Below are 277,136 nucleotides of genomic sequence, written 5' to 3'. Positions count from 1 at the left end.
TGTGACAGGGGAGGGCTGTCACTTCTCTGTATGCCTCCTGGGCCACAGTTGCTGCTCAGGGGCTAACACCCAGTGCCCACTGGTGGGAAGACCCTGGGCAAGATGGGCTGAGGCAAAATGGGGGGCACCCAGATGGAGCACCCGGTGTGCCATCACACCGCTGCCTTCCTGGGAAAGTCTGGGAGAAGGACCAGCTTTCTGCAGGCTTTTAGCAGCAAAAATATTTTCATTCATATGCAATTGTCTTCTACACTGTCTATGCAAAGGAACTTGCAAGGTTCCTTCCATCAGTTTTTGCTGGCTGCATTGCTGAGGACTGGCATACGGGATGCAACACCCTTCTGGCACAAGCAGCACCTGCAGGGAAAGCAGGGCAGCATTTTAACCAGAGCACCAAGGGCTAGGAGAAAACGTGCTGAAAGCTGTGCAGATGCTGTGGAGTGGGGCTACACCACATGCAGCTTGTTAGGGGAAAGGACAAGTGGCAGAACACCTAACTACAGGCAGTGGAAACCACCTCTACAACTGCTTTGCCATGTGCCAAGTCGATAGACCTCCTTCTACTTCTGTAATATAATTCTTTAAGCCCTCCCTCAACAATCAGCAAAATGCAGTTTGTGAATGTTCTCCTTTTGTTACTTCTTTTATTTTAGAACCCGGTATAGAGGCACACACTTTGATTACTTCATTCACTTTCTCTTCTCAGCTGTATGTTTTATTCCTTTTTTTTTTTTTTTTCCTTCCCAGTTAATGAAGCTTACTTGTATGACTGCAGATTGTGAGATTAGAGCTAGAAAAGTTTTATCTCAAATAGCTCCCAATTGTCATTTAGACTTTTGTTATTTTTTGTCCTCCCTGATCAATACTGCTCTTAACTATTGCAGATTGGAGATAAGCCATCAAAATATTCTATTTCCACAAAAGATGTATGATTAGGTCGCTCGTTCCAAGTCACCAATCATTTTATGATAATCATTTCTCTAAAGGAATTTCCTTTTTCATTTCTGAAACCTTTTACAAGTGCAAATACCAGGAAAAGCCAGCTAAAGTCAAACTTGACTTCTCATAAGGTAACAGGTTGGTTAAATTTTAGGGTGTGGGGAAAAGCATTTTGGAAAAAAAAAAAAAAAGAGTTTGAAAACTTATATAAAAATAAGTTAATTTCTTCTTCCAAAATGAAACTTTTATTTATTTGTTTATTTTTTTGTACAAATCCATTTCTGCTGTCAGCCACAGGCTGGCTGGGAGATCTCTGTGTGGGAGAGTGAAATTGCTCAGGCTGCACCCAGTTAATGATGTAGAGTGAGATATTCTCTTTTATTTATTTTCCTCTTTTCATCAGAAAACATTTGTCCATGTGCTTTTTTCCCCAGTTCTCAAATGCTAAGGGGAAGAGGTCCCCACATGCAGCAAGGTGCCTCCTCAGCCCCACGCTGCCTTAGAGAGGGGCTGTCAAAAAAACCCTTGGGAGTCCCTCAAAGTCTTGAAGGGGGAGCAGCCTCCAGCACATTTTCAGTGCGTTTCATCTCCCCTTTAGCTATTCCATGGCTAAATATTCTCCCAGCAGTGCAGCCACCTCCCCGTGGGTGGTGGGTGATGCTTCTCCAGGCCAGGGATGGATGGCAATGCCATTTATTGCAGTCTGCCAGCAGGCCACAGCGGGGTGGGCAGTGCCTCCAACAAGGGCTGCATCACCTTGTCCTCCCCAATGCACTGTGCTGAGCTCATTCTCACATCTGCCCACCATTGAGGCATCTATTTCATGCATTCCCAAAAAAAATTTTGCACAGGAGGGAGCAAGGAGGTGGCAGGCTGCGGGCTGGTGACAGCAGCCTCTTTTATATATACATATAAAATGCCTCTCACCGTATTGATAAACGCTCTTTTGAACTCCTCTGATGGCAGGGGTAAGAACAGGAGTTATCCCCTTACCTCAGCTCTCCTCTTTCCAACCACTGCCCCTGTTAATGCCCCCCCAAGTCAGACAGCGAAACCACAGAGGAGCTGAACAGAGAAGGGTGCTCGAGTGGCAGCGTTACAAAATGCCTCTTTCTTTGGAATTAATTGCCTGGATTCTGACAGAACCTGTTATTAAAAGAACACCCTTGCCTGCTTAATTGAGTTGTTTGTAAAGCTCTCCCAGAAACTGGAAATCATTCCCCCTCCCTTCCTGTCCCCCCCCAGCTCTTTTGTTCATTTCCATCTCGGGGGAAATTCATGAGAATTCATTAAAAAAAAAAATATATTGGCAACACAGAGCCAAAGGCAATGGGCCTCAAAATGTCCAAATAAAAATGGCTCTAATGAATATCTGCTGTCAAATGGCCAGGCCAAAAAGGAGAGATAGGACAGCAAGCATAACCAAACAAACTCCAGCCTTTGCCTGTTCAGGGACTGCAGTTACACGTTCTGTGATTCACACCCCAGCTGTCTCCAAAATTATGCAAGGCAGAGAGCATCACCCTCATGCCCTGGGTCCTTCATTTTTTGAGCAAAAACCCAGGGCTGAAGGCAGCTGGGGTGCTGTGAACCTACAGATGTGACATAAATTAAGGAAACAAGGAGATATCAGCTCAAGGCAAGCTTTGACCTGCCATCTCCTGACCACCACAAGGTGGGAGCAGGTTCAGAGGAGGTAACAGCTTGATCCTGGGCACTGAGCCTGGGGACCCTGCCCTTGGCCCTTGCCCTCAGGCACCGTGCCATGGCACAAGGGGCTTAGCAGCATTTGGGCCGCACTCACAGTGGCTGCATCAATATTCAGCCCGCTGTAAACATGACCTGCCCCTGCTGCTCGGAGTCACTTCAGACCAACAGCGCCGAATCAATGTGAATAATGATTAAATGCAATGTTCTTCAAAGCCTGCCTTTAACAAGAGAGCCTGATTGGATTTGCTGTTTTGAGGTTGGGTGGTTTGTTTTCAGTTACGCTGCCTTTTTTTTTTTTTTCCTCCCCCTTGTGGAACATTGTGTCATTTTCCAAATGAAGAATTACCCTCTTGCCTTTCAATAAAAACTTCCCTCTGAAGGATTCGCATCTTCCTGCATAACCAGACAGCTGCTATATCACACCCCAGGCAGGCAGCACCCAGCGCTGTGCCACAGGGACAGGGACACCGGGGGCAGGTGGGTGCCAGCTCCAGATGAGACCACCCAGGACAGGATCGCACACAGCCCAGCTGGGTGCCTGTCGCCCCCCCGGCTCAGACAAATCCCACTGGCTCTGGCAGTGCCCAAGCTATTCTGTGTTTTTCTGAATAGATAAAAATGGTATTGACATTTGTGTCTCGGCTTCCATCAGCCGGAACAAACAGCAATTACAAAACCCGGTGCTTGCCCTGGAGAAAGCTTTATATCTTCACAGAGAAAGTCAGAAGACAAAATGCAGAAAGAAGTTATTTACTTGATGATCCCTATGGGCAGTGCTGGAAAGGCATCCCTGAAACTCCACCACAGCACAGTTTTACCTTTTAAGTGTTCATCAAGAGCCCATCCACCCATCCAAACACCACCCATCGAGGGGTCCCAGCCTCCACGGAAAAAGTCCAGAGTTAAATCCGAAGGAGGAACACGCTCCATGTAGACACACCAAGATGCAATTGCTGCACACACCTGGGGCAATGCAATGGGGGAACAAGGGCATAGTTTTACTGCAAACAGAGCTGCCATTGTATTTCTCATCTTGTCTGAAAGCAAAACAACATACAAGGGCTCAAAAACACTTTGTAAGAATGGAAAAACAGGGAGAGGACAGAGCAGTGAAATTGCCGAGTTGCTACTAGGTAACGACAACAGTGTAAAGGGAAGAAGTGAAATCAAAGACAGTAAAAAAAAAAAAAAAAAAAGGCACTGACCCTCCAAAGCACAGAAGTGCTAAGAAAAGCAGCAGCCAGCAGCCCCTGGGGCTGTGTGACACCGACGTGGGGACACGGACACGCTCACCCCATGCTACGTGCACCAGCAGCGCCGCCACTGCTGCGTACGCGTGGGCACGAGAGTGCTGCTGCTCAGGTCCCTGCGCCTGGGAGGAGATGGACAGATTGACGTGACCCAGAGGTCCAGGGTTACATCTGGTTAGCCTCAACGAGATGAAATCCGTTTCAGGATCTCTAATGGCCCTCCTTCAGAGCGGAACGCTGGAGCCGGGATATTAAGGGCACCTGTCAGGGTTATTTTAGGAACCAGAAGCCTCCTGCCTCCCTCCCGTCTGCACTGAGCTTACGTGGTGTCAAATGAGGTCTGCTGGAGCAGGGTGCTCAGTTTTGTTTTCAGTGGAAAGAGTGGATGAGAAACTGACTTTCTGAGCCCCCTCCAGTCACCCAGAGCCCTGAACCTGACCCATTACACCAGGATAAAGGCGAGGATGAACTGGGCTCACTCTTCCATGAAAGCTTTTTCTGGAAATACCTCACCTCTTCTCAGGAACTGCCACAGGCTATGTTTCCCTCTCAGCATGAGCTGAGCTGACCTCGGGCACCTCTGCACGGGGGCTGCAGCACAGCCTGTCCCTGCAGAGCCAGCACTGACAGGAGCGCTGAGAGCCCGGCACGCTTGGCTTGGGCCAGGATAGCCCGGGGAAAAACACGTAAGGGAGGGACAGAGAGCGTTTTAAAGCAAGAGGCTACAAAGCAAACATGTTAAGTGCACCGTATGGAGGAGGAACCCTTCCAGCTCGAGAAGGCTCCTGCTGTGATTTGCATGGGAAATAAACCCTCGGTGGAGGAAAGTCGGTGTACGATTTCTCATCAAATGAGCAGCTCAGGCAGACAAGAACAGGGTTCTCAAGATTATGTTGCAATTAATTTAGTTTTGCATCAAAGCCTTTTTTTCCACTTGTCCCATTATCTCTTCCAAGGCTTCAGACCCACATTTCTCTTTAGCAACCGTACTTGCCACCATGGGGAGGCCACCACCATGCAGCCAGCTCCTGCGGCAACAAGCTTGGAGGCAAGTGCTCTTCCTGACCCTCAGGGAACCAGAGGTGAGATGCATTTCACCTACTACTGCTCATAAGGTGAGGAAAGAAACAGGGGGAAAGTAAGAAATAAGTGAAGGAAGAACTGAGTGCTTTATGTGTGAGATGCCCCACCAGCTCAGTATGCCCGGAGCAGTGCTGCAGCCCTGCCATGAGCTGTGGTTGGATTTATCACCCACCTTTTGCTTTCAGCCTCCGTCATCCAATTGCAGACTCAGGCTGTTCCTTCCTCTCCCAGAAGGGACACGGTGGTAACCAAACTGCTCCCAGAGATAACTTGATTTATGGGCAGCCCGAGAGCCCTGCTTTCCAGCAACAGCAGCTCCAGTGCTTGGTTTCCAGCTCTCCTTAAAGGCATCTTTAAGGGCATGAACAGGCAACGAGAGCACTGAGAAACCACTCCTGGTTCTGGATGAGAGGCCTTCCTGTAGTGAGAACATGCCTTTTTTTTTTTTTTTTTTTTTTTTTTTTTTTTAACACTGCTTGCCAACACAGCCCTAATGCAAAAAAGCTCATTTTCTTCTTCTGTGGAGAATTTGAAGACCCACCTGTGCTGTGAGTGGCTGCTGGCAGGATGGGAGGGAAGGGGGCACTGGCTGCCCAGGTACAAAGGGCTCTGCCAGAGCCTGCCCTTGGCTTCCTTCTGGTGTTGCCAGGCTGGGGAGCTGCAGCATGGCCTGGGCTGTAAGGTATAGCTAAGGAAATTTATTGTTTTGTGTCTTCTCATTGAGTTGCTCGTGTCTGCCTCTCAGCCAAGTGTTCCTGATGGCCCATGTGTTCCTAGTGCTGCTCACTGGAGTGCTTGCTGTGCTCTGCACTGCAAAGCAGGGTGCTGGCTCTGTGACCCTTCCTCTGGCTTTCCCACCCCAATCCTGACCATTGTGGTGTCTTTGTGGGTAGCACTGCCTCAGAACTGAATTTATCCTGGTATTTCCTCTTGGGAGAGGTCTGTCCAATCTGCTGCAGATGAGGCCTTGGTGAGCTCCTGTTGTAGGGAATCACCTGCATTGATTTAACCTAGTTACTGGTGAGCTGAAAGGCCTGTGGCTCAGTTCCTGATGTAGTGATTCTCTTGCTTACAAATCCTGTTACATCAGCAGATGCAGTTTAGGTTGCTGAAGGCTGCACTAATCACGAATAAATGCAGTAATATATCTGTCACTGAAACTTATCCCTATGCCTGACTGTGGAAAACAAGTGCATCCCAAAGCTGCTTCTAGAGCTGAAATGAAACTTCCCACTCAACACTCCTGTTGTTTTTTCTCCAGAAATCATTGAAAGGGGGAGGAAAGGGAGACATATTGTAGATAAAGCTTGAGCTTTGTCCACCTGCTTCTGGCAGAAGGCAGCAGGGCTCTGTTTGTGCCCCATCCAGCTGTGCAGCAGCCCCAGCCCTGTGCTGGAGGGGGGGGTCTGAGCACCTCTGCCTGGGCCGTGTGCCCCTAGTGCAGGAGGGACCAGGTGGCTGCAGGGTGATGGCTGCAGGCAGGCATGAAGGGCACTTCTGTCATCAGACAGACATCTGCCCGCAGGGGGACAGAGTCACGGACTCCTCCAGCAGGCGCTGCCCTGGAGAGATTAACCCCAAAAAGGGGATGGAAAAACAGCCTGACATGAACCCGCATTCCCTGCAAGCGAGTCTGGAAGGAAATTTGGGCACAGGACACAGTGAGTCAGGCTCCTTTTTCTCCCCTCTAATAATACCACCCTGAGAAGGGTCCCCTGGAGCTGGGGACTGGGTTATGTGAGGTTGCAGGGGAGGTTTCCAGGAAAAAGCAGAGCTGTAATGACTGCTGGAAAGCCTGGTCATGTCTCAGCCCTTTCGGGGTTGCAGTGGTGCTGGATTTACACCTGTGTAAGTGAGAGGTGAGAGCCTGTTCGGATGTGGCTTGCCAAGATACACCCACACCAACACCCAGGCACATACACGTGGCTCCAGCATCCCCAAAAGGGCACTCTCCCAGCCCAGCTGCATCCCTCAAAGTTCCTGCAGAAGTCCCCACACCAGAGCTTCGCTGTTGCAGAAGAAAAGCCAGGCAGTAAATACTGGGAAAAGCTGTGACTGATGAATTGCTGCTGCAAAAAGAAATCCCTTCAGCCTGGCAGGAACTTTCTCTTAAAGTCTTTAGTCTCGGTTTCTCCCTGGGGAACAGTAATGGAGCTCATTAGAAGCCCCATGACAAACAAACCCTGGTGGCGTGCCTGAGGCCAGGCAAGTCTGCCAGCTCCCTGGTCCCCTCCCGGAGATGTGAGGGGATGCCTCGTGCTGCAAGTGCCACACCAGGGGACAACGTGACAGTGCCACAGGCTTGGGCTGCTGGTGAAGATAACTCCTGTCCCTTGAGGAGCTGTGTGCTCAGCACCCACCTCTGCATCCGGGAGAGAGCTGGAGAGGGCAGCCAGGCTTGGTCTGTGCTCTGCATCCACAGGAGGCATTGATGCTGGTGCATTTGCCTTGTCCTCACCTTGCTGCTATGGTCCCCAGCTTTGAGCTGAGCTAATCCCAATGCCCACTTTATCAGCTGTATCTGATGAAGACCTGGAACAAGAGGTGCCACTTGTCCCATCTGTCCCGGTCCTGCTCTCTTGGCTGCCTGGTGCTGCTGCTGGTGGAAGACACCTGGCTGTGGTGGGGTCACGCTCTGCCCGGGTTAAATTACTCAGCTATTGACTATGTTCGTTAGTCACATATTGACTCACCGTGCTGAAGAAAATGAGGACTGCTACAGTAACTGCTTCAGTGCTCGGTCTGTTGAAAGAAAAGCTTCTCCCCAAAAAGTTGAATATTCAAAAGGTCAGGAGGATGTCTCAGCATGAATCAGCCAGGAGATGTAGATCTCAGATCAAAGGGATTGTCAATCCAATTAACAGCCTGGGTTCCTGCAGTGGCAGGCTGTTTGCTTACAAAATACACTCATTCAGTGTTTCATCTCCAAGTCCCGGTCCCTCTGGAAGTCTCAAGTTTTTCTTCCCATCTCCCTGCTGACCCAGACATCCCTCAGCTGGCAGGAGCAGTTCTATTACCAAGAGCGTAAATACTTTTTTCTCTTTTTCCCCAGAGATGCAGCTTTATTATTTTTTTTTTTAGGTTAATTAAAACCACCCTGTTTTCTTGTTGCGGCTGCCTGCCCAGACTAGAGGGAGGAAGCTCAGCGTGTCGGCCTGCAGAAGGGAATTCTGGATTTTGGATCATAAGCAGGCCATGAGCTGAGCTCTGTGGGGAGCAGGAGATGAAGCTCAGTACCTCTGCCTGGGGATGGGGCTCTGCTGTTGGTGGTGCCTAGCGCTGCTCTGCACCCATCTGTGGCTTATCACACAGAAAGGCAGCATGGGCTGGCTTAAAGCAGGAGGATTAACCCTGAGAAAGCAAGAGATTGAGAAATGTTGGAGGTGTACAAAGGACCTCCTGAAGGTCTTGCTCCAGGCAGGTTAAAATCCACGTGCCCTACATGGAACAGCTTCCCCGAGGAAGCGAAGCCAGGCTATTAATACCCTGCATCAGTGCCAGTTCCTCGGGGACGCCCAGGGTACCCATTTTAATACCCTATCAGCACATTAGGATTCATGTGGGCGCAAGAGAGACTGCACCAAAGGGATGAATAGTGATGAGGCCATTATCTTATTGGGCTTCCTGGAAATGCTGATGTCCCCCGTGCAGAATTAGCATAGCAAGCAGTGGTGTTGCAGGCAGCCAGGAGGACTCGCCAAGCCTCCGGGACCTCCAAACACCCAAAGCACTGTGGATACAGGTTCCTACCCTCTGAATCCCTCCCTGATGGGAGATAAGGAGTCACTGTGTCCTCCCTGGGCAAGGAGGTGACAGCTTGTAGGAAAGAAGGGCTTGACGCCTCCTCTGCCTTATTGCCAACACCCGGTCTCTGGTAATGGCTGTCCCAGGAGAAGATGAACACACAAACAAAGCAAGCCCTGGCTGAGTGCTCAAGGTTTTCCTGTTCCCCAGCCAAGTTAATAATAGAGCAGCATCCAAACCCAGACAGCCATGTCGTATTTTAAGCTGGTCCCAGTTCCTTCAGGGGAGCCAGTGGACTATGTGCAACTGGCTGGTTACCTGGCCATGGGAAGGTGGGAAGGCCATGGAAAGGCAGCGCTGGTGGAGAAAAACCCGCCTTGCATTGCTCTCTGATACCCTCATCTGGTTAAATCTGGAAACTCAACCTCCCAATGGACAGGACATTAACCCAGTAGCTCCTCATCAGCATTTAGGATAAATATGCGGAGTTGGGACCAGGCAGCTGTTCCACCAGGCACCTAGAGTGCTGAGCTAAGGGAATTCATGACAAAGAAACCTCACTTTTGAAACATGTTTTCTTCCTCCAAAGTTCTCCAGTCAGGTGATTTTCTATTAAAAGTCACCCCGAGATGCAGCTGCCGGGTTTGCACGGCATCACCCCGGTTGGCTCTGCAGTCCCCAGCTGTGCCGTGGCGATGCTCTGGTACATTCTGTAATTGCTAATCAGCTCCATGCAGCCCCAGGAATCAATACTTAAATAAGTACAGGGAAGTCTGAGCTAATGAAATGGGTGTTCGTTTCTATTCTGGGGGCAGGCTTGTTCTCTTCTTCCTGAGAAGTATGCTGGGTTTGTGTGCCTACGTTGAAGCGAGTGTGGCAGTTGTGAGTCCCAGATCTGCATCTGCTTAAACATTCGCATGACACATCAACAGGGGCATCTTGCAGAGAAACCAGTCTGCTGCTATCGTACCACCACCATTCACCCCTTCAGAGCTATGAGGCTCTGAGGTTGCGTTGCTCACTGTTTTTTATAGGTGAGCATCCAGGACATGAGGGCATGTCTTATGAATCAAATACAGAGGAAGGAAATGAGGACAAAGCCACAACCACGATCTTTCCCTGTGGTTTCAAGGCATTTGCTTGGGGAGAGCTGCTTTGCTCTCCCTCATTCCCTGGACCAGCTTTATTTCTACAGCCCAACCCTGATGCCTTTGCTCATGTTGCTGTTGCCATATTTTGTCCATCCAGTTTTGAGCCTTTGGCTGGAAGAAACATGCCTCGGCTGCTGGTGGGCCAAGAGGTAGAGACCACCAGGGAAGAGAGCAGTGATGAGGCTTCCCTCTATTCAGAGGTGATATGAGCACCGTGTGAGCCAATGGTCCCCTCTCCCTGAAGCACCCAAAAGGAGGGGAGGCCTGAGGCAGAAGGAAGGCTCCAGGCAGTAGAAAATGTGGAGTACTTGTTCGCAGCAGGATGAAAGCAACACTCATTGAAAGCTTTCCAAGGACTTGCCCTGCCGGTGTATCCTTGTCAACTTTGGAGCTTTTCTGGCATCTGTGGGTGCCACCACATGATCTGGCTCCTATCAACAAGAAAATCCTCTCCTGTGAAGTTCCTCTGTTGGGTTGTGTGGTCTGTGCAGACTGTCCCTTATCAGTCAAGCTCCCTGATCCTAGAAAAAACACCTCTCATCCCTGCTTCCCTCCTTCAGACCTCATCTGGGGTTTATGTCTATCCCAGCCTGGTGCAGATGCAGGATGCTTCTCTTAGCACTGCATGGGGAGACCAGCCCCGTGCCTTTCTGCCATCCCAGCATTGCTGCAAAATAGCAAATATCATCCCTGCTGGTGCTGAGCCCCGAGCATCTTGCCCTGCTGGGGAGGTCTGAGGCAGCCCTTCCTGACCTGCCTGGGGCAGTGCTTGCTGCTGAGCCCTCTCTCCTTAGCCAGCCTGGCCCTCCTGTATGTGGGGCACATTAATCCTTCCTGCCCTCAGGCATGCTCCAGAAATAGCGCTGAGCCCCCGCCGAGCGTGGCCACGACAGCAACAGGTGCCGGGCTGTGCAGAGCACGCCAGCCCCAGCCTGCTCCTCATCCCAGGGGCTTTGAGGCCATTTCTGGGCAATTAGCACGAAGCTGAAGTGTGACCCACGTGTACCCCGCTCCCCCTGGGCTCAGAGAGAAGAAGTGTGCTTGAGGAGCCTCCACTTGCTCCATCTCACCCAGCACCACGGCCAGCCTGCTGCAAGCCCTCCTGCAGGGCCTGCTTCCATCCCACGTGGTGATCTCAAAAAAAGGGGCAATTTCTCTTTCTTGGCAGCGTGCTGGTACCCCATGGCCAGACATGTCACTGCACCAGCTGCAGGTGCAGCACAGGAATTAAAAGCCATGTCTGCCCTTCTCCACACTGCAAACCCTCAGCTGGACCTCCAGCACAGCCCATGGCATCGAAAGGCATCAGGAAAGAAAAATCCCCAAGTGGGTTAAAATGCCAGGAGGCACACCATGGAAATCAACCCAGGAACGGTATAATTTCTGCCTGCAGCAGGTCAACAGGTGAGGGAAGGGAGGGAAACCAAGACAGCTGCTGCACACCGATGTCCCCAGCCCTGCTGGCCTCATCTGTGGTGCTGTGGGGGTGCTGGGGATGTTGTGTCCTCAGGGATGAACATGGCCTGAAGGCTCGGTCACCCAGAGCTTATTTGCCAAGTGGGACTTGGCAAAAGTCCCACTCATCAAAACCTTCCTGAATCGATGCAGGGACCAGCATGAAGAAGTACTCCACCACCGCCACAGGATGGAGAGCTGGAAGTACCATTTAATGGAAACGGCCACAGTCTGGGGATGAAAGGGTCTGATTCCATCAAACCCATCTCCTTTTCTCAAAAACATAATTTATGATTTCATTTCCATAAGGGCACCTCTGAAACATGGCGAGCTTCATTTTGGGTTGATGCATTCATTTTGCTTTGGTTTTGATGATAAAAGAAAACTGAAAAATTTAATTTCCTCTTTGTTTGCTTTGTCCCTGAATGCACTTGTCTAGGCGATGCTGAGGGCACTCTGGTTCTCCCCCTCCCCCTTCTCTGTTATTTTTAAGCAAAACAAATAAATAAAAAAAACTTTCCCAACTGAGGAAGGGTAGGGGAAAGCAGAACAACCTGGGGGTCGGTGCACTTTGCGTAGAGTTGGGAAGGGGAGGAATGGGGTGATGGAGATACGGTTTATTTATTTAAAGGGAAAAAAAAAAGTCTGATTTTTCAAACACAAATATTCACTTAAGGAAAAAAAAAAAACTTTTTCCAAATAGCTGCCTCGACAAGCTTGGTGTTTGTTGTGCAATTGCCCTCTGGTTCTACCCTTGGTGCACGTGCTCCCTGCAGGCAGCAGCAGCCTGCTGGGCTTGTGCAGGGGCAGTGCCCCTGGGGGGGCCACAGGGAAGGCTGGCACGGGGGGGGCTACAAGTGCCTTTGCCCCACGGCTGGGCCACGGACATGGAAAAGAGCAGACCGAGTGGCCAGCATCGGTCTGAGCGTTTGCAAATATCTCCAGCCAAGCTACTACAAATTGCTCATGTAACCTTGGTAGAAAAATCGCCCTTCGAGAGGCAGTTTGTTACCTCTTAAACAAGTGTGCTGCCGTACAGCCTGCAGCCGGGATTAACAGCAAAATGGTTAATGATTGCATTAAATATTTTTCTACTCCTTCAGTTTCAAGCTGCAACAGTCTTTAGAGAAGCAGCACTGGTAAATCAGTCTCTGCCCGGAAATGTTTTGCTGTTGTTTTTTGTTTTAATTACCATAATTTCCATCTCTGTAACACCCTGTCTTCCTGTTTTTTGTTTCTTGCTGTCAGATGACAGCCTGGTCTGTGCAGATTCACATTTTTGTTACAAATTCCACTGACAGACACGTTTGAAAAGAAAAGCAGGCAAATAACCCAGCCCCCATCACTTCCCCAGCCGATGAGCCAAAGCCATTCTCCCCAGCATCGGGACTGTGCGATTGAAAGGTGATTTATTTTTTTAAATCAGTTTCCATAGAGACCAGAATGGAGTGCCTGGGATTTAAAAGTTCTCCCGTGTTAATCAAAATTATGGTAAATTACCGGGACGAAGTTATTTAATCCAACAATTGCTGGGATTTGTGTCTCTGGAACTGGAAGCAAGCATGTCTGGGAGCTCCGGAATTGGGCTGCCTCCTCAGGAATTGGGTTGGGATGTCAGGCAGGCTCAGGGCTGATGTGGGTGCCATGGCAGCAGCGCCCTTCGGGGTGGTGTCAGGCCAGGGAAGCATGACAGGGAAAAGGGGCACGTCCTCCAGAAGCTATGCCAGGCATACGGGGCAGGGCAAGCACCTCGCTGCTGTCTATGCCCAGCCGTGTGGTTTTTAAAAGGATGCTGTGGATGGAGGACCCTGAGCGCGGGGCTGTAGTTACGCCGGGGGAACCATGGCTCTGGGGTCAGTGTGGGGGCTGCTGCTGGGGGCAGGGTCCCCTCAATGCCCCTCTGTCCTCCAGGGAAATCTGCATCAGGATCGGCAAGGCTCTGCAGGAAGGCACCCACGGGGCTTGCTGGGCTGTTAGCTTGCGTGGCTGCTAGCAGAGCAGCCCTCAAAGTTGCAGCTGGAGCACTGAACATTTCTTTTCTCTGGTTTTGCTGCTGGCTGCCCCCGAAGAACCCCTGACTCCTCCATAGCCTCTGCTATCTGCCAAGTAGCAGGTAAGCTAGCCAGACGTGGGGCTCTTTTTTTATCAAAGTTATATTTTCAAGCTGCAAGACATCTCGTCTGCTGCAAGGGATGACAGTGCCAGAGCCTCGAGCGAACAAACAGGCAGGGAAGCAGGGAGCGAGGGGTGAATGTGATGCTCAGAGCGGGCAGAAAGGGGTCGTTCAATTCCTGGAAGGATTAAACTGGCTCGTAAAAGAGCCCCATTCAGACAGCAGCGTTTGTGAGCGCTGACATCTTAGCTTAACAAGGCTCTTTACCCGCAGTTTGAGAAAACAATTTTACATGCTGCTCTCAAGAGGCTTAAGCTGCCATAATTCATGTTCATACCTCTAACCATGAAAGGATGAAGAAAAGGTTTATTGCAGTTTTGTGCTGCAATAATCTCACAGCTCTTTTCTCAGGATTGCTTTAAAGCTTCAGGAACTTCAGAAAGATATTTGGACACATCATGGGACGTCTGGTTGTGTTCTTGGAAAATGAGGCTCACAATCCAGTCCCAAAAAACCCAGACTGACCCCAGAGCTCAGTAAATCCAGATACGAAGTCTGGGAGATGGGGAAAATGCGTCCTGTTAGCTTGCTGGAGGCCTGCATGGGCTAGACAAGCCTTGTTACTGTGGATGTGCAGGCGCTTGGGTCTGCACCTGGCTGGTGTAAAAGCCTCTGAGCCCTAAATGACTTTGGAAATGTCCTCAGAAAGCAGGACGGGAAGGATGCTGAGTTTTTGCAGTACTCAGCCCCACAAAAAAGTGGAGCTATAGCACTGTGGGGACATGTATACAGCTAAACACCAGTTGGAGGCTGTTGCTACTCCTTGATAAAAGACACCCAGGCTCTCGGGGTATCTCTGCCTGCTGCTCTCCCCAGCTGACCGCTCCCAGGCTGCGTGCACCCGCAGTGCAGACGCTGCCTAAAGCCCCGTGCTCCCTGCCAGCCGTGGAGCACAACCACAGCCTCGAACATCTTTATGTATCGAGGCCCTCCAGGCCCTCCGATGTTTTAAATTGGAATGATTAATTGTCTAATCATGAATTCTGCTGGAAATGTGTTGTTTTGATTCTTTCGGCGTGTGGGGACCAAATGCTTCTCCTGACGATTGCTTCTGGAAAGCTGTAATGCTGTCACCGCCACCCTGCCCCAATTCACAGGAGAGAGCAGCTGGAGATGGAGAGGGGCAATTAAGGATTGTTCTGGTGCATCACCGACCTGATGTTTGGCCACAGAAGGAGCCCCTAGGAGCACACTCTGCCACATGCAAGGGACTCTCCAGATTCCTTTATCATCATCCTGAGAAACCCTTGGGAGTCTCAGCATCCTCCCTCATCTTTTTGTCTCCTCCTTGGTTTCCTTGACCTCCCATCCTCCTGCCCCACACCACAGCAGCTGCAGGCCCAGCACCACCCCAGACTGCCTTGTGTTGCTCAGCTCCCTCCAGCCCGGTCCCACAGCCCCATCCCCAGCAGATGCTGCACCCCGGCTGCCTCAGCAAAATCCCTGGAAGTTCCCTGCCCCTGTGACCTATGCATTTGCTTTCCTGGCTGTTCTGCCTGCATTCGACCCCTCCCCGGGTGACCCCTGGCACCTCCCCACGAGCTGTCCTGGTGTCCCCAGGAGCGCAGCAACTTCTGCTCCCCCCACCCTGGTGCTGTCCCTTCCTGCAGCACCGCTTGATGAATAGTGTAAAAAAGACGAGTGGGAAGAGGAGGGCTTTTCATTCTTTATTTGTAGGAACAATTTGTTCAGTGAGGAGAGAACAGAGCTCTTACGATCACAATAGTGCTCCAGCTGAGCACAGCACGCGAGGCTGCCCCAGCACGTGCTCCACGTGCCTTGGTGCTCAGCACCCCTCTGCTGAGCAGGATGTGGGGTGCCCTCGGTGCTGAGCTCATGGACCTGATTTCCAGGCAGCACAGCACAGACAGTGGTTATGGTGCCCAGGTGCTCCCTTCTCCATCGCTCTGCCTGCGTTTTGCAGAGATGGAGAGGTGGTTGTGCGCTCTCCCTAGCAGGCATTTGCTCTCTGTAGGACGTGAGCTGCTCACTGCTGACTCGGACACATCTCTGCATCTGCCCTGCTTCTGTACCATGCATGCTGTGCAAGGAGGTGGAGAGCAGCTCCAAGCAGCTGGGGAGACCGGGCTCTGCTATGGGTCCTGGCTGCTCTGCTCCTGGGTGCAGATCCCTGACAAAAACCCCCAACCTCTGATTTAACAGCAAACAGGCTCATTCTGTGCCAAACTATGGGAAGGACAGAGCAGCAGAAACCAGGGAGCCAGAGAGGTTCGTGGGGGAGGCAGGAGGAGTGCAGTTCAAGTGGCAGAGCTTGCCCAGGGCATAACGAGCAGCGGGTATTTGAAGGAATAACTGGGAATTAGATTATTCCCATCACTAGGAATAATGGAATGAAATTTTCAGGAGGAAATGCAGGTGCAAGGCTAATAGCAGCTCATGACTTGGACTACGGAGCAGCCTCCCAAAGGACAGCACATTAACCCTGGTGTCAGTGCATTTAAAAATAGACCGAGCATACCACCAGTAAATGGAATACATGGAACAAGCCTGAAGGTTCATAGGCAGATGGATTTGTAATACATCTCTTCCATATCCAACTCTTACGACTCTGCAAGGAAGCAATCAGCAATAAGCAGGTCACTGCTTTGGGGCCGCTCTGGTGAATTATTGGAGAAAGTGCGTCCATCTCATGTATTGCAAACTGCCCTCGAGCATGAGAGGCTTTGTGAGAAAAAGACCTACAAAGATCCCATGCGTGTCTCTAACCTGAACGCTAATCCCAAGGGCAGTGTTTCCAGTACATAATACGTGACTGGAGCCAGCCAGGAATCTTCTGAGGAAACAGGTTTTTGGTTGGGAAATATTTCCATTTAGCAGCGACACAGGTTTGGACAAAGCCCCTCGCCCAGAGACTCGGCTCCTCCAAGGCAGGGGACGTCTGCTTCGTTGCAGCTGGGAGGGCAGGATCTGGGCATGAAGCAGGAAAAAGTGATTCGTGCATAAGCACTGCACAAACTCAGCTGCACACAGAGCATGAGGCTGGAAGGGCTCTGCAGAGCTTATGCAGCACACATCTGTCCCACTGTCCTTCCCGTCCCTCTGTCCTTCCCAACAAGGGTTTGTCCAACCTGTTCTTAATTCTCCAAAGACCAAAATTTGTGCATGCCCAGGCAACACATTCCTGTTTTACTGGCAGCCTTTTCCTCCTGCCTCACACTCAGGTACTCCCACACTCCGTGTGCGTGCCCGGATCCGGCGTGATGGAGGCGTTTACACCTGCTGCACGTCGCCCCCAGAAGCCTGCTTGTCCCTGCATGTGCATGACCCACTGTGTGCCCTTGTCACCGGCCTGGTAACTCTGTGCTTCATGCAGACAGCACCGAGGGTAGGGCAGGCATCTGTCTGTCCATCTGTCCACTCTCATCTCACAGACAGATGTACAGCACACGCTTCCTCTCTGCGTCCTCGCCCAGCATGGGAGGTGCTTGGGGAGGGTGCCCTGTTAGCAGCGTTGCATCAAGCAGCAAGGTAATAAATAAATAAATACGATTGCACACAAGGGAAGGGTTTTGCAGCTGGAAGCCCAACAGAGAAGGTCCCAACACAGGTCAGTACCAGCTCGTTTTGCCCAGGCATCCGGGAGAGGCGCGCTGAGCAGAGACCTGCAGCCTCCCAGCTGGATGTGTCAGTCTGCTGCTGGGACGCCATCTACAATTAAGAAGTGCAAGATTCCCTGTGGTTTTGAACCATTTTTTTTTCCTAAAAATTCCTGCCTGAGCCTTTGTCACTCCCTATGTCTCTGTCTCTTTCTCTGCTGAATGAATTTTTAAAAATCCGCGATGCAGGAGCTGAGTGTGCAGCCTGCCAGCATGCTTGTTTCAACAGCTACAGCAGAGAGGTGGATCCTCTGTGTGGTTTTGGGGCTCTGGTATTAAACTTGGCTCCCAAGAGTGGCTCGTTGTGCTAGCATATGACTGCTTGCGAGTAGGATTGCCAGGCTTGAGCCTTTCTCCCAGCTGAAGTCCAGGCATTGCAGCTGCAGATCTGTCGGCATATGGAGCAAATGAAGGCCAGGCTGTGTTTGCACTGTGCAACGTCAGCCCCATCTGGCAACAGCAAACTGCACTGGGCAGGATTTGCCCTGTGCTAATCCCCCTGCTTGTTTGCGTGGGTCTGTGCCCCATATGCAGTACATTTAGGGCTAAAGAGAAAAAGAGGTAGACAGAGAAGATACCAGAAGGAGAAACAAGCACAGAATAAACCAAAGCAATCTTCCATGCTCCTTCTCTCTCAGTCTTGGTCAGATTCCTGTTTGTCTGGAGCCCCAGTCAACATGTGGACGGGGGCTCTGGGCACATCCTGCCACTCTTCTGACCTGGCCGTAAGGCAGGGACCTTGCTGTGGCTCTTCTGAACCAGCCACTGGAGACAGCCACGTGGTCCTGCTCCCCCCTGCCCTTTCGAAAGTGCTTTCCAAGGATGCTGTGCCAGGAAAACCCCGAAGCACCTTTTGTGCTGACTCGGACCTTCACCTCCATCAGTTCACAGGGCTCTTGTAGCTTCTTTCCAGAGCTGGTTTCTCTGCAGTGACTCCTGCAAAGTGCCTCTCTTAGTGCTGGTTCCCCATCTGCGTCCTCTGATGCTTGAAGTGCTGCTGGTAGAGCCTTTCCTGGTCCTCTGGTAACATCCTTCATCAGCTTCTCCTTCAGGCAATGCGTGATGGGCTAGGGGTTGAGATGAAGACATTTGCCAAGGCGATCACTTCCCGCAGCATCCCCAGGCTCAGAGAAGCAAGGCTGTGCTCCCACTCGATCCCTTCAGAGCCCTCAGGAGCTCAGGGTGGTGAGGAAAAGAGGTCAGCCCATTCAGCTCTCAACCATTCCTGGACACCCAGGGATCTCTGTGTGAGAAAGAAAAGGAAAAAAATGCATCAGATTTGCATAGCAGGGGTTGTAATGGAGGGATTCAGATGCTGAAGCCAGGGGAGAGGTTACACTTCCCTGGGACTCTGCTGCCTGCTGTACCCTGTGCCCACTGGCTCTACCTTAGCCTTCGGACACCCATCTGATACATCCCCCGAGGGAGCCAGCAGGCATATGGGCACCAGGAGCAGCCTCTCTCCGTGTCCCCTACCCACACACAGCACCACATGCCCATGCTGCTCCTCCTCGAGGCAGGTGAGCCTCAGCCCCATGGGCTGCAGCGATGTTTCTACAGTGCCCTTGTAATCCTGGGCTGTGCGAGCCATTCTGCAAGGACAGCTGGGTGTGTTAGCACCCGGGCAATAGTTTTCCTGCAGTGCCTACCAAAAAGCACTTCTTTTCATGAAATAATTGGAATAAACAGATGCGGCTCTACGCATGCGCTCAGGTCTGCTGACCAGAAGCTGAGAACATATTTCCTTCTGGTTTTAATATCTGTGAATCTACAAAAGGGAAGGAACAGGGCTTTCTCTTGATTGTGGAGATACCTGAATGACTGACATGTTAGATGGAAAAATGGGAAATTAATCTTGAGAGAGAGAAAGGAACAAGTACTAGATATGCCTGTGCTTTTGTTTATTTGAAAGAGACATTTTAATAAGTACGTGGCAAAGATTACAGTCGGGGGGGGGGGGGGCAGCATTTGTGAATAGAATAAATCTGAAGAAATGAAGAAAAAAAAAATCCTGTTCTTTGGGAACACAGCACCTCTCTTTGAAGAATTCTGGGTACAAAAGATGAAGCTGCATTTCTTGCGCAAATGGAAGCTGAAGTTCCAGTATGAGAGGGCTGATATGAAACAGTATCAGTTGCCAGCACCTCTTTTAAAAAACATTTCACTCTCCATCTGCCCTGCAATTTGTCCATCCCTCCACCCTTCCTTCCTTCCTACCTTCCATTTCAGAGTAACCCTGGCTCCTGTGATGTCAAACCACTGATCTCTCCTGCAAAACCTGGGTTTTATTCTGTACACTGATTTAAGCAAATATGAGGAAGGACTGCGAGTTCTCCAGGGTGAGCAGAGGACTTTGCAGAGTGCTGTTGGAGCAGGTGGCAGAGCAGGAATGCAGAGAAAGGGGTTCCCAGTGGGAACAACAGCCCCATGGAAAAAGCCCAGCCATGGCCAAGCTCTGCACCTCAGAGCAGCTCCAGCCATGGCTGGGATGTGCAGGTGGCACTAGGGGGGAGATGTGTGTGTGGGGCTGGTTGGGGATGCACAACCAGAAACGTTGGGGTGGAGTACTTAAGAAAGTACAGTTACACCCTGAGCATAAAATCAAGCATGCTGTGGAGAATTTTAGATTGCCAAGAAGGCTTCTACTTTGCACAAAAGAAGGAAAAAAAGTTTTTCACCTCTTATGTTTCTTACTCTAAAAAACCTCTGTGAGCTGCAATTACTTCTGCTGGTGCAGCTGGTGCAGTGAAGTGTGGGCTGGGGCTGGCAATCATTAAACACCAAGGTGAGGAAAACTGATTCGCTAAATCAGCTGGATTTAGATGATTTGTATATGTTAATTGTTACCATTTAGTTTTATATATGGGGCACTGCAGTCTATCAGAACCATTGCACGGAAATCTTACAAATCAGGAGCTCTTTAGAAAATCCCTGAGATTTCCCATGTGGAGTGATAACATCTCCACAACTCCAAGTGATTTCCGCAGGCAACAGCCCCACGGTCATGCAGTCTGAGAGCAAGGGCTGACAGTTTAACTAGGGAAGAAAACTATACCCAAATATGAAGTAACAACGAGGAAATCGGTGACATTCCGCAACACGGTATGCTGAGCATGCTGGAATTTTTCCAGAAGAAAACTGGAATTTCTGAACGATGCTTCTCTGCCCTTTTTCATCAGCTTGAAGCCAAAGGGCTCTTCTTCTATTATCCTATAGATGGAGCCTGTAAGCTTACAAGGACACTTGAACCATGCTGCAGCTCCAAGGGCAAAGCCACTGCTTTAGAGTTCATCCGGAAAGGAGGAGGGAATTTCAGGAAAGACACCCATGAGGCAGAGCAAGGTTAAGTTTCCTGCATTCCTCCACCGCTGTGATTTAATTGCCCCTGCTCCTCATGGGAAGAGCTCTGGGACTGGTGATGGTGCTACTGACTGCCCTCACAGGCCAGCCCCAAGGTCCTGACTTCACTCTTGCCAAGAATGCCAAAGAAGTCTGTGTTTCTTGATATCCGGATATTTTATGACATTATTATTATAATAGTGACTGTCTGGTATTCCGAATCCCAGCCGTGCAGATTAGCTTTGATAGGACACAGAAGTCCAATGTCCTCTCTTGCTCCCGCATTGGATGAGCTTCACTTTCAAGCCCAGATCCCTATGGCAACAATCAGTTTTGTTTCATGACTGGCAAAGTCCACAGCTTGCTGCCGGTGAACACATCGGCTAAGTTATTCACTGCTGGTGAGGGCAGAAAGGGTGGGAAGACCTGTGCCGTGCTCCCCTGGCTCTGGTTTCATCTCCACCTTGCAGCAGGGGGGGACACGGTGGGGGCAGTGGGCTCCAGGTGCCTCTGAGCAGCACCAGGCCATGGCTGGGCCTCCTTGGGGCCAGGAGCATGGAGAACGGTGTTTGTTCTCCTGCCTGCAGCCAGCCTTGTGGATAGCAAGTGGAGAGGGAAGGACTGCAGTTCCTGGCAGGTTTCTGGGGTTCTCCTGGGCCTCTCACCTCTGGTAGCACAGGGGAGGCTGCTCTGGGAAGAGAGCTGAGGAAAGTGCAACCTCAGTTGATGTAAAACAGGAAGAAAATGGAGGGCTTTCCACTTTCCAGCAATAGTAGGAGCTACCTGGCACACTCACAGCCCCGTCCTACTCTGTGACACCTCCAGGCTACCCGGTGGGTCAAGCAGGCCTCACATCGATGTGTTGCCATTGCAGCAGTCACACCATGCAGGGCTGCATTTCACCCCGTGCCACTCACAGCACAGCCGTGCCATTACAGGTCACTTAAGAACAATTAAGGGACTGGCCACATGCCAACAGAAGATCGCAGGCCAGCGGGTGTAAATCTGTTTGTCTCCACTGGCTTTAATGGAGCAAGGCTGACTGACACCGAGGTAACCACTGAGCTCTCTGACTTCCCAGAGGAAAACCAGCAGAAATCCAGAGCCAAAGTCTCTTTCATACAGCAAGACGGTGTGGAAAACCCTGCAGTTTCAAGAGGAAATTTCCATTTCTCGTCTCCTGCTTAAATCTGCAATCCGCCAGCTGAAGCCACCAGAGATCAGAGGAGGGGCCAGCACCCCTTTTACAGCCAGGCTTTCACCTCTAGCCCTTTACAGACAAGGTGGGAAAATCCAGAGAAACAAGTGTGTAAGGATTAACACCCTGACCGCTGCCAGCACAGAATGCCTGCAACAACTGCGGGTGCCCTCTCAGAGGAGAAAAGTGCAGCCAGCTCTCCCACCCTCCCTCCTGGCCCTCAGCAGTTTGAGCTACTGCTAATGCAGCATGCCTGCAGTTTGCAGCCCCTGATCCTTCCTGACACCCACCTGGGAGCAGTCTGTCAAGACAAATGGACAGATTTTACCCTAGGTAACTCTCCTGGGGTCGTGACCAGTGATAGGAGAAATCATTGTGCATGGGAGAGTTGGCTTATTCTTTTTTTTCACTAACCTTCTGCTAGATGAAGCTCGCCTAGCCCCAATCTGCAGTGAAGCTACCAGTAATTTTCATCAGCATAATGCCTGTGAAATCAGCAGAGTTGTTCTCCATCGTCACCACTGTATCCCACATGTCCCGCTGTTCAGTTACGTAGTGCTAGGACATGCTGAGCCCCGCTACTTTTGCTCTTGTTCTGGTGTAAATCAGCAGCAACGCTGTGAAGCCAAGACGGCCCAGTGTTCCTTCACACTGCTATTACAGTGCTGACGTCAGTGGAGTGACTTCAGATTTATGCTAGTGTCACTGAGGAAGGAATTAGACCTAGTTGATTTACACCACTGTAACACTGATGCAGAAGGGGAACTGGGTTTGCAGCACACAGACCTGCCTGAGCACTGACAGAAGACAGGGCTGTCTACCCAAATAACGGCATAACCTGAACAATCCTTATTTATGGTCTCCAAATGTGTGCGCGAACACAGAAAAGAGGTTTAGAAGATGGCAATTAAAATAAACAGCAGATCACTTCTCCTAAACATATGCCTCGTAAAAGCAGAAAATCAGATGTTGCCCTGGAACGCTCGCTATTTGCTGCTCAGGGTAACGCAGAGGGAGCGCAGCTCGCCTGACCTCTTCCAACATTTCCTCTGCCCTGAATTCCTCCGGGTTCACAAATCAAAACATGATTTTCAAAACAGAAGTCGTCTGAAGAAGCCTTGTGGTCTCTGTTATTGACTGGTGCCTGTTGGGAAGCCTGGTTTCGTGCACAGGCCAGCCAAGATGAGAGGATGGACCACATGCATCCCACAAAGCAACGGATGTGTGTAGAATAGGCCTGGTGAGTGCATCTTGCTAACTACGTAGCCAGCTCGATATCAGTAATGTGCATGCCCTTATGTAGTACCAGTACAGTCCTAGAAGAGATGGGAGACTAATGATGAAACCACTTCCGTCCATTACTTGTAATACATGTCAGGCTTCAGAGCAACCATTCTGTAGAGTAAAAATCTGATGAGAAAATAAATATTACCTTTTAAATCAAAGGGAATTGACTATTACCTACACTGTTACAGTGGGACTTCAAAGTGCCCCTGAGGGACATTTTCCAAGGGTTCAGGGGAAGGATGAAGAGAGGAAAAATCCTTCACTGGCCCTAGGTTGTAGATTGGCAGTAGAGTTATCTCAAGTGGTCTCTCCTGTTTCCTGGAGATCATGGAAAGCCCCAACACACTCACCTTTCTGGGGTCCAATGTGATGGATTACTCCCACAGGGGATGCTTTCAGCCTTTCTTGCTCAGCTTGCCCCAACTCCCAGTCCACACTGAGAACTCCTACAGAGTCAAAATCCAGATACCCCCAGGGCAGATACTGCACAGGTAGGCTCTCAGACAGCCTGGAGAACTCAAAAAGCCCGTGTTTTTTCTCACTGTGGAGCTCCCCACCTGAGCTAGTCATCCAGGCTGTCTTCACGGCCAGAGGAGAGAAATGGGCTCCTCTAGGACTCAGCCCTCAGCTCAGTGTAGCTATCTGAAAGGCAGCCAAACAACTTTTCCAAGCATCAGCTGGATTTAGGGTGAAGTGAGGGTATAGCAAAAGCCTTCGGGCATTCCAGGCAAACAAGACAGTCTGTCAACCTTGCACTGCACAGCCTGTGCATCTGAACAGAGGTCTTCCAACTGAAAAAAGTCTGCTGCAGACTGTCTACAGATTGTCCCCTCCTTCCCTTCATGCTTTTTCAATGTCTCACTGGAAAATTCTTCTATTTTATGTTTCAGCAGACTGTCACCTACCATTTGCCAACAATTCTTCCTATAATCTTTAAATAGCATACATTAAAAGTGCAGGGTGTAAGAAGGATCCTAGGGTGCAACAACATGAAACAAACCATCAGCTGCTTCTTCACAGATCAAAGTAAAAGAGGAACCAGTTAATACGTGATAAGAAGCTGAGGTGTAACACAGGTCAGAAGGAACCACAGAGCGCATCAGTCCCAGAGTTAGGCTACTTTATGACCAGACTTATTTGAACGGAAAAAAACAAAACAAAACAAAACAAAACAAAACTTTCCATTTGCTGTAACCCAAACCTGTGCTTCAGGGCCTGTCTGTACTTGCCTGTACGGGGTGACACATGGTGATGCTACTTGTTCTCATTTTGTTGCAGAGCTCTGATAGAGAATCAGAGAATCATCCCTCCACAGAGCCCATCCATGACTCCAGATACAACTTGCAGCTTTGGGAATGTCTGGCAGTGCCTCTGAGCATTTTATAATGAATCTGTCAGCTCAGGATTCATTATTACTCAGTAGGATTTTCCCTCTGTCACTCTCACCAGTTTGTGCTCATTTTGTACTCCTTCCCTGTGAGCTCTCCGAGGGAAGAGGCATCCAGCAGCCAGTGCAACCAAGACAAACCTTGACACAACTTCCCAGTTAGTGTCAGTCCTTAGCACATCCCCAGCGTGCATGCTACTAGCCAAGCACTGACTCAACTTCATATCTCCACTTTTTGGTTGTTATCAAACTTCTCTGAGTCCTCTTTGTCCTTTATTACCAGTGGGAGAACACAGATCTCTCACCACAAGTATACACTCAGATCTGCTAGGGGCTCTGTGAAAATTACTGGCTCTTCAATTGATGCAGGTGACACCACTAAAACCCCCTACGTGGATCCTCATTTACTTTAGTGAGAAACTTTAGAAAATGTCCTCATCAAATTCTACATTTGAAGGACTTCTTTTTCCTGGCAGTCAATCATCAGAGTAACTCTGGAAAGTAGCCAGAATGTGGAACAGCTGCAAAGCAACAAGATTTTAAAAGCTATGTTATCTTATTTCTCCCTCTTGTTTACTTGCCCTGGATTTTCTGAGGGGGTTGTTTGCTTCCTTTTTGATTTTTGGGGAAGTCGGAAGGAGATTGTTTACTTTGCCTTTTTTTTAAATCATATAATAGATTGAAGGTGGTTCCCAACAGAATAGCAATTTTCTTTGAAACTATTAAGTCAAACTGCAAAATCTTGTTGTCCCCCAGCAGAAACTCTTGACTGTCAGAGAGCTGGGAGCCCTGTGCAAAGTTTTTTCTGGGGTTTTATGTGTGTGGGTTTTTTTTGGCAAATAATGATTTTCCTCCCTGTGTTTTCCTGACAATACTGCAAAGTGCTGCTCTTGTGCATTCAGTCTGTGCAGCTGATAGACTTCACTTAAATGTTGCAATCGTGATGTTAACTATATCATCAGGGCAAGAAGAAGGACTACAGAAAGAGAAGACACTTTCTGAAGCCTTAATGGGAGAGGTTGACTGTGAAACATGAGCTACTGCATACACACATGATGTAAGGCAAATGACTTTCGTCACTGTTGGAAACACTGGGACAGGGCTCCGTGGAAAAGCTGCAACGCAGCCAGTGGCAGCAGGCACTCAGCCCACACTGATCTGATAACGCTCACACCAGGCACCTCGCTGCTGGCTAGAGCCACGTGCATTCCCCCAGGGCTGCATGCATTCCCATGGAGCTGCATGCATTCCTGCAGAGCTGGATGCATTCCCATAGAGCTGCACATTCCCATACAGCTGCATACATTCCCACAGAGCTGCACGCATCCCCGTTCTGGCCACGTGTGAATACCATGTATATGGGATCTCCCTATGCTCTCAAGGTGCAGAAACATGATTTCACAACCATGTAAAAAACACATCCTTTTGATGCTCCGCAAGCCTGCAATCATGACAGAGATAAGTGTGCTGTTATAACCAAAGCCCTGAATGCCAGATAATGCAAGCAGTGCTTTTGTCTTGGGTTATGGCAAGACACAAGCTTCCTCTCCTTGGTGTGATGCCAACATACACTTCTCCTTAAGCCAGGCTTACACCCAGTTTCCTCTGATCTTGTTTCAACTAATACAGACTTAAAAACAAATCAAACAAGTTACAATGAACAGAAAGTCCTTCTTCCCGTAGGAACAACAGACGACTCAAACATCATGCACACTCCTCCGTCTGCTCTGCGTTCAGTGCCCTAGTGAAGGAAGGTGCTGGGATGGGACCTCAGCTCCTCTCCTGCCCCAGTCGAAGGGGCTGGGGCAGGAGAAGCACAGCTGTGAGCAGCCTGCTCTCACTGACCCTGCTTTGGGCAGAGAGCTTGGACCGGGCGATCTCCAGAGGTCCCTGCCAGCCCCAGCCATTCTGTGAAGCTGTGAAACACAGCAGGTAGCACTGCTGAGGGCCAGGCTCAGGTCATGTAGCATGAAAAAGGGTATACATGGAGACACTGACATCTCTTCTTTCCTGCCAGCCAGCTGTGAAGTCACAAAGACCTAATGTTCTGAAATGCCTAGATGCTGCCCTCTGGGCAGCACACTGAGCTTGCAGGGCTGTCGAACACATTAGGTGCTATGCTGGCACCAAGGGGCACTCCAGTGGCAGTTTCCCTAAGGACTCTTGAAGCTCCCAGTGAATTGCAGCAGCAAGAACCCTTCACTTAAGTGCCATTCTGTTATTTAAGTAACAAGGTGGACACAACCAGCTGAAATACAACCTCCCGATGACTTTACAGCAGTGTTTTTTCCCACTAACTCAGAAGTTCTCCATTTTCCTGCTACGCTGGGATTTGTTGCTAGGTAGGCTACATCCAGCCCCAGGACACAGAGGTGGACCACCATCAAGACAACCAAACCTAAGGGCTGTTAAGGCAGAGATTAAGCCCAGGTGCCTTCCCTGCCATGCTTTTAGATGCAAATTTATAAGTATGAATAGCAAATAAGGGCCCTCTGGGTGAGAAAGGGCCAGGAATGGGAACAGAGGTGACAGCGGCACATCAGCAGGTACCTGCCTGTGAGTGCCTGGCGGGGCTTTCACACTAGAACAAATTTGAAGTATTAAGAAAGAAGCATTTGTGAGCAGCTGTCCCGTGGTCACTCAGAGCACAGAATCTCTCCTTCTGGAGGAATCTGACTGTCACAGCTAGATTGTTGTAACCTACATTCTGCCTCATTGAACCAAACATTTCCAGGATGGTTTCCAGCCCTGGACAAGGGACCAGGACACTGGTGGAACTCAGGGCAGGTGACATTGGGCATTGCCATGTCCCCCTTCAGAAACACAGAGACTGAACATCCCCGCTAGTGCTTCACAGTGAGCTTTTGTGATGCTGTTGCGTTTCCCTGGGCTCCTCCTCGGTGAAGAGGCAGGAGGAGAGTGCGAGACAGGAGGACGTCCTCCCCTTCCTCTCACACACAGCTTTGCGGCCGTCCCTTTCGCGGGCGCCGTTCCCATGCGAGGCTCGGGTGGAATGGCCTCAGATGTGGGAAATGGTTTGCAACCTCAAAGCCAAGTCCTTTATCCTCAGGCAGCCTGTGAACCCTGCGCTCACCCCAGGGCTAGGCAGAGGCACGGGGAGGCTGGACGCAACACTTCCATCACTTGTTGCTGGGCCCTGCTGAGCCGCAGAGGTTTGTTTGGTGTGCTGGGAGCTTGTGGCCACTGGGATTTCCTCTCCTGCTGGGAGAAGCTGAGAAGGAGACAGGTGGCTTGTCTGCACCCAGCTCTGACACTCCTGCCCGCCCCCATGCTGTTCTCCTCCTTCCTCAGCAAAGCCCAGCCTGAGACGTGCACGGAGCGCTGACCCCGTGCGATGCCAGAAATGAACCGGAGCAGGGCCGGATGGAGGAAATGGCCCCCGGGGCCATCCCCCAGAAGGAAGGAGCTGCTGCTGCCTGTGGCTGCCGGCGCCGTGCTGCGTGGCCGGCGGTGCTGCCGCGGCGTGGTCCCACCGCTGGGAGCGAGGAGGAAGGCGTCTGCCTGCTTGCATCATCTCACAAGTATTTCCCTCGCTTTCCGAATGCTGCGTGTCACCTGCCTGTAGTCAGAAAGACGTGCTCTCTCCCACCCAGCAAGGAGGGGCTGGGACCTGACCAAGGGCACTCAGCGAGCCAGGGCTACTCGAGACAGAAGCCTGGTTGCCAAATCCCCGATCTTCAGCCAGCTCTCTGCACAGCTCTGGCATCTCCTGGTGCTCCCTGATCTAACGCTAGCGCTAGTTTATGACTAACATGACTAATGAGGTAATACGAACGCTAGTTTAGACTCAGAGATGTAGCAAATGCCGTTTCACTTACAAATAAAATTCTTTATTCAAAAAAATCCCCTCCTTCTCCTTAGAAGATCACATTCTCCAAAGCTGGGCATTATCAACCTGTTTAATTTCTTGGCGTTGGGATACGGCAGAGAGGACAAGGGACCAGGCAGGGGCTACCCATGAGAGGTGACTATGGGGGAAATCCAGTTCCTGGGGTTTAAATTAGTCAATCGCTTACACAAATGTGAATTTGGTGAGAGCATCCAGGCTCAGATCAAAAGCAGCAGTTCCTAGATATGATTTTAGTGATCTAATTTCAATCAGCCCCGCTCAGGAAGGAAGGAGGGAGTCACCAGCTTCTGTTCTGTTCATGTTCTGCAGCCACGTGGCTGCACCGACCGCAGAGGGACGTGGCTGCCTTGCAAAGACAACTGGGGCATTTCAGGGGTTGCCCAGGGTTTGTTCAAGGGCTCAAGTTTTTTGGTCAGGCTAAAGGTGTGGAAGGCAACTTACCCTAATGAATGGAAATCAAGATGGAAAGAGAAAGTGGTGAAACCTTAATGGTACGGCGGGGCAGGAGGTGCCCTCCGTTCTCAGGCGTGACTACAGGGCTCAGAAATGTCAGGGCTTCTTTTTCAGAGCTGTAAGGGTTGATGTGGCAAGGTGTTGGTGCTGCCACTGTAAGTAAAGGACGTGCTGCTGCCCCTCGGGACAGCCCCAGCAGCTGGAAAGCTCGGCACTGCCACAGCTGGGGGGGTTCTGCAGGGAGCAGGCGGTGGCAACAGGGGAAAGCAAAGAAAGGGGAAGAAAGAAGAGTCGTAAGGTTTTGAGGTTTTCTTAAGGCAGATACTGGAGGACTTGCACAGTTTCCTAATGCTTGGGGAGAAGGCGTTTACGTAACTGTACATGATTCAGCACAAAGAAACCATCTGGAGACAGCAAGTCCTTCCCCTCTGTGTCAGTGGCGGCACTAAGGGAGCACGTAGATAACACAACGGGAATGCAAACAGCGTCGCCATCCCCGTCACAGCCTTCCTGCACGCCACGCTGCGCAGCAACCCTCCTGCAGGACACACGGGGCTCCAGGGAGCGTGGAGGTGGCATTAACCCCCTGGGAGCTGGCATCCTCCCCGCACACGTCCCCAGCCTGCACGGAGCAGCACAGAGCAGCTCTCCCCCGAGCTGGGGCTCGCAGGGTGCTTCCTCTGCAGCCGTAGTTTCTCACTTCTGTTTCTTAAGACCAAAGCAAGTCTGGAGGCTCCTGAATAGCAATGGAAGCAGCCTGCTCTCATCCAGCCAATGAGGCAGCAGGAGAGAAGGCTGGGCAGAGCAGAGCCTGCAGAGCCCAGGACTGACGCCATACCTGAGGCTGTTGGGTCTCCTCGTGCTGCTGTCTCCCACACAGAGCACATGGGAAGCTTTATTTTGAAGATCTAATGACATGTTAGGTCTCTGGGAGATCCTCTCAGTAAACTATTCCTGAGAGGCTTCAGTATGGCATTAGTGTACCACATCTAATGGCACTATTCCCCTTCCCATGATATGCGACCTAATAAAAAAGAACCAATTTTTCACCTCATACAAGAGTAACCTAAGAGCAAACTCGTGCATTTCATCCTGTGTGTGCTGAGGTCACAGGAACAACTTGCAATGGCAGTTTTCTGCAGTCATGGTTATACACTGGTGCTTGGAGGATATCACTCCCAGGAAGCCCAGTGGCTCCATCATCCCGTTAAATCGGGGAGGAACACATGAGAATTACCTAAGTGCGTGGGCAGGCAGAGAGATGGAGCGCTGCCTGTCCTTTATTCCTCTCTTGTGCAGTAACTTTTTCAAAAGTGGCTCTGGAGCTTAAGCCCCATTTTCAAAATTACCTTGGGAATCATTCACATTTACTCCCCACATGAGTAACTTCATGAGAAGAAGCCGAATTCCTTTTCCCTTATCCTGCTCATCCACATCAAAGGGTGGAGCACGGAGGCCTGTGCCAGGGCTGATAAACACTCCCAGGTTTTCCAGAGCTAAACCTGTGCAGAAAATGCCAGGCTTCACCACAGCAGAGCTCCCTCTGCACATTTCTTTCCTTCAAAGCAAAGCTGCAGCCGCCCAAGCAGGGGCTGGCGCTCCGAGGTGCTGGACACAGCTGATGGTATCGCAGGCAGACACAACACCGCCCTGCAGCAAGCTGCTGTTTGCAGCACAAACAGCACAAAGGCGACTGCCAGGAATCCATGGGTGGAGCGGGCATCACACCCGGGCAAATACAGCCCCAACAAGAAGGCCTTTTTTTCCCAGAGCCCGGCTTCGAGCTGGTGATTGCACCACATCAGCCCTCGGGGGCTTTTCTGCATTACTCTCTGGCAAGCAGCTTTGTGAGTGAGTGAGCAAATGGTTGGCACCTGCCACGGAACTATAAGAAGACTTCCCTGTGAGGTGGAGCTTGGCTTGCTGATGATCTCATGGTTTCAGTCACGGTGACCTGCTGCACTTGATGGATGCACCCCTTCCTCCAGTGCCCCCGCTCCCGCCCTCTTGTCATTCCTGTCTACAGATGGGTTTCCAGCAGTGAGGCTGTGGCTTTCCATTGCAAATCCCAGTCACACACAACACAACAGCAAGATCTGTCCTCCTGGTCCCCAGAAAGGGAGCTGAAAGCCAGACAACCCCTGAAGAACTTAACGAAAGGAGAGGAAGAGCCCAGCAACCCCCTTCCATAAACATGCAGAAATGGGAGGGGCAGAATGCGAAAGGGACACCAGGTTCTAATTTCAGCGGTTTATTTATTGCAATTTCCTTGCTCTTTAGGAAGGGCCAAATCTTACCTCACGGCATCATGACCCTGAAGCAAATGCAGGCTGCGAAGCCCAGCTGTAACCCAAAACCCCATTTAAAGCATGGACAGTCCCAAGGCTTCTGCAGGATGACTGTCCTGCTATTTATTTATGAGGTATTCAGGCAGCTCAGCTACAGCCCTCTGATGGTCTGGTTTGGAAGGGCTTTCAGGTTTATTGTATTTTCAATCAGTTGCACAGTTATGACTGCGCTGACATCTGAAGCCCTCTGGCTTGCCTACTGGAGACTCACCAGCAGGTGAATATCAATAATCAGCTGTCTGATCCCTCCACACCTGAGCCTGAGATACAAGAGCTCACTGTGATGGTGAGAGGAAAGAATGGGCTTCAGGATTACCGGAGCTTCCAGCTGTGTGCTAAAATGGCCAATAAAGAACCAGTGGCATGCAAAGGAGCAGTGGTTCCTGTGGCACGGGAATCCACCCAGAGGGAGTCCTCATGGAAATCATTCAACTTTTCATAAATTACTGGAAGTCGGACGTTAACAACCTCCTTGTAAGGAGATACAAGGTGGAGCAGGTGAGATGCGTACAGAGATTCAGCTTTATTCACCTCACCTCACAAACCAGTCCAGCCAGCCCTTTAATCGCTCAGCAGCTCATCCCCAACTTGTCTCTATTTTTAACAGTCCTGTGCTCGTGGGAGCTGCGGGTGGGGATGAGGACACCTGCGGTGACAGGCACCCCGCTGGCACAGGGCAGAGCCCCAGCATCCCTCTGCTGACCTCCTCGAACAGCCGGAGGGGCTGAAACACGGTGATGTGAGCAAGGGCGTGAAGTTCAAGGGACACAGGAATAGGAAAACGTGTGCTTCTGGGGAGTCCCAGACTTCTGTCTGAGGGAGAGGTGGGCACCCCGTTGTCCTGTGTAGGACAAACAGCACAAAGAGCTTATGGGTGACTTCTGAGCACAACATGCTCACACATGTCTACGTTACAGCAGAGGAATCCTCCAGAAATGCACCAGATGAGCTAATAGGTCTAGTTTCTGTTAGTCATCTGCTTGTAACAAGCAGTAATTGGAACTTCTGGCTAAAATCACCAGGGGTTTCCTCAGGCAAAGCCATAGCTTGGACCTGGCTTTGCTGATGCTATAATTAGCGGGAGTACAGAGAGGTACCCATTAGCATCCGCCGACTCCTTTGGCCCTATTTGCACTGATGGCTGTGATGCGCTGGCTTCTTGTATCACCCACGGAGGAACGTGGCATCCCTGGATGAATCATGCAAGAAGCAGCGGGGAAGGAAGAAAGCAAACTCTCTGCAAACACAGCTTTTTTTCTTAGGCAGCTGAAGAAAGGAAATGAGGGGAGAAAAATGTAGCCACCGTTTGGGGTTAATTAAATTGAAATGCTTTTGCAGGACGCTGATGTTGCTTTTAGATTAAGCGGAATCGCTCAAAACTCTCTGCAAAATCTAACAGTTAATGACTTTCTACTGCAACTCGGAAGTTTCCTTCTTGGTGCAAAGGGTTTATCTTATCCACTGGGGATCTCGCCCCCGTCTCTCAGCCTGCTTGTGGTGAGGCGTAATGCCGTAACGGCTCTCGTCTCGCAGACAACCTCGCAGCACTCTAGGTAAGCTCTGGCAAAGTCACAAACGGTTTAATCATTAAATGAAACCGGATCGGGCTGAGGTTGAGATTCCTGCCGCGGCAGCCAAGAGATGACAATACCTGGCAGCTGTGAAGCATCTCCCCTCTCCAAACTCCCTGACACCGCTTGCAGAGGCACTGCCCTCCGTGGCTCTGCGCGCCCAGCAGGCTCCATCTCGCATCACGCGCGGCACCGCGATGTGCAGTGAGTCACGGCACCGGAGCGCAGCCCGCGGCGCTCTCAGCTTCTAATCTGGTGCCTGTATCGCAGATGTTTGTCACCACGGAACATGCTGATATTTTTGTGCTGTATTTCTTCCTGTAACTCAACAAGAACCTCACATAAAAGCCTTTGTGCTTTAGAGAGGGTTGAGGTCTAGAGGAATTATGAATATTTTGGTGCTACTGACTCGCCTCTGTTTCCGTAACACCACAACAGAATATCATGTAACAAAATGCTTTTCAGGGATGGTGAGGGACACGGAAGGCTGAGAGCACCTCAATGTTACTCCAAGAGCACCTTGCACATCAGGACATCTCCAGTCCAGATGCAGATAGGTTTACACACCTCATATGGCCAGGGTCATGCCCAGGTCCCGGTCCTGTTGGACTCCCTGCATGAGGCCCAAAGTCCCTTCAGGCATGGGGCAGCTGCAGGGCCCTCTGTACATCCTCCTGAGCTGCTAACAGCAAAACCGTCTCAGCAAGCTGGGGCTGACGCTAGCCACGCAGTATGAACCCATGTTACCACAAATAGTGTGGCTGGAGCAGTGCAAGGGAGCAGTGTGGGCACACCAGGAGAGATGAGCTATGGTGACCTGTCCTTTCCTAGCTACAGCTGCCGGCTGGCACATCTTGTTTCACGGCAACACCCCCAGCCGACACATAAAATGCAACCAACGAGCAGCAAAACTTCGGGGAGCGATGCTGGTGCTAGAGCCCAAGCAGCATCCCTGCTCCCACCCTGCTGCCTGTCCCCTTCCTGCGGCTCTCCTGCAGGGAAATCCCGGCTGTCCCCACCTGCACCTCGCAGCTGTACCTCCCGCTTATCACCAGGGCCATCGCCGGGCCAGGCAGGAGATGACTGTCCCCATTTGTCTCCGTACCTGGCAGGCACGCTGGCTGCAGAGGCTGGCAGGCTTGCAGAACAGCAGGTCCGCCTGCTCCACGCCCTCCCTAATCGCGCCTTGGCAGGCGGCGGAGCAGCTCCGAGGAGGAAGCAAGCTCACGTTAGAGGAAATCACTGCTCCACACAAAGCTTCAGCAATGCGGGAAGGAACCTGGTTACTGAGAGGAAGTCAGAAATGCGTTGCTTTAAATACTCCTGCCTTGCGCCAAGGATTAGGAGGGGGCTTTCCAAAGGCACGGCCTTGTCCTTGTGTCTTCTAGAAGACACGAGAGGAGGAAAAAGATGCTTTAGGAAACAACCAGGTTGCAGGGCTCAAGGGCCCAAGCTCCAGAAGGAGAGGGGTGGAAAATAAAGGACACACAGATGGTGTATTAGGGCAGACAACTTATTTTTGGAAATGGATAACAGGTTGCCCTCATCTGCTGGCCATCACTGTTTTTTTTCTGGGCATCTCTATCAGCAGGTGGGGGCTGCTAATACAAAATACATTAAAAATGCTTTTTTAAAGGCACCTTCTAATTCTTTCAGCACTCACGAACATCAGAAGTTAAAAACCCCAGCTAATGCCAGCCAGTGCACAAGCAGGTACTACACAAGCATTTGTCTACCCCCATTTTAAACCAAAACAGTGCTGTCCCCAACTGAGGCTGTTCCCCCCCAAAAAAATGCTTTCAGCAGGGACTCCTTCCTTGGCCGTTTGACCTGTGGTTGTAGGATTCGACCCACCCCTTCCACAGGGTCACTTTCTTAAAAAAAAACTGCTGTGCAGGACACATTTTTCACATGACTCCAGCAGAAGTGTGCTGGGACACTCCTAGTTGCTGGGACACCCGTAGTTGTGAAACCCTTCTTCCCTCGGCCACCCTTCCTTTGGGCTGAGAGCTGCAGCAGGCTGCAGGAGATGGTTCTGTGCCCTGGCTGCGTGGCTGTACCTGGGTCTGTCTCCTTCACACTGTCTGAGCACTTGCTCGGATCCAAGAAAAGCCTCCCTGACACATCGGGAAAGTTAGGAGAGCATTTCACCAGCAGCAAAGAGCATTTCAACGTTCAGAGATTTTACTCTTGGTTTTACTCATTGCTAGCACAGCACAGGTAATGTATTCTGGCCCATCAGCCATGCAGGCTCCCACGTAAGCATCGTGTCGGCAAAACACGGCATCTATGCCAATATTTCCCCCTGCAGTGTGGACCAGCAGCTGCCGGCTCCTGGCTCCCACTGACAGCTCCGTGCGAGCTCCGGTGCTGGTCCCAGAAGACAGAGGCAGTGCAGGATGGAGGAGAGGAGGGGGTGAATGGTTTTCATCCCCTCTCAGCCACGGTTCCCCAGCATTTCTCTTCCACCCAGAAGCCATCCCCTCTCCCTGCCTCCTGCCTGCCTCCTCCTTCCTCCTCCTGCCAGCTCCGGCTAGCACCAGCAGAAAAAAGATGAGAATGAAACACTAACGCAGGAGGGAAGAGGCACCAGTCAGGCTGCCTACAGTGAAATGCAGATCCTGCTCTCATGGCATTTTCCAGCCCTGTCTCTTCTCCTTCTGCAATCCCTTTCCAGCTTCTCCCTCCTTTTCCACAGGGGACTCAGCCTCTTGCTTTCCACCCCAAGTTTCCTGCTGGTGTTTGAGTCATTTTCTCCCCTAGGGCCCATTTCTCATCTCTGTTTGTTTCTTTGTCACCATTTTATGCTCTCTTTGGGCAATATTTCATTTTGCCTTTGTTCTTTGGTTGCCTCCATCTGTCCCTTCAGCCATTTTCCTAAATGTCCTTCTGTTTCCCTCCAGTTTTCTTCAGTAGTCTATATTGTATTTATGAATCTGTTGGGAGACGAAAGCTTCCTTACAGACACAGGCCCTCAGTAAGCTGCAGTTGTCCAAATCTATGCTAAAAGCTTGGCTTTTCCAAACAGATTTATCATTATTTTTCATCTCCGGAGACTTGCAGTGTAAAGGGAACCTTTAGGCAGAAAATGTCTCCAAAAATCACTCTGATTTTGATACAAGCCTTTGTGTTTGCACATCAAATCACACAGGAAAATCCCCAAAGCTTTGCCACCTGGCTTTAGCCCTCTGGAATCCAACAGTAGCTTGTCTCCGGCACAGGAGCTTGAAAGGAGCCTGTCCTGAGACCAAACCCGAGTAGATGCAATGCCTGCACCCCTCTGGTCCCTGGGGTTCAGGGGGAACACTGCAAACTGGATGGGGATGCACGTGAGCTTGTGCCTCTCAGCAGCACTTTATAGGAGCCCCACGCTTCACTGGGACAGCAGGAGGACCAGCCTACACATCACCGGGATGGGGAGATGTGCATTCAGGGCTGTGTGGCTCTCCTGCAAGGGTTTCCATGCTACAAATAGGTCCTGCAAGGGTCCCCTTCTAACAAGGGTCTTCCTCTGCAGCAGGAAGCCCAGAAGAGATGGGGAACTAACTGCACAGCCAGGCTCTAAGCGGGCTGAACAAATCATACCATGCAGTTACAAGGAACTTCTCTCCGTGAGTCACAAAATATCTTTCAGGGGTTCTGCTCTCTCTTTTTCTTGCCGCGCTTCTCCTCCCTGCAGCTCTGCTTTGTCTCAGCTGCTGTGCTGAAGGGATATGAATTAACTCCAGCAGCTGTGCATTGTGCCCCAGCTCAGTGCCTTCCCCTCCGCCCCATCTGTTTCAGCGTGCACTTGCAGCCTTGTCTCTGGATTCGTTACTCAGCAGGACACAGCAGGACCTCCAGGTCTGGGTGGGACTTGCCCTCACTGCTCCCCCCTGTGACACTGCTCCCCGGGCAGGGAGGTTGCTAACAGCTCCGTTGTGCAAAAGCCTGGCTAGCTCACAAGTGACTCCACTTTCCAGAAGCAGCGAAGAAGAGGACAGCCTGTGCCTGCGAGGAGAAGATGAGGGGAGGGGAGAGCTGAGCCACAGCACGTCACAGAGAAATGCAGGTCCCTACCGGCGCTCGCTGCAACCCAAACCAGGCTGTGATGCAATGTAAGACACTGCTCTGACGTCTGTGCTAGAAAACCAGTCCTGCTGCATCACACCGACCCCTCCAGCCCATCTGTGACAGCATCCCCCTTCCCCTTCCACTGCAAATATCTCTATGAACATGCCCTCCAGACCATGCAGAGCATCGACCGAATCCCTCTCACGACCGGTTGCACTGATTCTGGTAACACAGTCCAGCTCAACAAGGGCACAGAGCATTACACGTCTGCTTGGAAAATCTGTGACCTGATGGCTTACAGCACAGTTGTCTTTCATGGATAGCAAGCTGGCTACAAAGAGGTCCTGCTCAAATCAGGCTGGTTTACATAGAGCCACGCAAGGCACCTGGAAAGGCACCGGGGAAGAAGGACTCAGCACTGCAAATCCCTGGGGAGAGCATCCTACAACCAGCCCACATCAACACCTCTCCGTATTGAACTGCTGGGGTGCTACCAGGGTTTTTCGCATCCCAGAATGAGGGAGCTATTGCTCTTTCTCATCTTTAGCTACAAAGCAGTTTGTCCAGCCCTTCCTGCTCAGCAGCTCTGCGCTCCAGCTGTTGAGCCCGACTTGTCTCTACAAAGTAGAGCCCAGACTCGCGTGGAGGCATGATATCACTGTAGGATCTGGGTTACGGGGACATGTCACCACAGCCTACAGCCGAGACTGATAGGGATTTATCTCAGCATCACTCTGGTGCAGGGCTGCCCGCAGTGCTGGCATGCATCCTGCCGCAGCCCAGTGGCTGGCAGCAATGCCCTCATCTGGGTGAGACACTGACCTCGAGCGAGGTCCTGGGCTGGAGGGGAGTGGTGACAGCCCATGCCCAGGCGCACCTGAGCAGGACAGCCAGATACAACGAATGGAAAGTGAGAAAACATCTGAACAGCAGTGACACATTTCCCAGGGAATAGATTTCTACACAGCTCCTCCATCCCCCTCTGCACAGATGTGTTGGGTGCCCCCATCTCTGCTGCATACACAAATATTTCCTTTCTCACCCAGCTTCTATCCGAAAGCGAGGAGTATCTCTCTCTGAGCAGTTTGCTTTCAGGGTGCTGCCATCACTGACCCACTGCTGTCCACACCTCAGGACCCCCACCCAGGTGACACCGAGCAGTGTCACATCCCGGTCCTGCTGCGCACCCAGCGGGGCTGGCACCATTTGCTCCTGTGCCAGCAGGCTTCAGAGGCAGGATGAGCAATAGGGATTTGGGGGCGATAAGAAACGCTGTTGGCAGCATGGATTTTGCTTGGTCTAACGGTTACAAAACACGAAATATCAAACTGCGGGCTGTCCCTGCCCAGGGATGAACATTTCTTTCCGCCAGAAAGAGAAAAGATTAAGGAGGGATATTTCACACTCGCATACACTTAAGAGGAAAAAATATTTATATGAAGGAGAAAGGACTTGGCAGGGTTTTCCCAGAGGCCCCGTTTGCTGTTTATGCGTTTCTCAGGACGGGGTTGATGTTGCGGAGCCCAGCGGAGGAGCCCGAGCTCCCCCCTGCTGCCGAGGCGGGGGCGCAAGCGGGGGCTGCGCACAGGCTGCCTGCGGGGCTGCTGAGAGATCTTGCCGAGGCTGCTGTTGCCCACGCCTGCAATGAAGTCATGTCTGCGAGGCTGCAGGTAGCTCTGGCGGCAGCTGCCGTGGTTTCCTGATGGCACTCGTTTGGCACAGCTGGGGACCAGAGCCAGGAGGGGTTGAGGTACCAACAGTGCTGGGAAGTGGGCACTGGGCTCTAAGCACCTCTTAGGACCAAGCCCAAGGTGGGACGTGGTGAGAAACGTTCTCCACTCTGAACGTCCTGTTTTAAAAGGGTGCATGGCAGCTCAGGCTCACACCGAGATACTGAAGGGCTGGGTCCCTCTTCCAAAGCCCTGCAGTTGGCAGTGGCTCCTGGTCCTAGCTGGAGCTCTCTATCCCTTGAAAGCACAAAGTTACAAAACCATAAACAATTATAATTTGGGCACCTGCCGTGCTTTGGAAGTGCCTGGTGCAATCCCTCCCTGTCCAAGCTGCACTACGACTCCTGTTCTTGTTTCTGGAAAGGAGAAGCCTTGAAACGTGCAGGGCTTGCACTGGCCTTTGCTGCCAACGCTTTCATCATGGTCTTAAGTGGCATAAAGAACGCAAATACTTGTCATTGCGACACGGGGGCTGGGATCTTGCTTAACATAAAGCATGCTTTCTTCACCCCACCTGAGGCAGTGAGAGCAGCAGCACGACAGGGCTGGGCAGCAGGTACCAGAGGAACAGGCTGGGGCTAGGATGTTTTCCCAAAGACCTCTCCAGAAGGATTTTCTGATCCTAATTAGTAGATAAAGCAACCTGAGACAGGCAGGAGAGAGCCACCACACTGTGCTACCGTCCCCCTGCTTCTGCAGGTCACAGCATCATTGCTGCTTCACCTCAAGCTCCAAACCAGCACAGCTGGAGATGCTGCAGGGAGGTTTGCTGAGCCAGGACAAAGAAACCCCAGGAGGTGCGCAGCTCCCATCGTGGGCACAGTGAGACCTCACCCAGGCAGCTCAGAGGGAGTTTTACGGTCAATCCCTGTATGCACTGCCCATATTTCACATTTCCCATCCCTGGGCTCAGTGCTGGACATCCATGTGCTCCTCCCAGCGCTGGGGAAGGCTGGCACCAGAGACCAGCAACAAAGGATTAAAAGCCCAGCTGTCTTCGACCCTGCTTCTTCAGCAGCCCCACTCTGCCACCACATGACTGCGGCTGTTTGAAGTCCAAACAGGCAGCAGAGCAGGTGGATTTTCAAAAAACACTTTACCTACGAGCCCTGGCAGAGGAGATGGAAGCCAGAGAAGCCTTTTCACAGGGCGATGCTGAGCACCCCCAGCTTTCTCAGTGTTTCCAGGTAAGGAGAGCTCACAGCAGTGCACAAACGAATGAAATTCTCTGCCACTTGAGGCTCTGTGTGCCTCCCAGCCCGCACCAGGCAGCTCGGCTTTGTTTTGTGTTTCACAGAAGCCCTGAAGATTCACTGGAAGAGTCTTGGAGAGTATGTGGTAGATACGGCCAGAACAGCTTTAAGCAAGGACACTTGACTACAAGCATACCATAAATACTCTTTATTTAAACACATTGTCAATCAAGAGAACCTGCAATAAATACTCAAACTTCTGAACATCCATGTCCTCACCTATGTATCTAGCCAGCACAAAACACCTTTAACATTTCCTTGTTTATATACAGATCTATATCTCACTGTATATAGATAATAGATATATACACACATATACATATGTATATCAAAATATATATGCGCTTGTGCAAAAGTGACCTTACCAAGGACAGTAAACAAGTAAATATTTCCCAATCCACTCTCACTGGCAATATTGCACTGAAGTTCAGTTGTATGCTCCTGCCATCGGGAGAGCAAGAAAACAGGAGAAAAACTGAAATTGCATGCATGGAGAAGCAGCAAATCCACTTTTATCATGATCAATGACATTTGTAAGGGCTTGATGCCCCCTGAAATACCAGGCTTGATTCAGCACCCTTACAGACAGCAATCCCAGCAGATACCCACTGCTAAATCCAGGGGGATCAGGGTTGTGTCCAGCTCTTACAAATAGATCCCATGACACTTACCAGGAGAGATAACCGCCTCCCAAGCTCTGTGTAAACTTGTTTCCAGCGTGCACAGCTCTGTCTAGACCTGGGCTGTGTTACCATGACCCCAGCCGAGCTGGCTGTACTTTGTTCTGTGGCAGGCAAACAGCCTCAGCACTGCAGCTGAGGGTGCACGGGGCAGCAGTTGTGTGCCCCAGGGTCTGCCTGAACCACCAGCTGCAGCTCAGACCCCAAGGAACAGCTGTAGAGCATCTCTCAAGAGGCAGAAATGGGCAAAACATTCACTGCCCTGCTCTGTAATATCATGAAAAGTACCTACAGGTTAGCTTGGGTGCCCCTGCAGCTGGTGACAGGGGAGGAATGTCAGTGATAGGAGGGTGCAGCTACCCCAGCTGCCAAACGGGGATGTGTGTTCACTGCAAAATGTTCTCTTTGCCTCCAAAAAAGAAAGGTTAGGGCTAATGCTCACTTTCAAGCAGCTCCAATAAAAGGCTAACCGGGGGAAGATGTGCTCAGCTCTCAGAAAGAGCCAAGCTCTCACACTGAAAAAGACTTTGTTGACAGGGAGATGCCCAACAGTGGCTGCAGTCCTATTCCTGGTCCTGGGAAGCCAAGCACAAGTGCAAAAACAGTGATGAAAGGAACCTTAATCCTTGCAAAACACTGGTCTTGGGAGAGCCAGGGGTCACACCACCTCTCTGCCGAGCACAACATCCAAGGCCAGGGCGGTTTTTCAAAACAGCCCTTGCTGATCTAAACCTGAAGCACCGCCCTTGGATACTATGCACACTGCAAACACCAAGCGCAGGCACACAGCTCGGACAAGTTCGCAACAGACATGGGTCAGATGAAGTACAAAGTGCTTCCCCAGGGCTGGATGCTCCTACAAATGGCTGGGGAAGGGGCAGCCCCCCTGCTTCCCCTTCCCACCCTCTCTGTCCTGGGACACAGCCAGGCTGCTGAGGAAACCTTTGCCTCCCTGCTGCTTTTGAAGGGGTGGCACTTTGTATTCGCTGACAGAGAGCAGAGAAGGGAACGTGGAAGGCAGGACGTCCTCCCCCCTGCCAGAGGAATGAACATGCTCATAAACTCATCTCCTTGGGAAATGGATTCATCATACCAGTTAACACAAACACGCAGAGGCAGGGGACTGGCAAAGGGAGGGGAGGGAAGCCTTTCCCTGAGCCAGTGCGGGTGATTTGGGCTCCTGGCAGCTGAGCATTGTAATATCAGAAGGGCAAGAGATGCTGGGAGCGAGACTGCAGCCTGCTGTTTACTCCTAGCCAGCCCTGTCAATGTCCTCCCCCCTACAGCAAAAACATGTCCCTTATAGTAAATAAATACATAAATAAGCCCTTTGAAAAGCACAGTGGCCGTGACGTGGCAGGGCTGAAGAGCACGGCGTGTGCCTGCTCGCACACCCACTCCGCAGGAGCGGGGCTCTCCTTTCTGCACTACTAAGCCCTGGCCTATTTTCAAACATTTGGGAGGATTTGGTAACTTAAGTCTCTTCCCTCCCTCCCTGCCGTACCCAGCGCCTGGGCAGTGCCCTCAGGCAGGGCTCCCACGCTGTCCTCAACCAGAGGAGAAGCCCACACGGTCTGGACCTGACTCCACAGGCTCCACGAGCCCCCCGGCACCCCACAGATTTGCAGACCCCACCAGGCAGAGATCTGTGCCCAGCCTGCTCCCCTTGCACTCTCACAGCTCCCCAGTGAGCAGCAGGTTGTACTTCAGGACTCAGGCTTCCCTGAAAGCAAAAGGTCTCCAGCAATGCTCCCAAGAGGCAAAGGACTGACAGAACTCACGACACTGCCCGCTGTGCTGGATGAGGCCAAGACAACTCCTGATGTGGAAGCTGCAGCTGCCAGAGCAGGGCCACCCTCTGCAAGGACAGGATTTTCAACACAAAAGCTGCATTTGTGACACTCATCTTGAGCAAGACGTTAAAAGCAGTAACAACCTGTCTGACTGCGGCTGAAAGGGTGAACGTACCGCAGAGCAAAGCTCCAGTCTGTGGAGCCTGCCCGTGTCCTGCACCATTTGTAAGGTACAAGCCAGCAGCACCGAAGGCAGCCTGGTCAGTTTGCAGTTAGAATCGGGTATTTCAGCACAGTGACTGTCCTCTAATGAAGTCACTGCTGTGTTTTACCAGATGTAGTTAACCTGAATCAACCCTCTGCTAGTGTAAATCCCAAGTACCCTAAAATCACTGTAAGCGGTCAGTGTCCAGACTTAAATGTTCTATTTTTGAATGCCTAGCATACATCTATAAAATTCTTTTTATTACAAAATATTTTAATAGGCAAAAGGATTCCTTTATACAGCTTATCTTTGCAACCCTGGAACAGGAAAGGTTTGTCATGTTTGGCTTTGCTCGTGCCACAATATTTTGTCCTCAATTATTTCTCTTTTGGTTCCCGCTGCCTCCAGAACTGAGCAGTTTGTATTGTACCCATTTCCCTAGTGTTGCCTTAGAGGAACGAAATCAGTTCTTTAACACTCAGATTGTGCTGCAAGCCTGAGGTTTCCTAACACTGCAACTAAGCACTGCAATACAGAGATCAACAGACAGACGTCCCCTGTCCCTTCCACCTCTGTGCGCTGGGCACTGCCCAGGTTCTGCAGCTAACCATCGCTCGTCTCTCAGCTCTGGCCACGTACAGCACCGTCTGATCTGTGAATATAACCAGCCAGGCAAGTAGAGTAATTATTTGGACAATAAAATCCTGGTCCACAACACATGCTATTGAAATGCAAACAGTAATTAATAATGGTAAAAATACGCAGAGCCACTGAGACGTGGGCACCAGATTTCTCCCGGCCCTGCCTTGGCACGGGACCTCCTCCCGCTGCGCTCCTGCTACAGCCTGCATTCCCCCAGATTAACGACGGGGGAAATCGATCGTGACAATCAAGAGGTTAATTTTCACTTCCCCCAGAGCGCTACATGACAATCATGAGCTGCACTGAACTGAGTGTGCCTCTAAACCCACGCGGGGCACCTACACTGACCCCGCAGCACAGGGCCCTTCCTTTCAGCCCTGGTACAGTAGGAAACCAGAAGCACCCAACCCCGCACAGCCCGTTATGTGTCCTGTTAATGTGTATCTGAGGAGCAAATGTTTTTGCAGACCGGGGGCCTCCTCCTCCCAGCAGTCACACACCGTACCGTGCCATCACGCCCCTCGTTTGCTCAGGTGGCTCACGGTGTGATTTCAAAGCTGAACCTGGTTTAAAAGCTGAATGCAAGGGAGTTGGGGTGTGCTGGGGCATTGCTGACGGCCCCACCAAGGAGGGCACGGGCAGGCACGGCATCAGTGCTGGCAGCGAGAGGCCGGAGGGATGAGCGCTCTTGGGCACATGCCCTGCCTCTGTGTACTGAGAGCTGGAAGGGCTGCAACGGAGCTGAGCCAGCACCCATCACAGCACCAGAAAAGGATTGGGCTGTTACAGCTCTTCGCCCTTCCCAGCACCCTTTCCAAGCAGGATCAGGACCGCTTTGGGAAAGATAGAAGGGAGCACCGGGAGTTCCCGTACTCCTTCCCCACAAAAGCCAGGTGGGGCTTTACCACGAGGAGTGCCGAGAGCTCACGGATGAGCCTGCTGCTGCCCTGCACCTTGCAGCACCTCTCCTGCCCCACACTGTCCCTACAGGGGTGATTCCCCCTCCAGTGCTCCCTGGGGCTGCCTGTTTGGGTGCCAGTGCTCGGGGCAAGTCCTTCCCAGGGCTGCAAAGGGAGCCGTGGTCACAGAGGGACTGCAAAGGTGGGCAGGCAGAAATCCCACTCCCTGGCCAACCCAGGACAGCGCAAGCTGCTTCCTTGCAGCACTGCCCCCTCCGCAGCAGCTCAACCAAAACCCCCGGAGGTCAGAGCAGGTGCCTGGAACTGCGTGGGGAGGAGAAGAGCCCCCCGCATGCAGTGCCCAAGCATCCCTCCCACAGGATACCACAGCGTACCAATTTATTTCTCCTCCATCTCCCCCAAGTTTTTTTTTTTGGAAGACACCACACTTTCACTTCCTCCTCGGGTCTCCCCTTTCAAACAGCAGCTGAGAGTGAAGGCAAGGGGGGAGCCCCATTTTCCCAGCCCTGTTGCTGCTCTCCTCCAGTCCGGGGCTGTCTAAGAAGCCCTCAGCAGCACAGCCCAGCACAGCCCCTGCCCTGTCCCATCCCACAGCCTGCACCTGCCCGCTCCTGTCTGCGTGCCCCTGACAGCTCCGTGCACCCGCCGCCAAGTTTTGCAACCCGGGAACAAAATGCAAAGCCTGCTGCAAGGGGAAAAAAACCCTTAACAAACAAACAAACCTAAAGCCATCCCGCGGCCAGAGCTGTGCTTCCAGTCTGTCAGCCCTCTGCGACAAAGTAAGGAAGCCCTCCTCCCTGCCCACCTCCTCGGACTCTCTATCATTTGAGACCTGAAGCTAAACAAACTGGGCAGTTAAAAGCTTTGGCTGGAGTCTACAAAAGGTCGGTCTGTGACAGTGACAGCATCTCACCCAGCTTCCCAGTACCACATTCTTGAGCCCCACAGTCACAGTCCCACTTTCTGGGCAAAGAGTCCGTTTATTTCTATCGTTATTTCAGCAGAAACTCCTACAGCACTTGGCAGAAGATGCATTCGTTGTTTCTGGGAGTTGTTTAAACTGTCCCACGGACAGCAGTAGCTGCGGGTCAGACACAGCTGACCAGGTTACACACAGCCCTGGTCCTAAGTACCCCTTTCCGTGGGGAATTAGGCACAGGGTGCCCTCTCTGCTGGGCTGGGCAGCACTGGGAGCACAGGGCTCCTCCAGCAGCCACCCAGCCGCTCACACTCTGGCCATGAGGTAGTTCAACATCAGACACTGTCAGGAAGTTCAGTTCCTCCTGGGACGAGCTTTCTGCACAGCCTTAAAATACCACACAGTCCCCTCCGCTCCCCCCGGCTCAAGGGACCTAAATAGGTTTCCTCTGCGAGCAGCCAGCCTGCCTGAGCCTCCCCGGGGCAGCCTCCCACCTGCCTGCAGAAGGTTTGCTGAGTTTTAGTTTTCTTGCAGCCTCTGGGTTTTAGGGGTGCTTTAGATGAGGATCGATATTATTCTTGGGGGTTTTGTTTTTCCTTACAGAGGGAAAGGCTCATCTTTATAACCAGGGTGCCACACCAGAAACCATCGCGTCTCAAAGCTACCCGCTAGGCACAGTACCTTTGCAGTGCAAAAAGCCCTCGGGGTTAGGGAAGGAGCCCTCTTCGCAGAGCAGCTCGCAGGTTTTATCCGGTGCCAGGGGGTAGCCGTTGTCCTCCTCGTTGTAGTCGCTCCTGCCGTTGCTGTTTGAGTAGCCGTTGGCATACATCTTCAGGGCAGACCTGCGGAGGCACAGGAGCTCCTGGAAGGCATACCTGAAGTCCGGGCTGCGGCAGTAGATCAAAGGGTTGAAGGCAGAGTTGACGTAGCCCAGCCAGTTCAAGAGGATGTACACGTACTTGGGTATGATGTCGTCCTGGATGACATGCACGATGTTGACGATGAAGAAGGGCAGCCAGCACAGCGTGAAGGTGCCCATGATGATGCCCAGGGTCTTCAGGGCTTTGTGCTCCTTCAGGAAGAACTTGGAGGAACGGCGGTGCCCAGCTCGCCCGTTCTGGTCCTGCTCCTTGTTCTGGGTGTGAAACCTCCCCTCACTCTTGTCTATTTTCTGCAGCTGCTTCTTGGCCACCTGGAAGACCCTGGCGTACACAAATACCATGACCACGAGTGGCAGGTAGAAGGAGATGATGGAGGAAGCAATAGCGTAGGCTTGGTTGGTGAAGAAGTCACAGCACGTGTCCTTCTCATAGCAGAGGATGGCCTCGACACGGTCTGCCCGGTACCAGTGCATCTGGATGGGCAGGAAGGAGGTGAGGGCTGACACCACCCACACCACCAGGATGACCACGCGCGCCTTGCTCTTGGTCAGCAGGCTCTGATACTTGAACGGGGAGGTGATGGCGAAGTACCGGTCCACAGCAATGACGCAGAGGGTCTCGATGCTGGCTGTGACACAGAGCACGTCCAGGGATGTCCAGAACTCACACCAGAAGTTCCCAAACTTCCACATCTCCATGATGATGTGGCTGGCGCCGAAGGGCACCACGGCCAGCCCCATCACCAGGTCAGCGCAGGCCAGCGAGGTGATGAAGTAGTTGGTGACAGTCTGCAGGCGCTGAAACCGGGCGATGGCCGTGATCACCAGCACGTTACCGAAGACGATGGCCAGCACGATGAGCGACATGAGGATCCCCATGCCCACCATCCACACGTCCCTCGACACCGTGGGGTCTGCGGCGCTCTGGTTGGCGCTGCCGTTGCCACCGGGCAGCTCGGTGCCCGCCACCCCCATGACACCCCCCCCCAACGACCCACCCCTCTCCCCGGGCAGGCGGCGGGGGCTTTTCCCTAGTGCTGTGCCGCCGCGGGGCTGCTCATAGGGGACAGCAGGTGCGGGACGGGCTGGGTGCCGGGGTGCGCTGCGGTGCGGTGCTGTGCGCGCTGCGCCCCGGTGCGCTCTGCTCCCGTCCCGCCGCTCCGCGCCGCGCCCGCCCGACTGCCCCGCGCCCCTCCGGCGCCGCCGAATTTATAGCGGCCCCCGCCGTGACATCAGCCCCGCCGCAGCCAATAGCAGCCCGCGCCGCGCCTCCTCGCGCGCACCTCGCGCCCCCCCAGGTCCCCACTCCGGTCCGCCCCCGGCCCCACGCGTGTCCCCGCCGTGCGCGCGCACCCGGGGGTCCCCCGCGTGGGGCGGCCCCGAGGTGCCCCCTGCTTGTCCCGCGGCTCCTCGCGGCCCCGTGGTGGCCCCACGGTGGCCCCGCGCCGCCCCGTGGTGGCCCCACGCCCACGCGTGCTCCTTGCCGCGGGGTGGCCCTGTGCTTCCCGCCCCCACGCGCTCCCAGCCCTGTCCCCGTGCCTGACACCCACGGGTGCCACACACCACGGACGCTCCCTGCCTCGGGGTGTCCCCACACCCCCCTGCCCCACTCGTGTTCCACGCCACCCGGGGGTCCCCACACCCCACCCGTGTGCTCCCCGAGCTGGGCTGTTCCCAGGCCAAGTGGCACCAGGAGGGTCCCCACGGTGCTCTCAAAAACTTTGTCCTCAGCTGGGCACGGGGGTCTGGCCCTCCCGAGAGCCCCCACCCGCCCAGTGATGCTCTGTGCCAGGGTGGCACCAGGTCCTTCAGCCCTCCCAGCACCCAGCCCAGCACCGCAGCCCTACAACCGAGGTATTTGGGGTCACATCTGAGCGCTGGAGCTGCAGCCTGGCCCCCAAAAAACAGGGCTGGCCAAGGGCGCAGGGGCTGTGCGACTGCTGCGTGCTGTGCTCTGCCACGCCGCAGCCAGGCATGTGTTTAACCCCGGCCACCATCACAAGTATTTCCCTCCAAAGCAAACAAATTTGCTAAATAAGGACTAAGGAATCCTGCAAACTTCCTTTCAACCCAACAAGAGATAATGTTGCCACTGGAGTTTCATTTCTGCCCATCGCTCTGCGCTGAAATCTCTCCCCCTGGTGCTGCTCTCCCACAGACTCATCCTGCTGCCTGCAGGCCCTGGGGGCTCGCAGAGGTGCCAGCGGGGCCCGGGGGCTGTGCTTGGCACTGCTGCTAGCCCTGTGCCACAGAAAGGGAGAAGAGAAAGCGTCGCCTCTGCATTTACCCCCTGCTACCAGCTGCACCAGCAGCGGCTGCAGCTCAGCGCCCTGGCTGCTGCACTGGGCTAGCAGCAAGGCAGGGAGGGTGGCTGCTGCCTCTGTTAGCAATTAAGCAGTTCCTGCTGCTGAATCTTGATCAAAACGTGTCAGCCACCAGGGTCTGAAGGGGTTCCGTGAGGCTCCCTCACTTTTTTCCAGAGGAGCGCAGCGCTGCGGTGCCAAGCAGCCCTCCCTCAGCCCCGCTAGGTGTCCGTGGCTTCGCGCCGCCTCAGCCCGGGCTATTTATAGAGGAGAGCCGGGTGGAGGAGAGGAAGTTTTGTGGTTTAAGACAGAGGGGCAAACGAGGTGTTGGAATCAGGAAATAAGATGAGAGGCAGTTTCAGCAGTGCGAGCGCTCTGTCTCGGTGGGGATCTGCCTTAACTAGTGGCTTCCCACGCGCCGCTTCTGCGTCTGCACGCTCCTGAGGTTTTAAAAGTGAAGAGAGGAGAACAGAGCATCGCAGGCACCTCTTCCCACGGCAGGCAGATGCAGGCTTCAGGAAATGGGTATTCGGGGGAGCCAAGTGTTCAGGGGAACACTGATGACCGCAGCTAATTACCACGAGTTTCCACTGCCTGCTACTGAGATAAACAGGCTGTACGTTCATGCAGGAGGTACAACTGTAACCAGCTGCTGTACGCCTGTAGCTCTCCTTTGGCTTTCACGGAGTTTGCAGCAGCTGAGGGTGAGGTCTGCACACAAATGCAGGCTGGTTCAGCATCTGCTGGGTGCCCTGCCTGCACCCTGCTCCCTGCACGCAGGTCCCTGCACTCCCTCAGGGGCTAGCAGCATGCACCTTGCAGGGGATGCAAAACAAGAAACTGCTGGGAAAATGAAGGTATGGATCAGGTGTGGTGTTAGGGGAGCAGAGCAGGGAAGAAGTGGGAGGTGTGGGAGCTACATGTCGTACTCAGCTCACTGTTCAACCCTCTTTTTAAAGACCTGATCAGAAAACGCTAGCAAAAGATCCAGGCAAGCTGCTGGTAAGAACCTGGCAGGTGTGCTGGGCTCTTTCTTGTGGGTTATGCTAACTTCTGGGGATTCTCTAATGCTAAATCAAAGCTTTCAGAAAGCATTGGCTTTCTATCCTAACAGATGTGCCAATGCTCATCCTCACAAGAAGCACTGAGTCTTGAAAGGAGGAGAAGCAACTTTGGGAACTTAGTACAAAATACGCTAACTCTGGGGGAGTCGAAGCTCAGCTCTGTCCTGCACGTCCCTGGTAACAGTCCCACATCCTCTCCCAGAGCCTGCCTCAGCTCTCAGAAAGTTTCTGTGGCCCAGGATGCAGAAATCAGCAAGCCCAGCTTATATGTCAGTATTTTGTCTTTGTTGTGCTATACTCAGAGAGGCTTGAACCTCTTGTGGTTAGTGGGGTGTGGTGGAGGAAGCACAGAAAGGCCAAACTTTCTTCCTCGATTCCGCAGCTCTCTGCTTGCTTTGGGTCTTTGCTCACCTATGTGAGGTGTGTTGGGGTGCCCCCATGGCACGAGCTGATTCAAACCCCTGGCTAAGCAGCCGTGACCCACAGCAAGTGGAGTAGTGAGCACGGGTTCAAAACAGAGGCAGGAATTCACCCCACATAAAAAAAAAAAAATATAATCATCATCATGACCCAAAGCGTGGGTTGCTTTTGTGGCTCGCCTGCCTTTATTTGTGCTTTTGAGTAGTTGTTACCTTCTAGCACGTTCAAGGCTTCCTATTCAAACAGAAATAACACCAAACCTCAGCACAGAGGTCAAGAGGAGAAGAAAGTTTGCATTTCTCACACTGCCCAAAGTGCTGGGGCTCTGCCCACTACCAAATGTCTCCTTCTGGGCATCCTGGGTGGCAAAGCCAGGCCCGCCTCATTTATTTCGTGCAGCACAGCTCCACCACGGACCCCGCTGCTCTGCCATCAGGCCAATCTTTTCTCTTCTTATAATTGGCTGTGTGCTCCCTCCTTGCTAGGTGACATTTGAAGAACAGCCCGTGGGATCAATGAGAAAGGCAGGACTGGTAGGAAGAGGTAATCACTTTTATTAGCCCAACTGACATAAATTGGGAAAAAACAGCCAGGCTTTGGGGTGTGAGAGACCTTCCTCGGGACTAGCTGGGATGCTGCCCTCACCCCTCATTCCCAGATGCTTATCACAGGCAGGAATGCAGGAAGCACCCTGACAGAAAGCAGCTGCTCAGAGCAGGCCCTGGGCTTGCAAAACCACCAAAACCAGCATGCAAATAGCCCCGAGGTGTTCCTCCTCGTGTGGCTGCTGCTTACCACCAGCTCTGCCGCCGGTGACCTGGTGCCAGAGCCACCTGTGCCCAGCAGCACGGAGCAGCCAGGGGACAACTGCTGGAGAGGCTCTGCTCTGCCCAATTTTCTGCTGCATTTGTTCACACACATCTGGCTTTGGGTCTCCAGGGGGTTTTGGCTTCCTGATTCTGCTTTGGACACAGCGGCTTGGCAGGAGTCAGGGAGCTTTCAGCAGGATGGCCGTGGTGGCATCTGTGTGCTCCTGAGTTCCTTTCCTCTCCTGCTCTTCAGTCCATGAGGGGGAGCCACCTCTGATTCCCAGCTCCTGGTTACTCTCCTCTCTGTTAGTTTGGAGCAGCAGTGCGATTAGAAATGAGTGTTTCAGGGATAAAATGATTTTTTGGTTGCTGGTTTCTCTCTCAGGGCTCCCTGCAGGGGCTGGTGGAGCCCAGGCGCAGCTCCTTGCTCGATGCACAGTGAGCAGAATCACAGGGCTGCCTTTTGGGAAAAATTCCTGCTTCTTTTCTCTGGAGAAGATGCTGCCACCCCCACGGCACCCAGACACCCAGCCCTGGCACCCACCAAGGGCCGTGTCCACCTCGAATTGTGGAAGGAGGCAGCAGAGAGGCTGTTGTCCACACTGGGGTCTGCAGGACGGCATGGGTCACCTGAGGGCTCTGCCCTCCTGCTCTGACCCAGGAGCATCCCTCACGTTGCCACATGTGCCAGTCCCCACATCCTCCTTGTGAAGGTGCTGTGGGGCTGGGGAGGGGCATGGCAGGACCCCTTGGGCTGCTCTGCGCATCTCCCAGGGCATCTGGATGTCACAGCTGCCAACCCCTGCAGCCCTGGCATTTGCAGGGAGATAGTAATTGCCCTTTTTTTGGACTAGACTAAATAAAAAAGAAACTGCTGCATATGAGCAATGACCCCAGTGAAAACGGAGGTGCTTAATTTGGAACGTGACACTGCTGGAGCAGCTGAGCACCAGCGATTCATCGTCTCTGGGCCAAACACCGAACTGTTTGTACAGCAGCACTGGTGGTGGATACAGGCTACGGAATGAGACAGTGTGAGGGCAGCAGGAGAAACAGAAGAGACCACTGGAATAACAGTTAGAGATAAAAGATTGTTATCAAGACTTTTTTTTTTTTCTTCTTGTCACTGCTCTCCATCGATGAGGGTCTACAGTGACCCTCAAGTGAGAGCTGGTCCTGGGGATAATGGTCCCTGCTTGAAAAAGGGCCAGGACTTCACCTCTTATTCCTAATTTTAGAAGCCTACTTCATGAGCTTTTAGGAAAGGGAACTCGGTGTGCCGGAATATGTGCCCAATTCGACTGAGTCCAAGAGGAAATTTGTTTTTCCTGAGAGCTTTCTTATCAAATCTGCTGCAAATCAAAACCAAAACAGCCCGTGTGGCTGCTGGTCAGAGCAAGCTTTCCCTCAGCTTTCAGGGATGGTTCAGAGGTGGCTTTGGGATTCCAGCACCAACGTGCTGCTGCAGGTGGCACAGCCTCTGTGACTGCTGTGTGCATGCTCTGGAGCTGAAACATCAGTATGGAGGAGAAGGAAAAGCTGCAGTGCTTGGCATTTGGTTCCTACATCACATAGACCTTTTCAGTAAATGGGCCTTTAACTTAATGTTTCCATGCAGTGAGGCAAAACTAATTCATCCTTATTTCTCCATACATCTGAAGAGGACATCCACTAATGTCTGTGCCAGGTCTTTTGGAGCAAACTTCACAAAGTAAGGACAAAAAAATTTGTTTTATTCTGTGGCTACACCACCTATGGTCCCAATGTTTCCCTAAGCACCTTGCTGGAAGAAGAAAACGACAGTTCAGAAGTGGTTTAGGATAAGCCCAGTCTTGTCTCTTCTCTTTGTTATGCCTCAGTTCTACTATAGCCATCAGTCTTCCTTTTTTATGCAAGGTCATGACATTTGCAGTGGGAATTGTCATAAGTTCTTGCTTTTGATGTGGAAGAGAAACCATGTCCTGAAAGAAAGGCAGTCATTGTGTTATGAGAGATGTGGGGATGGGAAGGTCCTTTGGAAATGAACGTGTTTTATTGTAAATATCTCCAGAACACACCAAGATACTTGTTTTGCTAGTCACCAACAAATTGCCTAACCGGAGACCATGTCTAGCAGCAAAAAGGATGGTAGGCAGTAAGGTACAACGATGCTGGGTGCAGCAGAGGAGCCTAGGCAGAATCCAAGTCTCCACATGCAGCATCGCTTGCCCCTTCTCCTCAGCTTGCTCACGATGTGAACCATGTTTAATTTATCCCCTGGCTCTGGGAGGAATTTGTGACACATTCCCAGCTCATACTGCATACCCCACCTAGTATCCATCAACCAGTCCTCATGTTTTTCTGCCTATTAACGATCTCAGGCTAAATTCAGAGCAGCACATGAAAGCGAAAGGCACCACATATCATGACCACCCGGTCTCTTTACCCACCCCAGCCCATGCTGGAATGTCAGAACAAACACCATGTCTAACTCCTCAAACAATGCAAGCAATCGCTTTTAGATGGGCCATTGTGTGTGGCATTCATCTAGGAGATGGTATCTGTGAATGGTGTTTTGTGTCATTAGTGTATTTTAATAGTACGTGAGATTACAAGATTACATCTCTGGCTAGTGTTTTTATTTGCTATAGTATGGTAATTGCATGATTTTAATCTGTGCTTGATTTTTTTTTTTTTTATTTATTTTTTTTAATGTAGCTAGCCCTGAGGGAAATGGTGTAAATCTGTCTCTTACTAAAATTAGTCCTGGCAAACTCAAATTTGCCCCTTCCGCCAGCTCTGAGCGGAACAGTCAAGAAAAAAAAGGGTTGTGAGTCTGGCCAGCTAAACAAGCAAGCCTGGGCTTTCTCTCCTGCTCAGGCTGTTAACTCAGGCTCCTCTTTGACAGAGGCACACAAGGTTTTGAGAACCGTGCATCCTCCAGAATTCCCCCCTGTTCCCCAAAGAACAGGCACGTGCTTCCTCCATCCACCAGGAATGTCATCAAATTCTCAGCTTTTTGCACCAAAAAAAAGGTTGTGCCTGATGCCTGAGGGCTTTTCTGGTCACAGCCCTGGGGGTGCTGCTGCAGTGCTGGCCCAGCCTTGGTAGTCAGCACTGAAAGCACCCGAAGTCTCCTGTCCCTCTCCAAATTCCACCTCTCCAAATTCCACCTCGCAGCTGAGCTGCTCCCCAGGGCACGGCAGAAGGCCAGGGCAGGTAAATTGCGAGTCGTGATGAAGATCTCAATGCATGAATCAAGCCTAACACGGGCTGGCTCCTTGCCTTCTCCCAGAATAACAGAAATTAAGGCAGTGTTCCTGATGCGCCTGTAAATATTTCTGCAGTGAATCGGGCCCAGCCCAGCCACTGATCCCCCGCTTCAAAGGTCAAAGTCATTTGGTTTCATAATCCCTTGTGTAAGCCTCTGATGGGAGTGGAAAGCAGGGAGAGGAATCCCAAAGACCTTGAGGGGCAGGTGGCACAATGCGGGAGATGCTGCGGTCCCAAAATGCAGGGCTAGATGTCCACATAGATCTGGTGTGAGGACTAGGGAGGGGAGAAGGCAGAAATGCCATTGAGGGAGCTCTTGGTGGGCAGAGGTCCTCCCTCCAGGCCACCACAGTTTCATCCCAGGAGCTTCTAGCAGCTCAGCTCCTCTGCTGAGGTGCTCACCACCCTGAAGTCCACCCTCCCTGCAGCTGCCAGGTCCCACTGGGTCGGGGTTTGGGAGGTTACCCATGATAGGTGATGGAGGCGAAGGCTTCCTTTCAACAGTAATTCATTCCTTTCAACAGTTTCCTTAACAACTTTCCAAAAAGACCCTCTGAAAATTAAAAGATTGGGCAATTTTACAGGCAAAGCAGAGGTGCAGAGGAGACCTCGAGTTTCCACATCTGATGTCAGCTGCACCAGCTACAGCTGTCCTCGGCAGCATATCCCAGACACAGAGGCTTTTCATCCAGAAAAAAAAAAAATAATAATAAAAACTTGTCCCTTTCCAGATTTAGAGCTTTAGGGTGACTGTGGCTGATAGATGCTGATAAGAGGGAAACATTTTCCAGGAAGGTATGCGTTCCCTTCCCTTGTAAATCTCAGTTCATTCCTCTTGCATTAGTTAAGGCAGCTGCCGAGTTTGAGTGGGTGCAGTTTTGAAAGGGAAAATCCTGCCTGGAGTCCAAAATAAATAACAGTGAATATAGCCATGTGAAAAGCAATTATGAGGATTTAAATAAAATAAAATAAACCAGCACCCTTACCTTTTACCTGCTAGCAACTCACCTCAGCAGATGCGTTTCCCAGCCGGGTGGGTGAGGATGGAGAACTGAAGCAGGTAAAGCAGCCCAAAGCATCCAGGGCAGCTGCTTTTTGCTGGTCCTTGCCAAACACAACAGCCTTCCCCCCAGACTGATCATGGGACCAGGAGGTCGTGGCTCCTGGCTCCATCCCTCATTTCGCCAGCCAAGTCCCCAAACCTTTCTTTTCGCCCAAGAATTTGAGGCTCATTAACTAAACAACCCACACAGTCTGTGTTATTATTATCATTGCGACTGAGGTCAGCAGCTTTTGTGGGAGATGAAGGAGACCCTGGTTCACAGGAGCTTCGCTGTGGAAAGAGGAATGGGGGCATCTGGAGCTGCCCTGTGAGACCCAGCGCCCGGCCAGCTGGGGAGAGGCTCCGGGCAGGGCTTCGGGCAGCTCCGGTACCTTGCAGGGCTGAGCCTGCTTTGTAAATTGGTTTGCATCTTCTCTGACAGCCTCTGTAGCTTTTATTATTATTATTTTATTATTATTTAATTAAAACTTTATTGTCTTTTTCATGCTTCTCTGAAGCTAAAGTCTTTCACTTAGGAGCCCATGTCAGGAAGCGGGTGCCTTGTACTGAACCATAAAGGTGCAAACAGGAGGCAGACCGTGCTGAGCACGGGTTCCCAAGCCCCTCTGCCATGTCCTTCACTCGTCAGTGCCATCTCATCCATGCCCATTTCTCAGGCCACTGTCCTGTTCTTTATCAGGACTATGGCAGAGTCCTGCTGTGATCTGGATTTCTTTAAATGAGGGCATTTTCCTGGAGTATGCCTTCAAATTGTACTTTCCATTGATGTCCTTAGATTAGACCCACAAATATAAGGCTACCTTGTGACCTCCAACCACCTTCAGACAATTTTCACTCCACGGGCAGAGCCTTCGGTACCCTGTAAAAGCAAAATCTTTATTTTACTCACCTGCCTTATGCTGACGTATTTATTGAGCAAAACCCCAAAGTACATAGTGGCTGTTTAGCATCGGCCTTATTCCTATGTGAAAAACAAGCTCATTGCTTGGTTACTCGTTATGTAAATACCAATTAAAATTAAATAGCCCAACCCTTTAAGAAAAGAGGCAGCCGAGCAGTGAATCTGGGCCATGTGGTGTGTATGGGGGAGGCTGGGGCAGGTCGGTGTGGATGAGCCTCGAGAAGCCCCTTGGGTCTCAGGGACTCAACACAGCTCCTGTGCCCAGCACGAAGAAGGGCAACCACAAGGACAAGGAGCAGAGTATTTCCGACAGAAGGTTCCTGTCTGACAGCCGTCATACCCAGCTCCGGGAAAGGGAATAGGACAGGAACTTCATTACCAGCCCTTCACCAGCAGCAGGGGAAACACCTCATTAGTAGCTCTGGCTGGCGGGAGGGCTATCCGATCTGTGCCATGTGCCCGTGATTATCCCCTTGACAAGCAATGTTCCCGCTAATCCCCAGCTTCCTGCTCCGGATGGTGACTTCAGAGCTGGTGTCAGCGCTCAGGCTGGCAGCCAGGGCAGCGCGAGCCCCGCGGCGGGGGCACAGGACGGGCTGGGTGGCCCCGGTGCCATCCGCAGGGCAGCAGGTGAAAGCCTGGCAGGGTTGAAAGCTGCCTTTTGGGCAGGGGCTCCCTGCCTGTTCTGGTCCTCCCCGACCTCCTGCTGATCTTCAGCAAGGCTGGAGAAGGGAGAGCATCTTCACCTTCTCCTAGGGAAGCCCCCTAGACCAGACAGTGGTCTTGTTTAGAAACCCACCCGCCCTGGAAATGCTGCACAATTAAATGAAAAATCCCTTCCCTCAATAGCAAGGTCTAACAAGGCCAATTGTTTCCTGCCTTTCAGCTCTGCTCCAGCTGCTGCTGGTCTCCAGGCTCCAGGGGCCAGTAAAGACACTCAGGGATTAGCAATGATTTAAAAATCACAGCGGGTCTCTTCCCTTGGTGTCAAATCTGTTCAAGCCCTCCAGAGGGGAGACAACTCCCCAAACTCAGGAGCCTCTCTACTGACCCCCCAGCCTGTAACTGCCCCACAGCAAAGGCAGTGCAGTGGCACTGGGGGGAACAAACCCTCAGAAATGTCCCCCATGTGCCACTGCCCCACATCCCAGAGCGCTGCACAGCTCTCAAGTCGCACTGCCAGCCCAGCAGCCAAATTTCTGGGACCCGACCACAGTGCCAGGACCCCAAGGGACAGCCCTGGAACTCCACCAGGGTTAAGTCCACTTGGGGATTTCTCTGTCTGAGTTTTGGAAGGGATTTCAGCACGGCTTTAAATAAGAGCTCTGCCAAGGAACAGGTTTAGCATCGCAAAAAAAAAAATTACACAGAGCTCTGCCAGTGCATCTCAGCTGGGACCCACAGCACCATCTCCTCAGCCTGCAAACCAGCTCATACAGCCTCCCTTAGTCCTGGCTTCATCCCCATATCCCCCCAAATTAGCTTCTGCTCATCTTTGCTAGCAGATCTCCATCCAGAGTTACAGTAACACCTATTCATCTGGATCTGAAGGCAAAGACAAGGTTGTTTCTTGATTTTGTGGTGTGCAAAAGTGAGGGAGATGCCTCCTTGGGATGCAGATAGCAACCTCTAGCAATTGAAAGAAATGACATATTTAATGGGTCCTTCCATCCTACTGGTGGAAACACTACTGAATTTGTTATCTGGGTTGTCAGTGGAGCCAGATCAGCTCTTCTTCATCTGTAACATCTGTTCATCTTGAGCCACCTCTCTCTGCTGTTAGTAGATGTGCTATATGGTTATCAGAGTTAAAACCACAGCTCAGATATGGCTAGCCATCTGCCACAGAATGTACTGATTTGGAATAAGGAACACAGGGGCATTACCTCTTATTTACCACTGTGTCCAACACTGTTTTCTTACTCACATCTCTATATGTACTCACTGATAAATCTCGAAGGATTTAACTGGATGCAAACCTTCTTCATCTGGGAACAGGACAAAGCACTTCAGAGAACCTAGCCCTGCCTCAGTCACTTTTGGACCACTCCCCAGCAAATGTTTCTGCAGATAAGGACTCAGCATTGTTAGCTTTGGGTCCTTCACCCCAGGGGGAAGAAATGAGCACGTAGCTACTGTGGCAAATCATAAATCATGGGTTTCCTAAAGGCCCATTGGCAGCCAGGCTTCCTCAATGGTTCCAACGTTGCTGCCAGCTCCCCTTTGTGCCGTGGTTCAACAACAGGGTGACTGCCTCTACAGGGTGTGACACCTTCGTGCATGGGAACTGGGGAGCAGAAACCATCCCCAGGCTCCTGGATGGCCACGGCAAAGCAGTCCCAGGTCTCTGAGCTCCTCACACACAGTGAGCACAGTGCCAGCAGACAGGTTCCAAGTCATCCTGCTGGTGGCTAGGAGGAAAGTAGGATGCCTGGAGATGTCTAAGTACTTACTCATGCATTAAAGCATGCTTCCAAGCTCTGCCAAAACAGAAGGATTAGGGAGGGATTTATTTATTTATTTAGTTTATCTGCTTTTCAAAGATTGCTTTTATTTGTGGTTTGGCATAGCAGCGCTGTAGGTCTTTCAAGGATTGAATCGAGTAGGTCAGTGTCCTTCATAAATATGCGGTCATGAGCTGGGGCTAAGGTCTGGTACAGCAAGGAAAGGACAGAGACAAAAGGGCAGAGAGATGTGAATGTGATGGCTGTTTTGTTCTTTTGCTGAGGCTTCTTCAGCATGGGGCTTGCCTAGACCAGGAGGAAATAAAGATGGATATTGCTGGTGGAGGCTTCTGTGATTTTGTAGTAGTGCTGGAGGGATGGGTGATTTCCTGAATTGCTGTTCCTTGGCCTTTTTCCCCAGGAAGAAATGCTCTTTTTTTTCCGTGGTCCCCCATATCTGTTGCTCACCCACCTTCCCACAAGGGACATGTGGTGGGGTGCTGCTCACCCAGTTGCACAGATAGGTTTCGTTATCAGACTGTGCAGGAGAAACCCTGATAAAAATGTAGCGACAGCAGGAGGGGAGAGAGCCACAGGCCAAAAGCTGGTTTCACTTATCCACATCTTCCTGTCTCAGGGACAGAATGCAAGTGTCTGCCTGCACCAAAATTAGCAAGCACCACCCTAGTGGTGCTTAGTGTAGCGTAGCTGGGAGATACTGATTAAAAGCCCTTCTGCTTTTGTGGAGGTTTTAGGGTGACAGAAGAGAAAAAATGGAAGAGCTAGTTACTTTAAAGGATCTTTATTGGAAGTAATGGGTTTTAGAGTAGCCAGGATCTGCACTATAAAGACAAGATTAGGGAAAATGAGGAATCCGTTGAAGGGTGAGAACGAGTTTTGCTAATGTAGAGCCCCAGTAATTTGATTTGAAAAGGGAAATCAAATGATTGAGGGCGTTAGGCTCCGCAGTCGGGGTGGCTGGGCTGGAGCAGCTGCCGTGCACACTGATGTACCTGCAGTGCTTAGTGAGGAAAGGCTCAGTGCATGCAGATGGCTCACACCTGCTGAGGTGAACTGAAATTGCAAAGCTCTGTCTCTGCTAGCAGTGTAGGGAGGAAAGATCTTTTATTGCCCCTGCAGTGCCTCAGCAGACAGGGGAAACACTTGTCAAATGGACCAAAGCAGAGGCCATTCCACTGAGTCCCTACCAAAGCAATAGGCTTTAGACAATAGGATATTAAATAATACAACTAACTTTAAATAAATACTGCAACTAACTTCAAAACTTTCATAGTAGATTAACAAAGGGGGAGAAAAGCAACTGAATAGAAGTGGAAGAAATGTTTTCACCTGATTCCAAACTGGGAGCATCTTTTTCTTTAATTTCTGGGGAAGTACCTTCCTCTCAGATTGAAGAATCATTTTCCTCCATACTGTCCCACTGTGACAGTATGGAGGAAAATGGGAGCTCACGGATGACACACTGGGGTTTACCAGGTGTGTTTGGATGGGCTGGAGGGATGTGCATGTGCCTGAGTGTAATCAGGATGCCACGCTGTGAAAATACATTTGTGCTTGACTTGTTTTATGAATGATGCTTGTTTCTTTCTCCCTAATGCTCTGTGACTGACATGAAATTAAAATTCTCTGAAAGCAGGCAGCCGGTGCAGAGCCATCCCAGCATCAATGTGCCCAAACTGCTGTCCCACAAGTCTGGGCATGAAGCACACGGGGTGGTTGTGGTGATAGCAGGCACAGCTCCTCCATACCAGGAACAAGCAGGTCCTCTGCTGTGCCCTCCTCTCATCCTTGGTCTGATCCTTCTCCAGGGCTCGATGCCAAGGCAAATGCCAGCAGGGGAAATGGTGGTAGGAGAGGAAAGGAATAATATGTAACACGAGGCAATTCTCGCAATGTTGACAAGCCAGGATTATCTAATAATTGGGTTAATTTGTTAGTGCCCAGTCAACACCTGACATTATGAGCCAGACAGGTTTCTGTTTGCCTGTTCCACAGCTCGTGTTCTCAGTATGAACTTTGCATCCTCTCCGCCTTGGTAAAGGTTATCCATGTTGGATACAGCTTCTACAGCTTCTTCTCACACAGCTTCAAAAGATGTCTTTCTAGTTAGATTCTTAGGAATATCCATAAAATCTTGCATCACAGTGGAGCTCAACCTGGCTCTACAGCCTTTATAATCCAGAGTTGGATTTGAAAACTCTGAAAATTCTCAGGATGGAGGAATTGAAAATCAACTCATCCTTTCGAATTTCCATACTGTAACTCCATCTTCAAGGGATGGAGTGTGCTACAACAGAGGAATGATTAAGACATTAGCTGGCAGCACTCCTAGTAATGAATTGTCTTCATATCTGACCATATAGGGTATTAAACTTCACGGTCTCAAACTGTTTTAATAAGAAAACAACATGAAATCTATATTTTGCATCCAGTGAAACTTTGTATTTGCAAGCACTGAAATGAACTTGTGGCTGTATACTGTACTGACAAATCTTGCCTTGAATTTTAACTTGTTCTTAAAACATTTCAAAATTATAAGTTGGAGTAACACCTGGAAACATGACCTGGATTCTCTGGTTATGGGTAATGAGGACAGCTGTGCATTGCAGAACGTGAAGAAAGCACCTTTCAAACACTTCCCTACTGTTTCCAAAGAGGACAAAGCGTGTAACATGAAAGAAAAAAGTGACCTGGAGTGCGGATAATATCACTTCCCGTACGCAGCAAGAAAAGCAAAGCTGAATGGGCTTCTAAGTACCAGGAGCGATATTTCATTTTCTGAAAGGTAAGTGCATAAAAATTGGGTACTTCCTACTTCAGACAAACCAGAAAAAAGTTAAAACGGGAGCACTAAGATAAGGTCTGTTTTATATGGGAAGAATAGGTTTATTTTCCATGTAAAAACAAGATTGAGAAGTGCTGCATTACAGATGCCTGGCAATGATAAGAGCTGATCTCCTCTGTCCAAAGCCCATAATAAAGGAGATGGAAACAGAAATAAGATTGTTTTCCCCTGTTTCAGTCATACAGCGCACATAAAACAAATTTTCATAGTATCTATGGAGTTGGAAGTTTGTTCAGCTACATGAATACTTCCTTGATATCCTTCCTCAAGTGTCCTCAGAGAATATTCTTTCTACAGAGAGGTGATTTCTTGATTTTTCTTTTTCTTCAGCTGAAGGCTAATTAGAAGAATAACAAAATAAGGAAGGACTTTCTTACATCATATTTGTGCTTTTCCTGACCCAGACTGAGGAGAGGTAAGAGCAGGGGCCAGTGGTTAGGACAGCAGCTGCAACAGGGTTATTAAGACTGAAATCATAGAGGCAAAGAAGGAGCTTCAGCAGGACTTCTCCTGTGTTATCTGGTGGTGACACCTGGGAATACATGACAAATTCCTCCTTGTGCTGAATGGACGTTAGAGGAGGCCATCCTTAGTATAATGCCTGTTATGTCTCCTAGATTTCAAATATTTTAAATTGGTCTTGACACGGTTTGAACGTGCAGAAAACCTCAGGGTTTGTACAGTACATTTGGCCAGGACATTGGGCAGCATTAGCCTCATCCCAGAATTTTGTTACAAGCTTCCTATCCTTGTGCAGAAAGTCTGAAGATTCTTTCAAGTTTATACATGTTGACGTAAACAGAGCCCCTCGCTGTGGAAATAAAACTAAAGAGAATTTCTGGCACAATGCAGAATTATGCATAGTTTTGCGATGACCTCTCCATAGCAAGCTCAAAGTTCTATCTCCCTGCTTGGCACCAAGTGAAATGCTTGGCATGACTTAAAAAGCCCTGAGGACCAAAGCACGAGCCACCTCTTAAGGTCCTTACCCCCACTGCTCCCTGCAGAAGTATAGGATAAGTATCATTGCTCTTTTTTTTTTTAAATCCAGGAGGAGTTGAATTTTGGAAAGGTTAAGTGAGTTGCTCAGGGCCACACAGGAAATCAGTCACAGAGCCACCAAGCTGTGTTTCCTAAATATTCTGTGCGTGTTCTTAAGGAAACCTGACAGAAGGTTTTATCCTACTGGGGAGCAGGTGTTGGGCTGCCCCAGTCAGATGGCCCCAAGCACCCGCTCCAGCCCCTTCCACCCCACATCAAATCTGCACCTCTTGCAGCTGCAGGGTGCCCTCTTGTCTCAATTTGTACCCCGGCGTGGAGAAGAAAGAAACCCCTGTCATTTAGCAGCAGGCTGGCAGCAGCTGACCTTTCCATGACAAGCAGTATTCCTCAGCAGCATGCATCGGTTTGCATCGGTTTACATTTATTTTGTTCATCTCCTGTAGGCATCCCAAGTGAAACCGATTGGATTAGACAGGCAGGATCTCTGGGCATCTTGAAGCAATCTGTAAGGAACCAGCAGCATGATAGTCATTAGGCAGCAGTTGCTGCAAACAGCTTCAGGGAATTTGTCTCTGCTAAAGAGCATTCTCTTGTCAGAGGGAGGATTGGGAAAGCCTCAGCAAACAGGGTTGTGTTTGTCTTGGAAGAACTTCGGGGAATCACGGGGAGAATTGGAAGTCACTGGTGGAAATGACCCCATCCAGCTTTTTACACAAGCCCCTTGGAAGCTGTCACTCTTTCAGCTTCCCTGCATCTCTTCTAACACTGTGGAAAAACGAAATCATAGCTCCATCTCCACTGCATTTATCACACTACACAGCAGTTTTCTTGCTGTAAAAATGATGAAATGCCACCAAAATCAGAGCATGATTTAGGGGCAGGGATGCAACTGGAAAGCTTCAGCAAAGTGTTCTGCACATGTACATGTATATTGGCTTGTTGAGACAGGTGACACTAAATTGCCTTTAAAAACTCCCTAAAGGTGAATTAGCCGGGTAGCAGACCTTCATATGCTGCTCAGCGCACTTCAGACACTGCAGGACACCTGTACCAGGGCAGTGCCTGTGCTCCTGGAACACCTACACCTGTGGCACTCAGGATTGTTCTGATGGGACTCCCAAAGGCTTGCTCAGAGCAAGTTCAGTCTCCCCCAGATTAAGGGGTCAGAAACGTGTGTCAGACCTGGTCTTGAGGGATGAAACATTGAGGAGGGCCTTAAGGAAGTTTGGAAACCTTTGACAATGGAGGCCTGGAATGTCCTTACCCCATCCCCTGTACAAGGTCTGTTCCTTCAACCAGTTCCTGGTGGCATGACCTTCCCTATTTCCTTTTCCCAAAAGGAGCCAAGGCACACAGAAACACATTTGTACTCAGGAAGAAGGAGAGATGAGGCTCTAGCCTTGACTCACTCCCAGATGGGCTCCAAGTGATGCAGCACTGGAGAGATCTGCACTCCCAGAGGCAGTGAGGCACTAATGCTGCACTGAGTCTTGGCACAGCTTCATCAGCTCCTTCACCAGGGTGACTCTAAAGGGCCACCAGCAGCCCTTGTAGCTGCTGGACCCAGCAGTGAAGCTCTGCATCTCGGCACTGTTCCACTTCCAACAGGAAAAGAGCAAAAGTGCCCCACTGAACCCAGGGCAGCATGCTCTTCAATGGCATTAGCCATTGCATTTGTTTCCATTTGCTGCTGTCAGAGCAGGACAGTAGGATTTGTCCTTTTGGCAGAGATGTTGCCCACGTTCTATGAGATTGCAGCCTCCTGACCTCAGGAATCTGTCATGCAGCGATTTGGGTCCATGGGGGAACCTCAGATGAGAGTCAATTCATCATCAAGCCCCCTGGCTTATCAACACATTGTTCAGGTGGGGGAACTGGAGCAGGAGAACGGTTCTGAGCGGATTGCTTAAGAGTAGTGTCACCGCCGGGAATAGGACCAGAACACTTTGTTGCCACATTACCACTCACATGTCTGAAGCAACAGCGAATAATGTACTCTGGAAATGTCAGTAGGACATTCTTTCACGTCTTATAACTGCATACGTGTGTAGATCCTGGAGACACAATAATGCAGTGATGAAACGGATTTTTTTCTTAATAGGTTGTGCAGTATCCAGTGGGTTTTGGCATTAAAAGGAGAATGACCATAAAAAAAAAAAAAAAAAAAAAAAAAGGGTGGGGAAGGGGGAGTTGTTTAGCTATGAAGTAGAACTCAATAATTCAAATCAGAACATGACGTGTATGTGTGTTGGCATTAAATGATGCCAATGCCATGTCAGCATGGGTATGCCATCAGCAGTAGGTAAGCACCAACTCGGGTTTGTACTCATGACGATATCACCTGGGTATGTACCCAGAAATGTGACTATTCACACTCCAGTCCAGCCCAAGCCTGCAAATTCTGCTAATTTGCTGTGTTTTCCTGTGTCAGCCACTCCACAATATCAGCATCACCAGTATTACAACACAGCTGTAAACTGGAGCTCAGACATACAAGTCATCCCACCCTTCTCTGTAACACCACTTGCCCAGCTCATGAGCCTTCCAGTCTCTCCATCCATCCACCCATCTCCTTCCCCTTGACATTTGTTCCCTCCTTGTGGTTTTGAGCACACTGCCAGCAGTTCATATTGATCTCTGACTGTCTGCCATCCCATTGAATTTCTGTGCGTTCCCACTACGAAAAAATTTTGCACGTAAGCACTCAGAGCCACCTTTGGCCTGATGAGGCTGAACTGCTGTGAACCCAAAAGTGTAAGCAGCAGCTCTGGGAAGGGGCAAACCAGTTTTTACTACACGAAGCAGGATGCAGTGCTTCTCGGAGTTGCAAGCCATAAAACCGTCATCTCCCCTGCCCTGCTCCCACTGCAAGGTGCTTGCTTTCCAGGAAGAAGAGGAACAGCGTGCCGTGGTGGGGCGGTCACGGAGGACAGGGACGGGCAGGCCATTTCAGGCTGTGCAGTATGCAAGCATCCACCAAACTGCCCCTCGGGATGGCCCATTCAGCTACGACCCCGCATCCTTCCCACAGCAGAAGATACCATGGGCCGACCACCAACTTTCCGCAGGCATGAGGAGCAGGATAGAGGTCATGCCTGGAGCTCGGTCATTGCAGTGCCGGGTTGGTTTTTTGCTTCCCTCTGAGCTCATTTGGCTTCTCTTTATCTGGAGGCCTCCTGTGGGATTTGCACAGGGGGCTCTCAGTGTGCTTCCCAGCTCATTCCTAACCAGACGCTTCCCAGCGAAGGGCTCAGGAGAGCACACTGAGAGGTCTCACAGCATTTCTGTTATGATGGAAGCCACCATAATATGGGGACTTAATTCCCACTGAGCTGGTTTGGCACAAGCAGAAATAAATCCTCGCCTGTTGACACACCTGATGGTAAATCCCAGGGTTTTTGTCCTCCCTGCCCTGGGGGCTGTCAGCAAACAAGCAAGCTGTTTCTTCTGCCTGCTTTTCCTGATTCTCCCCCATCTCTCTGGTGAAACCTGCCATTTCTCAGGGCAGGAATTCAAGAGGGCTGGACAAGTGTGTGGTGGGGAAAACTCTCCTTAATCTCAGCAAGAGTTGATAAAATAGCTATAGCAGGAAAGTCCTCAGACCTCTGAGCAGTTCCTCACACCCTTCAGGAACAGACCTTATCCCTTGAAATTCCCTCTGCTTCCCCACCTCCCAGCTGCATGGCCTCCCCTTGTCCTTAGCACATTGCCCAGCCCAAAAGAAAAACCCAGGTTCTGCCTTGTTGAGCAGGCTCCCCACGATCTCCCTAAGAGACATCCTGTGGGAAATTAAACATCTCTTAGGAAACACCAGAAAAAGCTGAACTGCTGAGAACAAAGGTCCAGCTTGACCAGTGTCCTGCCCCCCAGTTGTGACCAAGTGGGGAGGATCGGGGAGAGATAACAAGCAGCAGTACAAAACTTGCACGAACCCTTCCCTGAAAGGCACTCCCTGTTCTGGCAGGCAGCTGCCGAAGGACTTCCCAAGCTAGAGGTTGCATCCAAATCTCAGACATGAGCAGAGGTGACACACCAGAAATAATACAGTCTGCAAACTTCACTTGCAATGCAGGATCGCTGTGGAGAAGAACTAGCTGATGATGTTTTCAAAGGAAACAGATAAACACCTCTCTGGACAGCCCAGCAAAGAGTGGGCAGCCAGACTTTCTTGATGACCTCTGTCTTGAAGGAGGAGACACGTTTGCGTGTCCTACGTGCTATTGTGCACTTTTTTCTGTGTTTCAGCTTACTTTGGTTTTACTTCATTCCTGCTGGCAGGTAAATCTGACACGTCACATGTTTTGTGTGTACAGATTTAAAGAAGATTCCTTTTTGTCGGACTGGTTATTACTGTTTGTGTGATTACAAAATATTGGGAAGCAATGGCAGAGAACTTTCTCGGAACATAAATAACTAACACGTGCTGTATTCTCCATCAGCCATAAAACACAGTACAGCCAATGCATTGCCTTGGCATAAGTAGCCCTCTCTTGATCCAGGGGCGCAAAAGAAAATATAAGTGTCATTGCCAAGACCATAACAGAGTAGAAGTTGTATCGCGCAACTGTGCAAGCAATTATTTATTGCAGTACAGTGAGGGTCAGTACACACAACAAACCCACCACTTCCCTATTATTGACTGACCTGCTGCCCCTGCTACATATTTCATCAGGCAGTTCCAGAGTCCATCCGTACCAAAGTTCAACCCCATGTGAAGCCTCCATCCCCGAAGACATTGGGAGGTTCGTGCAGCCCTGTAGCTGTAATGTGAAAGGCATGAGGAATGTCAGCACCTCCACGAGTTTGTAAGCAGCACCATCTTGTTTGCAGCTCCTCAGTGCTGAGTGAGCTGGAAAAAACCTATCACATGCTCTTTGTTCCCAGGGCAGGCTCTTGTTTTTATTAGAACATCTTGGACAGAATCTTGTCTCAGTTACATTGATAAAAATCCGGTTATGCTACTACAGACAACCGAAGTATTTCAGACATATCCTGGTGTGGCTCGGAGCAGAGTGTGTCCCTGTGCTCACAAGGGACTCCCTGGGGAAGTTGATAAACAGCATCTGGAAGCAGAGGAATCCACGCTTTGGATAAAATATGGCACACAAGTATCATATGTCAAGCCATTCACATCGCACAGTTAGCAGATGATGACAAGATTAGGTAGACCTCTTCCAGTTCGTGTTTGCATTTATCTTGCTGTTGAAAAGCAGTGTTTTGGCTGGGGAACCATGATAGAAAGTGATAGGGGATTCCAAGCTGAAAATAACTGAGGAGCAACATATTCAAGATCTGGCCAGAGTCCAAACTTGGTAAAGTAGGTTCATCGTTGTGACTTTAATTCATTTTTAGAGTGAGAAACAGAGGCGAAGCAGCTGAAGGTTCATATAGTTCCCAGGCTGGATCACTGAAGCTCAAAAACTACAGGATGAATACTGCTACCACCACTTTTATCTCTTCTTGAGAGAAAACAGATAAAAAAAATAAATAAAATAAATAAATTAAAAAGACAAAAAAAAAAAAAAAAAGAAGACCACAGCTCAACATAGGCTGCAGTCCTCACCCAAACTTCAGTGCATGGTCAGGGAGGATGAAACATCCAGGAATTAGGGGCCGCCTGCAGCCCATCCTCATCCTGGACAGGAGATTCCTTTTCAAAGTCCTAAGGCACCCTCTCTGTGCTTTATGGGGGATCATGCACAAACTGTACTGAGTTTCAGCTGGTGCAAGTGAAGAACTGTCATCTTGCTGAGGACATGATACGCAAAAATTGAAATAAAATGTAAAAACACTTGAAGACAAAAATAGTAGACTGCAAATTTTGCATTATTATTTTTTTTTTTTTCATGACTGGGTGCCAGCAGATAAGGCCATGTGATTTTGAACAGTTACACACAATTATGGTAACAGAGCATCTGGACATACAGTCCAGCCAGCAGTTTCTCTAGTACTGGTGCCCACATGAGACCAGAAAATCAGTCCCTTGATGACTTCAGTGAGGCCTTTCCAGGAACACTGCTTCCAGTTACAACACTAGGAAGCTTGTGGATGGGAGAAAAAGGAGGGGATAAGGAATTTGAAATAACTCAGAAGCTTGATAAGTGGGAAATGAGGATTTCTCAGGAAAGGCCAAGGCTGGGTCCTGGCAGAGAACAGCTCTGCTCATGGAGAAATGCGTGTGGCACAAGAGGTTGGGTTGCCCCATATTTGAACAGCTTCTGCTGCTGCAAATGAAGCACTGATTGAAGCCAGGCTCTGGTCAAGGTGGTCACTGAAGCATCAGCCTCACAATAGTCCTGTGTCAATGATGTACAACATCCAGAGAGGGGCAAGCTGGCACAGCCCTACAGGGAGGTCTTCTCCCTCCGGGGAAGCACAGCCCTCGCTTCCAGAGTGCCTCATGCTACCGAAGCAGTCGTACCTCTATGCCAGTTGGATTTAGGACAAGAGGGAGGAGCAGGCCACAACCGGTGGCGTAAGAGCCCTGGTTGGAAGGGCTTGTTTTGTGACGTGAGGGGACAGAGGCACACTGTCCTGTGCCAAATCACCGGGGCAGCTCCCGGGGGGAAGCCGGAAGAGTTGGCTGGGTTAGGAGAAGAACCTGTTGAAAGATCTGCTGGGCAGATAACCTACTTCCTGATGAAGTGTTGTTTTCTCTGCTCTGCAAGAGTGTCTGTGAAGGGCTTTAGGTTTATTCTTGTCTATCAAGATGGGATGTGCTACAGATTTCAAGAGGACGGAGAGTTCATGGCCACCTAAGCATAACAACCTGTTATTTATTAAGGGCTCAGCTCTTTGGTGAGCTCAGTGTAGCTCGCAGCCACTGTAGTAGAAACAATGCCCAGATGGGAGGTGACATGGCACGGAGACATGGGCAGATGCACCGAGGTAGGTCAAGTGCTGAGCACTGGTGTTGAGTGCCAAGAATATTTTTAGTGTCCAGAGCACGAGACGTTGAACAGACACCCATCATGTGCCAGTCGCTAGCAATTCACCACAGGCACCGACTCATTTTTGAGTGGACAATCCAAGAAACATGGAAATCTTCCTCAGCAAAGCAGGTGGCAATATGCACTGCTGTGTGGTTGCTGTGGCTGAGTGAGTAGCTGTAACCTCATACCTGTGTGCAGCCTCCTGATGGTCTCTAAACCAATATTCTTAAATAGCTTGGGATTTAGAAATACAAAAGGATCTGTACAAAGTCCAGAGCTTTTTCTCTCTTTTAGATGCTCTGCTTTCTACAAACATAAATTGCTTTCACCTGAAGTCTTTGTTGCTCTCTTACCTGTGCTATTGAGTTAGTAGAATGCAAAAGGGGATGTCATTGTCACATCCTCACAAGCTCCATCAGGGTTTCTTGCTCCACCAGTTTAACATTTCTCATGTGTAACTCATTATGAGATCTGTGACTCATTCATACCCCAAAGGTACGCCTTTCCTATTCAAAACTTGTTTAAATTTTACATCATGCCATAAATCAGTGACATCAGTAATGATCAGCTTAAACTCTGAGGTTATAAAAAAAATACTCTGCATTATTATTATTCTGCATTAAAAATGTGACTTATAAAAGAAAAAGATTTTGCAGGACATGACAGGAACAATGCTGGAAGGTCACAAGAAAGTCCATGTTCACCACTGGGTTAGTGATATTTTTCTGTTTCTGTCCTAACTGATTAGAAACCTTTAACCTTTCCAAAGAACTTATGCAGCTACCAAATGAGTCAACAATATCTAATCTGGGAAAAACAGCCAAATGTTAAGTAACGTTAATTGCTGCTTTCTATGACATGTGGTGAACAGAGCAAAGTTCACCAGAGCGTGGTGGGAATTATCCCCAGATACTTGTCAAAGCACCCTGTATGTGCCTGCACACACACATCTTCCCAAGAGCGACTCTCTTGTCACTGATGATTTATTTCTCCACTTTGGCAATGTTGGGAAATTCATGGTTCTTTGTAAATCAGCCCTATGAACAGTGATAGCTCACTATCTGCTTCTCGAGACAGTTCTCAGTCAACCTTTAACACTCCTCCAAAGCCACCATAGGAATTCAAACATCCCTAAAACAGCTTTATTCGGCAGACTGGGAGAGAATTTCCATGCAGGGAAACAGTTCGTTTTCTCCTTCCCACACCCATACTTCAAAGTCATACAAGAACTCCTTCAGAAATTGCTCTCAGGTAGGTATAGGTCATAAGAAGACTCTTCTCTCTCCCTGTCAATAGATGGTCAGCGGAGCTGTTAAGGGCTAACATTTTCTGTTTGGAAAAAAAAAAAAAGGCAAACACCAAACAGCACAAGCAGATGTCATTCCTGGGGACTCTCTCCTGTGGATGCACTCGGAATAGCCATCCTCTGAGCGATCTCAACAGCAGCTGGAAATCACAGGGCAGAAACTGTGTGAACAGTTTCCTTTAGTCTCCTTTAACAGCCGTCTCCCAGTGCATCTCCCCACAGTCCCCCCACCCAGCAGTGGCACTGCATGGGGTCGGTCCAGTCTCCTTGAACTGTTTTCCTGAGGGCTGAGCTTTTTCCCTCTTTTCTGTGAAAGTTCAGTCCATCTCAAGAGGCTGGAGAGAATTCAAGATAAACAAAAACTCCATATTCTGTGAGTTTTAAACATACCCTTTGTTTGTTACCAGTTCTGTTACTATTTTCCCCCTGGAGCTTAGAATTTCACAATACCAAGATTTTCAGGACCCATTTCTTTTCCTGTTCCTATGGCACAGTTTGCTCATTGGGACTGCCAGAACTGCCAGGGACATTGAGAAAGGAACAGCAGAAGGAGGTCAGCTCCAAAGGGCACTACCAGGGCTAGAAAACACCAACCACCCCTCCCAGGCAAGCAGTAGCCTTCCAGAGAGGCAATGTAAGATCTCAGGATGGCACTGGTAACAGGAGTAAATGAATCAGAGAGTGAATGATCCTTCTGGTGTGAGTAAGCAAGATAGAACAATGATTTGAAGGTGTTTTTTTTTTTTTTTTTTTTTTTTTTTTTTTTTTTTTTTTTCCCAAGAGAAGGGTTCTGTACATAGGATGGGTTCAAGGCAGAGGCTCGCAGTCAGCATTTGACATCTTGAGTCTGGCCTTTCCATCGCTGTTTCAAGGCACCAAAGGTTTGTATCTGGCTAGGAGTTTCAAGAAATGAAGGATTCCTATGGTGAGTGGAAATTTAACCGGTATTTATAGACATTAACATCACGTTACTTTAAAAACAGCCAGGACAAGACCAAAGGCTCAGGCGGGACCAGCTCCGGAGCTGGTGCAATGCCAGGTCAATGGTGGGGTTGAGCCTCGAGTGTTTGATCCAGCTTTGAATAGCTCAGGAAACTGTGTTTCCATTCTTCTCCTGAGCTTGTTCCACAGCCCTGCACAGCAGCTTACAGTTAGGAATTATTTCCTGACACACGGCTTACACTTTCCTTCAATTAGTCACTCTATTTCTCTTAACTATACCCCTAATGCTCTGCTAATTGCTTCCCTTTTCTTGTCGGTGTGTACACCCTTCTTGTGCCTGCAGATGGTTACAGTGCCCTATTAGTCACTGGTTAATTTGTACTGCTTCCATTTTCCTTCACATGTCAACAGCTTGAGGCCTTCCATTTATTGTGTTTTTCTGGCTTTCTTCTCACCAGAGAAAGCAGGCACGCTGTCTGGCGCGGAACAGTTACACCACCTCAAAAGACAGCTGAGCACCAGCATCCCTGGTCTGAGTTTAAGGGCATTATGCATCTCATGTCAGCTGATTTTATTAATATTATTATTGATTTTTTTCACTTGGGATGCTGCTCTTCATGCTGGCAAAAGACGTGAGAGACTTTGCCATCTCCCTTTCAGCAAAGGAAGCTGGGGGATGTTATTTGCTTGTGAAGTGCCTGAGGATAAAGGGAAGAGAGCTCCAAAGCTACACTCAGATGACTTGGCTGTGCCAACAGCTTTTCCTTGGGTCTCTGGCCCCAGGACAGGACGTTGCACAGCCAAACAGCTTCCCCAGCCACCAAGGGGTGGGCTGTAAAGGTGCTGGGGGCTGCACCATGGCAGAAGAGGGGGGTTTGTGTTTACAGTGCAAAAACTCAGCCCTGCTTGTCCTCAGGATAAGGTCTGGTGGTGCCCTCATCTCTTGCTGTCCGTTCTGCTGCACACAGACAGCTTTACCACGGGTGATGACAGGGCATGGAGGTGGTGAAGGCTCTGGTGATCTCAAACAAATCCCTATTGTCTGCAACACATGTGGAGATGCAGCAGTGAAGGATGTCCATGGTCTGGCATCCTCCAGCACTTGGGACATGTGCAGGAAGCCTTGTAGTCCTGGCTGAAAGTGCTCTGTCCACAGCAGCCTAAAAGGTTTCCCTCCTGCACGGCATTACACCCAGTGCTTTGCACTTCAAAGGCAGGCTGGTAGGACAGAGCATGCTACACTGAAGTCCCCAGGTCACAGCCTGTAAATGACCCATTAGCTGCAGAACCTTCATCTGTTTGGTTATGACCATGGGGGTGTTAAAATTGAGGCTGTCAGGAAGAGCAAAACCTGCTGCTGCCTATGACATACCTCTTACTCTGTGCTGTTTTTCCTGCGTAATGACAGATGAGGGTCACAGCCTGAGACAGAGAAAACCCCTACTGGACAGGTGAGACACACATCAAACTAGGCTGAAAATGACCCAAAGCTCAGGGAGCCTGACATGACCAGGAGCAGACAAATGGGAACAGAGAGGCCACATGGGTGCAGGAAGAAGTAAAGCGTAGAAGTAAATCACCGCTGCAACCTCAGCTCTTCAGTGAAAAAAACAGACTGCAGACTTCTCACCTCTCCAGTCTTTCTTTAAATAGCCCAGCTGATAAAAAGACATTCTCCTCTTAATGCTGGTTCTTTGGGCAGCCAGCTGTTGCAAGGAGATGTCGGGCATGCCCCTCCGAAAGGCTTGAAAGAAGGCTTCCAGGGCAGCGGGATAAATGATAGCTTTGGCACGCTCAGCTCTGGTCTGTCTTTTCTCCCCCTGTCAGCACAGGCCTGGAGACACCCAGAAGTGGCACTTGCCAGCCTGCAGTGCTCTCCACAGGCTTGGATACGGACAGCATAGGTGTTCCCAAGACCATCTGCATGCCCTACTTTGGGAAAAAAATGGAGAGCAATCGGTCTAGTTGATGCAAAACCAGGGATGGCCCCAAGCGGCGGGGGGCTGGCAGCACAGCAGCGATGATTCACATCACTTCACATCACCGGGCCAATTCTGCTTCCAGTGACTGGAGAATGGATGGGCAGGGAAATGAGGTGTGAAAGCTCTGAAGGAGCGGGGAGCTGGCTGCCTGAGTCACTCCCAGTGCTTCTCACAGGTACCCTTCACGGCAGAAGCTCCCCGGCGCCCTGGAGCCAGCCGCTGGAGCTGATCTCAGCTAATCCCCGAGCCAGCTACACCCAGATACCGAGGTGCTGAATTGTGCCGTGTGCTTGCACCGTTTGCTGGTTTCTGTAAGGCTGGGGTAAGCTTCTAGAGCCCACGATCTTGCTTTTGAGAAGGTTCGTGAATGAAATACAGTGCTTTTCCCTTGATCCCATCATACTCTGCCACTAAAGTCCAGTACCACTGGAAGACACGTGTCCTTGTCCCATTTCCCCTGGGTGCAGGTAAATGCCCCCCATGCCCAAACAGAGCCAATGGGGGCCATGAAATGGGGCCATTGCCACTCATGGGCTACTTGCAGGGACATCTCTTCTCTCTGTCTCAGTGGCAGGTGGTCTTCCTTCTCCATAGGAGAGCTAAGAACTGGAGGAGAGGGAAACACATGTGGGCACAAAAGCTCTAAAAAGTCAGGTGAAGATCCACATAGCCTTTTACTCTGTAGAAGATGGTGCCTTTATTATTTTGGAGCTGCTCACCTGCCTCTGCCTCTTGCAAATCCTCCCAAAGCTCTTCCTTTGTCTCTTGCTCGCTGAAATGTCTGTAAGTGCAGCCACAACATGCAAAAAAGCACATATTTTCTTTAAAAATATTATCTGTATTCACTCCACCCAGATGAGTACTGGGGTGAAGCTGCAGAAGAATAGAGGTGTGAAAGGGAGGTAGCAAGCACATGGGCAAATAAATTCCTTGGCTATTGTTCATACCATACTTTAGTCATTTAGATTTTATTAAAGAAAAAAAAAAATCATCTCCTAAGTGTGAGAAAGAGGGAGTGTTTCCATTAGAGAAGCTCTGCTCGCGGAGTGCTTTCGTATTTACTCACACCTCTGACTCATGAGCGACTGAAGCGTGAGCTGTGTGGATTTCAGTGGTTACCACCTCCCCTGGAGGAACTGCGAGCACGAACACCTCCTGGTAATGTTCAGAGCCCCTCAGCTGACACCTGCAGAGCTGAGTCACAGCCCCTGGCCCTGCCTCCCCCAAACCCTGCTGGACATCCCTCTGCCCTGGGGTGATACTGCCCGGGGCTGATCCGAGGTGTCTGCCAGCCCTGGCTGCATCTGAGGCTGTTCCTTTGGGCTTTCCAAGCTCAGCTGTCTCAGGGGGTGTCGAGTGGTAATGGCTGGAGAGATGATGGATGGGGCACGGAGTGGAACAAGCACGCTGGCCCTGGTGGCCCCTCTGCGGGGCTGTGCCAGTCTCATGCTGCTGTTTGAGGAGCTGAGGCATTGAAGAATATTTTGGTTCTGGTGCTTAACCTTTTCTTTTTTTGTGTGTGCCTATTTAAATTGCCACACACACAATCTGCAGATGAAACTTTTTTTTTTTTTTTTTGATTTACAGAAGGAGAGAACAGTGCCCAGAAATAAATTATTAGGAATAGTTGGCATGCAATTCCCATGTAAGGCTCTTGGGATGAGGGATAGTATTTCAGAAACAACAAGTGTAGCATCTCCTTGACTGTCAGGGGGGTGAAAACAGGAAGAAAAACCTATCCAGAGCCGTCATTTTAATACAGCTTGTACCAGTCTGCAGCCAGAGTTAGATCACAGCAGGTCCTGCTTCCAGGGGCCAAATGAGGATGAAGCCAACAGCAGCCAGCACCAGACTGTGCAACCTGTGTTTATCCTGGAGTAATTTTCTCCTGCAGTTTGCCCCAGTAAGATTAATGGGGGGCTCACCCCACTCCACAAACCCACTGGGAGCTTTTCAAGCTGCAATTGTGCATGGGCTCAGCGCAGACACCCCTGTGCACCACCCTTTCTGCAGCCCCAAAGCAAGCAGGAGTGGACATAGAGCTGGGAAGTTATATCATTCATTGCTCCTGTATGCACAGCCCCAGCGGGTGACTGGAAATCCCTCTGGCACATGGGCAAGTCCCTGCAGCTCCACACGCTGCAGGGCAGCAGCTGGGCTGCAGCAACCCCTTGTGCAAGCACACGTAGCAAATGGCACGGCCAAGGCAAGGAGCATGGGCTTCAGCAGCCGTGCTTTGCTTCTCCGCTGCTTGATTTAAGCTGTGTGGACAGCAATTCCTCAGGCACGCTCAGCAGGCACACGTTTTGAGAAAATTCATAATTAATGCTATCATTAATGGACTATTGAGATCCACACACGTTTCCATGGGGCTGCCATTGAGACTCCTGGGAACAGCATCAGCCTAAGAATGGCAGCAGCTTAATTCTTTTCATTTGTGAACATGACAATGAAGCAGTTTTCTTTTATATATTCAAACAATTCTGGTCTCCCAACTTCTCTGCCAGCAACCCCATTCTCTAAGTGCACTTTTCAACTGCTATCCTCCAAACTATCTGTCTCCGTGTTCAGCTCCAGTGAAACTGCGGAATGGCTTTAAGGTACCGTTTTCTGAAATGTGTCAGCAGTCTGGGAGCTCGCAGCCCAGCATGTTAATGCATTTGGGGGTTGCTGAGCTAAATGCTCACATCTAGGTGACTCCATTACTTTCCAAAAAGTGATGTGGAAAACAAAGTTTCATGTAGGTCAGCCTTCTAAGTGGGCTCACACCCTTAGGAGACATTGATGCATTTGGAAACATCTTTTAGAGTCTCCCCCCTCTCCACAGACTCCAATTTTGCAGGTGCTTTCTGCAGTCCTGCCATGGGTTTTCAGCAGAACAAGACAAGGCAGCTTTTCCCCTCTCAATTCTCAGGCCTGGCTCCCAGCCACCGCAAGCGCTGCAGCGAGCGGCACAGGGCGTAGCACGGAGCTTTGAAGTCCACAATCCCACCAACAGAGGCGGCGCAAGGGGAGCCCTCCCTCTTTGTTTTTCCAAATTCGTGTTTCCTTTCATGCCTTCAGTGGGCTGCTTGGCGTCTTCCCGCGAGGGAGCGCAGTGTCCCTCTCCCGCAGGTCTGCACAGCTGCCTGCAGACCCTTCCTTTGCTCCCTGCGATCAGATCACAGCCCAGCCCAGGGCTGCTCTCTACTACGGCCAGCTCAAAGTCTGTCTGCTGGCATAATAAGTCCCTTGGATGCTGCCATTCCCAAGCACATCCTTAGCAGTGTCTAAGGCAACTCAGGGTTAAGTGCCTCATTTCTCCTCTTTCCCAAGGCTGTCCCTGCCTTGGTTCATGGTTTTCCACTCTTGAATTGAGCAGTTTTCATGTGGTCGCAGTTTTACTCCTTCCCTTTCTCCTTACTGTTCTTTACAGCCCCTTTTCCAGACCGATCCTCTCTCCTCATCACCATGTTCTTGCCCAAGCCCTCCCCATCCTCTTGTAATGAGCCCATGCCAAGCATCTCCCCTCTGCTCTTTTAAATCCTCCCCATGCAGCATCCCACCCAGCCCATCCCCTGGTCAGTTCACTGCTACTGATAACAATTTGAGGCCCCTGCTTTCACCCCCTGGGCTCACATCAGCCTGAGTTACTTTGTGGGCTCCTTGGGATGCATTTACAGTTCTGGGGCACCACACCGGATGGAAAAGCACCATGGGCTTTGCAGTGCTGGGTATTAGAGTTAAATGCCAAGGCAGAGTGATGCGGCACAGCCTATATAAGCACTTAATGTCTGGCTGGCAGCAAGGGAAGTCTCCTAAAGTGGGAGTTACCTCTCTTATTAGGAGGGTTTCTAACAGCCCCACTTTCACACTGTCAGTCATACAAATTGGGCCTTTCATTCCCACATGAAGCAGGGTGCTAAAGAGTGTCATCTATCCTCATGCCAGAAGCCAAAATGCTCCTCTTTGCATCTCCCTGATAGTTTATAGCCAGGCAGCTGTACACGCTCTGGGAACATTAGGCTCCAGGGAGAAGTTTATGTGAATCTAGGGTACTTTGCAAGCAAATTATCAGGATGTATTTTCCCCTGCTTCACACACACCTCGTGCTCGTATGAATCTTCGGGATACATACACGATGGAGTTCTTAAAAATAAGCCCTCCTCTTTGAGAAACACCTTCTTAGTGCTCCAGTGAAAAGAAAACTTGATGATCTTTGTTTGAATTTTCAGGGAACAGAACTCTCCCCAGATATTTCTGATTGCCCCTGTTTGTTTTCCTTTAAATCAAGCCTCTTGCCCTCTCCTCTCCCTGGGCAAGGTCTATAAATAGCCTTGAATGTCTGGCTCCTTGAGTGACGTCCATGTCTTGGGGAAGGTGTATACGGTTACTGTGTTCAACTTGACCTCTTAAATTAGCAAAGCCATGAGAAGGCACAAAAGAACAACAGAAATTATGTTAATGTTTATTCCTGGGGAAGTAGGAAGGAGGGGAGTTTCTTAATGTTCTTCATGTTCTTTAATGTTTGTGGAAATGATGCTTTGGCACTAGAAAGTGGCAGTCGACTGAATCATAGCAACCCAACCCAACCCAGGCAGCCACAACCCAGCCCAGTGCACGCACAGGGCAGCCTTTGTTGGTGAACTGGCCCCGACAGCAGCTTGTTGCTGTCCTACACAGCCCTGACACTGCACCTCCAGCCCTGCATGGAGAGCCACCAGCTCCATCCAGTCCTAACCCTTTCCCAAATGCACATCAGCCTGGCATAAAATGCTATGACTTTATCCTCGCACAGCTGATGGATTTAATCAAAATAAAGTGGCAGTGCTAATTAGAAAGGCATGGGCAGCTTCCTTCCACCAGAACAAGGTAAAACAGCTTTTTCCCTCTGCAATTTTCCTCCTATGTGGCATCAGCCCATCATCACAACCCTAGCCCAGCCTGCACATCAGTCCTTCCCCAGCACAACCTGCCTGCTCTGCCAGCAGAGTAGGAAACAGTGAGCACCATGAACTAAGGGTCACTAAGGGCCACCCAAATTGCTCACATATCTAATCTCCAAGAAAGAGCACGCTGTTTGCTTTAGGAGAGCATATTTTGGTGGATTAAGGCTCCTTGCTGTGTTACAGGGCATTTTACAAAGTCCACTCGAGTAAATGGAAAAGCTGCTGCTGGTTTGAACAGACTTGATAGGAGGCCTTATTTTATGGGAATTTGAAGTGAATCCTGAAAGTTTGTACGTGTGTTGGACTTTCCAGGCAAGCTCAAGTCCATTCAAGTACTCTGTGCCTCACACTCTCAAACCAAAGATTTATTTATTTATTTATTTATCTTTCCTGGGACAAGCAAAAATTGAAAGCTGAGGATTAGATTATAATATGATTTAATATGTTTAAAAATGAACCCAGGAAGGAGCAGTAAGTAAATAAGACTGCTGAAATGGGTTTTACACCAAGGCTCCGAATGTCTGCACAGTACTTCTGATCTGAAATCCCTTACCTGTTCTTCCACTGGCTACTGAGGAGGCATCCATTAACTGTAAGATTCAGGTAAATTACTCACTTGTGCACTTTATAGCCTCAAGAGTCTCTCCTGAAGCTTTTTTGTTTGTTTGTTTTTGTTGTTTGTTTCCCACGATAATTAATTAGCTTCCTTCAAAACTGTCAAGAATTTAGCAAAAATCTTGGAAGCTGACTGCTGGTTCCAGAAACATCCATCCATGCAATGAAGCCAGGGCCTGAAAGGCTGCTAAGAGAAGCCACGCATTGAAGAGGGTCTTGGAAGAACAAACTCTGGAGGTTGTCCCTCTGGGCATGTGAGGCTCAGCTTATGCTGGCCTCGTTAGGTGAAAAAGAAACACAGCCCTGAGGCTGGCATGTTGGGTATTTTCATCAAGACTTTATTTTAAGCACAAATGGTTGAAAAACACACCTAACATCAATAATAATAATAAAATAAAATAAAATGGCAACTTTAAGGTCAAATGTTTTTCTTTTTGATGGTTATTGAGCTAGCACCAAAGACAGGTGGAAAGATTTTCATCCTTTATAAGACTCACTGCAGGTGTCTGCTAGAAAGCTGGCATGGGTCTGTAGACCATACATGTAAACCCCAGCGCCTCTGTGCAGTTCTCAGCTGTAGGGTGGCTCATAAGACTTCTCCTCTCTTCACTGAGAGCTATTGTATTATTTTTTATTTGCACAACAATAATGCCCAGGGGCCCCAGACAGGACCAGGATCTTGCTTGCCGCTAGGTGTTACACATCTCCAGAGACAACCTTTGTCCAAAGATTTCGCAATCGAAATAGCTGAGAAAACAAACAGTGGGAGAAAAACAGGGGTGATAGGATGGCTGAGACCTGAAGGAGAAGATCAGCGCTCCTGGGGATGGGGGTCTGGGAGGAGAGGATGATTCGGGATTATCTTTGGACAGGGGAGCTGATGGAAGTGGACCGGGGGCAAGCTTAAAGGCAGCTCAGTTTTCAGCTACTTTTACGACATTTTGGGGAATGGTTCATCAAAGATCATTCACATCAGAAAGCTGGGGAAATTACAGAGTTGTAGCAATAACCATGTGGGCAAACCTTGCTGAGACATGCGCAGAATGAATTTTTGGATGTGGGCAACAGTCCTGCATCCGAATAAAATTGTTCTCAGCCCAACTCCTGCCTTGGCTTAGGAGTGAAAATAAGCACAGTGGGTCCATCTATTTACCCACCTCATGAAACTCATATATTCACTGTAGCTGTTGCTTCAGAAATGCACAACTTTTACTAATGGGGATACCCATTTCATTGGCATAGCACTGTGAGGCCCTGGGGCCACCTGAGCTACTTCTGGAGCATCTTTACTCTCTCCACGATGCTCCTCAGGCTGCTCAGATACTTCACTCAAGAGGATATTTCAGAGGATGATGGGGCAAAATAAAAGGCTGACCATTTTGCTCAATAAGAGGGATATAAACCAAGAACAGAGGTGTTGGGGGACCACAGGTTAGCTGCTCCCCAGCTATTGCCTGTGCTGAATACTGCGGCAGGAAAGGGTCCGTGCACCGGCACGGCCAGCACCAAGCTGCTGGTGGCCGGGGGCTGGTGCTGCTGTCCCCCAGCTCCCCAGGGAGTAGCTGAGCCCGTCCAAAGCAGGCAGAAGGCGTTGCTGGCATCGGGCTCTTTGCAGAGTTTCCCAAGCAAAGAAAGTTCAGGATACCAGGAAGGGAAGCAAAGGCCCCATACAATGAGAAGTGTTTCTGGCAGGGGCTCCCAGGAAGCACACAGCAAAGCTCAGTTGCTCGGCAGCGAGCTTCCTTTCCAGTTGCAGGCGGGCAGCTCTGTGCCAGGACACTTCTGTTTCCCTATTCAGCAAGTGGTTGACTTGGAGCCATCCACACTTGCTCAAAAGACACGAACGAGGGCATGTCCTTAGCTGCTGATTGCATAAGCAGCCCTTTGCCATGGGACACCTCCTGCAGCCGGGTGCTGTCTCCTTGCTGTGTGCTCCAGAACATCCTCCAAAAGCTTTGGGCTGGTGTAAGCAGGGAGGTGGAGGATGGAAAGGGGCAAATAACCTCAGCGGCTGGAAATACGTTTCCATCGTAATCTGGCCATGAGTCAAAGGTTGGTGTGGGCTCTTCAAATAAATGGAGATTGGTGGCACCCTGTTCCCTTGAGTCCTATGGCACTGTCTGCCTGTCCAGGCTCACTTCATTTTTAAAGTTTTGTTGCAGCACAGCATCCCCTCTCTCTCCCTGGCTGGAGGAGAGGATTTGTCCCTCAGCACAAATCGTCCACCTTTGGAGTCCCCTCTTGGTTGCAGCCGCTGGGACCTGCACCATCCCACCATGCAGCCAGGTCCTCCAGTGCTCACCCTCCTTTCTTTTTCCCCGACAGCTCCGTACTCTGCCCGATGGAGAGGCAGGTCCTGGGCACGTCCATCCCAGGACACCTTGAGAACAATTCCTGTTTTGCAGAGGCTGGAAGACAAAGCTGTTTCTGAGGACGTCCTGGACGTCAGCGGGGCCGCTCAGCCGCCGGTGGCACTGCCACTTGGCTGCGGGAGGAAGCAGAATGGATGCGGTGAATCACTGCACAAAGGACAAAAAGCCGCTTTTGGCAAAAAAGAACGTAATGGAAAATTCATTTAAAAAAATATTTACCTTGTCTTTAGAACATTTAGGCCGAACAACATTGGCGTTAATTAAGGGATACGGAGACAAATCAGGTGCCTTAAAGTTGAGTCAATTAGCACTCACTAAAATGCAATGTTATCTTAAAGAGCCTTGGGAAATGACTCTGTTTATTCAATATAAAATAATAACACATGGTCTATCTGGGCTCTGCCAGCTCAGGATCCTGCACTTTCTGCCAGCTGACTTTCACAATACCCACAAGGAGAAGCTAATGTCACCATTTTCCCTTTTCCAGATGAGGAAAGTGAAGCAAAGCAGGAGGATATGACTGGCTCAGTGTTATCAAAGAGCCCTGGCCTCCTTGTGTCCACCCTGTGTCCATGGAAGAGCCACAGCCAAGTCCCCTGAAATGCCACAGGTATCAGAGGAGACCCACATAGCCAAACCTGCTACTTTGCATTGCTGTAGGATAATTTACACACAACCAGACCTCTTATTTGATATGCACATTTGTACTCGCTGCACCTGCAGCTGGTGAATGCCTGCTCCGCAGTGTGGTCTGGTGGTCAGATAACACCTGGACAGCAGGAGGACACCTGTGATTGATGGCTGCCACACACCCAGGGGACACAGCCACCTGCCTCTGCTCTCCCCTGCTGCGAGGTGGCCCCAGCCCTCCGCTCCCCAGCAGGCAGCAGCTCGGGGAGTTGCTTTGTGCTGAGAATTAGGGTATGCCAAAATGCCCCCAGGCTGCAACACAGCTAGTGTATTGTCATAACAAAAATGAGGGGAAAAAGAACACATTTTCATTGAAATCATTTTGAGGGGACATTTAAGGTGCTCGGTGTTTTTAGTCAAAACTGACTTGAAATTGTTGGCAAGGAATATTTCGCGGCAGGTTACATAAATACATAACATTTTACAATATAAATAAAAATGAATATGATTAAATGGATCCACCTGTGGCACTTTCAGAGAGTGTAGTGGCAGAGGTAACATTCTCAAAGAGTCTTGCATGGTGGTGGGCTCAACAGATGGACAAAGCTCACCACTTGCAACCTGGATAGCCTAAGTCACATTTTTACCATAAAAACCGTATTTCTAAAAAAACCCTCAACATTAAACAAGCCAGACCACACATGCCAAGATCTACTGAGGAGAAACAATGGGTTCAGAGCAGTAACGTGGTGTGCCTGAGCACAGCTGCCCGCACAGCCTTGCTGTTATTTTGGGGAGGGTTTTTCCCTGCAGATCCCTCGTCATGGGATCCTCCATCGGTCTGGGGTGGTGGAGCTGTGCCAGGCACAGAGCTCTGCCTGTAACTCTGCCTCCTGCCCCTGTGATCTCTGCAATTTGGGGAGGGGAGAGGGAGCCAGGTGTTCCCACACTTCTCAGAGAAGGTGGGTATGTTACAGGACAATGATTTCCAGCTCCCTGAAATCCTCACGACACTTCCATCTCCAAAACATGGAGAGTGGCGGGGAAGGTTGATTCTTCCTGTTTACAAGCCAAGCAAACCCCTTCCTGGCCAGCTCATGTCCCATTTCTTGGTCAATGCAATTAACATCCATAATTGTTTTTCCAGGGAGAGATGTAAAGAAAACGTTTTTCCTACCGCTGAAGACTTGAAAGGCAGGATACAGAATAGGAAAAAATATTTGGATCTGCTCCACTGCTTCATGCATAAATTGTCAGTCCCTTTACGTATATCACTGTGTACAGGGTCAGACTGTGCCACTGCTTCCAGGCTTTTCCCTGTCCTGGTCTTATTCATGGTGCAGAAACAAATAAATTAGCAGCTGTCCTTTTTTTCTAGCAACAGAGCTGTGAAAACAGAGATGTTGCTGCATCTTGCTCTGGCAGCCCAATACACCAATACAGACAACACACCTGGCAGCCCAGCTCCTGCTTTCCATGCTGAGCCTAGGAAAAAAAGATCCTTATGAAGGCATTTTGTGTGCTGTTGCTTTTCCTTGGCCCCTCAGTGACCACAGTAGCCACCGTGCGCTTGACATCTATTTCTTTGCTCTTGCAAATAGCAGAGGTGTTGGAGAGGAATGGACAAGCTTAAGTCGGATGGACAAGCTTAAGTCTGGCTGGGGTGGGGGATATGCACGTCCTGTGCAAAATCCTCCTGCAGGGCCCTGTCAGAACACCCCAGCCCTGGCCTCCTGCCTCAGACTCCAGTAGTGTTGGGTCACTGTGGCTTCTGGCTATGCTGGAAACCAGCTGGAACGGCGTGCTCCTAGCTTCACCTCCCTGCTTTCTGCACATCTTGTGCTCGGGGCCTTTGGGCTGGCCAGAGGTAAGGCAGCCACTCCTCAATGGGTTTTGGGATATTTATTGTGTTCTCTCCACAGCATGCAGCTTTCAGCAAAGTCTATGAAAGGGACAATGAAGAACTGGTACAAACATCAATTTGGCAACGGCTTGTTGAATTTCCAGAGGTCCCAGGCACCAGCAGCCTCTCCAGGGCCTGGGTGGCCAGCGATGCCAGCAAGAGGCTCTCCACGCCCAGTCCCTGGCTGCCTCCAGGGCTACTTGAAAGACAAACACAATCCCGGGCCCCAGTGGGGCAGAAGCCACAGCAGGCTGTGCTTGCAAATCTTGGTGTACAAGGGGAGCCTCACCTGGAGTACAGACAGAGCCACTGCTCCCAATGCACCTGAGAGCTGGGGCTGGACTCCTTCCCTCCAGCCCTTGTGCTCAAAAAGATGTCCCTGAGTCCTCCTGAGTTTCATTATCATGCACTACAAAAGCGAATTAATAGGTGGATGCGTTAAGTGTCAGCGATGTAACAGGCTGGGTGAAGGGAGAGTGGTTCTGTACCAGCTAAACCCTGACACACAGAGAGCCTGGATCTCTGAGGTTCGCTGCAGTGTAGCTTATCATCTGAAATGCTTCCAAAAGAAATGAGATCCCATTGTGAAAGCAGCTCCATACCTTTATTTAGAGCTCCACTTTGGCTATCCTTTGAAGATATCCATCCAGATGATAATCCTCATTTGCTTAAAGGAAGCTGAGCAGAATCAAAACTGCATTCCCCCTCTGGGAAGATCTGCCCTGGGGTATTTTCCTTCCATTGCAATTGCTGAATTACTTCCAAGAATTTTGTAGCTGGCTCAGCCCCACATTTTCACTTGTTAACTAGCTCTCTGATGATTAAATAATGCGTAACGGCTCACATGATTTTTATTTATTTTAAAAATAAATAGAATACCGATGGAGGAGTAGAATAGTTTCAACACCAACACGCCCTCCCACACATGCACAGGGCAAGAGCCAAGCTCCCAGCTTTGCAGCAATGACTTCCATGGAGGTGGCCGGGCAAACCTGAGTGCAGACAACAAGGAAGGGTCGGGCCCAAGGCATGGAGAGGCACGGGTGGGTTTGTGACAGCTCTCAGGGCTTGTGGTCCAGGAGTGAGCTTCAGGGAGGCACCTTAGGGAAAGGAAAGGTGGTTTTAGCTTTAATGTCCCCAATGAAGGATCTTACAGAAGGTCTATAACACCATGGAGAAGATTCTCTGCTAAGCTTTTCCTTCACATTTTTGGACTTGAAGAGCCCTAAAGTAACATGGGATAAAATGCAGGAGCCTGCTGATATCACCTCTGATCCTTCTCTCAAGTGAAAGGAAAGAAAGAAAAAGCAAACCTGCAGAGCGAATGTTTGCCAGAGAAGCACTCAGCAGAGGTACACTCCAGGAGCTCCTGAAGAATTTCAGGTTGAGCCCAAAGAGCTGTGTCTGCTTCTTAGAGGATCACAACCAAAATCAACACAAATCACAAGGAAAAAAAAAATCTTGTTTACAAAGGCAGAGTAAGGACTGATTTCCCTAAATTACCAGTGACACGAAGAGCAGAACGTACCGAGTCCCACTGATCAGAGAGATAAGTAACAAACCATTAAGGTGTCATCAGAATATCTGCACAAACAGAGCATTTCATATTGGCAACACCAATAGCTTTAAAATCTCATTTTTGGCTGGCAATTAATCTCTTGGGACAAATAACTAACTTTTAAAATATTTGCTTTGGTTCTCATGAAAAAAGAGGGAGTGTTAGCCCTGGCTCGGGACATTCCTCACTGCATCCAGGCTCTCCAGCCCATCTCCAGCCTTGGCAGTGCGATCCTGCCTGTGTGCTGCAGGGCTTCTTGGTTGTGCAGGGGAAAGGTCAGGTCCCCAGGGACCAAGGTGCATTTATTTCCCCTTCACCTGTGAAAAAAAACGCAACTTCCACATTCAAAATGCACAAAGATGCCACTGTCTTACTGTGAACCCTCAAATCTTCGATATTTGTACATTTTTAAATAAAATGATGCTGTATGATTGCCAACTAATTAAAGAAATTAATCAGACTGCCTTCATAAAAGCATAGTCAGTGAAGAAATTCTCAATTACTTGGGAAAACACTGGATGTATGGAAAGTTATCTGTAAATGCTAATGCACAGCTAAATGCTGCCATGTGTAGTTGATTGCTTGGGAAAATGTATGCCCATGGTTGATTGCAGGCATAAAATTAGAGGCTTTTTTTTTTTCTTAGTAAGAAGATAAATGTAGTCAGTAAATCGTAAGTTCTAAAGTTTAAAAGATAGATAAATAGACAGAGAGAAGCCTCCTCCCAGTGGCAGGAGAACAGGCTGGCAGACTGGTTTCACAGACTGGCATTTTTCTGCGATCGCAGTGATGTCATTTTCTAGGAGGCTGGCCGCTGGCAACCAACGGCACTGAAATGCCAGAAGTAATTAAAAATCCGATTTCCTCCAATGTCCCTGATTATGCTTGCCGGGACGTGTTTCTTGCCATATGAATGTCTCACCAAGCTGAGCTAGAGCCAGAAGTGTATGAGATTTACTGGCTGCCTCTATTTTAAAAAGTGCTTATAGTAAACATTTTACATTTGCTAAAGTATTAAAGTTTTTAAATGTCTCAGCACTGCCCTCACACACAAGAATTACCCAGGGAGGGGGGTGGGTTTGTTTATCTATGGTTTCAGGTTGTTGGCTTAAAAAACTCTTATGTGAGTTTTTTAGTGGAAACAAATGTCACATCCTCTGTATCTGACTGGCGCTTAACACACCGGGTCCAATCCTGGCCAGGATCTCCTCAAACATCTGTACCACATGTAAGAGGGCATTAACAGCATTAAACCTTGACTTGCTACTGCAGACTGCTGCCCTTCTTTATGTGATGTCCTGGAAAAGTGCAATGCCTTCTGCCTTTAACAGTGTCCCAGTCTCTGTTTGCCTGCCCATAAAATTCCCTCAACCATTCTCTGAACATCAGGCACTACCTTAAATAACGTAGCCACCTACAAAACAGCAAGCTGGGTGTCAGGGCAGGGGGATAAGTGTTCAGAAGCTCCCCCTGTGCTGCAGTCTTTGAGGCCACAGCATTGGAGAGAATATAATTGATGTCTGCATGGGGACAAGTCACAGGGACGTCCTTCTAAATGGTTTTGAAGCCTCAGTGATTAGTAGCAGATTATGGAACCTCTCTCAGGGGAGCTCGTGCTACACATCTCTGTCATGCACAAATGGGCTTGAATTTTGTGCAGCTGGGAGGCATTAATTAGCAATTTACACCCTGTTTCTCCAGGGGACAGCCTGATTGCCACACGCCTGGGAATCAGGACAAAAGGATGGGGAGAAGCCTGGCATGCTGGAGCCCAGCCACAGCTCAGCTGGTGCTGTGACACCACGGTGCTGCTGCAGCAGTGCCTCTTGCTCGAGGTGAGAGTCCCTTTTTGTGCTACACCAGGAGTCATGGGCAGGGCTCACAACCAGCCTTTAAGTGACTAAGAAAGTAGTGGCATCACCCAGGACTTTGCTGCTAGTCTAACACACCCAAGAGGATGCTACCGAGGCTTATGCAAATGATAGCGGTACATTTAGCAGTTCCCCCAGATTGTCATAATTAAAGGCTTAACAAGTGGTTTTCCCAGGTGTTGATCATCAGTCAGGCATCCGACGTTCAGGTGTACAAGGTTTTATTGCTGCCTGAGACACGCAATAAAAGCTCTCTGGCAGCACTGCTCCTTGGCTGCAGGAGGTGAGTGGCTATGAGGCTTTCCAAGGTTGCATCAGGCAGCAGCATGAGGTGGGGACAGCTCACAGCTTCCCCACCCTCCCCTGGCAGTCACCAGCTGGGGATGTTCCTTTTTACAGATGATTTTCTGGGTGAAGAAGAAAAATAGCGTTGGCAAGGAGCTCCAGGTGAGAATACCTCCCAGTGCTGATGTGCTGTACATCAGCAGGGTGCACGCAGGGGAGAGCACACTGCACCATGCTGTTTGCTTAGTTTCACATTTTACTTGCTTTGGCTACTTCACAAATACCAGCAGTATTTTGTTATGCTTTTTTCTACTTAGCTGAGCAGCCCTTGCTTTGCCATTTTTCTCTTGTGGTTACTGGTAGACCATGGTCATGTCACAGCTTCACCCTCTCTTCACACAGCATAAGATGTAGTTCGCCTGCTGCGATTAGAGTTTTTGTGGAGGACAATCTGGGTGAACCCCTTGTTTCTCTCTGCTTTCTCCAGACCATTGAAGCCAGCAGAGTATAACAACAATGATTTACAATGCAAGAAATGTGTGCTTTACTTTCAATTTGTCACCTCCATGGTCACTGGAAGGACAAACGCAGCTTGTTCCAAGCAGGGCTGCTCCACAAGAGTGGTTCACACTCATTCCCTGTGCAGCAGTCTGGGGAGGTTTACCAACCTTGAGTGTATATAAAGAACAAAAGCCCTCAAAACACTTTTTCCTGCAGTGTTTTGATCTTTTCAAAGATCAAACTATCTCAGAGGAAAGAGAGGAGTTGGAGAAATAAGCAGCAGGGGGAAGCCCTGACGAGAAATGAATTAGTCATTGCTTTCTGAGCCCTACAGTTAGATCGGGGGCATTGGGGTCATTCTACTGGAGACTTGTCTCCTCCACAGGTGAGAGCAAACACAAAGCTGTGGGGATGCAAGCAGTTACTGGTGATTTGGGTACAGACAAGAGGTAGGCAGGGCTGACCAAGCCATCTGCTTGGTCTGATTTTGCTCTCAAGTCTAACACAGTTTAGGGAGCACAAAGTCTTTGTGGCAAGCAGAATAAATAAGAGAAAAACAGATCCATCATGAGGCCAGTGCAAATGTTAATTTATAAATGATGCAGATGCATTATTATTGTTTTTTTTTCTACATTGGCTACCCTTAGGCATGAAGGAGGCACAGAGCTGGTGATGCCACCATGCTATCCTGGTGTTCCTACTGTGAGAAGCAAGAAAAGCCAACTGAACTCAAATACTGCCCTGCCCAGCTGCATAAAAGACTGTGAATATGTACATATGGCTAATAGGATTTCAAGCTTACTAATCCTGTTGAACTCATGCTGCCATCTCTAACATGAGTGTGTAAGCCCACTCCTATGTTCAGCAGTGGAAAGTGCACAGATCCTATTTGACATCTTATTCTAAGCACAATGGAGGTGCCACGTTACTAGCCCAAGCCATTATTAATATTATTATTATTACTACTACTACTAATATATATATATATTTTTTTTCCCAGAAAAATAACACTACCATTCTAAAGGAAAGGATGGAGGAGGCAAGTCAGAATCTGTCAATACATCCCACATCTGGTCTGTGTCTGTTTGCCTTGGTTGTCCCCTAAAGTCCTGTGCTGGGACAGGGTGTTATGGGCAGTGATCTTGCCCTGTGCCTGACTGCTCGCCCTGCAGTAGGAGCTGGCAGCCTGGCTGAGAGCATCCCTGTGTCAGCATGGCCTGACCTGCCAGGCAGATGGAGGTGTCAGCCGGATCCATGCTGCTCCAAATCTCTTTTTGCTGCTCCTCTTCACAAATTCCTTTTCAGCCACAGTTTCCAAAGCAAGGCAAACAGACCTTGCGCTGGGATGTCTTCCAATGCAAAGATGAGATGTTGCTTTTCTTTAACCAGTTTGTTTAAGATATAGAAGCCAGTTCCACAGAGGGCCAAGTTCCCTTCCCATAATAAATTATGGGCTGATTTGGAAGACTGTTCGTGAAGCACTGTTGCAAAAAAACATTAGCCCAGGGCACAATTCTCTCTCCCAGCACTGCTACACCTTGAAATGATGGCAGCTCTACAAATGTGCAGATACTCCTTGAGGATCCTGTGTTACACCCAAGCGGGCACAGTGACAGCGCCCACTTCATGGTGCTTGAGCATCTTCAATGAAAGAGCCTCTAGCTAAAAGAGAAGCTGGAGGTGCTGCCAAGTTTTCGGAATGCTTCTGTGCTGTGTATCTCACAGAGGTTTGCTCCCAGCCTCACTGCAGAATCCTGGAATATCTCACTGTGGTGCCAAGGAGTGATTCTTCCTGGAAGGAAGGGCTAGATGAAGTCATACTCACCCCTGGCACTGCTCTGCTAAAGGAAGGTGCAAATAACACAAACCTGTGCCATATGGCATCACATGGTACGGACCTGGGCAGCAAGAACACAGCCTTAAAACTGTGAGGTGCAGTACAGGGAAGAGAGATGTTGGTCTTGCCTGTTCTCAGATGAAGTAAGCTTTAAATATTGCTCAGCTGACAACAATGAAGTGTCAAAAAGGTCCCGTCCTTCCCTTATTTTTGAATCTTTTCCCCTTCCCCTCCCAGGTGAAGAACTCCAAACTGCCAGCCTCCACGCCATCTGCTCTTGTTTCTGGATGTGCAGCACTTCAGGGAAAGTTAAGTTTAACATCATTTGCAGCAGGTGACAGAAGCTTTCTGCCTTTTGTACAAATATAAAATGATTCTGGCCAATGCCTCCCAAAATTTGCCTTCTTTTCAAATGTATTGTCACCACCAACCCCTGTGGTTTTATTTTCTATAAACTGCCTGCTCCCTTCAAAACAGTCAGCAGCAAGGGAGAGTCCTTCACTGCCCATGGTCAGGAACTGAAAGTGCAAGAGAAGCCATAATGCCATGCTGAGAAAGTAGGAAGACAGAAGTGCCCTCGAAGGTTAATGGCCAAAATCTGGGAAGGATGAACACTCTCTGCAAGCACTGTCTTAAAACAAGATGCAGATGATGGGGCCAGAGGAGAAACCAGGTGGTTGGGTTTTTGTTTTGTTTTGTTTTAAAAAAAGTTTTACCAACCACAAAAAAAAAGTGGTGTTTGATCTTTTTACTTTCAAGACAGTTTATGTCTAAAGGTTTTCCTTTAGAACTCCATTTAAGAGAGACTCATTGAGAAATTACTCCAGAGTGTTTATTCACACTGATAAAACAGAGCATTTGGCTCCAAGCCTAATGACACGCCAGTTGCAAATTAATTAAGTGATAATCTTTATCGGTCTGCAGTATACACAGCAATAAACCTCCACCCTCGCTATATTAATAACTGGAGAGATGGTTAGGCATTAAATCAGTCTCAAAAAAAAAAGCTGTTTATTGCAAGTAACCTGCCCTGCAGTGAGGCTTATGTAGCCTGGACAACGAACCTCCAGGAAATAGGAGCAGCATTGGGAGCCTCATATTTGGGGCTCTGGAAATCAGAGCAGCCCTGGGATGGTGGAGGGATGGTGGTGGGATTGGTGCTGCACCGCTGTGTGGGATCAGCTGCCCACCAAGGGGCTGGCTGCTGCTGGCAAGGAAGCCCCACAGCTTTGTGTAGGGCTTCCTTTTTTTTTTTTTTTTTTAAGAACTAAATAGCATGGTTTTCCAGGCTTGGCATCGAAGTGACCAAAGGGCTTTCATTATTTCTGATAAGAAAGGTGAGCCTGCTGCCAGCAGAGTTCCCACAGCAGCAGTACCGCAGTCAGTTAAGGATGATTTGAGATTGCCATTAGCAGAACTGTGATGGTTGTTCATCTCTTTTAGCTATCAAGATCTGGAGGTTCCTATTTTTATTTTTTTCTCCTTTCTTCTAATTGCAGAGTGTTTCTGAGGGGAAGAAAACAGTACTTCTGGCTAGAGACTGGTTCCTTTACATAAAGGCAAATATCCTGGCCTCATGTTGGCAGCATCATAGCTTGTTACTGGTGGGGTAACAGCACCCACATTGCCTGCAGAGAAAAAGATGCCCTTTCTCTGCCCCAGAGAAAAAGAGGACCAGCAATTCCTGTTGTCCAAGAGCCATAACAAAAGCACCTGCTTTTTTTGTCCCACGGATAACCGGGGCTGAGAGGATGTATTTCTATGAGTGTTTTTCAGGCCTGTTGCTGGCTTTGGCAGTGGGTTGCTGGAGCCTTGGCACTGGTTATTGACACAAGCCCAGCACCTCTGAGGGCAGGATTCATCGTTCATCCTGGGCCAAACTGCCCTGGCCTCCTGCTCTGGAGCTCGCGTTGGGCCAGGCCAACAAGTGTCCCCAACTCTTCAAAGTAGAACACTTTGTCCTAGTGAATAAAATACACACTGCTGCTGCTGCTCAACTAAATTAGGAGCCCAATTATTTTAATGGCTTTTTTTTTTTTTTTTTTTTTTTTTTTTTTTTGGAACACCAAGAACTTGCAGAACAATCATCCGGGCCAGGACGTTTTTGTTTCCTAAGCAGATTGTCAATGCTAATGACTTGCAACTTGTCAACAGGAACCAAATTCCCATGGCAAATAAAGGGAGAAATCATGGCATTTTGGCATGTTTCACCATGCTCAAATCAATCACCTCTGAAAAATAGCATTGTGGGAGAGAGACTGGTCAAATAAGATAGTTGGAAAAATAGGATTTTTTCCCTGTTTCCTTTCTCCTCTAGCCACAATGTACATAACTACCGCACTTGTATCAATTATTTAGGGAAGAGGCTCATACTCTCATGTACATAAGGTTTTGGGTCTCAGTTCCAGTGGACCAGTAATTAGGCTTCTTTTTGTCATATATTTATGATGGGTCTCTTGAGACCTCTTTATGATTTGGAAACATTTGTAGTGGAAGAAAAGATGGCCCCTATGGCTTTTCGTCATCCATATTTTTATTTTTAGGACAAAATGCAACATAATTAAATACCAAAATATCAATATGATAACATTCAGAAATACTCTTCTGCCAGTAACATGTGCATAACATAATAGTGCAGTAATGCACTGGTAGAATATGCTCACTAAGAGAATAATGTGTATTTTGGCATGTTTTCACTAGATAATTTTTGCCTAATAATTTTGTTCAGATTGTAGCCGACTTGATCCGTAAACCATGGGATGGTCAAATGGAGGCTGCACATTCTGTATCAGATAATGTGAGCATAAATTTTTCATTATTCCATCTGCTCGTTAATGTTGACAATCAAGTCGCCATCAATAAAGCAATATTTGCTGACTATTACCATCCAGGTGGTCCCTGAGATAACACAATCCATCCCTGCAATATAAACTGGCAAATAACTGGGCTATTTCCAGATACAGTTGTGTGGGCTCTAATGACAGATGCTGATTTATTTATTTTTTTAATACCGTGTGCTATATATAAAACACCAAACAATCCATGAATAATCTAAGACCTTAAATAACTTGGGTCATACATATGTATATTCATTCTACCCAGTGTTCAAATCAAAATATCACAACCTGTCAGCTTAACAATCGTTACTAAACCATTTTTTGAGTTCTTTAAGGCTTTTATTTTTCTACCAGACCTGCTAGTATGGAGTTTGTTTTGAAAAGATTGTTCTTGACAAGCTTTGAGTTTATCTCTAGTAAATATCAGATTGTTATTAGGACAGATATATATGTACCCAGTGTAACATGAATTTGCAGCCTTTCTTTCTCATACCAAAGATATATATATATGGGTTTGATACTATTCACTATGACTGTTCCAGGACTCAAAGCTGAAGTCAAATTTCAGTGAAGTTGTGACCCTCTTTACACTGCACTCCAAAGATTCCCTAGGCTATTTCTTGCTGAGCGAGTTGAAACCTCAGATTGGCAGTAGGTTTCTGTATGTTCCACTTAAGATTGTTCTGTAATTTTTTTTTACAACATAGAGTATCCCAGTATCAGTTTCCTGTCATTTTATTTAGAAAAATTCCATGGCTTCTGTTAGTAGGTAGTAAGCTCTTGAATTTTCTCTTGCCTGGAGGAAAGAAATAAACAGCTGTTACACGTTTAACTCTTCAAATTGATCCTGGATATATTTTCTTACAGACTGATGAGAAAGGTTTTCATGGATAGGAGCTGTTACACCTGCACTAGTATCACTCTCTGCATCGGATTAACAGTCCAACGTTGCTTTTGTCAATAACTGAATGTGCAGAAATAATTAACGATTCCCTGGTGTGGTGCTAAAAAGCATTCTTTGATTCTCAGGCTGCCCAGTTTGCTGACAAATGGCTACTGAAGAGGCATTTTCTTGGCAAGACTTAGGCAGCTCTGGAGGAGGCTCTGGATGCAGGAAGCAGAAAGAGATGCTGAGCCCCAGCAGCAGGAGTGGGAGACGGCTGGCTGCTGCTGGGCATGGAGATGGGAGTCCAACCCGATCCAAACAGTAGTCACTGCCAGTAGCCAGTTTTCTGTGGAGAGCATCATTAACCAAGCAAGAAATTGGGCATTCATTCCTTTGCCATGTAACAAAGCATTATTTGCTGAAGGAACCCACAGCGAGATGTTTTGCCCCTGTTTCAGACTGAAGCTAGATCTTATTTCCAGTTTAATTCCCTATAGGAATATATGTTTTTTTTCTTCTAATAACTTTGAGTTTAGCGTTGATCAAGATAACCTCCAGAAGTCCCTTCTAACTGGAGTTATTCTGTCTTTATAACCAGCCAAGATCAGTGAGGGCAGCAAACTAGAATTCAAGTAATTATTTTGTGCAGAAGACAAATTGCAGTGATATATTGCAGCAATTCCTTACCATTCAAACATCTTTCAGCATTGCTGATCAGATAAGCCAGGGAGCCGGCTTTTCTCTTGATTTTCTCAAAAGCCCCAAAGGGGACTGAGACTTTGCTGCCTTCACTGAAGTGTTTCTTCTTTGCTGCCACCTCTGTTCCTGCTTTGACTGCAATTGTTTCTTAACTGATGGAAAACTCTCTGAATGAGGTGGCATTTTTTACTGTTCTGGTATTTAATGAGACAGAGCAGTGGGAGCAGGGGAAGATCTAGCTTCCTATTCAGCCCGTATCTAATGTATTGAAAGAAAACTGGAAGAAAAAGTGCCAAGGCAGCAGCTTATCTCTCTTTATCTGCCCAGACAGAAACCCTTGAGAAATGATACCTGCTACACGAGTGAGCATCTTCATCTGTTAGATTTTTTTTTAAAAATATTTTACTAAAATGTGAGGAATGTCAGATTCAGAACATTTTTCTCAAAACAAGAGTGACAATCTCCCACTTCTGGTAGTCACGTTGCAGGCTATCGGTTTATGTCCAGGAAAAGCTCAGCCCATCATGTTCATTCCCACAATGAAACATAAAGCTAAGAGCAGCACCTCTGCTCAAGGGCCATTAGTATGCCTGGAGCATTTTGCATAGGGGAAACATGAATTATCTTTCCATAGCAAAGCTACAGCATGAATTAATGTTCCTTAATTTCCCCAGTGCAGTAATTTCACACTTGAGGGATAAAGCTTCCCTGGTGCCAGAAAGCTCCGCAGCCCAGCAGGCTGCTGGATTTATGGCAAAGCATTGCCCCCAGAAAGTCACAGTGCTGTGGGATGGTCGGTGCCACCAGCTCCTCTGTCCCTCTGTGCACAGCCCAGTGCTCTCCAGGCTCCGAGGCCATGATGTGCCATCGTTAACCACCTTACAGCCTGAGTTAATTACAACAGAGGCACAGCTCTGGGATGGGGACCTGTGGGCAAAATTCACAGCAAGAAAACTTTTTAAAGACTGTTTTGAAGAGATACTTGATGACAGAAGAAGAGAAAGATAAAGCAAGTGCCACTAAAAAAAACAAAAAAAAACAAAAAAAAAAAAACACAAAAAACACAATAATAACAAAAAATAAAAAATATACTCAAAAACATGGTTATACAACGGCACTGCCAACATCAGTTTGAAATGGGGAGTTGAAGCCAAGACGGGATCCTGTCTGGGAGAAACTGGTGTCACGGTGTGGTGTTCAGGCAGGAAGCAGCAAGGCAGGGGAGATAGCATCTCCTGAAGCCACACCTGGAGATACGCTGGGCTGTGCCACGAGACCCAGGTGCTGGCACTGCCAAGGCTGTGATATCATGTGCGGTGTCACCAGCCACACCCTGGAAGAATGTAGGTCTTTTATTCAACGCTTTTTGGCAGAAGAAAGAGAAAAGCCGCTGTCTGTCATCAGGGCTGTGTCAGGCTGAAGGTATGGGCTCAAGTGAACATCAGCTTCTTTAACGCTGAGACAGGCAGTACAAAACAACAGGCCTGTCATCCATGTATTAATTTATTTCTCCATCCTTCTTGTATGTGAAAAAAAAATATATATATATGTTTGTAGTACCACTCTGCCACATGCATTTCTGTGAGCTAAATCTCCTGGCTGGGTTCAGATGCAGCTGGGCTTGTGCTGGGGGAGAAGAGGGAGGGAGGAGATGCCGAGGAAGTTTTCTACCATGTACGATCGCCAACGGCACTAACTCTTTCAGGCTTGTAAGTAGCCACACACATACACACAGCTGTGCTCAGCAGGACACACAGTGTTCAAGGTGAAGAAACTCCCACTCCTACCAAGGATTCCTGTACCTCATCCTCCCAGGGACAGGATAGTGGGGACGGTGGATGGGACGGACCCGTAGCCAAAGCCAGGATAACCATACCTTGCATCCAGTCCCTGCCTGCCCTGCCCTGATCAGTTGTCTCTCTCCTGTCTTGATCTTTCTGCTCCTTTCCCCTTGCCTTGCTTTCTCATCTACTCTGAGGAAGATGGGAAGAAAGCCACAGACACAAACGAGGTCGCAGCAGTCAGAGCTGGATTAGCTGTTCCCAGCCCACAGCACAAGTCCCACCTGGGACCAGAGGCTTGGCAGAGGCACTGGGGTTTCACTGCTGAGTGCAGGGGCTTCGTCCTCCCAAAAGTCAGCCCCAGTCTGCAGAAGGTCTGACCTCTGTTCATCGCGTTTTCTCAGCTGCTTCTCTGCTTCCTCCTTTGTGCTGGTTGCTGGCTTGCCAGTAAAACAGTTCATCAGCAAGGAATTTTTTATCCTTTCTATTTACAGCCCAGGAAGAGAGCACTTTAATGGCCTTTCCAACAGCAGAGAGAGAGACAGAATCTATCTTGGACAGACATCAAATGGATGCCAGCCTGGTTTAGGCTAATAAAGAGCATCATTGAGCTAATGAGATTAAGGCTGACTTGTTTATGCTGTCCCTGCTGGAAACGGTGCTCCAGGATAGCGGCTGTGATGTTCCTGGGACCTGGGGAATTACAGAGGAATTTCTGCGTGGCCCAGAAGGCATTGACCCAATTCCTCTGCCCTCCCACGCCCAGCAGTTTGCAGGTTCATTGGGAAAGATCAAGGTAATGAACTATTCCCTCCTAATTTTCCCATCCCTAGATAGAAAGAAGCAGAAATCCTCGGGCCAGTGATGAGACACCACATTCATCTTGTCCCTGGAGAAACCTCTTAGCATGTTCCCTAGGGTGGGGGCTGAAACTATGAGCTGGTGGGGAGGAAGAAGAGGACAGGGCATAGGTGAGAGGGACTGGTTGTCCACCTTTGCTGTCTATTGCCAGTAACATCCACTCACCATATCTACCTGCAAGTTATCCACAAGGAAGGTAGGAGATTCTCTGAACCCTTCTGCTGCATCACCAGCTGCAAGTAATTAAAACATCCCATAAATTAAAAATCCCAACAGTCAAATGAAGTCATGCCTGAGTCCAAATCTGAAGCAGCGGAAAGGACTCGTTTTTTCCAAGCTCTCTGTGAAATTGTTCTCAAACCCACTCCAGCAATCTAGGAAAAAGGAAAGTACTCCTCTGGGAAATGTTTTGGGAGTGTGACTGCCCACTGGGAGGAAGCACAGGCGTGGTGGCTGTGTTTTTGGGGATGCTGGCAGAGCAGACACCCCAGACACCATGGGGAGAGAGCTGAGGTGCTGCCCTGCAGCTGGGCACTGCTTGTGGCTCAGGATCTGGGGCATGGCTGCTCAGCCTGCTGGCACCATACCCTGAGCTAGACGGGGAGGTTGCCCCCTCTGCCTGCCCCCACCCACAGCACGTCCCCCTGCCCGGCCCAGGCACCAACAGGGATGTTGTGGGGGTCCTTGTGGGGCTGCTGTCCCCAGGCAGTGTCCTGCAGCTCCTGGACTAGCAGGGACAGGGGGATGGGATGGGATGGGATGGGATGGGATGGGATGGGATGGGATGGGATGGGATGGGATGGGATGGGATGGGATGGGATGGGTGCCGCTGGCTTGGCAGGTGACCACAGGAAGCATTGTGCTACTGAGCTCATTTCCACCAGGACCAAGGGTTCATGAAGGGTAAAAATAACTCTGGAAAAACAGAGCCAAAGCCCAGGCGTGGAGTCTCTCAGTTGCTCAGGCTGATTCTCCATCTGCCCAAGCCAGCCCTGGATCCATCCTGTTCCACCCTGCCTGCACAGCCCCATGCTTTGTTAGCACCCACAAGCACAATGATATTACCAGGACCAGAGGAACCATCCTCAGCACATCAGACGAACCATACAGCCCTGCTCTAGCCCGATTCCTAAAGAGCAGTCTTTGCTATTTTTAAATAACAAATGTTGTGTTACTCTTTTGGGAAATGTGGAATTTGACTCCGAAGAACAAGAGAAATGTTTCCAAACAAAATGCTCTGCCCTGGTGCTATTCCTCTGGAGAGCCTTTGGATGTTTCTTACAGTCTTACTGTTTGAATAAGGAACTTGTCCAGCTCATTTGCAAATGTCTTGTGCTGCAAATAGAGCTGCAAGAACAGCTGAATTTTCAGTTTTGTTGGTGAATCAAAAAAAAAAAAAAAAAAAAAAAAAGAGAGAAAAATATATTAGCTCAGTCTGAACAGAACTGCATTTTCCCCTAAGTTGCTTTATAGAATAACAATGACAAAGAAGATGAACTAGACCCAGAGGCTTAATTTATTTGAGAAGCATTCATTCTTCTTTTTCTCAAAATAAGTAAATAAATACATAAATAAAAAAGGGAAGTGTGTTTTTTTTTTTTTTTTTAAAAAAAAAAAAGCAATTCTAATAGATCAGGTTGAAAGGCTTTTTTCAAAAATGTCAAAACAAAAAAACTTCAGTTCTTTTGGTGGAAGGGTAATCTCAGAGGGGAGAATTTCTCATTAAACTCAACCCAAAAAGTGTGGATAATTTCCTTCTCCTATGAGCTGCAGTTTCCCCAAAAAATTGTTTTCCATTGAGGACAAATGCCCAATTTCCCAGCTAAATTTCCTCTGCAGCACTACACTGGAGCAAGGGATAAATCTGTACGAAGTAGAAAGCCCTTTGCAGAAAGTCATGGAGAGCCAGGGACAAAAAGTGCAAGAACAAGGGACAGAAAAACTTCTGGCAGCAAATGAGTTTCCTTCCAATTCAGATATTATTGAATTTAAAGCCACATCGAATGCAGTTTGTTCAGGGCTGAGGAGAAAGTAATAAATGTGGAGGGTTATTTCCCACTCTGCGTCTAAGTTTCTGATAAGAAATGTTCACATGCTCCCCCCAGAGGAACTAAAATGTAAGAAACCCAAATCTGGCAGAGTTTAGTTCACTCTGTTGTGCATGAGGAAAAAAAAAAAAAAAGAGACAATTGAGCTCAGGCCATATCGAGCAATTTATTAGGTGCTGCAAAATTAATAAGAAGCTACATGTGCTACATGTGTTTTCTAATATGATCACATTTCCTGTGGACACAACCACAAGCTGACTGTACTGTGCTACTTCTTCTGGCTCACATTAAATATTAAGTAGTCATGGAAATACCAACTTTGCAGAGAAAAGGCAGGGTTCTCCACCATGAAATAAGGTCTTAGAGCAGAAGCATCTCACTGGACTCCAAGAAACCTTATGAAATAAGGTTCTCCAGAAGTCTCTTTGTTAGCCTGCTCATGTTGTTCACTCAGACATGCTGAAGGAAGAACCCGATGTCCTCACTTGCTCACCCCTCAGGTCCCCCAGATGTTCATGGTTTCACAGGAGCCACCTAACAAAGATCTATTAGTCTGAAAAGAAGGCGCTGAGATTTCCTAAGTCTTCAGTATCGTTAGATATCCATCAAAGCTGAGGGCAGTATTTCAAAGGTGAAAAATGGTGACAATCTGACCCAAGGGCTACTTGGAAGCAACTGCCTAAAATTTGGTATTGATGTTAAGGGCTCTCAGATAAGGTTATTATGGGATACATGGAAGGAAAAGTCTTGGTCTGACCATCTCCTCTGTCCAGGAAAAGGTAAAACACATCCATCCTCGTGGCCTGAGAAGTGACTATACAGAAGCTGCCTCCAACATCCCTCTCCTGCCAGCCTTGATGGCCCCTGGGGATATTGTTTCTCCTTTCAGGCTTCTCCTGAGCCAACAAGCAGGGTTCCTAGTAATTAATGGCTGCGTGGTGCTGGCTGCCAGGAGGAGCCCGGGACAACTTCCATATCCCTTGCTGAGCCTTGACAAGGTTAAAGAAAGGGAGAAAAAATCAAACTGCAAGCAAAAATGCCAGTCCGGTGTAGTGGAGGGGTGGGATGGTGACAAAACCCAGTGCCAGAGCTCTGGCTGGTCTTGCAAGCCTTCCTATTACACAATGGGGAGAGAAGCTTAAATTAATTATTCTCTGGGCAATTAACATTTGAAAAAGCAGATCAAAGAAAAAGTAGCAGCACTTGCAAAGGAGGTGCATTGCAGAGCTGAGAAACAAGTCAAAGCCATGTGAGGAGCAGAGAGAAAGTTACCCCAGCTCTGAGAAGCTTCCCAAAAGCACAGAAAAGTGGCTCCGGGTTACAGCAGCAGCTTCATTGCAACAATCACACCACGGCTTGTAGCTCCTTTGGAGTTCACTCTAGCTATCATGGTGGAAAATATTTCAACAAGTGCATGAAACTTCAGTTTGCAATGATAAGCACACATTTCCACTGGAAAAAAAATATATATTTTTGGCTAAATTAAATGTTGTTAGTCTTCCAAAGGGAAAGGTGCATTTTTATATGTTGGAAATATTTACAGAAAGATTGAGAAAAAATATTGTTTTTGTTTATTTTTATTTATTAATATCTTTTGGTTTGAAAAGTGAAATAGAGATGTATTCTACCATGAAAAGCAGCAAGATCATGTCTCGTTTTCTTTTCTTCTCATCCTATGCAGGAGAGGATGCCAGTTCACATCTCGTTCTACCAAAGCTCATGCCCACAGCATCCAGGCAGACGAGCACCCCCAGGGCAGCCGTGCTCCTTCCTCCCCCCTGAGAAATGCACACAAAATGGCCAGCAAGAGTCATCCGGCCTCTGCCACTCTCTGGGTATTGGGATGGGGCTGACACTCATCCAGCACTGGAGCCAGTCCAACACCTTATCACCCTGAGAGCTTGCAGGGCAGGGGGAACACGCTGAAATGGGAGCAGGGGACTGGAATCGCATCTGCTGGTGGGGCCAGGAACCCCCTTCCCCTCCCATAGCAGCCTTGCTCTCCTGTGGAGGGCGTTGGGAAAGGATGTGACCTTTTGTAGAGCACATCCGAGCTGGGGAGCTTCATTATTCCGTAGCGGCTACAGCCTGAGGGCAGATTAAGTTGTCCCAGAGACAAAGCTGATCTCTGCAATCTTCCTGCCAATGCTTTGTCAGGGCAGGGGTGGATTTAATGAGGTGGTTATCCCGATCTGACAAATAGCAGTGAAATCAAAGGGCCCAAATCATGTTTGAACGCATCGGCATCAGCCAGGCAAGGACTCATCTATTCCCAAGGTGGGATTGCTCCTCAGAATGGTTCTCCAAAGAGCAGCCTTGGAGCTTGGAGCCAGCACAGAGGTGCTGGATGGCTTTAAATAGGAGCCATGGAGATGTTGTAGCACATGGATCCAGCTCCGCAGAGACACAGGGAGACGCACACACGGCTTGGTGCCTGGCAAGATGCAAGTAAGTGAGGTGGCCATGGTCAGATGGTTTCCTGAATGTATAACTTAAACAAACACAATTAGTTGAGCTTGTCTCCTTGTCCATCATCCCATCAGGCACCATTTCTTGGGATCACCTTCATCTTGCAGGGACAGGCAGCTGCAATGCCCAGCTGGATTTCTACCTTTGGCACAGGCAAAGCACCAGCCTCGCAAAGCCGGTGACATCAAAGCAGTTCTGTCTGTCTTTGCCTTCTTCCACAAACAGCAGGTGAGCTGAGGACTCGGTTCCTGCATGACACAAACCTCCCTCGGCCCTTTGCTCATCACTAAATCAAACGAGGGAGGAAAAAAGATCAGCCTGGCTGTGGCAAGCTCATGGTGCTCACAGTTCTAGGCCTGTTGATTAACATAAACAGTTACCGTGACATTTTCCTAATTATGGAGAAGAGTTTCCTAAAGGGGAAGGACTCAAGTCCCCCCTTTCCCATCCAAACTGGTGGGAAAAATAATAACTTACGTTGTTCCAGTGTTTTTCAGTCTGTAAGATCCAACAGCATGCTATAAATATAATTTATGGGTGAGGATTACACTGCTCATCACTGAAACACAACAGCTTTACAAGTGAGCAGGAGCAGAGTATGGAAAAAGCACACTGTGAGTTTTGTCAGGTTCTGTGTCCAAAGTCTGGGAGGAGAAGAATGCAGCTGGCTGAAGGGGAATTCGGGCAGGTTGGGGCCCAGAGTCTCCCATGACAAACACAGAGTTTGGTGAATACTGCTGGTTAGGACCAGCATTTTGCCTCTCTTTGGCAAGCCATCAGCTGTTCCAAAATGATCCAAGTACCGTCCTTTGAACATTTCTCTTTAAATTCACCCCGGGGCTTAGCAGCACCAACGTGGGGAGTACTGCCACTCAGAAATGGCTTTGTGCAGCAACTGGCTCTCTGATAGTTCAGCAAAGAGATCTTCTCCATGTGTTTGCACCCAGGCCATGCAAGAGAAACCCGAGCTGGGCCAGGAGAGCCCCAGCCTGCCCTGGGTGCAGCCACGCGGGAGCCAGGCGCAAGCTGCAAACAAACAAAGCCTGGGGAGGAATCTCAGCCCAGCTTTTTGGGGTGGGTTTTATAGGACTCGGGTTACACGGACCAGAGCTGCAGATGTCACCATTTATCACTTCATCTCCAAGGGGATAAATATTGCCCAGCACCCAGAATATGGTTGTGCCAACGCTGCAAGTAGGACGCGCTCCAGCAACCTCTCTGGTCCGGCTGTGTGCATGGATTCAGCTGTGTATCCTCAGCCCACCCATCCTCAGCACTCCCTCTCTGTCCCTGGTGTTTTCACCACTTGGGGACACGGAGAGTGCCTTGCCCATTGTGGCTCTGCAGGAAGGACTGCAGGACAGGCAGGAGCCCAGCATCCAGCCATCACCCCCTTGCCCGACACCTCTCCCTGGACGCTGGGAGCTGGCTGTCCCCTTGCACAGGCAGGCAGTGACAGGACCTTGCTCCATCCAGGCCATCTCCCCCAGCTCTCAGCCCATCCCCAGTCCCAGCCTGGGGCATTGCACTGCAGATAGCCCGTGTTTGTCAGGAACGAAGCATAAACATCTCTCCAAAGCACATTAGCAACTGTTTATTTGCCTTGTGCTGTTGCCTCCTTTCTTGGTCATAGATGCAAGATGGGATTTTTCTGTTTTAAACTTCAATGGAAAAGCAAATTAATACCTTCCTCCAGCCACTGTCTGCTAGCCAGTGAGAGCAGCTGTCACCACAAAGGGTGACTTGTGACCCTAATAATGTTGGCAACAGGTCCATGGGCTTTGAGAGCTCATCACGCAGGGGTCAAGCAGGAGAGGTTGCTTCTCAGCCCAGAGCTCCTTGTAGGGATGGTGTGTCGATTGAAACTCATCTCTGTCTTTGAAAAATCATTTTGCTTTTCCCCCATCACTGCACGGCCCTGGCTCTTTGCCGTGTATCTGTTTATTTCTGCATCATCTGGCCATGCGTCCTGGCTGTGGATGCATCCCTGGGTCTGTCAGGCTGAGATGGCAGCTTGAGCCCCTCTTTTGTTTCAGAGCACCCGTTTAGACGGAGCTGCAGGACAGGCTGTGCTCCTCAGCCTGCCTTCTGCAGGACACCCTCCTGGGCAGGCTGAATACCAGCCACAGATGGGTATGGCTGGAAGCAGCTCAGCACCACCACAACACCAGGCAAAGCAAAGCAGTACAGCAAAGCTTGAGCCCCTTGCTGTGCTGTTTGCTGAGCTGAAGATGCTGAGAAACCACTAAGTGACATCTCTTTGAAGGTGTCCCCAAGGAGGGCACATTCAAGAGCTTTACAAAGCTCACCTAAGAGCCAGGAGGCGGCTCAACACCAAGACCCGGCCCAGGAAGGTTCTCTGTGAAGTCACCATGACCCCTAGAGGGGAGAGGCTGTTCTCCTGAGGCTGCTGCACAGCTGCTTTGCCTGCCTGTGCTCTTGCAAATGCTGCTCTTCCTCCTTCCCATGCCAGTTTCCCACTCCTACCAGGCCTGGATCTGGCCATGCTGGGACAAGCTTCCCCCAAACCCTATGAGGTATTTTTCTGGCATCCGCAGATCTCACCGAAGCTCCCAGACTTTCCCCTCCTGCAACCGAAAGTGGTATCTATTTTGCTTCTCCAAGCATGAGTCAGTATTTGGTTTGCAATTGTTTTTCTAGTTAGAAGAAAGTCTATGTTACATGGTCCAAATGTGGCTTGCCTAGAATTTGCCCTGTATACAAAATGAATTTCATGGGAACACTCTCTCTGCTCCGTTTTTCATTTTCTTTGTGTGTTTTTCACTTTGCTCTCATTTCCATGTATATTCACTAGATTTTTATTATATTTTTTTCATCTCCCTTCTTTTGTTGACTTCTTATTGCTCGACTGTGATTTTTCACTGTTTTGCTCCCTCTTTTCCTGTCCTGTACGGAGTGGTGTGGTAGACCTGAACCACCAGGGCTTACACCTCACAGCCTTGAAGGTCAATGCGTGGCAAGCAAGCCCTGGCAGTTTTTTGGGAGCCAGTGACTCATGGGAGGTTCAGAGCCTTAACAGTTCCTTCAGTTCACCAGGCCTGAAAGGTATTTCAGGATGGTGAGGGATCTCATGCCAATGGTCAAACTGTACAGCAGGTGACAGCCATAGAGGGTGCTGAGACACTCCCGGGGTGGGTGCAGCAGGGCTGGGCACCATCATGCAGGTAGGAGATGCATGGCTATGTTTTGCCCTCCAGCTTTCAGTGCCTCACTGCGTGGCCTGACTCTGCACAGCCCCGAGGCTATGTGTTCACCTGGGACTGTGCAGAAGTCACATTTGGTGGCAGCTTGGGTGGGATTCATGGTGCACGTCCCCAGCAGGACCAGTCTGGAGTGCATCCCCAGCGTGACAGCTCAGTGCATCTCCATCCTGGCTGCACACCCAGGAGTGCCATCTGCTGGCACTGGCTCTGGTGCTGTCCCCTAGCAGGCACACGGTCTCACTTCATGCAGGCAGACACTCTCTGGGTGATTCTACTCCAATTCTTCCTGAGATGTTTGCCTTGGGCCCCCTCCTCCAGCTGCTTTCCTTCTGCAGAGTTCTGCATCGCTGGGTTTCATGGCCCATTCCTGCAGGCTGATATGATTTAATGACTTTTCTTCTGTCATCAGTGTACCTTCCCTCCCCTGCACCTCCATTCCTGGCTCATGCAGGAGGACAAATCTTTCCTGGATGCTCTCCTAGCTGGGAGCCAAAGCGTGAGAGGGAAGGCAGAGTCCTGATCTGGGTGCTCCAAACCCTGCTCCAGGGACAGAGGTTCCCTGGCTGGGCCAGCAGCAGCTATTTACTCCTTTGCTCTTGCATCTGGGATCCTGGTACATGCAAAGTGGAAAAACACCGGATCAGGAGTAGACATCCAATCTGTCTGCAGGAGGGAGAGGATTCCTCACCGCCTGCCTGGCGTGTGATCATCCCCGTTACCCAGCACCATGTAATGCAGGCAGCTAACCAGGCTTCTCAGCATCATTTTTCAGCCTGTAGGTTTCATTTACTCTGGCCCCTTTTCAGTGCTCTGGGCTGGGGAAAGCGCTGCCTCAGCTCTTTGTGTGCACAGCTCCAGCACACTGCTTGCTCCCCATCATTGCATCTGGGTCATCAGCTTGATTTGTTCAGTTTCTTTCGGATGTTGTTTTTCTCACAGCTCAAAGGGGAAGAAAGTAGGAAGAAAGCTCTTTATTCTGCTGGGTCAAGCAAAAAACAAATCCAGGTCTGTCTTGAGCTGTGGGTCTGAAGCTTTGAGACACAACAGCAGAGTGTTAAAGGTGATAGAAGGGAGGAGCTACAGTGAGGACTGCCCAGATCTTTGGGTGCTGCTTGCCTGATGGAGAAAGCAGGCCGGGGCTGGTTGCTGTGGAATTACAATCCTAAGGGGTAGGAAGAAAGACAGTATACCCAGCATGTGCTGGGGCTTGAATATGGTTACTCCTGTTCTTTTCTAAATAGGGCTACATGTCCATCTCCCACCAAAAGTGGTGGATGGGGACAGGGCAGCATCCTACCTGTAGCCTTTTCTGTGCTCATCATAGAGCCTCCATGCAAGATTTGGATTCTGCAGTTGTAAGAGCTTTGTCTCTGTGATGCCCTAAAAAAAACACAACTCCACTTTGAAGAGGGGTGAGCTCAGTGTGGGCTCCACCGATCACTCAGCCTCTGCAGCAGGTACAAGAAGCCGTTCAGCCTCCTCCCCCCCTTCCCCTGTTTGCAGGATAATAACTTCAGTGATTAAAGATACTCCCAGGACATGTTCCTTTTGAGCAGTGAGAACTTGCAGCATCAGTGCCTGTAGATGAAAACTCCGGGTACCCAATTGGAATAATCTGGAGATTAACACTGGAGATAGGAAAATTAGCTGCCAGGCCTGGGTCCAGAAGGACATCTGAGAAATCAGGCAATTATATTCCAAAGGCATATCTCTTTGTGTTCTCACAGCTACAAATATAGCACAGAACAGGCTCTTCTCTGGCAGCGCTTGTCTATTTTGCTCATCAGAATAGTAGCTGACCGGAGGATAAAGATCTTTGCTATCAATCCTTTCAGCTAAGAAATGAAGCTTGAATGAACCTTTTATAGACAAACAACTGGAGGAGGGTGAAGTGAAACCACGAGCTGTGCTGTGACATCTCCAGCACTTCAGCAGTTCCCTTCTTCTTTACAAGCTTTCACAGCCCTCTAGCGCTTTTTCAAGGTTGACTCCGTTTTCCATCTATTCTCTGTATTTCTCCACACCTGAAAAATTGCTCCAAAGCCAATGGAGGGCTCCAAAATTCAGGTACATCCCGCAGAGACCATGGGGATGATAACAGGTCAGAGCTTCAGGGCTGTTGTATTTACACAACAAGTCACAAGGCTGGCATTTTCCTGTCCTTAAACTGTGCTTTGCTTTTAAGCTGCCACAGCACCCGGCCACAGGCATGTTGCTTAAAAGTCTCTGTCAGGCTGGAGGCTGCTCAGAAAAGCCTCCAGTTTGCGAGGGCTTTATGCATTGCATGTTACAGATAAACAGGGTAGAGATATTCAGTTCCAAGGATGCATTTAGACATTTTATATAGTGGCACATTTCAAACGTGTAAGCAGTCACTGCTTTCACTGCACCCTGAAGGATGTCACCACTGATACCCATGGGTGGCTGATGGAAGCCTGGCCTTTCAGTTCATGCTGGTGAGGAGCTCCTGGCAGAAGAACTGGCATTTTCTTGGTGTGCTGCTGCCTCCTAGGCCAAGACACTAACCAGGAAGATCAACTGTTTGTCAAACAGCAAGGATCTAGTTAGCACTGATCAGAGGGAGGCTGACTGCCAGAGCTCCTCGTGGATACACAGCAAAAGTCCCAGGTGAGGAAGGACCTGAAGGTGTCTTCCTCATGTGCTTCTGACTGGGAGATTTCAGTACTTTCAAGATCCTCACATGCCTGTCAAAATTTATAAGATTTTCACAAGGTTATGCCATCAGTGTTTTAATATAATATGGAAGACAGCTGATTTTTAAGCCTTCTTGTCTTGTATGATTTTGTAACAGCAAGTTCCAAAGATGAACTGTGACTCATATAAAAGGGCTATTATCAATTTAAACACATTGCCGTTTGATTCTGTTGATTGTTCTCTTGCCTTGCATTTACAGCGGATGTAAATTTGCTTGTTTCTCAGTATATCTCTGTTGTATTCCTCCTTAGCACATTGCTTTCCTAGCAGCAAGGCCTACCAATGTGCGCAGGGCCCAGACCAACAGGTCCCATCTTAGCTTCTTTTCTCCAGGAGGCCTCTGAGCATTTTCAGACGTTTCATTCCCTCCCAGCACATGCCTTTCTGAGACAGGGTAATCACAGCTAAACGAGGCTGGAGAGGTCAGGGCTCCACCAGGTTACGCAGCTGTGGCAGAGGATTTCCTACCCCAACCTTGAGGCCTCCTACCATTTTGTTTACTCTTCAGGCCAGTGCTGCGCAGGGAGCCTTGCTCTTTATTTAGCTGTGTGTATGTGCCCAGATCCATTCCCTTTATGGGTACCGTTCGTTTGGAGTTCAGCAATGCTCTCACTGTACGAGGTGTTCAATCCATTCCTTCCAATGTGACCTAGTATTTGGCATATGATATGACATGGTGCTGTTTGTTTGTTTGAGCATCTGACATCCTTTAAAAATAAATCAATATCTTTCCTGGCCTAATTTAAATTATTTTTTGGAATGCAAAGGGTTTCTCTTTCTCAAGTATCTATACTTTTATCATTGTAGTCAAATAATTATAATAGACTAGAGGAGCACAAATATCCTTTATATAAATTACGCTTGTTTTTTGGTTCTTGTGCCATATCTATTTGGCGTTTACACAGTGCTTTCTAAAGCCAAAAAAATTCATAGTTTTAATCCCCAGTTTCATCTCAGACAATTCCTAGACCCAAAGACAGGCATTTTGCCATGAAATAGTCTTCTGAGATAGTTTAGCGAGTCTTCCTTTGTCAGTGCTTCAGCTACTTTATTCTTTTTAGTTACGAAGAAAACTAACAATTTTTGGCCTTTAGCTCAAACTTTGATGTCTTTCCAAGTGTTCTTCAGCTGCTTTCATTTAGGGACAGCTAAAAATTTCCCAGTGAAGATAGAAACTTTTTTTTATCAGTGTCACATATGGGGTTTGCAATGAAGAATGTGTGGAGCTGACTTCTTTAGAAACCTTTTGTGGGCTCCAGTTATCTGCAGACCTCAGTCAGAAAACTTCCTCTGCCTTGTAACCAGACCAGAAAGAAACCAAAATGGAAGCACTATGTGAAACTTCATGCCTTACACTGAAAACTAAATGATAACTGTGGTTCCTTCTTTTCTTCCTTTAAAATCTGTAAAATTGTCAACCACTGTAACACCCCATGAGCATTTGTGTAAAGCCTCTCTGCTCCTGGGGGCAGTTCATCCTGCCCAGTCTATGGGAGCTCTCACATTGCTTGGAGTCCTTCCCTGAACCAACTCATAAACTGCTAATAGAACTTCTTTTTTGGTCACTCCAATTTTAGACAATTTCTTCGTCTTTATTGCTTGGAAAAAATATCTTGAAAGGTGCAAATTGGTGCCAAGTAAATAATCTCATTTCTGGATTATATTCGAGTTGCCAACACAATTTTCTTGCTGTGCTTAGGATGGATTTTCATGTTTTGACTGATACTTATTCGAGGGGCACAGATTCTTATGCCTTGCTAGTTTTCTTTTTTTTTTTTTTCTTCTTTTCCTTTCTTTTTCTTTTCTCCCCACCCCTCCAACTCTCATTCCCCCATGAGACCAAATATTATGAGGTACTGCAGTGACTGCCACCACTCTGTTTTCTCCATTTGGACTTCCAGGAGCTTCTCCACTACCCCTTCTTCTCTCTGACCTCTCCTTTTGAAGCCAGGACACGGTTATTTCTAGGGAACAACCCTTTCCACAAAGATGCTGAATTTTGTCACTTGCTGTGCAAAACAGCACAGCCACGTCTCATTGTCTGGGACCAGTAAGGCACCAAAGGGACTAACAAACATCTAATTTGTTATGGAAAGGTGAGGCTGAGTTTACATTTACACTGAGAAAGGGCTTTGCTGGGTAGCTTTATCAGGCAGCTTGCCTCTCTCCAAGGGTCAGAGGTTCTTGGCACACCGCTGCATGGGCAGAGAGGCTCACATTTCCTACTCCTGGAGCCTTCCTCGCATAGTAACCTTTTTCTTATTTACTCGTGTTTTCCCCTCTTGCTTGAGCCACCCTGGTTACGTTCTGCTGCTTAGACCCGTCCTGCTAATGTCTCTCACGCACAAAGGACAACATCCAGCTGGGGCTCAGGCTGGGATTTAGCTATTTCTTTCTCAAAGAGCCATTCAAAACAGGCTGCGAGCCTCGACCCAGGTTTACAGTTTCCTAGCAGCCAGTATCTCAAGTGGCTGAAGGAAAATGCTCTGACATGGTATTTTTCACTTGCTTGTGTCAAAGCTACTTTAACAGCCTTGTTTTCCACTAGGCCTGCTTGGTAGCAGGGGCAGCCCAGGTAAGAGGAGACGGTCTCCAGACCGTGCTTGTAAAAGAGGCTCTGACATACAGCTCCCAAGGAGCTCGGCTCTGGCCCATGGTCCTAACTGCAGTTTGGCAATCACAAGTCAGCCCAAACAGTGGGAAAAGCAAATTTGGACTGCAGCACAGGCTGTTCCTTGCCCAGGGCTGTGTCTGGTGGGTGGGTGCCCAGGAAATCACAGAGTGCCTCAGCCCCAGGTCAGTGCAGAGGCACCCACAAGGGTGCGATGTGCTGCACTGGAGCAGGATGTGCAGGGCTCAACCTGCTGCTGGATTTCCCAGAAGGAGGTCTTCTTCATGACAAAATGCTTCCATAGTGCTCCTTGTTGCCTCTGTGGCTGACAAAAGTGACCACTGCATTAGAAAAATAACTTTGGCCACAAGGTGCTGGGTGAAGAAGGGCAAAGATGCTGCAAATGTGTGAGGAATGTGCACACAGAGCTGGCTCCAGCCCGCAAAGGAAACTGCAGCTGCTGGGGAATGTGTGGGTGAGGGAGTCCAAGGGTTCTCCAAAATGCCAAGCCATGGTCTGTCCTTCCCAGGGTCACAGAAAACTCTCCTGCTTTACCAACAGGGAAAGGGAGGCTGAGTTTTGAAGTACAGGAGAAACCTTTGGCCAGGCAATATGTGAATATGGAGAGATCTCAGTGCAAGCTGCGTGGGGCAATATAACCTGGTCATCCTGACCGTAGCCTTCTCCATGGCATAATTCTACCATGGAAAAAGTCCCAGTACTGAAACCTAGTGATTGGGACTCTTTTCTGGCTGATCATGCACCCATTTAGGTAAGACCCTATGTGCTGCTGTGCCTCAGTTTCCTTGACGGTAACGTGAGAGCAAAATCAGCTTGTCTCAATAGATGGAGAGGGATAGGTCATCGCTGTTTGCACTGTGCAGATGGGAGGGAGCCATAAACCAGCAAGGAATTACAATTGGCTTTATCTTGTTTTTGATATACACCCAGCCTGCCCTTTCCCCTTCTTAGCACCTACGTCTAGTCTGCACTCCTTTGCTGCCCTTTGAACTCAGGCTCAGTGCCACATTTGAGCCTCATGGGAGCTGGTAAGAAACCTGAAGCTCAAGGGCCCCACAAGCCACTTGGGAAGGTGCCAGCTCCTCCACCCAGCACCCCGTTATCTCGGTCCCATACCACAGAGAGTTGGTCTGCTGCAGCAGGGAGCTGTCACCGCACACCTTCACGGGCACAGCCTGGCTGGGACCGATGCCATCATCCCGCCACACACTCCAACAACCCTCTGATGCTCACTGTGCTTCCTCCTGCCAGCCCTGATAATAATTACAATGCTTTATCAGTTTCCTCGGTCTATTGGTGCATTGCCAGGCTCAGCCTGGTTTGGAAAGAGGTAGTTTTTCTATAAGGGCAGAGTCCTAGCAGAACCATTGACTTTGATGTAGCCCAATTTTTCAATACCTTTGCTTCTTGCCCAAGCTGGCAGCTTCCTGCCCTCACTCCTACCTGCAGGAGCTCTGCTCTGTCTGCTCCCGGAGCACTATGCCAGTGAAACAGCCCAAGAGCATAAATAGTTGGAGCAACATTCTTCAAAGACATGTTCTGCTCTCCCCTTCCCTTCCTCTTCTTTTCCTCTCACATCTGTTACTGTCTCCTTTCCCTTCCCCATGCCCTTCCCTCATTCTGCACACTGAAAAACAAAAAACACTAAATCTGAGCATCAGTCCCCCAAAGGTTCCAATAATTCTGCAAGCCCTTGCCATTGCATTTAGGCACTGTGCACGTGGCCACAGCAAGTCTGCAGGCTGCTCACCCAGCCAGCTAAGTGCTGCAGTTATACCAGCTACAAACCCTTTAAGAGTAGGCGTGTTAACCAGAATTATAATCCACAACAATACGGAAAGTCCAAAATGTCTCAGAATGTGCACAAACAATACGTGTATTACAGTGATGATATACATCAGCAGAGAACTGCAGCTGATAGCATCCCACAGTAGCTGCAGTTTTACCTCTGGTGTGCTGATGAAGCAGTCCCTTGTGGTTCTTCGGAGGAGTGGACTGCTTTCAAAAATAACTGGGGGCAAAGTAATTGGGTTCCGGCTTTAATCCAGATTGATTTTGCCAGCGTCTCCAGCAGCTGGCTGGCCATGCTGCCAGTGGCACATGGGTGTCGTGGTGCAGGGCTAGAGTAAACCAGTCTGGGAGATGCTGGAGTCCCTGCCGGAGAGGACGGGGTGCTCATCTGCTCCTTTCGAGGCCCAAGCAGGGCAGTGACAGCACACGGGTAACAGCCAGCATTAAACTGCAGCAGCTGCAGAGGCACAGCCATTCCCAGCCACGGTTTGTAGACGAGACAGTGTACAGCTAAGTGGGGAGAAGCTTCCTTGCTACAAAGGTAGCAGGAATAATCAGAGTGCTGTGAGAGGCACAGCTTACCTGCCTGGGATTTTCTTGCTATTCGGGGGTTGTAGCCTCACTTATAGCATTAGAGAAGTTGCATCAGGATCTCAGCTTTCACACACAGAATCACACAGAATCACACAGAATCTCTAGGTTGGAAGAGACCTCAAGATCATCGAGTCCAACCTCTGACCTAACACTAACAGTCCCCACTAAACCATATCCCTAAGTTCTACATCTAAACGTCTTTTGAAGACTTCCAGGGATGGTGACTCAACCACCTCCCTGGGCAGCCTGTTCCAATGTCTAACAACCCTTTCAGTAAAGAAATTCTTCCTAACATCTAACCTAAAACTCCCCTGGCGCAACTTTAGCCCATTCCCCCTCGTCCTGTCACCAGGCACATGGGAGAACAGGCCAACCCCCATCTCACTAGAGCCTCCTTTAATATACTTATACAGAGTGATAAGGTCACCCCTGAGCCTCCTTTTCTCTAGGCTGAACAAGCCCAGCTCCTTCAGCCGCTCCTCATAGGACTTGCTCTCCAGGCCCCTCACCAGCTTCGTCGCCCTTCTCTGGACCCGCTCAAGCACCTCGATGTCCTTCTTGTAGCGAGGGGCCCAGAACTGAACACAGTACTCGAGGTGCGGCCTCACCAGAGCCGAGTACAGGGGGACAATCACCTCCCTAGCCCTGCTGGTCACACTGTTTCTGATACAAAAATTTCTTGGAGGAAAAAAAGGTTCTAGGCATTTGCAGAGCTTGAAAATTCAAAGCAAGTGAATATTACAGATCAGGCATGAAGGAAGGCCCTGATTCCTCTGAAAAATCCTTTCTTATAAGGAGGAAGGAAGGAGAGAACAGGAACAGGCTTGCAAGTCTAGATACATAGGGTTAGTGATATGGAAAAACAGTCCAAGGAGAGATGCTTCTCTGCCATCCCACACTTGTCTGAGAGGTTTTACACCCACTTGTCTGTCTTTATTTCCCCAGTTCTCATCCTTTCCTTCCCCACACTTGCCTATCTTGGCCTCCTTTCCCCAGCTCGGTTCCTCTTGACCGGAGCCAAGTGCTCTGAGCACGCTGTTTTTGTGTCTGCAGATGAATGTACGGAGCACGTTTCACAGCTGGCATTGTGTGGTATGGGTTCAGCAGCGGGGCAGAAGAGGTAACGTGATAACAGAGGCTGAATGTCAGCAGAGGAAAGCACCACGGACCATTCTTTATCAAGAATGCTAAAAATAAAAGCACCCATTTCTGATTTCTGAGAACCCAGACAGTGGCTATGCTTCCTTCCTGCAGATGCAATAGCAGCCCTGTGTAAATCTTCCCAGCACTGCAAATTCAGAGACTAAAACCCTTGGGGCCATATCCTCAGTGGTGTACAGCATTACACTGCTGCTGCCTCAGGCTTGCTGCTGCTGCTTTACTCCTGCTGGAGACCGGCTACTTTCAAATCTTCACACTTAGCTGGGGAATTGGGTCTTCATTTTCCCGTTGCCAGATGCCTTCCATGTCCTGTAAATACACAAAGGGTCGCACTGAGCCCTGAGAGTGGGGACACAAGAAGCAGCCTGGTGCTGGTACCAGCCAGATCAGACTACAGGATTTTACCATGTCTCTAAATCCCGATGGGTGATGTCCCCATTAACGCTGCTTCTGTTCTTCGGTGGCTGGAAGCATCTTGTGGAGCTGTGACTCCTGTGTTTGTCCTGCTGTCTCAGCTCAGTTCCAGCCCTCCTGGGTCACCCCTGGCTCTTTGCAGACCCCATGTCCTCCCTGTCTGTTCCACCTCACCGCCCTCCTCAGTATTCATCATTCACGGCAATTTGGGGAGCTGCTGGGCTCTGGCATTCTCATCTGAAATAGCCGATGAATTAAACCAGCACCACAGGACTTTATTGAGTTTTTGATGTTCTGGAAATGAGGGCACAGCAAGGGAACAGCCCAGGTTAATAGTGCTCAGCACTGGCTGAATGCCTCCCATCCCAGGATCTCAGATGGCTCTGGACAGCGACGGAAGGCACACCCAGCCTCCTAAGAGCCAGCACAGCAGCTCCCATCTCCTAACAAGCCAGACCAGGCTTACAGGGCTCCTGCAGTGCTACAGGACACCAGGACCATTCACCATTTCCCCAACATCACAGACCTCTGTTCTGTCACAGATGTTTCTGGCTGGTGTTTGAGGAGCAATGGGACAGCACAGAACAGAGCACAGTGAAACATTGCATCCAACTCAGGCATGGCAGAAACCTTTTTTTGTTGGGCCAACAACTTGACCAAGACAGCCTGTGTAAAGCCTTAACCTGTCTCATTCCTTGTTCAGCTGTGGTGTGCAGTTGTTTTGGGATACCCTGCCTCTACGTTAGACGAGACATCTCCCCCACACCAGCTCTAGCTTCTTTCATACCCAGAGAGCATGCCAAGCACCTCTAATTTTTGGATTGAGCACCTTCCACTGCCCTTTTTCACCCATTAATCTAAACCAGGCATAAAATCCCTTCTTGCACTGGCTGATTTTTTAGGAAGCTACAGATGGCAGAGGCAGGAAAGCAGTGTCCCAGCCAGCAGCTCCAATTTTCTTCTGAAAGCTGCCCCCAGCCCTGTGAACACAGCCCCACACAGCTCTGCCCTGCGCTGCCAGCTGAGAGCAGGTTCAGGCAAAGCCTTTGTTTTGTGGCTATTAAATAATGCAAAAGACTCTGCAAGCTGCTGAGAAGAGGTGGCTTCCTTCTGAGCCCATCACTTCAGACTAATCCGGTCCCTCTCAGCTGACCTTGATTTTTGCCACCACAGGAGCTGAGGAGCTGAGGCAGTGACTTCAGTGGAAATTCGGACTTTTGCAAACCACCTCATGCATCTCTCCCTTCTGTGTCACAGAAGCCTATTTCTTACACTGCTCTTATCTTGATTTACCATAGCCCAGGTGCTTCTTTGTATTCATGTAATGGAGCATAAGAATTGCAGAGCACCATTTTTTATCCCACCAAAGCTGCTGACAGCTCCTCTGACTTCTGCTTTGAACTGGAACTGCCACATTTGGCCCAAAGAGATACAGTGCTGCCACTTACTGAGTTGTCATCACCATGCTGCCTTTTGCTCTGCAGAACTAATTCCCACTTAAGCCTTGTGGCATTTATTTGTTTTTCTGTATTCTTTGCCCATGAACACATGCACTAGTGCAGCCAGGTCAGCTTGCGGATGTCACTCAGTGCCTTGTACTGGTGCAGGAGCGGGGACAGCTCCCTGCTGTCTGTCCCAGCCTTCCTGCTCCACTTGAGTTTTCCAACCTGTCATCGCACAGTGCTAAATAGTTGTAAATGTCCCCTTCTAGCAGCAGGGTTGAATTCTTGAAAGCTCAGGACCTTTTTTTACAATGGGAAAGCTATTTGCTGCTCAGATCTGGGATGGCTTCTTGGAGTTTAATACTGCCAGACCAGCACAAGAGAGTGAGAAATTGCACAGCCAGCTCCTGTCCAGGATGGACCATCAAATGGAAACACTTCCACATATCCCAGCTTAGAAATTTTCATTTAGAACCTCCAGGTTTTGGGTATCAGGATGATGTGTTTGACCGCCTTATCTTCAGTAAATCCATCTTTATTCCACCTCCTCCTTCTTTTCAAGCCTTTAATCACAGCATTTCAGAAGAATTTTCTTGTGAATAGATACAGCCATGTATTAGCTCTGCGTCTTCTTCTCGGTTGGAGTTAATTCTGAGAATAACGGAGGAGCTTTATCTATTAATTAAAACTAATGACTTTATAAAATTGCAGATGTGTTAAACTTTGAAAGACTTGCATTGGAGACCAATAGGAATAGGCAATTTGCAAGCTTGAATAATAAAGGAAATTGCCTTGAAATGGATATACCCGGCTAGATGAAAGCCTCTCCTGCTACTAGAAAATGCGAAGAGAATTAATTGTGGCTGTTAGTTCTTAGATTACTGTGTTTACCACCCCATTTCAGAGGTGTGCCTGGGAATATTTCCCTTGTACCTTGCAAAACCAGGAAATGGCACTTGTGTCCTTCAAGGTAAAATCAGATACAAACCATTGCAATAATTCCCATTTGTTTTCTTCCAAATTGCTTCCAGATTAAGCCTACTCATTTTACAAACACACTGAGTCCAGCTGGATGCTTCAGGCTCATCACACCCCACTGACAATAAAAGCTCTGCTACTTTTAATGTCACACATAACTGCAGAGAACTACACTAAGCCCAGCAGAGAAATGGACGGTCCTTCCGAGAGCAGTCGGGAATGATTGCACTTAGCCTCACCGGGATTTTGGTGATGGAGTAGGAACCCAGTGCCAAGAACGAGTACAGGGAGGTGTACCAAGTCCCCAAACAATTTGCCAGACCTTTTCTGATGGATGACACCGGCAAGAATTCCCATGTGAGTCTGTGATTCAAGGGCCACCCTGCTCCCAAGAAGACCAAACACCCCACCACTGCCTCCTGGGTCTCCTCCTTGTTCTCTCTGCTAATGGCTCAGGGAGAGAATGAGGTGGCACTGAGCTGCTGCACTCACAGACCCTTCCCAAGGGCCCATTCAAGACTCTCTGGGCAGAGCAAGGAGAAAACAAGCCGGGTATTCTTTGCCAGCAAGAAAGCATTGCTAAATGTTAACTCTCTTCTCATTGCAGCTGTTGTGGGTGTCCTCCAGCAATCTACAGCAGCAGACGAAATCACAACAGCAATACAGAGAGAGAAAAGTTTCTGCAAAGGGAAAAAAACAAAAAAAAACAAAAAAAACACCTCATGAATATACACTATTTTCCTTCTAAGGTTTCCAGTTCACATAGGCTAAGCAGTGCAGATTAGCTAGGATTTACTTTACCCAAAGACACATCCCAAATCCCTCCTGCAGGCTGCATTTGCCCAGATGTTTCCTGTAGCTGGATGCTGGCCAGCCTGATGCCTGCCTTCGCCAGATGTGCCGCCCGCTCCCACACTGCCAAGTGTTTTGCCTGCCGAGCATGTTTCCTCCACTGGAGGTGGATTTTCCTAATCACCCGCCTGCTCCATGTTCCTGCCTTTCAGAAATTATTTGTTCCTGCCAGGCACTAAATCTGATGGTTGCAGTAGGTGTTTATATGGGAATAAAAATGGCAGGCTGACAAATCCCCAGCGCCAAAGGTTTTTCTGGTGGACCTTTCGCACTGAAACAGAGGAAGATGAAGAGCGCTGGGATGAAAGCCAGCCCTCCAGCTGGGGTACAGAAAATTAACTGTGCTTCTCTTTTCTGTGCAGAGGCTGTTAAGCATGAATTTAGCACAGTGTCAAGTGCAGGTTTCACAATCTCAGTTTGTGTTCACCCTGGGCTGCTCTGGAGAGTATTGAGTCTGGGAGCACTCAGGAAGGAGCACAGTCACCACGACTCCAGTTTTACTCATTCTGGAAGCAGAGCTGTGCAAGCAGTTTGAATGAAGAGAGCATTTCTAAGAAAATCAAGCTTTGTTCTTTAGAGAGATCATAGATTTCAATTTATTTAATGACAGTTGTGCAGTTTTTACAGCAGTACAACCTGAGGTTCTGCTTCCTTTAGCCCACGTGCCCTTGCTGCAGCAGCAAGCCTGCCCGCGGACCTGACTTCCCACCCCATATCATCCTGGGAAAGCTCCAAGCTCCCCCAACCAGCAGGACCCCACACAAACAGCCCAGACCCTGCCCTCCTCTTCTTTGACCTGCCAGCTCCCCTTGGGCTGGCTGCAAACAGGGAGAGATGCCCTGCCTGGTCTCTGGTCCATGCAGCGTTCACACATAGGTGTGTACATAGGGAGGCAAGGAAATGTGTTTCCCTCTGTGTTTGCAGAAACAACCAGGGAGGGTGGCATGTTGCCTATTAATAATCTGGCCGCTGAACTCCTCCCAGGGTCTCAGAGTTATCTGGGGGTTCGCTTGCTGACTTGTCTCCTTTCGCTTCTCCAAAGACACCTCAATTCCTGATCTTTTGGCAGCATGTGCAGTTTCTCTTCCAGTTTCTTACCATGGGTGATACCAGTTGCTATATTATCACTGTCTCCCTGCCACCTCTACATAACAGTTTCTTACTAAGAGATAAACATAAGCATGGATTAGTCAGGGAAGCAACTCTGGGTGAGGTGTTCTCATAACACTAACAAACACAAGAGATGACAAATATTGACTTTCCTCGCTGTAAGCTTGTCCAGCCTCCAGCTGCATGGGGGACGAGCGATAACAGCATTGCTGTGGCTGGCCACAGCCTGAACAACCCTGAGATCAGGTTTGCGTATGGGAGCACACACAGTACTCCCAGCTTCTTTCTCTGGCCGGGCAGCACCTCCCTCAGCGCTGCCCCAAACATGCACCCAGGTGTCCCAAATTGCCAAGTGACTGCGAGCCCAGGGCTGGGCAGCAGCTGCTGGGTGTCTGCGAAGAGCTGGCTGGCACCGCAGTGCTGGCTCTGCTCCTTATTTCCAGCTGCTACTTCAATTAGAAGTAGCTAAAAATACACAAGTGTATTTTAGCTCCCAATACTATTTTCCATGTATGAGATAGGAGAGGGATGCTATGCAAGCATGAAGGAGAGGTGTATAGCTTGTCCTCATTTGGGGAGTGAGGGGAAGAAGGTCTGGAGGAAGGGAATTTATTTCCAGGCACGGTCCCTGCAGAAACAAGTTCAGAAAGCTCTCTGAGGATCTTTGATCAGGATCTTTGCAAGAGTGTCAGACAGCAGATCACACCAGTGTACAGGCTGCAAAATAAATATTTAGGCACCTCCAACACTTCTGCAGGGAGGCACCTTTCTCCTCTCCCTTGAGAAAACTGTATTTATCTGAAGAGGTTTGTTCCAGACTTGACAAATAAAGAAGTTGTCCGAGTAATTGCTTCCACATTAATGGCTTTTGCACCGAGCAGAGCTCACCCTGCCATGCAACCGCCTGGCAGTGATGGGCAAGCAAAGGCTTTTCCTGAAGATCCAGCAGGAGGGTCCTCCCTGAGATTTGCTGCAGGCTACCTACAGCAGCTTTGCAGGAGGCCTGCTGTGAAACCCATGTTCTTAGTGACCCCAGGACAAACTCACTGGGTGGTACAAGCATGCTTTGATGATTTAGGTGTATGTTGACTTTGTGTGTGATCTGGTGTGTGACCCAGCCTAACGGCAGAATTACTTGAGAGTAGATGTTCAAAGAACGAGCCATAAATAAATAAATAAAGCCTTAGACTCTGGGTGAAAATAGAAGGCACAAGAATTCCTTCCTAGACACTTTCGCAGAAGAACTGCAAGTCAAAATAGAAATGCAGAAGTCTTCTTTGAATGTGGAAGCTGTGGAGGAAAGTTACAGGCCTCATAGGTTGTATTGGAGAACAACTAGTGCAGATGGTGAATGTTCTGGTGTCTGCCAGTCTCAGCCTCCTGACATGTAGGCAATGACAGGGTGAGACCTTCAGCTCCCCCAGAGCCCCACAGCCCAGCTGTTGGCCATACACCATTGCAAATCAGGGAAGCTGGGCTGGTGCAGCAAGTTGGGAAGTTTGTGTCCTAGCCTGGAGGAAGGGAGACAGCCCCTTCAAGAATGGCTGGGAGACGGAAAGATATCAAATACTTCTCCTAAAATAGGTGCTCTTCCACAGCACGGAGCTTGGAGGCACTGTCCGGATAAAAGCAGAGGAGAACGGCAGCATATGGTGAATAGCCTGATGCCAAGTGGAATTTTTCCAGCCGTGTTCGAGGAACTTGGTTCCAAGTGCTGCTTCGAAGGCCTCAGCTCAGAGCCTATATTTAACCATGTTGAATTTGCTGGCAGCCTGGATGGAGTGGACAGTGCCCAGCATCTCCCTGGCACATCACTCCTCTCTCAGAAAAGCTTCTTTAAAGGGCTGAAAGTGTCTTCTGGTACAAAGGCAAGGATCAGATGGAAAAAAAATAAGGAACACCAACAGTTTGGGGCAGGTCAGACATACTGTATTTCTTGCAGTGGATGTCACATCCAAGGAAGTGTATGGGAGCAGGAGTTGCCTCCAGACATCCTCATGCTGTTGCTTGAACACTCTGAAATATTTTTAATTTTCTTATAGCCTCTACCTAGCACCAGACATGCCCAGAGGGAGAGCACAGCCCTGGCTGCACATCTCCAGCTCTCCCTGGAAGAGAACCGGCCCTCTAACACCACCATCTTCAACCACCAGCAGCAGCCCTGTGCAAACATCCCTGCTCCTGAGTATCCTAACCCAGTCCTAGGCCTGACATCAAGCTTTAAGATGTACAGACAGCCACACATCAGGCTGTAAAGGGCTGGCTGGATTACTCAGGCTTTGAGCTCCATCTCCTGTCCTGTTGGCTCAGCTCCATCAGGGCACCAGGGCACGTTGCCTGCAGCTGAGGAGCAGCAAACTGTTGCAGCAGAGGTACCGGGGCTGGAGCTGCTGGTCTTGGTCCACAAAATTCCACACAGAAATACATATTTCATGGGGTGGTACCATCATTTCCAGGTCTGGATAAAAAGCCCTCAGGATTTCTTAGCATCAGTTTCTGAGCCCCTTAACGAGGTGGTTATGTGAGGGCAGACAGAAGCTGTCTAGAGTAACTCCAGAGTTTACATCATTGAGAGCCAGTTCACTTCTCCCAGCTCGGAAGTTTTATTTTGTCATTACTTTAAAGGAGGCAGTGCTGTATTCCTGTGAGGACCTTGTAGTTATTCAGACCCTCAGGAGCTCCAGCATTTATCCCACTAGTAACCGCTTCAGCACAGAGGCATTTTCCTGAAGCTAAATGCTGCTGGACTGTAAGGCGACACGGCTCTGATGGGGGTCAGATTTGACGTCAATGCCACACGCTGGCTTCTGTCCTGGGTGATATCAATGCACAAGCACTCTCCTACCCTCACCTTCCCCCTCACCCTCCGATCCCCAGGAAGGGGCAGAGACCTCCGCTCAGGACCACGTGCCAGCCCGCACCACCCTGGGTCACGCTCGGTCTCCTCAGAGACATCCAATCATCAACTGGTGACAGTGCCCAAATTCACATCCCCTCCCTGCTCTATATTGGTACCACCGGGAACACAAGGCTGCTGATCCCAAGCGAAATGGGAAAGAGCATGGCTCGGGTGCAGCTGGGCCTTCCCTGTATGGGGCAGCAAGGCCCACATGCATCATGTCAGCCTTCATGTGGTGTGTTCCTCACATAAACACCTCTGTGTGTATGCAAGTACAGCCACCAGTAGCTCCAACAAACATGACACCATCCAACAGGGCCTGCAGGCCTGGTTCCTTCTTGGGGCTGGGGTGAGAGAGCAGCTGGTGGTGGTGGTGGTTGGAGCTGGGAGGACACTTGGGAAGAGCTTGGGAACTCTGTCAGCTGGAGGAGAGAGGAAAAGCCAAGCTGATGAGCTGCAGGAGGCTGTGGTGTGTCAGGGTGTGAGGCAGGCTGGATGTGTACATGGCTCAACATCAGAGCCAGCTCCCAAGCCGTCTCCAGCAAGCTCCACTCTCCCTCTCCCTGTAACTCATCAGATTTCTCCCCATTCTCCTTCCCCAGCTCAGGTTTGGGCTCAGAAGTCTTCATCCCGCACCATCCAGTTCCCTCCCTTCCCCTTGCCTGGCCTCTCAGACCAAAGTGGTGTTGCCAAAGCTCTGCTCACGGGGATGAAGAGCTAGCCCTTAGCGAGAGGCATGTGGAGGCTGGCAGGCAGGTGAATCCGCCCCATTCATGTGTACATTTCCTGACACAATGGTGGTTGGATGCTTCTGAGCCAAGACTTTCCACATATGTTCAGCTTTTTTGAGGTACCATTCAGGTTTTCTGAATGGATGTAGCATCCTTCCCCCTAGCTGCATCCTCTGCCACATTCAATATTGTTTTCAGAGTGGTAGATGTGAATGGAGATGCCTCAAAATGGCTGAGGTGTTTAAATGTAAGAGGAGCACCACCAGCCCAGGCTGTGCATTCTTCCTTGCCCCAGGTGGGAGTTATTGCTGGGTCAGAGGGCAGGGCTGCCTGCTTCCCAACATCTTATTGCCTATGCCTGGTTACTGCCTGTGACTCTCAGCTGGGCCACCCAGAAAGTTTCCCAACGTGGGCAGTGTTTCACAAGGACATCGGGTTGGATGTGCCTCAAAGGGTCTTCTTGTCTTGTCATGGGTTAGCACAGGCGGCCAGCCCATTTTAATATTTCCCACTCTTCAAACACAGCCTTGATAAAAGCCTCCCATTCCCAGCAGCCTGACTCAGCCACTGGCCCACTGGGAGCCAGGAATCAAAGCCCTCAGCAACTTCCCCCACAGCTGTCTTTAAAGGCAGGCACACTGAGGATTTGAGCCATTATCTCAGCTACCATGTGGACCTGATGAACCACTCTTCTGCTTTTCTCAACAAGATAAAGGCCAAGTTAAAGGAGTCCTTCCAGCTCTTTTCCCTCAGGCCACAGATGAAGAAGGACCTCAGTCCTGGCGGGACACCAAGTGTGCTCTGAGCTGGGGACTTGAACTCTGAGGCCTCTGCAATGCCAGTGAGCTGCTGAGCTCCTGGTATTGTAAAAAGCACCAGTGTTATGGCCAGCTGCCAGGAACTGTGGTCCTGCAGAGCAGGAAAGAGAGAGCAAGAGGGGCAGAGACCCAGGAAGCATCCCTGAAGCAGCATCTGACATTAAGATAACCTGAGAGCCTTCTCATTTTTTCTCTTAAGTCTCCACAAAACACCTATGAATTATACACCTCTGGCCAGCTCCCACTGAATAGAGCTCATGGTAGGAGATTTTTGTCTTCCATCATTGTTGTGCAGCAAAGTGGGATAAAAGACAATTAAAGTCCTGGTTTGGGAGAAGGGCTGGAGCCAAAGCTGACTGTGGGCAGCGTGCTGTGATGCTCCTGCTTTCCACGGGACATCAGGGTCCCCCCAGCTGCCCAGCCCTGGGGCCTGGAGCTGAGCCAAGCTCAGCTCTGCACAGGCAGCAAAGGGAAACAAAACCGGAGCTGGCAGCCTGCAGACAGGGCCACACGCACTCCCAGGCCGTGTTTTGCTGCCTTTCTTCAGAGAAGAGCTCCAGGTCTGAGTTCCAGCACTGGCAAAGTTGCTCACATTGCTTCCTTAGCCATAGCTAGATGGAGGACTCATTGGTTCCTCCCACAGATCCTGTTCATGTTTGTGCTGAACCAGGCCGAATGTCGACGTGGCTGCTCGTGTTCTGAACATGTGCACTATCAGACTTGAACGGCTGCATCTTTGCTCTTATCCTCCAAGGAAAGTTATGAACAACCCCTTGAACATCTGCTGATGACACCCCTTGCAGGCCTCTGGATGAGGTTATTTGAAAGCCCAGGTGCAACATGTTCAGTTCGCAGCTGCACAGGCCCCTTGTGTGTTACGCCTGTGCTGCTGCTGGGGTCTGCGCCACAGGAGAAAAGTCTGGGTGTTAAAAACTGCAGAAAGGGGAACAGAACCAAAAAAGAGCTCACGGACTTTATCTACTAAAGAAAAAGGAATGGCCAGCTGTCCAGATCCAGGCTGCAGCTTTGACGATTTGCACAGAATAGCAGCTCTGCTAATACAAAAGACTCATTTACTCAAGTGTATTGGCTTACACCAGCAAGGAGAGCACGAGATTAAGCCCAACAAAGGGTTTGCTGCCTGAACGCTGCAGAATGCCACATACTGACTCTTGTGCCGTATTCAATTTATGCCTTCACTAAGGGTGGATGGATTGCACAAGCATGGAGTGAAGATGAGAATCATTTTCACACTAATAGCAGTAAACTGTAGAATCTGGCCAAAATCAGAGGAAGGGGACAAAAAGAGACCTGGAAGAAATAAATATTGACTGCAAGAGGCCAGCTGGTCGTGCCCCCTGCTCCAAGGCAGGTTCAGCTTTTCCTGGAGGAGCCCTAAGGGATGCTCGGTGCCCAGGCTCCTCAGCAGCCCTCCCAACTTCCCCCAAACACTGGCATCGAAACTGAACCACCACAGATAAAATGCAAGATGAGCAGAGCAGGAGGACACAAGAGGGTCGAAGCATTTGGAACCTGCTGGCCCTGGGACAAAAAGATGAGTAACTTGTAACATTTCCTGTACTAGTACTGAACATTTTAGTGCTTCCAGTGCATCTCTGATCCTCTCACTCCCTCAAATGGAAATGAGAAAATGCATCCCATGGTGCTTTTACAAAACAAAACATCACAAAGTATTAAGACAATAAAGTTACTTTGCTTCTGGCAATACGTTTTCAACTCCCCCGATTTGGTAATAATGTTATAATTGAGCCTGCAGTTATGAATGGTCTTGTCTTCCTTTCCTACAAGTATTTCCTCACCTCATACAACAATATGAAAGCTGACATATTTTGGTGATTTTCTGGAGGAAACACAGGGCTGAAACACATTGCACAGACTGATGTGTGTTGGGGAAAGTGCAGTCCCTAGAGAAGCTGGCTCTGCTCCTGGGGCTAACCATTTTGCAAAGCTATAAATGAATCCAAAATTGTTATTGTTTTTAATTAAGAAAAAAGAATTCACTCAGCAAATGATTTAGAGTAGTAATAATTACATAATCGGCTCTAAAATTATATATTCCAAAGAGAAATGTACAGGGTGATTCTCATCATTACTGGAAAAAAATAGCAGCACATGTGAGGGGAGCTATAGCAGGGGAAAACACAGAGCCCCCAAAATAGCACCTATGAACTAGCTTGTATTTTTAGCCTCCTGCAAGTCAGAGGGGGGGGGACAGGGAGCCCAAGACACACAGGATCTGCCCTTGGGCAAATCTGAGCTGCAGACCTTTCCCACAACGAGAAGAGCCCTTGGATGGCAGCAGATGTTGTCCATACCAAAGATGCTGAGGCAGCAAAAACTCTCCTGTCCAGATAGCTCTGTTTACAGCCTGGCTGTACGGGCACAGCGAGCCAGCCCGGCTGGGTCAGCAGGATGTGACAGAGGACACCTGGTCCAAGGCAGAGAAAGGAAGGGAAGAAATATGATCCAGTGTTTTCTCACCCACTCTTGATTTGGAAATGCCACGTGACGCTTAATGGTCTATATAATCACAAAGTGCTTTCCTCTGAACATGAAGCCTCTTATAAAAGAAACAGTGCTCTTGGCTAAAATTTCCAGAATCCCTGTGGTGCAGTAATAAATAAGATGAATGCAGGGATGTGGGATCCTCTCATGCAACAGCTGAATCTGGATGCCAAAGTGCAGATATCTCGACTGCCTTCAAGCAGGCAGGCTGTGCCCACAGCTTTGATATATGAGCAGCCTCATAAAAACAAAGGAGTAGCAGCACTACCCTGGAAGCCAGGCAGCATCAACAGCAGAGGAAGGTCTTTAAAACTCCATCAGTTCTAACCAGAAGGCAGGACCTGCTCACACAAGTTTCCTGGCTGCTACAGATAAAAACTCTTCTATTGATTGCCAGAGGCACAAAGAAATATGGGGACCATTCTTGTGACCATTCTGTTTCACAGCTAATGAAAAGGCATTGCAGGTCTGTTGCACTGCAGAGCTGTGGCTAAGCAATGTAAAATACATCCATGAAATCTAACAGCATGGAGAGAGGGCAACAGCTAGAAACTCATCTGTGCCCTTGGCAGACAGCAGGAAAAATAAGTTTCACTACGTTGGGCATGACTGGCCACATGTACCCAGACCTTTGCAGCTGTGTGTGATTTCTGGGATGGCTGCTTTGCTTCCACAGCATCACAGCTCTGCCTCTTCAGCACTGTCTGCTCTGAAAGGTCCTTCATGCTGCCCATTGCACACAGGGTGAGTGGAGGGAGCTCATGCATGCTCCTTTCTTGGTTCCAGGGACTGGACAAGGCAGTTTGTCCACAGAATAAATACGTCCCTGAACCGGTGGGTTTTCCCAAACAGTTCAAATTGTGCAGTGAATTAAAGATCAGACCTTCTATTTTCACTCACTTGTATTCATCTATGAGGTGAATGCAGAGAGGTAATAGGCAATGAGTTACAAAGCCTGCTTCATAACAGACACCATAAAGGGTTCTCAAGCTCCAAAATGTGTCTTGGTACATCTGCTCTGTAAGTCTTCAGCTTACTTCAAATTTTGGTCTACAGATTAATTTCTGGATCCCAGAGCAGGGCCACAAAATCAGGTGCACCTCATATCCCAGACTCCAAACTTGAGCTTGAGCATCCCCTGATCATACCATGTTTGCTCCAAAGTCAGACTGCGAAGCCAAACTCAGGTAAATCTTCCCCAAAATGACTCATGACCCCAGACACTTGCAGAGGGTTTCCACAGCTCTGCCAGCTTCTGCAACCTGCTGTTTATAGCTCGGCAACCTCTGACAACAGCTTGTCCTTATTCATCTACTGAGAGCAAAGTGCTTTCAGCCCAGGGATAGATGTGTCAGGTTGTTGGTGACTAATGGAGCTTCACTCCCATTAAGTCAGCCCGTTAATCTACTGAGGGTCACCAGAGAGCAGGGGCTCTCTGCCTCCACAAGGTACGTGCCTGCTAGCACTTGTCCTGCTCCCGAGGCTGCACGCAGGCTATTGCCTCCAAGAAAATCTCCAGCGTGCAGGAAGACAGATGGCCCCACTAGGAAGCAGAGGGAAGGATGAACATTAGGTAGTTTGTCAAAGAAAGGGGTCTCATGGTGTTGGACTGCTGTTGGCCCAAAGGACAGGCAGGGAAAGGTGCTGTCAGCAAAGATCGAGGTGCAAACAGCCAGAAGCCCTGCTGTGGCAGCCAAACCTGGCTTATTCTGTGTGTACCATTGGGGCTGGGTGTCCCGATGCAGGACACAATGCTTGTGAGGCCAGCCCTGCTGGAATCACTGCTGATATGTCACCAGCTCCTACCAGCAACTCCAGTGCTGGAGCCATTCCCACATCCAGTGCCCACGCCTATGTCCCGAGACCTCAGGAAGTTTTGCTGATGCTGCAGCCTCTTCCTCAGAGGGGATATTGATAGACTAAATTTCTGATGCTTGGACATCTATTTTTTTAAGAATTACATTATCCTTGGCACCTGTGTCCCTCTGATTCGTGAAATTTATCCAACAACCCCAAAGTCATCAGTGGGACAGGTAGTGAGGGAAAGAAAGATGATTGAAGCCTTATTTCCTTATGACACCAGACAAAAAATTCCTTTTTATGAGGTTTGCCCCCCATCTGGAATTACAGGGTATAATTTTTGTGGCTGTGTTCAGCAGCCTGAAGCCATGCTGGAGGCATCACTCAGGACCTCAGAGCAGGGTCCTGAGCCTCTCAGGTACGCAGAAAGTTGATGCCAGGCCCCTTCCAGGCTCTCGCCTGTGATGCACGTGGCCACATCTCCCTCCTCTTGGCCATGAAATCGATGCCTGTCCACCTCCACGTGCAGCCTTCCCGGAAAGGACCGAGACGTGCTCAGAGGAGAGCATTCAAACCGAGGCAGGAGCGATGCCAGCACTAATCCTGGCAGTGGAACAAGGAGTCCTTCCTGTGATGGATGGAAACACAGGAAGATCAGCATGGAACAAGAGAGCTTTCCAGTCCCTGGGCCTGGTGGCAAGCGCCCAGCCCTGATACACTGGGCAGTTTGTTTAATGCTCAGTGAGGACAGAGGGAGGGTGAAAAGCCACGCAGTGAGCCACGAGCCAGGTTCCCCGACTGCTCAGGGTGGGTTTTGGGGTATGAGAGGACAACCCCCTGGTTGGCACAGCCAGGACACAGGACTTGCTGTGAAGGCTGGATAATCACTGTGGAACAAGGGGTTCTGCCCAGCAGCTGTCACCAAAATAAGAGCAGAAATAACCTCCCCGAATGAAAGGGCCTTGCTTAGGTCCAGGGCTCCACTCTGGGCCATTCAAATTGAATCCCTCTCTCTCATTTCACATTCAGGTGCTGCAATGAATTAATAATAGCAGAATATTAATGGCTGTGCGGTTTTCTCTTGGTCAAACCTGGCTCGCCCTCACACTGCAGCAGCAGACAGGCAGCTCAGAACCCCAAATGCCAACACAGAGCCCGGGCAGGGTCTGTCTGTCCTGCAGCTGGAGCCTGATTACTGTGCTTGGCCCCGACACCAGCTTTCCAAGCTCCTGTGCCTGAGATGCTCTTGGCTTCTCATCCAACCCAAGAACACAGCACAGCCACCAGAACATTAGGAGATAGAAAACAATGAGGCAATGCAGCACCTTTCAAACCCCGAGTGGTTTCCCACTGAATTACAGATTGTCTTCCATGTTTTCTGACACCAAAATGTCTTGTCCCAGCTCTGCTGCACTGACTCGCGGCTCTGCAGCACCTGGTGAGGGCAGCTGTCTCAGCAGCACTTTCTTAGCAAGATTTATTTACCCCAGAGATGCTTGCATTGAAGGCTCTCCACAAGTATTTATCTCCTAATGTTGGTGGAGCTGATGGGCAACAAAGGGACAAAAAACTTGAAAGGGTCTATACCTGACAATCAGCATTGCACCAAGAATGCAGGCTTTCCTAGCTCTTAATTTGGATCTATTTCAATATAAGAACTGATTGCACTGCTCTTAAAATGCCCCAGCCCTGTCCATAGCTTGGCTTTCCTGACTGCTAAGTGGCTGGTACAACCCCAGCTGTGGGGCAGAGGGAAAGCCCCAGCAAACATCAGCTTCACAGCTTTCAGCTGGTGAGGTCTGCAGTCAGCTGGTTACAACTTCCAGCAGAGTGCCATGGGGCAATAAAGGACACATGGAAATGGGATACTCACCCTGGGGAGAGTGTGGGGAAAGCCTTTTTGCACCCTAGTTATCCTCCTCTGTTGCATTGTGTGCCTGGCACAGGCCCTTCCCCAAAGGCAAGAAAACATAAAACGTTTCATGAGCTAGAAGAATGGGGAAAGTTTATGAAGAGCTGCTGGCACTATATTCACAAGCAGGCAGAGGGAACGGAGTGATTTTTATTTTCCACCACGCTTAGATTATTGTCATAAAGCTCTCAGAGATGCCTGGCACGAGGGGATGTAACAGCAGGAAGACTGGAGAGCGTCACTACAGGGCGAGCAGCGTCTTGTGAGGTCTGAGATAAACGGCTCTGTGAGTACAACTGTGAGCAATTCCCTGTGGAACAGGCTGGGCACACGTACACATTTTTTCTCTGTATTAAAACTTGCAGAAGATTGTTGGGCATTGTCAACATTTGCATTTACTGCACGATTTTGCTTCTCTGCTTGCTGTTCACACACTGCCTTGCTGAAATGCAACCTGCTCCATGCGTAAAGGTTACTGGCATGTAAAGCAAGCGTCTGTTTCATGTATGCTGAAGACCACATCTCAGGATATGAAATCTAACATTACAATTTGTTTTTCAAATATGATTGAGGACACAATATGCTCTGTCCATCCTTGGGCCTGTGCTGCTTCTTCCACACAACAGATTTTGAAGTCAGATCCATCACAGAGTTACTCCAGCTGCCCCATGGGGGATGCAGCCCATCACCCCGCTGCCCACATCCATGTCCAACCCAGCCCCAAACAGCAAGGATATTTCTTCTTGGGATGGCCAGTAAGAGGCAGGGATGGTCCCACTAAAAGGCTCCAAGTCCCAAGGCTGAGTCTGGGGTGTAAGTAAATAGGAAAATCAGCTCCTAATTTCTAGCTGGAGAAAAAGATTGTCTGGCATTGCTTAGCAAATGAACAAGAAGCCCTGCATTGTTTGTTTATACAGTCACCCTCCTCCTCTCCTGGTGAGCTGCAATTATAGGAACTTAATGAACCTTTTTCAAGTCATAGGGATTTGTTTTACACAGCCCATGCAGACTCTAGAGAAGCAGAATACACACTCTGGAGACAGAAAGGGATTTTGAGACAAACTGGTGGAGCAGTCCTTCCAATCTGTTGTCCTTTCAAATTCTTTAAATGAGATAGCTCTTTACAAATTAGGATCTCCTCAGCCAAACCCCAAACCAAACCATCTGCATACACAGTGGCTTTAAATAAGCAATCCTGCAACCGCAAATAATATATGGTGAGAAATTGTTGGTCGATTAGCAATCCTCCTCCTCCCCGTGTCCCAGAGGAAGCATATGCAGGACAGAGTGTTCATTTGCTGGCATGGATGCACGGTTTTCCTTTCATTTCATCTTGCTTTTGTAAACAGACCCATTTGTGTGCCACTGAGGACAGAGGATGTCATATGGCCTGTTCCCACTTACAGGTTCCCTCAACATGCCATCACACTTCATTAAAAAATGAGTGGGAGGATAAGGAGCCAGCCTGTTAATCCTCCTGGGGTCACGGGGGTGAGAGGTTTCTTCTCGGTGTCACTGGGGTGAGAGGGTGAGGGCTCTCACTTTCACAGGAGCCAGCCTCTGCACGGAGTGAAAATTAAATATTGGGCTCTTGGGATCATTTAATTTATAGCTCCAGCAGCTGCCAATAGCCTCCTTTTTCCATTTTCCACAGGGCAGATCGTGTTCACAGGCATCTGCAAGACTAAGGAGGTGTGCTGCTCTATCTGCCTCTCTGCTCAAGGTACGTTTAAGGTACCATAAGTGTCTCTATGGAGATGACAATTTCCCTCTCACTACCTCTGCCTCTGGTAGTTGTTGGGAATATTGCTGGGCTCCAAAATTAGATGGAGATAGAGAAAAAATATCTTAATTTTATAAAACTAAATTCAGATAGTAAAATAATAATCTGTCCTATGTTGTGGTTAGGTTCAGGTACTGCACATCAGGGCTTTTAACTTCTAAGCTTAGCTCTATCATTAATTTGACTTTAGTATGTAGGCTTGGCTGTGTTTCCTGACTGCTCTATCAATTTTCCCATCACTACCAGTGGAATAACAGCTCGGAGCACTAAGGATTTGTTTGTTAATATTTGTAGGCCATTTTGAGATCCATTTTGAATTATTGTTTGTGGATTTAGAAGAGTTCCAGCAGTGATTTCAGAGCATGCTGTGGATCTGAGGTACCTCCTACAAAATGGATTTGGCCTCCGTTCCTTCATTCTGTTCCCTTGGTCAACTTCTCTGTGCCAGGGAAAGCAGTAACAGAGAAAGGATGGAGAATTCCTGCTGCATTTCCCAATTCAGAGTAAGAACTCAGCTCCTAAGATCAGAGAACATAACTTCCAGCTGATTAACCAATACACAAGCTCGATATACAAGCTCGGTGTGCAGTGAGCACTGGCTGCCTTTGGCGAAATGATGGGAAGGCAGCCAAAGACAAACATGCTGGATGTCTGCAGGCTGGAAGAAGAGTAGACGAGGGGAATTGGAGTCAAAAGCAGTTCTATGTCCTCTGGTTTGCTGTTGTGTTCAGATCCCCCAGCCTGAGTGGGATCTTTGACATGCTCGTACTGCTGCCAGCTGCCTTCACATCCATGCACATCCTGCATACAGATGGTCGGACTGAGCATCCTGACTTTCTCCTCCATCAATTGAGGTGATACAATAATCGTATCAAGGGATCTGTGATGAAAACTATAATGCACATAGATGAAAGGAGAGGATCTGAGTAGGAAAAATGCAGTCTTGTGCTCCGCATAAAAGCGGTGCCCATTGACACACTTACTTTGTAGATCTGTGATTGTGACTTCATTAATTTAAGCCTGTTTGAAGACAGCGGTGTTTTGCAGCTGACAGCAGCAAGGCCAGCGAGGAGCAATCTATTACAAAACAGGCTGTGTAGTTCACCGTGTAATTGGGACTTGCTGCTGAGCTCCCTTCTTTGGAAGGGGATTTCTAAAACATTTCTTATCACGATTAATAGGAGCCTGCCAAAATGTGCCTCCTCTTCCCCTCCTACAACCCATTCCAGTGGGAGAGCTCCCATTTTTGCCAGACGGTGCCATCTGTAACCACCCCTGTGCTAACAAAAGCGTATTCAAGCCATAAATTCCCAATAAACTAAATATAGTCAGGGACAGAATTTGAAATTCCTCTTACTGAGCAGAGATATTTTCTTATAAAAGAGTTTTCTTGAAATGAAACCCGACGTGATCCAGCCTCCAGAAGAGAAGGCAAATATTTATCACCAGAGGGGAATGTGAGGAGAAGGAGGGCCCTCATAGTAACTCATCACGGGCTGTTCAGGGAGTCCATTCATTTCTCTATAATCAACACAACCTGGCAAAGAATGTTTCTCTCTTGTCCTCTCTCCTTGTAAGTCCTGTTTCTTCGGGAGGATCCTTATAGCCTTTGAAATGCTTTAAAAGGTCAGACTACACAGCGGGAGGAACTGCAGAGACGGGGCGGGGGAAAGCAGCAGAGGAAAAGGCCATCAGTGGAAACCCACTGAGAGGAGAATACTGGCTAGATAAATAATATCATATTAAGTAGAATTCAAGAGCCAGGCCTGCCATGCTCCAGTAACAGAGAGTGAATAATTACAGCAGAGGTTAGGAGGTGAAAGCCTGTCTCCTGTAGGGGATGAGGAGAGGATAATAAGCTTAGCACGCTCACAAAGGCAGCCAAGGAAATCTGACCCTTTATCACACTGTTATCTGTAGAGAAGTAGATGAGATTAGGCCCATAATGGGATTGGTGCCACATGAAGCTTTGCATTTCTGACGTTGCAAGGAGGTTACTGACACCAATCCCTGCTAATTTATTGAATTGCTGCAATAAAAATGCCTTCTCTACTGAAAATAGCAGAGAGTAACTGAATAAACCTCTTGAGTAAAAGGGGATTCATTGCCTGAAGAGGATTTGCAGGGCACAGCAGTTATTGAGTTAGCAGATTCAGAAGCAGCCAGCTGCCCTGGCGAGGGCTTGAACTGCATAATGATGCTTTCTTGGGCCGTCCTGCCTCCTACCCACCGTGTGTGAGGAACCGGGCTCCTGCTCCCATGTCAAAGAGCAGGGAAGTGACCTGCTCAACAGCCAGGCTTCGAGCAGAGGTCGGCTTCACCTTCATTCTCGTGCCAGGCTAACGCAGGAGTCAGAGCAGGAGCAGGTCCTCGTGCTCCCTGCTGTCCTCTGGGGACTCTTCTCCTCCTCTGAGCTTTGCAACTACATTTCAGGGGTGTTTTTTTCCCCCTTTGGAAAGAACTTCTTATTATTTTGGATGACTGATTTTATTCTCCCCACAATCTGTGAGCTTCTCATTGTCTGTGTGGCCCAAACACATTAGTATCCCGGGAACTCCTGACAGCTATTGACAGAAAATATTGTTTAAGTAGCGGCGACTGATAAAGCACAGATGAAAATGGGTTGAAGTTGGCTGTAAACAATTATTGTGTGAAAAGCATGTGACTACAGTAGCTCTTAGTGAGTCAGCTAAGACAAGCTAAAGATGAAGAAAGTTGAGAATAATACTGTGGGAATGGTTTTTCAGAGAACAGTAGATTTACAACCTCCTCCCCTCCCAAAAAAAGAAAGCTGAATTCTTTGATACTTTGAACACTTCCAGAGACAAAAGCTAAGATGGAAGAAAACAACATCTTGAGAAAGTCAAAATGCAGTGTTTCATCATTTTCAAGATCAGATGGACTACAATCAAAGTGGTCAGACCATAATTTTGAAATGGTTTTGTTGCCAAACTGCCCCATTCTGTGAAAAAGACACAGGAAAAAAAAAAAAAAAAAGGTTTGAAAGAGTTAAATTAGCTGAAAATGATACTAAATGAAAGCTTTTGAGTTGAGCCAAAATAACATTTTTCATCTTTTTTTTTTTTTTTTTTTCAGAAGGAAATAAAAATGTTTTGATTCAGTGCAGGCTAAATTTTTATTAGCTTTTTCTATTCAAGCATCAATCAAAAAAAAAAAAAAAAAAAAGCCCTCTTTTTTTCCCTTGTGCTAATTCAGAGCACTCTTGGCAGGAGAGGGTACATCCCCAAGAAGCAGCTTTTCATTTGTGCTTCGCCGTGTCATACCAAGAATAATTTTTCCACTTAACCAAACCATAACTTGGTGTGTTTAGCAAATTCCTCCCGAAGGAAACTGGGATGGAGCAGGAGGCAGCGGGGGCCAGGAAAGAAGTGCTGTGACAGCGGTGTGGGAAAGCGAGGACCAGGAGAGCAGCTCGAGGTGTGTAAAGATCTGCTCTGCAAAGACATGCAGAGATAGGAAGCAGGCAGGGCTGTTTCCCCCTCTTTCATATCATGTTTGTTTTAACTCATCAGCGTTTCTGTGCTAATTTGGGGATATAGTTGTGGGAAACTTTCAGCCCCTTAATCATCCAGCTTGGAAAACGCCAGCGAGCATGATAAACAAACCCTTCAAGATGACAAATGGAGATGGGCTAATTCCTCGCAGAGGACTTTCTCTTTCGTCTTGCTGGGAAGATGGGTGCACAAGTGGACGAACGAAACAGCCGTTCCCACAGGGGAAGACGCTGCGAGCACAGAGCTTAGCTCTTGCCTCCCATGGGGGAGAGGTCTTTCTGCCTGTAGAACGAAACTTGTTTTAAATGCCCCAAATATGACACTGGGAATAACTTAAACAAGAGTCTGAGAGCCACGGGACAGTGAGAAGCTGAGTCGTGTTACTCAGCCAAGTGACAAATCTAGGGTGCAGAAGGTAGAGTGTACAGCACAGAGCTCATCCTGTAGGACACAGACACTTTTTCTCCTGGAAACACTGGGTATTTTACAGTGATGATATCTCAGAAGAGTGCTTGACCCCCACCGTCAGCTCGTTAAAGAAGCAATCTTCCCTGACACCAGCAACCGTTGGTATGAAATGTTATGAAACTCTCACCCTTGCTCTTCTTAGTAACAGAGTTTTCCAAAACAACCTCAAACACAAACTTTCTACCAGAAGAGGGTTCTAGTCTGCAAAATAATCCTGCAATCACATGGAAATTTAACTCGCAGTCCAAAGCACCAATTGGCCCTCCAGTACCTCAGGCTTAATAGCATCTTCGCTGCTGCAAGAGCTGAGACCAAGGGGCAGGACCAGGCTGGCAATGTGGCCTCCACGGTGTAACCAGCCAGGCTGCAGTGCCCTTATTCCCAGAGTCAGCATCTCAGTGCTTGGAACCAGAGTGAAAGGTTACCATTTTGATCTGCTTGCTTCTTACAGGCATTTTCCACTGGGAAAAAAAAAAAAGGAAAAAAAAAAAAAGATGACGCACAGGGAAAAAAGCCATGAAGAAGGACCTCCTGTCCTCCATCCCCTCCTCTCGTGTAGTCCCCTCCATTTCTTTCTAGCCATTTAATTGGAAAGTATATTTGCTCGCCCTTGCTTTGTGACGCACTCCAGATATCATGTTCCCTCCTGATTGCTTCCACTTTGTTTGCCTATATATTAATTCTTACAGCTCGCTGCCTGGCTCTGCAGAGCCAGCCTCTGCCGGGAGGACAGCCCCTCTGCCAGCCCCAGGGCACGTACCGGGTGAGGCCATCCGACTTTCTCACCACCCAGTGAAAGAACACCTTGTTTGGGATGGCGGCTTGGATTTTCCACTGGGGGCAGACACAGGACTTCACAGGAGGGAGGTGGCGACGGACTCGTGCATGTCCGTAACAGGAAAATAGGATGTCTCTTATTCCTGGCAGTGATAAAACCCCGCAGCCCCAGAAATGAGGCAACCAGGACATCTTGTCCCACTTCCCAGGCAGCACAGGTGATGTTCTTCATTGACCTCAGCCCTGAAAAAAAAGGGAGCACACGGTAGCAGAGTTTCATCCTTCCTTTGCAGCAGGAAGGACGGACACACACACACTTCCTCCACCCCAAATTTTCCCTTCCTGAGCATCCTTGCTCCCTTGCTGCAGCACTGTGGGCTCCCAGCGTGGTGCCACGTAGCAGTTCAGGAGACATCTCACTGCTTCCCGACGTCTTCCCCTTTTCTCACATGCTCTGTGCACAGGTCTCCCTGTACTGGTGTTGATGAGATCGATGATAAAATACCGATGGGAAAACTCCAGAGGCTGGTGCAGAGACTGGCTGAGACAGGAGCAGCTGAGGGCTCTTCCTCACCCCCTTTGCCACTGGGGACACAATGGCAAGAGAGCCTCAGGTGGTGCTGGAACTGTCACAAGATCTTCCAGATGCATTTCTGTTTCTTACTTAGGTGGCAAATTGCACGAAGTGAGGCTTGTCCCTCCCTGCGCCCTCCAGACTTCTGGCACTCAGCTGTATCTGTAGCATAACTACATCTCCTGTCGGCTCTGTAAATAAAGCCTTGCAACACAAAAGGCGGTCTGGATTAGCAGTTTATCAGTCCAGATGAGCACCAGAAAGGAATGCCGGGAAAAATCCAGGAACAGTCTGAGGCAAAAACTACTTCCCATTTATTCAGCTTTGCACTGCAGCACAGCAATACCAGCAAGAACAGAATGAGCACTTATATCAGACAACCATGCAAATATTTTCATGGAGCACTTCCTGGGTATTCCTTTTTCTCTATTGCTTTACCTACCTACGTTTTCATAAGTGAAAACTTTTGCTGAGTTACCTTTGCTGAGGGAAATCAGGAGCTAGCAAGACAACAGGGCTGTTTCCCAGGTGTTTGGGGGAGAAGGAAGGCACAACCCCTCAAATTTATTTTTCTGCACCCCACCAAAACCAGAGAGTGAATATTCAGCCGTCAGCCCTTCCCAAGTCACTCAGTTGGCACACGCCTGCGGGTGTGCACGCTGGCACTGACACACACACGTGCACAGATGCCACACTTCGCTGCAGCCATCCCTGGGTGGGATTTGGCAGGCATTACCTCGAGGATCCTCTGCAAGCTCAGCAGAAGCACACCAAGCATGCAAGCCAGCACGTACAGAAGACGGACTGCTTCCCTGCAGCCTTCGGGGTGGTTCACGCTGCTGCAGGAATGCAGAGCAACCTCTGCACCTTCAGGCTGGCTCCTGAGTCCCGAAGGAGCTCCTCTCCCTCTGGCTGATGCCAGCACAGTGCCTGGGCTGAAGGCATGCTGTAGATTTCCAGAGGCTGGATGGGGAGCAGAGCTGAGTTATTCCCTCCTTGTTTGCAGGGTCCAGAAACTAAAGAGCTAATGCACAGATGGTGAGCACTGCAGTCCCCTCCCTGCTGCCCCAGAAGAGCCGAGGGATGGTGCTGTAGGACTCCTGCTCTGCACCAGGACACTTGCAGACAACCTCCCAACCAAGCCCAAACTATCCCAGCACCAACTGGCCCAAAGCATGCAGTGGTGCAGCACCGCCAGGAATAACGTGTGTGTTTATACAACACCCTGTGTGCCTGTCACAAAACCTGGTGCCCCAGGAAAGCAACGACAACCCCAGGCTGCTTGATTTCAGCAATGACCAGGAACAGATTTGACAGATCAGTAGAGGAGGCAGTGGTGTCCCCATCAGCAGCGCCTTGCAGCTGGTGAGGAGCAGGAGAGCGCCCATGTAGCTGCACGTCCCCGCAATCACATCCTGGCTGTGTCCACCCCAGCTTTGACTGGAAATCAGGGAACACAAGCACGTCAAAGAGGCTGGGAGCGGGAGGCTGCCAGACACGCACACCCCGTCCTTCCCCACTGGAGTCAACAGAAACATGGAGCATTTGGGGGCCAGGAAAAGACACCTCCCTCTTTACTTTTTCTGGCTTTGGACTGCGAGGAAATGTTCTCCTGCAGCTGGTGAAAGGAAAACCCTTTTCTGCCAACCCCCTGCCGGGTGAACAGATGCAGGAGGTGAGGAGCTGGGTGTGCCGAGGCTGCTGCTCTGCTCGTCTCGGGCCACTTGCACCAAGCACAGAACCACACAGACAGAAAGATTTGTCGAGGCGTCGTTAAAAAAAAAAAAAAAAAAAAAAAAGAGGGTATTATTTTTAAACATTCGAAATTACCGCTGTGCTCTGTAAGGTGGCATTTCCCACCCAGCTGGGAAGGGCGAATGACAGCCACCTGCTTTGTGGGAGGAAAAGGAGAGGAAAATTGCTGCGTGGAGGCATCTCCACTGTGCATTGATTGCTCTCTCTGTATGAGTGGGGTCTACACTGTCACATCCTCAGGTCCCTGTCTGGTAGAGGAAGCTTTCACACCTCTCCAGCTGTTTCTGTCTCCCCACAGCCCCCCGCTGTTGCAAGCTGGCCCTTCACCCTTCTCAGTCACTTGGGGCTGTCCCACACCCCAGCCCTGCTCTCTTACACCTCACTCTGTGGTCCGAACAGAAGAGCTCACATCAGTTTGAGGTGATCCAAGCCAAGTTTGGTTGTATCACTGGCCTTCAGACCTGTGAGTTAAAGCTCTCTTAGCTGCACAGGGTTATGGTGTCTGTGTAGGTACTTTTGGTTATACCTGGGAGAAGGTACGTGCTGCGTGTGCCTTCAGGTCATTAAGCCCTGAAAATGTTCTTCCTTCCTTCCTTTATTTATTTATTTAATCTCTATTTATTGTGTCTAACACATTGACACCCAACAAAATATTTCTCCCTGGAAGAGTTAATAGAGAAGCAGGAACAGTGCCCCAGAGTGGAGCAGCCTTCCCAGCCCGTGGGGTTCAAGGGGCTTCTCTCTTCTTGGCATTTCAGAGCTTACAATGGAAGCTACAAAGTTTGTAAACGTTCCCACTTGGCAGCGGTTTTGTGTTTACTTAGACTTTGATTTATAAAGTGCATCTCAAAGTCCCCTTCCAAGACGAGCTATTTGCTGTATCAATCAGCATCTGCGTGGGGCTCAGATGTGGATGCAGGGCTCCCAGCATAATTCCCTTAAGTGCAGCCTGCAGAGCTCTCTGTCATTTCATACTTAGTTTCCTATTGATTGTCCAATACATTTTGCTTCAGGCCATGTTATTAGATAGATGCAGAGGTTTCTCAATGCTGACTTCACTCCAAAACTACTTGGCAAGCATCCCACCGGCACACGGCACTGGCCCCGCTGTGTATGTATTATTTCATGCTGGGTCAGACTGGAATTGCTCGGATATTTCTCACTGGACACCCAGCAGTAGGTGGGTTGTCACCTGGTTCTGGAGGACCAATGACCATCTTCTGGCCAGAATTAAAACTAGCCAGGAGTTGGTCATGGGCCTCCTGTCACTCAAAATAGCTTTGCTGGGGATCAAGTGACTGCTTTGTGACAGGTCTGACCAAGGGGATATTTTGCGACACGAGTTGACACCTGGAGGGCTCCTGAGAGGAGAGGTGGAGTTTGCTTGGTGGGGCTCAAGAGATGGCTGGAGAGGTGGGTTTGGGACAGCTGGCCAACAGGAGTCATGAGCAAACCAGTTTGCAGCATGGAGAAGTCCCCAAATCCATGATGGGAGCCACCTTAGCACAATGCACGTCTCCACCCCAAGGAGAGATGTGGTGGTGGTGGTGTTTTTTTTATTATTATTATTTGTTTGGTTGTTTGGTTTGGTTTTGGTTTATTTTATTGGTTTGATTTGATTTGTGCTTTTTCATTATTTTTTTTCTTTCTTCTTTTTTCTTTTTTTTGTGGTGGTGGTGTTTGTTTTTTTCTTTCTTTTTTTCCCCACAATTATTTTCACTGGCCAGTAAACAAGGCAAGGGACACGCTCCGTTTCAGGGCTTCCTCACACAGCAGACAGGCAGAGTAATTCTCTCCTGCTTTTAAACACAGCCAGTCCAGCTAAGAAACAGGAAGAAAGCTCTTTTGGTCGGCAGAGCCCTTCCCCAGCAAATGTCTCCCCTGGATCTGTTCTATTAAGCCCTTGGGAGCTTGGAAACACTTTTCAGGTGTAAAAATAGTGCCTGCAAAGTCAGCAGTCAATCCCTGCTCTTGGACAGGTTGTATGGCAGGGGATTTTTTTGCTGTATTTAATCCCCCAGACCAGTTCCAAACTCTATTCAAGGAAACAGGGACTCTCCCTGGCCATCCCAGTGCATGAAATACTGAACAATATTCCACCTGAGCCACGGCAGGGAGGAAACTGCAGAAAACAGATTTCCTGGTAAATTGAGCTCAGATCCGCATTACAGAAACGATCCCAAGCAGCAGCGATGCTGAAAAACCCCTGGGACCCCAAAAAGGCTGCCACCCTGGGAGCCTGCCCTGGGGTATCCCCAAGCCCCCTCTCAGCCCCGTTCTCCCTGCAGACTCCCCAGTGACCCCATCCTGACCAACTGCAGTGTTTTGGGGTTAAAGTCAGGAGGCCATTCACTGAGGCACAGGCTGGAGGGAGGTTTTGCTCATCTGGAAAGCACTCCCAGGTTTCCTAAGGGTCCTTTTTGTTCTCCATCAGGGCACTGCATGAAAGGAGGAGGCTGGTGGGCAACAGGGCATTTGCCAGGGGTGCCCAGGAGTCATTACTGGTCTACTTGGGGTGGACATTATCAGCAATTCCCAAAGAGGACCCTCTGTCCCAGCACTTCCACCCCAAACCCTGAGGTTTAGCAACACTCCTAATATCCCCTCCAGAACCTCTCGCACAAAAAGTTCCCACTTCAGTAAATCAGCATTTTCTGACAAAACAAAACAAAACAAAACAAAACAAAACAAAACAAGCTATTTCTCCAGAAAATTCTCAGTTGTCTCAACCGCTAATAGCCCATGCTAGTTGAATGCCCCAGGGACTTATCACTTTGTTATGTTCCTGGCACCACTTTTCCATGGAACTTGCAAATTGTTGTTTGCCCAGCTCCGCCTCTAACAGATCAGGAGAAATTCTGGCTACTGCAGCAGAGGAAAATAGCAGAGTGTGTCCACTTTTGCTACTTCAGAGTTGTTCAACCAGAAAATAATGAAGAGAGAATTGTTTTTCCTTGGCTACGCAGTGTAAGTTATTGGTGAATAAATAAGCCCAGAGGCCAGGGGATGAAGTATTTATTGATTTGTGCAGTGTTTATTTCTGAGTTAATTTGCAACCCACATAAAGAGAGAAAGAAATCGCTGTGATAAATATAAAATATGCTTTATATTGTGCGTATTATGAAAAGAGCTTCAATAAAAAGATTATTACATCTTTCTATGGGGTGTTCACTGGGTTTGCCTGTTTTCAGATCTGACAGTATAATGTGATCAAATCTTAGCAGTCGCAAGGCAGCCCCACACAGTTTTTATACTTTGCTTTATAGCACAGAGATGCCATTCTGCAAAGCTGAAATTTAGTGGGAGAAGGAGATGCAGGAGACATAAAAGGAGATGAAGGAGATGTAAAAAATGCACTATCTCAACTCCTTCGGAGATGAAATAATAGTCCCTTCTAGCTATGTATAGGTGTCTGGATGGGATTCCTCTATGTACAGCAAGCTCACATTGCCATCTCCTCAAATTTTCAGCGACTCAGAGATGACAAGGCTTAATACAGGAGACGGCTATGCTCTGACAACTCCATCTGACTGCACTGTCTGCCACAGGTCCCCAGCTAATTAACTATTGATCTAAACTTTTGAGATTTTATTAGAATCTTCTGGATGTCACATTATTGCTAATAAGGCTTTAACATACAGCGGAGAGAGAAGATGAAATGTCCAAAATGATAATTTCTCAAGAAGCATTACCCCGTTCGCAAGGCAGCCTGTGGGTGTGTACGTGCTAGCTCCGTGTGTGCTTGCAGAGAGCACTGGCTGGTTCAACTGCTTCGTGGGAGCTCCAGGACACTGCAGGCCCTGGCTCCTGGTGTTAAAGTCTTTGGACCCGATGTTACAAGACCTTTTATCTGCCTGTAAACTAGCCAGCAGCTTGCTAAACGGATCCCGTGAGTACAAGCAGTGCACGGCAGCAGGGCGGAGGAGGGAGGAGCACCAGGCTGGGTTTCCTGCAGCACACGCAGAGGTTCAGCAGAAGATCTCAGCAGGCATCTCCCATCTGAGGCTGCACGTGCCAGAGCCTGTTCTTCTTTGGCACAGAGCAGCAACACGAATGAGGAAGAGAGGCACCAAACCTCTGATCGCCGAGGGGACCACGCTGGCTCCAGCACGAGGCACTCTGAGCAGTTCCTTTGGCCTGTTTCCCACTCTGAACTCCCAGCTGGTTTAAAAGAAGGAACATGCTGTATGGTGAGCTACCGTTCCCATATCAACATCCCTACAGCAGCAGAAAGGGCACATCCTCTCCTGTCCGGGTCACGCTTCTTTGCCAAGCTCTTCATTGTCAGTGGGCGCAGCAGGTTGTGTGCTCTCGTTGAACAGGAACTGGCCAGCACTTCTGAGCAGCTTCCAAGTAAGAGATGCTGGAATCCACTGAATAAATACAGAAGGACAGGTCTAAACAAGCACGGCTCAAGTGGCACAATTCATCTAGCTTCCTGTCAGGGCCTTATCTGTTAGCCTTTCTATTTTTGTTTCTTTGCCGTAGCATATTTTCTTTATTTGTATTGTACTTCCTGGCAGTAGTTCTCTAGTGCTGCCTCCAGCTGCCTTCCTAAAGGTGCTCCACAAGGGAATGCCTCATCACCGTAACCTTAGTGATTCACAGTGATTCTTCTTTATGTCAAAAAATAACATATTATGAGGAAGAAACCCAAATTCCCGTGCTCTGTACACTTGCCACAGAAAGAGAGACACCAAGGAGCTTTGATGCCTTTGTTGTTCTCAGACACACTTAGGAAAGGCAGCACCATACTGTGCCCATGTGAATTAGACGTGTTCTGTCTTTACAAGAGCTTTATGAAGTGTCCCTTAAAGCTTTTCCATGCTAAGCATTGCCATGCTGCTGTTTGGCATCCAAGGCTGATGGAAAGCTTCCTGAACATTCAGAAACAAAAGCAGCTTGTTTTAGGAAGAGCCATAGGCCAGAAGAGGGAAATACATTCGGTGCCTCCCATTATCTGTGGTGGTGCTTTGCCTAGGCTGCCTGCACCAACATTGGCAGAAGGGCAAAGTTTATCTTGCAGCAGTGACTGGGAGGATGCTGCTGGCCTTGGCAAACCCATAGCACGTTGCACTTCTCCACAGCTTTGTGCTTGTTTTGCTACTCTGCGAGCAGGGAAATGGTGGAAATTGGTGGTGGTGTTTTGCTCATACTGTGGCAAACATAGCAGAATCCTTTGTCCAGATGCTCCCCACAAAATTCCCCTTCCACTTCAGCTCTATTTGTCAGGCCAAAAAGCGATATGCTTTTTTTATGATTTTAACAGTGGTAGACGCTGGAGTTGTCTTCATTATCTGCAAGGAGCATCCCCATGGCCATGCTCATGCCCAGCCTTGCTGCTCTGGCTGGAGAGGTCCTTGTCCAGCAGCAGAGGCACTGTGCACTGCGGTGGAGATGGCAGGGACATGGCACACATGGCACCCCTCCTCAGGATACTCAGCAAACCTCGCTTTAAAAGTGGAGTGAGCGCAACTTACAGGATAAAGGTACTAGTGGTGGGGAAATCCAGCAGTATTTTCCTGGAGGTGAACACTGACGTGATTGCCTGGCTGGTGTCACACCCAGAGCTGCCTCTCCACCTTCTCAGAGCCTTCCTTTGGCTGGTGAGATGGGTTTCAGGAGCTGACATATATACACGAGAAATGAACCTCTCCAGCCTGTGCTCATTTTCCTGTTTAAATCAGCGTGTTTTACCATAGCAACTACCAAAGAAGGATTCAGCAATGTTTGAGCAAACAAACACCTATTAAAGATCCCTTCTGAAATATTTATGCTTTGTTCCCCAAAGCCCACTAAGTGCATTGATGGAGCAGCTCAGCACGGTGCTGCGTGGAACCAGGAGTGTCAGGAGAGCCTTTTCTCAGCTGCCTGGCAAAGTGGAAAAAACATTTTTCAGCAGACTGTTTATCAGCTCCGGAGTTTAACCAGATCCACACAGCATGATTGAGGGACTGAGAGAAGGAACCCACTCCATCAGAGGCCAGGACATCCTCATCCTTCCTTCGCAATGAGGGTAGAAGCTGCAGACAGCCTTGAAGACTGGCTGCAAATTCCAAAATGTCCGGTTTTCAATCTCTCTGAAGAATTCACCCCAAAGTCTAATGAAACACTTTTTGCCAAAATTTGTCATTTTTGTGCTGAAGTTTATAATGAACTGAAAGAGATGAGAAATGCAAGAGGAGTTTGTGGGATGGAAACTGGAAGGTGTTCAGGAAAGGAAACGCAGCTTAAACAGTATAATAGGAAAATCATACCTAAGGAGATGGAGGATGTCATGACATAAACACTTGCTTCAACAGTGAAGGCAGACACTTGTCCACCTCTCTCTTTGCAGCCTCTTTGGTGCTGCAGAGGTAACCAGAGGCTGTTCTAACAGCCCTGAAAGCTGTTCAGGAGCATCCTCCTTCAAACAGGACCAAGGAATTGAGGTGGAGACCATGGAGGGAAGGCGAGACTTTTTAAACAGATTTTATTGCTGTGCAACAGCAATCTGAGAAGGCAATTTGTATCTCTCACCACTCACCATTCAGCATCCAGAACCTGCAGAATGGCCTCGTGGCCTCTTGTTGTCCAGAAAAGCCAAACACCGAGGGCTGTATGGGTACATGCTCTCCTGGTGTGTGTTTTCCTCCCTCAGGAAGCAAATCAGATGGCCTGTTCCTGAAAACACTCTCCCCAAAAACCTCAGCGCTGCAGGCATGTGCTGACATTTGACATGTCCCTTGTTTGTCGTTTGTGCCAAGTATCACTTCCTCGGCGAAGACAGAACTGCTCGAAGGAGGGCCATAAACCAGAATGAAACGACTCTGCCGAAGAAAAGTTGTTTATAATTGTGTATTCCCAGAGTTGTCAGCCAGCTCTTATGAGTAAATGTTGTTTTACAACTGAAAAAATTGTGTGAGCCTGCAGCTATTACTGTTGTTGCCTGGGGTGAGTTTTCTGCATAAATCAAGTTAGCAAGAAAATTGTGTACCATTACACAGACAGGAAGGTTTAAAACACTTGAGGTATTTAAACTGAACTATGGGCCTTGTCAAAACCACCAGAAACTACAACAAGCATGGAGTTGTACCAGCTCCCCTCCACTGAGGCTCTTCCATTTGCAGCTTCTGGGATCACCGCATGTTTGAAGAGAACGGCTGTGTGAGAAGAGACGTGCACATTTGTATTTTATCTCATTTGGTAGTTGATGGATCTGTGGGGAGTTGGGTACTGAGGAAATAGTGCCTGTTATCCCAAATATTTTCATTTGAAAAGGAGCAACGTAGTTACACTGCTAAGAAGCGTATGCCAGAGCACTGCAGGAAAAGGGGCCGCCGAAAGCATCGTGCATTGCTCCCAGACGCAGAAGGAGGGAGTGGGAACAACTGATGGAGCAAACATCTTGGAGGGCGTCAGCTTCGCCGGTGGGACCTGCGTCAGTCCAGGCGTGCAGACTAGATAGATACAAAGACGACTGTTCTGCCTGTGCAAAGACAACATACACATGGTCAAAGTATTTCAAACATCCTCCAGCGCAGGAAGCAAGGGAATAAAAAGCAATACAAGCAGAGGAATTAAAATAAGGCAATACTTTGATATACATTTAAACTGGTATTGTCATCAAAGTCCTGACATCTTTCAACCCAGATTGGCTCTCTTGCATGCATCCCAGATCTGCTTTGAAGGCACAAACACCTGCGTGCCCATGGGATGGATCACAGCAAGGTGTCCCCAGGAGAGGCTCACAGTAGGTATTTCAGGCGGGCTGCTTGCCTCCCCGCCGTGCTGGGTCACCTGCACCTGCTCGTGGCTTCGCTGTGGAGCAGAGCGGGTGCCACGGTGGCCCTGGTGGGTGTCCTGGGTCCGGGGTGGCAGCGGCAGCTTTTCACTGCCGCCTTAAACACAGAGCCAAGATAAAGAGCTTGTTTTGCTCTTAAGGCACATCTCCCCTCCACAGCTCATTTGCTGTGCCTAGGTACACAAAGAGAATATGTATTTTTAACAGGATGCCACGGGATATGACAGCTAACTCTGGCCATATTAACGTAGGTACATAGCTTCTTGGACAAGCACATCTCCTTGGAATGTATTATCTAATCTGCATTCAGGATTACAACATGCTGTGAAGACAAAGACAACACTGAAGGAAAACCAGGAAGGATTCCTGTAAGATTTATTTCAGCGTAGTAGAGGTCTCAGTCCTTTCAATCCCCACTGCCAAAAAATAGCAGCAAAAGGTTTGGCATCTGACCTCCTAAAACTGCTTGAAATGTATCATTTTTCAGCCCAAAGAGCTCTAATATTTAGTTGTGAGTTGTGTCTTTACAGAACAGGAGATGAGTCGAGCAGAAATGAAATGTGCTGCAGCGCGCGGTGCACCAGGCACCTGCCCGAGCCGCAGGGTCCAGCATCACCCACAGCGAGGAGCCTCCAAGCTCTGGCTCCAGCACAGCAGAGATTTTTGAGTCAAGCTTCGGGAAGGAAAGGCCAATCGCTGGACCAGTTCAGCCACCTGGGGCCTGTACAAAAGCCCGGTGACAAGGACATGCCACTGCCAGGGGAGACCTTCGAGAGCCGGAGAACCACACTGCGGCAGCCGTGGGCTCAACCTGCTCTCAGATAATAGAGCACATTTTTTGCAGTTTGTTCGGGGCAGTAAAGCCCCCTGAAGGGCTATTCAGTGACTGACATCAATGAGTGCAGGGGATAAATAATAGCAAACTGCCACTTTGTTTTCTGGTGTTGGAAGGAGATGAAGAGGGAGCGTTATGTGACCGTTTAACCTAAATGATGCGAAGCCGGCTGTGCTCGCCTGCAGAGCCCTGTTTGTTTATCCAGCGATGCTATGCACAAGTATTTGGCAGGCTTTTCTCAAACTATTCCAAGAAGTTTTTCCTTAAACAAGAGAGCCCCGCTGTCCTTTGCAGTGTTCTCTAATGCAAGCATTCATAGGGTTTCTCCAATGGAAGTTATTACAAACCACCCAGACACCCAGCATGGAGAAATAACGAGGAAGAGCCATTGTTATATTTCATGTATTTTTAATTGCATTGCATTTGCTGGTGCTGCCTTCTCCCATGAACTCAGGCACGATGACCAAGGAGAGGTAAGTGCCACCAGGAGCCCTGATGGCAGCAGGGGACAGCCCCCGGCAGCACGCACCCACACCACACGTGGGTCACATCACACAATGCAGGGGCCAGGAGGTGGCCAAGGGGCAGCCCATATGCACACATAGGCACTCCCTTAACCTCTACAATGACAGCTTCCTGAAATGTCTAGGGATCACACCCACACATCCAGAAGGTTGTATATTTTGTCCATTGACAAAGATGTGAGTGAAACCAGTCCACACACCCAAATGAATCCACACAGGCCATTACTAAAGGACAGAAATACCCCATGAAAGGTGAAGGAACACTTCTCACAGGCCATTTATTCTCCTACTGATTTTCCACAGAACACTGAAAATTGCTTCAGCAGACAAGGGTGGGAACTATTTTAACAGTCCCTGGTATTAAAAACCAGGGACTCAGCAGAGGTTTTTATGGCACACTACAGCTATTGCCACCCCTCATCGCCAGCTCCATCCTCTTCAGACATTAGCACCTTACTTCTAAGCAGGAAGCCAATATTTCCCTCTTCCCTGTGCCCCACCAGCCCTTTCTCTTCTCCTGACCTGTTGGTTAAGTTAAACTCAGAGCCATTGACCTCAGCCTGCATATAGCATGAAGTTTGCTCTTTCTCTTCCAGACTTGGACACTTCCAGACACTGTGCACCCAAGAGTTCATCGGCCTTTCTTTTCCCATTATATCAATGTAATACAAGTTACCATTTTTCCTCTGTCAGCTCCATCTCCCTCATACCCTTGATCATCAACGTTACCTGCAAAGACTTTATTATTCATGCCTTGATTTTTTAGTATCATCAAGTTCCAGCGTTTCTTTCCTAAATATTATATAGCACAATTTATGCCATCAGTGGACAAGGCTGATTCTTTGCTAGGGGACTGCCAGCTGTGTGCTCATACTGTCCATAAGGCAGGCTATGCAAGTTCTGGCTCAATGTCAGCTTAATGCCATGATGTGATTCCCAAACTGGAGCTGTTTTACCTCTGGTCCCTAGACCAGCCAGCAGAAGATGCCCTTACACAGGGCAGCTGATTCCAAATCTAAACTGAAATGTTCTTAATTTGCTCATCACATTAAGTCACTTTGTATGTGCCCCAGACTGAGGTGACAAAGGGGACAGTTTGGTAGGCAGAATTTTTAACTTTCCTTAGTTAAGAACTGCAGCTAAAAGATTTTATTTTATTTTTTTCCTAGCAATAATGAGGATAAGATTAGAGAGTTCCCAAGGCACAAAATGAAATTTAGCACCAGAAAGCCCCAGGAGAATAAATGGGTGATTGCAAGCAGCCAACCTGAATTATGCTCTAAGACAACATAATTTCTGAAGCATTAGCAGGAGCTAATTCTGGACCTTCTCCAGGTGAAGACAGACTTTCGCAGGAGGTAGGCAATCCCTTGGCCCATAGGCAAGGGGAAAGGTGAAGTCCTGAGTTGATGGGCATGGTTTGTAATCACACATTTCAACTTATTTTTCTGGATCTCATGATCTGAAATGTCATTTCCATTTCATGGTACACAGCAGTTGGCATTGGCTATAGTCTGGCTCACCCTAGTGGTCTGAAGTTTAATGAGATGTATGTAATGCTCTTTAATAGCTTTGGGTGATTTAAGTATTAAGGAAAAGTCATCCGATCACTTGTGAGCAGTTAAATTAAAAGCAAACTGGATTTTGCTAACTATGGTGTGTTTCTAGGTGATAAATGCTTTTTAACAAATCTCATAAAATGTCCTCTCTGCTGCCCTGAATGTAATTTGGATTTTTATGGTATTTTTTTTATAGTTCCTCAAATAATTTCATCAGCATAAAGACTCCTCCTGGATGGAAATTTAATAAAAAGCTGAATTGTTGTGAAAGGTATGAGCATGACCTACTCTTGCCCACTCTTATTCCCAGACCTTGTAAATGTATTCCTAACAGTCTGAAAGTTAATAATTAATAAATGCAAGAAATTACTTGGAAATTTCAAGCTCACACCCTACTCTGCCCACCTGCCTGGCCACTGATAATTAACACTTTCATGTTTGAGTTGCACGTCCCAGTGCCTCTGTGGTGCAGTGTAACCAGCCTCACTACCCAAATAAAGATGCGGTGTGTCCCACATGTGTGTATCAGTACCCGTGTGGCTGTGCCTTTGGCACCAGTGGGATGTCTCAGATTTGTAAACGTGCTCTTGGAGTGAATTTGCTGGGTTCAGACCTGGGCAAATCTGCACTCAAGCAAAGATGCAGAAAATGCCCAGTCTTTATTTCTGGTCATGACATGGAAAAACAACAGCCCATGGACAGCAGCCATGATCTGGACCAGGACTGAAACAGCATGGGAAAAGAAAATCCCCCATGGCAGCAGGGAGAATCTGTGCTCTGATACCCCAATACCTTTTAGAAGGTACAGTTTCAGCCGTAAGGGTTTCAGCTGCCAGAAACCCTTGAATTCTACATTCTTCTCTGAGCCATAGATGTCCTCATAGATTAATTTGGATGTGGGACCAGTTTTTCACAGTTTCACAATTCATCTTTTAATTCAGTAGCCTGACTGATGAATAAACACATGATCAGGAAACAATCCCTGTTTGATAGCAAGAGTTTTAGGGCTAAGTGCTGCAAAACCGTGGTCTTATTTTTCCTGCAGACATTTGGGGAAATGAACCTCAAGCTCAGAGGTTACAGTTGGCCAGACCAGGTCTATGCTACGGAGGCCAGGACTTCCCAGCTCCCTGCCTGGGTGCTTCTCTGCCTGCATGCACCCCCAGTTTTGGGTGGATGCAGACACACTCCACCACGGTGTCCTCCCTTGCAGGAAGCAGCACCCGGTGCAGGGATGGGAAAGGAACCATGTACACAGGCTAGACTAAGGGAAGAGCACATGTGAAAATGATTGGAAGTCAGCAGAGCTAATGGAATTCATCCCAGAGCACTTGGGAACCAGCCAGGGGGATTTCTAAAGCATTAGTGGTTATCTCTGAGAAGCGGCAGTGGCAGACCCCAAGGGAGGGGAAAAGCAAACAGTGTCCCAGCTTTATAAAGGAGAAAAAGAGGCCCCAGGAGTTATCCACCACCCTACCTAACTCTATTTCTCGGAAAGATACTGGAACAAATCATTAAATAATCAATATAAACACCTAGAAGATAATAAAATGACAAGAAAGAGCCAGCGTGGATTTCTCAAGAACAAATCACATCAAATCAATCTAATTTCCTCCTCTGACAGAATAACAGGCCTGGTGAACAAGGGAGAAGCAGATGTGATATATCCTGACTGTAAAAAGACTGCGTACTCAGTATTACATGACAGTCTCACGAGCAAATTAGGGGCATGTGAGCAAAATGGGAACATAAACAGAATTACCATAATCTGGGCGCATAAGCAGGAGGAAAAGCACTTCTCAAAGAGGCCATTTGAAGTGAGGACGCAGGAGCCTAGTTTCTTCATCATGTTCATTAGTAACTGATTTATATGATAGCAAAGATAATATAATCTTATAAGCTGGGAGGTATTGTAAACAGTAGAGACAGGATCTGAATTCAAATTGATCTGGATAATGGGATGAAATCTGTAAGCTGAAACTCAATGAGGACAAATGCAAAATACTGGGCTTAGGCAGGAAAAATCGAATGTACAAATGCAAAACAAGAAATAACTAACAAAGCATCACTGAAAGGGTGGTGATACCAATTACTCTATCACTTCTGCCTGCGTGCAGAGTATTTTTTTGCTGATTACAATGGTTAACCTAGAATTTACTGTTGTGTACTGATACTAGTAATGTTGACAGAGCTGGAGGAAGCTCACACATTTTTATTTTTAGCAAAGAAAATCTCTTTTCCCAAGGTTCATTCATTAAAAAGTAACTTTGGAGGGGGGAGCCTAAGTGGAGAAAACATGTTTTGAGTGTGAGGGTTAAGCATTAAGCGCCAGGCTGCGGAATCACAGTACTGCAGTCCTGTCTGGCATGGATGGGCTGTGGTGTGTGCACTGTGCCATCACGTCCCGATGGGCCCTGTGAGTCCTGGACCATCCCAACCTGAAGGCAGGGACTGGAGATGCTCATCCACATTAATCTCTGTGCCTATTTAAGCCAAAGGAGGAAATCTCAGCTATGGTCACGTCTCAGTACCATACCCAGAAATGTGTGTCTTGCTAGATCCAGCAGGAAGGGGTTGACCCAGGTCCTGAAGCAGAAGTTTAAGGATTCTCTTATGTTTCCATACACAGTAATAGCATGCTCTCATTTACTACTATCAATATTTAAACCATTTTTCTCTCTCTTCATTTTTTTCCTATAAGGAGCTTCAGGGGGTGGCATTCGCTCTGTCCCAGCATCTCTCCAGTTTGAATCACTGGAAATGGGTCACAGAAGAGCTTGGAGTTCTGAAGTAGAAATTAAAGCAGTGTGTATTTATATGAATTCATGCACTTTCAAAATCCCTTTGTGTGTCCCTCAGCTGGTTCCCTCGCATGTGCTGTAGGCCACATCCACCAGGACAGGACAGGACAGGTCCCTTGCACTGTGCTCTGTCTCACACAGTCATCGTTATTTTCCTCTATTCATACAAAGACTATCTAATAAAGCAGGAGGAGAAACTGCCTCTCTGTTTACTGGAAATATAACAATACGATGCTATTCTAAAGCAGGAGGCAGTATACAGCACAGGGGACAAACAACAGAGAGACCTCTTCTTGCTATTGTTGCTATTGTTGTCAATGTGTATCATCATCAAAAGTTCAAAACAGATTTTGAATTATCCCTGACATAATCCCACCAACTCATTAGAATTACAGTACATATGAAATAAGCTTATCCTCAGACACAATAGTGATAGGAGGAAACAAGCTTTGAAGTAAATCCAGGAAAAGTCATTGAACATTTCAGTGTGAATACATCTTGCCATGCTGGATTTTTTTTTTCCATACAAAACTCCATTATATAAAAGAGAACAAAGTATTTCACCTCTGAATACCACGTGTCACAACTAGGAAAGCCAGCATGAATGTGGAAGATGAGAAATCTCATCAGTCCTCTTCTTGGTAGTGTCTGGCTCACCAACATGGGAAATCTCTCCCATACCGTGAACACGACACAAATTCATGGGCTCCCTGAGACAGAACTGGCTTTGAGCATTTCACCATCTGAAGCAATCCTGAACATTGCTCCCCCATGGGTGATAAGCCACAGTTTCGTCTTCCCTGCATTGAAGGATAGGGAGGGAGGACAGGTAGGGGTGGGACAGAGGGACAAGGAGTCAATGCCTGGAGAAGTGGGCTTGCTCATGACCCTCGAAACCATGTCTCAGCAATAGCTACCATCACTGAGACCTCAACACCTCTCAGAAGCATCTTTCAGTGGTTTCTCCAGACCTCCAGCACACACAAGGCAGGCAGAAGGTCTTTGAGCTACTTGAGTTACCTCAAGCAGTGGCCACTTTGCCCTAAATACACTGTGATTGCTGACGTGACTTCTGCTTCTCTCTGTACGACTGTTGGACAGAATTGAATTGGTCTGGAGACAGTGCTCATTCACCCCTGCTCCTTTTCCTCCCCTTTAGAGCCATGCAGGAGGCACCTCCACACACCGCGCCTCTCCTCCGATGTCCTGCACGGCTGCAGAGCGGGGACTAAATGGTGCCAGCGTCCCTGCCCTGCCCCTGCGTGCCGTCAGCCCTTCTCCTTTCCAATGTCACCATTTCCCTTCCGGGCAAGCACCTGCCCAGGCACATACCCTTGTGTGACGTGGGGAGAGCAAAGCAATAACTAGGCCAGATGTTTCCTGCTGCTGAGGAGAGCGGCGGAGGAAAATCCCCCCAGCGTGTGACTGCAGTCCAAGAAAAAGCTTCCTCAACACGTGCATCTTCTCTCAGCTCCAGAGCCCATGAGAGTGCTCGAGATACACATCTCAAATATTTGGAATATTAACATCTATCAGTTTCACACGTTCCTTAACGTAGCATATTTCTTGCATGACTGATCCTGCCATATGGTAACATTAGCCTGTACCGTTCCCATCTGGCTCAGCTTTTGTTGTATGAAGAGCATTTTGACAGGAGGTAGCATCTTTCCTTTCCCACCCCTCCTTCTCCTCCCGCCAAAAACTGTGTGATTTCTCCTCAGATGAACCCCTCCTTTGGTCCTGTGTGAGAAGCGTGTCTGGATATTCTGTCTGGGCTTTAGCTCAGATTTCAAATATCTTGTATTTGGGAAGCGGAGTTAAATCCCAGGAACAAGTGAACAAAAACTTCTTTCCAAAAGGAATTTTTGGTGTTCCTTGGTTCTAAGCCAAGATAGAAGCAATGGGTCATGAACTAGCTGCTGGAAAGTTTCTCCACACCCTCTTCCATCCCTCATAATCCACTCTGCAGTGAGCACACCTGAGTGCCTGTTAGCTTGTGACTCTGCCACTAATGTGCTTTCCTCCACGCTGCTCCGGACAGGCAGGGCACCCCCTGCCTCTGGATTAACAGAGCAAGCAGCTGAGAGGCTTTTGTTGAACCTAGGGTCTCTCCCCTTCCAGCATCCAGCATCCAGCACCAGCTGCTCCACAGGGAGGTGCAGGAAACCCTTCAGCAGGTTCAGATGTGACAGACCACCCCCTGCCACTCCTCCAATTCCACATATGAACCTCTGGGAACTTTTTTCCACAGGGTTATCAGTTTCTTGTACTCTCGACTCAGTTACATGCTCCATGGAAAAAAGTTCCTTTACCAGCTCTGACTTATCCCGTTATCATTGCCAGCTTGTCTTCATTTTTGAACTACAAAGAAAACCAAATCTCTCGACCTGACTCTTCGCACTTATTCATGACCACGGATATTTTTATCATGTCCCCTGCTACATTCCTTTTCTAAAGTAAACCACATCCTACACCTCCATGTCTTCCCTTTGAAACTGCAGCGTCCTTCTGGATGCTGATATGGGACCCTGGCTGAGCCCTGCAGATATCAATACAATATTTATAATAGTAGCAAGTGCAGAAACGGTAAGAATACAGCCCATTGTGCTGGTGTCACTCTGTGCTGGCCCAGCAGCCTGTAAAACAGCTCATGCTGCATCAGCGTGCTCTGCAAGCAGGATTACAGCCTTCATCCATGCTTGCTCCCTTTGTCCCGCTGCCACTAATCTACTTCATTATTTAGCACACTGAAACGCAATACTCATGCCCCCCCCCCCTTCCCCCCCAAGCACAGAATCAATTAAAATGCAGCTGAAAGAGGAGAACTTGTCCATAAACAGCAGGTCCTAATGAGACGTGAGTTCGCACATCTTCTATCACAGCCTATTAAAAGTTGACACTTTGTGTGCTTAAACAGCACAACTAAACTTCGCAAAGAAAACCTCCATCCCGCACTGTAACAATAACAGCAGGATGTGAATGACTACTTGGCTGCAGATCAGCAGGAAAGTGATAGTCTGCAAATGTCGTCAGAATAACACGAAAAATAATCACTTAATATTTGCATTTTTTTTTCTATACTAATACAGCATTTCAGCGTGCAATCAGGAAGGACACCACAAGAGGGAAGCAATGTTTCACTTTCGTTTCTTTAGTATTCGAGGCTAATTCTTTAAAAAAAAAAAATGTATATTTTGACTATTAGAATAACCTCCCTGATGTGACAAAGCAATAAATATCACCCAGTAAGTCTCTTATTCTGAGAATTTAAGTTGACAGGAGCTGTTTGGGACTGCAGGTTAAAAAAATCAGCTTTCAGAACAGCTTGCAGAATTCAGAATTTATTAAAAATGAGAAGCGTGTTTAAAAGGAGAAGAAGCAATAAAGCTGTCACAAAACATAAAATGAAAGTGGACAGCTCACTTGCCAGCTGCCTTAATGCGTGCCTGTCATGACAGTACCTGCTGGCCAAAAGCTAATACTTCAGGATATATGGTCCTGCTCTCCATTTAAAAAATGAGTTTGTCAGTTCTGGATTTCCAGTGCAGACAAGAAATGGAACTTACAGTGGAATTGCTTATACACTTATAGCCTGAAGATACAGCAACTCTTTTCCGATATAAATTATTTGACAAACATAAAATCACAAATTTCTGATTTTAATGGCATTGATAGAGAGAGAAGTCTCTGATTAAACTCGGTGCTGAGAAACTTACCTATTTTCAAGGTTATCAAGTTTTAAAAAAAATAATAATTAATCTACGGTCCCTGTAAAATAGTACTGGTAATGAAATGTTCAATGGGAAATTATCATTTGCTCTGAAGACTGTCAGCAGACGGTATTGACACCACTGGACAATGTGCACTCTGGACATCTGGGTCTTCTGCAGAATGAAACTGCCAGCAAGGAATATTTGAGAGAATTTTGTGGTTTCCTGCAGTAAGCCCCTGCTCCTGCTGGAGATTCCTACAGTCATCTCTGATGCTGCACATGAAATAGCAATTTTTAGCCTTTCCAGTGACCCTTTCTCTACAGCTACCGAGGACAGAAACCACAGAGCTTGCAGAAATGTATCACAGAAGGCTGAAACACTACCATTCCTTCTGCTATTAGCAGAGAAGATGAGAACAAAAGCCAGCAAAAGTCGACCACAGGTGTAGGAGCTTGGCAGAGGTCGGGAGAGAAACACAGCCTGCTTTTGACAGCAATATGCTCTCTGACCGATGGAAGATCCCCCAGAAGCTCGACCTGCCCAACCCAGCACTTCAAGCAGCAGAGATGTGTGCCAAGGCATTCAGAGTGGTGTGCTTGTGCTGCAGGAGATCCACATAAAGGCATGCTCTACCGGAAGGCACAGGGCTGGGCAGACATTCCCTCTGTCTGTACACACTCAGCCAGCTGTCGATGTCCTGATGTCTGGTGGGGTTTCTCAGCCACAGGGACCCCACTGTGCAGTAGATTTCTTTCAGCCTGTGATCCCATGAAAACAAACTCTGCCCAGTTTAACATCATTTTTGACACAGCTTTGCGGTCTCTAGGTGGTAGGGATTGGTACCAGATGCTTTGGTATGGTTTTCTAAAGGACAGATTACACTAGCTTGGAGTCAGCCTAAAAACTGCTGGTGGGAATTTTGGAATGGGAGCTGGCGTTCCTCAAAACCGCATCTAAATGAAAGCACTATGCATCATATGGGGGCAGGGGAATCTCGATCATGTTGCCTTTGAAAATGAGGCTACAGCCTCATTAGCTTTCAGGAAGAGAGCCATGTGGAAGTAAATCTGAAAATAGCAACTTGCTAAATTTCTTCAGGCTCTCTGAGGAGGAAGACGGGCTCAGCATCACACGGTGGTTGGGCTCAACGGTTCTTTCCTGCTTCTGCTTCCTGTGGGACTTCTGGCAAATAACCTCATCTCTTGTGTCTCCCTTTCCCATCTGTCAAAGGAGGATGAAAGAGATCTGGGCAGACTTTCACTTACAGTGATAAGACTTTGATACTACAGTCCTGGGTAGCACGGATAAAAATCAAAATGTTGATGCCTGAGACAGAAGTTTCAGCCCTGGTGCAATTTGTCAGTATCTCATTCTTGTTCCCACGCAAAGATGATTCATCAGAGAGCAGAGATTTATCATACTGTATCATCACGTGATGGCATAAACCACTGCCATTGACTGCAAGCAAACCGTGAGATTCCAGTTGGAAACAAAGTCAGGTGAAGTATATGAAATGTTTTAATGTATAGGAAAGGAATGTACAGGAAATAATCCTGACAATGAAAATGCAGACTCACTTTGGACTTCTCCAGATGTTGGGTCAGGAACCCCATTATTCTGACCCTCCTGGTACAACACACAGTCCACTAGCATCCTCTGCCATAAGAAGATTCTTTAGCAGTTAGCGCTGTAGGGTTTATGGCCTACAAAGAATAATTTCCAACCGTATAGTGCCATTGCACCTGTATGGAATAGTCGATTCATTACACCATCTAATTTGTGAAATGACACTTCCAATCTTCAAAGTATTTTACATCCCACAGATTGCAGGCAGTTAACAAGTAATGAAGAGTAAGAATTAATTAATCCTAACCATACCCCAAGAGGTAGGTAGACAAACATTAATCTACTGACAGAAATAGAGCAATTGAGGTTATATGACTTGTCCAAGGCCACAGTGGATATCTAGGGCACAGCCAAGATTAGAGTGCAAAAACTTTGCTGCAAAGCTTAGTCTTTGCTTCTTGTGAAATGTACTTTGAGGAGTATAATCTTCAAAATAGATCATTTGTTTAGGAAAAGCCTTTGTTTGTCTGCTGTACTTCATTAGTACATTGCAACTGCATCCAAATACATGGGATCAAGCAGTAAATATTGACATTTTTGAACAATTTGAATATTTACATACACACTTATACATGTATATATCTACCAAATACTAAATACAGTGTGTGTGAGAACAAGGTAGTTAATGAAAGGGTTTAGTACCAAATATTCAGAGCATCATGCGTCAATGTGTCGTTGCAATGCAAACTGCTGTGTCAGGGTGGACATACTTTCCCACGCCAGCTTGCTGTCCTGCAGCCACCCCGTTATGGAACAGAGTCACACTCTGGTTAACCCCCACCAGCTTCACTGACAGATCTTTGGGATCTCACTGGGCAGGAGGAGAGCCAGCAGCAGAAGCCTTCCCTGCACCTAAGCGTAGTTCATGCTTACTCTGTACAGTTACACTCTTACTCTCGTGAAAAATTGCAAACATCCTTTATTTTATTCTCTATTTCTACAATTTGAACAAATTACATTCAATTAAAAAACAAACAAACACGTATCTAGCATACTTTTAAATACACTGTGTACGCTCAGGCAGACAACCTGTGTGGCCTGCAGATACAAACTGAAAAGAAAGCTCAAGCAACTTGAGTGCTATGTGTTTCCTTTCTCTGGTTTAAAGTTCTTCACAGAAAATAAAATTTTGCCTTTCTTGTGATTAGTGTGAATGTGGGCAGATTCTAATAATCTTTCCCCCACATTTTTTTAGCATTCATGATATTCCTATTTGGGCCCATAAAGCAGACCGGCTCTATGTGATTTTGTTCTCAGATGGTAACGTGTTCAGCCTGTTGCACTCAAGCTTATCTCATACATCTGGGGTTTTAATTATTGACACAGGTACCTTCCCAAAGCATGAAGAATACATATGAAAATTAATGGTAGAAATGGACTTGTCTGTGTGTTCCTCTCATTGTGCTGACTATGAGCTCTATGAACAGATATGACATTTTAATTAAAAAAGAAATACATTTGCAATGCTATCTGTAAGTAGGTAAAATATGCTCAGCTTCGGTTCCGTTTTCTGCTTTTTCTGTGTAGCAGAACATTAAGCTGCTGTGTACAGCAGAACGTAGGGGAACCCAGAGCTCGGTCTGTTACCATGTTTTATTTTTTTGCAGCGTCTGCTTCCATTTTTCAATGTTCTGACTTGTGTTGTTTTTTTTTTTTTTTTCAACGTTCAATGCTCTGACTTATTGCTCGCTGTTTCGAAGAGCGACAGTACATCTGATAGCATCCGAACCCTAATTCCACGGTGAGATTGCTGCTAAAATAATATAGCCTCTTTGGGCATGAAGTGCACAAGAAAAAAAGGAAACTTTTCCTCTCAGGGGACTGAAGGCAAGTCCTGCTTGGCCACGAGGCGTTATTTTTGCTTGTTGTTTTTAATTTAAACCGGCACACTATTAACACAGAGGTGCTGTTAGCAGGATATAGATTTATAGGTTATATTTTTAGGTTGGATCTTAGGAAGAACTTCTTTACCGAAAGGGTTGTTAGACACTGGAACAGGCTGCCCCGGGAAGTGGTGGAGTCACCATCCCTGGAAGTCTTTAAAAGACGTTTAGATGTGGAAGCTTAGGGATATGGTTTAGTGGGGACTGTTAGTGTTAGGTCAGAGGTTGGACTCGATGATCTTGAGGTCTCTTCCAACCTAGAAATTCTGTGATTCTGTGATTATCCCAGTGCGTGTGCACTTTCTATGTAAAACCGTGAAGGGTATAGGGATAAGGGGAAGGGAAGGAAAGCCCCAGCCTGCACTGCAAGCTCAGGGCAGGCCCCTCACGACCCCAGGGCCTGGATCCTGAGGTGCAAGCGAGGAGCCGACCCCGGGTGCCCACCCCAAACCCGCCTCGCCCGGGGCGGCGGGGACGGGCCCGGCCCTGCCTCAGGCTCCGCCGCGGCCTACAGCGGGCCGGGTCGGGCCCCGAGCAGAGCGGGCCGGGGCTCGGCCGGGGCCCGGCGGCGGAGGCTGAGCGGCTCGGTGCGAGGGAGGCCGCGCCCCGGAGGCGGCGTTGCGGAGCTCGGGGGCGGCTCCGGAGCCATCGCGCCTGCCCGGCCGGCCGGCGGCGGCGGAGCTCGGCTCCTAGGGGGAGGGGGGTGGGGGGAGCAAGGAGAAGGGGAGCGGAGAAGGGGAGCGGCGGGTCTGCGGGCCCCATGGGCGGGTGTGTGGGCTCCCACCACGACTCCTCGGGCAGCCTCAACGAGAACTCGGACGGCACCGGAGGTGAGAGCCGGGCCCTGGAGGGGACGGGAGGGGACGGCAGGGGAAGGGCTGGCTGCCCACCGAGCCGCGAGGGGACCCGGGGCCTGCGGTGGGGCCGGGGCTGGAGCCTCGGGGTTGGGGAGAGGGCAGCGCTGTGCCCCCCTCTCCCCGTGCTCGGGGCTCTGTGCCCGGTTCCCCTCCCCACCACACGCCCGGCCGGGCCGCAACTTTCCCGGGGAGGGCACTGCGGGGGTGCTCCGAGCCCTTCCCGGGGGTCCCCGCTCGCCGGGAGCCGTCCCGGGATGGAGCCGGGAGCAGGGAGCTGTGTTCCCCCCCCGGTGCCCCGGGGAACGCGGACGAAGCCTCCCCCCCTGCCCTCCCCCAGCCCCGGTGCTGGGGAAATAAGCAGGGGCTGGGGGACGGCCTGCCCGGGGCTCCCAAACTTTGTTTTCCTTGGGCTCGGCTCCTTGTGGTGTGTGGGAAATAATTCTTCAGATAACTTAGGTCCTGGCACTGCTGTGGGTTGGGCTTTTTTTTTTTTTTTTTTTTCCTCATTCTCTCCGAGGAAGATGGATGCTTTTCCTCTAGCCTGGATCTCCCGTGTTAAATAGTCAGTTCCCAGGGACTTCAGCTGCTGGAGCAGCGTGTGCTCGCTCATGTGCAAGCACACACCTCCTTAGCGAGTGTGGAAATCCTTCTGCAGTGTAAGTGGCCTCAGCCGTTATGCTTTTTCTCTATCTAAATGTCTGAGCGATTGCTTTTTAAATCTTCGGTTTGCAGACCCCTGATGTTCTCCAGCAGAGCTCTGTCTGCTGTGTGGTCGTTTAAAGTCAGCCTACCCACAGGACGCTTGGATAAGGAGTCCTCACACATGCAGGGTCCACAGATTTCAGGTTGAAAACTGCTGACCTAGATCTACATCTTCCCCTGTGCCTTACGGACTATTATTTATTGGTCTGTTTTTACCTCAGACAGCCCAGCCGATGGCTGTTCAGTCACAGCAGTGACTTTCCATAATGCCCAAAAAACGCAGCTTTTACATCTGAGGCAGCCACCTGCTGATTAATGCCAGATACATAGTTCACAGAAATACCAGGAAGTCCAGATGTGTAGAATTTAATCACATCATTGACATTAAAAGGAATTTTATAGCTTTGCCTAATGTGAGTCTTTCTTACTCTCCCCCCTACTTTTTATTTTTAAAAAAAGCAAGTTACCTAAAAACTACATAAGTACTAAGCAAACTTACCAACCAGTAAGAGACGCAAGAGCAAGTAAGGGACCAGAGCATATTAGATGTCAAGGAAAAAGAATGGAAGGAGTAGTAATGTACTTATAAAATCTTGACCGAAAATAGCATTAAAAGCTGTGCTGACAATTTTTCAGGGACCTGCTTCAGTAGCTAGGTGTTGCAAGGTGAGATTATGTCACAGAAATAGCTGTGGTTTAATTTCCTCACTCTTCTCTGTGGTGTCCAATGAATGAGATGAGGAAAACAATCAGAACTTTGCTGATGCTGTAAAATAGTAATGCTGCTGTGTTAAGCACTCAGTAGCAGTACGTGAGGTAGACAGTTTTTGTCCAAGTTGTCTAAAAATTGTTGTCCCGGGTAGACTTACTCAGAGCATGTTACTGCCTAGTGTTTACAGGCCTGGCACGCTATGGCTTCTGGGTTAAATAACCTATTGTACTTGGTGCATTAGAGCAGCAGCTGGGTTTTTCAAGATGTAAGAGATGCAAAACGCATGTCAGCTGGCTCATGTTGATTCATGCTCTAAGGATAATGCTCCTTAAGGTTGTCTCGCTGAAGTGAGAAGTGATGAAATTTCGGTTGAATTATGTGCTTCTTAGGACTGTCTTAAACAATGAGTTACAGTGTGCAATAGCCTGTTTTGTAATGTTGCATAGCTGTTCTTGCTTCTCTGAAAGGAAACAAAAAAAAAAGGGGGGGACTGAGGAAGGGTGTTAAGGTGCAGGAACCTCAGTACATCTTCTATAAATCTAACTCCTGGGATGTTGAAGTCCAGCCTTCACTAATCCTTAGATTTCCAAATTCTTTGTGTGTGTGCCTGTGCTAAGTACTTGAGCTCTGGAGGGAGCTTATGTCTTGAGACAGCAGCAAAGGAAACAGCTGAAGCACAAGTGAACATGATTTTGAGCCCAGTGCTGGACAGAAGGGCAGCCTATTCCTGTTTCCAATACAAGGGTTATTTCCTCCAACTCCTGTTTTGTGACCTAGTGCGGCGTAATCACTTTCAAATTGCTGTCAGTCAGCAGGGCTGCATCATTTTATAAATCTCAGGAAGGTGCTTTAGAACAGAAGCATCTCACTTATAGCCAAAACGTTGCCAGGGACAGACTGGCTTTGGGGGAACTTTTTTTTTTTTTCCCCTCCAGAACAGAAGAGTTTTTTAAAGAATTCCAAGCAATTGTGACATTGATTAGATAGTAATAGCATGCTTGATGTTGCATAAAATTGGGAGCCAGATCTCAAGTCTAATTCATACCAGTCTCAACCTATTACAGTGCTGTGAGGAGCTGGTGAAATCTTGCTAGATTGTATCACTGGAATTGAGATGAGAATTTGTCACATCCCGATACTGTCCCTGGTCTTTTTGTCAATCACTGGCACTTCCAGTTACTTCCCTGCTGCTCAGCAAAGCTGACAGTGCCCTGACCGTGTGCTGTTCCTTTGTCTTTTCCTATGGTGTTTTTCAAGGTCAGAGAGATGCTTGCATTTACCCGGAGAACTATTTAATGCACTTGGTGTTTCTCTGAGTGTAAGAATGAGTTAATCAAACACACCAAGCTCTGCTACATGCGTACCCGCTCCCTGCACGTCTCTGCTCACGTTGACCAAAGCAGGAGGAGTCTGTTACTTAACAAGAATTAAGCAGATGCTGCTTTGCCCATCCTGCTGGAAATGAAATGGTCTTTTCAGATTGATACCAGCTGTTTCATTATCACTGCTCTTCTTCGTGAGTTTTCATTTTAATAGAATATTGCTGTATTTAGAGAGAAAGTTCCTGTCTCAAAGCTTGGTGCATTATAGTCCAGCAGAGCTGTATTGTGGTGTGCGTATGTCCTAGATGATGAGATGAATTTATTGGTGACTCTTTAGAGGAGATAAAAGAACAATAAAAGATGATGGTTATATGCTTTATAGACACAGGTGTTTCTCCCCATCCCTTTAGCTCAGCTGTCTCCCATCAGATATTCCAGGCTTTCAGGAGCCAAGCAACCAATCTCTGCTTGCTGTGCCGTGTTAAAGGTGACTGAATTTCTGCAGGATGGAGAGTAGAGGGAGAAATAGCTGTTCTCTGGCCACTTACAGCTTGTGGGACTTCTTCAGTTGTGCGTTCAAGAAAAGCATCAAAGTATTGGGTTAGGAGTTAGCAGCTGGAGAAACATGTATTGTGCTTGTAAGTATGGTTTAACAGCTTATCAGGTTATGTTTGGTTTAGCATAAACCAGGGAATTTGCATTCCCACGTGCAGGGCCTTTTCGGAGGTCTCTTCTTAAATTTCTTTTCATCGTTTTGGAGGGGAGGAGGGGGAAGTTTGCGAAGGGAAAGGAGAAAAATGAACCAGTTCGTTTTCTCCCAGTAAACTCTTTCCCCTATTATAAGCTGCATATTACTTTGTCTGACTTCGTAAAGTTCAGCGAGACAGTTATTTGTGTGGAGTAACGAAAGGGCAGGAAATCCAATGTCTCGAAGCGCGGGCATGACAAGTCATTATAGATTAAGTCTTTTGGCTGCAGCTGTCTGATTGCTGCTGTGCTCTTGATGTGATGTTAGCCTGCCTGTTGGAGCTCTTATCGCTATTCTTTGTTATAAAAGACGATGATTCTGTTTGAAATTTGTCTTCTTTACTGCTGCCCCTATCACCCAGCAGTGATAATAGGAACAAGCGGAAATAGGTCTGCCCATCTGAGTGACACACCAGAATATATTAGAAGCGTAAATTCTTCCTGCAGTACTTGATATAGTACTGGCGCTTCATTAAGCTCTGGAAAGCCAAATGCCAAGCTTGACCTCTGCTTTTGGGAACTGGACAACAGTTTCTTAAATATTTTCAGTCGAGTGCTGTGTAATGCTGCGCATCACATGTCTAATTTGAAGCTACAATAACTGCTTTCATGGTGCCTCTACGGCAGGCTGACCAAAGGAATTTGCATATTAAGTAGTCAGATTTGTGGCTCACAATTGGGCTGATACAGTGGGCCCATGCACAGCTTGCGCAGGGTTTTTAAACAAGGCTCTTATGACTGAGCAGTTAAGAGCATTTGGTGCGGACCCCGCGTATCAGCATACAAAGAATCTCCCAGATTGCGTTTTGCAGTGTTTGGGCTGTTGATTGCAAGCTGTGGGTAGCGCGTGCCAGCACGTAGCACCTTCCTGGGAGTTTGCTGCTACCTAAAGGAGGGTGTTCTGGGCTTCAGGTAGTCCCTGCTGACTTGTAATGCAACCCTGAAATAAGGTGCTTGGATATGTTTTTGTAATGCTAAATTCAGAGCTGGCATTAGGTGTTGTTTTACTGTGGCTTTCCTTAAAAAATAAATAAATATACTAAGCTTTCCTTATTTTATATATATCCATGGTTTTCACAACTTGCTGTAAATCTCTCATGGTTTCCACAGCAGTACGTGTGTGTTTTATCAGGGCTGTGTAATAAAAGTAGCTGTTAATGAATGATTTGGTTTCCTAAGGGCTGGGCACCCTCAGCCTGCTCGGGATGGGTAGGATCGGCAGATCTAGCACAGAGAGCACCCGAATATCACTCTGCTGGTATGGCACTTTTAATTTGTAACCCAAGAGACCTCGTTTGTTTTTCAGGTGATAACAAGTAACTGGTGGCAAATGAAATAAGGTGTTATTCGTGCTGTTAATAAGGGCTGACGAATGCAGCTGTTCTGTTTCCTTTTTGGCATTGTTCCTCCATGTAATTGTTTGTTTGGTTTCTAGATGAAGTGATTTGTTTTAATTTCTCTGTTTGGGATTTCAGTGTTGAAAGCAATGAAATCCTCCCTCCCTGAATATTAAATATAATGAATTGAACATTCTTTGTGCATTGGAGATTTTTGATAAATGGAAAATATTGTTTGTTTTTTGTTTGAATAAACTCAAAGTCAGCAATCCGCTCTTATTACAGCGGGTAATATGATAGCTAGTATTTTTCATATGAATGTTAAATAATACAATTTATGAGTCACAAGTTATAATGCAACTGAAGCCAGAAATAAAGATCTGCCTTATAGCTGAGTCCTGACAATTGCTGCAAGTCTTGCAGGTACAAGGAGGGATCAAGGTAGCCACAGCTGGTCTAGTTACCCAGCTCTTAAAAAATAAATATATAACTAAATCTGGAGAACTTCTGACCACATGACCTTGTTCTAGCAATGAATACAACTATTCCTTTGTTTTTAAGCATCACAATCCATTTTTTGCTTAAAGGGCTTTATGTAAAAAGCACTTTCACCCCGTCTTGTAGGCTAGCACTGTATTTGTCAGTTACATTTTTAGGCAGTTGTTACTCGTTTGCTGTGTCTCTATCACTTCCTTAAATTTCAGACCGCTCTGATGCAAATTCTTATACTTCATTTACTTTTTCCTCTTAAATGGTGTATGTGTGCTTGTATTTATATATATGTGTATATATATATGTTCGTTCATATATATATATATACTCACACAAACACGTAATTCTGCAAATTGCTTGTGCCGGCCACAGGAAACCATGGTTTGAGGGCCAGTAGGTGCTTTGTGATCCTCCCCATTCTTTCTCATCAGATTCAGATGACTTTTTGAGCTTGGTTGGTGCAGTACAGACATCCTGTCCTGCAGAGGTGGATAGTCCATGACAAGAGGTCCAGCCAAGCGTGCAGAACCAAGCTTCCCTTTCCCAGAGCTGGTGGCATCCCTGTTCCAGGGATTCCTGTCTCCCAGCAGCCAGGGTGAAGCAGGGATAAAGAAGGCTGTGCATGGCATCTGTTGGATGCATGTTGCTGAAGTGTCAGCTTAAAGGCAGGAGCTATTGATTCGCTTTCATCTTTCCTACACGCAGGTGCTTAGGGTGTAGCTTGTGGAGGTTTGGTTTATAATTCTTCCAGCTGGAAGCTCTGTAGGTCTCCTCTTTCTTTTTGCGAAAGTCCGATTATGAAATTAAGCCTCTCTGAATGTTGCCATATCTAGTTTTAAAAGCTAGTCCATTTAGATGGCTGTATTCATTTTAATCATAGTAAAAACGCAGTCAGCAGGCTGATGAGGCAGTACTCAGGGATGCCTTGCCCATTTGGGATGCTGAACGTAAGCGTGCTGAAAGGTGGCTGACCTTGGGCGGATGCCAGGGCGAGGAGAGCGTTACGTGCATATACTCGGGGCTTTCAGTCATCTGTTTGCTCTGTGAACTGCAAACCTCCGGGCTCTGTTTACTCACAGAGATGCTAAGCCCTTGGAGTTTGCATTGCAACTTTGCAGCTGGGGACTTGGCGTGGCACAGGTGGATCCGCGTGTCGGGAGCAAGGACACGGCACGTCGGATCCGTTCCCTGGGGGATCAGCTGTGCCATGGCTGTAGGAGACTGGGGTGGGAGAGGGGCAGGACTCACCCAAAATCAGCCAGGTGACCCGCTCTGTGAAGCAGGTGGAGTAGAAGGAAGAATAAAAAGTGCTGAAATTGGCTGAAATCTAAGATTTGGAGGCACAGGAATGTTCCACTGCTTGAGAAGCAGGAGAAATAGAGGATTGCTTGTTTATTTTTAAGAAAAAGCTTTTCCCTCACGTTGTAATTGCATTTCCAGTGTGAAAAGTGCGGAATGGAGTTCAGTGCCGCGTGCTGATTTATCCCGGATCAGCAGCAGCTGTCGGAGCAGCACATCCAAACACCACCCGGGTGCTGCGCGTCCAGTCCACGGCGAGCACCTACAGCTCAGCGTAACGTGAGAGTTCACTGTCCTGACCTGCGTGCAGTAAAATATGCACCGTGTCTGCTGTGGTTTAAGGTTCAGCTGGAACCTGAGTTTTACACCTTCTGCCCCTTGCTGACCTTGGGCTGATGTCCCAGCTGTTACCAGGTAGTCGCTCTCGCTCCTGGCAGGCTTGGAGCAGGTTTGTTTAAACGAGTGATGGCCGAAAGCTGGGGTGGTGCAAACTGTGTAAATGGTTTTTCCCCTGTTTCCTGCCTTTGAAATAAATGGGGCTGCGTTTTAAATGCTGAATGGTGCTGGAGTCTCTTAGGCTACCTTAAATATTTAAAATGACATAAGCAGCCTGTCATCCGGAGACTTCACAGTAGTGAGAGATGCAGAGCAACTGCAGATTCTGCAGGTGATAAGTGCAGAAGCCACTAATAACACGCAGTTAATGAATTTGCAGTTGTTGTACATCCATTTGACCTGCTAGGAGCTAATGTAAAGCAATAGAGAATTGCACTTCATAAAGTACAAATACGGGGGGGGGGTCCTCGCTGCTGTGCTTGTGCATTAGACCGACTTTTACAGCTCCTCTGTTCTTCTTTTTCCCAGTGTCCTTTTCTATTCCCTTCTCCCCACCTCCTCAGTGAAGATGATTTAAAAGGAAAAATTCAAAGCGCTGCTTGAAAGCCGTTTGTGGGAGGAGATAGGCACGGTTTTGAAGAAATGATTCTTCCCTTCTGTCGAAACTCAGATGTGATGAAGGATTTTTTTATGTGCGTGTGTATATAAAGGCATCCTTGTGCTTAAGACGAGGTAGAGGAGAGGAGGGTTGGGGAGTTTCTGCATGATCTATCATGTGGTTTTCCTACAATCCCAAACATGAAAGAGGAGGCCCTGCACAAATGCTAGTGAGGACTACTTCAGTAGTTTTCAGTGAGAACAGGTTCTGCCTGGGGAAAAACATTTCCATGAAATAGCCTGTAATCTATAATGATTTTTGCGTGTTAATATTTCATGTTTCACAGGGAATGTTTGCCCTTACTATGATTAATCTCCTGTTATTGACACTTTCCTATAAATACCTAAAATACCGTTCATTGCAAGCATCTTATAATTCATAACTTTTAATGAACAAGAATTTCTAATAATTGTACCAACTGTAAATAATTCTTGGAGTGCTGCCTTCCTACATTGTCTGCTGTCATTTTTCACCTTTTTCTCATTAGAGATGCATGTTCTTTGAGAATACTCCCAGGGCCTGAAATTGCATCAGGAGCAGAGCACAATAGTTTGGGGTTGGAAGCTTGTTACCTTTGTATTTTTAAAATTCAATTCTGGAACTCAATTTTTGCTCTCATGCTGTGATCAAGGGCGCTCCGGATCCGTGAGAAGGATCTCTCCTGGCATTTACTTTGTCGTTTTATTTTTCCGCTGCAGAGCTATCATCTCCTGTGATTTCTTGTCTGTAGGGATAAATACAGTCTTTTCTAAAAGACTACCTGCAAAACATCGGATAGTACCTGCAGCTGGTGAATGCCATTTTCTCCTGCCAATTTTTATTTGGCAACGTGCTGCTGTTTGAGCGACTGAGCCTACTGTACAACACTGGCAATTGCAGGATAATGTCTGTCTGGTGAAAAGGTAAATAGTTGAAGTAAAAATCGCTAATTCACATGGTTTGTGTGTACCCCAACAAATATTTCTTGGCAGAGGTATAGAGAAACGCTGCGCATGTCATATGCATTGAACTTAATGCTTTCAGTGCATATTCAGACGTGTTTGCTTAATCTGGGGTATAAGCAAAAGCTGCGTGCGTCAAATTAATGTGTTCAGTGCAGTGTGCTGGGCTCTGGTTGGGCTCCTGCCCAACAAACATTTTGGAGCCCCTCTTGTGAGTGTCACTGCACTCTCCCCCTCTCTTCCCAGGGAGCTGAGCTGTGCAGGGTCCTGGGGAGGGATGCTTGCGTCCCTGTTCAGCTCACTGGTGGCAGCTGATCCACGGCACAAGGGCTGAAGCAAGGCTGAGGAGGCAAGAGAAAAGAAATGTTAATGGGAAGCAAGGTTTAGTGTCTGAGGAAAATAGTTTGGAGACAACAAATGTTATCTGAAGGCTGGACGAACAATTTCGCTCAGGCTTGCTGGATGCATTCTTCAGGAAGCTATATTTGGTGGCAGCGGTAGTTAAGCATACGTTCAGCTGAAGCTTTGCGCTCCAGTCCTTCACACCTCTAACTAGCATCATCCTTCGCTGCTGCCGGATTTGGTGTGGTTGCCTCTTGGGGACGTGATCAGAATGTCCCGAGAGTGAGCAGATCTCCTCCTTTGCATCGTGTGTCTGTAGCGCACACAAAATACATGCAGTGAGCGTACCCACTGAGTGGCTGGTGGTATCACGGGTCCCAGCCGAGGGTTAGCACTTCAAGGGGTGAAGAAGGGGAAAGCTGTCAAATATCTATTTAAACTTTTTTTTTAAACAAAATTGGAACCGACTTGAGTTGCATGTTGATGACTTGGCTCAGTAAAATGCATGACTGATTTTTTTAAAAAGATTTTTTTTGCTGTGTGCCTAGAGAACTGCATTAAAAGAATATGGTTTGCTATAAATACAAGCAATTGTTGAATAGCAGTATGTTGTGTGAAGTGCTCATCAATATCTGATATTATTCTAAGACAAGTTTAAATGCTCATTTCAGATAAGTTTTCTTACGCATTTGTATGTCAGCTCTTCACATCTGTATATTTCCATTGTATCTTTCTCCAAATCGAAAACTAGTTCTGGTGCCAAAACAGCTTGAATTCCAATGGAAAACCGCATGTGTATTGAAATCACATTGCTTGATTGAAGTCACATGCTTTAAATCAGTCACGTATTGTATAGCCTCACGCTGATGGCACTTAATGCAACGTTCCATCACTGTCTTAACGCGGCTGAAACAAACGCGGGCATTGTACGTATCCAAGGCGCTTCAGCTGCTGCACTGATATTACAGCACAAAAATAGCTCCAAAAATACTACAGGCTCAGTTTTTGGCTTTAGCTGAAACGCCTTCGGAATGGAACAAGAGGGAAGACAGAGTTTTAGTCTCTCCTCTGGGAGAAGAAAGGAGGAGCAGCACTGTCAGAACAAGAGCGCGTGGCTGTTGCGGATCAGTGCTGCGAGGCGGTACCAGCACGAGGGTCCTGTAAGTAACCCTCCAGTCCTCAAACTCTAACACACAGTAGAGACTCAAAGCATGTTCTTTTCTCAATATGAGGAAAAACAATCCAGTAAACAGTTGATTTTCCGATAAACCTCTAAAACTATTTCGACTATACTGGGGCTATTTTCATGTGTTTAAGTGGTACGAACCCTGTGGAAACATCTGGTGCTCCTAAACAGCGACAGAGCTGCCTAGGCCATTACCACCCTGAAGAGATGGTTATGGAAATGATGCTGTTTGTCCAAATGCAGATTTCCAAAAGCTTTCATACATTTAGTTTCTTATGGACGGAAGCCTTGCCGAAAGGAAAACTCCAGCGTTTCGTGACTTGCTGCGACCTAGCGGTGCTCTATTGGCTTCTGTCCTACTGCTCTCGTTTAAAATGGGTTTCTTTGGGGAAACTGCTTACAGATGGAATTATGCTATTTTAGTAGCCATAGACGAAGTCTTTGTTGGGCAAGGCAATGGGTACGGAATAAATGGAACAAAAGGAACAGTACTGGTCCCAAAGATTTTAGTCTGACTGCAACCTTGCAGGTTTCTTGGAAGCAACTTCTGCATTTTCTGAGCTGTCCATGCATTATTTTTTTGGTCAAATAGGCCTGATCAAAAGTGAACATTTTAATTCCTGATCTTTTCATCGTGCTATGGTGTTCTTCCCTGGCTTGTTTACCATTAGTTATGTTAATTTGTAAACCTGGAAAGGAACACCACCCTTGTGCCCACCCCATTGCTGGGAGCTAGCTGATGTGTAGGAGTGGTGATGGCATGGGCACGGTGGGTGGCCTCTCTCCCTCTCCCCATTTCCTTCATCAGCCCCAGGATGTGATCACTCGTGATCAGTTCTCAAGGAACAACTTTTTGTCCATAATTTATATGTAAACATAGTTAAAACAGCGCTTACCACAACTTCCTCAACATACTGGATCTGAAAACAAACAAGTTTAATTGTTCACTTCTGCAATGTCACTCTTACGGCTTTATCCATCCCAAAGAAGTGAGGTGTTTCGCTGTGTTTTAGGAAGGCAACTTTTTCACTCCAGTTACATTCTCTTTCTGTCGATTATATTCAGGGGGAGAAACGGCATGCTGCACAACTGTGGGAGAACCAACATTAGCATTTTATCTTGTTGTGGTGGAAACTTATTACCAAGAGTTAATAATTTGCATTAAGCTCCACATTAGTTAGGAAAATGTTATAGATACTGGAGGGTGGGGGAGGAAGTGTTTCGGTTCCTGCAAGTGTCCCACCTTGTTAATGTCTCTTGGCAAACTACACGGAGAGACTCTGTGAGAGCTGCTATTTGATAACCAAACCTGTTAATGGGAGTTTTTTGTTGGCGTTTTTTTTTTTTAGCAACGACGTTTCATATTTATACGAGGTTGCACAAAGTCCAAGATAGCAGTGCTGGCAGAGGCATCTGTATTTTCTAGTTCAGTGCAGTGTCAAGCAGAATATTCCCAGTACCAGCCGACCTAATCTTCTCTTAGACTCTTTCCAGGTTTGCCTACTCAAGTATGCTGTCACTATCTGATTGCTCTCCCTGCCAAATTTCCAAGCTGAATTCATCTTCCATTGATAAAGTCTGCTTCTAACTGCTCCGTGCAGTCACCCTGCCCTCCTTCACGTCTTCTTTCATTATCATAAATTAATGAGGATTTTTTTCCAACTGGAGGAACTCTTGCCTTGCAAGTCAGATTTGGGTATCTGCACCGCTTTTCTTGTTCTTATTTGGACACGTTCCAGTGCAGATTCCCTTGTTCATATTTAAAGCTAAGAAATGAAACAGTTTCTCAGAAAGCAAGTATTTTCTAACAAGATATTTTAGTGCAGATTATTATGTATGAAAGTCAGCGTGGATGCTAAAAAATGAGCCCATATGAATGGGCTGTGCTCAGCTAGGATAGCTCTGGTGGATGCTGTGGAGAAACGAAAATTTCCTGGTGCATTTTTCTCATGCTCATCTTTAGCTTTTGCACAGGTCAAAACCTTCAGATTATGCACATGCTTTTTTTTTTTTTCCTTCCCTCTGTGGCTGATACTACATTATTATCTGCTCTTTGGAAATGCACTTGGCATTGATTAACTGAGTGCCAGGTACTTCATTGACCCGTCTTTAAATGCTCTGGGATTAGTTTTTCCAAGCAGTGTGACCGCTGAAAACACGCCTGCTGTAGTTGTTTCCTTGGGTGGCAGTTTGGATTGAAAGCTTGGGACAGTTTGGATCCGATCCTGCTGTTCCAGTTACTGGTAATGTAAATGCCAAAATCTCCTTTGTTGCTGTTTTTCAGCTTTTGTTTATATACACGTTTAGATTAGGGTAAATCCATCTGGCTTCTAATAATATTGTCGAATCTTAGATGGGCTTTCATCTTGAGGAGAAAAATCTTTTTTGGTAATTTTTATGTTTGTTTAAAAAATAGTAATCTGTATTTCTCTTGCATTTTTAGATGATTTAGGGAAGCAGGGAAGGGAGCAGAGCGGTCCACCCTTCTGTGCTGATTCTGAACCCCAAAGCTGTGTGTATTCCTGCTGGATATGAAGGGATTCTGTCTTCACTTTCTTCTGAACAGGGATGGTTTTTTTTCTTTTCAGTTTAGGTCTGAAATCCATTTCTTGCAGTAGGAGATGAAAGCATAAGTTTTGGCAGTATGACAGATTTTCTTCTACAGTTCTCTTTAAGTGGGGGCCATTCTCTGTACCTGTCCCCGTCTGCACCTAATTCTTTTCTTAAAAAAAACAAAAAAAACAACTGTAAAGAACCTCACTAAAAACCCAACTCCTGCCAATGCTGTTTTGACTCTACAAAATGTATCTTAGGATAATTCAGTGAATGTTTTTGGGCAATGAATATTTTGTATTGATTCTAAGGACTACAGGAAGATTTAAGAGATCCTTGCCTTGAAAATTAGATTAAAAATAGTTATGCCTGACTCAGTGTAAATTTACTGTTTTTCATTATTTTTACAACTATCTAACGTGTAGGGGGTTAGAAGGGAAGAGGAGGTGTGTGACATCAAGGCATGTTCAGCATAGGTGCTTAGCAAATCTAATCTTGGCAAATATTCACTATCTAGGAATAGATGTTTTGAAAAAGATTTCTTGCTAATAGTGTGCCATTTTCCTTTTTTTTTTTTTTACCGAGTTCATACCGAATGAATCAGAAGGCACAAGCTATTCTGTGATAGCCGAGAGGAAAATGCTGAGATCTGGGGAGGGGAATTACAGCTCGGTCATAAAAATAGAAGTTGGTTCGGAATAGGGGAAATCAATCTTTCAGGTGTAGCATGAAAAGAACATGAAATGTGGATTGTTCTTTCTCGGTGACTTTTTCCACCCGTTCCTAAATATTTTGCATTCGCTCATCTTGGACATACCCCAGCAAAGATTGCTCTTCTCACAGCAAAGGAATCTCTTGTTTCTTGCTGCGTTTTTGGTTATTTTTAATAGCCTCTGTTGCTAGTAGTGCCTAAATATTGCTGGCGTAGGGGGGGTACTGAACGCTGGCCGTAGTTCTGTGAACCAAAAATAGAGCTTAAAAAGTAGAGAGAGAAATTGCTGTTGGAAAAATCGCTGCCTGCAGGTTGCCTGTGATAACGGGGCCGGATTGATGGGTTCCAATCCTGGCCGTATGTTTTTGATACAGGCTTCTGAAAGCAAGAAAGCCTAAATACTCTCTTTGTGTACCCGTACTATTCACTGGGGGACCTGAATGGCTTTTTTTCGTGTTTACAATGCGATCCCTACTGTAAGGGAGGCAGCACTGGAGCCCCGGCTCTGATGGGTCCTGTCCAAAAAGCACTCCTGGATCCAAGGCGCCCTTGCTCAGAGCTGCAGAAGCAGCACTTGGTGTGCATAGTTTGCTCGTTAGAGCACAGTAATTAGTACGGCAGGCTGGGCGGATCACAAATACACTTGCAGCCAGTTGTTTTGGGGAATTCTTCCTTCTGCTGGAACCAGCAACCAGTGTTTTGTTCAGTGCTTTCAGCAGTCACTACACCTAAATAAAATCGTTGCATATCTGCAACAAATACATGAAACCCATTAGAGATCTGGGATATTATTTTTAAGTGGCTGAAATAAAAATCTTTTTGCTAATGCTCTCGTCATTACGTGCCGAAATTTCTCATTCTTACATTTGAAGCTAAGTATTTTCTCATCAGGTAAGGGGGAGAAGGGATGAGAAAAGGGTCTGCCTAACACTAATGAGCTCTGCCTTAATTTTAGGACTAGACTTTTCCTACAGGAGCTTGACTCTGAAGTTCAGCATCAACGTGCACTTGGTTTAACCTGCTGTTACGACGCTTGTTACTTAAATTATAGGACAAGGAAAGGAAGGTGCATGTTTCCTGACAAACAATACCATTTCTGCTTATGAATAGATGGTAAAATGAGAAAAGTAAGCTCCCTTGAGTGTTATGGTGAACAGATTTAAAAAAAATAAAAAGAGATGAGGGTAGCCCATGTGCAAGCCCGTGTTCAGCTGTGCTTGGGAACGCAGCGGCTGCTACCTTTGCCAACACAATCATTGCACTGTGAGTTTTTAGCTTGCTCTGAGTTGTTGAGAATTAAATGCATTTTAAATCAAATCACATTACGCAGTCATCCCTTCCTTTAAAAGGAAGAGAAGTTACTTAAGTGAAGTGCTGTTGCGTCTGTCGGAAAGGCTGCCCTTCGTTACAGAGCGAGCATCGCTCAGGCCATTAATAGAGCTAAAGACCTGTGCGCTCGGGGACTTTTGGAGGAGATCAAATTAATTTGCTAAAGGTGGAAGGGCTCTGGCTACTCTAATCTATCTTAATTCGAGCAATTTAAACGGAGAGGGCAGTTTCCTTGGCCTGCTCCTCGGTCCCTCTGTCTCAGGGAGAGCAGCAGGCTCCCGCAGGAGGCTCGCAGCAGGAGCTGAGCTGTGCGCCGGGGTTTGCTGACTGTGCGAAGGCAGAAGGTTATGCTCCTAATTTCAACACCCGCAGTTAAATGCTTAAGGTTGGATTGCATCAATAATCCCCCACCATAGGCTATAATATGCCTGCCTTTTTTTTCTAAGTAGATCCAGAGGGAGCTAACGTAGCCTTGAATGGATGTAATTTTAAGGCTACTTTGTGCAAATGCTCTGGTTTAAGAGTAGGGGTTTTTTTGCCTGAATATATGAGAGAGACAAGCCTTTGTTGCAACCTGTAAATGTTTGTGTACATTTTTCATTTTAGGTTAGGAAGATGGATGATAGACTCCTAAATAACAAAGCAGTGCACTAAGTATCCTAATGTATTATAAATTGTTTCTGACTCTAGGTTAAATATGGCTTTCTGAACAAAAAATACACTTCAGAAGTAGGAATTCTTTGTCTAAGGGTCTTTCACGTGTAATATAGACATCATTTTTCAAAAGGCAGCTAGGTCTCGAAGGTGAAAATCTTGAGCATTTTTAGTAAATCGTGTAATTGTGCCATTTTAGAGCAGTCCTGCTTGCAGATGCCAGTTAACAAAACCTCCCCATACTGAGCTGTTCTGAAGCATCACCTGCTAAGGAAGTTCTTGAAAGACTTTCTGACATCCACCCAGTCCCATAAATTCTATCAGTATTAACCTGAACAACACTGAGGAGCGAACTGGACTTGTAGAATATGCCCATCTTGTCCTTTGCTGAAAAAAAATCACCTCGCCAAACCTTTGAGTGCAGTTTGTTCACGTTAACCTTGTATGCTGTTGGTTCTTGTCATCGTGCATTACACACAAGCAGTGAACAAAATTCTCTGCATTTGTCACCAAAATAGGGATTACTCCAAGGTAATTGTGCTAATTAATGATGCAATTATTATCATTAAACTTACTAATTACATAGTAAAATGGTGTGGAAAGTAAGCCCTTAGTCTGACTGCAGAAGAATGGTTAGCTGGAAGATTTATTTATTTCTTTTTAATTCGTAGGTGTGATTTTTTTCCGTTCCTCAAAATACCAGAAAACAAATGGGAACTTTAAACCTGTGGATTGAACCCTCTGATGCTGTGTAACACTTTTTTGTTCGTTTGTTTTTCCCTAAAATCTTCTACTTTGGATATTACGGTTAAAATTTGGAGATTATGGTTAAAACTTGGTTTCAGCAGCAGAAACTCAACTCCTGGCGTGCTTTAACCTTTCTTCCATGACCTGTGTATTTGCATATCCATGGAAATGAGATGCAAGAGGATGGATGTCACCATCTAAGAGTGGAGTAGCAGTGTACAGGAGGCCTGGTGGCATCGTGCTGCCTCAGGGTGCAGGTAGTAGTGGGAAATTACCCAGCTTCACTTAAACCTGAGAGAAAGTCGTCTCTTGTCCTGTCCCCATGCTGTCAGGAGATCCTACTCTGGAGCTTCCCATATTGAACTGCTTTCCTTTCAGGGCTTTGTTTTTTTTCTTCCCGTGTTTCATAATCTCCAGCATCCTCAGCCAGAGAACAGGGCTGTCAGTCAATTGCTATAGCCAGGTCCTCGTTTTTGGGGTCCTCTCAAGCTCCTGTAAGTATTGTCTTTCATTTCATCACTTGATCCAGACACTTAATCAGATTTCAGCATCCACTTCAGTTTCTCTGGCTCTTACACGTTGTTTTAATGCAAATTCCTATCCTTCCCCTGGGATAAAAATCAAAGGTGGGATTGGCCCCACCGGAGCTTTTGACAGCAGTTAATTTTGAAGCAGATCCCAAATTTGTCTTCAGTCATTCTTCACAGTACATTATAACCTCTGATTGGGGGCACTGGGACAAGCAGACTTTGGCATCCCAAGGCAGCTACTGATAGCTTTGTATTAGTAGCTGTCTGAGAAGTCTGGATGCTGCTCTGTAAGCTCTTGTTGCTGCTTGGCCTTTACACCAATTCCTAGACTTCCAGTTACTGAGCTTTCTCCAGGCTTAGGTTCTGGAGTACCTGGAGAATGACTGTCCAGAAGGTCCAACTTGCATCTTGCATCATTTTTCCTGACACCCCCTCCTTGTTTAACACGACACGCTGTTGAATAGAAGTCTGGAGTTAGCTTAGGCTGTGAGCATTGGTTCGTCTATGAATAAATTTTCAAGCTTATTAACTGGCTTGTGGATCCAGAAAGTACTGACTAGAAGTGAACAAGTGTTTTTGTTTTTCTCTGGGACATTAAGCCACTGTTCTGTGAGACTCCTGCCCTGCAGGGGTTCAGTGTGCGCAGCCAAATGGATGAAAACTAAAATGGATCTGGGTCTTGTGGTATCTCGCTGTTCGGGAGCACCTGGAGGCTCAGTGATGTGGTCATTTAGCTTCTGTGCTCATACTGATTTGTTAATCTTGTGATGAGTCCCTTTTTGCTAAGGGAAAGCAAGACAGCAGGAGAGGAGGGTGACTCTTGCTAGTGAAGCACATAGAGACCTCTGTGGATGAAGAGCCTTTTGTGCTTCTGGGCAGTTGAAGTGTACAGGGTTTGTTGTTTGGCTTTGGGGGGTGGTTTGTCTTGTTTTAATCAACACATCTCAGAAATGAAGTCTCACCCTTGCAAGTCTGTGTTTTTTTGGCCTTAAGCACGCCAGGAAGGACAAACAACCCCAAAAGATAGGTTTTGTGATAGGCAGAAAAGCAGGTCTGCGTTCTGGAGGAGTCTTGAGTGATGTTAAGGTGTGATGACTTGTGCTGTGCGCCCTTAAAGGGTAAACAGCGAGCAGGGAACTTGAAGAGCTTCTGCTCCTAAATCACTCGTGCTAGTCCTGCATATGGCAGGACTGATTTGACAGCTATTAAAGAAGATTTTACCACCTATTGTTAAGAGATGACTTCACAGAAAGAAGCCTGACGTTTGAGGAGCATCGGGAGCATCCTACCCCTCCATTGCACATCAGCACACTGCCGTCTGCCCCTGCCTGGTCCAGCGGGTGCTGGCAGAAGCACTTCTCCCAAATTGCTGGGGTGGAGTCCTGGGAAAATGAGCGGTAGGTTTCAGCTAGACACCAAGATAAAACATCTTGTTAATGGGAAGCAAGTGGAAAGCATCTAAACATTGATAAAGAAATAATTTGGAAATTAATTTGAAACAGTAACTTTCTCATGGAAAAACTACCACGGAAAATGGAGCTTAGTAAAGCAGCAAGTACAAGAAACACAGCCTGCTGATTGAATCTTTAAATGTTTGCTTTTGTGCATCTTGCCTATTCCTTACACTGAGCAATTGGTTTTCCAAATGGCACTCGTGGAACATACCACAGAACTGTAAAATTAAATCATTAAGGTAATGCATGTTTGGTATGTGTGTCAGGTAAGGTTCCTATTTTCAGCTTATACTGATCTCTTAATTAACTGATGAGCTTAAGTAGCTGAGATACAGTAATAGTGCATTTAGTTAATTGGCTAATGTGAAACTCTATCCCTGCCAATGACTATGACATGGGAATAAATTCAAGACATGGTGTTAGGTCCTGTAACTAAGCTAATTGAATCACTGGTCATTGTAAAAGCAGTTACCTTGGAGGCTTTCTTATTCATTCCCTTTTGGAGTGTGCAACTTGTGTGCACAGAAGTGACATAGCCAGCAGTTCATGCAAACTCTCCTAGGACCATAATATTGTCTGCCATGGGCGTTATACCTTACACAGCACAACAAGCTGTGTGAAATTCCAGGTTTTGGTGTGGAAGGCTCAGAGCAACATAGCCTGATGCAAACTAACACTGGTGAGATGGGATATGAAAATGTTATTAACATGATTTTACATGTTAATGTGAATATTATGTTATTAACATGAATGTCATTAGTGTGCTTTATCTTTTGGTTAGCCCCGAAGAAGTCAGGCAGTTGCACAAGATGATCCTTGAAGATCCCTGCCCACTGAACTCTTCAGATCCACTGGTGCTAGCTTCTGCAGCTCCTCCCAGATCTTACTTTAGGGGGGCCTCCTGAGTTTCTGGGATCTCGCTTGGTTTTAAAGTTTAAAGAAATCTGGGTTTACTTTTTGTAAGGAAGCAATTTCACCGACGGTGTTTCCCAGAGAGTCCTCAGAAGTTGCAGAGTCAGTGCCCACACCCCGTACGTGGTGCTGCTGGTGAGGGTTTGCCTGCTGGCTTCTGCTGGCATTCAGCGCCCTTGCACCTAATCAGGGTGGAGCTGGCTGCATTGTTTAAAGAAAATTATTAGCCTAATCTGTTCTGTAACTCTGGCAGGATGTCTGATAAGACTGCCTTTGATTTTTTTAATGTTTTTTTTCTTAAATGAAAATTGTGCTAGTATTGGAAGTACTTGTGGCACATTAAATAGAGACCAGATGTACAGCAGATGTCCCTGTCTGTCACTTAGCAAATTCAGAGAATTTCTGATGACCTTGTGTGGTCGGCCTGTGGCTGTGTGACAGAGGCTTGCACTAGTTGCACGGCTCCCATGGCCGAGGCCTCCATAAAAGCAAAGCTTCAGTTTAAACTGTGCTGAGCCAGACGCTGACTTCTGTCTTGCTTGAAGCACACAGGTTTTGGCTGTTAGCTTGCAGAGAAAAGCTTGCAGCACTTCAATTGTAATCCTTTTTTTTTTTTTTTTTTTGACGGGAGATGTCAGCCTCCAGTAAACGTCTAAAGCTTTCCTTAGCAGTTCATATACGTGACTGTTGCACAGTGGTCACAGGGAGTACATGATGGAGGAGAGAAGGGGGTTTCTGAGCCAGGCCAGCACCCATTTGCAGCTGGGAGCACTAGATCGGTTGGTACATCAGATCCCTGCTGGCAGGAGCAGCAGGCTGGTGCTCCCGTCATCGCCACCAGCGGGCACGCAGCTGACCCGCCAGAGGAACCATCACAGTGTAGTTTGAGCTGCTGTGTCTCAAGTTCCCCTGTTTGAACATGTTAAAAGTGAAGTTGCTGAATCCCATTCTTCCTCCTAATGGGAGACAGAGGGCCTTGGGTTTTTTTGTGAGGCTCCACACAAGCTGCCCACTGCATCACCACATTTTCCAACTCCACCATGCGGTGTACTGTGATTTTTGTTTGCACATGAGGATCTGTATTGATGCAAAGCTCTGAACCGTACAAGTCTAACGCAGCCCATGTCAAACAGAATATTTTCGTGTTGCTGACAGCTTCCTTAATGGTGGTTGTCACAGGTATCCAGTTAGATGGTCTGGTTGTGCACCGTAGGGGGTAATCATTGAAGGTCTTGGTGTTTGCAGATGGGTCAATCTAATCCTGTTTTGCGTCCTGCTGAAAACATGAAACCTATTCCTATATGTGGTAGATAGGAGTAGTTTAAATTCTAGTGTAAACAGCACTGAAAGGTAATCGGGCAGTCCCTTGGTGCTCATCCACCATGGTGCTGTCAGAGCGTCACTGGGATGCTGAAGCTGGCACTGTGCAGTTGGTACCACCACTGCTGTGCTCCTTACCTGCTGCAGAAGCAGAATTTGTGGCTCTGAGATGGCTCCAATGGGGTGCAGTCAGGATAGGTGGGCATCACCTGGCCATCCCATCACCCTGCCTGGCAGCATTCTGGCTCATTTGCAGCCTCCCCTTGATGGAGGAGCTGATTTGAGGTGGTGACTCTGCAGGGGTGTTTGCTCCCCTAGACATCTTCATCTGTCAGAAGAGACGTTATATCAAAACCTTAATTGAGATAATCAGAAAATTTTCTGCTTGTGCTTCCAGCAGGAAGCCAGCTGAGCAGGCAGGGCCCAGCAGTAACCATAATACGCTTTGCAGCTTTTGCAGACTAATAATGAAGCCACAGAACTAATGCTAGGCAATAATGCTGAGCTTTTTTGGTGGCAGACCAACGTGAAAAATTTCCTTTGAAAAACAGTATGAGAAGTCGAGGCAAATAACAATAGAGAACCTCACACTGGCTTTTCTTGCATTATTGCTCTCTCCTACAGTGCTTATTCTGAGCATTTGTAAATGTCAGGTTTTGCCAGCCTGTTCTCACAGCCTTGGAAGCAGAGAAATCATCCTCATAAAATCTGAATGAACAGACCAGAGGCTGAAGTTTACTCTTGCCAGCTGGCTCTCCGCTGCTAGACAAAATACACTGATGGGTTTCAGGGTTGTGTGAAAGGCCACCTACCTTATCACAGCACATCCCGGCGTGAAGCGAGTGGCAAGGCTCCTGGCGATCTGGATGGAGCCCGTGTGTGCGTTTTGGGGTGGGACGGGACGTTTGGATGTGGTGTACAGTCAGGGAGGGAGCAGATCTCACAACTTTGAAGCTTTTTATTTCTTGCTGCAGTGCCGTTTGCTCCTTTGAAATGTGAGAGGTGATGAGCTGCTTGGAAATACCAGGCTCTCTCGATTTCTTCTGCAGTTCCTGTTGAAAATGATGGGAGCGGTGGAAAATACAGTGTAATAGCTGGTAATTAGAGTCAATTTTCTTCTTTGTCCAGCACATTCGTACGCCCTCGTCCTTTCATGGGTTTTGTATCTCATGCTGTGAAGCTTCTGGATTGACTCTGCAAAGATTTAGTGCCTCGTGCATGACTTGTCCAGAGCTGACTGTAATTACCAGTGTGACTTGCGCTTTACTCACTACGCTTGTTTCTGTGCAATTAGCTGGTTTTGGAGGAAGGTGCTTGGTAAGAGTTGAGGAGAGACTTGGAGAAACAGGGCAGGCGTGTTCCCTGCTCGCACTTTGAGCAGTACTCTGTGACACCTATGGTCCTGGCACCGGTGAGTAGCCATCAGGGGACATGGTGCTGTTTGACCTGCCAGCTCTGTGTCAGGATGATGCCCACAGTGGGTGTTTCCCCATCCCCAGGGGGACCACATCACTTAACACCAGCCCACGAAGTGTCTGGCAGGCTGCTCACAGAAGAGTGCAGACCCAGCTTTGAGTGATCAGTCCCGTGTCCTCCACTGCTTCTTCCCCTTTTCCATCTTTTTCTTTCTTCCTTCGCCTCCTCTCAGAGAGGAGAAAGGGGAAATAGGCCTGGGGTTGCTTGGTGGGTTTAATTCTTCTGCACAAGTTTGTCCTTATTAGGTTTGCTGCTCTAAAAATCTTCGCACCACAAGTTTACTACTTGCGTGGCTTAATTTTGACTGTTTTGCCTACGCCTTTATAACTCGGATTTGTCTGTAACCTTATGTTTTATGACACATCTATTCAAATATGTAACTTGAATTTCTACCAAGAAATGTAATTTTTGTGTTCATTCCTGTTGGGAAATGGAGTTTTTCTTGTGGCATTCATTCCCCAATCTCCTTTCATTAGAAAGCCTAAATCTTAGTTTCAAGCATCAACAGATAGATGGACCTACACAGATTCATGTACATGCACAACATCTGGTAAGTTCATGCTTTCCCAGTCCCTCAGCCCCACAGCATCCTCAGATGCATTACACTGCTCTGAATATTCTCAGGACTGTGCTAATAGATGTTTTCTTATGAAATCCTGATGTTCCTTCTCGTTATGAAAATTTGATTATTCAGTGAAATATTTCATTTGTAAGGCTGAAAATCTTTTACTACTGCCCAGGGACACTTTCTTTCCAAAGTACTGTTCTTGCCTTGCAAAAATGTAACCTTCTACAGAAAAAATACAGAAAACTAGCAATAAACAGATAAGGTTCTGCTGTTTTCCCATTGTCGTGTAAGCCTGTGCTACTTAAAGTAATTTAGATTGTGTGAGCCTGGGTGACAATGTAATTCAAATTGTCTGCTGCTTAGGTGCAATGCATTTCCCCCTTCCCCCTCCTCAATTTTTGTTTTTCTGCACCTAACCTTTGTACCTTCCTCCAACCCCTATTGTAATTCTGCTCCTGGAAGGATTATGCCACAGATGGAATGAAAAAAATGATTGGGATAAATTCTATCTAGATATTGATACCAAATTACAAGATAGCTTATGAAGAAATTGGAGCGATGTAGATTTAAAATGAGACTCATTTGATGATAGAGTAGAGTACTATTCACTGATTTTGGGGAGGGAAGCCCTTGGGACTGTTACTAAAAGGAACTTTATAGGTAGCAAACTGTTACTTTGCATTTCATTTGTCTTCGAAAAGTAATTTGTTAGTAATCAATCCTCAACCGCAAAGCAATTTTGCAAAGAATATTTTTGATGATTAGTTCAATTTGTGTAATATTCAGCGAGCTTCTCATGACTGTCTTCAAATAATTACTCTTTGCTGTTTCTCAAATTGCTTCTCCCTGAGAGGATATCATTTCCTCTGTTGAAGCTGTGCATGCCTACAGCTTAAGCAAGCTGCACGGGAGCTGTGTGCCACGCTTTCTTTGCTGGCCTCTGCTTCTGCAGAGTTTGGTCCATCTTGTTCGATGGAGTATCATTTCTGTCCTCCACCCATGGAGCCTGGCAGTCATCAATCCTCCCATTTCCACTGAGAGCAGTTCTTGAAAAATGTCTCGTCTTTCCTATCCAAATAGACAGCTTTGTTAATTTTCTGCCCTTTCGTTTGCACTTCTTTTGCGTGTTCCTGCGCTGTTCCACACAGTTACTCCAAACCGTTCATCTCTCAACACTTAAACAGTTGTTTCCATCTCTTACATATTAAAAGAAAAAAAGGAAAATTATCATATCTTCCTACCTTCTCCCGATACTGTTGGCACTTCAACATTTTGATGTTCTCTGCTAACGTTTGCCCATATCTGCTCTTAACTCCTGCTCCAGGCTGAGGAGACCTCCATGCCAGTCTTCCCGTGCTCATTTCTTGATGTGCAATGTACTTTCTGTGAGTCTACAGAGCTGAAAGCACAGCAGGGCCCTATTCTTGCAGCTCCTGCACATAACTGCTTGCAAATGCGTGATCAGCAGCGTTGGGTCTTCAGCCCCCAAACAGCATGGGACCAGTCCATAAGTCGTCTCCTGAGATCTGTGCTGCCAAGCCCTCCCCACCCTGGTGGATTAGGTGCCCGTGGAGATGTTTCCAGTGAATGCTTTGGCCAAATTTGGATGTGTTTTCTTAGAAGAGCAGCAAAATTCTTACGCTGCAAGCAACATATGCTTCTGTTTCAAAAGAACGGGAAGAAATTCACTGCGGAGTGTTTGCATGGATTTTAACATAAGCCAAATGTTACTCCTCGCTTCGTCCTAAAAAATAGGTGAAAGATGCTTGAAAAAATGGGGAAGGAGGAAAGAAGCTGACGAGAGGATGACTGAAAGCAAAGGGGACGTCTCCCCAGATGGTTATGTTGCAGCTCAGTTTCAGGAGGCTCTTAAAATGGACCAAATTCTGTGGTCTGTCTTAGGGGCTTACCAGCGTGATTATTAGCAGGGAAGCAGGAAAATTGAATCCACAACTAACACAGAGATCTACCTCGCCTTCTGTGGAGGGTGTCAGTTGCCTGATGTCTCATTCGGCTGTTGCATTTGTATTATTTGATTTGACAGTCAGCCCGTTGGGGCAGAAATATTATCCAATTTGATTATCGAGTGCTACAGTTCATGGGTATATAAACTAGGAATTATGAATGCTTTAGCTGGATGTTGGTATTTATTATGAGACTCTTCCATTACCAGCTGCTTCTGCTCATCTGGCCCGCCTCGAGAGCAGGCAGCAGTGCTCTGATCCGCAGCGATAGTGACATAGCAAACACAACAGCTGTTTAAAGAGTTCTACTTAGACATTTTTTTTTGACATTCTGTGAAGAAACTGATTTAAATATCTGGATTTATCTGCATAAGCTCACTCAAAAGAAGCACAGATAACACTGATTCCCCTGCTTTGACGGGAAGCTGTGGGGAGAGGAAACAAACCTCCACGATTCATGGTAAAAAATAGTCTGAGGACTGGAGAAATGTGTCTTTTCTGAAAAAAAAAGATGACTTGGCAGTTTTTCAAGAGCTGAGGTTAGCAGGCCAGGCAGGAGTGGCTGCCTCCAGGATCCAGGGCTGTTCTTTACCTGGGAAGTGAAAGCACGCTATGTGCAGCTGCTGATGGGGCAGAGACAGCCTACGTGCTTGTCTGGAAGTATTTTTAGGTCCCTTGAAGACTTCGAGGGATGAAACAGGCTTAGAAGGGATGCTTGACTTGAAGGAGACTTGAGCAGTGCTTGGATTTTGCATGTGTGGGAATGGCAGAAGCGTGGACACGTGGATACAGAGCTCAGGTGAGGCTGCCTCTGCTTCTGCAGCCCGCTGCATGGCACTGCCAGCCCTTCTGCCCAGACCCCACCATACCCTGGAGTGTCTAACTACACGGGCACATCTTCCTCCTTTGCATGCTGAGCCCTGGGAAGTTCATTTTGCAGCTGGTAATAATCAGGGCTTCTTATCTTAGCTGTTGCTTCTGCTAAGGTCCCTTTAGGTTAACGACAGCAAGTCCTAAAAACAGTGTTTGGAATTTGTGCTCAGCGTGCCGTGCGTGTAGGTGGGTCTGACCGAACCGGAGGGGAGCAGAAGCAGTGCAGGAGGCATCCTTCAGGTCGGGCATCCGGGAGGATAAAGAGCATCTGTAGTCTCTTCTCAAGCAGCCCCTCTGACCAGCCTAAGGAAAACATCTGCGAGGCCACAGGAATGGGCTGTGGTTGTTCCTCCTGTAGAAAGGCTGCTCTTAAGCGAGGTCCTGCAGCTTGTCAGCAACTTCTTAGCCCCGCTTCAGATACGCAGCACCACCTGGGTGTCCGTGAGCTGCTGCAGCAGGAACACCCTGAATTATTTGGAGGTGTCGCTGATGTGCTGATCTTCGCTTTTTTTGGAAAGCAGACTGTTAACGGTCTTCGTTTTTCCATCTAAATAAATCTCTTGCCAAACAAGATCAACCATCACCATCTAATGAGAAGTGTGACTTTCAATATTGCTTCAGCAAGAACATGCCTCTTTGGCATTTATAAGACAGTATTTCATGTTTTCAAGCACGATATTAATAATTTGTTACTTATGTTGAAGTGATGTAAGATGAAAAATTAATGGGGATGTTACTTTCTCTTCCAGATCTTGCAAGCTGTTGTGCCTCTGATGTACGTGGCCTTAAATGAAGTCAATGTTTTCTTTTGAGCTCTCGTTAACTTCAGAAGCGAGGAATATAAAAGTGGCATTATAAATACCTGACAAAGTGTTTTCAGACTGCTAACGTTTGTTTCGGTGCATTTTCTGTCTTTATCAACCTTATTACAGAAAAAAGTCCTTTGATGTAGTCCAAAACTTTGACCATAGTTTGTGTAGTGATGTTTCTGCCTAGTGACTAAACCCTGAAGTGAAAAATGGGCCATTTTACACGTTTTTACATGACTTGTGGCTTTTTGTATCCTTTCTGCTCCATCTATCAACACAGCTAAAAGAGATTAACATTTTTTCAGGAGGGCCTAAAGCTTTTACGGGATTCTTGAAACACTTGTAATAAATGGTAAACACACTAAAAACCTTTTTAAATATCAGTTGGTGAAGCCAAGTTGTGTTTAAAGGCTCAGTCCTGGGATGAACGGCTCCTTAGAGTAAAAATGGCTTTAGTGGTGTTTATAGAGTCACTTCCTTCCACCATCCTGCTTTCCAGCTTGAGAAACTCTCGCTGGGTTCATCGTCACCGCTGCCTGTGTGGGCAGGGTTGGATCTCCAGGGGGAAGCTTTTTGGGACTGTTAGGATCTCCGTGTCCCCCCTGTCTGGTGAAGAGCTGTGTATTTGGATGCTGTTTTGGGTAAAGATGGGAGGGAAAGGGCCTGGAGCAGCTCGTGCTGTGTTGCTGGGTACCCAGCAGACGGGGCTCCTGCAGCAGCCGCCGCCGTGCTCGGGGACTGCAAGAGGCTCCTTTAACCCGCTTTCATAATTAATGCTTGGGGAGGAGAAGAGGGCCCTGTGGGATAAATTAGCAGCCATTGAGCGTACATGCTAACAGATGTTAGCCTAAGTAAAATGGAAGAAAAGATGCCCACTGACCCAAATTTGTTGCGTTGTCACGTTTCCTCTGTCTGAAACGTTCATGCTCTGCCTGCGAAGCCTCAATAAGGAAACAATTCCTCGTTGGAGTGTTTCACCACATGTGTTTCTACCATTTCATAATCCGCTGCCTAACGCATGCAGTCCTTGCCTGGGCTGCCTCCTTCACCATTGTTCTGGGCCGAGCCGTCCCCAGCGCCCAGCTTGCCCGAGCTCAGCCAGGGCTTGGGCTGTCAGCGGCGGGGCTCTGCCAGGAGCCTTGGTGTTTTGTAAACACTTGGGTTTGCTGCTCCCAAATCTGCTGAATGGTCAGCGCTCCTCTGAAAAGCAAATGGAAGCAATCTCCTGGAAGCAATCCCGCAGAAACAAAAGGCAATAAATGCTTGTGGTCACTTGGAAGGGTTCTGTCTCAGAAGTTGGTTATTGGGAGTTTCTGCATGGGATGCAGAATAACAGCTGGGGTGCCATGCAATTGTCGTTTGCTAATTTTGGTTGTGATCTGGTTTAGATGATGCATTTGTATGGAAACTGCGATGACTTCTTTTTATAACCTGGGGAAGCCTTATGGATTCACGCGGTTGGAAATGTCACCTTACCATCAGAACTTCTTTTAAATACCCTATTTTCAATTAAGTCACAGCTTATTAAGCATGAATGTCATTCTGAGCTATGAGTTGAAGCGTCTGTGGTCGTAGCAAGTAGGGCTGTGGAAGGGGGCAAGCCGTAACCGTGAGGATGTGTTTTAAAGACTGAGAAGTTGAAATGCCTTCTGCAACACCAGATGCTGCTGGTCAGCCCCCAGGCACAACGCTTGCTGTTGGCTGCTACTCTGAAAGCAGAGCTGAATGTGTCCGTAGTAGAGAAAGTTAAGGAAGAGGAGGGAATATTTGACTTAAATAGTTTTGCAAAGCATTACAGTTTGTCTGAAATCACTCTTTCTAGTGTATTGAAACTTAGCGCTCTTAGTATGTCCCTCACACTGCTGTGTACGCACTTGTATTAAAGAGCTGCAGTGAATTGCTGTAGATACAGTTTGTGGCTAGCTGTGGAGATGCAGTGTAGGTCTAGGTTAAGAACCGAAGAATATTTGGATATGAGATTGTTCTACTGTGGAAATCTGACTGCTGGAGTAAGATTGAGGAGAGAGATGAGTTTTTTTTTGTTAATTGTGCTGGAAAAATGAGAGGGCCTGGAGAAAGGCAGCGTTCCTTCTTATCTGTAAGGACAGACGTGGGATGCAGGATGCTGGAGGTAATTCCTCATGTTTGTCCAGGGGCTCTCCGCTCCTTGCAGACGAACCAGGAGCACCTGATAAGCGGCAGCTTTGTGCCACGGGCCTTGACGCCGCAGTGTCTTGCTCATGTGAGCTTGTTTTGGCCTCAGTGCCGCAGACGTCGGGTGATGGACCAGGTCTGCTCGTGCTTCCCCGGCCTGGCAGCAGCTGCAGTCCCTCTGCTCCCTTGGGATGGCAAAGGCTCCTTACAGAGAGTGCAGGAGGGGACATCTCCGTGGTGGGATCCTTAATGGACTTCAGGTCTGGTAGCTTACCTGTCCCCCAGGAGCATTCAATATTCATCACCTCGTTTTTCTAACCCTTCCATGTTGATGCAGCTGCTTATTTTCAGCTGCAGACACCCTGAAAGGGGGGTTTAACTGTTGAAGGACATCTTGTTTCCCCTGGAGACATTTAAACTACGTAGTCAAGGTTTTTGCGGTATCGAGCCGTGGCGAGAGCTGTTTTCGTGGTTTGTCATTGCTCTCTTCCCCATGCTGTTGTCGCAGTGTCCCGTTTCAGCAAGGTCCCTGCTGCCAGGAATGGATTTAAGTGGGGTTTTAACTCTTGCAGGGAGGAACTATTCCCCGTGTGCACTGAAGTTTGTTCCTTTTGTTTTCTTTGTACTTCAGGTAGTAATAAAAGCTTCTCTGTACCATCTCAGTGTTGTGTAGCTGGACAATTAATTCTTAGTCTCTGCTAAGTAATAAGTGTGAAATAATGTTTGGAAAGTACAATTTTAATTTTCCTTTCTGTAGGACAGTAGAAGCCAGTTTCATGTATTTGGTCTCCATCAGAATGTTAAAATGCTGATTGCAGTTTGCCTTTGGAGCTGGTCTCTTCCAGCTTTTTCACATGAACCACAACAGGAGAGCCCAAACGATGGACTTCTCCAGTCCCCAGGATATGTTTTGGGCAGACACTAGCGACAGAGCCTCTCCTGTACGTAGGAAAGAGGCATTCAAACACCCTGCTCCCAGGCACCTCTGGGCACCGTGCTCAGACAGGAATTGAACCAACCCCGTGCTCACAGAAATGAGGCAGCCAAACTGAGAGGAGGCTTTTAGCATGCTCTTAGCAGTGCTGTAATTTAGAGTGAGCAGGTAGTTTTAATCCGCCAACATTAGACCTCAGTGATTATCTTAACTGGCTATTGCATAAACATAGCGGTAGTTAAAATAAAACAAACACTCTTATGTTTATTGTGAATGAAGTAACTACTTATTAAAGCTTGACAGATTCCTGGATTATTCTTCAGGGATTCGTCTTTGACGATTCCAGCCTTTGTGCATCTTATTTGCCTTTCCACACTTGCTCTGAACTGAAACCATTTAAAAGCAGATAATGCAAAAAAATAATCCTTAGTCTCTTAAAACTCTGCATGTAATGAAGTATCCCATTTGCTGAGCAGAGAGCATTGCTGGCGGCACAGAGAGGAGGATCCTGATGCAGCGCTGTCTCCCTGCACCCTGGTGTGCAGATAATGGGCTTCTGCCTGCAGTGCTGCTGCTGCCTTGGAGAATTTCTGTGGGGTTTGCATCAGCCAGCCAGGGACACGTGGTGCCGGAGGAGGGATGCGCTTCCCAGGAGCCTGGAGAGAAGTTGTGGGGTGCTCAGAGGTGCAGGTGGAACCAGCAAGCATCAGGTCGCCCTTAATTTTTTCTGAGAGGTAAAAACAAATTGGAGCCCAGAGGGAGGAATGCGCTCTCCTGGAGAAGATGGTTGAAAAAAGGATCAGGATTTCCTGAAAGTGAACTTTCTGTTCATAAAACCTAGACAGAATAATCAAGATATGCTAGAGTAACTTTGTGCTGTTACCTTTTTTTTAATTTCTCTTCCTCTTTCTACTCCACAGTTGCTCTTGGTCGGAACCAACCCTTGAAAAAAGAGAAACCGAAATGGAAAAGTGATTACCCCATGACAGACGGACAGCTGCGCAGTAAGAGGGACGAGTTTTGGGACACAGCACCAGCTTTCGAAGGCCGCAAGGAGATTTGGGATGCCCTCAAGGCTGCTGCACACGCTTTTGAGAGCAATGATCATGAACTGGCGCAAGCAATCATTGATGGCGCAAACATAACACTACCACATGGTAGGTTCATCTGAGATGGATGTGGCCGGTGAGAAGTGTAACAGGAGGTTAAGCAAATGAGGTTTTAACATGAAAATCAATTGAGGCAAGCAGTAGTTTCAAACACTGGTATTCCAGTTGCACGATGTCTTCTTTTTGGTGTTTCAAAGCAAAATTGTTCGTATGCAGAGAATATGAAAAACTTTCCCAAAAACTTGGTGCTGACAACAGTCTGCTTTAGGACTTTGTACAGGATGCAGTGTAAGCATTTACTATCTCGGTTGTTTTCCCTTTCACTCTGTCATTCTGAATTCTGTGTTTTTTTTTCAAGCTGTGTCCTTACTCTGTTCCTCAAAAATGAATCACTTCCCTTTATGCCAAACAGAAATACAGAAAATTAAAAAAAAAAAAAATGTTTTAATGGATTTATAGGTTCGCTAATCTCAAGAGAAAACAGAAAGGGAGGGTGGGGTGGATAAAAGAGGCTGTTCTTGGTGTCTCTTCTACCAGAAGGGAGGTGAAGAGGTCTATGCCAAGTAATTAACTACTTCCAGAGATGCTGAACTGAGTGCAGTATAGAAGACACTATGTATATGCTGACTCAGGTCTCCTGGGAAGAGAAAAAGGATGATTTGGAAGATCTCACGCCTTCCTTTCTGCAGTAACTGCTCTTTGTGAGGTTAACTACTCGTGTTGCCTTTTTTTCTTTCATTGTTGTGTTTAGGATCACGATTTCCGTAAGCAGTCAATTGATCACCTATTTCCTTTGGAAAGGGTGGATTTGGTGTCTTTTTTCCATACTGAAGTGTGGAACCTTCCTAGTCGTTGTGGCTCAGGATATTCTTTTTCCCACTCCTGTTGAGCTGTCAGTAGGATGTCACTAACGTAGCGGAGAGGTGGAAAGTTTCAGTGCTGCAACATGACCTGTCTCTTCCATAATTCATGGGCGGCCTATTGTAGTCCTCCAGATCATTGTTTGCTTTCAAGGAGCTTTCTGTTTTGCTGGTTTGACTGATAACGAGGGAGTTTTTGTCAAGGGCAGTTATGCATATGGAAATGGTTTTGTCAATTATTTCCAGAACCTGCCAATGCCAAGGAAATCTCAGTGTTCCTCTTCTACAAACCTGCAACAGTTCTGTCGATATTCTAGTCCTAATCAATTGGAGAGAGAAAAGTAATTCCCCTGCTTATAAGCCAGTGTGATTTTTCAAAAGATAGAGACAGGAGTCAGGTTGTCTAATGTGGAACTGGTAACGTTTTTGTGCCTCTGTTTGTCATACCATGTTTCTTCCCTTGCAGTGGTTCATAAAATTGGCCAGAATATGGAAATCCTAAATTACCTACTAGGTTTCTTGATTTTATGCATCAATACACATTTTATGTATGAATTTTAAATAGCACATTATATTTACTGTCTCCAAGAAAAAAAAAAAAAGAATATTCTCCTTCTAAATTGGTACGTTACTGAATTGTTGTCCTTCCCAAACATCTACTCTGCTGAAAATATGAAGAAGCTGGGTATTTAGGCAAGTTGTGACCTAGTGGAAACTGCCTAGGTGGGAGGGGCAAAATGGATTGGTGAAAATACTGATAATTTTCAGTTACCCCTCAAATGGAAATAATATTTCAGAAACTGAGTATTTGCAGACCTAAAATAGCCACTGTATTGTCTTGCTTAGGTGGTGAAATAAAAATAGTAGAGGTCAGGAAAACTTGATGTTACAAGTGAGTTAAGATGAACAAAATGCAGATTGCCTCCCACCATGGTTTCTTACAGCGGATGTGAGCTATCTCCAGATGGGATTTGAGCTTAGCCTGAAAAATAACCTCTTAATGTGTGAGTGCTCACCCTCTGCAGCGAGGGTCTCATTCTGCTTATGACCGTACACAAAAGACTGATGGAAGCATAATTCATTTAGTAAATGCCAATCTGAGTCACAGAGCACGCTCTGGCGGAGAGAGGGGTATTATTTGTATAATGCAGTCGTGGAATTTGACAAGACCCTGATAATGAACTATTTTGACTGCACTGGATTATGTATTCAATTTAAGTGTTGCACAAGTACACATACAAAGAACACTTGCAGGGAAATGTTAAATTTATAGCATCAAGTCATGCTAAGAAGCTGCTCGACATGTTAGGTCCCTGCTTCCTCTGGTTAAAATGGCACAACAACTTGTTGAGGAGGAGGAGGATTTTATTCAAAGTGGGAAGTTTAAGTAGTTCAGGTCTTTGGGTTCTGAGATGGAATCACTTGTGTGTCCGTGCACTTTCCTTAGCAGGAGGGAGGATGTGCTATGTATACCTCTAACACTACCACACTTTGAAAACAGCGTTTCTTAGCTTCTCGAATAGCATTTTACTAATCCCATTCAGAGTTTCAGGCTTGAAGTCCCACGCTTGAAGTTTCTCATTGCAAGCAAAAATGTGAAACTGGGCAGATAGCTCTCATTTCTCCTCTCTGGGCAGTCTGAGGAATTTAGGATGAACGCCCTGCCCTAGAAATTAGCCCTTTCAGTGACGCTGAGTGTAATACTTGAGGGGGAAGAAGTATGTGTGCTGTGAAACTTTGGCTCTTCAGCAGAGAATTTGCTCGGGGTACTGCCTACTACTGGCAGACTGCGGTCTGCTCTGAGGCCCACATACAGAATATTCAGAATATTTCAGAAATAAGCCAGGAATCAAGCTTGTATCAGAGCTGCTGTTGCCTAGGCAGGCCTGGCCTTTGGTCAGATTCCAAACAGAGAGAATATTTTCAGTATTTATCCAGAATCTTGAGTGGAGTGCAGTGATTTTTGTACCCACAAGATTGAGTTACTCTCTCTTTCATCATCTTTCTGCTGGTGGCACTTGTCTTGTGCATCAGCTGCTTGCATGGTTCTCAGTGTTGTGTGACCTTTCCACTACAGAGAAAGCCATTTCATTTAGAAACTCAAGTGTTTCTTAGTCATCAAGCATTGTTAGTGTCATGCGTGAATGGATTATGAATAAAACCCTTTCATCTGTGGGCTCGGTAGTGCCTGTTATCAGCAAGCTGAGCTTATCCCCAGGCAGGTAGAACAAACAAACTGTCCTTGTTCCAAGGGACACTAAAAATCTCCACGTTTTTGTTCACAAAAACCTCAGATTGGGTGAAATTCAAAAAGAGGGGAAGCTAGCTGTTAAGGAATCTGACTGCTTGCATTTGCATTAAATACCAAATCCTGCGTGTACCCAACTAGTGCCACCACCTAGATTTACAGGTGTGCTTGCCAGCAGTGCTCTTTGCAGTGGCTGCAGCTCTGCCCCCCAGGGGTGGACTGCTCCTCGCACTGACACTGAAACGTGGCAGGTACCACCTGTGTCACCCTCCACATCCAGCTTTTGTACTCTTTTTTTATTTTCTACAGCAGTTTACTTGTCCGTGCAGCAAACACACATCCAGTTCAGGCTGTCTGTCCTTCACAGTTAGCATGGGAATCGACTGCTTGCAGAGCCTCCTGAAATAACACACACAAATGCCCACGCATGGTTTTGTCGTCTGGTCCACAAGCCATGGTAGAAACTGCTCTGGAGTGCTAATGTGCGTCCTTGGAGCTTAGGCTTTGCTCCTTCAGGTAGGAGGAAAAAGGGGGATTTACTGATTAGGCTGTGCATGAAAACACTTTGCTCAAAGCAAGAAAGCATTTAGTAAGGTGAAGTGTAGAAATCATGTCAAGATTTTTTTTCTAAATAGCTTGACAGCGTAGTTCTGATAATTCTGGCCATGAAAGCTGCTATTTCTGGTGGGATTTGATTTTATTTTTTTGACAGACAAGGATGGGACACCCTCCTTTGATTTCATAGCTCACCAAAGAGCCCCAGTTCCTAAGGGAAACTGTTACAAGCATCAACTAGGATAAATTTCTTTAGTGGAAATATAGAATGATGCAGTACATTGACATGAGACTGTGGCATTTCCTCTTATTTCTTTTGTGTGAACACAACTGAGGCTTAAAAAACAACAACAACAAAAAAAAAACAGAATAACGTAGCCAAACACCTACATTTTAACTGTCCCCGTGTGATGGGCTTGCATGCAAACTGTGTATTGCTTACAAAATTAAACCTGTGGGAAGAGGGGTCTGGGGATTAAGGAGTGGCAGAGGTTTGCAGGTAAAGATACTGGCCTGGCTGCTCCTGCAAATACAAAATTGCTATTTCATTCTGAAAACCTGTAGGGAAGTGAGGAAAAATGCATCTCTCTTTACCGTTGCCTTCAGCCAGACATCTTCCTTGTCTAACCTGAGTGAGAAAAAAATCTAACCAATGTAATTTTTCTAATGGATGCCTTTTGCTGTCTTCTGCAGTTAAAAATAGCATGTAAGTATTAAATAAATAAATAAGCTTGTGGGATGGGCTTAGCACTTCTCATCTATCTTGGGTGCCTCTGTGGGATGTACTTAAAAATAGAAATAACGTTCTCACCAATTTATGTTTTTCTGATGTCTTAAAGTAGCACATCCTCAATATTTTATTAATGAGTCCATTTAAATTTAATGAACACTTTGCATACTTCTTAGCTACTAAGAACAAAATGTTGGAGTGTGTAGTATTTTATTAGGGTCTGCACCAAATGCTAGGGGTGAACTTGTCCTGGAAGTAGTTAATTTTAATTGGAATCTCTCTGGGGTTAAGTGGAGTTTTAAAATTTCAGGATGGACACTTAATCCACTGTAGCATAGCTACCAGTATATTGAATTTATCTCGTTTAATACTATTTGAACGATAAAAGGGCCTCTCTGTTAAGCCTGGTGGCTTTATGCTCAGAAGCAGCCAACTTCTCTGTGCCTTAAAATACAGCTACTGTAGCTCGCAGCGAGCTTTTTCAGTGAGCAGTCTTGCAGCGTTGGCTTTTTGTGTGTAAGCAGAGCTGTCACATTGACTGTGTGTAACACTCGAGATCGTGAAAAGTGGGGATGCGAATATTTACCTTAAATGCTGGGGAAAAGTAAGTGAAGTTACTCAAATGTTCTAGCAGTGGGTAGAGAGTTTTCTACCCCTTTGGGTGAAATATTCAACAGAAAACCATAAAAAACCAAAAACAACAACACCTCAAACCAACAATGGTGATGTAAAGGAAGCGTGCGTGTTCTGTTTACCCCCACCCTGATCCAAACACAAAAATCTGACTCTGGCAAAACTATTTTTCCCCCTGTTGAGCTGTAATTATACATCATGCTGTGGTGCTTGCTGCCTCTGGGCTGAGGGCTCCCTGCGCTAAAGCTCAGCTCTTAACGTTTGTGCCTCAAGTCCTGCATCCCTCTGAGCACCGTCTCTCATTTGGGTGCATTTGGATTTCTGAGGCTTCCATCATCTGAAAGGACACGGTAATGCCTTAATGTGTGTGCTGTCCCTTAGTGCTCACTGCATCTCGGTGCAGTACATCAGGAGACGGGGCCCAGGGTTCAGCAGACCATCAGGACGCATCTGCTCCTCACTAATACTTTGTTTGCTTAAAGTATAAAACTAGTACAAGGAGAACACGTATTTATTTTATTTTTAAAAGGAAGTTACCCTCCATGGTGTTAAACTCTGTTTCTGTTTGCAAATGAAGGTTTTCACACTGTTACCCAAGACCTTGAGAGTGCAAGGTGAAGAGGAGAGAGGGTGATAGTTAAAGGCACTCAAACAGCGCATGACACTGGGCAAGTGGGAGAGGAGCCCACAGCCTGGGTGTGTTTGGCAGGATGTCAGTGTTGCTTTTAGCATTGATTGCATTCGTTGTGCAGAAAGTCCTGAGGAGGTTGTTACGCTAAAGTAAATCACCGGGAGTGTTGGAAAACTTCTACTCCCTGCTGCAGTTATTTCACCTTCCCTCACTGATCTTGGTGTAAATCAGAAGAAGAATTGAAGCTTTTTTGGAAATGAAAGCTGTGTCTGTGCTCAGAAGCATTGGACAGGCACACAGGGTATTGATGTTGGGTATCTGTGTGCTTTTTAAGTGTTTATGGCTGACACACTAATTCTGTGTTAGCTTTATTAGAATGGTGTTATTTTACCTTTGTTCAGATGACAATATTACCTTGTTTCCATCCTTACTGAGATGATTCTGATGTTTGGGGAAGTTTTGGGCAGACGGACTTCTCCTTGCTCTGTAGAAAAGTGATTAGTTTTATGAGAAATCTTCATATCAAGATCTTTTTGGTACATAAAAAGTCACGTAAAGCAGTCATCCCCAGCATGTTTAACTGGGTGGACAACAGTCTGTACTGGCAGTAAAAGCAAACCACAAGCAAAATACCATTTCCTTCTTCCTTGCAGGGCCAAGAAGCCCAGTAGTGATGGGAATGCGAATCTGTGTATACCATCAGTACTAATTAGACATCCCAACCAGCCTCGTCCTTGCTCCTAAGGAGAGAGGAGTCTGTAAAGACCCTCCCTTGCACAGCAAAACGGACCAAGGTTGTGCATGGCTTGGAGCGAGGGAGGGGAGGGAGTCACTGTAGTTTATTTTTGTAGCAGCAGTAATTAAGGATGAAAATAACATTCAGTGCTTTTATTGAAAAGGAAGCAGGCAGCTTTCTGTCCTGGAGACGGTAAGTTAGCACCCAAGAGCAAGCATCCTCTTAGGGCTTTGTCAGCCCTTGATGCCTGAGCCACTTGGCATTAATTTAATTAAAGATATTACGTATCACAGACATACCAACTCATTTGCATTAAAGCCAGATCCTTTATCAGAAGGTTTCTGGTATACAGGAGAGAAATTGAACTTTTTTTCCCTAAATGGGGTTGAAGCATCATCTGTAGTTCAAATGATCAGGTATGAATTTTATTCTGCCACAGATCTTGCACATCAAGTCCTAGAAAATACATCTACTCTGGTGTCTTACCTGTTAATGGGGAACATCTGCTAAACTCCTTACTCCTTTGTGAAGACTCCTGTGCCACACGCCTGACCTTTCCTAACACCCAAGAGGTGCTGCATAGAGATGCCAGTGGTGGGGTGCTGCTGTAAGAGCTTCCTGCAAAAGACCCTGCGTATCCATCTCTTAGGCTGATTTTTCTGGGCTCCCAAAACTGTAATTGCTAAAAGTGAGTTGCTAGACAAAGACAGGAGAGGAAGCAGTATAAAGTAGTCAATAAGCTCAGAAGCTGGTCTTTAACTTTGTACAATAATTCAGAAATATGCACTGCAAAATTGTAGAGTAGATCTTTAACACTGAGCATTTAAGATACGTCTCACTTTAAATAAGTAGCTACAAAAGTGGAACTCTAATTTTTGCAGTGCTTTGTATGTGATCGCTATATTCGATTTATTAACCGTTATGTTGATGAATCTATGGTTGCAGAAATCTATACAGTATGTTTCACAGGGGCACCTTTAGTGTTTTGAATTTCATCTGCTGCTGCCTGTTCAGCTGTAAAATCCTTGTGGGTTTTTTCCACCCTTGCCTGCAAGCTGCTGTATCCATTGCTGGTGGGTTCAGGAGATAGAAATCACTTTCTCAATAGCTTGTTTGTCTGAAGAGATTTTTAATTGTTGTTAAGATTTTTTTTTTATGTATTATATTGTCTACATTCAAACATAAAAATCATGGTGAACCACGTGCTTTTCTGTCTGTATACAGAATCCTCGGTCAGGTTTTTCTAATGTCTGTTTAAAACGATAGTGAATGATATTTATAGTGACTCTAGCTGTCTAATTTTAGACTTCAGTCGAGTTATGAAAGCTTTGGGAGGTCTGACTGTGAAAGCATATCTGTCAATATGATCAGCAGTAGTACTGAGATGAGCATGCAGGCTATAAAAGTTAAGGAAACTTGAAAATCTTTCTGTCATAGATATCATAAAACTTACAACAGAGGCTACTTAATTATTTTTGTATGAAGATCTGCTGAGCAGAAAACAGTTCTTAGTTCAGGAGGAGGTTTTTCTCTTTTTTTCTTTCTTTCTTCAGTTTAAAAAAAAACAAAAACACCACCACCAAACAAGAGTGAGGAATTAAAACCAAGACGAGCTGGTGTATTGCAAGGAAGCAGTCTGGCTGCTGTTAGCACCGAGGACATAAGCATGTATAAGGAGAGTGCTCGTCGTGTGTCAGTGTTTCTTCTACCCAATGCTGTCTATTTTTAAAAGCTGTTGACATCAAGTTCCTTCCTTAGGCTTATCTTTGCTAAAATGGTTAGTGAATAAATGCATCGAGTCCAGTTTTTAGTAAAGCTGCACCCAAACTGCATTAATAGCATCGTGCCTGCGAGCAGTGCCGCTGGGTGTTTGAAGGAGGCTGGCACGCTCAGGGGAAAGCCGCAGCTCGGCTTTGGTGGTGCCTCCCACAGGCTTTGACCACTGGGTGTTGTGGTCTAGGTGTCGCTTTACTTTGGGCCTCTGACACGACGCAGGGGTGTGACAAGTGTGAGCAGGGCTCCCACCGCCCAGCTGCTCAATCTGCAGCCAGGCCAGCACCAGCTCCTCGTGTGTTCAGCATCCTCTTCAGGGAGCGCCTCTGAGCCCACTCCTGCCCCCTCCGTCCTCACAAAGTGAGCACCTCCTGCTGGTATGAAGCATCAGAAATGCTCTGGCCGTTTCAGTTCTGCTCAGGCACAGTAATTGTTTTTTTTTCTTAGGAGACTTCTTCTAAATCAGGGATCTTCAAGCAGTGCCCTCCGGCTGTGCACACCCTGCTCAGACACGGATTTCAGCCTGCTGCAACCCACGCCCTGGGACTGCTTGGTGGCAGCTCCTCCTCTGCCGCCTCCTGGCTCCCTGGCATCTCCTGTCACACAGCCCATCCACCTGGCAAGGTGTTTTTTTTTCCATTTGTGAAATGCCTTTTCCCAGGAAAGTGTATGTGCAAGCAGTGCTGGGAAAGAGTGGATGTGCTGTGCCTATGCTGCAGCCCTTTGCATGAGCAAAGTCCTTAAAAATGTAAGACTTGGGTCAGGGAGGATCCCTCAGCTCTGCAGTTGTCATCATTTAAGACCAGCCAAATATTTAGGAGGTCTAACAAGTTGTCTGGTGAAAGGGAGAGAATTGTTTAATTTTTGCCCTGGATCCATGTGACATTTAAAAAGACAAAGGACAAAAGTGAATCACTACACCAATGATTTTACCTTCTTCTGTCCTTTGGAAAAGGAATTAAATGTAGATGCAAACTACGAAATGTTTAAATTATTTTCAAGGCTGTGTTTTGCATTCTTTTCTACCACTTTGTGGTCATTTAAAAACAGTAAGCCCATACGCCTCACTACGTGACTATATTGCACCGTTGGCAACTTCATCTGTTTTTTTTTATTTATTTTTTTTTTAAACCAGAACTCTGGGGAGGAGATAGCATACAGAAATGTGTGAGAATACAGCTCTTCCTGGCTGAAAATACAGCATATTACTTCAGTTCTTGGGTGTTTAAAGAAATGCATTTGTTTACCTTCACACTGAAAAGGGGCAAATTTGTAGCATTAATTTATAGACTATCGTGCAGTAGAAACATCTTTCGTAGTAACCACTTCAGGGCTGGTAGTAGAAAGCTTTGGAGAAACCTTTGATTTGATTTTTGTGTTTAAGTGGAGCTCTGAACGCTTAAGCTCTTGAGTACTCTACCCATTTCCCTTTTGAAAGCCTTCTGACTGAGAGGGGCAGGGAGATAATGTGAATAACGCAATCCTGCATTGACCTGGAATCTCACAGCCGATTGTTTCTACTCTTCAGATGTGTTTTCTCCTGTGTTTGCTTCAGTTTTTACTCCAGAAGGACCCATTCAAAGTGGAGTGTTACTGGGAAGGTGGCTGTAAGGTATAAAATAAACTGAGGTAGAGAGCCTCGATTTTATGTGAAGTGGTATAAAAGATTGCTTTCCTAAATAGTAAAGTTAGGCGTTGCTTTTTTACTTATTTCATACAATTCTTTAGATTGCTTTTACTGGAATCAGAAGGTGGATGCATGGAAGCAGTACTGCACAGCAGGATGGGGCTGCTGCTTTGCCATGTTCCCATCTTCAGAGCTGTTGACACTTGGGAGGGGGGAAGTGTGTATTTTAGCAGGGCAAGCATCAAGAACTAATTACGTTGGGGGGTGGGGGGGAGTGTCTGTGTTTGTAGTTTACTACAGGTATGAGAGGTAGCATGGAAGAAAGCAGAACATGCATTTTCTCAGCTCAAGAGAGCAAGGAGTTGGCTTCCCAACACAGATCGTGGCTGTGGACCCTGAAAGCTTTAAGCAGCGGAGCAAGACTAAGCAGGTTGCTTGCTTTCCTTTATGTAACCTCCTAGTTTCCCCCAGTGGTTCTGTTCATGGGGCTGCAGGATGGTGAACAGGGTTGCTGAACACCTCTAGCTTTAAATGTCCTTTGCCACAACCTCAGGTTGCTTTTGGCACTGATCAGTTCCCAAGTCCAGTTCTTGACGTAGCTGCAAGCACCTACAGCAGAGCAACTCAATGGGCAGTGCAACTGCTGGGATGGTTTTGCTGCTTGGAAAAGTATCCGTCCATCTGTCCACAGCCTCAGAAGTGGATGGGGAAGGGATCATTTATGAAGGGTCTTTATTTTTACAACTGTCAGCTTGTGTGCGTTTTGGACAGGTCTGTAAACCAGCGGTGATTTAAAATGCAACACACTGCAGAGGAACCTCGGTCTGCCACGTAACAAAGTGACTCGTAACAGCATCGTTAAATGGGTTAATCATTCCCATCCCCTCTGCTGGAGAGTTGTAAGCTGGGTGTGATGCCAGGTTTCTGAAGAGCTCTGGGATGTGTCCCCTGTGTCCTGGGAGGACGGTGCTGTACTGTGGTGTGATTAGAGGTGAGAGGCAGAGATCTGTGAGAGGTGCTTTGATTATCACCCATTGCTAGGCTGTCACTGTGCAGCCTGTGGCCAGATCAGAACCGTATGTTTATATAGCAGCATTCGTTAGAGAAACGCTCGTAAAAGTGAGCCCTTCAAGAGATCCCCTGGCTGAAAACTAGAGAAATGCCAATAAATTCTTCTGTAATTGGCAAATTCTGTTTGAGAAGGTTGCATCTAGAGTGCCTGCTGCACAGTGCTCCGAAGTGTGCATGTTTCTTTGCTTCTGGAGGAAGGAAATAACAGCTAGACTAACATTTGGCCAATTTATTGTTTTGGGGTTTTTTTTGTGTGTGTGTGTGTTGTAACCACATTGCATAGCATGTAGTGGAAAGCTCAACACGGAGTTTTGTGCAAGGAGAATGAAGGGAAATGCCAATGGCTTATCAATGAGTCAAATGATGATAACTGTTTGAATGGGATTGGTACATTGCTACTGCAGGTACTTTTATTTCAGTGGTGCACCCGTTTTTTATTTTTATTATGTTTTCCTCAGATTTCTAGATGTTGTGGATGCCCCATCCCTGGAATTGGTCAAGGCCAGGTTGGATGGGGCTTTGGGCAACCTGATCTAGTGGAGGGCATCCCTGCCCACAGCAGGGGGTGGAACTGGGTGATCTTTTAAGGTCCCTTCCAAACCATTCTGTGGTTCCTTATAGCCTTCATGAGTGCTCGTGGCACTGTAGTGTGTCTGTAGCAGCTTTCTCATGAATTGTGTGTATTCAGTAGGCATTGCACAAGTCTCATTGCTGCTCCTGGTGAAGTGTCTTGAAGCCAGCAAAGGACACGTTACTGCTGTGCAGGCTGGAATGGGTACTTGGCAGGACTCCTAACCTTGAAACGCAGTGTATTTTCTCAAAAACCTCTTGAGTCCTGATGATCAGCAGCTAAGATAATGCTGTCTGACATTACTGCTGCAATTAATGTTTTTAAAATAGATGCACAGTATCCTTTCTGAGGGATGCTGGATTTCCATGTTTTCCTCAAATGGAATATTGAATCAAGTCATCAGGATGTAAAGCAGTTGTGGCTGACTGAAATAGTTACATATCTAAGTGCAGGTTAGAAAGCATCAACCCTTCAAGTAAAAATGCACTTATGGCTACATCCTACAGTTGTTTTCCTTAAATATTTTTAACTTCTGCTCTTGTTTTTGAAAGGTATTTTGAGGAGCTTCGTCAACATAATTGCTTGGACTCTTCTCAAGTCTCTTCCCCTGGTAGCATATGCCCGTCTGTTTTCTGTCTTTGGTTTCAGTTTGCCTTTTCTGCTGCGGTAAGGACGACTGTACAGCACTGTTCTCAAAATGGCAATTTTTTGTACCATTAACGTGTGGCCAGGAAAGTGCAGCTAACTCCTTTAAGGGGAAGAAAAAAAAAAAGGCTGACTGACTGTACATGATGGCCATTAAACGCTCAAAATAAAATTGGCCTTGTGATGAAAAAATGTCTCAAATTCATTTCAGAAGAATCATTTAGGTTGAAAAATACCTCTAAGATCAAGTCTAACCATTAAGCAACGAACGAGCTGCAGACTGCTTGTCGATGGTGTGTTGCAGATCTTCTGGATAGGAAGATCTGCCTCAGGTGAATAATTCCTTTGGTATCTGGTAGCGGCCAGGACGTGATGTGGAGTTTATTAGATACTCCACAGTGGACCTCTACCCCCCTCCTTGACTGCTTACAACAATGAAACTGGGTATCTGCTTAATCTGCCTTGCTGTCTGCTAGTAAAATGAGAAAAAGAAATATGAAGCATTTAAAGTCTATTCCTCATAGAAAATGTCAGTGTAAGCCACGAGAGCCACCTAGGAGCTTCCTTCACCCTGCACAGGTGGTCTTCAGAGGTGGTATTGTTTCTGTAATTGATATAGATGTTCTTCCCCCAAACTGGTGCACCTGAGGCACTGTGTGTTAGGAGGATTGAGTAGATTAATGAGGGCTCAGCAAGGCCTTAGGTGCCTCGCTTGTTCCCTGCCCACTCTTGCGCCCCACTCTTCCTCCATGATCTGGAGTGGGTGGTGGTCAGCATATCTGTCATCTTTCTCTGTTCTGGCTTCAAATATCTGAATAAGACAATGATGGTATCTTTTCTACAAGGCCAAGGCAAAATAGTTATGTTCAGAAGTGTCTGAGTTGCAGGAATTGGCTTCTTTTGGGGTCAGGTGATATCTAAGGAGAAGTCCTACATGGTGTGCGTTATGGAGCCGCACGGTACTCACAAGTCTGCAAGTGACCCAAAAGGAGATGTGTTAGTACTCTAAATCTTCCACATTGTCTTTCAATAAACCCTTTGAGGTGGTAACTTTAAGTCATTGCAGGGTTTCAGTGAGTTTTATAGAATAGATTTACCACTGGAAATGGAGGAGAAAACTCCCTGGTTCCTGGATATCTTGCACTGCTCAGCGCTTTGCAGATTTACCAGGCTGGTAGGCAAAGGAGTGTTGAAGCCTCACAAAACCATGTGAGAGACACTGGCTTCGTCTGGTGAAATACGGATTTACTGGTAAAAAGAAAAAGTACTAATTTCTAAGTAATTTCATTGTTCAGAAAAAAAAAAATTAAACTATAGGCCCATCTTTAATTATTTTGTAGCAATCAAGTAATTTTTGTAGATTACAGCTAGGTGTTACATTTTAACCTGTCTGGGTTCTCATAATCTGTGCAGACTCCCCCAAATTTACACACTTAGAGGGTGATACAGATTTAACTAAAATTGCCTTCTACATTTATGCTTACTCAGTACTTTTTTATTTATTTATTATAAGTAAGGTAACTCTGAAGGAACAGCATCTTGGAGGGTAAAGAGGACGTTACATGGAGTAAAAAGCAATTCTGCAGATTCGCTTTAAATCTTTTCTGTAACCTTATTTAATCCTCCCTCCCTCCCTCTTTTTAAATAGTCCTGTGTTGTAGTTTTATTTTAGCACGTAGGTACTAATGTGGGATTATGTCAGTCTGCTTGACCTCCCTGGAGCCTTTAACATTTTTCCTGGTTATCCTTGGAGACTGAGCATGCAAATGAATGACTCGGTGCTCATTAACTTGGCTTTGAATGTCAACACAGGGGTATCAGCAAGTTTGGGAGCAGTAACAAAATATTACAGGGCAAACTTATCTAGGTTATTCTTTCTTTCCATCCCCCTGTTGCATGTAGGTATGTTGTGGAGGGGAATGGATTGCTGTTTAGTCTTAGAAAGCAGATATTTTTTACATGTCCATCTCTTGCTGCAAACCGATGTGGGACTTCAGTGCATTCCATAAAAGCCTACGTTTGCTTTTGTGTTCAGTCTGTGGGGTTGTCTCTGCTGCTGTGTTAGCTCAAGCTATAATAAGTACCGTCCTGAGCCAAATTTCCATCCATATCCACTTCTAGCTCATGTTAAACTCAGTCTCAAATATCCTTCTGCTGCCCAGAGAGGGCATTGTGGCTGGCAGGGGGTTGCTCAAGGTTAAGCGCCCTGACGCTGGTCATGCAGTGGGGATGGAGCAGCTCGAGTTTCAGCAGTTTGAGTTGCTGTTGGGACCTCCCTGTGCAGGGCACTGCTTCCACTGGTCACACCATGCCTTCTCTGCCTGCCAAGCCAAAGGATGTGCTGTGTCTTGGGGTCGGTACATGAGTCAGTGCAAAGTAGAACAAGCAGCAAGGACAAGTGGATTGCACCTAATGAGATTAGTCCCAAGCAAAGGTAAAGCTGCTGTCTTTGCCTTTTGTCCTTTATTTGGAAAGGAGTGCAGCAGGCTCTGGCATATTTGTTGGATGATGAAGTAGTTTATGGTGTTGATCAATAGCGCCCTGCTGATCTCAGCGAGAGGAAAATCCTCTTAAAGGGAAATGCAAATAGAGAGCAGTTACCTTGTCTTCCAGGAGTAACTGGAAATAGCAAAGCAGTTTGTCATGTTAGAAAAGTGAGGCTGAATAGCTGGGCGTTCTGTATGTGGTTATTATGCAAAACATCCTGTTGTAATGGGCAAAGGCTTTTTTCCCTCAGAAAACAGTGCTCCCAAAGCATGTTGTTGCTCGTAGGGTGATGGAGCCCTGTTGTAAATGTAAATACAGGGGTCTAGATTAGATTTAACACAACTTCTCCTGTCCGAATGGCACCTTCTCTTTTATTTCTGGAAAAAAAATGAGATGTTTGTAGCTCAAGAGCTGATATGCTTTGTTTTGTGGTGGCCTTTCTGCTTCTGTGCATCCTCCCACTGACCGGATAACCTGGTCACATTGCGGAGTTAGCTGTCTGTGGAGGGATGTGATGCAGGCTCAGATGATCAGAATACCATCCTTTTTTTTTCCCCTAACACCACTTCACCCCCTTAAAGAAAGTGCATAATGGAGAACAGCAAATGCAAATGAAAAGGGTATACAGAGGAGCTCTTTTACCAAAAAATGAAAATCTGGTTATCTAAGAAGCCTGTCTAGACAGACATCCATTTTAATGAAATGCAAAGCAGAATAGTGCATGAATACTTCATTAGTAAAACGACTTGTCATCTTTGAACCCTGATGTAATGTTTCTTGAAAGCTGTTACCTTCTTGCAATATTAGATTGAAGTTTTACAGCGTGATGGAGAAGTGGCAGTACATATGGTATTGTTAATGTGACAACTGCGGAGCATTAATGCATAATTGACTTTCTCTATCAAACCTCATTTGGTTAAAGGAATGCTCACCAGCAAACCCCTTCTAGAGTTTGTAGCACAGCAAAAGCCCGCAAGGAAACAGAAGTGGAAATTTACTGTAAATGATGCTATGACCGTGTGACTGGTTAACCAGCCTCTGAACCCACAATTGTGGTTAAAGTTCACGGTCTTCTTGTGATGTTTAGCTCACAGTTATTAGCGGTGGTCCTGGTCTAGTTATTGGCTGCCCTCTGCTCTGTTGTGAGTTCCAGGTACACCTTAGCTCAGCTTGTGGCTTAGTTGAGTGCATCAACTAGAGAAGGTGAAAACCGAATGAACCTCGCTGTAGGTATTTGTGCTCTACTTAAACGTATAAAGCAAAAAGTAACTGTTCCGTAAGTTACACCGCTGTTAAACTTTGAGCTTTCAGATGTAGATCACCTCTTCTCTAGCTTCTTCTCCTTGTCCAGCAGACCACTGCCATGCCATTGACCAGGAAAGCAAGGTGAGACTGCAGACCCCAGTTCTTATGGGCCTACCACTGCCATGGTCCCCTGCAAATTGAGGGGGGAACTGCAAATTACAAACTTCATGCTTGAAATACAATTGTTCTCTTATCTGAGGAAAGACAAAGAAATTTCTTCTGGCTAAAACATGGATAGAAGAAGCATGCAAATGGTTGCTGCCTCCTCTGCCCCTTATGTTTTGGGATGAAGTGATGCATTCTGTCAGAGTTGACAGAGAAGACTGCTATAGGGTCAACTCAGTCCCTGTTATGTGGAGTGTGTAGTAGGCAGTGTGTGTATCTGCGTGCCCCATCTGGACCCATTTGTGGTGAAACCCAGTTGAGTGGCTTGGTGTTGCTCTAAGGGTCACGTAGGGGGGCTTTGCTTCCAGCCTGGATTTTGGCCCCCCACTTACTTAGAGGGGTTATCTGGCAGGAGATGCGCAGGGCTGTGCTAACTGTGGCTGAAATTTGAGGAAAAGTGCATTGCTAATCTAGTGCTGAAATTTGTCTTTCAGAAGATGATGTTAATCTTAATTAACTTTTACCTTCAGCCCAGTTAATCAGTGCTAATGAATTAACTGATGCTGGTGCTGTGTTACAACAGAGAGACAGGCTCAGCATATCCAGTAATGCACTTTCCATATCTGCACCAGCCTTTTCCAAACGAAACATCTCTGCTCCTTCCCTGCTCCCTCCCACCCCCCAAATCCAACCCAATACAAATGCAAAGACAAAAGTAGGTAGTGATGACGTGCAGACAGATCGGCTTTAATTTACAACACGTGCATGAAGTGTATCTCTCACTTGGGTGGTGATGGTGTATCCCTCTTACCCAGCAAATTGCTGCTGAACCAAACTCGTCTCGTTGCATCTCAGTTTTCCTGGCTTGTTCCTGCAGGCGCCCCGTGCTGCTGGTGTGGTGGGAGCAGCTTGGGTTACCCTCCTGTGTTCCAGCCTGCAGGCGTGAGTTGCAAAACTGGTTTAAAGAATGGATTACTCATGAGATCTGCTTCACAAACCCTGCCCCTCGCTCGGGTGAGGTCTGCTGCACTGGAAGCAGAGGGCTTGAGCACGCACGCGATCTCTGGCTAGATACTCGGGCTGAGCTCTGCTGTTAATTACAGCTAGCTGGGATCCTTCAGGTTGGAAGGGACACACGAGGCTGTCCAGTGCAGTGCTCTGCTGCAAGCATGTCTTGCATTGCTGCTTTGCAAGCTCCTTCAGACAGCTGAACATACATTATTTTATCAGCAATCTTGGAGCCCAGGTGAGCTCGGCTTGCTGAAGAGCACCCAAGCAGGGATCTGAGCATGAACAGTGCGGTAGCTGACTCAGTGCAGCACCCACTAGCTACATCTCCTGCCAGGAACGGGGCGGGACGATTACAAAGGCAGTAGCAGAGTGCCAAAATTTTCTGCTCCTCTCCCTTGCAGTACACTAAGCACAATTCCAGTCTGTCTTGTGCCAGTTGCCACAAGCAGGAATGAGCCAGGCCCCGCTCGTTGAGCAGCTCCCGAAGCTCTGGCATCCCCTGCCGCCTCTGGGAGCGGCTCTGCCATGGAACAGAGCCAGACCAATGATGCTCTCCTAATGGAAGAGCTTTCTCAGGGAACTTGAAATGGGAATTATTAAATGCTTAACACTTACGACTTACAAAACGTGCTTTTTAAGGTGCTGGAGTAAGTTCTTCGGAATAACAAGAGGCTGAAGATGAGAGCAGAGCAGCGTTGGGTCAGTGGTTGTGCAGTGGCTTAGAAGGCAAGTGCATATCTTCATAAAGAGTTGAGAAACAAGACTGTACATAGCTTATTGTAGCTTAAATGTGCATGGCCAATGGAAATTTAGTGTGGAAGAAGCATGAGAGGGGCTCATGTATTTAGTTTATTATGAAATGGTTCATCTACACCACGAATGATTCTGGTTTAGTGTTCTCCATACATGTTTTGAGGCACAGGCTTCCACAAGTAACTCCCACACGGTGCTCTCCAGAAAATGGGAGAGTACAGCTGCAAACTGCAGCATTAATCCCTTACAGTTCTCATTACATTATACGGACTTTAATGTGAAATAACTTCTGTCTTTTAGCTCCTCCCGGTTTGCAGTGGTTGTAGGTGAGCTAGAACAAAGCTCTGCGTGTTTTCACTTGTTTGGCTCAATCCTGTTCTCTTAGCGAGCAAAGTCACCCTTCACCACTCGTGCGTGCTGTTGACGTCAGTGTGCTTTTTTCTTACAAGGTTCTGCGTTTCCCAGCCATGACCTGGAATCAGCTGCTAATACAGATGAAGAGATAGTTCGGCTTTTCTGCCTGACTTAATCAGTGCTCTCTAGGAATTGTGCGGTAGGATCCAGAATAAGACCCACTTGTTTCCTGAGGCTTGTAATGAGTTTCAGGCATTCATGACCTGTTTTGGATAAAAAAACCAGTAGTCTACAGGTGAGAGCTCTGCTATTGCCAATTTATTCGGCAGTCCATGCTGAGCTTGGTTTTGGAGTTTTTCAGTAAGAAAAACAAACAAAGCAGCTGTTCCTAGGGCAAATGTGTTATACACAGACACTTAAGCTCCTTAAATTAGCTAGTCTCTTTGCAATGCTAGATTTTAGGTTGTGTTGTTTTAATTTCTCTTCCTGCAGCAAGTCTGTCTGGGGGAGGGGAGTAAGAAAAGAAATCTGCTCGGTTTTTCTGAGCAACCCTCCGCAAAACTGCTCAAAATCTTAAAAGGCACTTTAGGAACAGAAAACGAGAAATTTGTTGCTTTTTCCTAAGAGAGAACGTTACATAGCTTTCTAGAAATGCCATTAAAATGCATTAAAGCTTTTTATGTTTCTGGATGGAGGTGCTCATACACACCTAATTTCAGTAACTCTTAGAGAAGTTTACCTTCGTTCTGGTTAGGTCTCTAACTGGTAGTGCTCTCATGTGCAAAAGGCCAAGTACGTCCAAATTCAGAACTGTTTGGGGATGGAAACAGTACCTCAGCCAGTCCTTTTTCAGTGTTTTCCCTTACAAATCCAGAGAAACATCCACATCCTAATAATCTTAGGAAAACAACTTTATGGCCTGCAAAGCAATTCATTTCGAAATGTTTCAATTCCGTATGCTGGATGATCACATCTGCTTATTTTTCCGCCCGAAACTCTCAAGCTGTCTCCTACCTGGATAACAACCAGCAAGAAGCTCGGTCTTGTGGTTCTTTCCAGAATTCCCCGGTCTCCAGGGCTGTATTACTTTTGAGCTATTAAAAAAATAATACTAAAAAACAACAACAAAAACACCACCTGCCTGTGGTTCTAGCTTTGGAAAGGATTCGTGTGTCATCATTGAAGTCATGCGAACATCTAGAGAACTATTTAAGTGCATGATGAATACTCGAGCATATCAAGTATCAATGTGCTTAATTTATTCTCTCCTTGCTATTGTTTTAAAGTCTTTTTATAACATCTTGGTCTTTCACGTGTGTTCCTCTGTGTGTGGCACTTGCTTTTCCTCCGTTTTAAGGGAGGCTGCATCCTTCCTGTGCCGTAACCGGCTGCTGAGGACCCTTGTTGCCTAGGGAACAGGGAAACCTTACAAAAAATAATTTATTTTTTTTTTTATTTCTGTGTTTTCTCATGAGAGCTTGACATTCTTTTCATGCCCCTTTGTGCTGAATGACTTCTGTGGCCAGAGCTGATGTATCTTGCAGGAAGGCTCAGAAACATGGTTTTCAATTATAGCAGGGAAATTAGGAGGGGGCTGCAGTCCCGACGTGTAATTCGCCGTGTGCTCTGCTCTGTGCAAGGGACGCTGCAGCGAACGCCTCGGTGAAGAGCTGCCATCTGGCTGGGGAGATAGGCCCGGTCGTGATGGCTGTGGGTAATGTGCTCGCTTTCTCTTTTCCTCTCTGATAACTTGCTTTGCCTGCAGTGCTTAAAATAGCTCCAGACTCACCGTCCCTTCAGGTAAAAGCATTCAGCCGTCCCTTAACTTCTGAGCTGCAACCAACACGATGCTTCTTCACGCCCTGCCTTCGAGTTTTTACCATTGACAGCATTTTGAAGGTTGTCAGCAGAGCCCCATCCTCTTCAAAAATCCCTTAGAGCCTGGAGAAGCCCTGCGTGAATGAGCTGTCTGAAGAGGACGGGGCAGTGCTGCTGCCTGTGCGCAGCCATCCATCCGTACGTCTGCAGGGAGCGAGGGCTGACGCCTCCTCACCCCCCTCTGGGCTCTTGCAGACGTGGTCTGGCTAAGTAGGTGCAGTCGTAAAGTCTCCTCGGCTTGCAGGAGACTTCTGCTTTAATCGATATGTCCAGTCTTGACGATATCGAGTGGTACGTGAGACGGCTCGAGGGTCTTAGGAATATTTTTTTACCAGCAAGAGTGGAGGGATGGGCGTTTGTTGGTTAGGTTTATGGTAACTTGTGCTTGCATCATCAATTTGTCACTAACTGATCGTCAGCCTCCGATGAAACTGTGCAGGTTTTATTGGCAAGCAGTTTTCTGTGCTGTCTTAAATAAAAACAAAACAAAAAAAAACCTCGCCCACATCTCCAAGTTAGCTGCTCTTTCAGAGGATTTTAATTTTGTTTATCTGATTATGATTAAGCAATCCCATGTTTATAGCATACGCTTTGACCTTGATGTTAGTTCAACTGGGCAAGGATATAAATGATGAATAAATACCATAGCTAGCTTACCGTTGTAATTGAAATTAACTCTTTAGTGTACTTCTCTAAAATAGGGACATTCTTTTTAAGATACATGGTACAATTTTATCTTTTCTACCTAAATTTAAGAATTATTGGGGTTTGGGTTTTTCTCTTTTCAGCCAAAAACAAACAAACAAACAAACAAAAACCTGTCTGCTTTTTCCTATGCATTGATTTAGAAGTTAGTACTGTGCCATTACCTAAATTGATTAGGTGTACAGAATGAAATTAACATTTTAAAACTAAAATATGAGAGCTTCAGGCCCTGGTATATAAATCACACGCACAGTATGCTGGAAGCTCTGGATCCAATACAATTTTGATAAAGCTGGTTTGCTCTGAGATTCATAAATGATACAAGACTCTACTGAGTGGTATAACTATTCCTGCAGAATTTCCTTTTTTTGCTTTGTTTTCCCAACAAATGTCACTGCATGACAGCCTCGGCACTAATGGTACAAACAGAATAGCCCCCCAAAGTGGCTGTACCTCAAACACTGATATTTTAGCCAAAGATTTCCTGTGTTCATCAACACAAATTATCCTTTAAAAAAAAATAAATAAATAAAAAGGGGAATTTCTGCCTGAAAGACAGTATATATCTGGCACAAGAGTGAGCTAAGCAACAACAAATCCCCAAGTTATAATTTTATAGTGCAGTAATTTTGCTGATCAAACAGCGAAGTTTAAGACAACTCACTGTCAGCACAGAAAAGCCTCCAACCAAGAAAACAAAACAAAAAAAGCCTTAGTTTATAACAAGGAGCAGTAGAGCATTGTGTGCAGAACTGCCGAGTCAAAGAGTTTTTTAAATATTCTGTAGCTCAAGGACTTGGCTGCTCTTCAAACACTTCCAACTACAAAAGGATGGAGAATCTTGCAAGTGAATGTGCCCCCTCTAGGGGCAAAAATGTGGAAATCTGTTCCAGCAGGTAAACCCAAGACACTGGTGAAGCATTTATTTGGAGTGTGACTACCTGGGGTTTTTAACCCGTCTGAGAAGGGATTTCTGTTGGGACTGGGATGTAACTTCCTCTGCATCTTGTTTTCCTGGCTCGCTGCAAGAGCTGATAGGTGCTGCGTGTTAGGGCTCTCGTTTCTGGGCTTCTGACACTTGAACTCTTAGGAGGTTATGAAAAATGTGCTGCTGTTTGTCAGGGGTAGTTCTTGAAATGCCTTTTTATAAAGGGTGTGAGGGTGTTTTGTTGTTGTTGTTGTTTTTTTTTTTTTTTTTTGTTTTTTTTGTTTTTTTAAAAAAAAGGCGAAAAGCTGTTTGTTAGTTCTGTAGGAGCTGTAATTGTGCATGTTGTACAATTTCAGTAGGGAAGGATATGCCATATGCAGGGCAAAACAACGCTTCCCTTTCTTCCTATAACACAAACACCCAGATCATCCTGGGGAACCTCTCGGGATTCTGGGGGGAGAAAAATCATTCCTGAAACTTCAGGGATTTGAATGTGGGAGCTGCTTTAAACTTGCATCAGTTCTGTGTCGCTGCGTGTCACTGCTCCAGCGATGACACCACAGCCACAGAGTTGTTGAACTTGGGTGGTCATGTTTATTTTCTCTGGCAGTTATCGCTAAAACACAAATCCTATATAAAACCACTTCAGCAATTTTTGAATGTTTGAGAAGTTACAAAATCATTCTTTCGTAGTAGTCTTTTGCCTCCAGTCTTTGCCATTTTGGGTTTGGGATCGTGCGTTTCATCCCGGCAGTGTTTTCTGGGTGTTCGCATGCCCTAAATCTCACCCATGCTGCCAGTGAAATGCTTTTTGTTTAAATTACACATGGAGAAAATAGTATCCCCCCTCATCTTTTCCTTCCTGCTGCTTTTGAAGTTTACCCTGCTTTATCTGTCGGGTTGGGTGCATTTGGCTTTTGTGGGGAGTGCTTTAACTCAACCCCAAGTTTCCGTATGAAAACGAGGTAAGCAATTTTTAATGAATACTTCAAGCTTTCCTACTGATCTGGTAAGGCCTGAAATTAGTCCTTACTAGTTTTTTTAACAACAGGGTCAACGCTTCCAAGCACGAGTGCTTCAGTTTTCAACATGAAATGCATTGATGCTCACTTTCCCCCTTCTCTCTTACCTCCTGAAGGTGCTCTTACGGAGTGTTACGATGAACTGGGCAACCGGTACCAGCTCCCCGTCTACTGCCTCGCTCCCCCCATCAACATGATCGAGGAGAAAGGCGACCTGGAGACTCTGGATATCCCTGACCCGCCGCCTAACTCGGGGCACGAATGCCAGCTTCGTTTGCGCCTGTCCACAGGCAAAGACCTCAAACTGATGGTCCGCAGCATGGACACGGTGTACCACATGAAGAGGCGGCTGCATGCGGTGGAGGGAGTGGAGCCCGGCAGCCAGCGCTGGTTCTTCTCGGGCAGGCCCCTCGCAGACAAAATGAAACTGGAGGAGCTGAAAATCCCAAAGGACTACGTGGTGCAAGTCATCGTGAGCCAGCCCTTAGCGAACCCAACCCCGGTGGAGAACTGATTTCTGCTTGTTTATTGATTCTTCTTTCCTCCGTCTCTGTCATGGGATTGGTTTTCACTGCCCTCTCTTCTTTTGGTTTGTCCTGCTAATGGATTGGTTCCAAGAAATGACCAGCAAAAATTCCATCTGTGATGGAGATCTGCAAAAACAAAACATAAAAATGTAAACTGGCCTTTGGGGTTTGCCTGATCTTGTATTTAACACAACCAACAGCAAGCAGCACAGGGCAAGGGCAAAGAAAGGAGTGGGGAGGGGAAGGGAAAAGGGGGGACACGCAAAGAGGGGGGGAAGAGGTGGTCTTTCACTTAAACAATACAAATATGTAATGATTCTTAAAACTGTAAGTGGTGTCCTGATCTACAGAGCAGGAGTAACAGAGAGCACTTTGATTAAAAAACAAATAAATACGAAAATCAATATTTCATATCAGCACCACCTACAGTTCATGCAAGACTTGCAGCTGCTCTGGGTAGGAGCCGCGCTGCGTGTCCATGGGGATCGTGTGTGGTTTGACCTAACTTGTGTGCTTCGTCCGGGTGCTACCGAGGCACCGCGAGCCCTGGGTGGAGGAGCTGGGCTGGGGGCTGTGTCCCTGCCCCACGTGGGTGGCTCCTGGCGATGCTCAGACCAAGCAATTGTACATTCCAAGGTGGCAATGCAGTCCTGTGCCATTGCTGGCTCCAGCGCTGGGGAAACAGCCTGCTGGAGCCTTAGGCAATAACTTCATAAATGTATACTTCTGTGTACTGTACTGTAAACCTGCTACAAGACTGACTTAGCCTGAAGCTTACAGGCTGACTGGCACCCCAGTACGTGCCTGCCCAATTACTGTATGTCACTCAGATCATTAAAGCAAGCGTTGAACAAGCTAGCTCAGGTGCGTGATGCACAGGTCTGTGATTAAGGGTTAGGTGCACGACCTTTTCCAAGTGGCGCTGGCCTGCTCGCTGTAATAGGTCCAGGTTAAACTGCAGTTACACCCACACCTAGCGGATTGCAACTTCCCCTGCTCGGCTCCTAGAGGGCACGAAGTGTGGGAATAGGAGGACACACAAGCACACGAATTGCAGCTTTTCCTCTGAGTGTCATTTGCAGCAGCAGTCTGTCTTCTAGCTCAGGTGATCCTGTAGTCAGGACAATTGGAGGTACCCTCACCAACACACGCTGGCAGCCCAGAGCGTGGTCAGAGTGTTCCATAACCAGTGCTTTTCCCTTCAGAGTGTAAGAGCAGCCTTTTTGGCACACAAGAAGTCCTTTTCTAGTCTCAAAAATCTGAATCAGATGAGCATGTCTGGGGGGGAAAGAACGTGATGGTCACCTTGGTTAGAGATGCGCTCTGTTCCTTGGCTGCTCTGCACCCTTGTCTGGCAATGCCTTTGGTTGAGATCAAATTCCCTGTTCCTTTTAAACTTGATTGCTACTTGGCTTGTTTTTCCAGCCATTACTGAAATTACTTTATTTCTTCCAAAGTCTAATATGCTGATCAGGCTAATCCTTTTTACTGGTTTCTGTCTTCCCTCTCTGCATCTAGGGTCTAAACCTACAGTTGTTCCAACTCTTAGTCATCTGCTAGTGAAACTGGTGGGTTAGGATTGACAATTTTAAACCTGTTACTGCTTCATTCATGCAGTAGAACTCTTATTTCTCAGAATCCACTGGAGTTTCTTGCTCCACAAGCATCAGTGTAGAGCCAGAATGAGCTAAGGTCACGCATGCAATGTTGCAAGTCTTTCCCAACAGATGGAAGCGGATGCAAAATTTACATTGATGTTGGTGCAGCCAACTTCCACCACTTGGAAAACAGATCCACGTTCTCTGTGCATTACCCACTCTACCCCAAATAAATACAGCTTTCATTTTCATCCCTGTGTTGTATGCAAAGAGTTCCTGACAGTTCTTTAAACCCCAGTTCTGTACAGGATGACTGAAGGGTAGTGGCAGAGGTGTGTAAAGGAAAATTAGTTCTCTGTTCTCATAAACACCCAAGTGACTTGGTTTTATTTTTTCTTTCTAAAGAAAAAATCAAAGCTGATTAACTAGAACAAAAGTTTTCTATTGTTTTTCTTTTTTTTTAAAGACAGGTATGATTTAATATACTGGGGTTTTGCAGCCAGATCTTTTGCATTCCAGAGGGAAAAATATTTATTTGATTTATAAACAACTCAAAAATCTCTTGGATTTCCACTGGTCAAAGGATAGTTTTGTGCCAGGAAGACACTACTTGTCTCATAAGGCATAATTTATGTCTTCATGTAAATGGTCCTTGCAATGTCGTTACCTTCCAGCCCTTTCTGGAAAGGGGGGTGTGAGATGGGCAGAATTGCGATAGCTGATTAAGAAAGAGCAAAGCTGAAACCTGGATGACAATTCTGCAACTGCAAACACTAAAACACTAATATTTTTTTTTTAGGTTGCCTTTTGGAGACTTTTTTTTTCTTCTTTTTGTTCAGGCAGTTAGCATGTCCTGGTTTTGAGATGACAGCGTGTAGGAGCTGGGAGAGCTCCTTCTTTCCTTTCTCCCCCTCCTAGAAAAGCACCAGTCGTGTTATGTTGTTACAGATTACCATGTTTTATATCAACTGTTTTATGGCGGGGAGCAAGGCGACGATCTGAAGGCTATGTCATAAGTGGGCTTTGAGTAGAACAGAGAACTGATTTATGAAGATGCACTGTTCTCTGATAACCTCTCTTCTCTCCTGTCCAGTTAGTACATAGCTAAACCTGAAATACATGTAAATGGTAAAGTGCATTTACAGGTGGAAGTGAAGACAATTTTAATTTCTTCTTTATAAAATGGCAGGTGTGCCAAGCACGTACCCTACTGGAACCAAATTTTACAAGATTTGTATTAGGAAAGAATTCTAAGTTTCCAAAGTATATCTATCTATATTATAAAAACCAGTAATGAAAGCATACAGCATGTTGACTTACATACCCAGAGGTTGCAGTACGCATCGAAAGCAGCCACTGCTGGCTCTGAGCAATGCCTTGTCCTTGTCCTCGTCCTGTGAGGTTGTCGTCAGTGCAAGTGCAGGGGACCAGGCTGGGGCTCCTGCAAGACTCGTGGCCATTCCCAGGGCAGGGAGGAAAGGAGAGCGGCTTTGCAGAGCAGAGGATGGCTGAAGTAAGACTAACGAAGTACTAAAATGCCATTTAGCTTACAGCACCAGGTGCAGGTCCGCATGTGGCTGCTCACGTGGGGAGGACAGAGAAGCCTGCTGGTGGTGCTGCACCTTTACTCTGTAGCACGGGTGTACTTGGAGCTGTAAGCTCGGTGCTGCTGGCAGCCTGGCCTGTGCTGGTTTTGGCAGGCTGCTTGGTGAGGTGTCCTGGGCAGAACTGAGGTAACACAGCGGATTTGTAGCGCACACAGCCATGAACAGCAACGCCAAGCGCTGACGAGAGGAGTAATAGGATTTCCTTTGTTTTGTTTGGTTAGACCCATCAGTCCTTTGTGTCATTCCTGATTAATTCTGGCCATGAACTGATGCCAGTAGAGTACATTTTTTGCCATGTCAGTGACAGGTCTGTTTGACATGCTTCAGAGTTTTATGCTCTTGTTGTTTCTGCCTGACCCAGAAGTAGTAAACCAGTGAAACCCACGCTCCTGCGCAGCCTGAGAGGCACGAACATTGCAGAGTCTGCTGGGGAGCTCCAGGAAAGCCTCAGATGCTGTAGGTACATTGCAAAAGGATGCTTCAGGTTGTCCTCCAGAGTCAAGTGACAGCACTCCTGCAGAGCATCCAGCACCCGAAAGCTTGATTCACTACGTTGGCTTTTTGTGTTCTTCTGCTTATTAGTGTTTTCTACAGAAAACATAGTTGAGAATAGCTGCTCTGTGAAACCTCTTTTTAGTTTTCTGAAAGCCTTTTCTTCTCTAGAGCTTGGAAAACTAACTGATGTGAATCGTCAGTATAACGAGTTATTTTTTTTTTAATAGCCACACAAATGCTAAAAGCAGCAACAACAAAACTAAAAAAAAAAAAAAGACAACTTATCCCAGGAGCAACCAGACAAACCCACAGCACCTCTTTGCCTTTCACAGAAAACTCACAAGTTGGGGAGGAGAGGAAAGGGATCCAGTGATGCAACAAGGCAACACGTGCCATGTGCATAACGCTTAGTAAACCAGGTGGCCAACTGATAAAATATTGCTGTAGTATGACATGCTTCTGCATATATATCTATCGTTAGTAAATAATATGAAAACTTCAAAAATGCTATTAAAAATCCTAGTTTGTTACAGTGGTGGGATGCTTCTAGCCATGGAGTTTTGAAAGCATTTTAGCTGTGTAAGTGTTGACGAATTGAATGCTGTACATTTCTCCATTTCTATCTTCTTCAGAAACAAAAGTGGTAGCTACATTTCTGACTCTTGATCTGTATTTTACAAACTGTTTTTTATGTCACTGTAAATACGTTCAAGACCCTGCACCTTATGCAGAGAATGTTTACGTTTTTTTTTAAAGAAAAAAAGTTAAGATTTTTGTTGGCTTTTTCACTAAGCTGCTCAGACCTTGTTATGTTGAAATAAAAGCAGTCTCTGTTAGAAAGGGGCCTTTTCTCTTTGCCCTTGACCACTTCCTCTGTGCATCAGGCTCCCTCCTGGATGATGGCTGGCAGCTCCTGGGCAGCTCGCACCCTCTTGGAGTAGGGCGTAGAGGTACTTTGAGAAAGGAGTTTTTGAAAACTTGCTTTGGGTGGGGGGGGGGGGTGAGCTTTGTACGCTCCGCAAACTGTCTTGGGAGAAAAAAACTAAAAACAAGAAAACTTTCAAACCCCCTAGATGTTGGTGCAAGCTCTAGGAAGTCTTTGAGTTAAACTTTTCAGCAGCTGTGCTTCTGTCTTCTCCCGAAGAAGATGAATGTCCTACTCTTATATCTGCAGCTACAAACACTTTTGTTGGTTAACGACTGTATATACAAGTCTGCCTGCTTTAAGACTTTCATTTTCATCAAGTGTTTTTGATTGTTCTGCTCTGCAAACGGCTCTCCTCTTCCACTTTTCATTTAGATACTCCGTAGCCGCATGTGTGTTGCTCTTGTTCCTAGGAGATGGAGCTAAAGGTCTCCTTCCACGGGAGACATATACGTGCCACCGAGCCTCCAAAATTCAAGCAGTTGGAAGAAGAGATGTGTTAACCAGCGGGCTTCTTTCTGTGGACTTGGAAACCTAATAAACGTGTCCACTGGACTCTCCACGAAGAAGTGTGTTTCTGTCCTTCAAGCAGGACCACTTGTTGGGTATTTATCCGGTAGAACTCTGTATTTGTATATTTTACAGACGATGACCATTTGATCAGAGCCAAGGGGCAAACAGAGAACTTAAAATCCTGACTCCTGCCTTAAAACTCGTAGTTCATCTTGAGCTCCAAAAATTCTGCACCTGCTTGTTTCAAAGTCCCTTTTTCCTTAGGAAATTTGAGTCCAGTTAAAGGCTGGAGACGATTTAAGGAAATTTAAATCAAATTAAATTTTAGCTGATGTCTTTATTAAAATAACTAACTGGTCTTGTATTAAAAACCCTGTTTGTGCCTCTCAAGTCCAGGGAATGTTTAAAAAGTGGAGGTGGCTTTTGAGCAATGATTGACATTACTGCGTTAGCTGGAGATTTGTAAGCCACTTGCTTTCATATGTTCTGAGCAAGAGACTTAGGTTTGTGTCCTCTCTGCCTCATGGTAATGGCTTTCAAAGATGGCTGGTACCATCAAATTTGTACTTCTTGAATAAATATCTTCATTTTTATGGTAAAAACCTTTTGTACGCAGTTTGTTTGTGTGTGCCACGTAACAAAGAAACACTCATACTACGTAGGATACGGTGCTAGATTTGGTACTGACACAGAAAATACACAGCTCACAGCGAAACAAGGACGAGGGAATCCCAGTGATGTGATTTTTTTCCCCTGTAATTTTTATAAAATCTTTTAGAATCAAATATACAACTGTGTAAAACATGGTCTTTAACTTTTTTCCCCCCTTCCTGGCTCATTCAGCCAATGAAGAGTTGTAGGCCTATATAAAGATGCTGTGAACACCAGGTAACTTTTAAAATGCATTCTGTATTTTTATGTTGTACCTCTGTTTCTTGGCTGACATCTCGCAGTAGTGTGTGCACATTTTTAATCAACTGCAAAGCACAAGTCTTTAGACTGTTAAATTATGTGAATTTTTTTTTTTTAACCTAGGGAAGATTTTTACCATTGAGGGCAAACCATCATGATCTTCTATGAGTTGGAAATGCTGTACAAAATTTCCTGTATTTAAAACAAAAAAAAATAACAAACAAAAAGATTTTTTTTCGTGCATTTAAAAATAAAAGTAATACTGGAAATGCTATGCCTTAAGAACTAAACTCAGTGTTGTTTTTCTTTTTGAATTTCTTTAAATAGGACTTTTAATTCTGAGCTGGAATTCCACGACTTTTTCATTGCCTTCTAATACCCTAGAGCCACGTTTTGGTGGTGGTTTTGGTGTGTGCCAAAGCACCTTGCAAGTCAGGTGTGCGATCCGTGGACAATGCAGGGCCCCAAGGAAGGATAGAGCAGCTTTTGGGCTCCTCATGGGAACCTCCTGTGTCCACGGCTCCTGCAAATGTGCCTCAGGCTCCTTGGTGAACAGGGAAAGTGCAAAATGATGGATTGGTGTAATTGTCCTGTAATTAAATTAACTGACGTGTTGTCTTAATTCAGGTCACTGCTGCCTAGTCTTGATTAACTACCTCATGTATCAGAGGAGTACGAATAATTTTTTTTTGTAGTCTGCTTTGATTTAATGTTATCAAAACCAAGCCTTTAAATGTTTGTTTTGTTTTATTTATTTATTTATTTAAGTCTTAGGATATTTTCATGGTAGAATCCATGTGAATTATAAACTTGCCTGAATTTTTACATATATTTTTGTGTATATAATCCCTTTTATGCGTACATATTCCCATTCTCAGAGCTGATGCCCTCAGACACCATGATTTATAAGCAACGTGTGATCTTCCCTCTTCACCCACCTTCCAGCTGAGCAGTGTGGTCTCCTGTGAAACAGCAGGAGGGATGCTCACCCTACATCGCTGCGTGTCTGCATGCACAGCCCCACGCACCCCAAACTCTGTGGTGTTCAGAAGCCTGGTGTGTGAAGCGAGCGGGGGAACACCAACCTGACTGTGAACCTAAGCAAAACCCCAGCAGGAAGTGGACTTCGTGTCAAAGTTTGCACGAGAAATTAAATTTTCCCAGTTGCTGCTGCAAGCAGTGAGGTTGGGTGTTTGTTCATACCCCGCACCGTATGAGCTTAGGGGAATATATGCTGGTTTGCAGAGCAGTCACATAGACTATTTTGTTTCCCTTCTTTCTAGCATGGAATATAATTAATGTTTGTAGTGTGACCGTGTTCATAGTTAACTGAGCCCTATCTGACTACCCGAGGTTGTGCAGCATTTTTCCCCCAGGTGGGTGCTGCGCCATCCCTGCAGGCTGCGTGCCGAAGGTGAGTTGGTGCCGTGCCCTGGGCTGGCAAACGCACCCATCCTGCTCCATCTGGGCTCCTGCAGCCCCGTGCTGCACTCGTACCTGGTGGTCAGCTCCAAAAGCATCACATCTGCTGCACGGAGGGACTGTCCTGGCTGTGGACCTCATTTTGCTGGTGCTCACATTGGGGTGGCTGCCTCGGTCAGTGCAGGAACTCCAGATGCCCCCCACGTGCCACAGGGGGAATCTGGCTGGGAAGCTCGTAAAAACACAGGGCATAAAGGTAAATTCCAGCTTTGTGAGGAGTGGTTCATTGTGTTCCCTTCTCACAATCCCTCAAAGTGGGGCTTTCAGGCGCTCGGTTTATTTTCTCTGGAGTCGGAGCAGTTGTAAAGGTCTGGGAGCCGGGATGCCATGCTGCAGGCGTGCTCAAGCCTGGCTTCATGTGGGGTCAGTGGCTGAGCCTGGAGATGGGAATTTTCTGTTCTAATTAATCCCTTATGCTACAGCCTTGCAGCTTCATTAGGGGAGGTCTTTAATGGCAGTGAGCTTGGAGGAGGCTGAATGGTGCGATGCCCTCAGTGTAAGGTGAGAAGGGAAATAAATTCACTGGGCTGCTGTGTCCAAAGCGTAAACAATCAATATTTAGCAAGAGAAACCGCCTCTCTTGCTTTCCCTCCACATGGCTTTAATTAGGTGGTTTAGTTAACAAAGAAAACAGCGTTTCCTTTAGCTGAGCTGTTCCCCATAAGAGCAGTGACGAGGATGCAGGGGAGCTGCCCGACCCCCAGGCACGCACACTGAGGCAGAAAACACAGGAGGGGGAAGCTGACAACCCCAAATGGGTGCTGTGCTGGAGAGATGAGGCTGCTGAACATCAAATTGGCTTTTCTTTGTGCTCATCTGCATCTGAGCATCGCCAAATAGCCGGGGAGGAGGCTCCTCGCTAAGGCAGCGTGTGATGGCACTGGGGGACAGGCAGAGACCCCCCCCAGTGTACAGGGCAGGGGGTAATGCTGCTATCAGGTACTCCTGGGGAGAGTTGTGAAGCACGAGGCTGAAGTCTGAGTTGTGCCCATCCTTCCTCCTCCTCCTTGGATGTCAGTCTCTGGTATTCATCTTGGTAGGGCAGCAGCAACATGAAATGGAGAAAACAGAACAAGCAGTTGCTGGGCCACATCCCTTTGGTGTATTCACCTTCTACGAGTGTGATTCACCTATTTGGTGTCTCTAAAGTGAACTGGAGGATGGAGAAGCAAGGCTGCATTGTTCCCAGCTGGGGAAAGTCTTGTTGGGCCTACTGGGAGCATGCTGGTCCCTCTGGGAGGTCAGCCACTGCTCCCTTTCCTCTTTCTCCTCTTTTCTTCTCCTCCTGGTTATCAATGAAGATGACTGCAAACATCTTAAATTCCACATAGCTCAATTTCTAGATTTGAAGATGGATACCTAGCTTAGCAAAAAAGCCTTGGCTGATATAAGCAGTTATTTCAGACACAGAGGCAAACCCAGCACCCCAGCTCTCACCCCCCTTCTCCAACTTTCTCTGGCTCCCCAGCTCACTCAGGAGAAATTGGATTGAACTTATTGCCCCCAGCTCAACCCAAACATGTTACAGGCTCACAGGGCACCTCCCTGGCACACTGATATTTCTCCACCTTTCTGTAACGACTTGCAGGTGTCATGGTAATCCATAACATCTGGGTCACTGCATGGGCATAAAGGGGGAGAGCAGGGAGCCTTTGCTACTGCATCACATGGCTGGGCTGCTCCTACCGACAGCATCCTTTCCATCAGGAGGCTTCAGGTGGGAGGACAGCATCACTGCAGCTCAGGGCTGAGGCTGCTTGGTCCAGGAAGCTGCTCTGAGGGCACTGGAGAGCTGTCCCCAGTGGGACTGATGCTGTTACCCCCCAAAATACTTTCTACCTTTTGCTATTTTGCTGTTAAACCATTCCCAATTAAGACTTTGGGAATTACATCCTTAAAGAAGACAGGCTGCTCTTCTTGCTTTCTCCCACATAGTTTCTGACTTCCTCTCCCAGAGGCAGCAAACTTTTCACCTCCCAAGGACTAATTTTAAATACGGGGGTATTTTCATGGCCTCTGTCTGGACTGTAATTTCTCTAATTTTACCTCATTTCCAGGAATATTGGTCTTAGAATATCTTAAGTTCTTCTTTCTGGATGTTAAAGAGAAGCTTTGTGGCTTGAAACTCATGACACAATGTGGTGGTTTTACCGTACTGGGCAACTAAACCCCACAACCGCTCTCTCACTCCCCCTCCTTTAGATGAGGAGGGGGAGAAGTAAAGCAAAGAACAACTCACGGGTTGAGATAAGGATAGTTTAATTAAAGGGAAATAATTATAATAATTAAATAAAGACTACCATGAACTAACAATTTAACTAAGGGGAAATAAAAAGGGAAAGGGGAAAGGGAGGGGAAAAAAGGAAAATAAAAAGAAGGGAGGAAAACAAACAAACAAAATAAATGAAGGCTATATGGAAGTGCAGAGGAAAGAAATTACTCTCTACTTCCCACAAATGAGCGATGATTGACCACGTCCTTGAAGCAAGGCCTCAACGCACGCAGCCGGTGTTCGAGAGGAGGACCAACGTCTTCTCAACGAGAGCCCACCCCTCCCCTCTTCTTCCTGTTTCCACCTTTTATTGCTGAGTGTGACATCACATGGTATGGAATATCCCTTTGATTGGTTTAGGTCAGCTGCCCTAGTGATGTTTCTCTCCTCACCTTTTGCCCACCCCCTAAGAGGGTTAGAGAAAGGCCTAATACTGTGCCACTGCTGCTCAGCAGCAGACACAACACTGGTGTGATAACACTGCTGTTCCAGCTACAACTGCAGAGTACGGCACTGTATGGGCTGCTGCTGGGAAAGTTAACATTCCAGCCAGACCCAATACACACAATCACATCACCATCTACATCCAGCAGCTGAACGGCAGTCCCCCAGTGCTGGTGGACGAAATCCTTCTCAAGACGGTTCTGTTTTGGGGCAGAAAGGTTTAGAAACAGGTCACGAGCGCTGATTTCCTGCTTTGAAAGAATACGTGGAATACCAGACGGTGCTCGTGTCCAGAGAATAAAGGTGACCCCTTTCTGGCCATGCCTGCAGGAAATACCAAGCCCCCGGTGCTTCCTGCACACAGGCAGCAGCACGTGGATGGGCTGGGGCTGTTGGCTGTGCTGGGGGGCTCCTCATGGCTCAGGATGCACACCGTGATGCAGAAGTCATTCAGGCCGATCTTCCCCATCACGTTGTGGTCCAGAAGGTCAAATAGCAGCACGAGCTGGTTTTTATTCAGGCCTGTCATAACAGAGCATGCAATAAAACTGCAGATCTGGAAAAGAGTGAGCTCTCAGGCCTCGTCTGCACAAAGCTGTGAGCAGTAATTAGCAGGATTTATTTTGTTTTAAATGCCCGCTGCTCCCAAACAAGTTGCACAGGCAATTAAAAACACAGCAGCAGACAAGAGATACTGTTCGGAATTAATAGATGGCATTAATGAGATGTCTGATTTATGAAAGGGACATATGCAGTTTCTATGTGGAAAGCAACGTTAAAGCACCCATGATTTTCTGTCTTTTCTGGGAGAAAAAAAAAAAAAAAAAAACACCCCAAAGGAAAAAAAAAAAAAGATACAAAATTTTTTTTTCAGTAAACCAGAAACATCGGGGAAAAAACAACTCTTTTTCTCTTGTATTGCTGCCAGTGGCTCAGTCCATGGGAAGAGGTGTCGCCTGAGCTGGAGCACCACGGTGGCTCGCAAAAGCACGGGAATAGACTCCAGACCTGCAGGCAGGACGTGAGGAAGCTGTGAACCAGCAGACCAGCATCTGCGAACAGCCCCATGTGGAGAAAACTGTTGGCAGCAACCCCACCTGCTTTGTAGCGCGGAGCACGGTCGGTTTATGGAAAGGATTACATGATGGGGTTTGCTGCAGTACTAAGGAATTAGCTTCGGTGAGCCAGAAACTCACTCCTGCCCTGTGTTCCTGGCATCTTGCTTGTACAGCTGTAAAGATCCCCTTTATCACCACCCCGGGTTTTTTGTACATTGATTATCTACTCACTGGGGCTGGGAGCTGGTTATCGTGTTTGTGCAGTGCTAGCAAGCCTGACGGGGGGCTTTACGAGCTGCTGGGATGCAGGGGGTGGTGATACTATAAAATCAAACAGGTTTATTGGGATTTTGGACCCTTTTCTGTTTCACAGATAGGGAAGGAGGCAATTGAAGGGGGAAAGGGATACCCTCAGTAGGAGCTGAAAATCCCCCTCAGCTGCTCCGAGCGGTCCCACAAGCCGTATGAGGTCCAGGAGCAGCCAGGCCAGGTAACTTCCAGAGCACCCAGGGCGTGATAGAGCAGGGGGGACGTGCTGGGGTGTGCTGTAACAGAAAGCTCTTTGGGGTATTGCCAAGCGCTCGTATCAGCTAGCGGCTAGGTAATTAGTATTACGGAGCGCTGCATTTGTTGTAACATCTGAAGTGCAGTGTTTGTAATCTCCAGATTTAAACCCTAAGCGATGCAGCGTTCCCTATATCTTTTTTCAAAACATTACATGGGGCCTGTAATTTTATAGCATTAATGCCAATCTCATTTTGGAGAAGCGCTTGCTGTTAGGGCTTTCTCGCCCTGAAAATCCAGGCACTGGAAATGCTGTGCCAGTGCCACTGCCACTAAGCAGAGCGCTTCATCTAAGTACAGACGCTGCAGAAAACACCCAGATCTCAGCTTCAGCTCCCAAACAGAATTAGCACCAAGGCACTGACCCCTCACAATAAGAAAACTCTGCCCTAGAACCAGAACACAGCCTCTGTCACACACTTCAATGCTTTTTCCATGTGTTCAAGATTTCCCATCAGTTGTGGAGGCAAAGCCTCACCTATCATTGACTGCTAAAGCATACTACATAATAAAATCAAGTGACAGAAATTATTCTGGCAATGCTTAAGAGCATTAAGTCTGATTAAATTGTGCAAGATAACACAGATTTAAGGACTTACTCTAGCAAAGCAAATGACTGTAATGCAAATCTCAAGCTCAGACAAGTGGTACCTCAAATTTTGTATATCCAGGCTGAGGTAGTCCTACAGAGCAGCCAGTGCAGGGCTTTGGTTTTCCTGCTAGCCGTGGTTTTAACTTTTCTGATTTCCAGTACCTGAGTACTTGATACCAGCCTGTGAAACATCCTTGTGATCTATAGCTCAGAGATGGCTGCTTTGGAATGGCTAACTTCTTATTCAGGTTAGCTATTGGGAAGCTGAACCACTCATATTTATCTGAAGTGTTCATCAACAATTCCTCTTCCCATACAGAATGAGTCCAACCCAGTCCTTACCCCTAAACCATACCAGGATCACTAATAATAAAACCAAACTCCACTGGTTTGCTTCGGTCCAAGGACCCTCTGCAGCCAACATTTAAACGCAGAGCTGTGTGTAGTCTCACCATCGAGTCAGCAGCTTCTGCTCCATCGGTCGTGTTGTGCTGACTGCTCCGAGCAGTCGTGTTTAACGCAGTGGTGATGCTCGTGGCAGTCTGCTCACACGATCAGGGTGCTCCTGTGAGCCTGGGGCACACTTTCAAGGGTTTTTGTTGTTGCTTCTGGAGTTTCTATTCTCTTTCTCCTATATATCATTTGGGAAATGGTAAGGAGAAGTAATCTGGAGGCAGACGATTAGCCTGCTTGCTGACTTGGTTTAACATTTGCGCGTTTTCTGCAAGAAATGGGTGGAAAGAGTGCAGATGGCTGGTTCCTCTTGGCTGTGAAGAGACAGCAAATCTGGTTATAGGGTGTCAAGCACTGGATAAAAAATGCCACTGCCCTCAAAATGCTGTGCTGTATCCGAGTTGCTCAAAAACTTCGGAAGGGTTAATGTGTGTTTGCAAAACTTTTGCTAGCAGAGAAATCACCTGTGTGGCCTCCTATCTGACCAGATTACCCTCCGATAGGCTGCAGGGCATCTGCCCACACTGTGAGCCCTTTGGCACAGGACTTATCTTTACCAAACCTGATAAGGATGGAGATTCCCAATACCTGCCCTCAGCCGTTGTGGTGGCAATTATGAAGATGAGTGATGCAAACACTGATCAGGGAGGTAGGGGAGCAAGGGGAATGACCACAGGTAGCAGCTGGGAAAAACTTCCCCTGGGATGGTGTGTGTCCCAGAGCAGGTAACTGGGGGAGGTGGTGTCTGCTCCATCCTGGGAGGCTGCCAGCACTCAGATGGACAGACTGCTGCCTGTCCCGCTGCGTGCCATGATGCCCCTGCCCCAGGTGGGAACTTGGGCTGGGTGAGCTCTGGGGGTGCCATCTGAGCACCGTTTCTATTTTTCTGTGCAGCACCCAGGCCCACTTCTGCAATAAAGTAAATACACTGCTACTGATATAAATAACTGAAAAGAGGATACCTATAACACTGGAAAAAAATAAGATTAAAAGGTGTGTGATTTTGAAAAGCAGCTGCTCTAATTCTAATCTTACTCCAGCACTGCCAAATCTGCATGTTGCATAGTATCCAAGACTCAGGAAGCTAAATTTTTAAAAAGTTCTTCATTATTTCTGTTTCTGGGATATACTTGGGTTGTATTTTCAGCTTGTTTTTCCCACAGCCCACAAGGGAGAGGGGAATAAGTAGGGGAACACAAAGCTCACTTCAAAAGCGCAGCTGAAATTCTAGCACAGGCACGGATTTCCAGGAACTGCGGATTTAAATAACATTTCGAGCATCACTATTGGGAAGCTCCCAGCCGAAATGCTAGGGCTGCTCACACCAGGATAAATCCAGCTCTGCTTAACAGCAAAGGCAGCGAGAGCCGGCGATCAGCCCGGGTGTGATTTATTAGGGGATTAATGAGGCTGAGCGGGGCGCTGCCAGCATCACACAGCGGGATGCGGGGGGAAGGAATCCAGCCCCGACCCTCGCCCTCGGGGCGCACAGCAAAACACCCGCAGCTGGGGAAGGGTTGGCCCCAGAAACTACCGAAGGCGGCTGCACCGTCGGGTATTTCCCCTAGGTGTCCCCATTCAATTCGTGATTTTCACGCGGCTTTCCCGAGGGATTTATTTTTCTAACCAGGGGCAGGATGCGCGCCTTCCCTCTCGCCCCCAAACCGGCTCGCGAGCCTGAAACAACCCCGTGCCCTCCATCCCCATCCTCTAAAGCTGACTTGAGCTGAGCTCCGCTGAGTTTTGCTCAGCCCCTGCCCGGCCCGGGCCAATGGCAGCGGGGGCTGCGGGCGGGCCAGCAGGTGGAGCGGCGGCGGCTCCGGGCACGGCTCCGCTCCCCGGGGCGCTCGGAGGCTGCTACCGGGACCTCGGGGCCGCCGGGCTCCCGGCTCCGCACGGAGGAGCAGCAGCAGGAGCCTCAGGAACAGGAGCTAGAGGAGCGGGAGGGACATGGCTTTCGCAAATTTCCGCCGCATCCTTCGCCTTTCCACCTTCGAGAAGCGCCGCTCCAAGGAGTACGAGCACGTCCGCCGCGATTTGGACCCCGGCGAGGTGTGGGAGGTGGTGGGCGAGCTGGGGGACGGAGCCTTCGGCAAGGTCTACAAGGTGGGTGCGCAGCCGAAGGGCTCGGGGGGACCTCGCCAGCGGCCGCCCCGTCGGGATGAGGGAGCCCCCGATCGTTTTCCTTGCCCTAAAAGCCGTGGGAGCAGCAGGGAGCTGGACCCCCGGCACCTTGCGCTGCCTCCCCACGTCCCCTGAGCTGCTGGAGGGGAAAAGAAGCCACTTCTCGGCCTCTCCTGCCTGGGAGCAGAGGCATTGGGGCGGCTGGTGGTGCTGAGTGCGGGGTGGTGCTCGGGGCAAAAAGAGAGAGGAGAGTTCTTCCCCCCCAACCCCATCTCTTTTCCTTTTTTCTTCCCCCTCTCCAACTCCACCGCTTTCAGAGCGTGTGAGGTGCTCCCTGCCAAACCTGGCGGTGCAATGAATGGAGGTTTCTTGGAAGTCAGCGGGCTCCGGGCTGCCTCCAAGTTTTGTGAGCCTCTCGGGGGTGACATTATTTGTATTCCTGTGGTCCTTGCTGGCAAAAAGAAACTTAGAGGGAGAAGAGGAGCTCAGCTCCTCACCAGTGGGGACATGTCCAGTGCTGTGCCAGTTTAACCTTCGTGTTGGGGAGCTGGGTTTTAAAGGCCAAATGCTCAGCTGTACTTTGCTCTCCAGAGAAACAGCATTCTCGCCTGGTAGCTGAAATGCTCCGGTCATCTCTGAGAGGTTGAGACAGGAGGCTTTTGGCTGGGGCTGGCTGGAGAAGCAGGTTGGGGATCCAGCCTTCAGGGGCAAGCTGCGTAACAAAGATAATTTGGAGTTGGAGCTGTGAATTTGCTGCTCGGCAGCTGCTTTCTGACAGCCTCGTTGGAACATTCAGCAAGGCACTGCCTTGAGAAATAAGTAGTAACTGCAGAGAAGGTCAGGAAGGAAGCTGGTTGTTTTCAGATCAGGACAGGGGTGTTTTACCACAGCACTCCGGCTTTTATCTATTTATTTTCTCTATCATGTTATTTGAGAGAAACTCTCTAAAAAGCAGGCTTAAAGTGCGCTTTCCATGCGCTGGGTGGAAATCCTTGGTGAAGGATCCTTTCTGCTAATAAAATGCAATTGCTTATAATCATAATTTAATGTCTGGTATATTTATAATTTTAAAAGTAGCACCGGTAGCAATTAGTGCATCTGTTACCAGTTTCCTTGGTGTTGTGGATTGAAAACCAGTTTGTATATAGCAACGCTCACTCTTCTGGGTAATTATTTACTTGTATTTGCTAAGGTTTCTCATGCGATGATAGGAATGAGGTAAACATTGTAAAACAAGTTAATAGGCTTCTGAGACAAATGAAAACTTTGACGAACACCTGATTTATATATCCGCTATTTTAAATGTGTTTAACATATCCTACATAGTGAACTTTTCAGAGTGAACATACTTTGAAAGTGGCTGGTTTGGTTTTTAAATCTGTTGTCGTACCTGAATGCCTATGCCATTAACTCCAGCCTGATATTAATATATTAAATTCCCACAGTAACTTTATGTACGGTGGGCTAAGGATGTCAGCATGCCAGATAACACTTTATCAACCCCAATTCCATCTTCTTTGCTCCCTACTTCAACCCAGAGAAGAATGGGGATTGTAGCATACAATACAGTGCAGACTGTGTGGTTACAACCCAAAGTTCACTCCAAGTGTAGGTGAAGTTGTTAACATCCACTTAGACAACTGTCTGCTTTAGAGATGTTTTACTGTGGCTGGTCGTGGGGAGGGGACTAACCTTGTGACAAAGCAAAGGGCTGTTTCATGCTTCATAATAGTTCAGGTTTTTAATTCTCCATTTTCTTTGAGCTTTTCTCTGCCCGTCCTTCATCTTGGCTGAAGTTATTGTGCAAAAGTTTGTTTGTTTGTTTAAGGTTCCCCAATTATTCAGGTGACATGCTACTCTAAAGCCTCATTTTAGATAATAGGCAGTAGCATTGTTATGGAGTAGTTTCCTGCCATGCAAAGATTTAACTTGCATATTCTCTTCCTTTGTCTTTCTAAATATCTACCCTAGGTGATGATATAGGATGTATATAGGATGGTGACCTGAAAGACTGGGCTTGCCTTATTGTTCTGCTCAGCTGCCAAAAAGCCCAAGACAAACAACGCTTGTGCAAAAGGAAAACTCAGGCAGCCATTATTTTAATAATTCCCTTGAAGTTACTTGAGTCAATTTGCTCTTCACACCAAAGCAATCATTCAGAGCAAGTCAGGGTGTTTGTCTGGCTGTGAGAGTTTCAGGATGTTTGAATGGAGTTCCTGCCTGCCTTCCGCCCCCTTTCCACACACGGAAGCACGGGGATATGATATAATCCTCCTGTGCTTGCATCCTGCCCTGCCTCCTGCATGCCGTGCTTGCTTGTAGGAGCCCATGGTCCCTGTGCAGTGCAGAAAGATGGGATTTGTACAGAGAATGGTCTGAAACCCAACCAGAAAGCTCTGACCTGGGAGTAATTTTGATTTTCATAGAAGAAAAACATGTCTGTTTTAGTAGGTCTAGTTTTTATGATGCCAAGCTTGAGCAGGAGGAAGAAGGGCTCTGCTGTGCAGTGGTTTCGCTGGTGTTACTGCCTGCAAAACACTTGAGGAGCTGTTCCTGAGCAAACTTGAACTGGTTTGACACAGCGTCTACAGAAGTAGGACAGGCTTGATTTAAATGTTTGTTAATTAAAAATAATCAAGCCTGCAGTAGAGCCTGAAATGCATATGGCAGAACTTAAGGAACCAACCTGCAGCCAGTGGGATTTCCCTATTTCTACATAAAGACTTTTTTTCTTCTGCAAAAGAGGGACCTGGTGGTATGAGGAAACGGCAAAACTTGTTGCAGAGGGTAACGAAGCTGAAAAGTAGGAAGGGGGTGGGGAGAGACTTTCTTCCTTGCTTTCACTCTACTAATCTCTTGGTTTTGGTACCTCCAGTGGCTGTGATAAGGAAGCAATAGCAGCCCATAGATAGCAACGCACTGCACACCAAATAGAATGTGTTACCCGCCCCGTCCAAAGTTCATTAAATCAATGATCTTACATCACTCATTAGGCCGCTGACTGGGAGCTGTAAGCAGTGTGTGCTAGCCTGTGAAGTCTGCAGTACCCCAACGTTTGTGAGCCTATAAAAATACAATTTCCTAACTCAGGCCCTTTCCAAACAGCCTTAAAAACACAGAGTTATTTTTTGCTGCAGAAACACCTAAGACGCATCTCATAAAACGCTTGGCTGGGCCTGTATTGGTGCAAAGGCGACGTCTGTGGGTGTGTGCAGGGAGGGAGGATGGCGGCAGCAGTGCTGTGAGCTGGCTGCTGGCACAGGGCTGGGCTCGGGACCGTGAGGATGCTCCAGCTGCAGCCATGAGCTTCAGCCTGAGTGCTTCAAACAAATCCTGCAGCTCCTGCAAAACCCACTGGGCGCAGGGATGGGAGATTTACTGCTGCAGGCAGTTGCACTGGTGTCAGCAGGAACAGATGGATCCGTCCAGGCTCTTCTGGGCTGGCAGGGAGAGGGCTCGGTCTTACAAAAGCATGGGCTCTGCTGGAAGGAGGCTCACCGTGCTTCTAACCATGGGATTGTTTTGCTGTGTTCGTGTCTCTTGTGAAACGCTATCTCGGCTTTCCAGCGTGTGCTGATGGGGATGCTGGCTCCCTGATAGCGCTTTCTTCTCGCGGGGTGGGGACAGGATGGGAGCGCAGGCTGCCACGCTGCCCCCAGCGCAGTGGAAAACTTCATTTGAATTCGCCTTCAAACAGCTCTCTGTTTGAAACAGGCACCGAGATAGATAACGCTCAGCCCCGTGCCACAGCAATTCATAAGCACGCCTCTCGTGCGGCTCTCCTTTCTTCTCCAGATGCAGCTCAGAAAGCCACGTTTGGGTTATCAGATCTTATGGCGGCAGTAGTGCTTAATGCTCTCCCTGCTACAGACCATAAATGCTCCGTTTTGAAATTTGGGTAATAAAGGACTAATTGTTGAGGTGTCATGCAGCTGCCTCGTAAGCTTGGCTTCCACAGAGTGGGCCCAGGAGAAGCTGCAGGACGTCTCTTCTGCTTGCAAACCTCTGCTCACCAGCTGAGGTTGCACCACGCTTGGTTGGTTCTCGAGTGAGTTGGGCTCAGTCTGATTCATGGGGGTTTTAACGTGCAGTTCCTGGAAAGGATGTTGTGGAGGGATGCTAATCTGCTGGTTTGCCTTTTTTTTTTTTAATATATTTTTATAATTTTCTTTAAATTAGGGGGGAAGGTGATTTCATGACTTTGTCTCTTAGACTAGCTGAAGGGTTCTCTCCCCCATAAAACCTCTTAGGGAAGGAGGAATGGGAAGACACTACACCTTTACTTGTAGAGTTGTGGTGCAACAATATTAAACCAGGGTGAACTTTAAACTGGATTGAACTTAATGGTCACTTAAAACTCACTGAAACGTGCACTGCTCTGTCCCTGCACGAGTCCAAGAGAGGCTTGTCCTGAGCCCTGTGGAGCTGCTGCTCGCTGTGTGTGCAGGGGGAGAGGGATCCCTCTGCATGGCCTAAATATTTTGACAATGACTTCTGTGTCATGGCCCGCAGCTTGGCAATGCTGTGGGCAGCTGCGTGGAAGAGAAAGCTCAGAGAAGCCTTTGAGCCTTTCACTCCCAAGCACATGGCAATTGTTGTCCCTTAGGAAAATCCCTGCCCAACATGCCTCTAGGTTCATTTTTTTTTTTTAATTTTTTCCTTTTGAGTGCCCAGTTTCTCTGGGGGCATGTGAGAGGGGGAGATGTTCTTCTTATCCTTGGGGTGCTGCTGTCTGTAAGTCTGGGGCTTTTCTAATGCATCTTAGCTCAAGCCCACCCTCAGTGCCGCAGTGCTTGGCCATGGGGAGCTCTGACCCCACACCACCCCTCAGGCTGGGGGTTTTATGTCCCTGTTCCCTGCCACTCAGGCACGCAGCCACTCAGCCCACGGCCAGGCCCTTAGCACTCCATGTGCTGAACTTGTTGCAGAAAGTTGCTAGGAAACTCAGAATTGGTTTCATGGCTTTTTTTTTTTTTCCTGTTCTTTTTTTTCCCCAATGTTGTGGTGTTGATTGAGCAAAGATCAAGGCAGGCGTACTTGACTTGAGGCGCTGTGCCTTTCCAGGTGGTTTGAGGGATGCTTTGCGCTTCCAGACTTGAGGTCTCTGTGGGCTGAAGTTTTTAGATCCATGTAGACCTTTCCACTCTTCCATCTCTTCAAACCTTGCACGGGTTTCTGCTCATTTCTCGCTTGTGCTGGGCCTGAGAAACCAGCTGGTTTCTGTAGGTGGGTTATGGTGTGGTGTATCTGCAAAGAAGCTCCCCATCGTTCCTCTGGTCTCTGCTGCTGTACTCGGGTGCAAGGTTCACAGCGTTGCACAGAGCTCTGCTCCTTGGCTAATGTACTGCTGCTTGGGCTTGCTGGCTCTCCCTGCCTCCTGCTGAGCCTCTAAGGCAAAAGGGGCCGTACGTGCCGTGCTCTGGTCACACTTTTTTCACACGCCCCTATAGAAAAGAAACCCTTGCTCAAACCCTCTGGCAGTGTTTCTTTCCATTACCCCTAGCGTGTCAAACCAGAGGAAGGCGTTGCTGCGTTTGTACTAACGCCTTTCTGTGTGTTTTGCAAGCCACTTCCACTTCCCCCTGCCTCTTGCAAAAGTATTGCCACAGCTGCCAGGGCGGCAGCGCTGGTGCAGCCACGAGGTCGGTGCCCAGCCCGGCCCGATGCCTGCAGACAAACCTCAGCGTGGGTGCTGCTTTACCAGGGGTGCTCAGAAAATAAAGCTTGGTGGTGTGATGTTCTGGCGGGGCAGAAGGGCTCGCTGCACGCATGCTGCATTTGTCCCTCTGGCAGATAAGGGAGCCTGCTGGCACCCTCACACATCATGTCGGGATGAGGCTCAGAGTAATTTCCCCAAGCACGTGTTTCGCACCTGAATTCAGAACTTGTGAGCTCAAAATGTAAAGAGCTGAGCTCCTGGGAGGCCCATGCTGGAGCCAGGCTGGGTCTGGCTGGGATTAAACCCAGGCTGGCTGGGTGCAGGTGGGATCACTCAGCACTGCCTGCAGCAGGACACGCTGCCTCCCTTCCTCCTTGGATTGATGTGAGCCCGGGGTCTTCTCTGCCTCCCACAGATGCCCAGGCTGCAGGGCACAGCACCCTCGGGTGCCCCGCTGCCCCAAACACACCGCTGCACCCTCTCGTCTCTGCTGGCTGGTGCCAGGGGTAAACTCAACATTTCCAAAAGAAAAAAATAATAATCCCGAGTTATTGTAACAAACTGAAGTGGCTCCATGGGGCTCGTCAGACATGGAATTAATTTCAGCTCCCATTGATTATTTAACAATAACGGAAACACTGACTTGAGCCTGTCTGTCCTGCGCTTATTGATGCAGACAGCTCAGGCAAAGTTCATTGGAAGGCAATTAATCATTATGTTATCCCTGAGAAATATCTAAACGAGCAGTTGTTTGCATACAAAGACACGCAGCGGGAATACGCTGCATGGAAAGTCAAGCCAGGACTATCAACCCCCAAAGCCATGGAGACCATGGGGATTTTCCCTTTTGCTTCTACAGCTTGGTGAGGTCTGAAACATCAGCGCTCCCAGCACATGGAGGGAAGGGACAGAAACGTGGTGGCACATTATTGCAGAGCAGCTTCAAAAGGGTCACCCCAGGCTTGGAAGACCCCTGGGCCACCAGCCACGCTGGCAAGTGAGCCCAGACAAAATTCCCGTGGGACCACCTGGAGCATTCGTGCTGCTCCCTTTTTTGTCGCTGGTGAAGGAGGGCTCGCGTGGGGTTTCCTTGCAGCTCCCAGGGCAGCGTGCTGTGCCTTGGCAGCAGGGCTGCCTGAGGAAGGGCAGCAATCCTGCCTGCCGGTAACGTGTTCTGGAAAGGCTTAAAATAGCCTGGATTTCACAATAGCACAGAGGGTGAGTCACAGGCAAAGGCCAAACAGCCTTGCCTGTCACCTGAACTGTCACCTCTTACCCCTTAAACCCATGAAGTAAGCAGCACCTCTGCCTTCGAGGAGTGATCCTACTTGTTCCCTGCCCCCAATTGCCTGGCAGCAGCGTGCCCAGCACCCGCCTTTCTCTAGAGGGCTCCAGCAAGATCCTTTCTTCCTCTTGCTTTGTATCCCGAACCTTGGCTCCTGGCGTGGCTTTCTGGAAGTGGTTTATTGGATAACTTTTATTTGATGTGTGCTCTCTTGTGCAATGCGTGCCCCGTTCCCGTCTCTGCACAGACCTGTCAGCCTACCTCTGCGCACACCTTGGTTTGCACAGAGGCTGCCACCAGCCCTGACAGCATTTCGGGTTTTAAATGCTGAGACTGCAATGAACCCAGCTGTGGTTCAGCAGCACGTCCTGGGCAGTATGCTGGTAGCTGCCTGCTCTATTTTTATACTAATTAGCACTCCAGGGACAAATTGTCCATGGAATTAAAATGCCCAGCAGAGGAATTAAATGACAATTGCATGCTTGCTTTTTTGTTGTTTTGTTTGGTTTAGTTGTTTTGGTTTGTTTTTGACTGACTGGCCATAGGTCACACACACGAGCATCAAACAATTTCTGTTCTTGGGACCTCAGCAGTCAGGGGTGGTTCTTTGTCTTCTGTCCACAAATTTCACCAGAAAATCTGATGGTCTTGGAAACATGATGAGAGAAATCTTCATTTCCATCGCTTCAAAATGGGGGCTTGACCCCCGCTGAAGCTTAAGATAGAGGTGAAGCTGTAGAGAGACAGCTCTTTTCTTCTGTCCCACAGCCCTTGGAGAGCGAGCAGTGGGTGCTGCCTTTCCTGAGCCTGGCGCTGGGTCCCCTCGCTGCGAGGAGAATGGGCCAGGCCAGCAGCTTACAGCCCCGGAGGTGCAGGTTACCCCTGCAAACTTGCTAGCTATGCCTTTTGGGGTTGGAGCGGGCTGTATTTTGCTTCGTGCTGATGTCTCAGGACAGATTCTGCCCTATTGCACAAGGACAAGCAGAAATCAGAGAAGGCTTTTAAGCCCTAAAGCATCATCCTGTGCCTCAGATGTCTGAAACTGGCTTGCGGGGATGGCACTGTAAGCATTTGGCCTATTTAGCATCCAAACAAACCTTCCTGGAAGAATATCTCTGTTGTAATACGCCGTATGCAGGAAAATACCAGCAGAGAAGCTGGAGGAAATTGCCAGATGTGAGTTCCAGAGACCGCACGGCAGGCTTAGCCAAAACCTGACGCCGCCTGTATGAATCTGGCCCAGCTCCGGGGGCTGGCTGCTGCGAGGGGCTGTGACACAGCCGTCTGCCTGTCAGGGGGGGACAGCTGTCCCTCGGTGTGCTGGGGGGCTTCTGTGACAGCAAGGCTGCATTTGGGCTCAGTGGGACCATGGGCAGCTTGGCAGGGGTCAGCGGTGCCTCGTTGTGGAGTCTTGGTCCCCTCGGTGGCAGCTGCGTGGGAACCAGTCTCCTGTCTGTGCTGTAAGGGGTCACGCTGGAGGAGATTTGTTTTCTAAGATCTGCTCAGCTTGTGGTCTCAGGTCACCTTCTTGCTTCAGCTGCTGCTCTCATACGGGGCCGCGAGGCATTTCGGTTTCTCCTGGGAACTGCGCTCCCACGGCACGTGAGAGCACTCACTGCAAGACATTTCTGCAAGGCCAGGGGAGGCACAGGGCTCCTGCCCGTGCTGCCTCCTCACATCCCAACCCATGTGAATTTGCTGTTGCTATTTCAAAGACTCATATTCTGGTGTCGTTGACTGTGTGATGTCCTGAGCTGGTTTCTCCTCAGAGATGATGGTCTCGCTTCTGCCAGCGTGACCAAGCCGTCTGACCGCTGGTAGCTTGATTTCACCTGTGTTGTGTTTGGCCTGGAAGCGAGGCAGTGTGCTGGTGGGTTCGTATCTAGAAAGGAAGCAACATCCGTGGGTTGCTGGGCTACTTGCCGTTAGTCGCAGGGGAGCCATGGATAAGATCAGACTGTCACCACCAAGCACATGGGCCACGATCGCTCCTGCACCCACAGCTTGCAGCCGGGTGCACAAAGCTGCATCCTCCAGGTCTTTGTTCAGAGCCTCCGAAACGCACAGCACAGGAGAGGAGACCTGTGTTTGGGCAGGAGACCTTCACATCACTTATTGTTTCTTTAATTTCTTTGTAGATCAAGCCCTGCCATGCATGCAGAGCAGCTCTGCGCCCGCTCCTGGTGGCACCAGCGGTGGCCCTGTGGGGTGGCAGCCTGCCTGCCCTGTGCCAACGGGGGCTGCGGGTTAAGTGGATGCTTGGACCATGGGGACCACCAGGACTGCATGTCCCATGAGAGTGAACACCCTGGGTGCTCCAGGCTCTCAGCCCTTAAGTTCTTCAGGTGCCTTCAGGGCCCCTGAGTCCTGGCAGGGCTGAGCTGGCCCGGACCCTGCGTGTGCGATAGCTGACCTCGGAGGGAAGCCCCACCTTCTCTCACAATATTTACTTCCCCTCCTTGGCCCTCTCCCAAGGCCCTAAGTGTAGAGCAAACACGGTGGGGCACTTCTTGTGGTGCCTGGGAAGTGCTGTGCTTTCCCCAGAACTCCACTTCTCCCCTTACACCTTGCCCCAGCCTGCCTGCCTTCCTCAGGGTTGCTGGTGGCAACTTATTAGGGCGCAAGCTTGAGCAAAGGGGAAAAAAAAAACACACAACACACAAACCAACTATTTTCTTCTGAAACCAGCTTGAGCTGCTGTCTTGCATTTGGGCAGCGAGCCCAGGTGGAAATGGGTTTGTCCCTTGTAGTAAAGACCCAGCTGTGCGTGCCAACCAGTGTGAATTCAACAAGCCTTCAAAACCCAGCAGAGAGGCAGGGCTCCCCTATTTTCCCTCCCTCCCTCCCTCCGTTATATGGCTTTTCCCTCGTTCCCTCCTGCCCTCCCCAGCCTGTTTGGCAGTACACAGCCCCGCTCTCACCTAAGCCTTGTAAAACTGCTCAGCGGGGCTCGGGGTGTTTACACTAGGAATTAATCCTACTGTAAGCACCCGCCTAGGTTTTCCAAACACAGATACATAAACTGCAAAGCAGTCAGAAAGGTCCCAACTGTTCCTACAGTGCGAGCATCCCTGCCAGGGCTTCCTCCCCCAGGAAGCAGTCCTGATCCCTGCTGGGGCTCTGCAGCCCGGAGAGGGCATGAAGAATAGAAAATGGGCAAGGAGCTGAAATCCTGCCCTGGGGGCTCTCCCGTGTGGGTGGAGGAGCGGGGTGAGGGAGCTGATGGGGATTTCTCAACCTGCTGATTCAGTGCACTTCGGGGAATGGCGCTGAGCTCCTGAGTCAATGTCTGTGTCTGCCATCTCGCCCCCGCTCCCAGCCCGTGACACGGCTGATAGCGGAGCCCTTTGACTCTTGCAAACGACCTTTTTGCATTTGGTTGTGGATTTCCAACTTTTTTTTTTTTAGAAGTTGTGCAAATTTCCAATTGAAAAATGCAAATTTGCCCTGATAGCTCTGGGGAGGGTTGTGGGCAACGCTGGGTGGAGAGCCCCCGAGCAGCAGCAGCGCGTGGTGCCTCCAGCAATAGCAATAGCACCTTCCGTGCTTGGCTTCTGCAGGCAGAGCTGCAGGCAACCTAGGGCGAGGTCAGAGTCACTGACCCAATGTCACTAAGGGGTTCATTGTAAGGAAAGGGAAGAGAAAGTCAGCAAAGGTTTCCCAAGCAGCAGAAGAAAGATGTTTGGACAAACTTCTAGTTATTTGGTGAAGCACGTTGCAGTAAGCAGGTTAAAGGGACTTTATAAAATGAAGGAGGCAAACAGGAGAGCATGTGGAGTATCTTTCTTACTGTGATCTGAGCAGCCTGCTGAAATGCAACACCAGGAATGCTGGCCAGTGCCTGGGAAATGCACCCTTCTTGTTGCTTCCCCTGTCAAGGAGGACATCCCCACGTTTCCCTCACACATTGCAGAAAAGTCCTGACGATGAAGGGAGTGTAGGGATGCTCAGGGCTGTTGACAGTTCATATCTGCACTGTGAATTTGGTTGGGTTTTGGAGATACTGCCTACGATATTCTTATGAGGGCCTCTAGACTCTGAGATTTTCTTGCTTCCATCTCTCCTCATGCTACAAACAATAGGAAAAAGCTCCTTATCCTAGGAAAAAACTCCTTGTACGAAAGCCTCTTTCTTTTCATGGGAAGCAGTGGGGCATTAGAGACTGGAGGGAGGATGCTTTGGCCCCTGCACAGCATTTGTCCTCCTCCCAAAGCTTTGGGCAGGCTGAGGGAGCAGCGAGACATCTGCAAGGTTCCTGCGCTTGCCTTGTGGATGGTGCTGAGCACGCATCGGCCGAGCAGGAACTGTGCAAGTACTGTGTGTTCTGGCTCTCCTCGCCTCTGTACTCATACAGGTTTTGTCTTGCAGGCTAAGAATAAGGAAACCGGTGCCTTAGCGGCTGCCAAAGTCATCGAAACAAAGAGCGAGGATGAACTGGAGGATTACATGGTGGAGATCGAAATACTGGCGACCTGCGATCACCGGCACATCGTCAAGCTGCTGGGAGCGTTTTACTGGGATGGCAAGCTCTGGGTAAGAGACTCACGGGGTGTGACCTGTACAGCTGCACACTTCTCGCTTGGCAGGGAGGAAATGGCTCATGCACGGTGAAGCAGAACCTCTGGAGCAGCCCGAAGCCTCGGAGTGAGCTAGAAATGACTCACAGGCCGTGCTCTGCTCGCTGCGTGAACAGGGCCTGGATTTTCCCCGCTTTCTTTGATAGGCAAACTATGTTCTAACTCGAGCTGGTTATAAATAGCCCAGGGGAGTTCAAGAGATCTTCACTCTGAGTTGAAAACCAGAACTGTTCGATTTTCTCTTTTTGGACCTTGTGAGGGTAGAAAAGGCAGCACCGATGGGAGCCTTTCCTCCCCACTCAGCCACTCGGTTTTGAAGGATTTGGTGGGAGGGTAACCCCACTGTTTGATTCATGCCCTATTTCTGGCTCAGCACCTGTAATGCACAAGGGAAAGTCGCAGCTCAATTCCCCTGGCTGTGGAGGTTTGGGGACACAAAATGCAACCCCGCGGGCTGGTGCAAGGGCTAGTCATGCTGGGCAGGAACAGCAGGTTCCTGCATTATTTTCCCCAAGCCCAGCAGGTACGCTTTTTTTCACCCCATCTTTTTCTGTTAGTTCCTTAGCAGCAGAGGAAGGTTGGTCTGAAAGGTGCTTCTCTGCGTGCTGCCGTGGGACAGGTGTGGGGCGGGGGGTTGGAGAGTTGAAGGGCACATCCCCTTAAATTGTGTTTGCAGTGCAAGTTGTCGGGAGATTTGGTATTTGGATGGCTGCTAGTCATGATGCTGAGACGTGGGCATGTTGAAGCACAAGAGTAAATATGTGCTGTTCTAAGGAAGTGGAAGGCAAACATCTTTCCTAGGAGGGGACTTGGGATTTGGACAGATTGCAACTTGCAGCAAAATAAATCCTGGCAAAATTAAAAAGGCAAATATATACCGAGCTTGGGTGAGAGATGGGGCTGCCTTATGGTCCTCTCTGCTCTATTGCTTCTTCCCTCCCTGCTTTCTCCTGGTCTGCTTGAATTTTGCACGCTGGCCTTGCTGAAATGTCCGCCCCCTCCCCTTTCCCTTCCACCTCCTCCCCGCAATAGGAAGTTTTGCCTTCCTTCCTGAAGGGAAAATGGATTGCAGATCTCCTCTGCTCCGCTTTTGTCTGAGAAGTGCTTTGTAATGTCATATGCTCGCCGACCTACTAAAATTAAACTGCCTCTTTGAAGCTAATGGAACAAGAGCCTCCTGTATGAGGCTGTCCCGTGAGGGCAGGCGTTACAGCCCCGTCCATTGTTTTGGGGAGAGGATCGTCCTCTTTATTTAATTATTTGAGTGGCATTTGCATTTCATTGCTCAGGCTGTTCTTATTAATGCTCTAGTGTTTTACTGGCTCTGAGGGAAGTAAATAAGCCAGGCTGTTACCCTGCTGGAAGGCTTCTGGTCACTACCAGGTTGTCCCGACCCTCAAAGGCTTCTGCTTCTCGGTCGCTGGCATTGCAGGGGACATAAATTCTGTCTTTCCTTGTCTAGCCTCCCCCATCCCATCCCAATTTCTACCTGTGCTGTCGTTTTGGCCAGTTGTTTCCTGCACCATTTGCAAGGGGACTGTTTGCAAGGTGGGTTTGTGGACCTGTGGCTCGGGCTGGGGGCACACTTCTCGAGCAGGGCCGTGCTCTCTGGTTTGCTTGTGCTCGCTGCCTGGCATGGAAAAGTGATTTTCAAAGCGAGGAAGGGGCAGGAGCCATCACACAGCAGATGTGCCCTGCCTCCCGGATGGCAGGAGGAGCGCTTGGGCTCTGAATAATTTATGGCTTGGTCTGTGCCACAAGTGCTCTCAGCTGATGGTGCTGAGAGGGGCTCTTGCTAAATCAGTCTGTTGGCTGTTCCCTGGCTCTTGAAGTAACAAGGAAAACGTGAGAGGACACCTGGCCTTCAACGGCTGCTGCTGCAGGGGCTCCTCGCTGCGAGGCGGGGTGCCCGTTGGGGAGCCAGAAGGGGACGTACAATATTGATGGAGCAAAAGTCCTCTGTGCAAAGGGAAGTGGTGTGTCCTGGAGCAGCTTTCTTTAAGTACCTAGCACTGAAATGCAAGCAGCAAATTGCTCTGGCTTTCATACCTGATCCACACCATGCTGAGGGAGGAGAGCCCCAGTTCTCACCCAAAACACAGCCGAAGCCCACTGGGAAGCACAGGCTGGGCTTGGAGGACCCCAGTGAGTCCCCAAGAATAAAATTGGTGACATGACAACATGCAGCATGAAATTCCTTAGCATATAAATCCCTTGCAGAGATGCAGTGCCCTCAGCCAGGGGTTGCTGTCTCGTTCCATTCCTTCCCCATCTTCTGCTCTTTGCTTGTGGCAGAGGCTAAGCAGCCTTGTGCTGGTTAAAAACAGCCCACTGAGGCTTGCAAAACTGCAGTGTTGGGAGCTCTCATGATTTTTCTTTTATTTTTATTATAAGCCCTGTGGCATTTGATGTTCTTTTGCATAAATCCCAGCTGCTGGAAATAGGGGCACCAAATGAAAGCTGAGAATCTTGAGCTATTAAAAAAAAAAAAAAAAGTCTGGTTTAGCCCTTGTGGCTGGGCCACATTTTTGCTTTTTTTTTTTTTTTTTTTTGTGAAGGGTGATGTAGGACTTTGAAACACAAAGGCAAATACCCCTCACACAGCGTATGTGCAACTTTTTAAAGCTATTTTGCAACTGAGGAATGGGACTAAGTTATGGGTTTTGAACTCTTGGAATCAATGGTGCTGAGTTTGTGTTGATGGCATTTAGTGCATGGGAAAGAAAAACAGCAGACCTCGCGTGCCGTGTCCCTCTTGTGACTTAGGGTTTCTTTGTTTTTTTTCTTTCCAAAACACAAAAAGACTGGGACCTCAGAGGAAGGGAGGGCCTTTTGATCTGCTTCTGGGTATCTCTGCTGCTTCCGAGTGCCTCCTCTTGCAGCCAGAGGAGCGATAAGAGACGGGAAGGAGAGCCTCGTTTGGACTGAGGAGTTCTGGCACTCCCGCGGGAGATCTCTGCTCCTGGGACACCCTCGTGTCCCTACCCACAGCGGCATCCCTGCTGCACAGCCTGTCGAGATGCTCCAGCACCGAGTCTGCAGGGTGCTGCAGGAATTACTCAGACTGCCATCTGGCCCTAGGTGTTTAACGCCACTCCTCTCGTGGCTGTACGGCTTTGCCAGTGAAGCACTAGGGAATTCTTTCTTCCCCCCACTCCTTTTCTATAAACCATGGTTGCTATAGCAAATGGACTTCTGAATAAACAGATGTTTCCTGGAGATCAAAGCAAAAATCACTGTACCATGCAGGTAACCCTGCCTTGCCAGAGCGTTTTGGGGATGGTTAATTTAATCAGCTTAGAGTTTCTTCTCGCTGGCCCGCTGTGTGGGTATGCAACTCGCACAGCTTGCAGATAGACCAGCTTTGTAGCTAGTCTTTGTACCTCCCTTACAAAAGCATTTTGCATTTTCTGTGGGCAGGCCCTGACCTGTTTAGCTGGGGACTTTTTGGATTGCCACCCCTTTGATATGGATGTTGACGGGAGACTTGGGCATTCTTGAAAATCCTGTACCATAAAGAAATGTTCATTATCCCATGCACTAGGCTGCTGGGCTATGTAAAGCATCCGCAGCTTTTAATTCTCTGAAGTTGAAATACTTTTTCTGTAAAACAAACAAACAAAAAAAGCTGATAACTCTGTCGGGCTCCTTAAGATTTTTATTAACAAGAGGAGGCGATTACAACTTGCGGGAATGTCTCGCAGGGTGAGCGGCCGGAGCCATGGCAGGGTGCAGGCAGAGGACCCCAGCACGGGATTGCCATAGCAGAACAGGGCTCTGGGCTTCAGCTGTCAGTCCCTGTGTGCTCCGAGAGCTCTTTGTGTGCCTTTACAGTTTCACTTGGCAGGAGCTTTGCAGTCCAAACTGGCCCTTCCTGCTTGGCCTCACGCTCTTGAAGCATTGTACCGAGCTTCCTCCCCGAAAGTGCTTGGACAGTCGCTTGCAGTTTGCAAGAGCCAAACCCTGCGTGGTGTTTGAGAGCAGCACAGCCCCCTGTTTGAGAGCAGCACAGCTCTGCTGTCGTGCTCGTCGCGACAGCCACGACGCTGTGTCTGTGCCGACCGGGTCGCATCTCACTGCAGAAACACAAAGCAATTCCAGAACTGGGAGCTTTGTTAAGCACCTAGCCAGCCTCTTACAGGAACAAGCCTTGCCTTCCTCCTCTTTCTTTTCCCCAGCGACAGAAACTTAAATTCATGCCAGTTTTGGCTGCAAAACAGTCCCTGTAACTTCTGCAGGGGATGGATAGGTGAGGAGAAGATGTGTGCAGATGTTGCTGCTCGAGCTGTGTCTTCAGCAGCTGGGACTCAGCAGGTGGGTGTCTGGGGGTAAATCCTCCCTCCCTGCCACCCGCCTGCAAAGCAGGAAGGCTGACCTCTGCCTCTCCCTTATCCATTTTTTTTGCTGCATTTTCTAAAGCCGTGGAGCTCTACGTTTTCTCCTGTCCTCCTTGCTGCTGTAAGGCCAGGCAGCTCCTTGCGTGGCAGTGGGGACAAAATCTCTGCTCCATCTTGTGAATGTGAGCAAAGCTTTTGGGCTCCTGGCAGTTCTCTGAAATCTTGGGTAGAACTGGGGCCTTCTCTTGAAGCAGGGATTGCCATGGAGCGATTCTGATCAAGCACCAGAAATGATTTATGCAGCAGGCAAATTATCATAGCAAAGCCAAGTTCAAGAGCGCTGCTACAGGTAGCAACATGACAACACAAACTAGAAAAGGAGCCTTTGTGTATCATCCTCTGTAGAGGATAACGTTGCAAGAAAAGGTTATTGAAGCTCTCATAATGCCTTGTGATTACATACCCTTGTCATATATATGCTGCAGAACGCTTTTATAAAAGAGACTAAGTGTCATTATCCCAGATATTAAAAGGGAGAGCTGAGGCACAGACAAGAATTTGCCTAAAATTTACCCAGCAGGTAAATGGTACCTGGGAATAAGTCCTGTGTGCTGCACCCCACTCCAGGGTTATAACCATGAGGCCATAGATTTATGAAAAGAAAGTGGCAGACAACAAGCCTATAGGCAAATTCGCTTTCAAAGCTTTTTTAAAACTTTGTTTAGAAATTAATCTCGATGAGCCACAATCCCACTGGGCTGGCTTACCAAGGGAAATGCTAAGGAACTACGTTTGCATGTAAATGAATATTTATGAGCTACCTGTGTATAGCCAGCAGTACCTTGAAGCCCAGCTATGCCCTTGAAAGAGTGATAGGCTGCAGTTTTAGAGATTGGTTTCTTTTTTTATTCCTTCAGATATAGCCTGAAAGTTTTCATCTGGGGGGGAGAGATGTCACTCCGCAGACCTCATGGCCTGGGGTGGTTTCCATTGCCTTCAAAGCCCTCACTGGAACAGTTAAGTAGCGATATTCTCATCCTCTGCGATGGATGGAAGCACCTTCTGGGGATGAGCTGAATGAAAAATTACTCGTAGGGAGAGGCCAGGCAAGAGTGGAAAACCTGACAAGTCAAGTCCTTTGCCCCTCCTTGAGAGAGGTGTCCTCATGGACAGGCAGCCCGGCGCTGGCACTGCTGGCTGCTCCTGAGGCTTGTCCCAGGTCAAACTCCACCTCTCACGGTGAGCTCTGCCCTCCTGGAAGGCATCATCTGTCTCGGGTGACGGCATGGCCTTGGGGCACATGAGATCACTGCAGCGTCCCACTGAAGAAGCACGTTTGCTTCTTAGCTATTTATGTTTTAAACAGTTCTGTGCTTTATGCTGCTTGTCCAGAGATAAATGCCCTTGGTGAGCTGAGTGGCCTCAAAACACTGATTAACCTGGTGAGAGAAGGGGGATCCCATAGTTCCTGTGCCTGGGCAGAGAGCCATTGCCTCTGGTTCCTATAGCAAGGGAGAGTTGTTTGTTTTTTTGTCAAAAGTTTTTTTTTTTTTTTAAAAAAAAAAAAGGCAAGCTCTGCATGTTTCTAGCAAGGGGAAGGATGCTCTTTGCAGTGACAAAACCACGTGGTTAGCCTAAAAGGGTTCTCACTTGCTCCACCAAAATTACAGTAGGAATAGCAATATTTCTGCCAGCCGGGGGGAATTAGTTCAAGGAAATATTTGGTCATCTTGGAGTGATTTAGATGCGAAAGAATTCACCCCCAGTCTCCCTGTGTTCACCAGGAAGCTCTGTGTTTCAAGAGGAGCATGCAGAGCTCCCTGGCTTTGCTCTCGATAACGCGTTGCTGTTCCGAAACTCCCTGGGACATGGGTTTCCTTGTGCCCTGCATCTTTCCCTCGCTGGTTACGGAGACAGACCTTTTTTATTCCAAATATTTTTAATATTTTACTCCAAGTTATTTTGTTCAGAAGAAGGAGAGAAGGGAAATAAAAAGGTTTATTATATTTAAAGCCTCTGAATGGTATCCTTGTCTATAAGGAAAATTGGCAAGCTCGGAACGCTCTCTCACAGAGATCTAATTATTTCACTTCCACCTACAGCATACTTGCCGTGTCAGGCAAGCTGTTGACATTTGTTCTCTGTGGTAGCAATGAGGGTTTCTGTATTGTTCGATGGCAGAACCAGCGGGTGCTGGGGCTGAGGGGGGCTCAGCGGGTCCTGGGGCTCTGTGGGTGCTCGTTTGCCTGGGGCTGGTGAGCGGTGGCTCACAGGTAACCCCGCTGTGCTCCATTCCTCTCTTCCCTCCAGCCATTTGGCACACGCTGGGTGAAAAGCTTGGGCAGGAGGGGCAGAAGGAAGGGACGAGCATGGGGCTGTGAGAGCAGCACAGCTTCAGAGTTAACCGCCAGAACCTGGGTCAGATGTCAACCAGACAGAGCAAAGGACACGGCCTTTGACCGTGGCTAAATGTGGTTTCTGTGCCTAAATATATCGCTTTGTTCTCTCCATCGATGGAGAGCTGCTCTGTCCTGTGGGGTTTGTTTTGGTCACAGCTCGAGCTCTGTTCTCAGCACTAGGAGGTGTGCAGTCACCCTAAGCTTTCTCTGGGGCACGAGGACGGGCTCAGCCGGTCAGCCCAGGGGGTGGGATCAGCTGTGCCTTCCTGAGGTCCACATCTCTCAGTTGCCTGGGTGGCTTTGGGGCAAATACCCATTGTTATTCTCCTTGCTCCACCTTGTATTTGCTGCAGCCATCGTGTCTGGACCAGGGGTGTCCTCTCCACGCATTTTGTGCAGATCTTGGTCCCCATCCAGATGCTCCTGACCCTGCCAGAGACCTCTCAAATGAGCAGGGTTTGAGAATGCAGCCAGCTGTTGTATCTCTGTCCTTTATTTTCCATGCTGTGTGTTATAGGGCTGAGAGGCAGTGTAGGATGCCAGCTGCAGCAAGCTCCTGGGTGACTTTGTTATCAAAAAAAAAAAAAAAAAAAAAAGGCTCAGGAAGCCGGAATTCAGAACCTACTGAATGACTGTCAAAGAAACAGAGGAGGAAACCTTCCGCTCTTCTGGAAACAGCCCCGAGGGCTGCAGGAGGATGCTTTTCAGGATTGCTCCATCCCTGCCTCTGAGCCGAGACCAAAAGCCCTGGGGACCGTCTGGGCCCTCTGCTTCCCCCCATTCCCGCGGGGCTGGGGAAGAGCCTGTCTCGCCCGTGCCCCATGCGCTGCGGGGAGCAACCGCCGTGCTGCTGCTCCCCAAACCTCGTCGCAGACGGGGAGGTCTAGACAGCTTCCTCCATCCCTCCTGTCCCTGCCCCGACACCTCCAACGCCAGGAGAGTCATCCTTTGTCAAGGGTGAAACGGTGCCAGGGCTGGCTCCACGGGGAGCCTCCGGGAAAGCCGGTCACCCCCGTGCTGAAGGGAGGCTCTGTCCTGCGCCGAGGCCAGGAAATGTTTTTGGTGGGTTGGGGCGGCTCACAGAGGGGCACTGTGCTCCCCAGGTGGGCTCCCCAAGCGCAGCAGGGTGGGATGAGGGCTTGGCCGCGTGTTTGCTGTGCAGAGCAGGGTTGGAGCAGGGGGAGGAAGGCGCCGGAGGCTGCGACACCCTTGCTGGTGGCGGAAGGGCGGTGCCGGGTTTCGGGGCTGAAGCCTTTGCGGTTCCAGCACAGCCCTTGGCCGGCTGCCCCTCAGAGCAGGGCTGGGGGCTCTGCGGGGGGGGACCGACCCCGTGCACGTCCCCAGCCTGTGTCCTGCTGCATGGGTAGCTGCAGGGACTGGCAGCGAGGGGGGAAAGGCTCTGCAGCTGCCGAGGCAAGTTGCTCGAGGCAGCGTTTTGCCTCAGCTCGGGCGGTGGCACAGGCCTTGCGGTTTTTCCCCGAGGTGGTGCTGCTCGGGACTGCCTACCCTGCGGCAGGAGGTCACGGACTTCCCTTTTTGGGGCAGTCCCCGCACAGAGGAGAGGGGTCTGTTCTCTTGCTGCAGGCTGAAAAGCAGCTTTGTGGAAATCTGTGTCGTGGGGTGTCTTGCTCCTTCCTTCCCATCCATGCCTCCCAGGACAGATGGACCCAGCACGAGCAGGGGGTGGTTGTGGGGCTGAGCTGGGCTGTGCAGCCCCACACCTCCTGCGTGAGCATGGACGCTGAGTCCCTCATCTGGGTGTATGGGAGGAAAGAAGGGGAGCAGTGCCCGAGGGTGTTGGGGTTCTCTCAGTGGCAACCCATCTTATCTGCTCTGCACCCTCCTCCTCACCCCTCCTTTATGCCAGGCTGCTCAGCTCCTCTGCACCACGAGAGCCTGGAGGCAGCTGGGGCCTCTGACTTGCTCAGGCTCTTTCTTTCTTTCTCTCTTTGTTTCCCTTTTGTTGTGTTTCTGCTGAATGTGAAAGATTTCTTCCGACTCGCTCTGCCCCCACCCTCTGCTGTTTGCCTTTTCTTCTGCTTTTCCTGGAAGCGGGTGGGCGATGCCAGGAAGGCGCTGCCCGCGCAGAGGTCTGCTGCGTGCCGTTACCCATGCCTGTCGGCTCCGTCCTCATGCCAATCCCTGCCAGCGGGCAGGGCAGGGTGGACAGACACAAGAAAACACTGAGAAAGCAGAGATGGAAAAGACCATGAGCTACAGCATCCCTGCGGGAGCCTTGTACCCGCTTGGCATCCTGGAGAAAGGGAAGGTGGAAAGGGCGCGATCTCTGGCAATGTGGCAACCAGAAAAAGATTTTGCTTTAGTGTCTTGGTCTATAAACAGAATGCATTTTACTCTGCCGTGTGCATGTTTCTTATTCACCAGATCCTTCTGCAACAGGACAAGGCAGGAGAGCTGGTGGCCGTGCAGGAGGGCAGAGCCACCACAGTACGTGAATGGCAGCGCACGGCACAGGATGCTGCTGCTCATTGCCTTCTCCCCAGCAGCAGGCAGCCAGCCACACAAACCAAATGAAGCCCTTTCCTGCAGATTGCAGAGGAAATTGCTGAAGTAGTTCAGTTTTTAAGCAGTGTCAGCACAGGTCTGGGGGCAGAGGGATCCTGGGGACACAGAAAACCTCCTGTGCCTGCTGATGCACGGGGCGCAGCGTGAAGGGAGGTGGCTGCCGTGCTCTGGAGTAATAAAGCAATGTGCAACTGCAAAAGCCACGCCACAACGAGAGCCCCTGGTGTATTGGGGGTGAATGTGCTGTTCTCTATCCCAGCGGGACCTGGTGGCCTCCCTGCACAGCCTGGTGTGCTGCGGGGAAAAGCCTGGCTGCCCACGGGCCACTGCTGCCAGAGATGAGCTGCCCCCAGCTTTCCCAGCTGATTCTTTTTTTTTTTTTTTTTTCCTTTTTTTTTGTGACTAGAAGAGGCATTTCTCCAGTCCACTGTTCCAGAGGGAACAGTTCATGGGCCTTTGCCCTCTGACATGCCAATTAGATGAGTAAGGAGCTTGGCTGAGGGTGTGTCCTCTTAATCAGGCCTCAGCTGCAAACCCCAGTAAAAGTTCAGGGACATCAGCTGTCCCACCCCGGGCAACCACGCGGTGTTTGGTGAAATACCCTTCGAGATAAACTTTTCTCACTCTTTGTCATGTCATAGAAAGTTCCACGACTTCAGACACACCCAGGGCAGAGCCTGTCCTGGGAGGAGCGTGCCAGCTCCTTGTCCTACCCACGGGGACAGCAGTGCCTCCGCAGGAGATGCCATTTGCTCTTTGATCCAAATCTGCAAAGGGCTCTGATCCATCCCCAGCATGTTTATTCTCCGGGCTGCTGTCCCCCTGCCACCTAACCCCAGGAGAGGGCTGCGGGGAGCATCCTGCCACAGTGTGGGATCTGCAGTTTTGACCTCCAAAGTCCCATCTTGCTTGTTCAAATCACACAGTGTCCCTTTGCTCAGGTGCACCGTGAGCCCCTGCATCTTTAGGAGCAATAAATTTAAGGCATTGTGTTTTCATACAAACACACACGTGCTTATCCTTCTAGGGAACACCATAATCACTGGACCCAGCACTCAGGCTGTGGTACAGGGGTTCAGGAGGGCAGCCTCCTTCCTGTGTCTGCACACTGGGTGCCCAAATCTGTTCCTGCACGTGCAGCTCGTGTGTCCCCGCTGAGCTGCACACCGGGCGGGTTTCTTGGCCGTGCTCTCAGAGCTGAGCTCTGCTGGGCTCTGGCCGTGTGGAAAGGCAGCCGGGCGTTGTTTTTCTTCAGTGGCAGGCGCTAACGATGAATAATATCTGCACATGCCTGTGATATGTGGTTGCAACCGCCTTTGGGCTTATAAATGCACTTCTGGGGTGTTATTTGCACCTATAAATTTGGTGCGGAGGCAGGGGGGAGAGCTGCTGCTGCTGCTGCTTCCCCTCCGGAGCGGGTGCAGCGGGCGGGCTGAGGAAGTCCCTGGATTTCTTGCATGGAGGAAATCATTACAAACAGGATGTTTGCCCCAGGCTGCTCGCTGGAGACCCCGCAGCTGGCGCTCAGCCCCTCTCGGCCAGCTCCTCGGCCATGGGGCTGCACACCCAGCTCCCGTTAGTTGGAAGGAGCTGCTTTTAGGGTGTCTGCACCAGAGCTGAGACCCCATGGGCATCCAATCTGTGGCTCACAGGACTGCAGGAGCGCATTTGGGGCCAGGCGTGTGCTGTGTGGTGGTGCTGGGGCTCTGCAGCAAGCCCTGTCCCCGCGTCTCACCCATCGTGGGGAGAAGGATGAGGGCAGCCGAGCACGGGGCTAAGAGGCAAAGGGCAGCACCAAGATCAGCACTGCCACTAGGGAGGGCTGATTCAGCCGTGCCTTGGAGGCACATAAAAAAAAAGAGGTGTAGTCTGCCCATGAATCAAGGAACACAAAAACAGCCCTAAGTGAAGCATTAACCCATAGCCCCAGCCCTCGGGTCCATCTCCTCATTGCACAGGCTCTTGCCAACAGCTCTTTTTTACCTTGTGCTTGTTCCCCATTGCAGCCCGAGCAGTGAGGTGCCCACCCTGGGGTGTCAGGTCCCCCCTGACTGCTCCCCTGCCTTTTCCCAGCAGGGCAGGCACCTCTGCAGCCTCCTGCAGCCCCCAGCCTGCACGCGGAGAAGGCTGCGTGCGGCTGATACCTGTGCCCCTACCTGGTTCGAAGGTAAAGCTGCTTTTGAACTGGCCCTGCTCCTAAAAGGAAGGTTTGTGTGTGTGAACTATAGGATTAGGAGCTGGATTTATTTAAATCAAGATTTCTGGGCTGAAACGAGCCCGTTAGGTTTTTTTGGATGTTCAGACTATCTGGCCACACCCGTAATTATTCTTTGGCATCTCTGCCCTTGTTGAAAATGCATATTTTTAAATTTCCCATATTTTCCATATTCCCAGTGCCTGGCTTGCAGCCCGCTGTGCCTGCACAAACTCATGCTGTTTCAGAGGTACTGATTTCCCTAATATTCTCATCGCCAGACTGCGAACCAGAACGCAGCTCATCGGAGATGAAATGCAGCCCACGCGGATCCAGAGCGGGGTCTGGCGTGCTCAGCACTTCCCCACGGAGAAGCTCAGCCTCCATGCCCAGAGCCCCCCTCCCACTGTGCTGGCACCTGTGCCTTGGGGCAGGAGACCCCAGCACCCACCCTGCTGGGCTGTCACCGAGCTGTCTGCACCCTGTTTCCCCCAAAATAAGTAAAGGTACAAGCTGGAGGATCTGCAGATTTGGGAAGTGCCAAGGATTAGCTGGGACGCACAAAGAGCTGTGAGCATTTGCAAGTACCCGAGTCACCTGGGTGCTGCGTTAGCAGCTGGTTTGGACTGGGTTGCCTTAAATTTTGGGACTGCTGATATTCAAGAGCTGAGCCTGGTAGTGTGGAAGAGCTTCTCCTCAGGTCTCCCCTACTGGTTGAACTCAGGGAGGCTGCTGCTTGAACCGAGGGACTGCCCCTCAGGCAGGTGATTCCCGAGGAGCAGGAAGGGATCGCTTCCGTGGGGTGAGTAAAGCTGCAGCTGTGGCTCAGAGATGAGGCAGGATAATTTGCACGGGCAGGTTTTAGACTAGACGGGCAGTGCAGAGAGGTGATGCTTGCACTTACAGGGGACCAGGTCTGTGCTGCGTTTGGGTGGGGACCCCAGCACACAGGCAGTGGCAGGAGGCAGTTCTCGCCCTTGCTGGTGACGTGCTGATGCGAGGTACAAACTCAAGCTGGAAAAAGTGCGGTAACAACATCGCCTGTTACCGTGAGGGCTCTGCTGGCTTCCTCCCTGCCAGACTTGTGCTCAGCTCTGAGTCAGTGCAGATTTGTTCTCCTGGTTTTCAAATAGCTTCAACCTATTCCCAGTTGCTTCTCTCCATCTGCCTGTTCCCCCAGCTGCTCCAAACGCTTCCCCGCTCCTGGCCTCTGGTTGTTCTTCTCGGCTTCTTGCTTGTGCAACGCTGCCCAACCTGCCTGCAGCTCCCCTCTCGGCATCACCTCCCCTCTCGCTTCTGGACCGGGGCCGATTCTCGTGGCACCCCTGGAGGTGTGCTGCATCCCGGCAGGGAGCGCCGGATCCTGCTGCTGCCCCTTCTCCAGAACAAAGTCTTCCACCATAGTCCATGTCAGGAAAATACATTTCCCGTGTCCACGTGTAGGAACCGTGGGATGAAGGGCTGGGCTGTGGCTCGCCCGTTGCAGCAGGATGAGGCCATGGGAAAGAGGGAGCTCGGACCTCCTCCCCCAGCCACTGGTGCAGAGCTTGGATGGAGCAGGGCTGAGTTTCGTGACCTCCCCTCGAAGGGCAGTTTCGGCTCAGGGAGCCGTGCTGGTAAACATCTCCTTCGCTGCGTTCAGTCCTCGTCCTCACGGCGACCTCTGGCATTTCACCTCTCCGGTATGTCGCCCCGAGTCGCTGCCACGAGGAACAGAACAGCTTGTCGGGGCATTAGGCTGTGAAGTGTCTCTTGTCCCTCTTAACCCAGGGCTCTTTGAATTGTTTCCTTTGCTTATCTGAGCGACCCCATCTGGGGTCAGCACCGAGCTGTCCCCGACGAAGGATCCGGGCCGAATTACACAGAGGCAGGGGACATGGGTGTGTGCTGTTGGCAAGCCTGTGCACTGGTGATGTGAGGGCTGGGGGGATGCACCCCACATAGGGCCATGTTCTGAGCCTCACACCAAGGGACTCAGCCCCCTGGGACCTGCATCCTGAGTGCCTAAAGGTGCCTGCAAAGAGCTGATGCTCTTGAGTGCTTCATGCCGTGGTCTCTTGAAGGTGCTGGTAGCCGGGGAAAAAGTGGGGACAGGCAGGCGAACATGGGAGACTGGCAGGGCTCCCCTCGTGTCCCTGGGAGACAAACAGCAACAATCCGGCCAATGTACTCGACCTCTTTATTGACATATTTTTCCCTCAAATTGCTCAGAGTCAAGAGAGCAATGAACTACTGAGTAATGGGAGGGGAAAGCAACAAAAAAACAAAAAACAGACCCAAGCAGCCCTCCCCATCTCTTATTCACCAAGCAAAATCCTGCCTGATTGCTCCTCGCCACGTCAGCTCCCAGCTATGACAGCTATCTCATCCTGTTGGCAAGGCCAACACGCGTCTCTGGAGCAGCCCTCGCTCCAAAATGCTATCAAAAAAGATGTAAACAAACGCGGAGAGCAGAGCTGGGGGCGGCTGCTCCGGATGGGCCTCCAGGTAGGGCAGCGAGGCCAGGCGGTGCCGCTGGGGCTGCGGGGTGCTCGGCTCCCCGGGGTGCTGCGGACAGCCTCTCCCAGCTGGGTGCTGTGCAGGATCAGGCTCTGGGGCTGGGGTGATGGCTGGTGCCGGGGATGTGCCCCCGGGGAGGCACGAGGAAGGCGTTGAGGTCTGCGCGGTGTGAAGGGGCAGCTTCTCCACGCGGGGAAGTGGCAAAATGAACGCTTTCGTTTCCTCGTCCCTACCCCGCGGGTTTTCGCTGGTGACACCCAGCCCTGATTGTAATTCCTCTGTCTTTGTTTTCCCAGATCATGATCGAGTTTTGCCCGGGAGGGGCGGTGGATGCCACCATGCTGGGTGAGTGCCGCGCTCCGTGCCGTCCCTGCTGCTCCCAGCCCCGTGCCCGGGTCCTGCTTCGTGCTCGGGGTGATCCCCACGAGCACCCAGCTTTGGGCGTGCTTCCAGGTTTAACCTGAAGGCAGCAGACAGCTCAGCCTCTCCAGCTACTGTTTCTCTCCCATGAGTTTGCATATTTTCTTACCTGGAGCACAAGGTGTGGCATCCCCTGGGTGTTTCCTGAGCTATTTTTGATGTCCTTTTGTGATTTAAATGCTGCTGGGATCAGCAGATCATAAAGCATGCGGGAGAAAGGAGAGTCTGACTGAAGGGGGAAGGAGGTTTTTAATATTTATTGGCTTGAGGGTGCTCGGGATCCTGTTCCCACAGCTCCCTGGGGAGGGCACTGGGGCTGAAGCTCTGAATCTGGGCACCCGTGGTGGCGATTCCCTCAGGATCCCCTTGCTGCCTGCTCCGTATGGTATCGGTCATCTGGGGAAACAGCCCAAGCATCCAAACAAACTGCAGTTTGCAGTAATTCCAGGAATCTTCCCATTTTTAACTCCTCCCTTCCATGTAGAACCGCTGGGACTGGGAATGGGTGGGTGCGCCCCAAAGCCACCCCCGGGCCGTGGGGACACGGGGAGGTGACGGGGAGGTGACGTTCCCTCCTGGAGGGCAGCTCAGCTCCTGGCTCCCACTTGTGCAAAGCCCCTGGGCCAGAGCTGTGTCTCCAGGGGTTATTCCCTTTCAGGCCTCAGATGTTTCCTAAGGCTTCAATTTCTCTCTATTTCCAAGAAAACTGAAGCTGGACCCAAATTTATTGTTTTTGATCCAGCCCCTACAACGTGTGCCTCATTTAGGGAACTTCTTAACGATGGGTTCAGATCGCTGCAAGTAAAAGTGCCTGTGCTGAAGTGCTGGAGGAAGCAATGCTCCCTGGAAAACCTGAGCAGGGTGCTCTGTCCCGTGGGACACCAAAACCCCCTCGGCACTTTCCTGGAGCCATGGCAGTCGGTTCCTGGAGGACCTGGGAGGTGGGGTGGGAGAAGGGCACTTGGGGAGCTGTGAGCTGGGCCTGGGTGGGTGCTGTCACCTCCCAGGCGAGGGGCAGCACGAGCTGGGGGCTGCATTAACTGAGTTTCCAGGTTGCCCACCTGCTGGGCCCATCCGTCAGCCCCCACCCCAGCTCAGGTGGCTGGAGTCAGCTGAGGCTTGTTCTGGTTTTGGCACACTCTGCGGCACATTTGGCCACCAGACAGGGTGTCCATACCCTGCCAAGGGCTCGCAGAGGGAGGGGGGAAGGCTTGGCCGATGCTCACCATCTGGAGGTTTGCTGGGTGGCGGAGCCGTTGCTTTGGAAATTGGCCTCAGGTGGTGAAGATGGCCAGGCAGAGCTCAGCAGGACATTTGTGCCAGTGCTTGTGTGTCCCCATGAGCTCCAGAAACAGCGAGGGACACAGGGGGATGTGTCCCCAAACTTGTTTGGACCCCACCATGCTGCAGCCCCCCATGGGCTCGCTTGCCTCCCGTCCCCACCGTCCGCTGCTCCTGGACCGGGCGGCTTGGGAGGGAGCCGTGCACCAGCAGCTCCAAGCTGCCAGCACTGGCTTTGAGAATAAATTACCCTAATGAGCTGATTTGCATTGGTCTCCCGCTGCTTTGACACACGGACAGCAGTTTTTAAATGGTCTGCTGGCTAGCCCATGCCCCGCTGCTGCTCAGGTGGAGCCCGGCTCAGCTCCCCGTCCCATTTAACCCCCCTGCCTCTCCCAACAGAGCTGGACCGGGGCCTGACTGAGCCCCAGATCCAAGTGATTTGCCGCCAGATGCTGGAAGCCCTCCACTACCTCCACAGCAAGAAGATCATCCACCGGGACCTGAAGGCAGGCAACGTGCTCCTCACCCAGGATGGGGACATCAAGCTGGGTGAGCACAGGGGCAGAGCAGGCACTCCCTCAGCGAGTTGCTATTGGGGATGGTGCTGCTTTTGGGGCATTTCATGCCAAGGTGATGACAGCCATGGGAGGCTGCTGTGCATGCCATATTTCAGTGTTTGGCTGTGGCCAGATGTGGCTGGGATTGAGGGATGCTCTCTGCAGGGCTGGGGCTGTGTGTGGGTTTCACAGCCCTGCCTCTTGTCTGCTGAGCTTGGGCAGGAAAGGATGGGGAAAAACTTTTTGTTACGTGGGGGGCTGAATCCACCATCAGGCTGTGCTCAGCTGGGGAGCTCTCTTAATAGCTGCTGCAAATAGAAATGTGATGGTGCTTTCTGTAACCCGGCGGGGGTTAAAGGCAGTTGGGAAGGAAATGGTCGGGAGGAGTGGAAGCTCTGCTGCCTAGTCCCAAGCAGGCAGTCGGGGTCAGCTCTCAAACACGCTGCCCCCACAGATAGGCTGGTGGGAGAGCAGATGGGAAAGGGGCCATCGGTGTCTCCCTCTTTGGGGGTCCCAGCCCACGTGTACCCCACGTGCTGGCATCAGGAAATCGCTGTGGTGAATGTCCCCAAACACAGCTGAGCGCAGCGCCGTGGTGCAGGGGCTCTGCGCTAAACCACGGGAGAGAGGAAACACCCCCCAACCCCGGTCTTGATGGGCTTTTTCTTTCATGAATTTGTTTAATCACATTTTGAACTTGATTTTTATGTGTTTTGGCCTGCCGAGCATCCTGTGAAGGGTGCCAGTTGGCAGGGCCAGGAGCTGGAAGAATTCGTCTTATCTCCAGAGCAGGTCTGGTGGTGACAGGGCGAGTTGTGCCAAAGGGTGGCCTTGCCAGCTCGCTACAGGTCTGAGCTCAGCTCGTGTCCAGCTAGCTGCTGGGGGGTGAGAAGGCAGCTTTGCCTTTGGGGTATGGTCAGAAAGGTGTGAATCCCTTTTAGAACCTGCCAAGGGGGTGAAAGCAGCTGTGGGTGTTCATAGGATGTGGCTGTGGGTGCCGATGGAGACCCAGGGGTGGCCTGTACAGCAGGAACCCAAGCACTGTCCTCCTGGGATGATGCAGACCTTCCTGGGGTCTGTGCTCTGCTATAAGAAATGCTCTGCTGGGTTGAATCAACGGGGACCCACAGTCAGGGAAGCCCTGGGCCCAGGGTGTGGATGGACAGCAGCTCCTCTGAAGGTCACCAGGGCTGTTGTGGAAAGAAAACCAACGTGGGTTGGGCTTGGTACCATCCTTAGATCTTAATGGGTTGGGTTGGCTTCAGCAGCTGTCTGTAGGAGGACAGAGTCAGGGAATGGCATCACACAGTACAGGATCGAAGGGGAGGCAAAGGCTATAACTGTGCTTTGGTTTTTCGGGTGTAAAATGAGACTTTTTGCTATGAAATAGTAGTGCCGAGAGAAATTTGTCATGGAGCTGCTTTTGTTTGTGGAAAAGGTCTCAACTTCCCCATAAATACGTAGGGTTTGGGTTACAGCAGGGGTGGCTTGTTATGGCCTTGTCGTATCGTGCATGGGAGGGAGAGGTCTCTCGTGGCTGCGTACCCAAAAGCAAATTGAATTTCTGATGCTCGGCTTAGAGGAAACAGCACGTTGTATCATGTTCTTTCTTTAAATGTGTGTTTGCTTTTAAATCTGCATTTCAGCCAAGTGTGCTAATTCAGAAGGGCCTTTCAGTTTTCCTACAGCATCTAATGTTACTGCTCTTTGCAGCTGACTTTGGAGTGTCTGCCAAAAACATGAAAACCTTGCAGAAGCGAGACTCCTTCATCGGGACCCCTTACTGGTGAGTGACCTGATGGGTAAGCAATGCCGTGTTCGTGAGGAGCCGTGTGATGGTTTCACTTCTGGAAATCAGGCACACTCAGAACCGTGGAGCTGGTGATGTCTGGGACGTGTTTGTCTGTATTGCCTTTACCAAGCATGGGCGGGAGGATTTTTTAACAAGGAACCTGGGCCAGCGTTGGCATGCAGAAGGTTTTCCTTTGCCTGAAGGGAGCCGTGAGGAGCATCGGTGGCATGGAAGCACTGCACAGCATCAGTGCCCCGAGGTGCTGCCGTGCTCCAGGCTCGGAGGAGCGAGGGACGCAGATGTGCTCGCGTGTGTGCTCTGGCTGCTCCCCTCTGCCTGGGTGGTGGAGTGTGCTTTGAAGCAGCTCCAAGCACATGAGCACGACGCCTCGCTCCAGAAATGCAACCTCTAAATCACCCGACTCGCTGAAGGAACGGGGTCGGCGAGGATTAATTTATTGTCTGAAGCAACATCCGTGCCAGATGTCAATGGCCTGAAGGTTTTCACGGGCTGCTCTGGCTGTCTCGGCTGGTCTGCAGAAGAGGGAGGAGGTTGGACCATGACCTTTAGAAAAGATGCTGCTACTTCCTAAACCCAGAGCTAGGAGGAAAGGCCATTTTTTTTTGTGCAATGCTGCAGATTTCAAGCACTTTTAATCTCTGCTGAGAGGCTCGTGTGCATGGCAGCAGCTGTGGCATCATCCCTGCTCTTTGCTGTGCCCCTTGCAGGATGGCCCCGGAGGTGGTGATGTGCGAGACGATGAAGGACACGCCGTATGACTACAAAGCAGACATCTGGTCCCTGGGCATTACGCTGATCGAAATGGCCCAGATCGAGCCGCCCCATCATGAGCTCAACCCCATGCGAGTCCTGCTGAAGATTGCCAAGTCCGACCCTCCCACGCTCAGCTGCCCTTCCAAATGGTGAGGGGGGGCCCTGCCTGGCAGCTCCTGGGAGGGGGCACCCTGGGATTTGTGATGCGCACTGCAGTGCGCAAAGCCTGGAGCACACTTCCTCCAGCTTGTGCAGTATTTCAAGAGAGAAAAAATCATCTTTTATCACCGTGCTGTTTAATTTGAGAGCTTAGCGTAGGATTTGGGGTCCAGCTGTGTGCTAGGGGCTCCGGGTGTTGCTGTTTGAGGGAAGCTGCTCGGTGTGGGGTGCGATGGAGCAGGCGCTGCGGGGCTGTGACCATGCTGCAAGTGCCAGGGCAGCATGGAGGAAGCCCAGGTAGCCCTGCTGGATGAAGCAGGAGGGATTTTCTGATTAGTTTCAAAATGTCCCATTCTTATATGAAAGGCAAATTTTCCTCTAAACCTGGAGGTGGCCAAGAACTCCAGAATTCCTTTTCTGGAGTTTGGAAACCTTCTGCATTTAGAAAGAATCCTAAATAATAATAATAAAAAATCCAATGTATTAATTTGATTTCCTATTGTGACTAAACCTGCTGCATGATAGCCTGCAGCAAGTTGCTGGGAGAGCAGTGGGGCCACAAGCACAGTTCCAGGGTTCAGGAGTCCTAGAGCATCAAGCCCTCTGCTCCATGTAGGAGTGCTTCCTCTGGGGCTGCTCGGAAGCCAGAACTGGATCTCAGACACACCCTGTGTCTGGGAGCTGCTCTCTGCAAGCTGGTGGTGCCCTCCTATGGGGTTTCTCATCTTTCATGGCCATCCCACCCCACTGGGGCTGAGGGAATGGGTGCTGGAGCATCCTTGTCCCCAAGCTCCACTTGGGAAGCCAAGTGTTGGTGCCCTCTCCCAGTCTCTCTGCCCTGACTGTGGGCACAATGGCCAGTGCTCAGTCCTGCTGTGTCTTGTTGCCATCATGGGTAAAGGAAAATCTCATTCCTTGCTTGGCCAGATTGATGATTCTCTTACAAATAATCAGAATAATTGAGCACTGCGCTTCCCATGCTGGGAGCGAAATGGGGATCGTGGTCAGATGCAAACAGGAACAAAACCTCCATGAGATTGAGCAGACCCTGGGGCATTTGAGGCATTTCCCTCTTCTGAGCTTCTCGCAATGACTGTGTTTGAAGGTCCCTGGAGTTCAGAGACTTCCTGAAGACGGCGCTGGACAAGAACCCGGAGACCCGGCCCAGCGCAGCCCAGCTGCTGGAGGTAGGGACCTGCACCGGCCCCGGGGTGGGTCTGCACTGGTACCTGTGTCTTTGTGTGTCCTTGTGTTTGTACATCCTTATTCTTTTCTTCTTCTACTATTTTTTTTAAACTTAAAATAAAAAAAGCGTTCATGGCCCTAGACTGGCTGAAGATAAATTTGCTCATTTTCAGAAAGTTCATAGTACTTAGCCACTAAAATGCTCCAGATGGAGCGGTGATGTTTTTCCCATTGGAGCAAATTGCAGAGCTCCTATTGATGCCAGCTGGAGTAGATGTGGCTCCCATTTCCTAAAAATGCCCATGTGGCAGTCAGCTTGCTTTATATCTGATTATACCAAATTTTAATCCAAGCCTTTTCCTCCAGTCCCCTTCCAAAACAACAACGAAACCCCACAAGATGCTTTTTTTTGGCACTGATTGCAAGTTTTCTGTCTGCATCATGGGTGTGTTTGCTGCATCCTTCCCATGCTGCACATCCCAACCAAATTGCAGGTGCTCAGCTTGGTGTGTGCTGGGGGCTCTGTCCCCACACACACAGGGGGCTTTGTGGAGGTGGGTGGGAGAGGAGCAGCTCCGCTGGTCACCGGTGGGCGCATCTTTACCCAGCTCAACAGGAGGAAGCGCACGGTGCGCTCTGGAAACCACAGGGACTCCCCAGCCTCTTGCCGAAGCTCAGCACAAACATGCCACTGTTTGCTGAGCGATCTGAGCCCAATTTCAATTAAGTCTTCCCCCGCCCTGTGTTTGTGTGCAGGCTTCCCACTGCTGCCCTGCTCTGCCCAGCGATGCCCTGTGGGCTCGGACCTGCATCGGGGCTCAGCCTGCCCGTGGCAGGGGAGGGCATCGCCTCTGCAGCGAGAGCCCCTTGTTTAAATGCAGCTGGTGCATTTAGGGGGGAGATGTTAAAGCAGCTTTGCAGAGCATCGTGCTTTGAACACGTTTGCAGAGCTGACACTTAACCTCAGCATCATTTCCTCTCTCGTACAAAGCTGTAAATCCATTTAGGGGGTTAAGCCTCGTGATGCCGGTGAGAACCAGGTCCTTAGGTCAGTGCAGTTGTTTAAAAGCAAGGAGTGATTCTTGCCGTCGCTCTGTTTGTTGTCTGCTTCACACCGGCGTTTTGTGCTTGGCTTTTCAGCATCCCTTCGTGAGCAAGGTGACCAGCAACCGAGCCCTGCGCGAGCTGGTGGCTGAGGCAAAGGCCGAGGTGATGGAGGAGATCGAGGACAGCCGGGATGAAGCAGAGGACGATGACTCCTCAGAGTCTGCCTCGGTGAGCGCTGCCCTGCCAGCCCTGCGCCAGGCTTTGCACAGAGGGGGGCTGCACTGGGGGAAAAAGCCCCCAGCCTGGCTCCCAAAGGATGCTTCGTGGCTACATCCCCCAGACACCCATGGGAGAAGGCTGCTGCTTTGTCAGGCCCCTCTGGTGGACGGGAAAGCAATTTCTTGGCCAGGGAGCGGCCGTGCTTCGGTGGCTGCCAAGGGCACAGGGAAACAATGGTGCTGGCGGGTGGCCCGGCTGCCTGCTCGCAGAAGGGGTGTGCCCAGAGCTGCTGCTGTGGGCAAGGCTGGGTTACGTGTGAAGGATGGAGAGCCTGGGTTTTCACCAAGCTGCCTTTCTCCTCCACCCCTCCTGCCAGGCAGTGCTGTCTGCACGGGGCTTGGGGTGGCCGGTGAGTGTGCTGAGCACCCCTGGCTCCGGTTTGTGTCCTGCTGCTGTGGTGTGGGTGGGAGGATGGCAGGTTGCTGGTTTCTTGAGAGAGGTCATCCTTGAAAAGGGAAGCGACAAATCCTGACTTAAAACAGGGTCTGAAGTTGGTCTGGTGGGCCGGGAACAAAAGGGTCGTGCATGGGCAGGGCTCTGAATGTGCTGGCATGGGGGAACTCGGGGGATGGAGCCCAGGCTTCCTGACCCTAGGAGCAGTTAGGAAATGCCACCCCCTTCCCAGTCAGAGAAACAATGACTGGATCTAAACAAAACTAAAATATGTTTCTGTGCAGAACAGGACCTGGTGCAGACCGGGTGGCATGTGGCACAGCAGTGCTGGCACCACCAGCCCCAGGAGGGAGCTGGGCAGTCCTGCCTCTGAGCCAGGATCCTGGAAAGGGCATGGTGTGTGGCTGCCCAGGTAGTTTTGCTGCAGATGTCCTGAACCCCCTGATCTGTGGCAAAGGATGGTGGTGAATCCATGGTCATATGAAAAAGGGGTCCAGTACGCAAACTCCTAGGCTGCCTCTTAACTGCTTGCATTTCCCAGAGCTCCTCCACTGTTCTCTTTCCTTCCAGACAGTGTCCAGAGCACTTTGGACTGGAGAAAGACATCAGTATCCCAGGGCAAATGTCCTAACTGGGAAGATTTCTTCCCAGTATCTCTTTACCCGTGGGTGGGTTTGCTCTGAAGCGCAGTGACTTACAGCTCCTGCAGTTGTGTTAAAGGGGTGGTGCAAAACCCAACATCTTCCCTTCGTTGTCTTTTCAGCCACCTGGAAAGCACAAGAGGGACCCCTCTGAAGTGAGCCAGCTGAGCTTTGATGGGGAGAAGCCTCCAGACTCTTCCTCACCCAAGACAGTTAACGGCCCCGTGGGGACTGGCAAGGAGACAGCAAACGGACAGGGTGGCAAAGCCCCAGATGAAGGGCTGAGCAGTGACAATGACAAACTGGTGAACAACCATGCCACAAAAACCCTTGTCAGCTCTCCTCCTTCTGGCCCAGAGGATGGGAAAGCCACCTCGGGCAAACCAGACATCATCTCTCAGCCTGGACAGCTGGGGAATTCAACGGAGGGGGATAAGAAGCCCAAGTCTGGCAGCAGGGAGAGGAGCAGCATCGCGGAGCGGCCGGAGAGCAGCCACCTGGAGAATTTCACGGAGGAGAAACTCACCAACGGGAGCTTGGATTCCTCAGCTCCGTTCCCTGGCAGCCGGTCCAAAGGGGACTCAGATTCTGGCAGCACTTCGGCCTCCGAAAGCATGGACCTCACCATCTCCCTGTCTGCCGACCTGTCCCTCAACAGAGAGAGCGGTTCCATCTCCCTGAAGGTGAGACTGGTGGGCAGGGGGGGTAGGGAAGAAAGGGCAGCAAGCCCATGATACATGCTGGGTGTTCTTTTTAGCCGGTCCCTGAAATTCAGATCTTTTCCTTGAGAGGCTGAGCACATGCATGCATCAGCCATAGTCCAGTAAACTCCTCCCTGGGAAAGCAGAATGGTTTTCTGGAAGGTTTTTACTCCAGATATTTAGATTTTGACTCTGACTGCAGGAGGAGAAAGTGAGTTGCCCCTAGTCTGCCATGTGCCTGGATTGGGAGCGGGTACAGTAGGAGAGCACGGAGGCTGGATGACAGCAGAGGGCCCAGGAACCTCGCCTTTAACCTGAGCACGGTGCTAAAGGTGCCCCAGGTGCCCCGTGGTGCAGAGTACTGTTCGGTGGGATAGCCTCGTGGAGATGGTCAGTGAAAGGCTCGTGGCCGTGCTGGGTTAAGCTGTGCCATGGGTGCATGGTGACATGTCTTGAAAGGGAGGAGAAGCTCTCGGTGGAGCTGCTACGTGTCCTTTGCTGTCCCAGGCCACAGAAATCTAATGGAAGTCCAGTGCTTGGTGGCTACTTGTAGGTCCTGGAGAAATCTGAAGGAGCCGTGCCACGTGCCTGACTTGTGCGATCATACACAGTATGAGCAAGCCCAAATATAAAACCCAAAATGCCACTTCCTAAACTTCATATGTTGCCCATCATTCCCTGCTCTTTCCTAGAACATCTGACCCAAGCAGAAAGCTTATTTGGGCTGGTGCCTTTCTCGGCTTTTGCAACCTGCTGTACATCTGGCCTGGTTTGTGTCAGCAGCGATTTGCGTGAAGACCTCCCAGGCTTTTTGGCTTTTGCAAAGGCTTTCTGGAGGCTGGGAATGCTTGTGAGCCAGAGCCAGCAAGGTCAGCATGGCTTAGGGGAAGAGGCAAAATAATTCGAATGATATTTGCTGATCTTCAGGAGAAGAAATGTAGGCAACTTGAGGGGGCAGAGCGTGTGTTGCAATTGCCTGCATGAGTGAAGGCTTCCCGGCACAGAAATGTGCCCAGATACCATTCTTGGCAAAGCTGACCTCCCCTCCTCTCTGCTGCTGTGAGCACGAGAGCTGGCATCCCCTGCAGAGCCCACACTCAAGGTGGATCTGCTAACGAGAGAGGTGTGACACTCTTGCATAGCCGTTCACCTCTCCACGATGCCTTCCCTGTGCCACCCAGTCTCCTCGAGGCCAGCCGCAGGTACACGTGGTGCCACATGTGTAGTTGCTCTCCCCAGTCAGTCCCCTACAAGGGGAAAGGAATTGTTTGTGTTTTTTTTTACAGGGAGTAAATCTCAAAGAGATGGTCATGTTAGATAACAGTTTGATTTGCCCCACTGAGAGGCGATGCTCAGAACAAACTAAATCACATCCTCGAGCGAGGTTTCCAGCAGAGCTGTTCTCCAGGGGTGATGCTGCTGGAGGGCCCTGGGTGCCCTGGTGGTGGTTCTGCTTTGCTCGATGAGCTGTTAGCATGAAGAGTACAGGCTGTGCTGCTCCCTCCTCACCTGGCAGCAGTTTCAGTGCTCTTCATTCCTCCTGAGCTTGTCTGTGGCTGAATTCCTCTTCCTCCCAGCTGCTGGGGACTGCCCCAGGCTGGGATGTTTTGTGATTTCCAGGGGCTGCTGTTTACAGTTGAAGGAAAGAGCTGTGCTTATTTATTTACTTGGGGTGCAGGAGGGTTCTCCTGCTGCCTCCCCTGGCTTGTCCACACTGATTATCCCCAGGCTTAGCTTCGTGCATAAACTCCCCTGCTCTGCCCCTGCTGGTGCTTCTGGTGATGTTGGGTTATGTGCACAGGGTACCAGGCAGGTTGCAGCCAGAGAAGGGACAACAAAGAGTTAAACCAAATTCTGGTTGTGAACATTAACTGTTACATGCCTTTTATCACAGGCTAAACTGCAAAGTTAATATCACACTTATTACCAGGTTCATTTTCCAGTTGTTTATAATTTAGTCAAAAAGAAAACAAAAATTCCACCAGAAAGTATTCAGATATTGTTTTAGAAAAATTAAGGATAAAAATCAACAGGTGAGTCTGCGAGGCTGCAGCTGGCAGAGAAAGCAGTCAGAAATGGGATGCAGATAGGAGGAGAGAGATAGGGCTTTGAAAAAAGGTAAAGCAAACTCAGATCAAACTGTTTGTGGGAGGAGATCCTTGTTTTGAGTACATAGCTTGAATTTTTGCCCAGGTGGGCACTGCTTGGACCTGCCAGCTGTTTTAATTTAGTTTCCAGGCAGTAAGAGTCTTAGTGACTTAAGCTGAGCCCATGCAAACCTTTTTGCACCAGTTCCTCTGTATTGGTTTAACTGCTGATGTACTGGTACATCACTACATAGTGGGCAAGTCGTGTGGCCTCAGTGTTTCTCTGGCTCCTTGTCCTGGCTCGGTTGGGATAGAGTTAATTTTCTTTGTGGTAGCTCATAGGGTGCTAAGTTATGGATTTGTAATGAAAATAGCACTGATAACATCCCCATGTTTTCAGTTGTTGCTGAGCAGTGCTCTCACGGAGCCAAGGACTTTTCAGCTTCTCGTATCACCCTGCTGGCGAGGAGCCTGGGGGTGCACCAGGAGCTGGGAGGGGACAGAGCCAGGACAGCTGACCCAGACTGGCCAAAGGGATGTCCCATAACATATAGGATGCTATGCTCAGAGATAAGGCTGTGGGGAGCTAGCAGGGGGGCTGCCATTGCTCATGGACAGGCTGGGTATCGGTCGGCTGCTGGTGAGCAATCGCGTTATTCATCACTTGTTTTTTCCTTCAGTTGTGGGGGTTTTGTTTGTTTCTTCTTTTTTTTCCCCATTTCTTATTTAACCGTCTTTATCTCAACCCACTCATTTTCTAACTTCTGCCCTTCTGATTCTCTTCCCCGCTTCCAGCTGGGGGTGTGTGTGAACAAGCAGCCGTGTGGTGCTGTGCTGCTCGCTGGGGTTAAGCCACAGCACTCCTCCATTTGCTGGGAGCTCTCTGGGGGCTTGCTTTGGCCACTGCAGGCTCGTGGGAAACTCTTGTGCCGTGCTCTCTATCTGTAACGGCCATCAGCAGAAGAATGAGAGGATCTGGGGGAGTCTTAGCCCATTCTACCCCTGCACATTCCGTGTATTTCAAGTCCTTCGCGCCCCTATTATTTTTGTCAAAGCAGCCACGTCCCTGGTCACAGTCCTTCAGCCAGGCTGCGGATGCAGAGCGAGACAGACTTGCTCACTTTCCCTTACTCTAGTGGAAACAAGCCTGGGCTGTGCTTTGGGGAGGTCGCTGTAAGGGGCTCGGAGCTGCTTGTGATTAGTGAGGTATTGTAATGAGGGCCAGAGGGACACGAGTGCAGAGATGTTGGGCTGGGCTGGCTCCTTTCCCCAAGGCTGTGTCTGCAGCCGCAGCCTGATGGGGAGGCCTTGGCTGCCCTGCACCTGTGGGTCAGATGGCCCAGGGAGGTTAAAAGGAAACACTGCAAGCATCACGTTGTGTGGATTTCTAGGAGCTGCAGTTTTTCAGGGTGGAAATCACACCTCACTCCATCATGCAGCAAACAAAGTCTGCATGATTTGAACAGCACCTCCAAATCTGCTGATGATATTTGCTTTGATGTAGTTTCCTTGCTTGTATTTGCTCTTTATCAACAACAACACCAAAATTGCTCTGAGACCTCCAGCTGTACGCCTCGAGCAGCAAGCCGGGGAGCTGCTTCATGGCCTCTTTCTTTCCTCTTTTGCCAAACTCAGGATTCACGGATGCACAACAAGACGCTGAAACGCACCCGCAAGTTTGTGGTGGATGGAGTGGAGGTGAGCGTCACCACCTCGAAGATCATCAGCGAGGATGAGAAGAAGGATGAAGAGATGAGATTCCTCAGGCAAGTTGGCCACCAGTGTGGAAGGGAGGGCAGGGCAATGCACTGGGCAGCGTTTTCTTCTCCACAAGCAAATCCAGGAGTGACCTAAAGTCCTCGTGTTTCCTGCCTTGGTCCAGCTTGGACAGGACAAGTGTCCAGAGTGGATTTCACTTCCTTTAGTCTTCTCTTAGCAGTATTTGTGCCAGGCAGGGGGCTCGCTGCAATGTCTCAGCTGAGCTCTATTCCCATGCAGACAGCATCCCTGAAAAAAGAATCCTTCTTTCTGATGGTGCTTGCTCCATCTGCAAGGTGGAAGAAGGGACAGAGAGGCTGGGGCTGGCAAGCATCAGGTCCCTGAGCAGCCTTTGGGAGAAGTGGCTGTTCTACTGGGGCTACCTAGTGGGCATGGTGAACTCTCCTGGCATCTTGTTTTGTACTTAGGAGCCTTGTTTCTGACTTTTTGGAACACGCCAAGGCATTCATTTGAAGGTGAAATTAGAAAAAAGCCCATCCTATTGAGCCAATTGATTTAGTGGGGGCTGAGTTTGTTTTGAGAGAAGAAATTGTTCCAAAGTAGTTTTCCCAATAGGGCCCCCAGAGAGTTGCACTGCAGCGTGTAGCACTAATGCACAGCAGCAGCGGGGATCCTGCTCAGGGACGCTGCTGCTGCTGCTTTTCTTTTTGAGTGGTACATCACCAACTTCCAACTTGGTGGGGCGCAAACTCTGCAAACAGGCTCAGACACAACCTCCTGACCGAGCAGAGGCTCCCTTTCACCAGCTATGAAGCTGGGGGACTCACTGGGAGGAGTGACACAATGTCTTGATAGATCTATCAGAATTTGGGAAAACTGCCCTTTCTGCCTTCTGGCTGTGAGCACAATTGGATACAGACTGTGGGAGCCAGGCCAGGGCAATGCCAGCTTGGCCTGAGCTGTGTTTTGAAGACCAGTGTGCACTAATCTGTATGATAGAAGGGATATTTTGGATCCTGACTGGAGGGCATTGCCTTGCAGCATCACTTTAGGAGCTTTGTCAAGGCTTGTTGGTGAAGGCTCGAATGCTAACAGGCCTTAGCTGTGAAAACAGATTGCATGCCTACAGTTAATGTAATTAGCACCCTGATTCCTTGCAGTGAGCTGGTGGTGCAGAGCCCAAGAGCACATCCCTCAGTTGGCATTTACCTCCTGCCTCTGCTCAAAGCAAGCAGCTGAGTGCTAAGGGATGCCCGTGCAGTTCTCCCTCACTCCTGGAGTGCTCTGGTTATTGATTCTGCCATCTCCACTCAGGCACGCAGCTCTGACCTTGTCTGACCATATTTCTCTCTCCCCTTTCCTTTTCTAACCCTCTGCAGGCGCCAGGAGCTGCGGGAGCTGCGTCTCCTTCAGAAAGAGGAGCACCGAAACCAGGCCCAGCTCAACAGCAAGCACCAGCTGCAGATGGAGCAGATGCTCAGGCGCTTTGAGCAAGAAATGACGGTGTGTAGGCAGGGGAAGCTGCCGGCTGCCAGCTGGTTTGGCTTCTTTGCAGATGCCCTCCAAGCCCCATCAAAGGGCAGAGCTGTCTGGGTTGTGGCAATCCTGGGACATCTTCTTGGGAGCAAAACAGCTGAGAAACCCCTTTGGGATCTGAGGGACAGGATGCATTTGTGGGGGACGGAGCCTTGTGGGGGTGTTAGGTGCTTAGGGAGCACTGATTGCCATTGAAAGGTGTAGCAGGGAAAAAGTTGTTCAGGACTTTCCCTCTTCAGTGATCTTTTCTTGTATGTCCCTTCCCACCTACTGTGAGAAGCAGTTTGTAGTTCTGTTGTGTTTAACAGAAAAAAACCTTCAAATAAGAAAGTGATGTGGTTAGAGTGCGAGAGCAGGAAAACTGGCAAGTCTTTGAGTATAAACTGAATAAAGATAAACTGGGTTGGCTTCATTTAGTTCCTCCATGGGCAGCTTACAGTGAAGTAGAATGATTTTATAGGTAAATCCTTTTAAAGCTTTCATGAGCCATGTGCTAAATACTCCTTTATTAATTCACCTAGCTTGTGCGTCTGATAACCCCATCCTCCTGCAGCAGGCTGGGAGGCATTGTTCATTCATGTGCTCTGTTATATTTCTAAAGTCTTGACATGCCACGTCTGTAAATTTCCATCTTAGCCAGTCACTTCTCATTTGTGAGACATTATTCACCACGCAGTGTGATGTGCAAAAGCTCCCCATGTGCTTCTTTTACCATTTACCTGTGGCAGTTTGCAATCCAGTCCTACTGATACCAGTACTCTCTGTCCCTGCTGCTCACAGAGATATTAGCACAAGGGCGCTGTCGGAACACAGTACCCTCAAATGTGAAAATCCTCGTCTGCAGAGAAAGGAGTGTTATGCTTGAGCTCCAATGCCTGCTAATATTTGCTCAGGGCTGTGGGTCCCAGCGGGATGTTACAGATCAGGACTTAAGCAAGGAGAAAGTGTTGAAATGCATCAGCACTAGAACAAAATCAGAAATGCTTCATGCTCACACTAGAGCTGGCTTGTATTTCATGGGTCATTCTTTGGAAATTTCTTTCCTCTGTATTCAGTAAAAAGGTTTGATTCACGCTAGGACAACCACCTCACTTAAAAAAAAAATAATAAAAATACAACTTTGTAAGAAAATGAAACTCAGAGGAGACTGAGGCTGACCTCTCTTTCCTTCCCATACAGGCAAAGAAGAAGTTCTATGACACTGAACTGGAGAACCTCGAGCGGCAGCAGAAGCAGCAGATTGAGAAGATGGAACAGGATCACTCGCTGCGCCGGCGGGAGGAGGCCAAGCGCATTCGCTTAGAGCAGGAACGGGACCATGTGAAATTCATGGAGCAGCTGAAGCAGATGAAGAAGGAGGTAAATGCGGTAGGATGGAGGAATCGTGGTCTCCTGCATCTGTTTCTTCCAGGAAAGCATCAACCTTTCTCCATAGCAGATCTTGAGGGGGAAGCAGTTGGTGTTTTAGCAGGAAGCTCTTGCTTTTTCTTTGGTATATTTGTTTTTTTTTCCTGAGGTTCTGCTGTTTAGCAACATTAGGCTGGGTTTTTCTTGGCCTAAATTATCTGCTGATAAATCTCCTCTCCCTCTCCAAAGGTCAAGAATGAAGTTGAAAAGATGCCACGGCAACAGCGCAAAGAGAGCATGAAGGTGAAGATGGATGACTTTGCCCAAAAAAAGCAAACTATGGTAAGGCTGAGATAAGATTGCCACAACTCCAAGACTGGATAGGGCAGAGCAGACTGAAGCATCCTTCTCCTTTGAGGGACTGGCAGTCTGTAAATTACCACCAGCTGCTTTTCAGGTTCCAGTAGGAGAGCTCATGGTGCTATTGTTGTTTCCTTCCAGGAACAGGAGTTTTTGGCCAAGCAGAAGGAAGACCTGGAGCTAGCCATGAAGAACATAACTGCCCAGAACAAAAAAGAGATCTGCGACAAGGAGCGCGATTGCCTCAACAAAAAGCAGCAGCTCATGAGAGGTGGGTGGCAAAGGCTGAAGAGGAAGAAAGCAAATGCTGTGACGATGGGCTTATCCTCTGCTGGCTCTTCCCACGCAACAGATGCTGCAGCAGAGTTGCAAGCTGGCAGGATAGGATTTAGAAAAAACAGCCCTGCCAGATCCTGTCTAAATGTTTAACAATAATAATACTTAGCATCTTAATCTTCAGAGTGCTTTACAAATATGAACCAATTAGGCTTCGTAATTACAAGAATGATTCTCCGATATGGTTTACAACCAATTTCTCTTGGAAGACAGGTGGTGAACAGTCACACCCCACATCTGCTGTGCTGCTCCCATGTGTAGGGACCACTCATGCTTGGGGTGCTGCGTGTGACCAAGCTGGGAGGCCTGGGTGGGTTTTCTCCTGACTCTTCTCCCTTTCTCAGACCGTGAGGCGTGTATCTGGGATCTTGAAGAGCATCAGCAACAGGAGAAGCACCAGCTTGTCAAGCAGCAGCTGAAGGACCAGTATTTCCTCCAGAGGCACGAGTTGCTCCGGAAGCATGAGAAGGTGAGGTGTTAGCTCCTTCCTATGCCAGTGCCAGTTGCTGCTTGGCTGGGTGCAAGGGTGTCCCTGAAAACATCCCTTTTAGGATTTAAATGAGGGTGGAGAATGGGCTAAGTGTTGAGGGACTTGGTCATAGTTAGTCCAAAGGGATCAGAATAACACTGGGGTCAGCATACTTGCTTGGGATGTATATTCTGTGCTGCCTGCATTTAACATCCAAGAAGCAGCTGTGAATTTGGGGAGCAATTCTGGAAACTTCTCACTGTCCAGTATGACATTCAGTGGATTCCCACAGCAGTGAGTGAAGGTTGGCACACCTGATGTGTGTCTCCTGCTCTGATGCCTGGTCCTGTGCCGTTGCAGGAAAGGGAGCAAATGCAGCGATACAACCAGCGCATGGTAGAGCAACTGAAGGTTCGGCAACAGCAGGAGAAGGCCCGGCTGCCCAAAATCCAGCGGAGCGAAGGGAAGACACGCATGGCCATGTACAAGAAGAGCCTTCACATCCACTCCAGTGGGAGCGCATCCGAGCAGCGGGAGAAGATAAAACAGGTCAGGCCGTGCAAAGGACACCAGGGCTGAGGCTTGGCTTGGGGGTACAGTTACTTCTCTGAGGAAGGGAAGTTGGAAAGAAATGACCATTCCCAAATTTCTAACCCTCTGCAGGAAGACAGAGGTCTTTGCTTTTGTGGGTAACACTGGGGAGCATCATCAGGGCTTTTCTTTTCCTTCATATAAAATAATATAAGTTGACTGGTCTCTTAACCAGCTTCAGAGAAGCGATGCTTACACACACTTCTGCTTTCTTCTCTTCCAGTTTGCTCAGCAGGAAGAGAAGAGGCAAAAGGCAGAGCGGCTGCACCAGCAGCAGAAGCATGAGACGCAGATGAAGGACATGCTAGCCCAGTGCGAGAGCAACACGAACGAGCTCCAGCAGCTGCAGGTACCCGTTCCTCCTGGTCTGGCCTCTCAGGGGTGCAGCAAAGTCCTGGCTATTGTCAGAAGTGGCTGCAATGAACTAGAACTGGTGTCCTCGGCTCTGCCTCAGAGGCTTTTGTGGCCGTGTCTCGACATGCCCTGGAGCTCAGAGCTCCAAATGCCTCTGGCTGATTGATGCATGGCTGGCCGGAGCACAGGACTTAGAGTCCCAGCTCCTTAATGAGTGTTTTGTTTTGTGGTCTGTGTTTAGAATGAAAAGTGTCACCTCTTGATTGAACACGAAACCCAGAAGCTTAAGTCCCTGGACGAGAACCACAACCAGCACATGAAGGAGTGGCGGGACAAGCTGAGGCCACGGAAGAAGGTATGGCCTCCCCGGAGTGTCCTGCTTGGCTGATCAGGGGGGACAAAGTCTGTAGGTCCAGTACAGTGCCAAACACATCTCTTGTTGCGTGTGTTCCCTTCTGCTTCAGGCCCTGGAGGATGAGCTGAACCAGAAGAAGCGTGAGCAGGAGATGTTCTTCAAGCTGAGCGAGGAGGCAGATGAACAGACCCCCGCATCCCCAACCAAACACGCCAAGTTCATCCCGTTCAGCTCCACAGAGAGCTCCTAACCCCCAGGTGGCAGCTGGCAGGCCCCCAGCTGGTACTTGCCGTGTCCTCCTGGGCTGCAGGGGGGCCTCTTGGACTTGGAAGACCCTCTTGGCAGCCTCTGCTCACGACAGCACCCGCCTGTCCCCTCGCTCTGTCTGGGAGAAACGTGGCCTGTCTTTCATGTGGGGTGCTGGCAGGAAGGTTTGGCTTTTCCAGGGGCTGGCCCACTCAGTGAGGAGGCCAGGAGGGCCATTTCTGTGGTTGTACTGGCACCATTAGCTGAACGCGTCGCCTTGGATGTGAGCCTGGTGCTCACTAAGCCCATCAGCTCGGGCTGGAGCAGTAACAGCCCCGAGCAGGAGGAGCAGGCAGGCCCTCACACACCCGGCCCATGGCCAGCAGCCTCTCCTCATGGCTGCTCCTTCTCCTCCTGGTCCTCCATAAACGGCTGGCCTGGGGCAAAGCAGCTTTGGTGGTGTCTTATGCTAACCTTGGCCTCATGGCCCCCCACACTCACCTTAGATTTATTTGTATCTACTGTGGCCTTCTTGTGCTCAAGGGAGACAGCAATTTGGATTTTTTTTTTTTCCTTTGAGCAGGGAGGGTTGGGTTCCTTTTTTCCTCTTGCTCCTAGACTGTGCAGGCTTTTGTCTCTTACGGAAAAGTACGTGCATGTGAGGACGGGGAGGTTTGGTATGGTGTCCAGTCCTGCGGTGACACCACAAGGTGTTGGCCACAGCCACGTGCCTTTAGTCAGTGAAGGGCAGAAGGGTGTCATTACCACAGCCCTCACGGTCACACAGGTGCTTGAGATATTTTTTTAAGTGCCTTGTATCTGGGCAGGAAGGTCAGCCACTCTGCAGTCAGGGTTACGGACGGGAATAAAGGATTCTTCAAGCAAGGGAAGAGGAGATGCAGACAGGTCACGGTGGCTCGTTACCTTCAGCATCGCTTTCTCCACTGATGTTTCATCTTCTCATGAAGTGTCACAGTTTCCTGGGTGACTCTCCAGGCTTTCAGCTTAGGGTCAGGCTGCTGAGAGGCAGAGCAGCAGCAGGTCCAGCCCTCCATCCTCTCTGCTCCCTGGCGATGTGTTCTGGCTGGGCTGCCTTTCTTTCCCCACCTGCACCAGGCACTGCTTGGCTGAGCTCCTGGGCAGGTCCCGGAGCATGGACCTGGGTAAGGGGTCAGAGACCTCACTGGGCAGCACCCTCCTCATGCACTGGCAGTGACCAAAGGGTGTATGGTAGCACTTTTTCTCTCTTTGGTCTCCAGACAATTGTTAAACGCCTGCTTCCCTGGCAAAATAAAATGTCCCTTAAAAATTAAAATTAAAAAATTGTTATTTTAAAATCTCACATGTAGGTTCAGAGACATGCTGGCATTTCAGGAAAAGGAGGCGTTTGACATGCTATACTTCCTAGCTGAAGGAGTCAGTCTCCAGGTCTCTAGCACCTCTTTATCTGAGGAGTGCATTCATCACCATTTAGAGTTCATAATATATATTAATAAGCTTCCTGCAAACTAGCAAGACTACATCCATTTGGGCCATGCCAAGTTTCTTCTGAATCCACACCATTATTGTCTTTATTAACAAACGTAGCCTAGACAGAGTTCTAAGGGCTGTGCCCCTCTGCCAGCAGACTGCTTCGTGGCTTTTCAGTAACTGGCCTGTCCTCAGGAGACCGTCTGTCCCGTCTCCAAAAACACTGACTGTGCCTTTCAGATGTGACAGCACGGGGTTGGGAGCTAACATAAAAACAAATGAATGCAGGGGGTGTTCCTGAACCAGGACGATGTGCTGGTTTCAGCCTTTTAGTCGCAATAGAAATGCGTGATAGCAGCCCCCGAGGTTTTGTTCGCTGTCCTGCTGGGGTCAGCTGGAGCTGTGCTCTGAAATGGTTGTTGCTGCAGAAATCAGGACCCCAGGCCTGGCCTTTCATGTGTTGTACATGACTAGTGGAAGGATGTCTTGCAGCATACTGTACCTGCAGCAGAATATACCTGGTCTCGCTGAAGGGGGGTGTAGCCTCTCTGACTGCCTTCTTGCACCAGCCCAGGAGCATCAGTGCTCTCTGGATCTTGTGCAACGATGTGAATGTATGGAGGCTACTTCTGGGGGCTTTTAAAGGGCTGGTGTGAGTACTCACAAGGTGAATCGGTTGTCCCCTCCTCCAGTCCACCTTACTTGCAGCCTGGAGCTAGCAACATAGTTTTGCTTTTGCTAACAGAGGGTAGGAATGGTTTTGTCCCCTGCCCTTTGCCTGTTCTCAGCTCCTTCTCCAGGTGTGTTGGGGCTCTAACACCAAACCCTTCTCCTAGAAGAGGGCAGGGGAGCACGTCTTATGATTGTCATGTTTACAGGGTGCTTATCTTTCCCCCTTGAAAAAGAGGATGTCTTGATGTTTCCTGTTCAGAAGTAACCATGAATAAACCCAACTTACTTCTGAGGGGAGGTGGGGTGCCATTTTAAAAAATGTGGCTTTGAATAAAAGTTGTTTGTTTTTTTTTTTTTTAATATTTTGTAAAATGTCTCTAGTGGGGTGACCACTGATGTATAGAGCCTTCTAATAAAGTAACAGACTGAGAAACCCAGGCATGTGTCTGCTTTCCCGCATGATTGCTGGCTGTGGCCTCAGATCAGCACAGTTTTGCTTTTACACTCTGGGTTTTGCTGACTTACGGAAAGCTCCAGAGCCAGTTCTGGCATGTGAACCTTGCAAGGCTGAAATTCCAGTTCATTAAAATGCAGCTAGTTGTTTCAGAAACACTTCTGCTGTGCGCTGCAGCTCCCTGACAGTGACATCTTTGCTCCGAAGCTGGAAGTGTGGCAGACCCGAGTCAAGCAGCAGTTCCCTCGGTGCCTTCCTTGAGTTAGAACAGTGCTCGGGTGCCTCTGCTTGGCGAAGGGGGAGTATTGCATCCAGTTATCTGAAGAGTGCAAATTGTTTATGCGTGACTTTTTTCCTTTTTTTTTTTTTTTTTTTTTTTTTTTTTTTAATGAGGTTGTCTGGCTTTAGCAGAAGATGTCAGACAAATGCCTCGGTTCCCATGCTTTTTTTGGGACAAGGATGTCCTAGGGCTGCCTCACTGTCTCCTCCCTGCTATGTCCTGCTGCTCTTGCTGAAGTTTTGCTTGGATCTGGGGCCGTGTCATGAGACCGAGATGCAAACCTCGCCTTTCCCTGCCAGTGCAGGGGGGACGCCTCTCCTTGCTCCCCCAGGCTGCTCAGAAAAGCTCCCACCACTTCTGTAACCAGGCCCAGGGCTTTTGTGATCTTTGTTTGCTGCTCAGAGATTTTTACCTGCTTAGGTTTAGTTATTTCTTTCATGTAGATACCTTGCACCAAGCAGGGATGTGCTGTACAACAACAGCTTTGAAAGGAGCTGGTGCATTCGCTGTGATGTTTCCCCTTGTTTTTGAAAAGTTGCTCCAGAACCTAACAACTTCTGCCATGCTGGAAGTGACCTTGCTACTGGGGTCCACCTTGGTTACATAAAAGTGCAGGCTGGGAGTCCAAAAGGGAGGTGGTGAAAGGCAGAGGGAGCTGTTGGTGCCAACCAGCTGGCTGGGGGGGTTAACTGGGCAGCACTGCATTGAGAGAAGGACAAGAGCAAGGTGCCTGCCTCCTTACTCTGTGAAATAGTAAGAGAGGAACTAGCTGAGGACACATAATTAACCACCTCTTTCATTTACCTGTGCCAGGACTGCACCATCCCCTGGGGCACACTGGTCATTTTTGTCCCCAGTGTATCCCCAGGAGTTCAGGGGAGTATTTAACTTCATCTGCACGGCCTTGGCAGTGCCTGAGGGGAGCTTCAGCTGCGAGGATACTTAATTTATGAATACGCTGAAAGTCCTGTATATTCCAGAAATAACCATTAACTACCACCTGCCCTGGTGGAACACTGAAAACAGAGCGAAAGTGACAAATCTCTTTATAAAAAATAGATAGATGACATCCCCGAGAAGTACTTGGTGCTGCACAAGCCGTACTGTTCTCAGCTCTCCTCATTACCTTCTCTGTCCTGTCACATCCTCACAGCTGCCCAGGGTCTTTTCGCTGCTGTGATGGGGACAGTGATGCTCTCAGGGGAAAAAAAAAAAAATCAGGGCATGCAGGGAGGGCCACGGAGCTGGGCTTTGTGCCTCCGTTGCCCTCCTGCTCTTGCAGCATCCTCTCCCCATCCCTCGCTGCAGGAGCACAGCTGGAGACAAGAGCTCCGTCCCCAAATCCCCTGCACCCCGGTATGCTGAGGGCCTTTACACATTTTCCTGCTGCAGGGGGCAAGGTTTAGTGGCAAGGTTTGGGGACGAGGTTTAACCTCCGGCCACCGTTCCCCTCTCGGGCACTAGGTGGCACGCACGCTGAGACGGCCGCCTCGGCTGGCCCTTCGCACAGCTTTAATCCTGGATGCAGAGATCGGCTTTTGTTCTGGCACACCTTTGCCTTCATCTCTGCTTTTCCTTGGTGCTTCAGCATTTTGTCTCCAGAGTTGTCCTCGGGAGCTTCTCAGGTCCCCTTGTACGGGCTCTGCTTCCCTTCTGTGAGACCTCCGTGCAGGAGGGGAGCACTGCCGCCAGGCTGGCTGCCTTCAGTGTCATCCATGCACAGAGCTGAACGGGGCAATATTGGGGTCAAAGCAGTGGGAAATCGCTGCTGGAGGTGGCAGAGAAGTGGTGCAGGACAGCCGTGGCAATACGGTGTGTAACCGCTGCCTCACTGCGCTCCAGCTGCAAAGATCTGCCCTGTAAAGTATTGTGCTAAGAGCACTGTTTTTGGCTCATCTTTGTCAGGGAGCTCGGGGAAGATGAATGAATTTGTTCCGTATGTGAGGAAGGATTAGGAGAATACTCACAGTTCTTAAATTAAGAAAGTAAGCAGAAATAGTGGGCTGTCTGCGGCAGAAAGGCTGCAGGTGCTGTTTTCTCTGGGTGATCGTGGGGCACCATTTCTCATTCCACTAAATTTCTGACACCTGCCAGACCCTAGGGACAGCCCAGCTGTGACCCAGCAGCAGAAAACAACTCGTTTATCCCTAAACTCCCCCCAGTCGCACCTGTACCCTTGTAGCACATAACCTCAGCGTGGGATGTGCTGCTGCCACATCCCTGCTGCTCCTGCAACCGCACCAGAGGTGTGGGGCAAGCACAGGACTCCACGGCCATCGCAAGTGCCTTGATACATGACCGAGGAGCAGCAGAGACCCGGCCAAGGCTCTCCAGCTGGCTTCCTGGCATGCCTCCCACAGGAGGTGACCAGGTCAGCATGCAAAGCCATGCTCTGTCTCCTCAACAGCTCTCATCAGACCTGTTAATTAAACACAGGAGCTGGTTGACGGCATCAGCGGTGATCGGTTCCAACCTCTGCTTGTTCCTGGGTGCTCGGAAGTGATGGAGCTGCAGACGCTGTCTGTGTTCTTGGGGTCCAGGTGCGATGGAGTCACTTCAGTACCCTCTAAGCAGATTACGGCCCTGGGGAAGTAATGCTGATGCTTAAGTGCTTCCGATTGATTTTGTGCAGTCCCTTGGCTCTCCGCCAGAGTCTGTAAGCCTGGAGTGGGTTTTCCCTGGAAGAAACAGATAAAATAACCTCCTGTGCGTAACA

At 48.3% G+C, this 277,136-nt stretch overlaps 3 protein-coding genes and 3 long non-coding RNA genes across 12 annotated transcripts; 4 read left to right on the top strand and 2 right to left on the bottom strand.

Annotated features, from left to right (window-relative positions):
- Positions 1 to 15,159: 15,159 nt before the first annotated feature.
- On the bottom strand, positions 15,160 to 46,845 carry LOC101800857 (beta-2 adrenergic receptor). Of its 2 annotated transcripts, none has more exons than XR_005269342.2 (2): positions 40,284 to 46,845; positions 15,160 to 18,365 (listed from the first exon to the last, which is right to left on the bottom strand). XR_005269342.2 is itself a non-coding variant. In XM_005010002.6 (2 exons), the coding sequence occupies exons 1-2, from the start codon at positions 46,624 to 46,626 to the stop codon at positions 18,331 to 18,333; spliced, it is 1,209 nt and encodes a 402-aa protein (XP_005010059.3). In that variant the 5' UTR covers positions 46,627 to 46,844; the 3' UTR covers positions 15,160 to 18,330. The 2 variants fall into 2 exon arrangements, 1 of the variants encoding a protein (XP_005010059.3); XM_005010002.6 differs by having other exon boundaries at positions 45,453 to 46,844.
- A 40,258-nt stretch (positions 46,846 to 87,103) lies between these two features.
- On the top strand, positions 87,104 to 92,984 carry LOC106017492 (uncharacterized). 4 transcript variants are annotated; one of them, XR_011803398.1, is made up of 4 exons: positions 87,104 to 87,261; positions 88,248 to 89,580; positions 89,675 to 89,771; positions 90,937 to 92,984. It is a non-coding gene; the product is annotated as an uncharacterized lncRNA (long non-coding RNA). The 4 variants fall into 4 exon arrangements; XR_002402941.4 differs by having other exon boundaries at positions 88,248 to 89,771; positions 90,937 to 92,983; XR_002402943.4 differs by lacking the exon at positions 90,937 to 92,984 and having other exon boundaries at positions 89,675 to 89,881.
- A 33,366-nt stretch (positions 92,985 to 126,350) lies between these two features.
- Positions 126,351 to 128,460, bottom strand: LOC113845182 (uncharacterized). The gene is made up of 2 exons (XR_003500568.3): positions 128,293 to 128,460; positions 126,351 to 127,333 (listed from the first exon to the last, which is right to left on the bottom strand). It is a non-coding gene; the product is annotated as an uncharacterized lncRNA (long non-coding RNA).
- Positions 128,461 to 128,524: 64 nt separating this feature from the next.
- Positions 128,525 to 135,161, top strand: LOC106017569 (uncharacterized). Its single transcript, XR_001191093.5, has 3 exons — positions 128,525 to 128,903; positions 130,272 to 130,340; positions 130,695 to 135,161. It is a non-coding gene; the product is annotated as an uncharacterized lncRNA (long non-coding RNA).
- Positions 135,162 to 158,869: 23,708 nt separating this feature from the next.
- UBTD2 (ubiquitin domain containing 2) lies at positions 158,870 to 218,137 on the top strand. Of its 2 annotated transcripts, none has more exons than XM_027468344.3 (3): positions 158,870 to 159,043; positions 189,054 to 189,290; positions 211,987 to 218,137. In XM_027468344.3, the coding sequence occupies exons 1-3, from the start codon at positions 158,974 to 158,976 to the stop codon at positions 212,382 to 212,384; spliced, it is 705 nt and encodes a 234-aa protein (XP_027324145.1). In that variant the 5' UTR covers positions 158,870 to 158,973; the 3' UTR covers positions 212,385 to 218,137. The 2 variants fall into 2 exon arrangements, with proteins under 2 accessions (XP_027324145.1, XP_012956442.1); XM_013100988.5 differs by lacking the exon at positions 158,870 to 159,043 and adding an exon at positions 162,269 to 162,444.
- Positions 218,138 to 226,826: 8,689 nt separating this feature from the next.
- STK10 (serine/threonine kinase 10) lies at positions 226,827 to 274,123 on the top strand. Of its 2 annotated transcripts, XM_005009984.6 has the most exons (19): positions 226,827 to 227,418; positions 238,749 to 238,913; positions 253,209 to 253,257; positions 255,016 to 255,165; positions 256,887 to 256,959; positions 257,694 to 257,888; positions 259,004 to 259,085; positions 260,224 to 260,358; positions 261,566 to 262,126; positions 265,867 to 265,997; positions 267,330 to 267,453; positions 268,666 to 268,845; positions 269,083 to 269,175; positions 269,335 to 269,464; positions 269,874 to 269,998; positions 270,359 to 270,547; positions 270,813 to 270,938; positions 271,185 to 271,298; positions 271,408 to 274,123. In XM_005009984.6, exons 1-19 carry the CDS (start codon positions 227,263 to 227,265, stop codon positions 271,546 to 271,548), a joined length of 2,919 nt encoding a protein of 972 aa, XP_005010041.4. In that variant the 5' UTR covers positions 226,827 to 227,262; the 3' UTR covers positions 271,549 to 274,123. The 2 variants fall into 2 exon arrangements, with proteins under 2 accessions (XP_005010041.4, XP_071879421.1); XM_072023320.1 differs by lacking the exons at positions 226,827 to 227,418; positions 238,749 to 238,913 and adding an exon at positions 252,754 to 252,900.
- Positions 274,124 to 277,136: the final 3,013 nt, after the last annotated feature.

The sequence above is a fragment of the Anas platyrhynchos genome, chromosome 14 (assembly GCF_047663525.1).
Source record: "Anas platyrhynchos isolate ZD024472 breed Pekin duck chromosome 14, IASCAAS_PekinDuck_T2T, whole genome shotgun sequence".
NCBI classification, from domain to species: Eukaryota; Metazoa; Chordata; class Aves; order Anseriformes; family Anatidae; genus Anas; species Anas platyrhynchos.
This window is presented reverse-complemented; position numbering and strand designations above follow the sequence as displayed.

Bases quoted from the DNA above. Each gene is read 5' to 3' on its own strand.
- LOC101800857 (XM_005010002.6), bottom strand. From the start codon at position 46,626: ATGGGGGTGGCGGGCACCGAGCTGCCCGGTGGCAACGGCAGCGCCAAC. The intron at 18,366-45,452 runs GTACTGTGCCTA...TTTCTCACACAG, and splicing joins GGGCTTTTTGCACTGCAAAG to AGATCCCTGGGTGTCCAGGA.
- UBTD2 (XM_027468344.3), top strand. From the start codon at position 158,974: ATGGGCGGGTGTGTGGGCTCCCACCACGACTCCTCGGGCAGCCTCAAC. The intron at 159,044-189,053 runs GTGAGAGCCGGG...TCTACTCCACAG, and splicing joins GAACTCGGACGGCACCGGAG to TTGCTCTTGGTCGGAACCAA. The intron at 189,291-211,986 runs GTAGGTTCATCT...TACCTCCTGAAG, and splicing joins AAACATAACACTACCACATG to GTGCTCTTACGGAGTGTTAC.
- STK10 (XM_005009984.6), top strand. From the start codon at position 227,263: ATGGCTTTCGCAAATTTCCGCCGCATCCTTCGCCTTTCCACCTTCGAG. The intron at 227,419-238,748 runs GTGGGTGCGCAG...TTTGTCTTGCAG, and splicing joins CCTTCGGCAAGGTCTACAAG to GCTAAGAATAAGGAAACCGG. The intron at 265,998-267,329 runs GCAAGTTGGCCA...AACCCTCTGCAG, and splicing joins GAAGAGATGAGATTCCTCAG to GCGCCAGGAGCTGCGGGAGC.